At 42.9% G+C, this 288,358-nt stretch overlaps 2 protein-coding genes across 4 annotated transcripts; one reads left to right on the top strand and one right to left on the bottom strand.

Annotated features, from left to right (window-relative positions):
- The first annotated feature begins 114,214 nt into the window (after nt 1-114,214).
- Plaat1 (phospholipase A and acyltransferase 1) lies at nt 114,215-136,007 on the top strand. 3 transcript variants are annotated; one of them, XM_075967594.1, is made up of 5 exons: nt 114,215-114,339; nt 121,712-121,798; nt 125,092-125,230; nt 128,223-128,488; nt 135,761-136,007. In XM_075967594.1, exons 3-5 carry the CDS (start codon nt 125,092-125,094, stop codon nt 135,857-135,859), a joined length of 504 nt encoding a protein of 167 aa, XP_075823709.1. In that variant the 5' UTR covers nt 114,215-114,339; nt 121,712-121,798; the 3' UTR covers nt 135,860-136,007. The 3 variants fall into 3 exon arrangements, with proteins under 3 accessions (XP_075823709.1, XP_075823714.1, XP_075823719.1); XM_075967599.1 differs by lacking the exon at nt 114,215-114,339 and adding an exon at nt 114,764-114,904; XM_075967604.1 differs by lacking the exon at nt 114,215-114,339 and adding an exon at nt 114,974-115,386.
- A 3,478-nt stretch (nt 136,008-139,485) lies between these two features.
- Atp13a5 (ATPase 13A5) lies at nt 139,486-268,612 on the bottom strand. The gene is made up of 30 exons (XM_075967586.1): nt 268,273-268,612; nt 247,900-248,073; nt 246,117-246,263; nt 245,838-245,908; nt 245,652-245,732; nt 237,333-237,402; nt 231,858-231,992; nt 226,424-226,496; nt 225,355-225,483; nt 220,139-220,309; nt 217,795-217,952; nt 214,592-214,780; nt 210,764-210,825; nt 207,762-207,912; nt 196,772-196,858; nt 196,003-196,159; nt 191,531-191,648; nt 184,152-184,276; nt 182,996-183,156; nt 181,192-181,308; nt 180,021-180,100; nt 177,655-177,697; nt 174,720-174,829; nt 170,943-171,039; nt 168,441-168,513; nt 158,983-159,157; nt 155,952-156,154; nt 148,608-148,696; nt 142,366-142,446; nt 139,486-140,441 (listed from the first exon to the last, which is right to left on the bottom strand). The coding sequence occupies exons 1-30, from the start codon at nt 268,330-268,332 to the stop codon at nt 140,181-140,183; spliced, it is 3,648 nt and encodes a 1,215-aa protein (XP_075823701.1). The 5' UTR covers nt 268,333-268,612; the 3' UTR covers nt 139,486-140,180.
- Between the last annotated feature and the right edge of the window lie 19,746 nt (nt 268,613-288,358).

Below are 288,358 nucleotides of genomic sequence, written 5' to 3'. Positions count from 1 at the left end.
ATGAACAGAGGGAAGTCTTTACTGAGGCAATGCAAAAGTAAAAAGAGCACTTTGCTTAATTTTAAATTATCTCAATATGGTCTGAGCTGTACCCAGCTTGTATGTTCTTTTGATTGCAATGTATGTCTGCTGGGTCTGCATGGAACTACGGGGGAAAGGTTCCTGTCGCTCATGCTCCATCCATATGCTGCCCCACCCCTATTCGATCCTGATTTCTGGCTGTTTCTCCTCATATACATCCTTTGCTTTGTTCTTTGAATCAGATGCACCCTCCCACATTTAAGTGTGATGAGCTTTTACTTAGAATGCTATTAATTTCTACAGAACTTAAATTCCATGTATAGTAACACTGCTTGAACAAAACTACTCTAGTATTTCCACCTAACTCCTCTTATTGGTCCTGAACACAAGGACCGGAGGATCCTTTTCAGAAACAGATTTTTGAGGATGGAACAGAAGTGTTGCCTAAGGACATGGGAACTATCTTCGGCATGAAAATGGTGGACTCTTCTTAGGAATTTAAAAACCTTAAATTTAGTCCTTTAAAGAAATTTTATTGCTCAACCATTAGTATACAATCATTGTTGAAGAGCTAGAAAGTGAAAGAGCAGAGTACTGTCCAAAGAGAGCTCTCTCTCTCTCTGTGTCTCTCTCTCTCTGTGTGTGTCTCTCTCTCACTCTCTCTCATGTCTCTGTGTGTGTATATGTCTGTTCTCTCTCTCTCATGTCTCTGTGTGTGTTCTCTCTCTCTCTCTCTCTCTCTCTCTCTCTCTCTCTCTCTCTCTCTCTCTGTGTGTGTGTGTATTATAACCTAGTAGACGAAACTCTAGTCATGGACATTTAAATTCTTCCTAATCGTTATCAACGAAATTAACATGATCTTCCTTGCAGCCAGTTATTTGTATGGTCATATTGATGGTTCAACCACATGTTTCTCTATTACTCCACATTTGGTAGTTATATTCATTATTTGAGATGCAAAAATTATTGGTGACAGTTTTTTGATAACTCCCTAGGAGTCAGGATCTTCCAAATGATTAACATAGATTGCTTTGCTTATGGCCCACTGATGCTGTAGCAGAGCTAGCTCTGTTTTGCAGAGGGAGAAACCTTTAAAAGGTTCTGACAATTGTTGAAGACCCAATAAACATGAAAACTATCATTCCTGATAGTTTTCTTTGAGTCCCAGGGCTGATTTCCCATTTGGTTGTTTGTCCAGAGTTGGTCTTGCTGTTTTGTCTGGGCTAACCTCAGACTCACTATAATCGGCCCAGGCTGGCCTTAAACTTGCCATGCTCCTCCTGACTCAGCCTCTCCAGTACTGGGATTATAGGCAGGCACCATCATGCCTGATTCAGAGTCTCAGTACTTAGTGTTTATTCCACAGGTGAGACCACCAGGGTCTACATGTGTCCATGGTCTCACAAGATCTTTATATTGTGTATCTATGTGCATAAAGTTGAAATTTACCTTTACTCTAAAAGCCAAACTGTGTTAACATTTTGCCTTAAAGAGGGAACACTAATACATCATTTAATATTTCACAGCAATTATGGAAAAGTAAAAATACAAATAAAGTCCGTTTAAGGGCTGCAAACCCATTCCATTCTCCAAAAGGAAGATACTTACTCTTTCTCCCATTTTCACGTGATATTTGTACGGAAGTCTTCTAAACAGATATGTGGGTGACTACAGAGTTCTGAGTCTTGCCTTGGCCACTACACTGATGTTTCTCTGGGCTACAAAATCAAATATTTGCATTCTTTTCCTCTCATTATTCAGAAGGCAATCATGTATTGCTAGTATCTTAACTAAACACAAAACTTGAGTCTATACATAAGGTGACCTCCCATCGGACACAACTGCTGTCGTTGTTTCAAGGGGATCAAACACTGAGAAAGACAAGATCCTTAACCTTCGAGACATGGAGACAAGAGCTGATGGGTTGTCCTTTCCTGGCGAGAGTTGCGCAGCATGGGCTCTACGCACTTGGCTGGCCAAGCATTTGCTTCTGGTTGCCGATGTGTTTAAAAGCCGAGCGTGCTCAGAAGCATCAGCTGTCTCCAACTGACCTTCTTCTATTACTCAAGCCAGTGACTAGTAGACCCAATTAAGAGGATGCAGAGCAATTGTCCAGGTCTGCAGGAGTCACCCACAGCATAAGCTGCTTCTGGTCAATGGCGTTGTTATCTCCAGCACTGTCCTCGAATGGACTGGTGCATGACATACCATAACATGTAACATGCTGACTCTAATTGAGCTGCTGCCATGGCCCTACTGTAACCAGGGTCTGTGTTGATCTCTGTGGCTCCTGTTGCTATCGAGGGCCATGCTGATTCCTGGGGTCTGGATCACCACCTGGGGCCACGTTGTTGTCTGAGGGCCAAACTATCTCTGGAGCCATGCCAATCTGGGTGGCTACCGCAGTCAGGGTCTGTGTTGACGTCCATGGCCCTGTTGTCACCAGGACCCACTCAGAAGCCTGGGGTTTGGGCCACAATGTGTGGCCTTTGATGAGTCTGGGGGCCATGTTACAGCCAGGTCCATACAGATCTGGGTGGCCTGTGCTGCCACCCAGGGCCATGTCTGGGTCCGTGACATTATAGCAGCCAGGATATGGGTTGATGTCTGTGGCTCCTGCTGCCACTGAGGGCCATGTGGAGTCCATGTTGGTGTCCAAGAGCCATGCTGTAGCCAAGGGTCATACAGATCTGAGTGGTCTACTGATGCTCAATGACATGGTGACATCCGGGCTAGAGCTGCAGATGAGGGCTTGTGTTGATGCCTGAGGTCCCTGATTACCATCAAAGGCTATGTGGATGCTCAAAGTCTGAGGCCATGTAAGTGTCCGAGGGCCACACTGCTGCTGGGACCAGGCTGATTTGAGTGACCTGCACTGCCACCTGGGGCCATGGTGACATCCAGACCCAGCTGCTGCCAAGGACAATGTCCATGATCCTACCATAGCTGGGGTCTCTTTTGAAGTCTGAGAACTGTGTTGCTACTGAAGGTCACATAGAAGCCTGGGGTTGGGAGCAAAACCTGTGGCCTTGTTGGTGTCAGGGAGCCATGCCACCGCCAGAGCCACCATGATCTGAGTGGCCAGTGTGCCCACTCAGAGTCAGATGTGCCTGGATCCAAGCTGCTGCTGAGGGTCATGTGTGTGGGTCTGTGGCCCAGCTGCAGGGGGTCTGTGTTGATGTCTGTGGCCTGTGTCACCCAAGAAGGCCATAGGAGCCATGTGTGATTAAATCGGAAGGCCATGCTGGGCCATCCCTGCCCTTTTATGGCCGTGGCAAAGCTGTTCCTGCCTCTGTCTGGACACTGCAGCAAGAGAGTTGGTCCCTACCCTCACGGGAAATCTGGCACCTGCACTGGGGAGAGAGGGCCCCGTTCTTCACCACAGGCAATGGAGAACTGACCCTGATGGCATGGGCATCAGGACTGACCAGCTCAGCTGCCACCCTGGCCCACAGCACACATCCTAACATCTACCCCATCCAGGACCTCCTAGAGCTCATAAAGGGACTGGTCCCTTAAGACGATAGTCGCAGGATACCAGCTCATTTGGGGCAGCTGGGGGATATCCCAGGGGAGCTCCAGTGAGGCGCCAGTGAGGATGGTGTCACAGAAACCAGAAGCCTCGAGTCAAACCAATGACTCGTTGCGATGAACATTTGCTAGTAAAGCTGACTGGACAAAAGGGTCTACTGTGTGGCATGCCACTCCCAATGCCACCAGGATGAATGAGGAGGTGTTGAAGATGCAGGCAAGATGGAGGAATGAAGAGGTCTTTTGCTTGTTTGCCTGCTTGCTTTGTTTTATTTTGGTTTGAATTTTTTTTTCCAAAATTTTCTCTCGGTGGTCACTGCATAGGTGATTGGAGGATATGGGGGGACTAAGAGGTGAGCAGAATGAGGGTGAATGATGTGAAATTCCTAAAGAATCAATAAAGGAATTGTGTTAAATATAAAACAGCCATTGAGCTGTTGCCAACAATAAATAGTATTTGGTAAAACTAGGCTCTAAATAATTTATGAGACATAGTTTACTAAACATTATTTGGAACTGATCTGAAATTCAAGTTTGGCTAGAATTCTTCTCTTGCTATTTGCAAAATCTGAAAATCAGTTTGAAAACTTGACTATTAGCTAAATCTGCTACTGATAGGTAGCAGGCACAAGCAGAGATTAATCCTTGCTCTCTTCCCAAGGACACTGTGGTACTAACGCAGTCACTTTGAGGCCACCCTGCTTCAGCTTGGTGCATGTAGCAGCGTAAACGAATGCAGACAGTTTGTAAAAATATATATAGTTTTAATGTAGAAATAGACTTACAGAACCACCTTTCCCGCGGAGACCAGGAAAGTAGAAGAGACAGCTCGGAGCACGCCCGCCAAATTTATAGGCAGACATTAGCCCGAGGCGAACACGCCCCCTAAGGGGCGGGACTTATCCCTACAGGTGCATGCTTACAATCTCAGTCAGTACTTGTTATCCTGCCCAGGAGTTCAATACATCCATGCACTCTTTTGTTTATGTATTTGGTGATCTATTAAAAGTAGAAGTTAACAGTAAAACCATTTCTTTCTCCGTCTTGGTTTTGGAAGAGTGATCATTTCCGAATAAGATCCCTGCATAGCTCTGGGGGTGCATGAGTTAATGTCACAACACGTTAAGGGATGGAAGAGCTCTTTCCACACGTCACAAACTGCCAGCATTATTTCTCGTGACCCTTCTTCTAACTTGAAGTACTTAGCTGTTTCTTCTACCATGATTCAAAACTATCTAGAAACTTCTCTACTTAAATATTTATTACAAAATACCTATGGCACCTTGGCCAGCAATGTGTATGCTGGCAAAATAAACATTCTCTGCTTTAAAAGGGTGTACGAAGAAGCTTGCAGGAACGAGTGACCTCATTTTCTTCATTTATAAGATGAAGGTTTTGGACTAGGTGATCTCTGACACTGCTTGGCAGCTAGAATGTTCTGGGCTGTAGTCAGCGCAGAAACCACAGACTGTGTGGGAAGGAGCTGAGATTGCCCACAGCTTTAGTGATGGGTAAGGATGTGCAGTCTGACAAATGCCCAGGAGCTCCAGCTGGCAGAGATGCCTCTCTCCATCACCCTCCTCCCAGAGAAAACCTCACAGCTGATGGATGGCATTGGATACATTTGCTGGGTGGATCAGCAGGTCCGGGTTGGAATCTTGGCTTTGCCCCTCACTAGCTATTGGTTTGGGGAGCAGTTCTTGAAGTAAACTCTATCCACTCCCTGTAGGAGGAGCACAGTTCTACCAAGGTGAATAAATGCTGTGGAAGGAAGCGTTCTGAAAATGGTAACAGGCGTATTTGGTTATGAAAGAAGAGTGGTCTGAGCTGGTAGAGAGGCCATCTCAAAACTAAAAACAGATGGAGCGTGGTTACCGCAAAGTGACTATCTCAGAACCATAAATGGGACAGCACACAAACAAGGATTTAGTTTTGTTCTTCACAGCTCTTAACATGGAAAGTTCTTGATGAAGTGGTCCCCTACTTGATAGCTTGGTGACAGCCTGTCTCCGGTTCACAGACAGTGCCTTCTTGCTGCTCCCTCATGCGGTAGAAGGATCTAGCTAACAGCTAGCTCTCAGAGCCCCTTTATCAGGGCACAATCTCCTAGGAAGGTCTCTGCCTACAGAACTAACTTCTTACTGAAGCAATTGTTCTCTTAACACTATCACTGTGTGTGTGTGTGTGTGTGTGTATGTGTGTGCGCGTGCGTGCACACATGCATAAGGGGTTCAGAATGTAAATTGGAGAACAGAAACATTCAAAACACAGCAGAAGTACACATTCTGCTAGATACAGAAGAGAGATGCTAGAAGTGTTTGTTGATACTTAGAGAAAGATACTGATCTCTGTGAAAAGGGGTGGGGAGGGTAGTGTAGTTTCCAAACCATGCAAAGCACATCCAGGTAATGTATCCAGGTGCTCACAAGGGAAGCCTGATGATGCAGGAGAGAGCCACACCTTTCTCTGGGTTGCAGCTGATGGTGCAGCCGAGGGCCTTGCCTTGCTCTCAGCTGCAGCTGATGATGCAGCCGAGGGCCCTGACTTGCTCTGGGCTACAGCTGATGGTGCAGCCGAGGGTCATGCCTTGCTCTGGGCTGCAGCTGATGGTGCATCCAAAGGCCATGCCTTGCTCTGGGCTGCAGCTGATGGGACTGCAGAGGGCCACGCCTTGCTCTGGGCTGCAGCTGATGGGACTGCCGAGGACAAGCCTAAGCCAGAGTGACGATCTCTTCTAGCTGGTCATTCATTGCCTTGCATGGCTGGAGATCCAGCACTGTTGCATCTTCCAGGCTTTCAAGAAAAGTCAAAATCTGGGGGAAAAAAAAAACAGCTCATTAAAAAATGTTGGAACTAATTAAAATTTTATTTACTTTTCTGGCCAAACAAAATATGCCTGTGGTTCATATTCAGCCCATGAGCTGTCTTTGGGAAAATCTTGTCTAGGAAAAGATCTGAGCTTAGGAGGAAAAAATAACTTTAGTACAGTCAAGCTTTTTCTGTGTTGACCTATTTGTGTATGCTGTACAAATCTGAGCATAGCTCAGATTTTCAGTTTTTTAAAAAAAGGTGATAGACACAAAAGCTTGAATTTTGGTGACTTTTGGGAATGAGAGGAGAAGTGTGTTTATTGCTAAATGGGCTAATGTGGTATAAAATGGATATGGTGGCTTCAAGAGGGAGGTCAGATTAGGAGTCAAGAATTCTTCAGAAGCAAGACACAGAAGTTGTTAAGAGCAAAACTTGGCTGTCCCCCAAGCCCTGTGGGCAACAAGAAGGTTGTGTGATGTCCTGAGCTTTCAAAATAAAGATTGGGTTTGCCCATTTCCAGTGGAGTAGAAAAGAAAAGGACAGCGCTGGCGATCTTGGAGGGAACCCATGGAAAAGATGCGATTTCCAAAAGGCGAAAGGATGCATCCTACCCCAGAGTAATGTCACTCCCTGCACATTTCTGGTGGGAAAGGGAAAAACAAAAGGCTTTGCTTCTGCTAGGGCCTAAGGCATGGGAGAGAAGCTCTAGGTACTCCACCCTCCAGCACTCTTTTTCTGAGACGAGTGAGAGGTTCAGAAATAGGAAGTCAGCTTCCCAGCATCTGGGAAGGCTGACGGATCATCCCACGAGTGTGCATCCACGCGACTCAGACCACGCCCAGTGGCTCTCAACCTTCCTAATGCTGTGACCCTTTAAAACAGTTCCTCATGTAGTGGTGACCCCGACCATACAATTAATTTCATTGCTACTTCATAGCTGTGATTTTGCCACTGTTTTGGATTGCAAGTAAATATCTGTGTTTTCTGATGATCTTAGAGGAGCCTTGTGAAAGGGGTCATGACCCCTGGGTTGAGATCCATTGAATTATGGGAAGTGTCTTTTAGTTCAGAGAGAGTATGGAAAAGTGCAAATCAGGGAAACAGGGAGGAGACAACATGTGATGGAGACTTAGGGCCTCTGTGGTTTCACACTAAATCATTCTTTTGGCTGAAATGTATGCACATAGAGTTAAAATGTGTAACTGTGATATTCTGAAAAAGTAAGGCACACAGCATCTGTATATACAGAGACTGGCTTTCTTAAGGATGTGTTAGGTACCCTGCGACTCTCAAGGCAAATCGTCCTCTCTGCTCTTTCCTTTGCTGAAGCACTTGGGGCATAACGACATTAATACACTCAGGGCCAACGCGGGCTCTTCTTTCTCAACAAGCAGGTGTTTCAGCCTTATCAGCCTGGAAAGTGTCTTAATGGCAAGCATCTTCGGGGAAATCGGCATTCTTGATTTTCATGGAGTGGGGGTGTGTGGGCTCTAGACTGTTACGGAGTGCTTTCTTTCTCTGCACAACATTCATGCAGAGAGACAGAGAAATGCATTTGTGTTTTGCTCATGAATCTGTCTCACTACCAGAGCAGAGGCCATTGGCTGCACCATCTCGGCTGGCAATCTTAACAGATGGCACCAGGGAGAGCATGCTGGAAGGATGCCCTGCCTGGTGACTGACCATCTCACAGACTGGGACACCAGAAGGGGTGAGGGACTGAAATCCAGGAAAGTTAGCACTGGGTCGATAATTGCATGCACACTTTGTATAAATTATACCATTTTTTTTTCCTTCTGAGAGTCGCAATGAGACTGATGATTATCATCTCCCATTTGCAGTGGAGGAATCTAAGCTTAATTTAAGCGAAGGGCTGAGGCTACACAGTCAGTCAGGGCAAGTGGCAGGTTGTTCCAAAACCTGGATGCTGAAGTCCATGATCCTGGCATGGCATGATTACTGGCCTACAGTCTGGGGTTCTTAGATCCAGGTCTCTGTGCAAATACAAACAGCAACCCACATAGGCACAGGTCAGAAAATAAAGGCTTTTCGGTTATTAATAGTCTTCAAAATCAGCTTAACAAGTTCCAAACAATCTGAACACCCGTGGGACACTGTCTCGTAGCTCCTTCTAGAAACATGGAGAATTTCATTATCTGCCTCCTGTGCTGCTGGAACTCCTGAATTTAAATTTCAGGATGAATGAGAGGAAAGAGGAACAAGCCAAAGACTTATTGTAAAACTTTAGTTGCTCCCCATCAACTTACAATCACCAGCTTTGTGCTGGGCCAGGCTGAACATGGGCATCCAGGGGTATACAACCTGCCTTGTTATTTGGTACAGGCAACTAACTTTCTCAATCACCAACTGGTCTACCCAGCTCTTTTGTTTTTGTAAGTAATTATTAACTATACCTTGAACCGTACACATTGTTCTAACTAAAGTGAAATAATGCTTTTATATTTTCAATGAAAAAAAATCATGGCCCCTACCCCAGAGTTCCAGTATTCTCAAAGGAATGATTTCTTTTGATTCTTTTTAGTTATTGCTTTTTGTTTGTTTGTTTGCCTGATAGTCACTTTTATTTTTAGAAAGAAAATTTAACAGAATCTTGCTATGTAGCCACGTCTCACCTCAAACTCATGGTGATCCTCCTGCCTTAGCGTCTTAGTTTTTGGGATGACATTTCTCTTTAATGCTGCACACTTTTTGATTTTTTTTCCATTTCAGTCATTAACTCTCAAGTTTGTTATTGCAGGCAGAACTTTATTGAATTTCCATATTCTCCTAGCTTCATCTTCTTTTTAATAAAATCTATCTTTATCAGTTCCTTGAAAAGATCTTATAATGTCTTTTAGCATCATTATTTTAATTTTTAAGCCTATAAGTATTTTGCCTACCTATTTGCATGTCTGTTTGTGTACTTCATTTATGCCTGATGCCTGGGGAGACCAGAAGAGAGTGTCATACCTCTGGAACTTAGTCATAGACTGCTGTGAATCACAATATGGATGCTGATAAACAAACCTTGGATCTTGGGAAGAACAAGAATTGCTCTTAACTGCTGAGTTCTCTCTCCAGCCCCTCATAAAGTGCATTTTGGTCACATTCAAACGCTACGCTTCTTCCTAACCCCTCTCAAACCCAGTCTTACCCCCTTGAAGCTCCCAGAACTTCCATCCTTTAGTTTTAACCCATTAACGCCAGGGTGTGTTGTCCATTTATTCCTGGGTAAGCGAGCGTGAACAACTTAGCAACAGTCTAAAGAAAAACTGACCTTCCCTTTCATCTGTCTGTAGCTCCTCAGTTAGGGGTAGAGACTTGTGAACTCCGTCCCCCTCATGTTAGCATGCTGGCTGGCTTGATCTTTGCAGGTAGTCACAACGTCTGTGAGTTCATGAGTGCATCAGTGCTGTCCCACCAAGAAGACACACTTGCTCTGGTCCTTCAGAATTTCCACCTCCTCTTCCACTATCCCCCCTGAGCCTGTGTGTGTGTGTGTGTGTGTGTGTGTGTAGTGTGGTGGTGGTGATGATGATGTGTGTGTTCTCACGCCCTGTTTGTAACAGAGCATTACACTTCTTCTCCACACAGCCCCATATTCCTTATGCAAATTTATCATGAGTTATAATTTAAAAACCATTATGGCTACTTATTTAAATGTTTCTTTACACATGTTTAAAAAAAAAGAAAAAAGACACCTAAGTATATCTGATTCTGATCTTTTGCACTGGTTTCTTCATTCCCATCCCCCTTTCCTGGACACTACTGTTCCCTCTGTCTTCTCTCTCCTGGAGGGACTGTTTGTGCTTCAGGTCTGCCATAGAACTGCCATTGTGGGGCTCCCCTTTGCTCTGGTTATTGAACCTTCTTTCTTCTTTCTGCCCAAGGTTCTCTGTGGTTTGGCTGAGGAACAGTGTGCAATGGCTGGAAACGCTCACCAAGCACAGCAGATGTCCTGTTTTTCTTGCGAATGGAACTTCCCCGCTGACAGAAGACAGCCCTCTTTGTTACAGGGGTGTGCTGGCTAGTCAGTCCATATGGGACAATATTTTTATTCATCATAATATTAAGGCATTTCCGAATGTCTCTTACCCAGATGCTTATCACTCTGTATTCTCCAATTTTCTATTATTAAGTTCTCAGGTAGTATTAAAATTAAAAGGCTTCAGTTCCCACCCAAAAAGTTGTGGCAAACCAGACACATTCCTTAGCCAACAGTTAATCCGATATTCTTCTATATCATGAGTCCTTGCATCCAACTAATGCCATACTGCCTTCGGATAATAAACACCAGTATTCGCTGGCTGCTGTCTCCTCTCTTCAGAGTCCAGCCCTGAGATCAGAGGTTGTGTGGATGTTAGAGTTGGAATTGATTTCAGCTGGCCAATCTACTAGCAGTCCAACACATTAAACTCTCCCATCTCCCTGGATTCCCATATCTCCCTGTGTTCCAGTCTCTTGTATCTATAATTCTTCCCATTGCCAACAGTCATCAGGGCCCAATGAAAGCCCACCCAATACTGGATGGTTGTTAGGACTTTGATCATGACCTCATCACTGAGCCTGATTCTCCTCTTTACCCCTTCCATGCTCGGGCAGAGTTCTTGAATAAAGCTGCCTACCTGTCCTGTTCCTATGAACAGAACTCCGTTCAGTTCTTGCTTCATATCTTTCAAACAAGATTCTTGGGCTGCCTCTCTTTGGACATAATCTCTGGTTTCTCCCTTGAGATTTCTACTTATGTTCTTATTTGTTCCCAGTTATTACCCATTCTTCCTTCCTGTGGCCAGATCCACATGGGAGAGCATTTAATCTTCCTAAAACGTATTCTTATGAACCCATGCTAATTGCATAGTTCTAGGAGCAGTGTGATATGTTAGGATTTGAGTTCAATATGTGCTAATCCAATCAGCGAAGCCAGCATGTCTGTCTATATAGTTGCTCGGTGTCAGGAGACTTTGAGCCTCTCTTCTGGTTATTCATAGAACATATGAGAAAGTGCTGTGAATTAGAGCGCCCCACTGGAACGTGGACAGGTACAACTTATTATTTTCTAACTACTTATATCTGAGTGCCCATCCTCTAGCCTCCCTCTAACTCTTTCCAGCTTCTACAACCACTGTTATGCATTCATATGCATTTTTCAAACACACACAAAAGGATGTGTGGTATTTGTTTTCTTGTGTCTGACTTATTTAACTCAATGTCAACCCTTCCCATATACTCTATTGAAAATTATAGGTTGTCATTTCTTTTTAGAGTGACATGATATTCCATGGTATATATACAGAAGATTTTCTTTCTGTAATTACAGACCCGTAGACTGATTCCAGATCTTAGCTATTCACAATAGTGCAACAATAAACATAGGTGTTTTAGTCTCTTATTTCCCTTATATATGTATTCAGAGGTAGATCATATGAACTTTCTTGGAAAAATTAAGAATATTGGCAAAGTAAATATCTTAGTTAGGGGATACCAATGCTGTGATAAAACACCATGACCAAAAGCAGTGTGGGGAGGAAAGGGTTTATTTGGCTAACACTTCCACATTACGGTTCATAATTGAAGGAAGTCGGGACAGACATTCAAACAGGGAAGGAACCTGAGGCAGTAGTTGATGCAGAGGTCATGGAGGAGAGCAGATTATTGGCTTGCTCAGTCTGCTTTCTTAAAGAACCCAGAATCACCAGCCAAAGAGTAGCACTACTCACAATGGATTGAGTCCTCGTCTATCAATAGCTAATTAATAAAATTCTCTACTGACTTGCCTATCAACCAATCTCATGAAGGAATATTCTCAATTGAGGTCATCTGCTCTCAGATGAGCTTAGCTTGTGTCAAGCTGACATAAAACTAGCCATCCCAACAAACCCTTTGTCACCTTGACACCCAAACACTTCACTGCTAAGCCACAGACTTTTCTTTTTTGTCCATCCCCAAGATCACACATTAATAAAGACATCACAATATAAAACATTTTTACATACTTAAAAAGTCCTACAACCTTACAAATCCTTCCCAGAAGACTTCACCTCAGTGATTCTGGCCTCTTCTTAATTACCACAAATTTCTTAATTCCAGCTAACCAACATCAGTTGTCCCAGTAAAGCAAAAGTTTAACTTCACTGGTGTTGATCTCTCTCGTTAATCACAGCAAACAATTATAGCTTGTGACAAGTAGACATCAAACTAGCTAGCACAGTACATGATATGGATTATAAGATACTGGGAAAGAGATCAGCACAAAGAAATGTTTTTACCGCTTTGGTATTTGTATTCTCCCAAAGCAATATTGGTCATTCTCAAACTTGACCACAGTTTTGAAACTCCTATATGAAGCAATGCCCATGCCCAGCTTGACAGCCTGAGCTTTGAATTTAATGAATCATGATAGAATTTGGGTTACAGCATTTTCAGAAAGATGGCTAGGCCATTATAATACAGTCAAGACTGTGAATCACTATACCATAGAAAGAGAGTGAGGCGTGCAGTGTAAATCTCTCATGTAGAGAAAAACACAGTGCCAGTAATGCTCAGGTCCAGGTGATCGATGACTCTTCTGGCCAAGTTAGCGATTTGAGATGAGAAAAGTAGAGCAGAAAGTATCACCAGAAATGAGCCTGCCCCAGGAATGATCCTGCAAGATGAATCCTAGTGTGTATTTAAAAGCAAACATATTTTATGAACCGCTGTGACTTCTATGGCTTCTGCTCCTAGGTCATTAGCCTAGTAATGGATCAAGAGAGAAGAGGGAAACTGGCACTTTGATGGGAGAAAACATAGCCTTGGGGCTGTTAGTACCTGGGCAGGGGCACGGATTTAGTAACTAGTGTGTGACAGGAAATAGTCATATATTGTGTATCCTTGGGATTGATAATTGCTGCTTGTGAAGGAGGGAGGAGATTGTCTCATGATTCCTGAGAATGGGACACTCAAAGCAGATTCTGTACGAGCTGGGAAGATGTGGCAATGTCTTCTTTCATATTGCCCCGGATCCTGTGGATGGCAAGCTTGGAGAAGATTCTTGGGGGCTCCATCTATGTGGACTGGGTTCTACTCAAGGTCTAGCATGGAATCAGAGTAAAAGTGGTTCTAAGATGACCTGTGTCAACCTACCTCAATAAATCTAAGAAGAGGTGAGAGTTGTCACTCTGGAAATAAGATGGTGTGGGGGAAGTGACTGGTAGACTGGGGATGGCAAGGCAAATCCAGAGAATATTCTTGAAAATATGTCTTTATTTGGGTTTTTCATTTTTCATGTATATTGGAAGATTCTTTTTGTGTAATTTAGAGTAGTTGTGGTGATTATTGATTTTCTTCAGCCTCAGTTTTCATCGCATGAAAATATGTCATCTCTAGATTCCCTGTCATCCACCCTCAGATGCAATACTCTAAGTGTCTGGGTGTCACAGAATGTCAGCAACACCCAATGTGTCACAGGAAGAGGCACAACAACCCCCTGCCCCAATGCTCACAGGCATCCCCACCCAGCCACAGTTCAGCATCAGCCACTCTTAGAGATCTTGGCAGTTTATTTTTTAAAAAACAGTGTTATAAAAATATCTATAGTATAATTTCCATTGGAAAAATATCAAGGACTTTGGTTTCCTAATTCTGGAAAGAAAGCTAAGTGATAAAAAAAAATCCAAAGAATCACAAATAAGCATAAAAAAGATGAATTTCAAGTCGCAAAGATGATTCTGCTCTTTTCTGAACAAAAGCCACAGGAGTGCTGGGAAGTGGGTTAGGCAAGGAAAGAGGAAGGAAGCCAATTTTAGAGGAAAGATTTTTCAAAGTGAAAGCATCAGGGCATTATCTTAAGATTATGGAAGATAATAAGCACATTCTTCAGCATGAAATTAGGCAATGAAGGGACCCTATCTACATTATTTCCCCCAATATTTCTAAAGATCATAAAGCCAGAATGGCAGACAGCAGTGTTTGGAGGAAACAGAGCAATGCATGGATCACATTTTTTTTTCTCCAAGTGATGCTTTTGTACAGGTGGAACAAGCTGAAGGGAATGGAGGGGAGGAAAGCTATTGCAAGCTGTCGTGATGCTGAGACGTGAAGGGACCCGCTTGTCTGTGAGAACCTTAAGTTCAGACTAGGTGGTACTAATATGTCCAGCACCTCCCCCAGGAGTTAGTCCCAGGGTAGTAGACATTCTACAAACAAAGGAACGGTTGCATGAATGAATGATCACATGCAATTTACTCTAGGGAGGGAGAAGTGGAGGGAAAGGCTAGCTGCAGTGACATTCTGTATGAAATATGAATGAACTATACTTGAGAATATGTGCTAAGAAGACATTTTCCATGTTGGCCATGTTTGTGAATTATCATCCACCAGTCAGCAGATGAAGAAGACAGCAAAGATGAAAAGGAAACAATAAAAAGCTTGTGACTTGATGTTGTGACAGCGATCCATTCGTTAAGCAAGTTAGACTTCAGAGAAAGTCAATAATGACAAATATTCCAGGATAACTTCAGTAGATTACTTCTGCAGAGGACTGGAGAGATGACTCTTGTCAAGGACCTGAGTTTTGTTTCCAGAGCCCATGCTGGTGATTCACAACTATGTGTAATTCCAGCTCCGTGGGATCCAGTGCCAACTTCTGGCCTCTGCCGTCACACGCACACATCCACACAAAGACACAAGTGTAATTAGAAACAACAAAATATGAAAAAATCCATCTATACTATAGTCTAAGGATTCTATAGGTTACATGTTTCAAACTTGAGCCCAAAAGTCTTCAAAGCCTCACTTTCCAGGTGGACCCCAACAGTATCAAACTTCCCCCAGTGAGTGGACATCTGGGTATCGCCATGAAAACAAATAGTATACTCACAGGTATTTCCATGATCTGAACTAACCTTCTTGTTGGGTGTGTGCCTTGCTATCTCTACCTTTGTACACTGGGAAATAAGCCTGAGCTCGGGCATTAATATGGAATATTTTATTTTGTGTGTTCATCAATAAATCTTGGACAGCCAGGCAATGGTAGTGCACGCCTTTAATCCCAGCACTTGGGAGGCAGATGCAGGCGGATCTTTGTGAGTTCAAGACCAGCCTGGTCTACAGAGCTAGTTTCGGGACAGGCTCCAAAGCCACAGAGAAACCCTGTCTCGAAAAACAAAAACAAAAACAAAAATCTTGGACATCTCCAAATTTTCAGATACAATGGACCAAACTAACTTCCTGTGGAAATTAACATTTTAAATTTGACATTGCAAAGTGAGCCTATAGCACGCTTCTAATTAGATGGCTTTCAGATCCCTTTTGTCGTAGCCCCTGCCTGCTTTTCTTTCCCTTTGCTCATTCAGCTGCTTTGAAAGACCTTCTTGTTATTGCTTGAATAGCTCTCTCTCTCTCTCTCTCTCTCTCTCTCTCTCTCTCTCTCTCTCTCTCTCTCTCTCTCTCATATCAGCACCAAAAGGATTCTCACCAGCATCCTCTAGGAACTCATTCTTTGTCACCCAGGTCTCAACTCATATGACACCTATTTTTCTTTTAAAAAAGCTTTCTGTCTCCGCCACACCGAGAATTTCATACCTACTAACTCCGTTGCCTTCAAGTATCCATGACCTATCATGTTGTAGTAAGGGCAGCGGGCCGCTTCCTGCCACCCGGCTAGCTTTACCAGAAATAATTACACAGAAACTGTATTCTTTTAAACACTGCCTGACCCATTAGTTTCAGTTTCTTATTGGCTAGCTCTTGCATATCGATCTAACCCATTTCTACTAATCTGTGTAGCCCACGAGCTGGCTTACCAGGAATGATCTTAACCTGCATCTGTCTGGAGTGGGAGAATCATGGAGACTCACTGACTCAGCTTCTTTCTCCAAGCATTCTGCTCCTGGCGGCACCAATCTACTTAAAGAGGAAGATGGGCATCGAGGAGGATCCTAATGGAGTTGGTTAGCCATTTGGGCAAGAAACCTCTCTTGCATGGACTGTTGCATAAACTGGACAAAGAGAACCCACAGAGAGAGGACTACTGAACTTGCCTAAGGTGAGATGATCTTTCGGGGTTCCTGACTCAGGAAAGAGTCTGCGAGACATTCTGCAGGATACAGCAGAAAGTGACTGAACTGTCTTTGGAATTTCCTGCTTAATGAAAATGTCTACTGGATACTGTGGGCCTGAAGGCTGAAGATGGATGCCCCAACGGTACAAAAGAACTTTGGGTGACTGTCCAGGCAGTGAGATGTCTCTGTCATTTCTAGAGTTTTCTTATTTCTTGTTTACTTAGGTAGTATTATATCCTTCTGGAGTCTTTGATGGAGTTGAAGAATGAATAGATAGTTATAGTTTTCCTTAGTTATGATAAAAGATAAAATAGTTATAAATATTGTAACTGTAATTCTTGCTTGATAACTGTTTTGCTATATGTAATTTTGCTATGTTAAAGTTAAAGCCTTCCTTTCTTTGTTTAAACAGAAAAAGGGGAAGTGATGTGGGAGTGTCATATATCAATCTGTTGGTTTCATTGCTTTAGCAATAAAGAAACTGCTTTGGCCCTGATAGGTTAAAACATAGGTGGGAGGAGTAAACAGAACAGAATGCTGGGAGAAAGAAGCTGAGTCAGTGAGTCGCCATGATTCTCCCACTCCAGGCAGACGCAGGTTAAGATCATTCCTGGTAAGCCAGCTCGTGGGCTACACAGATTATAAGAAATGGGCTAGTCCAGGTAAGAGAGTTAGCCGAGAAAAGGCTAGATAGAAATGGGCCAAGCAGTGTTTAAAAGAATACAGTTTCTGTGTGATTATTTCGGGCATAAGCTAGAGCTAGCCATGTGGGCGGCCGGGTGCTGGGGACACAGCCCACCGCTCCTATTTCAACACTATCATTGATTGATTACCACTTTCCAACCAATAATATAAATGCTAACAGAGAAGGACCTTCTATTACTCCTATGTGGGAATAACACCTGGCAGCACACAGCAGATAGCAAATATTTGAATTAGAGTAGTGGATTCAATATGCTCTTAATTGGGGTGAAGTGAGTTTATATTTATATACCATGAAGTAAAGTAACACTTATAAGATAGCATTTACTTTGCAAGAGTCTAAAGTGAGGGAAAATGGAAGATAAGACATAAAGATGGCCAGAGCCAACTTTTACTTGTGCTGCTGTTAGCTCTCTGGAGCATGAGAAGTCATTTGTTGCTTCTCTGTATTCATCTGAGACTGATATTTAACAGAGGCAAAATCATTGCTCACGTTATAAATTCCTAGTTTGGGTTATCATCCTACATGTGATTCTAAACTCAGGGAATAAAGAAAGTCTTAATTATCTTTTTTGTATTGAAACAAGGTGAAGAACATCTAAAATTGTAAGGGGGATTTATTTCACACAAATTCTTTCTAAAATCCTTGAAATTCTGTGCTCTGTGACTTCATTTGCACAAGTATATTTGCATGCCCTAATTGGAGACATTGGCAAAAATCCTTGAGAAGGAACTTAGCCTTTTGCCCTCCAGAAAGAAATCAATTCTCTCTGAAACAGCTACCACGTTGCCTCTGTTGCAGAAGGCAAGTAGCAGAGGCATTACTTTTGCTTACAGAATTAGAAGGGACAGTTGAATTAGCATCGATTTCCAAATGAAGCTAGATGAGTTGCTCCAAATAAGGTAAATTAGAATTTACTTAGCAAAAACTCTGCCTCTGTGAGTCTATGTAATACCTCGGCCCCTGTGATGCAGGGAGGAGAACTACCTGGACAGAGAGAAGGATGAGGGTACTGGAACTCGATCTGAATATCTGTGACACACTCTGCTGGGGTCAGGGCATTCTTCAGAGGCTATTCTAACATAGTCCATGCTTTCAGCTTCACCCCTGGGAAACACAAGACTTGACTGACTTATCACCCACTAACTCAAGTTAAAGAAGAGAAGAATCTGGTTTGGGTTGTAAGTCTGTTGTGTACCCTTGAGCTAGTAGCATTTACAACTGCTAACCTCTAATCTCTCTGCTACAAATGGAAGTTAAAATTGTCAGCTACCCCATGGGTAGAGATGGGGAGAAATAATGGATACCATGTAGAAGTAAAAGGACAAGATGTTATGTAAATATCCCATAGGGTACATCCCACTCTTCATTGGCTATGAAGCCGAAGCTATGAAGAATTCTGCTGCTGCTGCTTCTCCGGGCAGTTGGCTTTATAGCACCCAATGCCAGGGCACACTAAGGGGAGCCCCTATGTGGGATAGGATAGTTTTTCTCTGCCTACAAATGTACCAGTTCTCAGTCACAGCACCTTCAACTACCAAACCTGGACCCAGTATCGTCATCCTCACTATAATTTCCAAGGAACTCCGATTGCTGGCGTTGACATGAGAGATAAAAATTAATCGCTGGCTATCCTTTAAATCTCTAAGTCCCGTGATACGGTGCCCTGAATCATCTCCTGTCTAGTCCACCCTGAGATCATGTAGAAGGGAGCACAACACATAGAGATGTCATCCCACCACAGAAAGCCACTTCGCCATCAACAAGCACAGGTAAGCAGAGCTGGCTCCTGCAGGCGTTTATTACATCTGAGTTAATTTCATAGTGGAAATAATGCAAACGCCCAGGGAAATGTTGGCAATGGTACAACTTATGATAAATCAAATAGCCTGAAGAAATGTGTAGAAGAGCTTTGGGGTGAACAAAGGCTTTGGGGCTAAATGTCAGATGACAGGTTAGCGATGGACTGGCTGGGGTATGTGTACCGTGTAATTAATCAATTTTTTAATTACTGTGCGGTTTGCTATCAAACCAGATAATGGCATTTTGGTCCACTGTTGATCCAATCCTTTCCCTTCAGCTTTAAGAAGTATGTCTTACAGAGTGCTCAGATGTTAATACTGAGGACATTCTTGGTTTCTGAAGGGTTTTACTTGCTTTGTGTGTGTGTGTATGTGTGGAAGGGCCTTCCTTGGCAATCTACCACTTCCAACACTCCTAATTGTCAAGGGAAACGTGTTTCTTGTCCTCAGGCCTCATATGAGGTGTCCCAGTTAAGGTACAAAGATGAACCATTTTACATTTCCTGGGAAACTGTACTCACGCAACTCTGTGGAGGGACCAGCTCTTGGCTTTGTGTCACCAGAGACACAATGGAGAACGATTTCTGTGCACATCAAAGTCTTTATTTTTTCCTGTTTTATTCCTGAATAAAAAGAGATATGTATTTTATATGCAAGAAAAGGGCCAAAACTTTTATCTTTACCAGTCCAATTTTCCTACAGGCAATTTATAACTCTCATATCATTATATCTAGTCCTAGAAGTTAAAAATTTAAGCTAAATAAGAGCAAAAGTTTTTTAGCTTAAAAAGTTTTAAGTTAAAAAAAGACAAAATTTTAATTTTTTGAAGTAGAGATAGTAATATTTATTTAAGATTTCCTGTTAGGGTTTGATTCAAGAAATGCATCTTAGGACAAATGGATTTTTATTTTGGACAAGGGTTAAGCATATTGCTAGGTAGCTCTTATATCTTAAATTGACCCATTTCTACTGGAGATTATAGTTCCTTATTACCTGCTGACCCTTTTATAGGCTATCTTTTATCATCTCACTGTGGAGTAGTTAACAATGCCTTTGTAGTTTATAAAGTACTTAATATACCTCATTTGAGCCTCAAGTGGTAGTTTCAGAAATAGAAACATCATTTTCCAAATGAAATATGACAACTAAGCTGCAAAGTCCTCAAACATTAGACATTAGACTGAGTCCAGATGCAGTTTTATAGAATTGTGGCCCTATGATAACATATCTGCCTAAAGAAAAAGAAAATGATGCAAATGGGGAATTATAAAAAGAATGACTTAAAACAGGTTTGTCTCCCATGAGGTGTAATCTAGGCCAGGCACTCTTATTTTTCTTCTTTCAGTCTAAAGGGAGCAAAACAGAATCAGCACGGAAAAAGTCCAGGAAATAAATGTCAGAGAAAACAAGTCTATCGAAGTTAAGTATGTCAAGTGCGGGGTTGGGTGGACATGGCATCAAATGAAAAGCTGTAGGAAGCAGAGAAGAATGCTGAGTGTCTATTTGCTAATATGCACAGTGTGTCTTGGTACCTTTGTGATGACTGAGTTAATGGGTTGCTTTAACTGACCAAAACCAAAGCAGCTAATGTCCCCCAGTGCTGGTGAGAGGAGGAGCCTGAAGCCTTTCCAGGCTGGACTCCCACTGGCTTGCTGCCTCTGCTACCACATGATGGATGGAAGTTCTACCAAGCCACGCAGATCTGGAGGCAGTCACTAACGCAGGGTGACAAGGACGACTCATGTTATTTTGTTGTTTTCAATAATACAGAATGTCAAAAAGAGTTGAATTCTACTTGACATCATGATGAAAACTGGTTCTCTAAGACTGGACATTTCAGAATGCCGGGAGCATGTGAGCTGGGGAGGAGAAAGAGAAGTCACTTCCCAAACGCAAACCCGATGGAGTGGAAGATCCCGCTGCCTACTCACAGCCCATAGAGAGCAGCCCACTACAGGCCCTGGCTGTCCGGATGAAAGAACTTTTGGATGCAAATGGTGACTTCAGTGGAAACCTATTGTTAGACATGTGTTCAGTAGTAAAACCACGGACCCATCCCTGAATCCCCCAAAACTGTAGACTGGTTATATTAAAGGACATTTGTGTGTCTGTGTATGTGTGTGAATGTACTGGCTCGGAGAGATTCTCTGTCTTATTCAAGGCCAGGCAGCTGGTAGTGGGAACACCAGGCTTGAACTAGGAGCCTGAGTTCAAAGCCTGTGCTGAAACAAGTAAGAACAGATAAAAATACACAAAGATTCCACACCACAGTGGAGTCTGGGGGCCACAGTCAAACTTCTTTCTATGTCGCCCCCTCTAAGACTTGGGGACCATTGTGGAAGGAGGGCCAATAAGCATAAACATCAGAGGAAGGGATAGAGGTCTGAATATTGTTCTCTTCCTATGTAAAACCTTCTACCTAACAGGGAAACTCTGGAAGACACAGGATGTTAGAAAGGAGGTAGGGTGGTCTAAAGAGCAGTAGAACATTCCCCCACCTACAGGGAATCTCCTTACCTCTGAAAGGAAACAACTGAAAGGCTTCAGAAAAGTCCCTGAAACCAACTAGATGCATTAGGTCCCCCTTCCCCAAGCTGTAAGGACCACTGAGAGATGCTCAGAGACAGGCTGAGCACTGTAGACAAGGCTCAGACAGGCTAGGTTTCCTGGAGAAGGCTCAGACTGACTGAGCTTCTTGGGAAGGACACTCTGCAGCCCATGGAGCTGCCTGCAGGCTGTGCAGTGTGCCACAGGTTCCCAGCTTTGTGAGCTGTCAACCATCCTGGAGAGGGGTTTGGTGAGGCAGGTGTTTTTGAGTCATTTTTATTCCTGAAAGTAAGCCCTCCCAGGAATTTCCCACAGGAATTGTAAGTAATGCCAATAAAAGTCATTGGTCACCAAGCTGAACTTCAGTGAGATTTGTACTTTGATCTGTCTTTGGGTTCCTATCTAAAGCAAGTGGACATTTGTTCATGACTCCCCAGAAATAGTGTCACACAACACAGTACCTCATCTTTGTTTCCTTGTGGATACTGGGGATACAGATTCAGGATTCATGGCTGCATGACAGTATTAAATGATACATCTCTCTAGACCCATATTTTTGAAGAACACTTGAGTTATGTTCAAGATATAGTAATATATATTTACTTAATATAAATGAATTTTTAAAACTAATAAAAAATTTAGTAAAAATATATCAAATTAAAAATATTCAGATCATTCAGATTTAGGTTATAGTTCATAACCTAAGAACAGTACCTGTTGTGTTGAAGATTAATTGTGAAATAAATGTACTCTAAAATAAAACTGGCACTTTTTTAACTCAGGACTTGGTGTTAATATAGGGATAGATATGTCTTATCTCTCCGACTATAGGTAACTTGCCTTTGAGACAGTATCACATATGTACATATACATGCATATGCACACACCACAAATGCGCACATACATGAGAAAGAGAAAGATAGAGAAAGAGAAAGAGAGAGAGAGATTATATAAGGAAGGACTATGCTGTGCATTGGCTATTACCATAAAGCAAAAGGATTATCAATTATCAATGAATGACTTCCAACCATGAAATGACCATAGAACGCTTCACATCAGTGATGATTGATTTTTCTCTGTCAATCTGATTGGGTCACAGGGTGCCCAGATAGCTAGTCAAATCACTCTGGGTATGTCTGAGGAAATATCTCTGGGTGTGATTAATGATAGAACTGGTGAGCTGAATAAGGCAGATCACCTTCTGTAATTTGAGTTGGCCTCTTGCAATCAGTTGAAGCCTAAACAGAACCACAGTGTTGACCTCAGGAATCTGAGGGAACTGAACCGTGGGTCTTGAGGTCTTGAACAGAAATCTCCCTTCTTTCCTTCTTTCTTTCTTTCCTTCCTTCCTTCCTTCCTTCCTTCCTTCCTTCCTTCCTTCCTTCCTTCCTTCCTTCCCTTCCCTTCCCTTTCCTTTCCTTTGAACTGAAAGATTGGTTCTTCTGGGGTCATAATCCTTCTGGTTTACAGACTGGCATTTGCTCTAACAACCCTCTTAGCTCTCCTTCTTAGCAGATCTGGGAACCTAGCGTTCATAGAAATGTGGGCCTACTTCTTATTAAAAAAAATCTCTTTTTCTTATATTTTTGGTTGAGAGCCTTGCCATTAATGGCTGAACCATCTTGAAAATCCAAAATAAAAAACCTCTTTGTCTATAAAAATATTCAGATATATGTATATTTCAATTTAATTTTATTTTTGTGTTGTGTGGTGTGTCTGTGCATGCGTGCATGCACTGCACAGTACAAGCTCCTGTGGGGGCATGCATGCATGTTTGTGTTCACACATGGGAAGGCCCCAGGTTGATGTTTGCTGTCTTTCCTCCATTGTTCTCTACCTTTATTCTTTGAGCAGGGTCTCGCACTGAGCTTGAAGCTCATTCATGTGGCTAGGCTGACTGGTCAGTGAGCCTCAGGTATTCTGTCTTCTCCCTCATCCCCAGGGCTGGTGCGGATTACAGTCAGACAACACCATGCCAGGCTTTTTATGTGGGTTCTGCGGATCCAAACTCAGGTCCCCACGCTTGTGTGGCAGGGATGTAACCGACTGAGCCATCTCCCCAGCCTACTATCTTTTGATGTACATGGAACAATTTGATCATGTGATAGCTCATGTTAATATAATCCTGTTTTGAAATATATGTAAGTAAAATTAAACACACTGAATTTTCTTCTTTCAACTTCCTATTCATTTTCTAATGGTTTCCAATTGGAGTTAAAGAATCTTTTAATACAGGGTCAGTTTATAACTGATCCAACTTCAGGGTGTTGAAATACCACTCCATCTTTGGGACAGATTGAAAAAGGAAAGCATGATTGGATTGGGGGAGTTCAATTTCTATTAGTGAAGCTATTTTTACGTCTAGCTTCCTTTTACAGCCAAATTATAGACTATCGCTCTGACCCTGCAATGTGGAAGCGACAACAAATCTTTGCCTTTCAATTTTCAGTTTTAATGTGTATTTTATGTACAGGAGGGTAGTCACTGCAACAAGGCTTCCTGGTGATAGTTATCTAGACACACTGAAAAATGGGTAGTTTTTCTTCCACATTTGTGGCAAATGGAATTTTTTTCCTTGGTAACTAATGGAGTGTATCTCTTGACAGTACATGACTCTGTGGATTAATCCTATCAGCATGAAGATTAGTGTAAAGCTTATTCAATACACAGGACATTTTAGTTGTCAGCAGACTTTAACATGGGCATCATTCATTTATACATAATTCTGTATGCGGGTATTGTTCATATGTTAAAATTAAATATGTATATATGTTTAATTTGGTATTTACACATGCATTATATATTCTCTTTATTTAAGAGAAAGTGCAGAAAAAATGCCTAACCTGATGTGGATATCCAAGAGCTTAAGGGTTTTATTCATGTCCTTAGGGAGGATGAAAAAATGTTAGGAATAAGAATTAATTACAGGATTCTTCCCGTCCTGTTATGTCATTCTTGAAATAAGCTTCTGCCGGAGCATTGTTCTTTCTGCTGATCCCCTCCATCAGCGACCCGGATCTGAGGTGTCTGCCTTTCTCGGTGTGTGTGTCTAATTATAGGTACTACGCACCATGCACAATAGGCTCCGCTTGCATTTCAAATACAACGTGATAATGGGAAACACCCTTCCCATTTCCATTTCTCCTTTTTCTTACCACCTGAAGCTGCTCACACCTAAGTCGCTGGGTTGTTAAGAGGTTTGAATGATTCTGTGAGAGTGCTTTATGGAAGTCCAGCAGGATCTAACAGAGACAGAGAAGTCAGAACTAATTTTCTAAAGGGCAAAGCACTTTCAGCTCTTTGGGACCAGTTACATCATTTTGTATATTGTTTTCTCTTGAAAAAGTCAGTTTCTAGTTATCAAAAACATTAAAAATAATTTTTTTGTCATGGCTAGTCTCATAGAGAGTTAATTGTCCTCACTGTTTGGGGGTAGGATGCTGTGCAGGCAACCAGTGAGATACTCTAACTTGGAAGGGTTAAATTCAAAAACAGAAAAAAGCTGAGACCTCCTGGCTAGGCTTGTCCTTTAATAAATATCTTTGGGTCTAGAGAGGTGCATAGAGGATTTTGGGAATACTCACTTGTCACCTGTGCCTGTTTAGGTGATTGATTTCTAATCATGTGACCCGGATGCACACTTGCTCAGTCCACCAATATCTGATGTTTCCCTTCCTTGGATGAAATAGTACTTTCAACAAACAACTTCAAGACTCTGTAACCCATAAGACCCCCTTTCTACCTCACTACTTTACCTACCCTGTTTGGGAAAGGTTAGACTTTTTTTTTTAATCCTCAAAAGAATAATGACCTTGATTCAAGCCACAAGCAGTGATGAGCTGAATCTTATACAGTTTTCAAAAGATTATTCCATGACTCCATGTAAAGTTGTTGTTGTTTTATTTATTTGTTTGTTTGTTTTGTTTTGAATGACCAGTACGTGGCCTGGGTACATGATCCTCAAAGGCCCTTATGTAGAAGACTTTGTCTCCAGGGTGGCTGCACTGGGTAGTGGGAATCTTTAGAAGACAGTCTACAGTGGGAACTTAAGTCCTCAGGGAGGCCGTGGGACCTGGGAAATGTCCTCACTCTCTGTTTCCTGTCAATGAGATGAGCAAGTGTTGTGTGCTTACCAGCTCGGATGCTCTCTAATATTCCCACCAGAGTCACCAAAACCATGTTCTTTGATAAATGAATTATTTCAGGGACACATTAGTGTAATGTGAAGCTGACTCATATAGTGAATAGGCAAGATTAGCTCCTAGTTAGAAAAATCATTTAAAGTAAAACTATAGTTTGTTATTGTTGTTGTTGTTGTTCATACTTAGTGAAGAATCAAGCATATGCTATCCACAATGAAAAGAGGAGAGCAGTGGAGTTATGAACCTGGGTTCAAATCATTGCTCCACCAATTCTTTGCTCTATCACTGAATGTATAATACCGTGTGTATGTGTGAGGTGTATGTATATATGTGTATATATAATAACAAATAACAGTTCTGTTTGTTCTGTCAGTGCCTGACTAACACAGCTGCCATGCAGCTTCAGCTCACAAATAGTTGCGAAGCACCCAGATCAATAGCATACTTATCAGCTCTCTGGTATCACCATGTCCATCCGTCCCATGTTAGAGAGAACTGTTTTGAAATTTCTCACATGCATGGGAACAGATCACACTAGGATTATTTGAATAAGCCTCAAGGACTCTTATTATATATTTACCAAAATTATATATAATATATACACATCTATATAAATCTTCTTTAAAATTATTTTTTATTGATTGTTTGGGAATCTCACATCATGTGCCACAACTGTGCTCACCTTCCCATCTTCCCTTGTTGTTGTTGTTCTGCTCCTCCTACTTCTCCTCCCCGAAACTAACTAACTAACTAACTAACTAACTAACTAACTAACTAACAACTAACTAACTAACTAACTAACTAACTAACTAACTAACTAACTAACTAACTAAGTCTGTTTGTATTTTGTATGGTTCATAGGTTCACTGGAGCATGGACAAATTCCTAGTGGCCAGTCCCACAAGGGAGGATGAATCTTTCTCCACCTGCATAGGCACAAGAAACCAAGCAGTGGCCTGAGTGGGGTGGAGCTAGCTCTCTCCCTCCAACGCCACCACCTAATACCACAGTGCTGTGGGCTGGTGAGGGGCAGGACCAAGTCTCTCTTGTGAGGGGCGGGGTCTGCTCTTCCATGCCTGTCATCATTGGTGCTTCCCCTTCATTGGTCTGTGATGGACAGCGCCAGCTCTCCCATACACAGCTGGTGCCACCTTATAACTGCCATCAAGGGGCAGAGCCAGCTCTCCTGCACCCACAAACATTAATATGACTTCTGGCCACAGACCCAGCCATGCGCATCTGTATGGGCTTTGGTAGTATTAAAGGCCGAGGACATCAACATGGTCCTTGGCTGTATCATGAACACTTACCCACTTGTGGCCGTCGTGGGCTTCATGAACCAAACCACGAGCCTCAACATGGTCTCAGAAGGTTGAACATCAGCATGGCTCCCAGAGGCAGGAAAGCCTGAAGACGTCACCAAGATATCGGACAGCAGCTCAAACTGTATATGTCCACGTAGATCGCAGGCTTCATTGCAGTCTGGGGCAGCAGCACAGACCATTACAGTCTGAGACAGCAGCATGGACCACTGACACCAACATGGCCTCCTGTGATATATCAGACCACAGTGGTCCTTCAAAGTGGTCCAATCCAGAAAGTGATTGTTTTCCTCATCTCAAACCTCCATTATTGCCCAGAGACAAGGAGAGCCCCCATCAGACAGCAGGACACTTGTCTCCCTAGCACATATAGTACCCTGTTTTCCTATCTTTCACACCTCTCCATTACATATTTGTTCATTGTAGTGGCACCCACTTGTCCAGGCCTGGTTGGTATGACCTAGTTGGTGCTCAGGTATCTTCCAGCAGGCGCAGGCATTTATATAAACCTGGAAAATCTCCACCTATGTATATGTAGAAAATATACATAGGCTTGGAAGAGAAAAGAAAACAAGATAGAGAAATACTTAAAAAAGAAATAGGGTAGTGGGGTGTGGTGACACATGCCTTTAATCCTAGCACTTAGAAGGATCACATACCTGTATGTAATCCCAGGATTTGGGAGACAGCGGCAAATGGATCTCTGTGAGTTCTAGGCCAGTCTTGTTTACAAAGTGAGTTCCAGAACAACCAAAGATACACAGAGAAACCCTGTCTCAAAAAAACAAAAAATAAAAATAAAAGAAATAGAGTAAAAAAAAAAGCATGTGAAGATGGAAAATACACAGTGAGTCTGGATACTGTATGTTATTGTGTTGCCTTTGAATTTTTAGAAAGCTGAGGAAGGAGCAACAGCTGCTAAAAGACATTTGGTTATAAGTGCTGCTGGATTAATCCAACATATATATTTTGAAAATGCCTTAACTTCAAATTTTAAGCCAAAAGATATGTTACTTTGAAGAAATTTTGCTTTTGTTTACTTGGAAATGAGAGACTGTGGCTTTATTCTTGTTTAAGAAAAATAAGGTTTGGTCAAGAAAGACCCCCTGGAAAATCTCCAATGGGAACAGATGGCCCAGATGATTCAACATTTCCGAGCATCTCTGTTGAAGTTTCCTCTGAGTTCTACATCCACAATGGCCTCAAGACTGCTGACTGAGATGATACAGGCTCACAGAATATTCTAGTCAGGACTTGACCATATTCCTAATTTTTCTTTAGGTCCCCACAAGATTATCAGCATCCCGAATCAGCATGAAGTAGCTGAAAAACTATGCCCACATTCCCACAAATTGGATTATGGATATGTTTCTTTGTTTAGAGTGTTGGTTACAAGTTGTTGTGGATAATGGTCAAGAAAAAAGTAAACAAAGGAGATTAGATTCAGAGTTCTTTTGAAAAGAAAAAAGTGGAAGTCCTTGGGATAGTGCTCTTGTACACTGTAAAGATTTGTCACTCCTATTGGTTTAATAAAATGCTGACTGGTCAGTAGCCAGGCAGGAAGTATAGGTGAGGTGACCAGACTAGGAAAATTCTGGGAAGAGGAAAGGCTCAGACACAGTTGCCATCCAGATGTAGAGGAAGCAAGATAAAAATGTTGTACTGAGAAAAGGTACCAGGCCATGGGACTAAACATAGGTAAGAATTATGGGTTAATTTAAGTTGTAAGCGATAATTAATAATAAGTCTGAGATAATGGCCAAATCATTTATAATTATTATAAATCTCTTGTGTCTTTTGGGGGACTGGATGGATGCAGGACCAGGTGGGACAGAAACTTCTGTCTACACTCACATTTTGGTGGTAAACAACAGCTGTCTAATTAGACTTAAGGTCCACTCAACAAGAGGAAAATCATACTTGGTACAAGAAACATAACCAACTTCCTGAGGCTAGTGAGGCCATGGATCTCAGAAGAAAATTCAGTTTTGTCACTTTGCTAGGCCAGCTTAATTCCTAACTCTATTCTAAATGTTACCCTTATACCTACAGATAAGTGTACCTACCACACCTCATTAAAGAAGTTTTTCTTTACAGCAGATAGAGATATCACACACACACACACACACACACACACACACACACACACACCACCCCCATACACACACAAAATCACAGCTGGACATAATGAAGAGATAAATTGATATGGGGAGGGGCAAATCCCAATGAATGCTTCTACATCACTCTTCCTGTATCTGTGGCTCAGGTAATCACAGAGGAAGACTGGGGGAAACTTTAGAGCCAGAATACCAGGAAGTCTGCTGGTTTCTCATAGTCTCTCATAGACATGCAAGCTCAAAAAAGGTTGGAAGAATGGTGATATCAATAGACATATTAACTATGAAGGAGGTAATTTTTACAGGGCACTTAGTCAAAGAACTACAGCTTCTAAGAGAAGGAGAATTGACCACTCCCATGGATGAGCCCCTAATTGGTTATCCAATACAAAGTACTCAGTCCTGAATTAGTATATACACAAACAACAAAAATAGACTTGGAAGGTGAGTTTAAATATTTGTATATACATATACATACATATACATATTTGTAACAATAATAATCAAAGAAGAAGAGGCTGTCAGTTTGAGAAAGAGCTTGGAGGAGCATAGAAAGAGTCAGAAAGAAGGATCTTGGAGGGGGATAAAGAGAAGAAGGGTATAGGGGAAAATGATGTGATTATATTTTAACTAAGATATATACAACATAAAAATAAAGCCAGAGTAGGTGTGGTCTTGCATTACCATTAGAGAGACAGCACACTTCTTCTTGCCTGGAGTTCCCAGACCACATATGATAGTTAGTCATTCTAATAATCACAGCATAAATATCTGTATCCAAGAAACAATGAAGTATTAGAAAATACGAGCTGTTAAACATGTAAAATCTCTGGGTTCAAAATGTAACAGATAGGCCCAACGGAAGGACAATCTGTCCACACTACCAGCTTTCAGGTGGGGAACTTGGTCACTGACCTGGACAGGTGGGACAGACACCCACGCTTCCTGAAGTCAGTGGGGGAGCAAGTTCATATTGGTCCATGCTGTCAGTATAGGCATCTTCTCGAAGTAGCACGCCAAGTGTGAAGCTTCCAGTGTTGCCTTGTAGCGATGATTGAGGTAAAGCCTTGATTCCTTTTTAGGTCCTGGGTTTGATAATTTTGTCCAGTGATAATGGTGCAGTTTCATATTTCTACAAAATATATGTTTCTCTGTGGATTGTTTGAAAAGTGTTTAATTATTTTATGTATAAAAATGATGGTTCATAGTAAAATGGTGGTTATACAGTTTTACTCTAAATTCATGTACAAAAATTAATATTTCAATTGGTGCTGAGATTCATATGAAATTGTAATTGAACCACACCTCCAACTTAGTCATATTTGCAAGTGATTATTATGATGATAATAACATATCCAAATGACATGATCTTATTTACATTTGATGTCAAATCATTGTCCAGACATGAGGGTAACTCGAAAAATCTTATGGCCATTGATTGCAGTGATAGAAGCGGTGGGCTGCTTTCCTGGTGACTGGCCGCCCGCATGGCTAGCTTTACCCAAAATAATTATATGGAAACTGTATTCTTTTAAACACTGCCTGGCCCATTAGTTCCAGCCTCTTAGTGGCTAGATCTTACATATTGATCTAACCCATTTCTAATATTCTGTGTAGCACCACGAGCTGGCTTACCAGGAAAGATCTTAACCTGCGTCTGTCTGGAGTGGGAGAATCATGGCGACTGCCTGACTCGGCTTCTTTCTCCCAGCATCCTGTTCTGTCTACTCCACCTACCTAATTTTCTGTCCTATCAGAGGCCAAGGCAATCTCTTTATTTAACCAATGAAATTAACACAAAACAGAAGACTCTCCCCCATCAATTGATCACACATGATCTGGGATATTAGGAATGTATTGCTTTGGGAGATTAAGCACTTTGACAGAAGCCAAACTGAAGAACAAACATGGGCTGAATTGTGACACTCGAACCATTGAGCATGTTGCCGTCTGTGGCCCATCCCACATGTTTAAAACACTTGAAGTGGATTCCCAATGCACCTGTATGAATGGTGCTTACTCTTGTCTGATTTTAGTTGTCTTTACCTTTGACTGCCACATTCGTCCATTCTTCATTCCTGGGGGTGTTTGGTCTGAGATGCCCAAGAAATAGGCTAACCGAGCTACCTGTCGTACAAATGTAAATTTCAGTGGCTAAATTGTAAGACTGCACATGCACACTGCTGCTTTTGTCCCTGTATTGAAGGCTCGGTCTGTTGTTTTTCACTCAATACAAAGGCTGCACCTTAAACAACTGCTATCCCAATTGGCAATTGCAATTCCACAGCTACCAGCAGCCGTTCAGCTGCACAGGCTGCAGTCAGGCGAGAATTCTGTTCCCTCAGGCACTGACTCTATCACCATGGCTGAAGGAAATGATATCTAAATCTCTATGCTTCTGTAGAACCCAGGATTCAAAGGTTGAGGTGAAATTCTCCTATATCAGAGAGACTGAATAACAACTAACTAACTTTCTCTTTTTGCTTGCATCTCCAGAAAAAAAAAAGGGGTGTCCTTCTGCTCAGTCCCCACTAAAGATCCATCATTACACTCCTTTCCTCCCTGCCACTTCCTGTCAGCTAATTGCTGACTCAACCTTCTGACCCCAGTTTGATCTTATTTAATCAAACAAATGTAATGCATCTTTATACTATTAACAATAGCAGCAGAAACAAATGTAACACACCTTTACAAAGTTAGAAAAATATTCCACAACATTGGTCCTCAGTGTGGTAACGTGAGAGGTGGTTAGACTTTTAGGAAGTGGGATTTCCTAGGAACCTTGCCTTTGAGAAGTCATGAGGAACACTGATTTAATTCCTGAAGGAGAGCTGTTCTACACTGAGTAAGCGTGACAATGCCCCTCCCTCCATCTGGCAACTTGTTTAGAGATGGAATCTCTTCTCCTACTGCTGTGGCTACCATTCTGATGTGAGACCCTCACCTGAGACTCAGGGCTCCACTGATCTCGGATCCCAACCATGTGGAACTGTAATATAAGTAAGCCTCTTTGCTTTATAAAATTTGTTTGTCTTAGGTAATTTATTATAGTAAGGAAAATGAGATTAACGTATAAGGCAGAGCAATACAATATCAATATGTGTGCGTGTGTGATGGTTGGTCAATTCAATGTGACAATGTGACTCGATAGAAAGTTTCTCCAATAGCTTATTAAAAATATTGTTTCTGGGGCCCAGTGAGATGGTCCTTTCCACCAAATCTGATGTCCTGAGTTTGATTCAAAGAATCCACAGAGTGGAAAGGAAGAACCAGTTCCTGCAAGGTGTCCTCTGACTTTCATGTGCATCATGACATCATGCATGCACAAAATGAAATATCGGCATTTGCATCTTTAGACTAAACAAAGAACTTTGGCCTCACTAACAAGGACTGGTATCATCCAGGTTTTTCACAACTCAGATAAGACAGAACTGAGGGAAGGGGTAAGTTTACATTCCTTTTCAAACCTGAGCCTTCATATTCTTCTTCCGAGAACACCAGGGTCTCAAGTCTTTGAACTTGGGGCTTTTTTACATGAGCACCCACTGCCCATTGCAGGCTTTCCTACTTCTGCATCCCACAGAAGACATGGGGGCTGGATTGCAGGCCCCTTAAAAAAGTAAAGAGCCCAAAGACTAAAACAACCAACATCTTTCCAGTTGAAACTTTGCACACAAACAATGCCTCCCAGGCCCGGGCATAGGCAGTCTGTTGCTGGTATCTATATATTTGCCTGGATAAGGCATTTCATATAAGTGGCATCATACAGTTTTAGCTTGTGCCTAACTTCTCTTAGCCTTCAAAGGTCATCCATATTGTACCATGTGCTAAAATTGTCATCATGGTAAAAGCTGAACAATTCCATTATGTGCATATATCATGTATCGTATATACATTCAATATCATACATTGCACATTCCTTCAACATATAGATAGTTTTCATTTTCAGGCATTTCCTTTCTGCTGCTGTGATATACACCCCAACTAAATGCAACTTTGGGAGGAAATGATTTATTTCATCTAACAGTTAATCATTCATCATTGAGGGAGGTCAGGACAGGAACTCAAACAAGAACCTGGAGGCAGGAACTGAAGGATGGTGCATTGAGGAATGCATCTCACTGGCTTGCTCTTTGTGGCTTGCTCAGCTTGTTTTCTTATGTAGCCAGGGGTGACATCATGCACAGTGGACTGGAAACTTCCACATCAATCATTAATTAAGAAAACACTTCAAAGACTTGTTTATAGGGCAATCTGATGGAGACATTTTCTCAGTTGAGGTTTCCTCTCCTCAGATAACTCCAGCTTGTATCAAGAGAACAAAAGCCAACCAGGATACCATTTTGGCAATAAAGATGCACATAAAAATTTCCATTTGCGTTAGATTTTTTCAATTATGTTAGCTGTATAATCAGAAATGGTACTATGGACAAAAATAAACAGACACCTTGCCCAGTTGCATTTATTAGTTCACAGCAGGAAAAAGTAATACCTGTTAGTTCTTCATGTATGTGTGTATATAATTACTGAACTTTGCATTCATTGCCATACTGTAAAATTTAGGGAGCGTGAAGTGTGAGAGTCATGAGGGAAGTGAAATTAGTTTTTACTAATTTGGTCTATTTTGGTGTTTATTAAGATATCGAATATTCTTCCACTGTCATGGCATCTGTGGTTTTGGACTCGTGGAGTCCCTGAATGCAGTCTCTACAAGATTTCTATACAAGATTTCTTACTCCACCAGCTTATGTTCCTCTACTTCAATGCTTCAGTTCCTCAGGTGAGTTTTGCAGTTGACCAGCCTATGTGAATATTTGGATGCCTTTAGATGTTCTTTCCAATAACTCAAGGGTCTATTATTCAGTACTTCCTGCCTGAGTTGGAACATGGGCTTGTAGGTTTTCTAAAGAAGAGAATTATTAACTATTGGGAAAATGACAAAATGAATAGGCCCCAACCCTCCTTGTTAAGTTCTTAAAACTGGTTAATGTATTTGCAGAGCCACTGTTGCCATCATCACAACCCACAGCTAAAATGGAAAATGACTCACAACTTCGTAGGTATAGGTGAGCAAAGCAGATCACTCCATTACTTAAGAACTGTACCCAGGTCCACTGTGTCCCTACTCCCTAAAATCCTCCTCAAAAAAAGTACCATTGATGCTCACTCAAGTAAGAAGTCTATGCCTTAGAGAAGGAAAGAGTGAATAAGCACTAGATATTGTCTAACTATTTTCAAATGAATTTAGCCAGACTGAACTTTAAATAATATTTTCTGGGATGTGAAATATAGCTCATGCTTCCCTGGACTTATAAGCAGGGGTAAGAAATTCACCCAAGTTCACCACTGCTTCTGCGTGCACCCAGTCCTGCCTGTAGCTCCCAAGCCTCAGACTCTACATCCTCCTGATCTCAGCAATCACATGGAGTGTGTCTGTCACTAGGCACCAGTCAGCTCAGCTTTCCTCTCTTCCCTTCTTCCTCCCCATATGTAAGTGCTTCTCGTCTTTTCTTAGTGTAGTAATATGGGGCGGCGGCGGGGCTGCGTCCCCAAACACCCCAGCCGCCTGCCCTGCCCGGCTAGCTTTATGCCCCGAAATAATTACACAGACACTGTATTCTTTTAAACACTGCTTGGCCCTTAGCTCTAGCCCTTACTGGCTAATTCTGATATCCCAATCAACCCATCTCTAACAATCTGTGAGCACCGGTCTTACCGGGAAGATTCTAGCCTATATCCATCCTGGGTTGGAGCTTCATAGCGTGCGTCTTCCCTGGAGCAGGTAGCATGGCGTCTCTCTTGTGTCTGCTCCGGAGAGCAGAGCTGTGGAGTCTGACCTCACTTCCTCTTCCTCTGGGCATTCTGTTCTGTCTACTCCTCCCACCTATCTTCTAACCAATGAAATGGGCCGAGGCAGTTCCTTTATTGCTTAACCAATGAAATCAATTACACAGACACTGTATTCTTTTAAACACTGCTTGGCCCTTAGCTCTAGCCCTTACTGGCTAATTCTGATATCCCAATCAACCCATCTCTAACAATCTGTGAGCACCGGTCTTACCGGGAAGATTCTAGCCTATATCCATCCTGGGTTGGAGCTTCATAGCGTGCGTCTTCCCTGGAGCAGGTAGCATGGCGTCTCTCTTGTGTCTGCTCCGGAGAGCAGAGCTGTGGAGTCTGACCTCACTTCCTCTTCCTCTGGGCATTCTGTTCTGTCTACTCCTCCCACCTATCTTCTAACCAATGAAATGGGCCGAGGCAGTTCCTTTATTGCTTAACCAATGAAATCAATTACACAGACACTGTATTCTTTTAAACACTGCTTGGCCCTTAGCTCTAGCCCTTACTGGCTAATTCTGATATCCCAATCAACCCATCTCTAACAATCTGTGAGCACCGGTCTTACCGGGAAGATTCTAGCCTATATCCATCCTGGGTTGGAGCTTCATAGCGTGCGTCTTCCCTGGAGCAGGTAGCATGGCGTCTCTCTTGTGTCTGCTCCGGAGAGCAGAGCTGTGGAGTCTGACCTCACTTCCTCTTCCTCTGGGCATTCTGTTCTGTCTACTCCTCCCACCTATCTTCTAACCAATGAAATGGGCCGAGGCAGTTCCTTTATTGCTTAACCAATGAAATCAACAGATTGATATATGACACTCCCACATCATCTTAGTACTACTGGACTACATTGGGGAGAAAATGTTTAGGATTTCCACCAGTGGCCTACCACTTAATTGGAAGTCCATGAAACAATAATGCCTTCAGGGATCTGGTCTTTGAAATCTGAAAGCTCCCTAAGCAAAGGTTTGGGTAAGACCTAGCAATTTGGAAACAATATGATTGTATTATTCCTGATATGGGAGCTAATTCCATAAAAGCATGTAGACCCTTTCTTAATGTGAAAACAAGGAACTGGGACAAATCAAAGATGCAATTAAAAGGAAGGAGATAATGCAGAAGAATGAGCAACACTCCACTTAAAACAGATGGACTTTAAGAAACAGACACATTAAGAAATAATTTTATACACACTTTAAATAAAACTCAAAAGGGTGGTCTATTTCTCAAGCCAGGAGCTAACTATGGCATAGCTTTACTTTTGGGGAAAGGCATGAACAAATGCCTACTCAGAAAGGATACCAATAACAGGCCCAACAAATTTTATCCATGTCTTGCTTTGTGAACAAATGAGTTAATATTGAAGTTCCTTACAAGAATCTTAATCAAATCACCCAAAACACACCCAGTCATGGGTGATTGTTGTGGGATAATACTCTTGTACCCTGTAAAGATTTGTCACTCACGTTGGTTTAATAAAATACTGATTGATCAGCAACCAGGCAGGAAGTGTAGGTGGGGCAACTAGACTAGGAGAATTCTGGGAGGAGGAAATGCTCAATCTGCAGTCACCAGCCAGACACAGAGGAAGCAAGATGAGAATGCCTCACTGAGCAAGGTACCAAGTCACGTATACCTGTCTAAACACAGATAAGAATTATGGGTTAATTTAAGTTGGAAGAGCTAGTTAATAATAAGCCTGAGCTAATAGGACAAACAGTTTATAGTTAAAATAGGCCTCTGTGTATTTTTTGGGACTCAATGGCTGCGGGACTGAGCAGGAAAGAAACTTCCATTTACAGGTAATGCCTCACAAAAGCGACATCCATGGAGCTCCCCGTACAACTGGGAGGCAGCACTACATAAGTCTCCTCTTATTCGGCAATCATTTAGTGCTTATTTAAAGGGGGTGGGGGTTAGAATCCCACCATTTACTTAACTTCCAAGAGCCTCCCTCAAGGAAGGAGTGTTTTGATTGTAGGTACTGGCTTATATAACACCCTCTAAAGAACTAGGCACCCAATACCAAACAAAACTTAGAGGTATATATTTCATTTCCAGGAGACAGAAACTGTCACACAACAGAAATCTTTCCAACATTACAGTTCTGAAGCATTGAAAGCAAATGTGAAAATGATTTCTTTTGACCTCATTATAGCTTGGTACACCATAGAGTCCAAAGATATATTTCCTTTCACAACTTTTGACATCTGCTATGAAAGTTAATATATTTTACCTATTAAATCCTCATGGCAAACAATGAAGAAAAAAATCATAATGTACCAAAGTCCAGAACAGTTTCATACGTGTCTCTGGACACAACAGCAATAGTGCTTCTCTATAGGTAATTTCTGTGGACGTGAGAGTTGGAGTTAACTGAAAGGGACAGAAAGTGGAAATTCAAGCAGATGGAAATGGGGAAATCAATATAAGGTTATATACTTGTGTTGGTGATCCTAGGGAAAGCCAGGGACAGGGGTGCTCAGAATTGCTCCCCACAAGGGTTGCTGGGGGGTAAGCATTGACTCACTGTCTTCTACAGCCTGGTGACTCGAAGTCTTCCCAGGCCTGTTAACTTCCCAGTACTTTGATCTGCCTGTATGATTGGAGTCCCATTGATGGCCTGCACAGCATGGGAAGCCCTGGAGCACAGGAGGTTCTGAATACTAAGTGTGCTCATGTGCTGTGTGTCTCCAACAGCCATGAGAGACGCCACCCTGAGGCCCAGAGGTGTCTGGTACAGCAGATGATGAAAATTACACTACTCCTAGAAAATGTAAATCTTGACTGCTGAAGAATGCAGACCAGTACTCTGTAGCTTTTCCTCTGACACATTAAAGCATGTGTAAGACAGGCACACACCTGTAATCCCAGCATTTGGGGGTGGAGGGAAGAGGGTGAGGAGTTCAAGGCTAGACTCCGCTGCATAGCTGCATAGTAACTTCAAGGCCAGCAGGGAGTGCACGAGACCCTGGCTCAAATGAAGCCAAACAAACACTAAAGTGATTTTAAAATGGTAATTATTGATATTTTAGATCTATGAGTAAGGATTGCACCCCTCCCCCACTAACAGAAAAATATTAATCCTGGTCCCATGCTGTGAATTGTGGTTACACTTCCCAATTCATATGTTGAAGCCCCGTTCCCCAGAACCTCGGATTCTCACTGTATTTGGTGACAGAACTTTAAGGAGGGGGTAAAATTAAACCAAGCTGTTAAGGTGGGTCCTGGTCCAATACGACCTGATGTTAGTAGGATTACACAGAGATCCCTATGTACAGTTCCTGGCACGATACAGGGCTCTCTGACAGTAAGGGAACTCAAGCCCCAAGGGCGAAAAAGCCTTAATAAGCAAAAAGCAGGTGGCCACAGCTGGTAATATAGCAGCTATCACTGCAGAAGGAACCCCCAGCCCCAGCTGAGTGAAGCTGACAGCCAGCAACTGGAGTAGACCAACTTTCTGACAATGCTTTCCTGACTGGTCCTGTTTGTAGCCATACACGAATGTTTACTTAAGGCCAATCAGGGAGCCACTGTTCTTTGATAAATTTGGAGTACTAAGACTTCAATCAGCATACTGAAAAGTCAAACTACAACTGGGGGTGGGTGAAGGAAGGAACCCCATGGAAGGATTTATTAGAGGCTTCCAGCACCAGAGGGTTCTGCCCTTGGCAGGGAATTGCTGGAACCTGCTGTGGAGTATCAGGTGAGCATGGGTTACATTCATTTATGCTGGGGAACACAATATAATGATGTGTTGCATTCTTTTATGTTGCATTTGTTTAACGGTGTGAAGCTGTTTGACTTTGCCTGCCTAACACACCTGATTGGTCTAATAAAGAGCTGAGTGGGCAATAGTGAGGCAGGAGACAGGATAGGCGGGGCTGGCAGGCAGAGGGAATCAATAGAAGAAACAGCAAGAAGAAGCAAATAAAAAGAAAGAAAGGGAGGAGAGGAGGGTAGCAGGGGCCAGCCACCCAGCCTACACAGCCAGGTGTGGAGTAAGAAGTAAAGAAAGGCATACAGAATAGAGAAAGGCAAAAGCCCATAAACAAAAGTCAGATGGGGTAATTTAAGAAAAGCTGGCTAGAAACAAGCCAAGCTAAAGTCAGGAATTCGTAAGTAAGAATACGTTTCTGTGGGAATTATTTGGGAGCTGGATGGCAGGCCCCCAAAAGTGCAAAGAGAAAAACAACCAACTATAGGAACCACATGGTCAATGCCTGGAAGCGCAGGGCTCATGCCTGCTGCAACTTCTAAGACCCTGTAGCTGCTTGCGTTCTGGCAGCTGCATCCAGCCTTTGAGAGCTGCTAGAAAATAGCACTGTTATTCCCTCTGGTGCCCTGTAAGAAGCTGCTACAGGAAGCCCAGCGAGTTTTTGGGGGGCTATTAGACTACCCAAGCTGTAAAGACTCTTGACTAGGATCCCGTTGCTATCAAGAGCTCAAGCTTTTTCTATTGAACTGCCAAATCCCGTGTAGCAATTGGTTTAACATTATCTAACCTATTTAAGGTTGTCAATCCCAAGTAACCAACAAAGCACCTCCCATTCGAACATCCACGAATGTCTGCCCATGTCGGGGGAAGGTAGGAGAAGAAGCTAGTGGGAAACAGGTTCATCTCCACTGACTGCTGCAGTAGCTCCAGAGAAAAGGAGACCAACTGGGACACAGAGAGACACCATGTAGGACCAGGAAGTTCGGTGTAAAGACATAGTAAGAAGGCTGCTGTCTGCTAGCCAAACCTGCTGGCATCATGTTTTCAGGCTCCTAGCATTTTGAAGTATGAGGAAAGATATTTACATCTCATTTAAACCTCATTTGGTGGCAGGACCTGGCAGAGTACTGTCACGCTTGGCATTAAACACTTCATACACCGTAATCATCACAGATAATGCTTCTCGACATCCACACCCCATCCCTTGTTAGTAACAAAATCCAGGTTGTTTCATTGCTTGCATTTATTTATTTATCTTTTGAGAAGGAATAGCAAGAGCATGGCTTTAGCCATATCCCATGATTAGTTGAAGGCAGCTTTCAAGATTCTGTTCCTTATTTTCTCAGCATCTAGCTCAGGCTGCAGACATCCAGGAGAAGGATGTGTGTGCTAAGCCGAGAAGGTACTGCTTCCCTGGTAGAAGATGGATGGAGATAGTACACATCCATCCCTAACTCTGTCTTCTAATTTATGCATTGCCTGTTTGCAAAAGTTCAGTTCCCATATTCTACCAAGCAAACAATCTCAGGGCGCTTCAGTGGGCCTTTCTCTCCAGTAGTTTCCATGTAGTACTCTTGGAAACACTGACTGGCCAGATTGGAGCAATGTGCCCTTTATGATGTGAAGACAATGTCAGCCCTCACCCAAAGCTCTGCTTCATAGACTGGAAGTGTGGTGTATGGTGGTGGGTGGGTTGGTGCCTTAAGGGCATTGCAGGGTATCGAAGAAGGCAGAGACCACCAGTGGCTCCCCTATGCCTGCCTGACTCACACAGCTCCTTCTGTGTAGCTGATTTCCCATGGTTCCTCTGGTCATTCTAGTGTCACCAATTCTTGGACAGTTGCCCTGCTCTCTCCCTCACACCACTGAAATTTCTCTGCCCCAGCCCTTTCCTAGTGTGGGGCAGAGTCTCTTTGCCTCTCTTTATTCCCAACAAGACTTCCAAAGATTCCAGGGCAGACATATTGATGATCTCATTCTCCCTTGCAACTCAGCTCTCTCGCAGAGTGCTTAGCACACAAAACGTTTGACAAATGTTTGCTGAAGGACTGAATCTACACTGTAAGTATGCATCTTGGAAGAAAAAAGGTAATTGAAAATGTTTTCAAGTGCATAAACATGAGCATTAGGGACAGTGTACACACGAGTCTCCTTCCCACACCCAACTCTTCATTATCTCCAATATCCAAGGACAGAAGAGCTGCTATATTGATAAGAATATAGGATATTCATTGGACAACATTTACTAATACCTCCTTAAATATTGGCAATTCTGACTACTGTACTTTTTCTCCCTTCTGCAGATAGGCATGGTTTTTCTCTTTGAAACAGGTCTAAGCAGGTTTTTTTTCTCCTTTCTACCTTCTGAAATCTGTATCTGATGGTCAGTTACCATTGCAGATATCATGCCTTACAGATTCATTCCCAGAAAACCTGTCTAGGATTGGAAAGAAGCTGCAGAGCCATATATCTACTCCAGGGTCAGTCTGGACCATTCGTTCCAGCACAGCTGACTGCTGATTGGGAAAGCATAACTTTAGTCCCTCCTGTTAGCTTTCCCTTTCTGTTTTCTCTGTGGGATGACTATTGGTACAGGTGATGGTAGCAGAATAAGAGTTGGGCTCTTCATTTTAGGATATAGATGAATCATCATGAAGGTGGCATCCCCACCAACACAGTCTCATCTCTCTGCTTCCCAAGTGGCACTGGCTCACGGCTCAAAAGGCACTTTCCATTCCTCCAAAGTCCCTTAAGCCTCATGAATGAGATTCTTTACTCTCTAACTCTCTTTAAAGCTCTAACCAGGATGAGCTGGGTAAAAGGGGATTATCCAATCCATTTGGGCACTGACTTGCTTTAGTGTTAGGCAGGTAATTCCAAGTATAGTACTATGAGGACCAGGATTCCTCTCATGGTACCAAGTATAGTATTATAAGAATCAAGATTTTCCTCACTGAACTGTAGGGAACAGCACAGGGCTCACCTAGTGTGTGCAGAGGTGACATGAATGAATGGGATGAATGCATTTTATTTTTAATCTTTGAATTTTTTATTAGAAAGTATCTTAGTTAGAGTTACTATTGCTGTGATGAAACACCATGGCCAAATGCAAGATGGGGAGAAAAGATAGGGTTCATTTCACCCACGGTTTCATGTAACAGTTTATTATCAAAAGAAATGGGGGCAGGAACTCACACAGGACAGGAACTCACACGAGGCAAGACCTGGAAGCAGGAGCTGGTCATGGAAAAGTGTTTCTTACTGGCTTGCTTCCCCTGGCTTGCAGAGCCTGCCTTCCTGTAGACTCAGGACGACAGGTCAAGCGACACCACCACTCACAATGGGATTGTTCTTCCCCTTTAAACTCTAAGAAATGCCTTACAAGCCTGCCTAGAGACTGATCTTATGGACGCTATTTTTTTTGCAGATATTTTATTTATTTTTTTTAATTGAAAAAAAATTTCGCCTCCTCCCAGCCTCCCATTTCCCTCCCCCTTCTCCCACTCCTCCCCCCTCCCCCCACTCCTCTCTCCCTCCCTCTCCAGACCGAAGAGCAGTCAGGGTTCCCTGCCCTGTGGAAAGTCCAAGGTCCTCCCCGCTCCATTCAGGTCTAGGAAGGTGAGCATCCAAACTGGCTAGGCTCTCACAAAGCCAGAACATGAAGTAGGATCAAAACCCAGTGTCGTTGTCCTTGGTTTCTCATCAGCCCTCATTGCCTGCCATGTTCAGAGAGTCCGGTTCTATCCCCTGCTTGTTCAGTCTCAGTCCAGCTGGCCTTGGTGAGCTCCCAATAGATCAGCCCTACTGTCTCAGTGGGTGGGTGCACCCCTCACAGTCCTGACTTCCTTACTCATGTTCTCCCTCCTTCTGCTTCTCATTGGGACCTTGGGAGCTCATTCCAGTGCTCCAATGTGGGTCTCTGACTCTATCTCCATCCATCGCCAGATGAAGGTTCTATGGTGATATGCAAGATATTCATCAGTATGGCTATAGGATAGGGCCATTTCAGGTTCCCTCTCCTCAGCTGCCCAAGGAACTAGCTGGGGACATCTCCCTGGACACCTGGGAACCCCTCTAGAGTCAAGTCTCTTGCCAACCCTAAAATGGTTCCCTTAATTAAGATATATACTTCCCTGCTCCCATATCCACCCTTCCTTTATCCCAACCATCCCATTTCCCCAAGTTTCCCCCATCCTCCCCTTCTCACTTTTCTCTCCCCAACTCCCCTTACCCCTATCCCACCCCACCCCCAAGATCCCATTTTTTTGCCCGGCAATCTTGTCTACTTCCCATATCCAGGAGGATAACTATATGTTTTTCTTTGGGTTCATCTTCTTATTTAGCTTCTTTAGGATCACAAATTATAAACTCAATGTCCTTTATTTATAACTAAAAACCAATTATGAGTGAGTACATTCCATGTTCATCTTTTTGGGTCTGGGTCACCTCACTCAGGATAGTGTTTTCTATTTCCATCCATTTGCATGCAAAATTCAAGATGTCATTGTTTTTTACCGCTGAGTAGTACTCTAATATGTATATATTCCACACTTTCTTCATCCATTCTTCCATTGAAGGACATCTAGGTTGTTTACAGTTTCTAGCTATTACAAATAATGCTGCTATGAATATAGTTGAACAAATGCTTTTGTCATATGATAGGGCATCTCTTGGGTATATTCCCAAGAGTGGTATTGCTGGGTCCAGGGGTAGGTTGATCTCGAATTTCCTGAGAAACCGCCACACTGATTTCCAAAGTGGTTACACAAGTTTGCATTCCCACCAGCAATGGATGAGGGTACCCCTTCCTCCATAACCTCTCCAGCAAAGGCTATCATTGGTGTTTTTGATTTTAGCCATTCTGACAGGTGTAAGATGATATCTCAAAGTTGTTTTGATTTGCATTTCCCTGATCGCTAAGGAGGTTGAGCATGAACTTAAGTGTCTTTTGGCCATTTGAGCTTCTTCTGTTGAGAATTCTCTGTTCAGTTCAGTGCCCCATTTTTTAAATTGGGTTAATTAGCATTTTAAAGTCTAGTTTCTTGAGTTCTTTATATATTTTGGAGATCAGACCTTTGTCTGTTGCGGGGTTGGTGAAGATCTTCTCCCAGTCAGTAGGTTGCCTTTTTGTCTTAGTGACAGTGTCCTTTGCTTTGCAGAAGCTTCTCAGTTTCAGTAGGTCCCATTTATTCAATGTTGCCCTTAATGTCTGTGCTGCTGGGGTTATACATAGGAAGCGATCTCCTGTGCCCACATGTTGTAGGGTACTTCCCACTTTCTCTTCTATCAGGTTCAGTGTGTTCAGATTGATATTGAGGTCTGTGATCCATTTGGACTTGAGTTTTGTGCATGGTGATAGATATGGGTCTATTTTCATTCTTCTACACGTTGACATCCAGTTGTGCCAGCACCATTTGTTGAAGATGTTTTATTTCTTCCATTGTATACTTTTAGCTCCTTTATCGAAAATGAGGTGTTCATAGGTTTGCGGGTTAAAATCCGGGTCTTTATTTGATTCCATTAGTAGACTTCACTGTTTTTATGGGAGGCTATTTCTTAATTGAGCTTTCTTCTACAGATGACTTTAGTTTGTGCCAAGTTGACATAAAACTATCCAGCACAGTAACGTCTTAGCAAAAGTCCATTCAACAACTTCTGGTCCATATTTGAGAAGCATTATTTAAGCATCCTTTTCTCCATGCATTCAATTAATTGAACATTTACTGAGAACATCCAATGAACTAAGGCACAGAGGACTTGAGAGTGGATACAAAATGGGTTGTGCAAAGAGCCCAATCCTGTCTCATCTGGAGACAGGCACACTTAGGGCATTGCTGCTGGGGAAAGCCACAGCTGCCTTGCTCAGCCACGACTGCCTTGCCTCACACAATCTTGCAAATCTTTTAAGGCTAATGTAAACCTTGCTTTCTCTAGGAATCATGAAGTGCTCTGTTCAAAGCAAATCTTGCTTTATCTCTCGCGCGCTCCAGGTTACATATTAAGTAATGTTTACCTTTTGCTGTCTTATTCTATATTCTTCTATGCATTACTCTGTGTGTATCCTGTGTGCGTCTGTCCACTACGAGTGCAGGGACACGCGTGTCAAATGTGTGGCAGTCAGAGGTCAACTTAGAGGAGTTTGTTCTCTTTTTCCACCTTTGTACAAGTTCTGGGAATTAAACAAAAATGCCAGGCTCCTGCAGCAAGTGCCTTTACCCACTGAGCCATCTTGCCTGGCCCTGATTTTGTATTCTCGAATAGCAGAGGCTCTTCTTAGCCATTACTGAAATCTCCAGATTGGCCAACACAGTGTCTTTCACGTAGCAAACACTGAGTATTTGTTGAACTGAAATAAAGCTAATAACACTAATCAGACGAGTTCTGAGTTTTCATGGCTTCTGTGATGTAGACAGAAAGGCAGATGAATGCAAATCCATTTCCCGTGAATAGTCTTAATCTGGGGCAAGAAATTACTTGTTTGGACTTGAAGTGCCTGAGGGTTTTAACTTTGATAGCATTAGAGGCGGTGCATCTTGTTTTCATAGAACATAGGAAGACTTTTTAGCATCGTTTCTTGTCATGAACCTTGGCTAGAGGCTGAATCTGATTTATCCTGTGACGTTAATGAGCCCGGCTTTTCTGCCGGTTCTTAGCGAGTGCCTGTGTTTAGGAAGGAAGCAGGGATGACAGAAACACATCGAAGGTGATGGAAAATAGACTCGCTAATAGGAGCTGAGATAATAAAAAGCAAAGGGGAATGTAGGAGGTGGCAAGAGTAGACCAGACTTGACTCAGACAAGGACCCCAGCTTAGACAGGAAACTAGGGCAAGCCACTGCAAGTTCATGAGAGCCTTTCTGCTCAGAGGTGCATCTGGGTCAACAGTGGCCCCGGAGGGCCATTTCTACAAGCCTGAATTTACTGGGAGACAAAAATGTTTACTATGGGACTAAGAAAGATCCTGGACGTTTAAAACGATTTTAAATTAATATTTTCAAGTAAAAACAAGTTTTGAAGACTGAGAAGTTGTAAAATGCATTAGAAGGAAGATCTTGAGCAAAGATGATAGGTGCTTTGGGGCCGTCGGGTGTGTCAGGGAGAGGAAACATGATCTTTTGAAAGATTAAGATGCAGGGAGAAGGGACAGGAAGCGAGACTCATCTGTGCATTTGTGCTGTGTGAGGTTACCTTGGAAAGCATTTCGCTCACAGCGGCTCACTCTGTCCCGAGTTTCCTGTGGGCTCTGTTTTCATTCACCATTACTGACTGTAATAATGAGGCCTCATTTCACATGCTCACCCATGCCTAGAGGCCTGCAGACAAACAGAAGTGACAAAGATGCTTCTTCTTAAAAAAACCCTTTGTGATTGTAATTTTTCCCACACTCATGAAATATAACTGAAAGGGTTGGTGATGACGATAATTTGGCATTGTTGTTCACTGTGGTGCTGGCTTTGACAAGGCGTTCCTTACAGTTCAGAGGCAGCTTAGGTGTGAATGATTTCCTCAGAACTCTGCCACAGTTGCCACACAGCGGCTGAAGAAAAGTTCACATGAGCTTGAGCCCAAGGGGTTTAATCTTTTGCACAGAAAAATGGAGTTATGGTGTGAAATAATTCTGAGGGAACTGGTACATTTTAATAACAGAGATGGTAGGGACTGACATTTCCTAACAGTATAATGCAAATTTCACCACCCCCACCCCCACCCCCCGCACCTTGTGGCAGATGGAGTTAACTTGCTAAGAATACATGAAGTAGGGGTCATTTAAGGTACCCCTTGTGGTATATTTCATTTTAGCCTGTTCCTTGGTTTTCAAAAACACAAAAAACTATCAAGATACCCGAATAAAGAGGATGTTTGAGTCAACAATGGAAAACCTCAGATGCATTTCATTTGGAAATTAGGATTTCTTTTAAGCATGCAGTTAAAATCTGTGCTAGTGTATTGTGCTGAGAAACAAAGATTCTAGTTACTAAATCCAGAGCAGAAACTAACTTCAAAAACTTTCTGTCCCACAAATCACTACCTGCCAAAAACAAAGCTGGAGACTCACATTACCCAGGGTACAGGTCTAAATGATAATATTCAGTCAACTATGACCCTGGGGAGTGTGCACACACATGGCTTTGCCATTGACAATTCCCTATCTAGAAAGTGTAAGTTTCCTCCTGCAAGCAGCCTCTGCCTGGGCTCCTACCTTCCTCCTCCTGGGTAGCCACTGGGAGATAGAACTCTGTAAATCAGACAGGAAACAAGTCAGGCACATTCAGGCCTGGGTATGTTAATATTCTAGAGTTCATTATCGTTCATCTTCATCTTTCTCTATTCCAAAGGCAATTTGCCTTCCTCTTTGTACTTCGACAAAGATCGAAGCTTGATTTGGATTAAAGCTGTTCTGTAAGCCATGGGCACTAGCATTTCTAGAACCTGCTCTTGTCCAGAATATAACATTTCCCACTGATTAACAGTCTCAGATCTGTTCCTTTTAGGCCTAAGCAAAGCCTTTCCTTTTATTAGAATGGCAAACATTTGAATACACTTTCTTATAATATGGATATCACCCTTTTCCTCCATATTGAATATTCACATTTTCCTTACCAGAATCAATTATTTCACTTGATTTTATCATCTCAGATGTCAATTACTACAGCACAAAGAACTCAGGTGAGCTAACTTCAGCACACCTAGGTTTGTTCTCACTTCCTATGGCACAGGCCTGATGGGGGAAGGTCATTGGTTAATTATAATAAAGAAACTGCTTGGCCCTCATAGGTTAAAACATAGGTGGGAGGAGTAAACAGAACAGAATGCTGGGAGGAAGAGGAATTGAGCTCAGAGGCCATGGCCCCCTCTCCCGGGCAGACGCCATGAAGCAAGCTGCCAGGTCAGACATGCTGAATCTTTCCCGGTAAGACTGATGCTACACAGATTATAAGAGATGGGTTGATCGGGATATGAGAATTAGCCAGTAAGGGCTAGAGCTAATGGGACAAGTAGTGTTTAAAAGAATACAGTGTCCGTGTAATTATTTCGGGGCATAAGCTAGCAGGAGGCCGGGGTGCTAGGGACGCAGCCCCGCAGCTCCTACTGTCGGTAGAGCATGAGACTCTTAATCTCAGGGTCGTGGGTTCCTGCCCCATGTTGGGCGCCAGATGAAGGCATAAGTCATAAACAATCCCACACCAATTTGGAATTATGATTAATAGGGTGGTATTTATTTAAAGGGGAAAAAACTTACAGATCACTGTCCCAGACAACAGCCCTCTGCACAATCTAGTTGCCAGAACCGGAGCAGGAAGCAAAAGAGAGCCAGAAGGGAAGTAGCCGCTTTTTTAAAGGGAGAGAGACCACGCCCCAATGGGCTGGTATCTCAGCGGCTATTGGCTGGAGGAGCGGAAGGACCTCCCGCAACACAGGCCTGCCGAAAAGCATTCGAGTGCTTCATTCAAGGCACCCAAGTAATTTTTTTCCCTGCCAGCCAGGATTAAAGACTTACTCAGTCAAGGCCACATTCTTCCTCTACACCTTTCATGGCTCACAGCTGAATCTGAAGGTGGCAGGGGGAGACACCAGGTAGACTGACATGGATGTCCACTGCTCACGTGATGTGTACTCTACCTTCTGCCCTGGGTTTCCCAAGTGACTGCTCTGCCGAAGAAATAACGTGGGGTGGGCTCCTTCCTCGACTTTGCATCAGAGGTAACACAAAGCCCTTCAGGTTCACAGGTCCAGGCTGGTGACTGAAATACAGCATCGCTATCACCGTGACTTTCATTCTTCCGAAGAACTTCCCAGCAAGGGTAAATTCAGTAAACTTGTATATTCTAATGGCCCAAAATTTGGTGGCTATTTTTTTCACTATTCACGTAGGAAATTTCAGGAAGTAGCTGCTTCAGGGTGCTCCTATCTACATTCTGCATTCTGTCACCTGTCTGCCTTCCTCTGGCCAGGGATTCAAATGCTATTACCAAAAATGAGGCTGTCCTTCAAAATCTTGAACTAAATTGTCACTGCGTCAATACCTTCCTAAAATATCTATGGTTATACCCAAGGACAAACGCCACTCTCAGCCTTTATCCAAGAGGTTTTCCTTTGCAGTGGATATTAGTGAACAGAGAGACTCATGGCTGAGTAGGAAACTCAAGATTAACTCAACAAAAATCAGTAGCCCTCCTTTACACAGATAATAAATGGGCTAAGACAAAAATCAGAGGCACATCACCCTTCACAATAACCACAAAGCATCATATATCTCAGAGTAACCCTAACCAAACAAGTGGAAGACTTGAATGACAAGAACTTTAAATCTTTTGCTGTGGCCAGCGCAGGCTGGATAGCCGAGACTGGCGGGGGGGGGGGGGGGGTGCCGGGATTGAGACACAGAGGTTTCTTTTCAGGTGGAAGAACAGCAACCTTTATTTTGCCCAGCAACCTTTTATACCCCCCCACACACACCAGAAAGAACACAAACATCCTTGTCAATTACAGACCACAAGGAAGTTCCCCTGCTGGTCAGGGGGAGTGAGGGCAGCTGGATCACAACATTTTTGAAGAAAGAAATTGAAGAAGACATCCGAAAGTGGAAAGATCTCCCATGTTCTTGAGTAGGTAGAATTATCATTGTAAAAATGGCAATCTTACCAATAAAAATGGGTTACAGATCTAAATAGAGAACTCTCAACAGAGGAATCTAAAATGATTGAAAGACACTTAAGGAAATGTTGAACATCCTTAGTCAGCAGAGAAATGCAAATTAAAACAACTCTGAGATTCCATCTTACACCTGTAAGAATGGCCAAGATAAAAAACCCTGATGGAAATTTATGTTGGAGAGGTTGTGGGGTAAAGGGAACACTTCTGCATTGCTGGTGGGAGTGAAAACTGGTACAGCCCCTTTGGATGCCAGTATGGTGATTTCTCAGAAAATTAGAAAACCAACTTCCTCAAGACTCACCAATACCACTTTTGGATATCTATCCAAAGGATGCCAATTGTATCACAAGGACATGTGCTCAACTATGTTCATAGCAGCATTGTTTGTCATAGCCAGAACTTGGAAACAACCTAAATGCCCCTTGACCAAAGAATGGATAAGGAAAATGTGGTACATTTACACAATGGAGTACTACACAGCAGAAAAAATAATGACATCTTGAAATTTGCAGGCAAATGGATGGAGCTAGAAAACATGATATTGAGTGAGGTAACCCAGACTCAGAAAGATAATTATCATATGTACTCACTTATAAGTAGTTTTTAAACAGAAAGCAAAGAAAAGCAGCCTACAAATCGCAATCCCAGAGAGTCTAGACAGCAATGAGGACCTTAAGAGAGATATACATATATCTAATCTACATGGGAAGTAGAAAAAGACAAAAAAATATGAAGTATAAAATCGTCAAAGAAAAAGTTAAATAATCAATAAAACCTTCAACTGGAAGCTAATTCTATCATCCCCCAACTGTCAAGTCAGAGTTGTTATAGCTTGCGTGTAGAATGCCTCCTCAAAGCCCACTGCTGGGAGGCTTCGTACCCAGCTCAGTGCACTACTGTTAGGGCAGAGGACCCCCTGAAAGAAAGGCTAAACACTGGAAGCAAGACCTTACGGGAGATAAAGAGATCCAAGCCCCTTTGTGCTGTTTTTACTCCCTAGCTACCATAAAGTGAGCAGACCTTTGCCAGTGTGATCCTGGCAAGTAACTACAGGCACAAAGCCATGGAGCCAATGACCATAAACTGAACCCCTCAACCTTAAGCCCAGACAAACCTTTCCTCCTTGTTAATTGTCACAGGTGTTTAGTCACAGTGATGGAACACGGGCACGAACGTTTCCAATTCTCTCTACAAACTGTATTTCCTTTCACAACTTTTTAAATTTTATTTTAAGGTGGGAGCAAAGTTTAAAAGAAAGAAACAACAGTTCAACCTGACTGTAGCTGGCACAGTGTAACCAGTTTCAAATTCCGCACACCACACACACATCCTTGGTTCCTTACAAGAATCTTTCTCTCTTGGAATTTTGACGCCTTTATCCATCAATTTTGGCAAATTCTTTTCCATCCATCACAGACATGGACATGCTTAGTGCCTCAAATGATGGAGGTCACAGAGGAGAAATAATCCCGATTTGTAAAATCAGCTGTGTTATCTGACCCTAGCTGAGGCTCATGATGGAACCTGACAAGATTATCACTGAAGACACTGAGGGTATCAAGGGAACCCTGGGGAATCTATCTAAATGTTTAAGGAGGAAAATGCTGCTTTAGATGGCTGATAAGTTTTAGCTGTACTTTAGTATGCTTAGGATAAAGTAAGTGTTAATTTCAAGTATTTAATTATGCTACCCACTTAACAAGGCTAATACAGTGGATGCTTGTGATTGAGGCCCTAGGATGTTATTCTTACAGAATACCAGAGTGGACTTTACCTCCAGAATGGCAGAAAGACTGTGTGCATGAGGAGACGCCATAAATCCACTCAGTGCTAATAGCATGCAATGAAAGCTCCTTTCAGAAGAGAGATTTTGCACACAAAGAGCCCCACGGGAAGAGATGGCAATGGAAACATCCATCAAGGAAGGAAAGGGTGTTTAGAAAATTGCTCTTCTGACTCCATCCATCATGCTATCAGAAACTGCTGAGTTAATCCATTTACCACCACTGAGTGCAAGCCCGAAGACGCACGCGGAAGGACACCTTGGGGAGGTTTTTCAGCCAGGCTTCTGGAGAGGCTAATGTGGACACTGGAGATGCGCTCCTAACACTGAGGGGGACCGAGTGCAGCTCACACACCGACGTGCAGCTGTCTGTAGTTGTTCAAGGGTGAGTCATCGCTTGATTCTGCAGTCTCAGAAGCATCTGCTTTCCTCGTGACATTAAGCTGGAGCTATGACTAGGTACTGCATCCCCACCCCCTCCCCTTCAACGGCTTATTAACTTGCTATCCACCTGTGGCTAATAACAAAATGAGATCTTACGTCTCCCGGTGTCACTGCAGCTTGTAAACTCCCCATAAAAGAAAGGTAGCTAATGAGACATGCTACCAAATTTATAGGGGAAAAAGTCACAATATTACTTTCTTAGCATTTATAATTTCCCTAAGGAGGAAAAGCGCAAGCTAAAATAAAAATAATCCTTTTATTCTTATAGCCTCTCTCTATTTTTATAGTTTTCCCTTCTCACTTGATTAGCTTATGTGCGTGTTCTAAAAGCAAACCATTTCCTCACCATATTGAAGGAGTCTCTTTCACACTGAATGGACTGAATCTTCTTTCGGATTGAGGGAATCTTGGGGGAGAAGCGAGAAGTGTGAAATACAAGATGAGAAGGGTTGCAGGTAGGTTCCAGTCGCTTCCAAGGCCTGTTAGTCATGTATGACACTGCGCGGAAGAAAGAAGCTGTGCTGTGAAAACCATCGTGAGTGCACAGCTGCTTGGGAGAGCAAACTGGTTGGCTTGCGGCACAGCATTAAGAAGGGTCATTGCGGGGGCTAGAGTGATGGCTTGGTGGTAAAGAACATTTGCCATTTTTGCAAAGCATCCCAGTACCCACACAGCATCTCACAACTGTCTGTAATTCCAGTTTTGGGCAACTTTCTGGCTTCCTAAGGCACTGCACACACCTGATGGGGTTACATCCTTGCTAGCAAGCGTGCACACACATAAAATAAAATCATATAAACCTTTTTAAAAAGACAAGATCATTTTCTCTGGAGAATAGATTTTGTTTCCAATCTCTGTTCAAGGAGTCTGTGAACTCATTAAATCCCCCTGTAACAGCGATCAGAAGATGTGATGCTAATATTACTGTTTTCTATTTTTTTTGAGTGAGAACTGCTATAAGATTTTATACAGATATGATGTTTAAATTTTATTACTTGGCAGCTGGAATTATTGTAAGGATCATATGCCTTCAGTAATAACTACATGTATAATAATGCTCCTTAAGTGAGGGCGTTATCAGTTCCATGGGTTTCTAGGTAAAACTGTCTGTGGCTGTGGTTGGTTGACAGATTTTTTGTTGTACCCTGTTATGTGAGATTTTCCCCAGGAGATGAAACATACGCATCTATTCACCTTAGGTAGGGAGTCAGTGGGAGACCAGAGCAACTATTCTACCAAAGCACAATGTGGCAAGCTAACGACTTACTGACTTCTTCAAAGGAGAGGGATGAGGAGTTACTGGTAAAGGCATGGATGACTGAGAGAGGGCTGCATCACTGAGAAGACCACCCCAGCCTGGGCAACAACTCACGAAAGCTGCAACCCTAGAGCCTTCTTGTAGGCAGCTTAGCTGCTGACAAAATATTATGACGTTAGGTAGTGGTGACAGTTGTATGACTTCGTACATGTTCTAGAATCCACGGAATTATACACTTAAACATGTTGACCGTTTAATATATGTTGCAGATGATTTAACTCGAGTGGAGGAAGAATCAGTATGCATTCAAAATGCTACTCAGAGAAAAGAGATGTCTTTGAACAAAGCGGCGGGGGGGAAGGCTGACATAAGACAAATTGGAGTATAAAGGAACAGGACAGATGACAAGAGAAGGCCATACATGTCCAAAATGCCTTCAAATATATAGCTTTCTCATTTCAGTGAACTAAACAGATCTGAATAGTCCTATCAATAAAACAGAAATCTAAGAGTAAAGAAAGCATCATGGAACTGGCCGAAGACAGAAAGAAGATGGGTTTCCCACCTGGAGTAAAAAAAAAAAAAATCTAAGAAAGGACAAGCATTGAAACGGTGGGTGGTTCTGTTCATCCGGGGAAATGAAAGCCAGAGGAGTGCCCCCAATCACTGAGGAAAACATACTATTCACAACTGTATGTTTGCTTTAAAATGTCGTCTAATGTGCTGCTGAAAACAACAGACTGTGCCAGCAACAGCCTCTGTTGTACACGCTCATGCCGTAAGAGGAAATAATGAGGAGAAAACAGACGAAGCAATGCGTAAATCCAAGCAGAACTCAACCATGAAAACTAAAAAGGAGGGAGAGTATCTAATACGTGGCCTGTTTTAAGGCACAACCAAAATTTGATACAATGTGTTGTGGAAATTGGGAGGAGGCTGATGAGAGAAGTCAATAGAGGGCCAGAACTGGTGGTGGGAAAGGGAGGTGAAGATGAACTGTAAGCTGCAGGCTAAGATCTTACAGCGAGCACTAGCAGAATAAAAAAGAAAGGCAACAGAGGATCTAAGTATTTTTTAAAAAATGAGATGAGTGAAAGTCCCAAAGCCCTGCATCGTCTAGTTAGCCATCCTGGGATCTTGTGCCATAAAACAGCGGTTGTTTATTATTGCTATGAACCCCTGTGTTAGCCACGCAGCTCTATTTCAGCCTAGAGCCAGCTGCTCATGGATGGAGTGGCTTCTGCCAGGCCTGGTGCGTACACAGTGGCCTTGTCTAGGAAGGGTGATCTCTCTGCCCCGTGAAGTCACACACCCTCAAAGGCAGCAGCTTGTTCTGTTTCAACCGAGCAGTTGGACATGTTCTAATACATTGGCTGCAAAATCTCTTGAAGCTAGCCTAGAGGTCAGCTGACTTTTTCAGAAAGGTCTAGATAGTAAATAGTTTTGATTTGCAAGTTGTAGGGCTAGAGCTTCTCAGCCCTGCTGTTTTGGCAGGAAATCATTCCTAATCAAAATGTAAATGAACGAGGATGGCTGGGTTCCAATAAATCTTTATTTATAAAAATAGACAGCTGTCCAGATTTGGCCCATAGGCTGTAGTTTGTTTGCTCTTGGCCTAGGTTTAGAGTTGGCATGGCTCTGCTTCCACCTCTTGCTTGCTGGAAAGGCAGTTCTTCTTACTAAGAGGATTTCTCCACAGGGAAAGAAAGAATCACATCCCATTTTTGACAATGTATCATAATTTCACAAAATCAGAGAAGAGCCCAAGAAAAGAAGAAAAAGACCACAGTAGGAGCAGAAATGAATGGAGAGCACCACAGATAAAGTCAAGCATGTTGTAATTCTCAAGTTCACAGCACGGTTCAAAGGCATCAGCTCTCTGCTCTAAAATATAAGCCAAAATCATTGGCGTGGCAAGGAGAGCTTTTAAAATCCATCATCGCTGTGAGGCACTTTTGTTCATTTCTCGTGGGAATTGACTAAACAAATGATATAGCCGAGCAGCACTGATCCTCGCTCAGCTCTGCAGCTCTGATAGTGCATGAATATTCCCAGGATCAACTTACGTATGCTTTGGGTCACGTGTAAAATGACTCCCAGAAGTGTTGACTACCACTTGAAAAGCTAGAAACAGTCGCTGTAATTGCTCCATGTGAACCAAGAGGAGAAATAACCAGGTAGAGGCCATTAGTAGGATCCTATGCCAAAGAGCAAGGGAAGGATTGCACCTACAGGGTAAATCTTGGGAATGGAGGGGTGTATTCAAATCATGGTGTGCAAGAGCAATCTTATCTACAAGATGTTTAAAACACATGCAACTAGGCAGTATGTCTTGAGGAATGAGTACATCTGTGGTAAGGCCATGCAGCCGGCACTCATTCCTCAGGTTAGAACAGTAGAGAAGGCACAGAAGAGATCAAAGATGTCTCTTGAGAAGAGTGTCCTTCTACATCCTGCCTTCTCAACATATACCACGTCTGCATCTCTAAGATTCCTCACTTCTAATTCACTTCATTTATGTATTGCATATCCCGGAGAAGCTGAACTCACCTCAGCTGAGGCAGGGGACATCACATAGCCTGTGTCAGAAGAGAGTGTGGGTTCTCACATCTGAAAACTCCCCTTTTAGCCTGCAATTGTATTACACAGAAAGTAGAAACTGCTCATTCTCCTAAACAGAAAATCTTTAAGCGCCATTTTCGAATCCTTGCTAGAGTTGATCTGTACACTCAGTAGACTATAATTAGCCCTTTATATTTTATTGATTCTGGCCTTTTTAGCAGCTTTAAATAAGTGTGCACTCAGTAATTTTGGTATTGAAAATTTGAATTGTTGTGAAAGCTCAAAGCCTGCAAACTATGTGTGATTATTTAAGCCACTGAATAGAATATGTTATGGAAAAATAAAATTCAATATGAGTGTTCTCCCTCAGCCAGTGCAGTAACTAGATAGCTTGCCTGTAGCACCTGTAAATTCCTATGAAGGATTCCACGATGACCCACAGACACACTGTGGGAACTCCACGCAATAGGGTGCTGCTGTGTCTCAAAAGACATATCCTGGACACTCTGCACCATAAGTTAGCCAGTTTCCAGCTCTGTGATCTTAACTGGGACAATAGAAAAGAGAAAAGGGCACATTTTCCAAACTCGAGCAAAGCTTCCCCTGTAGATGTGACCTTCAAGAAATTTGGACTGCTTTGGTTTCAATGGGAAGTCTTTGCTCCACCCTTGCCAAAGACTTGCACACTGAACAGGTGGTCCTCAAGTTGTCTCTCTCCTCTCCTTCTCCCCTCTTCTCTCTCTCATTCCCCCTCTCTCTTTCTTTCTTTCTCCTTCTGTCTCCTTCCCTTCCCTTCCTCCCATCTCTCAGTGAGATAAATATCTTCTGCTTCCACATAACCCTGTTGCTAGGATACTCTTCTACCCAAACACATGGGGTCAGCCTACCATGGACTGAACCCTCTGAAATCAACAGCCAAAGTAAACATTTTATCCTCTTTAATTAATTTTGCTGGTTATTTTATCACACAAAATCTAGTGAATACTTGGTCCCCTCTGAAGATCAAAGGAGCTGGGATACAGCGCTTAGAGATACTCATGTTTCAGATGGAAGGGGGCGATGCAAGAGCTTAGCCCTGCTCCTGTTCAGTCTGGTCTACTGGGCATTCGAGTAGGCTTGGACTTCAGAGTTTTGAAGCTCATCCCAGGGGATGCTTGCCTGAGGGTCTTGATGGCAGAGTTGTGCCCAGGGCTTGATGCTCAACACTGTCTATCCAGGCCTTTTCCAGTTGTTGGGTCTTCTTACAATTGATATCTGATTCCACCAGCCAGCCTGAGTCAGCGGAACCAACCAGCCAGAGGTACTGTGATGGCCTGCTCAGCTCGGACCCTAAACCTTCATTCTGCTCATACATATTAATTTGCTGCTGAGGTTAAGACTAGTGAATCTGGGTTTGACCGTGGAGACACATGCCTTTAATCCCAGCACTCAGTAGGCAGAGACAAGTGGATCTCTGTGATTTTGAGGCCAACCTGGTCTACAGAGCGAGTTCCAGGACAGGCTCCAAAGCTACAGAGAAACAATGTCTCAAAACAAAACAAAACAACAACAACAAAAAAGAATAGTGAATGTGGACAGCACAGCAAGGCCCAAATCCCAGTTCTATCACTCAGTAGTTCTGTGTTCCAAGCCAGACTGTAATGTCTCTCTGTTCCTTGGTTCTTTTTCTGTGATTACAATTTTTAAAAGGTCTGCTTCACTTTAGACACACAGGAACCAGTTCAGGTTAGCAACTCTCCCCATTGTTTCCTAAGGGGCACTCTGAGGGCAAAAGGAGTTTATGTCTCGAGCCTAAGTACTGACTTGGAGAGCCCCTTGATGTCAACAGCAGAGCCGCAGTTCTGAAACTTGTCCCAGGAATTTCACGCTCTTCAAAAAGGATGGAGGAACCGAGGCTTCTGTGTGCGTGCATGATATAGTAACACTTGCTTTCGTCATAACCAATCTGGAGCACTTCCATATGTGATTAGTGAAAGTAACAATAATCCTTTTTCAAGTATTAATTGGTTTATTTAATTTATCATTAAATGGCATAGGTTTTAAAGACGCCATGCAGTATGAAGAGTGACATTTCTCTCCATTTTCCCACATGTCTCTGATGTCTGGCTCGGCAGAAGCCAGCTGGATTCCCCTACTGGCACTGCATTCAGTCTGTTGTGAAAGTGTCTTGCAGCTTCTGGGAGGCACAGTGTAGTCATGAGAGAGACTTCATATGAAAAATGAAAATAATGGCTCAGAGCTGATGTGAGAAGAGTTTTGACCTTGCACAGGGCTCTAAAAGGGCCTCGGGGAACTTGGGTCTGCACATGATACTTTGAAAACCCCTGCGCTAGAGTGCTTAGGAGTTGAGCAAAGCTGAGCTGGAGAGAAGGTTCAGTGGTTGGGAGCAAAGTACAATTACAGGAGATGCAAGTTCAGCTCCCAGCACTCAGGCCAGGCAACTCATAGCCTGGATTCCTATGGGCACATCCCCCACATATACACACACATGCACACAGGTTCATACATGCACACAGATACATACATGCACACACACATGCACATAGACACATACATGTACACCACACATATATGCGCACAGACACACACATACGCACGAAAACATGCATGCACACAGACATGTATATGCTACAGCATTTAAAATTAAATCTACAAAGTAAAAACAATGACTAAAGCAGGCTTGTATGGTACCGACTGGTTTCAGTATACTTTTCTCCTTTTCAGACTCGGGTTTGTCATGTCTCTGAGCATTAGCATATACACACCTTTCCCAGCAAGGTCGCCGAGGCTGTCAACTGAAGGCAAGTGTGGTTGTTAATTGTGGGCAACTCTACAGTTGACCACAAAACACATTCTTGTCTGCTCAGATTGCTGGACGCCCAGTGCCCTAATAGGTAAACTCCCAGAAGAGGAGCCCTGGCTGTTTTTTCCACTGCTGTATTCCCAATGTCTACCTTGACTTCTTTTATTTTTTTCTTGCCTCCTCCTCAGCCATCAGCAAACCCTGTTGTCTTTACAATCAAACTGTATCCAGAATCAGATCCCATTTCCCCTCCTCCTTTATGGTACCCCTGTTCAAACACAATGACCTTCCAAAGACCACATCTACGACACAGCCTTTTGAATAAGCTACACCCTCTTTTGTGTCCATCCAACTGTGTCTATACTCAGGTGCACAGATAATGCAAGCAAAATCAATCCATGCCTTCGCTTCTGCCATCGTGATGATTTGTGTGTTCCTCAAACAGGGAGAACACTTTCAGGGTCTTTGTATTCATTATCCCCTCGAGCTGGAGAGAAGTTCCTTTAGACAACTCAGTTCTTTACTCCTCTTGGAACCCAGGACAAATGTCATTTTACTGGAAAATGTTTCCCCAATGAATTTTTACAAAGCTACAACCTGTTTTCCATCAACATTTTTCTCTACACATCCTAAGTGATTTGTTTGGTCTTGAGTTCTTATCAATATCCAATACGTTCTGTTTAGTTATGTGTTTATCTTTCCTCTCTGAAATGTACATTTCCAGGCTGCAGAAGTTTCGTCTTCTGCCCTCTACTGGATCCTCTCTGCCAAAGACTGTGCCCAACACACTTAGCAGGCACACTTAACAGAACCTTAGTGAGTTCTGAATGACAGAAGAGGTGACCGGAACTCTGTAAAATGTGCCTTTTCATTTCAGGGAATGGAAAGACCTCGGTGTGGGCGTGTCGCTGAACAGGAGAAATAGAGGTCACTTGCCTGACCTTCTGCTCCTGCAGTCAGACTACCTTATGGTGGCATTTGTCATACACCATGGAACAATCTTGCTTTCTTGTCTTTTTGACAGAGGATGACATTGTGTTCATCCTCATATTTTCAGAAACCAATCCAATGCTTTACCCCAGGAGATGCTCAAAGTTTGCCAAATAAATTTGAAAATATGCTAGTGAACAGCCAGTATCAAAACTGTAGTTTGAAAAAGTAATTTATGGTTTTGTGTCTCTATAAGCTGGCATATCGAAAGGAAAGTATATTCTTTTCTTACTAAAACCCAGAATAGAGGATAAATACAAAATACAAATGAAAATGACAGTAATATTTCATTTTAAAAGGCTATGGTAGAAAAATACATTTATTAATTTAAAATTATCTAAGATCCAGTTGCACGGGTGACTTGAGCTAGCATTGTTACACTATGGGTAGCATAATATAATGTACTTCCAGTTTTCCCTTGTTAGAAATAATCTCTTAAAATAAGAACACACAACAAAATGACTTGCTCTTAGCAAAACACATTCTGTCGTTAATCAGTTGGGAAGGTTATGGGATTTTCTACTCCTACCTGAGCCTGGTGATCTGAGCACACTTGACTGGGAAGAACCAAATGGATCCAATAGAATCTGTACTGTTTTCCCAAGAAAGATGATGAAATTTCCTTAATCACCACTTCCTGGTACATCACCATGTAAGTCCATTTCAGGAAGACAGTTATCAGATTTCTTGGATTCCTATGAAAGTGGCATTATGTTACTCATAGACAACCTACTGCAGAGAGAGCATCCAGGCCCTAATTGTGTCACTTACTAGATACATGGCCTGGGTAGCATTATAAATTCTCTCTGAGCTGCAATCTCCTGTGTTTAAAAAGTGGGCCATTAGAGATCTGCAGAGCATACCCAGGGGCTTCTTCTCCAGCAGTTATGGTTTATACCGAGAAGCTGTGGTGGTTTGAAAGAAAATGGCCCCCAAAGGGAGAGGCACTATTGGGAGGTGTTGCCTGGTTGGAAGTGTGTTACAGTAAGGGCTGACTTTGAGGTCTCTTTTGCTCAAGCTTCCCTCAGTGCGCCTGCCAGTTGACTTCCTGTTGTTTCTGAGTCAAAATATAAGGATTGTTAGCTCCAGCACCATGTCTGCCTGCATGCCGTCATGCTTCCTGTCATGATGATAATGGACTGAACTTCTGAAACTGTATGTGAGACCCCCAGTTAAATGTTTCTTTTAGAAGAATTGTCATGGTCATGGTGTCTCTACATAGCAATGAAAACCCTAAGACAGATACACATAACCCACCTGTGTTATGGTCAAGACAGCAGGCTGTCACAAGGAAAATTATGTTGTGTTTGTGAGAGAGACCGTAGCCCGCCTTTCTCTTTTCTCAGCTCCTGGTATACAAACGCAATTGTTCAAAGACTGTAATACAGGATGCCAAGAAATTGTCTCCTCTTTGCTCTTCATCTCCATAATCCTTAGCCCAATGAATGTTTATAAAAAAGTAAGATGATTTTAAATAAGAAAATGTTAATATTCAATTAAAATGCTAAGCTAACACAAACTGTGTGTAGGAAATTTTTGAAGCACATAATTTAAGACAAATAAATAGCTATAAAAATTAATAATCAACTTAATAGTCTTCTCCTGAAAGGGCCCACCATGTGAGTCTTAATCCATTGCCTTTATAAAAGGAGCATTTCACAGGGCACAGCATGAGACAGCTCAAATTGGAAGACCTCAGGATATTTTTTTCATCTCAGAAAGCAGTGAGGAGTAAAGCCCAGGGCCACTCATTTCAGAAGTCAATAATACGAGTCAATGAGGAAATGTTCATACCAACAACACAGGAAAAGATGACATAATGATGTATTGTTTCCTCTAGGAGATGAGAAGCTCCTTTTTTATTGTGGGATATGGGGTCCTTCACTGTTCATCCAAGCAAGATGATGTTATAGCTCTGTAGGTGGATGAGCATTGCAGGGAGCATTCTAGCCAGGGTCAATACCAGGTGGTGGTGGTTCTGAGGACTTCTCTGTTATGAACTAAGATCTGTTGTCAGTCTGTCTGTATCAGAGAAATTGGTTTCTCTAACAATAGCACTATAAACTTGTAGTCAGTCTCTATGAATTATAGGTAGAAAGCATCAAACTTGTTGGGAAAAATCATTCTCTGTGCTTGGTCTGTGGGTGGAGCATATCAGCTTCATAAAATGATAACACATTTGATATATCTATGTGGTAGGTAGTTTTCGGTCAGCTTGACACAAGCTATAGTCATCTAAGAGGAAGGAACATCAATTGATGTTGTAAAGAGGCCGCTTGTTCATTTTTTGGCTGCCCAGACTCCAGAAATAACCACACAGAAACTGTATTAATTAAGTCACTGTGTATTGCTAGCTAGCTCTTACATCTAGAATTAACCCTTCTCCATTTTTTAATATTTTACCATGAGGCTTGTAGGCTACTGGCAGGCTTTCAGCATGTCTGTCTCTGATGGTGGCTCCATGCCTTTTCCCCTGACTCCGCCTTCCTTCTCTCAGCATTCAGTTTAGTTTTCCCCACCTAGCTCTGTTCTCTCCTATCAGGCCAAGCCAGTTTCTTTATTAACCAATGTTATTCACAGCAAACATAGGGGAATCCCACATCATTGAGAAAATGCCTCCATAAGATAGTGCTATAGGCAAGCCTGTAGGTCATTTTCTGAATTAGTGATGGATGTGAGAGGGCCCAGGTCATTCTGGGTGGTTTCTCCTGTGGGCTGGTATTTCTGGGTTCTATGAGAATACAAGCTAGGAAAGCCATGAGGAGAAAGTTAGTTAGCAGCACTCCTCCATGGTTTCTGCATCAGCTCCTGCCTCCAGGATCCGAGAAGTCTGCCTTGTCTTTCCTCAGTGGGCTGTGACACTGGATATGTCAGCCAAATAAACCCTTTCCTTCCTAAGTTGCTATTGGCACTGTTATGAAATACTATAACAAAAAACAAGGACACTTGATTTCTGTATGACTAACTTCTACTTGTCATTCATGGTCATGTGCTAGAGATGGCTTCTCCATGAAGCCTGTGTAGACGGTCTTGCTGCAAGTGAATTTTCTGCCCTCGTAGATCTGGTTTTCTCTTTTGACCTTGGAATGTCTTCCTCCACTCACTGGAGCCTGTGCTCTCATTCTGAAAATATCACCTTCTCACGTGAGCAAACTCTACTGGCCTTAGCTTTAGAAACTAATCTAGATGAATCTACTTAGTCTAAGGCCCAGTAGACGGAGCTTGGTCCGGAAGCAGGGAGAGAATTCTTCGTGCTCTTTTGCTGATGACCTTGAAGGAAATGTTTCACTGTTAACATGCTGTATCTCTCCCCAAATAGCTAAACTGGAGGAGTTCTCCAATGTACAGGTCATTTCTTCTGTTTCCTGGGACAAATGGATAAAATAGGATTTGTGTAGGTTGGCACTATTCTTTCATGCTCAGGGAAGAGCTAAAACCTGTCCTCTCAGCCTGAACCTGTGCCACATGAATCAGCAGAGGACTGTGTTTGTAAGAAAGGCTAGAAAGAGGTTCAGGGACCTGTGTCATGTGGTGGAAACGCCATCATCATCTAACTCCAGATGCTGAGCACATGCATAATAAAAAAAAAATTCTAGTTACTCATCCAAGATTTCATGTTTTACAGAAAGCAGCTCTAGACCCAAGATGTGAGGAGGGGGAAACCCACAATATCTAAATAAAAGTATCTGGTTCTTTATCCACAATTATATTGACATTTCTTTCACATTTGTAATCCTTTTATTACTGCATAATTACAAAGTGTTCAAAAAAACTCCAACAAATCAAAAATGTAAAATCTGAAAAATTATGTCTTCAAAATGCCAAATCCCAAACACAAAACATGGTTACTTTAACGATCTGCAGGTTGTGTTCTTACGCTGGAACAGTAGCAACTTTCAGAGCACAGAAGTGTGGAGTGTTGCCACCCACCAGACGACCTTTCCAAAACAGCACGAACCTGTGTAGAAGGTGCAAGTAACTAACCCTTACTTCTTAATCCATCGGGTCTCCTAGGTACTGGGCAAGTTCCAGTTTTCTCCATCTTTTTCGTTTCCCCAAACAGCAGAATGAAGTTCGTCTTTTCCCATAATCCCCTCCATCTGTCTACACTTCCACTTGAACCTACTTCCAGATCTAATACCAGAAAGTCTTCAAATTTCACTACTTTGTCCATCTTCAAAGATTCTGAAACAGGTTTCCATCCCTGCTCTATTAAATACGTTTGTTGCTACATCTGACAAAGGGATGAACTTGAGTGGACATATGAATAACCATCATGGGGAACCCACAAAGTCTCAGGTTGTGGGGACACAAAGAGCCTGAGACTTCAGAAATGGAGAAAAAAAAGCTCTCAAGTTCCTTCTTGCTACCACTTCCATTAGCCAAGAGTAGATACCTTGTTTTGTTTCCTGTGAATGCTGACATAGTGGGTAGGAGAGTAAGGACAGAAAGGAACTTGTTTGTTGAGGCTTAAAACTTGGTCAGCTTTTCTCTTGCCTTCGTTTCCCTCCCTGGAACGTTCAGTCCTGAAACCACTAGGTGGTGTGGTAGTTTGAATGTCACTGGCCCACACAATCTCACAGGGAGTGGCACTATTAGGAGATGTGGCTTTGTTGGAACGGGTATGCCTGTTTAGAGGAAGTGTGTCACTGTGGGGGTAGACTTCCTGTGCTCAGGATATTACCTAGAGTCTCAGTTGACTTCCTGTTGCCTGCAAGATGCAGGACTCTCAGCTACTCTTCCGGTACCATGTCTGACTGTGTGCTGTCATGCTCCCCATCATGATGATAATGGACTGAACCCCTGAAACTGTAAGCAAGTCCCCTTCGTTCAATGTTTTCCTATAAGAGTTGCCATAGACATGGTGTCCTTTTCACAGCAATACAAGCCCTAACTAAGACGGTGGAACTGAACAAGTTAGGTCGGAGCCATCACACCTAATGTTATCAGGAAGCCGGTGGAGCATTAAAATGTTCATAGTGCAGCAAAAAAAGACTCAAAGACTAAAATTCATAATGAGATAAAAGATTTACAGGAAATAAAATGACTCAAGGAAATGGAATCGATTGATTAGATTAAACAGAGCTATATGGAAAACCAACAAATATACATAGTTTCAAAACCCCTCCCACAAACACGTGCCAATAGAAAGTATAAGGGAGTAGAGAGATGGAATATCAGGAGATGGATCAGTGGTCAAGAGCACCGGCCCTTCCAGAAGTCCTGGGTTTGGGTCATAGCACCCACATGGCCATTCACAACCATCTGTACCTCCAGTTCCTGAGAATCTGAAGTCCTCTTCTGGCTACCAAGGACAGCAGACACACATGTAGTGTCCAGACAAGCATGCAGACGAAACACATGTACGATACACATAAAATAACAAAAGAACTTCTTATAGGAAAGCGTAACTCTACCAGGGATAGATTTTAACCAAACAGTGAGTATGGGCATCAAAATGACGATGGTGCTGCAGTGCCTTGGATGAGGATGAGAAGCTGGGAGCAGAGCTGTGCAGAGTTCCTGCCAACAGTGAATAGCACAGGTCTGATGGGAAGGAAACACCTGGGAATCGAAACAGAGGCATCGTCTATAAAATGACTACCCTGGAATCTTCAAAAGAATTAAGGCCATGAACGTTCCAAATGGAATGATTAAATTGACGCACATTGTTTGGTTCTGAAGTATGTGCTCTTTCTGTCCAGGACAACCAGTAAAGTCTCAGTGGATTGCATGAAGGAAATGCTGCCAAACCCTGAATGTGAAGTCTCTCCACTTTAATAGTTACATTGTAGTCATAGAGGCAAACTTAATTTTCTTTTTCTGTTTTTTTTTTAACTTGACACCCTGAATTATTTGCTTGGTTAGAAGATATCATTTCAGTAAGAGATTCTCAACCATCCTGAATGCACATGGGTTTATTCTGCACACACAGTGCTTCTGTGCATTTGAGATAATTTCCAAGTTTCAAAACCCTATTCTCAGGCAGTGATTTAAATAGTCCTCCAGATAATGTTCTACTTTAAGGCACAAAGTGCTCTACTTAACTCTCCCTTCCTTATGCTCCTCTTCCAAAGATTGTTTGAGGGACTGAGTGCTTGTGACTGTGGAAGGGAAGCAGATTATGTAACATAGGCCTCTGAAGGAGGGAGATCATCAGATCCATTTGTCTCCCAGCACTGTCTGCCCCAGTGCTGCAGAACAGAGGCTGGCTTTGTCTAGTGCACAGTCTACCACACTCAGGAACAAGGTTTACTGTTGACTGAGGTTTCTGTTCCACCCCGTCCCACAGCTGTCAGCTGTTCAATACCAAAGAAACACACAGAGGCCTACATTAGTTATAAACTGATTGGCCAATACCCAGGCAGGAAATATAGGTGGTGCAACCAGGCAGGAAGTAGAGGCAGGGCAATGAGAATTCTGTAAAGAGGGAAGTTTAAGTCTGCAGTTGTGACCCAGCCTCAGAGGAAGCAAGATGTGACTTCCTTGCCAAAATAGATATGGATTAATTTAAGTTATAAGAGCTAGCAAAAAAAAACAAGCCTAAGCTATAGGCCGAGCATTTATAATTAATATTAAGTCTCTGTGTGGTTATTTGAAGAGCAACTGGCAGGACAAAAAAGTTCCCCTATAGAGGGTAGAGTTTGTAGCCTTGGATGTTAAAAATTAACTATCAAGTAGTTGCACAGGCCCAGGGCAAGAATCAACAGAAAGTGCCCTTCAAGGCCCCAGGAAGTAACCTATCACTGTTGACAGCCTACTCATCTGAGGTGTTATCAACTTAGAACTGATGGGAAATGAATAAAATTCTGGTTGGTTATGTCACCCCCCAGGTCACATCCTCCACCTTCCCACTACTGCCACAAGGACTCTGAGACTTGGTTGCCAAGCCTTTGACAGAGGACTCGATGTCCTGTCTTAGGGCGACACATGTGAGTGGTCTCAAAGGTGGAAGACTGCAAGGACCTAATAATTACCTTCCATCATGGCCATCGTATGACTTTCCTGTTCCTGGATATAAAGTTGTTTATCAGTCAGACTTAGAGAAGACAGTCATCCATTTGAAGGACAGAGCCTAGGCTGCCCCGGGCTGGAGTAAGGACCAGCATTGTGTTCTCCATGGTCACTGCACCACCGTCTCATTCTGCAAGAAGGTGAAGGCTGCCAAGGTTTGGGTTTCTCACTGCCTATAATGATAAAAAGCAAAAATCCACAAAATAGTTTTCTTGATAATCTTTGATTAAAAGCTCTAACTTGAATAGACTTATAAGTGTTGTGACTTAATTGAGAAAAGAGAAAAGGGAGTCTGAGGAGATGGCTCGCTGAGTAAAGGGTCTACCACACATCCATGAGGACCGCAGTTCGAATCTCCAGAGCCCATGTGAAGAATCAATTGGGTGTGTTTGCAAACATCTACTATCCCAGTGCTGCTGTGGAAAGATCAAAGACAGAGAATGGAGAATCCCCAGAAGGCCATAGGCCAGCTGTGCTGATGTTCACAGGAGTGAATGGCAGAGAGCCTGCCTCAAACAAGAATCCCAAAAGGGCATAGGCAAGCTGTGCTGGTGTTCACAGTAGCCAATGGCAGAGACCCAGTTTTAAATGAGACTCCCAGAAGGGCATAGGCCAGCTATGCTGGTGTTCACAGTAGCCAATGGCAGAGACCCAGTTTTAAATGAGACTCCCAGAAGGGCATAGGCCAGCTATGCTGGTGTTCACAATAGTGAATGGCAGAGACCCTGCCTCAAATGAGAATCCCGGAAGGGCATAGGCCAGCTGTGCTCGTGTTCAGGAGCGAATGGATGAGACCCTGTCTCAAATGAAGTTAGGTGAGGGCCCACACTTGAGGCCATTCTCTGACCTGCATGTGCACTAAAGTTCATGGACACATATACTCACATGCAGAAATGTGTACATACATAGTCATGCATCATACACACACTCGTAGGGGAAACAAAATGGGGCAATGTAAGAGAAGAGTGTAATCTATTCATTTTCTCTAAAGCTAGTCCTCTTTCTGAGCCTGAGCTATACCACATGTCAAGAGTAAAGAACTACCAAGTTTAGATGAAGCTTATATTTAAAAAAATATTTAGTAACCGTATAAATTTAATTTTAGTAGATTTATCAGAATTTTCTCTAAAATCAACCTTACAGTTTATGCATGGGATCATTTCATCTGTTGACAACATTAAAAGTTGATTCATTGGGGCTGGGGAGAAGCACCATGGGTAAAAACTCTTTTCATGCAACCCTGGTAACCTGAGTGTAAAGAGGAACTGACTCCAAAAGTTGCCGTCTGGCATCCACACTGGTGCATCCATGAATACTCACACACACAAATAATAACAAAATCAAAAAGAGATTCATAGTAACGACTAAATGCCCAGAATAACACAGTTCCCTCGTGGAGCCTGCAGTATGGCAGAGTGTAAGAAAGTTTCTCAAGTGATGATTTACTATCTGACTAACAAGAAAAGGATGGCTAGAAGGTAACATGAATGTCCAGGTAGTAAGACCAGAGGACAATGGTGTAATACTCCATTAAAAACCATTTAGTTGTATGTTTGCGCACGCGTGCGTGTGTGCGTGCGTGCGTGTGTGTGTGTGTGTGCCACCTGTGTGAGTGCCTACAGAGGCCAGAATTCCCCGGAGCTGGAGTTACAGGTAGTTGTGAGCCCCAAAACTTAGGTGCCAGGAACTGAACTCAGGTTCTCTGAAGGACCAGCAACCACTCTTAACTGTTGATAATGTAAGGATGGTAAAAAAAAAAAAAAAAACATTGAAAGTCTCTGTCTGGGCACAAGCCTGTGATCCCAGTATTTTGGAGGTAGTAGCAGAACCACCAGAAGTTCAAGGTTGTCTTTATCGACGCAAGTTCAAGACCAGTCTGGGACACCTGAGACCCTGCTTCAAACAAAACCAAACAAACCCCAACAAGGGAAGAAAAAGAAAAAGACTGAAACCAGCCAGAAGCTACCCTAACTTTGTATGTGCTCAGTAATTTTAGACTTGTCAGTGACAAGAGGCCACCTTTAAAAGGAGCCTTAGCCCACTCCCCCTATACCCCCGCCCCTACCTCAGTGTCTTAGAACAGAGACCCGACATTTCTGCAAGGCTGGTCACAGGCTATCAGACCTAAATCCCCTTTACACCACACACCCACTTAAGCAATGCCCAGTCTGCCTCTCCTGACCCAGCATCCAGAGAGTCCTGCAAGATTTCCAACAGGAGAGATCGTACAGAAGTCTGAGTTCCTCTTGGCTGGCTTGCAGCACAGAGTGGAAAGATAGCATCAGGTGATAAAAAAATGACTCCTGCAATTGGGAAAACCGGTTTTGAGCCAGCATCAAGTGAGGGTCAAATCCTGAAGTTCCTTGTCTGAGGGGGGCCGTCCATATCAAGGGCTTGCTTTGGCCTCACAGTTTGGTTTTGAAACATTGTCTTTCACCGCTTCTGACATCTGACTCCCTGGTGAATGGTTCGGTTGTAACTTGCCAACAGCAGCTAGATTTTAATGTCTGTGCCTAGACATAATCCACGTGTCTTTTCTGTCTCTGTGTATATCGTCACTGTTCTAGAGTTTCCTTTAAACCCTTCCTACCTGGAAAGTCCAAGTACAGAATCTAAACATGAAACTTGAAACTTTATCATGGGCCAGGCGGTGGTGGCGCACGCCTTTAATCCCAGCACTCGGGAGGCAGAGGCAGGCGGATCTCTGTGAGTTCGAGACCAGCCTGGTCTACAAGAGCTAGTTCCAGGACAGGCTCCAAAACCACAGAGAAACCCTGTCTCGAAAAACTAAAAAAAAAAAAAATGAAGGAAAAAAAGAAACTTTATCATGGAAATGAATTAATTGCTAGATGTCTTGTAGGTATTTGCTGAAAGATAAAAAAATACATGTATTTGTAAGCTTATTGGCACTCTTGTCCCCCCACCTCCCAGGAATGGTATTTTTCAGTTTGGAAACCTGTCTCATTGTGTCCATATTTCACTTTAAATCTAAAAATATATAAGTAACAAATGTTTGAAGCTCCCGTTTGCTGATTCCTGCATCTTGGTGATCTCAGGATCTATGTCTATCGACCCCTACCTTTAAAACTACTGCCTTCTATTGTGATCTCATATTTAAATATCATATAATTAAAAAAATCATATCGGCATTCACCCACCTCCATGTTGAGGGCATGTTTAATTGCCATGGTAATTTCCTATTGGGTCCCTTTGGGGGATTGATTTTCAGCTTAGTCAGGCAGGGGCAGACAAGGCCTCTGGTCCAGAGACGGTGTCTTCCACGCTCAGGAAGGTCTTCTCCCAGTGGATAGTCTGACACAATGCTTTTCTATCAGGTCTCGCTGAGTTTTCCCTGTGTGGAATTAACACTGACTTTGGCTGACACCAAGGCTTCCAGCGCTCTTTCTCTATGCAGTATCACTTTATTGGGCCTCTGGCCCCCGAATTCAGGCTGCATGAACACTGGAGATTTCTGCTGCTCGGCGTCATCTGTTCTCCCTGAACCTTCTTAGACAGGACCTCATGCTAAAGGCCATTTATACTGGACCTCACTGAATGCATTTTGGTTCTCTGACAGTCTCAAAGTTGGACAACAGTTCCTTCATATTTTATGATCATGTTTTTATTTGCATGTGTTATTAGTCATATTTCTATACTAGGTTCTAAAGATTCATTTCCTTGTTTTGAGCTCTATTGTTCTTCACTTATTGATATTTTGTACATGGAATGCACATGTTTGTGTGGCTGTGTGCGTGTACCAGGGATTGTGCATGTGTGTCCATATTTATGGAGGTTGGGCATTGATACTAGACATTTTTTTCTCAGTCATTCTTTACCTTAGTTTTTGAGACAGGGTCTCTCTCTGTGTCTGAGATTATGTATTTGTCTAAGCCATCTGGGCAGGAAGCCCCAGAGATATAGCTGCCACTGTTATGCCTGGTTTTTACATGGGAGCTGGGGGATCTGAACTCAGGCCTTCATGGTTGTGCGGCAAGCACTTACCTGACTGAGCCATTTTCCCAGCCCCCAGTTTAATAAAAATTTTAAAATACATATTGATCTTTTAAAAATGTAGTATCCACACACATTATTTTGAAGAATATAAAGCAGTTCTGTGATAAAATGACCTGGAAATGCATTTTTATTGACAGTGAAACATCTCAAAGGAGTTGGACAAAACCTGTGAAATATGGATTTCATACTTTTGAGAGTCTGCATTAGATGCATTTTTCAAATTCATTTGACCACAAAATCCACATTTAGCAGCTAGTCTTGTGGGAGGAGTGGTTGAGAACTCTGAAAAGTGGTGTTCGGTGATTGCTATATATTAATTGTATTAAAAATTTATGTGCCTAATTAAAAAGCAATCATGGCTACAACTATCTTTTAAATTAATTTTCAGATGGAAAGTAATCCTAGCTTCTCCTTCATCTTTCTAATGCTTCTCTATTTCAAGGAAGAAGTTTGCTATTGTGCGTGTTATACATTTTATACATTGGGGGGAAATAGTTTTTATAAAAAGAAGAAGGACAGTACATTATGAACACAATTATTTCATTCTGACATTGTTTTCCAAGAGAACGGGGCAGTTTTAGACACACACACAAATAAAGTTAGCATTTTCTCTTCTGGGCAACTATTGTTGTAACACTCTGTTTGATGAAAGAGGTATCAATAAGATGTGAGAATGAAGAGCCTCCAGCAGCAGTGTCACCACCACCGTCATCATCATCACCATCCACCCACACCATCACCAACACCATCATCATCATCACCATCACCAACAACATCAGCAGCAACACCATCCCCATCATCACCATCACTATTATCATCATCACCATCACTACCGTCATCATCATCATCATCATCACCATCACCAACAACATCAGCAGCAGCACCATCCCCATCATCACCATCACTATTATCATCATCACCATCACTATCGTCATCATCATCATCATCACCATCATCAGCAGCAGCAGCAGCACTGTCACCATCACATCACCACCGTCATCATCAGCAACACCATCACTATCATCATCATCATCATCATCACCATCACCATCATCATCATATCATCACCAACACCATCACCATCATCATCACCATTACCAACTACATCAGCAGCAGCACCATCGCCATCCCCATCATCACCATCATCCCCAACATCACTATCATCACCAACATCATCATCATCACCATCACCAACTACATCAGCAGCAGCACCATCGCCATCCCCATCATCCCCATCATCACCAACATCATCATCACCATCACCATCACTATCATCATCACCATCAACACTGTCACCATCACCATCATCATCATCAGTATCATCACCATCATCAACATCACATCATCACCAACACCATCACCATTACCCACACCATCAGCAGCAGCAGTACCATCATCACATCATCACCATCATCATCACCAACACCATCACTATCATCATCATCACCATCAGCAGCCGTTGAATCTCTTCTTTACCATCAACAATTGTTTCCTACAGTGCAGTGCTGCTCCTCCAAGTACAACTGATGGAGGAGCATCTCCTCACAGTCAAATGCCTGAGAATTCTCTAGAAACAGCTGAAACTTAACAGATGACTGAAATTCAAGGCCTTGGCATGATTTGACTCCTCCATTAACCTCTGCCAAGCGGTTGCTCTCCCTGGACCTCTGTTTCTCAAACAGGAAAATGAGTTCATTCGTCCGGATGGTTTCAGGGTTTCCTTCCAGCTTCTGTGTTGCACAAGTCTTAGAGAATAACACCCCCTGATGAAAAAGTGGCAGCAAGGCCATTTCTGTGAAGCATTGCCTCCCTGGATGGAAGCAGGAGACAAATGATCTAAATAAAGCACAAGGGAATACATGACTTTAGCAACTGATAGCTTTTTTGTTTAGCTTTGTGCCTGTAAACAGAAAAGCATGGCTTTGTTGATCAGAACTTTCAAGACTTAAATTATTCCCCTAATCACAACCAGTTTGTCCTCTGTCAAACCCTGACCACTCAGTTCTTGCCATGTGACAAAGGTGATGGCCTTTGCCCTGCAACTTCATTTTGACTTAGCTTCCTGATTACAGCAGACGGCTATAAGGCAAGGGGGAGACTTTTTCCTCAAATGTACAGTGGGAATTTGCTGAGAACCAGGACAAAAGGTTTCTGGATCTCTAAATGTAACCAGGAGGGAAAATAAATCTTCCCAGTTTCAGTTGCTAACCAAGGCGGAGAAAGAAAATCCAGTTGCTATGTTACTTGTCCACAAGCAAACTCAGCACTGAGTGAGAATGGATTTCCTGATACAGCTTCCCATTATCTTTGGCTGCATTATTGGTTTGGATTATGACAGAGGGGGAGGACCCAAGATTCAAGTTATCGCATTCCCAAGAACCTGAAATGCACCTCTATTGGATCTATCTTACATAAACACCCTCAAAGATGCTGTGTCTTCATGCCCTGCCCCGGGGCTGGTGAACCTGGACTGTTGTAAGGCATTGTCGCTCCCGGGGCTGTGCAGTTGTAGAGAACACATTGGCCTAGAGCAGTGCAGAACAGTGGCAGAAGGAGGTCCAGACCAGACGCTGGCCTAGACAGGGATTGGGGAAGGAGATGCGAGGTCTAACGAAGGAAAGACAAAGAAGAGATTGGGCCAAGAGTAGGTCAGGGGATGGGCAAAGGAAATCATAAGGGAAACAGTAGAGCAAGAGAAACAGAGATATGCGCCTGTTTTAAAATATTTCTTTCCCTATCTTTTAATGTTGCCCTGGCTTCCCAGTTGTGGAACTCAGGTAGGACCTATTCACGACTCCCTCCAGTTTACAGCCACTTCAAGTTCAGCATTAGAAGTAGGGATCCTTGTATTTTGCCCTTGCAGGCCAATTGGCTTCTGCTTTCTCATTTTGAAGGTTTTAAGAGCATCATGTTTGTGCCTACCGACACATCGTTTATACTACCTGGGGAAAGAGACAACATACAAGAAGTTTACTCTTGTAAACTCCAGCTTTTTCCGTAAAATGGAGAAAACTGACTTGATAAAAATAAAACAGGTAAGGCTGGGGAGACGGCTCATTGGATGACATACTGGCCGAAAGAGCATGGGGGTGTGTTCAGCTTCTCAGCCCTATAGGAAAGACTAGGCAGAGAGACAACCAACCTGTCATCAGAGTAAGTAGGCGAGCTAGACTAGTCAAGCCAGGAAGCTCTGAAGCCAGTGGGAAATTCTGCCTCAGTAAAGAACCTGAAAAGTGATAGGGGACAGCCTATGCCAACCTCTGGCCAACACACACATGTGCACACACACACACACACACACACATGCATACCCTCCTACATCTATGCCCACACCCATGTGACTACATACATATACATACACACTACACACACACACACGTAAAAAAGATAAAATAGACGCTGTCCCTTGTACCTACATGTCAGGGCCAGAAGTACCATGACCATTCAATGACTCCCTTTGCCTACTTCCAGCACCTGTCTTAGTAGCTGCTGACCTATAAACTCTATGGAGACAAAGATCGTGTCCTTCAGATTCAACAGACATCTCTTGTCTCAATAGGGTCTGGCATATATAGGCCCTTCATAAACATCTGTTGCAGAAACAAGAGAAAGAGACTGACCAGCACACCAGGATGGCTGCCCTGGGTTCCTGTGAAAGAATTTTGCACAGCTACCAAAGCAGGAAGAAGATTAAAGAAAGAGGTTTCTGACCCTGTCTGGTTTGCCTGGGGACTCTGGCACACCCCTCCATTTTACATGGCTCTGGTTATTCAAGCAAAAGTGTTTGCTTTTCATTGCTATTTCTAGCATTTTTGGATCACATCTCTTTTATACGTGTGTGGGAGTGTAACATGTGTCCCTTGTTCGTATTTTCACACAAACGTTTTTAAATTCATGGTGCTGGGCCAATAGCAGAGTAATATTACTTTGTCCTAGCTCCCATGTTATTCCCAAAGAGAGCAGCTACAGCAGGCATTTCTCTCCCCTTCTATAATAGAGTGTATATGTGCACAGATAGCTCATTATCCCAACACAGATTTTACGCACTCTGTTCAGCTGCTCCAAATCCTGCTTCAATCTCTTTCATTGAATCCCCAACACATCTCCAGGGACTTCATTTCACAGGAAAGGAAAACACAAGGAATCCAGGAGGAGACACTTTGATGGTGGTGCAAGCAGTGGTGTAAGAGTGTAAGCGAGACAGTCGAGGGACAAGAAGAGTCACAGGTGACAGATGTAGAAAGGGAGGGAGGCCCCATCACACTAACACAATGTGCTTGCTGTTTGCTTATTATAGTGTGCACCATCTTCTGTGAAATCTTATTTTATTCAAAAGTTGCTACTATCTTTGTTGTATGCTCAGTGACGCTAAGGCCCTGCTTTATTCCTGGAGTCTAACATGGCCTTTGACACATAGTAAATCTTTACGGTTTTGCATGAGGGATTGGATGGATGTGTGGATGATCAGAACCCAAGCAGGAAATCTCCAGTCTTTAAACAGGAGCTAGCAAAGGATCTAACCTCCAGCTCCTCCCAGGGCCAAGCCCAGGTACAGCCTGCCAGGGTCTTTGTGCTGAGGAAGCCTGACTCTGAGAAGAAAAGGCCAGGGTAGGCAGAGCAGTCCATCAGAAGTTTGGGTTCAGCACGGCAGACACAAACGCCCAAGTGTAGTAATATGAGCGGTGGCGGGGCTGCGTCCCCAAACACCCCAGCCGCCTGCCCGGCTAGCTTTACCCGAAATAATTACACAGACACTGTATTCTTTTAAACACTGCTTGGCCCTTAGCTCTAGCCCTTACTGGCTAATTCTGATATCCCTATCAACCCATCTCTAACAATCTGTGAGCACCGGTCTTACCAGGAAGATTCTAGCCTAAGTCCATCCTGGGTCGGAGCTTCATAGCGTGCGTCTTCCCTGGAGCAGGTAGCATGGCGTATCTCCTGCGTCTGCTCCGGAGAGGAGAGCTGTCGAGTCTGACCTCACTTCCTCTTCCTCCCAGCGTTCTGTTCTGTTTACTCCACCCACCTAAGGGTGGGCCTATCCAATGGGCCTAGCAGTTTCTTTATTGCTTAGCCAATGAAATCAACAGATTGATATATGACACTCCCACATCACCCAAGTATTTCCTCCTCTGGGAGTCAGAGGTTGGAGGGAGGAAAGTAAATTATCTTTTTGCACGCACTTATCTTGTTAGCTTTGCTTCCAGGAGTCCCTGGCATAAACAAGGCAGGTGCATAGCCCATGACATTTCATAGGTGTTTGGGAGTGTGGGCTCTGGATTGGCCTTGGGAAACCATGTCTCTGGGTAAGATACAACCTCTAGGAATTGTCTGAGTTCCAAGAGCTATAGTCCCTCTCGTGACACCAAAGCATACGAATACAGAAATTAGAGAGCTATGGTTAATACGTTGTAAATGGAGAAGCTATAGCAACTATTGGGAACCATTCAAGCCTCTAAACAAAAATGCTTCAGCAGCTGTAACTGAGCAGTGTCTATGATGGCCAAGACAAACATGGTTCCTGTTCCTAATGCTTTTCCATTAGAAATAAATGAATGCCTAAAGATAAGCAGCAGCTATTTTTTAAATCTAAGAAGTTTGGAAAAATAGAAAAGAAGTGCATGTGTGAGCCTGCACAGAGGCTGGCGACCAAAACAATCCGATGCTGAGCAGAAGGAATCAAGAGTAGCAGTGAGCGATTCTGTAGCGTCAAGTTGTCTAGACCGAAGGTGACCTTGGAATGAGCAAGGTAACAGTGCAAAGGGACTGGAAGTGTTTCCAGGTTGTTACAAGGCAAGGAGTTAATGAAGAGATTGGCAGGCTGCTTCAGCAAATACTCAGGCCCAGAAAGACAAACCCTGCATGCCCTCTCCTTTTGTGGTTCCTAGCTCCAGACCTGTAGATGTGAATATATAACTTGGGGTGACCACAAAGACCAGGAAAATAAAAAGCAACCCTGTGGCAGCAGGGGTGAGGAGGGGTGTCGGGGAGCACAGGAGTTCTTAGAGAGAGGGACAATAGGACACAGTCACTACGAAGGAGAAAACGAGAAAAATGGAGAGGGACAATACCAAAGAAATGGTGAGGAAAGAAGATAAATAACATTAAAGATATTTTTTAAAGCCACAGGGAATTATATTTTGTGTTCACTTAAAACTACATATAATATGTATAAGTGTATGTGCATGTATATATGTCTATATTAATTATACATAATACATAGACATTAGTTATAATATATTTATTGACAGTACTTCACTTGGGGTGGCAATGTTTCTAGACCCCAAATTCCAGACTATCAAACAAAAAAACAGTGTCAGACATGGAACACCCAACTTTTGAGTTGTTGGTCAGCCATTCCCCTAGAAGGGAGGGTGGAGGGAGGAGGAAGGAGGGAGAGGGCAAGAACTAAATGGAGAAGGTTTAGGAAAGAAGGACCGGGGAGGAGTTAGGGAAAGCCTGTAAGGCAGATATGATCAAAATATATTGTGTGAAATTCTTAAAGAATTCATAAAAGCATTACATGTTTTTAAAGTAATGCCTTTAAATGAACTCATCTATAGGTCCTCTGACCCAGCTTTCAATCACCGTCTCTATTGTTTATGGTCAATATGGCTGTTCACCAAATTAATTTTATCTGACAATTGATTTCCTTTGGCGGGAAGTTAAGATGTCTTCTGCAGACTCTTTTGGCAGTAAATATTACCTATGAATGAGGCAGTAAGACTGGTGCTGCAGCCAACGAAGGTTCTGCAGAAAGAGAAGCCCCTCCACTACACTCTCCTTTGTGACTGACTGGTTTGTCATCATGCGCCACTTCCACATACACACATGATCCTGTAAATGTCAGTGAAGATGGCAGATACTAAACTCGGGGGCCTGGATGGCTTAGCAGAAAGCGGGCCCACAGACCAGGAGCACCAACTTTGGACTAGGACCTGAGCAGGAAGCAAACTTTTCAAGTCATTTCATTTACAAAATGTCTTTTGGGTTTTGTGATTGTAATACAAGGCTAAAGCAAATTAATTTTTTTCTCAATGAATAAGAGACAAAGGGGTCATTTTCACTTTTTTGTTTTGTTTTTAAAATGTTTCGTAAAGCCATGATAAATCTGAGCTGGTATCTAAGTTTTAGAATGCAGAAGAATCTCTCTGCGGAGTAAGCTGAGTCTGGCTTTTACAATATGGAGATATCGCCAAGATGATGAGCTAAATCACCTCTCCTATGTAAAAGTGGTATGCCTGAAATTAACTCAGAAATCTCTTAGGAGGGGAATGGAGAGGGTCCCAAGCTTCAGGCCATCAGTTTGTTGTGGACATAAGGAAAGTTTTACTTGTTCTTCACAGCTTGTTATAAAGGTTTTTTTTTCAGATTCTGTTCATACTATCTTACACGCACATACATTTTTAATGGTTACTCCATATTAATTTTATCTGTCTGTGTATGTGTGATCATTCGTGTGTGTGTGTTTATATGTGTATTGGTAAGGAGAGTTATCCTTGTTGGCATTAACTATTTTATTTCCTCAATTAACCAGACATCAAATGAAGTTCAGGGCTTTGCTGTTTAACACACACTTAGAAGTTGCGGATTTGGTTTAGTGGACAAGCAACTGCTGGGGGAGAAACGCAGAGGCTGGGAACAAAACAGCAAGTGTTACATGGAGGGGAAACACTTGGTAATGTCATCATCTGTAAGTTGGAGGGTAGAAAAATGTATCTTGTTTTTGAGTCACAGCGTATTACAGTTGGTTTTAATGTAAACATGGCACAACTTAGAATCACCCGGGTAACTAGAGCAACCAAAGAACTGTCCTGATTGGCTTCATTGAGACAGAAAGACCTAACCCTGCTGTGGGAGGATACCTTCTGGTAGCCATGCAGAAAAAGGGGGTGTTGCAGAAGGGAGATTACTCAGGGTTTGCTTGCTTGATGTTCCCTCTTGCTGCTGAGTTGCCCATTGCCAGCAACTACAGATTCCTTAACTAACATCTGAACTGTAATTTCCAGGCTTTCATCATTGACTAAGGACCAGCAGCTCTCAAGGAATTTTCCCGGTTTTCAGTGCCAAATTGGGACTGCTCAGGAATCCAGCCTCATGGACCAAACCACTACCGGGTCCTAGGCTTCCCCAGTAGCAGACAGCTTCTCTGGAATTACTCTGGGTGCAGAGGCACCCAAACCTCAAGGACAGTATTTCAGTCTCTCAGGTGCCATTCAGTTGTTGCTATTTTAACCAAAGCTAAGTTCATTACATAGATTCATCTAGTGGTTCTTTTTCTCTAGACAATGGGAAAACATGCAAAATGGGAAGAAACAAACACTCTCTGTGTTCACAGCGCATACAAGGGGGACAGTGTATGCAGCTGCACAGCAATACAGGTTGACAGTGTATGCAGGTGCATAGCACACGCAGGTGGACAGTGTATGCAGGTGCACAGCATATGCAGGTTGAAAGTGTCTGCAGGTGCATATCACACATAGGTGGACAGTGAATGCAGGTGCACAGCACATGAAAGTGGACAGTGAGTGTATGCAGGTGCACAGCACATGCAGGTGGACAATGTATGCAGGTGCACAGCACACATAGGTGGACAGTGTATGCGGGTGCACAGCACATGCAGGTGGACAGTTATGCAGGTGCACAGCACATGCAGGTGGACTGTGTATGCAGGTGCACAGCACATGCAGGTGGACAGTGTATGCAGCTGCACAGCACATGCAGGTGGACAGTGTATGCAGCTGCACAGCACATGCAGGTGGACAATGTATGTAGGTGCACAGCATATGCTGGTACATTTAGCAATATTTTATAATAAAGGAACAAGAGCCTGCAAGGAGTGGATGACTTCTGAAAGCTGGTAGCTAGTCGAAACAGGATCTGAAAATCTAAAGCATTAGGACTCCAAAGAGCAAGAAATATATGGAGGCTATAAGAAGCAAACACAATGAAAACCCAAGCCCCACTGAAACAAAGACAAAGAACACAAACCAAAGAAAAACAACACAAAACCCAAGCCAAATCCAAACAAAAGTTCCTCAGGGACTTCCCTGGGTGAAAAAACCCAGTCCTTCTGCACGGAGCAAGTGAGATCTTGCCAGCCTGCCTGTGTCCACTGTTTTAGGCATACTTCAGAATGCTTAGCTGAGAGCCCTGAACACTGTGTCTGGGAACAAACTAACATCACGGGTCTTTAATGGCAGCAAAGCCACCAGAAGTCACTCTCCTTTGAATAGAAATGTGCTGTTGGAGAAACTAAAAGTTTAGCTTTTAACAGTCCTGACCCTGGAAACCTTTGAGCCTCCAGCCTTCCAGGACACAATCCAGGATCTGTTCAGATTTCCTCCCGTTGTAGAACTGTGACTCTTCAGCAGACCCAATTGTGTTCTGCTCTTTTCAGAGTCCCATGATGCTTGAGGTTCTCATGCTTCCCAAAGAGGACTTTTTATTAGCTTATCTGTCTGGTCCTTCTATACAGTAGGGTAGAAGCCATGGTGGACCAAAGTTGTTTCCTTTGTATGGTCAGCCTTCCATAATCATGTTGTGTGTGGTGGTTTGAACAGGAACGGCCCCCAGAGACTCATGTGTTTGAATGCTTGGCCCAAAGGGAGTAGCACTACTAAAAAGTGTGAACTTGTTGGAGGAATTGTGCCTCTGTGGGGCGGGTTTTGAGGTCTCATACATGCTCAAGCCACGCCCAGTGGAACAGTTCACTGCTGCCTGAGGATGGAGGTGTAGAACTCTCAGCTCCTTCTCCAGCACCATGTCAGCCTGCATGCTGCCATGGACTAAACCACTGAACTGTAAGCTAGCCCTAGCTAAATGTTTTCCTTTTTAAGAGGTGCAATCGTCATGGTATCTCTTCACAGCAATAGAAACCCTAACGAAGACATTGTACATTGCAGATTCAAAAACAGTGGATTCCTTTTTTCAAAATTTCACCTAACATTTTCTTTTGTTTTCTGTTTACTGCTCCTCAAACAGCACAGCATTCGCTGCTATTGACAGATCTTTTTATCGTCTTCACCAGGTCGTAAGAGACTGAGGTGTATCAGAAGCTGGGAGTAGGTCAGATGCAAACGCTATGCCATTTAATGTATGGAGCTCAATCGCGAGGGATTTTGGACTCCATGGATAGAAAAGGGATGCTGGAACCAACTCCCCCATGGGTACTTAAGGGTGAGTGCACTGCTAAAGAGCAAGTTGCCACATCCAGGGTGACAGAAAGGACCAGATTGCCAAAGGATTGTGGGCTTGGGATGCTGGCCGAGAAACTAAATGAGGGTTTAAGTAGTCTCCTTTGGGAAGGCGAGTAGGTGGAGCTTTGTGGGTAAAGTGGTGTTTAGAAGGAATTTATAATCTCTTCCATATCATACTAATCTCTATTCGGTCTTCTTTGTCTCCTCTTTCAGTCTTCAGAAAACATTCAGGGTATTTTTTTGTGTGTGTGTGAATTTCAGAAATAGACTTTTTCTTCTTTCCCATCGACATGGATTTCCAAAGCAGGAACAGAATACGGAGCTCTAACAGGGGCGACCCACATACTACATTTCTTTGGCTGCAGAAGCACAGCCTGGGAAGGAGAGCATTAATAACACAGTCTTTTAAATGTCCGTTCTGCTTTCAGTCCTTATAATTAAGTTTTTGGCCCTGAGTCCTGACAGTAATGTATTTTTCCCTTCTGCTTCCATGAAGGATTCTAGTCTCCTCCGTGCACAAATAGGTTCTGATTATTTATTTTTAACTCCAGGGTGTTTCTGCCAGGAGCTGGGAGGGCAAAGAAAGCTGCTGTGTCCCCACAGAGAAAGCGTGCTTTGCTTCGTACGTTCTGGGGCTGGGGTGGCCCCCACTTGCACCGGCTTCTTCACACCTGCACCTGGCAATCAATCACTCTTCTGGAGGCGGTACCACATTGGGCAGCAGCATGAGGAGGCCCCTTGACAGCCAGAAATAGAGGGAGAGAATGCAGTTCCAATCTCTGAGAATGACTGAATAGAGATCATGCCAAATCTTTGCCTGGTATCCCTGGATAAGAAAGAAGCACACACACACAGAGAAGTTACAGAGCCGGTGGCTCATGCTCCATTCAGAATAAGGGCACAATTGGGTGAGGTGCGACCCTACGCACACAGCTGAAGGTAAAGAGATGGTCCCCGATAACCCTCCCTGTTTATTGCAGTTTTAGGACAGCAGGAGCACTCTGCAAATTCAACCTCTTCTGCTTCCACTTAAGCCCACAACTGCCACTTCATTCGTCTCCTCCCCTAGAGTGCGCTGAAATCCTTGATCCATTTTAACTAGCTCCATCTTGGAATCACAAAGTCACAAGGATGTTGGCATGAGAACATCCCCAAAGCACTTAAGGCTGATAAAGAAGTCCAAGAACAATGGAGCAGTTTTGTTTGTTTGTTTGTTTGTTATTTTATTTTATATTATCTTTTTCCAGGCTCAGTTGGGAAGCCTCAGATTCTGGATTTGAACACCAGCTCCCATTCCTGGCCTAGGCCTTATTTACAGATCTTTTCCCATTTCCTCTGTGATTTCTGAATATTGGCAGGTAGTCTCTGAACTGAATTTTAGGTATTAAGCTACAGGTGCAAGTTGTCGTTCAGCTGAAGAAAGGTGAAGAGGCCGCCTCATTGCTCTGTTTGGAGAAGGAACACTCCCTCCCCAGTTAGGAACCAAATCCTTCATACTCACTGATCTTCCTCACAAAGGTTTCTTGCTTGATAATCTGTCCTGAAATATGCCAGTGTATCAAGAGGAGCGTTTCCTCCCAGCAAGAAGTCAGCAACTGCAGAGCTTCGCATAGAAACACTGTGCTATTACAATGGATAACTGTTCAGTTAGTTAAATTTCCACTCATGCCATATGATCTGATGATTGCACCATATTATGCTACAGTTTATATAGACCAGAGCTCTGGAAGGGCATGTTTGCCCTCAAGGAGCTAGCTTCCGCTTGTCTAAGTACTAAATCCTGGACAGCGAAGAGGGCATTTGGTTCAATAGGAAGGGGAGTCACTTGGATGATTTTGAAGAAAAGGCTTAGGTGGCATATTTCTCGTAGTGTCCGTTTTATAAAGCAGCTGTGGTGTGGTTTGACTGACATACAATAAACCTCAGACTTTAAAGGGACCGGTGTGATACATTTTGACATCTATAAACACCCATGAAGCCACCACAACCATCCAGATGATGAATGTGTACGCCAACCTAGAAAATTGGCCTATGCCCTTAATAATCTTTCTGTGTCACCCCACTCCGCAGACTCCAGGAAAATTCTGCCCTTTACCCTGTCATAGATTAGGCTACAGTCTATATACTACGCAAATGAGTTGTATCGCATATGCAGTTTTAGTCGGCTTTTTGCACTTAACACAATCACTTTGAGGCTAATTAACATTGTTTTGTGTATAAGCAGTTTTCACCTTATATATGAATGTGTGTATTTATGTTTATACATAACATATACGTGCATGTATATTTGCTAAATGGCATTCCACTGGATGGGTATCTATTACAATTTACTTTTCGGTTCATCTTTTTTGGGAAACATTGTCATTTCTAGTTTTGCTATACTACAGAAAGTTATGAACACTGGCGTGTCATTTTACCTATGCTTTCCTCTCCCTTGCATAGATATTACGGACTGGGATGGCTGGGCCGTGTGCTGCGTGTTATGGTTAAGTTTTTAAGAGTTGCCAAGTAGTTTAGAAACTGTATGAGATACTGTGCATTCTCCTAGCACTGTGTGAGACCATGTGCTATTCTCTGTCTTTCCTGCACTTGGTGTGGTTGGCCTTCTCCATTCCAGCAGTTCTGAAAATGTCTACCTGTATCCACTCATGCCCACTGATCTACAGAAAAGTTGGCAGCCTCTTTGGGAAACAAACAAACAAACAAAAACCCAACCTTGTTCTTTATCTACCATTTGTATTCAGAGATATGTGTCTGACCCTCTTTGCTGAGACATAAAACAGACCACTGAAAAAGGTTTGCCTGGAAGGCAAAGGGAATCTGCCTCCAGGGCATACTTAGGCAACAGAATCAACAGCAAATGACAGGGCTAAGATGGCTAGGCAGGCAAAGGGTTTGCCATGTAAGCAGAGGATCTAAATGCAATCGTTAGCACCCACATTAAAATCTAGGCACTGTAGTAGGCACCTATAATCCTAGCATCGAGGAAGCAAAGGTAGGACAGTCCCTAGGGTTTGCTGGCCAGTCAGTCTAGCCAAATTTGTGTGCTTCAAATGCAGTGAGAGACATTGTCTCTGTAAGTATGGTGGAGAGCAAAAGAGGAAGAGACTCAACATTGTCCTTGATCCCCACACGCGTACACTCAGCATAAGCACACATACGCACACACAAACATTAATATGAACATATTCAAAAACATAAAAACAGAAAGAAGACAACTGCAGTGCTGGTGGCCTTGTAGTGGAGAAAACAGCTCACGTGGTCCAGTTTTGTGCATAGAGGGGACTGTGGCTCTATCTCTAAAGCCAGATGAACTTGGGTATGCAAGCAACATCATGGAGGGTCTCCCACAAAAAGGCACATTATCAGTTTGACTTCACCAGGGGTGTCTGTGGCTGAGTCATTCCCACTCCATCATATGGGGTATAGCTGCTTTTCAATTCTGTCTGGTTCCTGGTGATGGCAGAGATATTGATGAGGATGGGGTTCCAATGCTAAGCAGCACCACTGAGAAACTGTGGGGGATCAGGCTGACTGAGAGCAGGAGTTTTAATCAGGACTTTATTATGAAAACAATCTTGTGTTTAATTGAGAAGGGACTGGGACTTCCCTCTGTATTTCTAAAACAATCAGGAAGAGGACCATAGTCATTGGTATTTGGCAGAATAGATGAGATTACATCTGTCCCTAATGCAGCTGAAAGCCTGAGACTTTCAGGTAAGATAGACACTTCACCACACAGCCAGGTATAATTTAAAGGGGCCAGAGAGATAGTTAATGATAGCAGACATTTATTGGAAACCTAAGGATGTGGCAGGCAGTATTCATTCAAATGGATGGTTTCATTTAGTCTCTTAACACAAGGTATTTTATACCATGAGCTACGAAACCACAGAAAGCTTCTATTTTCACAATGAGGGTTTTGTTTCTTCAATTATGGGGGGGGGGGCACAACAATACACAGGCACATTTGCTGTGTGCTTACTACCTGTGAGCTACTGCTTAAGTGAAGAGCTCCATTACCTGATGTGGAAACAGGCTCAGATGATCCGGAGTGAATCTCAAGTTCTTGTTAAGAAACAAAGATCAGCCGGGCGGTGGTGGTGCACGCCTTTAATCCCAGCACTCGGGAGGCAGAGGCAGGCGGATCTCTGTGAGTTCGAGGCCAGCCTGGTCTACAAAGGGAGTTCCAGGACAGGCTCCAAAGCTACAGAGAAACCCTGTCTCGAAAAACCAAAAAAAGAAAAAAAAGAAAGAAAGAAAGAAACGAAGAACAAACTCAAGGTGCTTGGTTCTACAATCCATGTTTTTAGTTTTTGTAGTGTTGAATCTAAAGATAAATATTAATGCTCTCAAATTTGGAGATGTCTCACCATCTCTTTTAAAATATCAGGAAGAGCTTCGTGCAAGATGTAATATTTTAGGTGATATCTTTGCAGGATTGTGGAAACAGAATGTTGTGTGATTTGCGAGGAGTATTTCTTTCTGGTGCACTGCCCAGACCAATAATTTGGGTTGTATTTTCATTAACCCCAAATTTGAGCACACTTTCAATAGATGTGGCTTTTATCTAATATAAGTGAGTATACATTAAAGAATACACACATATGTTGTAATAGGAGGAGAAGGCTGCTTGTCGTCCCATTGGGCGCCAAACTGTTGCACGAGGAGGGCGGCCCTTTGTTCCCTCCCAGTGGCCTGGCTAGCTTACACCCGAAATAATCACACAGAAACTGTATTCATTTAAACACTGCCTGGCCCATTTAGCTCTAACTTCTTACTGGCTAATTCTTACATCTTAATTTAACCCATTTCTAGTAATCTGTGTATCGCCAGGTGACTGTGACTTACCGGCAAGATTCTAACCAGCATCCATCTCAGGCAGGAGCTCCATGGCATCTGTCACTCTGCCCTTCTTCCCAGCATTCAGTTCTGTCTACCCCGCCTACCTAAGTTCTACCCTATCAAAAGGCCAAGGCAGTTTTTTTATTCAACCAATGAAAGCAACACATAAACAGAAGGACCTCGTACACCAATGTGTGACTGACTTTTATATAAGAGTGTATTAGTTACTTCCACATCAGCCAAGAGCACAATACCTGATGAGGACCAATTTAGTGGATGAAAGATTTATTTAGGCTCATGGTTTCAGAGTTTCAGCCCTCCATGGTGGGGAGGGCAGGGTGGAGCCACTCAATTCATGGCAGTAGGAGTATGTGCTGGAGGCTGTTCATATCACAGTGGGCCAGGAAGCAGAGAGCAGAAGAGGAATTAATGCCAGCCATAGCCATGAAAGGCTTGCCTATAATGAATGACTTGTGTCTCTGAGCTTGGCCCCATATCCTAAAGTTTCTACTGCTTTCCAAAATAGCTCTGCTAGATTTAGAGCAAGTTTTCAAAATACGAGCTTGTGAGGACATTCAGATTCAAACTGTCACAAACATATATATGAAAATGAATTTGAATGTTTAGAAATTCCATCAAAAATAGGCAGCCTGTGGTGAGAGTTTTAGGCTCTTTCCTATTGCTGCAATAAAATGCCATGACCAAGGCAACTTGTAGAAGAAAGTATTTTTTAGGGGCTTATGGCTCCAGAAGGACAATAGTTCATCATGGAGGGGACTGTGGCAGCAGGGAGGAAGGTGTGATACTGCAACAACTATGAGTTCACATCAGGGACAGCAAGCCAGAAACAGAGGTACAACCAGCATGGCATGTGACTATTGAAACCTTAAAGCCAGCCCTGTGTGACACACTGCCTTAGCCACTGTTCTCCTGCTGTGACGAGACACCATGACCATGGAAATTCTTACAACCGCAAGCATTTAATTGGGGCTTGCTTAGAGTTTTAGAGGTTTAGCCCATTATCAGCATGTGGCGGGGGCATGGTAGCATGTAGGCAAACATGGTAACTGACTTATGCTTCTGGATCCAAAGGAAGAAAAGACAAACACTGGGCCTGGCTTTAGCATTTTAAACCCCAAAGCCCCACCCCAGTGACACATTTCCTCCCACAAAGCCTCACCTATTCCAATAAAGCCACACCTCCTCATCTCTGTCAAGTAGCACCACTCCTTAAAGACGAAGCATTCATATATACGAGCTTATGGGGCCCATTCTTATTCACACCACCATATTGTATTTCCTGGCCCCCCTAGGCTTGTAGCATTTCATAATTCCAAATGCATTTAGTTCAACTTCAAAAGTCCCCATAGGCTACCACAGGCTCAACAATTTTTAAAAGTTCAGAGTCTTTGGGAGACTCATGGCACTCTTTTAACTGCAATCCCCTATAAAATCAAAAAGCAGATCACATACTTCCAACATAAAATAAGAATTAATATACATTACCTTTCCAAAAGGGAGGATAGTGAAAAAATACTGGACCAAAACCAGATGGGCAAACTCCAAACCCTGCACCTCCATGTCTGATGTCAAAACACTCTTTAGATCTCCAAATCCTTTCAACTTGGTTGACTGCAACACCTTTCTTTCTCTTGGGCTGGTTCCAGTCCCTGTTAGCAGATTTTCTAGGCAGGTATCCCATGACTCTGGCATCTCAAACATCTTGGGGTCTCCAAGGCAATCCAGACTTCACCGTCATAGCTTCATACAATGATCTCTCTGAGCCTCCCCCAGCAGGGACATCCCTAACAGCCGCCTGGTTGCAGGGCTTTCCATAAGAAGGGAGAGTTCACAACTGGCCACAGCAAGATCTTTCAAGGTCATTTGTTGCCAGAGAATGATTAAACCTGAACAAGGGAACAGTCTGATTCCACATCAGACACTGCCTCTTTGCCTAGAAGTCTCAATTTGTTTTCCTGCCAAACATTACAGTTTGTAAATAACAGAAAACAAATGTATGTTGTTTACACTTGAGTACCATGACAACTGAGAGAAGCTTGGAAGGGCAGTCTGCATTAGTTTGGCAGCTTACGTTCAGAAAGGAAGAAAAAGGCAGAAAACACACTCAAAAAATTGATGGTGAGGATAGCGAGGCCATTGTTACCCTGCCTATCTGTGGGGGCCAGCCATGATAAGCTAAGTATGGGCAGGTCACCCAAAGGAAGTTCTTTATTTCCAACCGTTATCACCTGCCAGAGTAGTACTCGGCCATCCATAAATTTAATAAGAAGCCTAAGTCTCAGTAGTTTACCCTGAGGCAATACCTGGTTGCAGGAGGAACCACAAACTGAGATTAGCCGACCACTGCCCAAGAACAGACCGTTCAAAGGAAATGCCTAATATTCCAACCACTGTAGATAAAATCACCTGCCAGCACACACTCACCAGGACACCCCTAGACAAATGTCAGCCAACCAGTGGTCCTGAACCTCAGAAACTCCTCACCTCTACCTTTACTACTATAAAAACCCAATTGAAACTGAGCTCTGGACCCTCCAGTTATTCCAATACGTTGAACATACAGAAAGACTGAGTTTGCAAACTTGATTAAAATAAAGACTCTTTGTTTTACATACAGGGCTCCGTCTCCTTGTTGGCTTTTGTGGGGATTTCGTAGATTTGGGCATAACACTATCCTCTGTGTACCCAGCCCCGCCCCCCTCCTTTCACTCTGTTCCCCCACATAAAAGCATGCATAACCTGGACCTTCTCCTGACAAAAGGCTCTGGTACACAGTGGTGAGTTGCATCCTGTCCCCTCCTCGTGTCTCTGCAAGTCAACAGAGGCAACCCCTTTCTTGTATCCTTGACTCTACAGCCAGAATCCTGTGGCTACAGCTGCCAAATTCTGCTGCTTGATTGAGCTGGAAGTTGACCCTCTCTTTCAATTATGTTTGCATCAGCTATCTGTTGTGAAATATTGTGCTAACTGGGCAAAGATGTGCTACATTTGTCTATGCTGCAGAATATTACTTTAACTGTGTAAAGGTGTGTTACATTTGTTTATGCAGTATTTGTTTCATGATAATAGGATATGTGTTTAATAATGTAAAGATGTGTTGCAATTGTTTTATCTGCCTTGCCTAAGACACCTGATGGTCTAATAAAAAGCTGAGTGGTCAATAGCTAGGCAAGACAGGGATGGGCAGGCCTGGCAGGCCGAGAGAATAAATAGGAGACATCTGGGTTTAACAGAGTAGAAGAGAACCAGGAGAAAGAAAGGGAAAGTCTAGGGTCAAGAAGCCAGGCAGTTGCCAGACAGATGAACATGAGAATTAGTAAAAGTAAGATATACAGAAGAAAAGTAATAAGCCCCAAGGCATAAGGTAGGTAAAGAGAAACAGGTTAAGTTAAAAGAGCTAGCTACAAAGGAGCCTAAGCTATGCTGAGCATTGAAAACTAATAATAATTCTCTGTGTCATGATATAGGAGCTGGTTGGTGGCCCAAAAGAAAAAGTCTGGCGCAGCTTTCTGTTATTAATGGTTCCCCTCGCTGCTTAAGCTTTTCTTTAATTCCTTTTCACAAGTTGGAAGCTTAGCTGGGTGAAATCTTGCCCTGGGGTCTCCACTCCCTGTATTCCCTTTGGAACCAGTTTTTTCTTTAAACTTTTTATCTCCCTGAGTACAGGACTTAGCGGCATCATTACATTTCCTGGTTCTCTTTTTCTCTTCAAACTGTACATCTTTTCTTTCTTTCTGTCCAGGTTGTTCCTTTTCATTATAGATCTGCCTAAGAATGATTGCTAATAACCACACAACTCTGTCAATACTGGGCTGTCTTGAAATCTCGGCTAACACGATTAATTTGAAACTCTTTAATTTAGACTTAGGCAGACTTTTAGGATAAGAGCAAAGAGCAGCTTCATTCTTCGCCAGAGCATCACAAGAATGGTCTCTAGGCCAGTTACTAATTTTCTTTCCCTTGTCTTGGGCCAGGCAACCATAATTTACACTGCTGCCAACACCACTATCTTCCACACTCCTGCTATCGTGGTCCCCTTTGCCCAAACCATTCCACTGCTTTCCTAATCCAAAACCCCAACATCAGCCTTCCACCACCAAGCAGCAAGGCCAGGCCTGTCACAGCAAAATCCCATGCCTGGTACCAACTTCTGTCTTAGTCACTGTTTGGTTGCTGTAAAGAGACACCATAACCAAAACAACTCTCATAAAAGAAAGTCTCTAACTGAAGGCTTGCTTACAGATTCGGAGGGTTAGTCCATTATCATCATGGTGGGGTAATGTGGGAGTCTCCTCTGTGTGCTGTGATTACCATTAATGAATAAAGAAATTGCTTTGGACCTATAGCAGGATAGAACTTAGGTAGGTGAGGAAGACAAAACTGAATGCTGGGAGAAAGAAGGCAGAGTCAGAGGAAGCCATGTAGCGCTGAAACTTTGCTGGTAGGCCACTACCTTGTGGTGATACGCAGATTAATAGAGATGGGCTATGTAAGATGTAAGAGCTAGTCAATAAAAAGCTAGAGCTAATGGGCCAAGCAATGATTTAATGAATACAGTTTCTGTGTGATTATTTTGGGGATAAGCTAGCTGGAAGGCTGAGAACTGGGGAGAGGGACAAACAAGCAAGCTGAGCTCTCCTCCTACAGTAGGGAGCATGGCAGCATGCAGTCAGGTACTGGAGCAGTAGCTGAGAGCTACATCTTGTTCCCCAGGCAGTAAGACTGGGCCTGACACAGCTTTTGAAACCTCCAAACCCACCCCCATTATCATACTTGTCTAACAAGGCCAGACTTCCTAATTCTTGTAATCTTTTCAAACATTTCCACTCCATTGTGACCAAACATTCAAGTATATGAGCCTATGGGAGCCATTATTGTTAAACCACCAAAGTACCCCTCCTCCAGCCTTGGGGTTACACGCTTGTGTTTCTGTGCCCTGCTTCTTACCTGAGTGCGGAGGATCTGAACATGGGTCTTCAGGCTTGTACAGTGTGGACTTTACCAGCTGCCTTATCTCCCTTGCTTTTCAGTGAGATAAAATTTGAAAAGAACTCAGAAGAGTACCTGTCATATTTTAAACATTCAATAGAAGTTGTTTCAGTACTTTTATAAAATTTTTAAGAAACATTCATGACAGAAGTTTTACTGTGTCCATTATGCTGAACTTTCCACAGTGGGGTACTCTGTACACTGGCAGGAATATATGCTGCCACTGAGGTCTCGTCGCAGAAGTGACAAAGCTGGAACTCTGCCTATTAATCAGCTTCCTCTTCCTCCAGCCCCGGCCACCACAGCTCTGCCTTCTGCCTTTGTGAATCTGACCATTCTAGAGACATAGTGCATGAGGAATTATGGAGAATTTTTCTTGTTTTTGGCAGCTAGGTCTCGTTAATACAAAGTTCTCAAGATTCACCCAGGTTGGAACACATGTCAGGAGTCCCTTCTTTTCAAGGCTGAATGATATTCAATCATGTGTTAACTCACAGTGGATTTTCAGGTGTCACTCAAAAGTTCATTAGTTTTCACCTTAATTCAGTGTTGGGAAGTGTGACCTAGTGGCAAACTCTTGAGTCCCTAATGGGTAAAGCCAATTAACAGATAATGCCTGTCTCATTCTTGCTCTCCCAGGACTGTGTTAAACACCAAGAGATGGGTTTTTACAAAGCAAGTCTGACCTGTATGTCTTAGCTCTTCTGCATTTTCCTAATTCCTTTTCTTTTTCTGCCCTGAGTTGAAGCAGTCTCAGACCTTCTGTAGAAAGCATGCAATTGCTATTTCTGTGCTGGTAAACCCATGGGTCAAACAGTCCCCCTTTCTTCATAAAGCACATAGTATCAAGAATTCTATTATAACAACAAAAATAGAGTAAGTTCTAGGCTTATAGCTTGTTTTGTTTACCCTTTCATTGGCTGATGTTGTTCTGTGGGTACTTCCACGCTTTGGTTGTAGTGGTATTTGTGGACAAGTATTGAGTCCTCGCTTTTATCTATCTATCTATCTATCTATCTATCTATCTATCTATCTATCTATCTATCTATCTATCTCTATCTCTCTCTCTATCTATCTATCTCTCTATATCTATCTATCTATCTATCTATCTATCTATCTATCTATCTATCTATCTATCTATCTATCATCTATCTAGTACATTTCCAGAAGTAGAATTACAAGACCACAGAACAACCATTATTATTATTATGATCTTACTGTTTTTTTGTTATTATTAATACTGTCATTCCCCAAGCCCTCCTATAAAGAAAGAAAACTTGAGCATTTTTGTTGAGCAGCAGGAAGTTTGGCAAACAAAGTTTGTATGTGACCTGTTACCTCAAGCTCCTGCTCCTGAGTCAATCAGCCAAGACTTCAGCATCTCCTTGCAGGTTTCAGGTCTCTGGCCTCTCTTTTATGTCCTGTACCAACTGTAACCACAGTCCCATCCTCAATCTCCATAGGGCAACACACAGAATATTCTTCTAGGTAACTAAGTTCCTTTAAAGGTTTGGCCGAAATTTGAGGATGGGTCATCATGTAGCTCTGTTCTACAGGAAGGAATCTTTTCCCTCTAAGACACACCACTATCCCAGGAAACAGGAATGCCCACCTATCTTTTATTTGCAAAGTAGTTTATTAATACTACCAATCCCCCCCCCAAAACCAGCACATGGCCTTCTTTTTATATTTTACAATGAAAGACCCATTAATAAAATTTTGATATGTGAAAGAACATTTTCCCTTGAAGATAAATTTTACAGTTTCTCTAGAACAGGATTGTGATTGAAGTCAGATGTAGAGTGTCTGTTTGGGGGTGGGGGATACTGATTGTTTGGGGGTGGGGGATATTGATTGTTTGGGGGTGGGGGATATTGATTGTTTGGGGGAGGGGGATACTGATTGTTTTCTTCTAGTTCCGAAAGAAACGACTAGGACATGCTAGTGAGTTTTAAAACCACCTGGAAGATTGCTCAACAGTTTTATTCTCAGCCTTTCAGGGATAAACCAGAGCACATAGAGAACACTTAATTGATTTGTCAAGGAAGGAAAAGCAACAAATCCATAGCCAGAGCATAACTGGGTGATCCCTGAATGCGTTATAATTCGTGTTGTTAACAATTTAGGTTAAAAAGCCGGGCGGTGGTGGCGCACGCCTTTAATCCCAGCACTCGGGAGGCAGAGGCAGGCGGATCTCTGGGAGTTCGAGACCAGCCTGGTCTACAAGAGCTAGTTCCAGGACAGGCTCCAAAACCACAGAGAAACCCTGTCTCGAAAAACCAAAAAAAAAAAAAAATTTAGGAATCTAAGCATGGTAAACAGTGTTGCTCCGGCATCTTCTGTGCCAGTATCTTTTCACAATACAATCAAAGGCAAAAATATGATATTTAGAAAGGATTTTAAGTAGCAAAAAAATGACCATTTGTGAAGCATTTCTTCGCTATTTGCAGAATTACAGGACTATTACTATAGCTTAGGTTCCTACAGGCGTGACAAGTGGATGAACTCTCCTTCCCATAGCAGTTTCTGTGAAAGAGACTGTCTGTACAAAGGTACTTATGGCTGCTTGCCTTTCTTTAAAAAAATATTTCACAGTACCTTCACTTTTGAAAAGTTAGGTGAATAATTTAAATTTTCCCCATTCTTCAAAAGCCATGAAATACCACATATTTTATATCAGCATTTAATGAGTTTGCTTTGAGGACTAATTTGATGTGTAATTAGCCAGAACCTAATTGAGTTACAAAAATAGAAAATGATTGATCAGATGCCTGCATGACAGGTGCACGTTAGCCAAGCACAGCAGACTCCCCATGTGGGGACTTTCAGGGAAGCTGTCTCAGGTTTGTTTGCTCTGGACAACAGGAGGGATGAGTAGGATGACGGACACATTAGTAGGTGAGAAGCCGTCCCTTTTCTGAGAAGTTCTTAGCCACCCTCGACTGGGATTGTTTCCAGTCCTTTGGTATTTAAACAGACCATCTCATTGGTGCCAAATTTCAAGAGGGAAAATCCTAATTCATTTAAGCCACGGATCTCATAAGAAGAAATGCAGCTTCCCAGCCTTCTCTCTGACAGGGAGTTGCCACGTGCTGCAGGGACCGACAGAGAAACCTAAGAGATCATCTTGGGGTAGAAGCCAAGAGCTAGACATTTATAGCACTGTGCCTGACAGCTGGGAGAGCACGGACAGCCTCCTAGTGCAGCTGTTGCTCAATACACGGACGGTGCTGTTTAACTGTAATTTAACCCCTACCTTGAATACTTTGGTAAGTTTTCAGTTTATATACACACGGATATGTTCTGTGAACATGCAGCACATACAGACACCACAGAACGATTAAAATCAGTTCCTACTACTGTACCAGCAGGCAAACAGAGATGGGGGAGGTAGATGAGCCGCTCAGAACCTGGGTGATGTTGGAAATGCTGACAAGCTAGCCCTGATGGTGATGGGGGTTTTAGATATTAGTTTTGTTTTGTTTGTTAGTGTGATTAGTCATAATGCTAGGGGCACATCGCATTTGACTGTCGCATTCATTTTGCTCCAAGAGTCTTGCATCTGAGTTAAGGGGAGACATGTAAGTGGTGGAAAACTGTATATAATTTAGGATTTAATTGGTATCTTTCTGTGGTAGGTGCTATCTGTTTCAAATAACTATTTCTTCATGACAGCATTATGTTATACATAGGTGAGTGATAGCTGTATTATCTACTATTTATCTATCTCTTTCTATCTATCTAAATATCATCTGTCTATTTCTATCTATCTATCTATCTATCTATCTATCTATCTATCTATATCTATCTCTTTCTAAATATCATCTATCTATCTATCTACCTATCTATTCTAAATATCATCTATCTATCTATCTACCTATCTATTCTAAATATCATCTATCTATCTATCTATCTATCTATCTATCTATCTATCTATCATCTATCTATCTACAATCTAATCTGTTTTGACTAGTTTTTGCTAATGCAACATAATCTAGAGTCACTTGAGAAAAGGGAACCTTAATTGAGGATTTGCCTCCATGACATGGCCTATGGGCAAGTCTGTGGAACATTTTCTTGATTAGTGATTGATATAGGAAGGCCCAATCTTCTGTAGGCAGTGTCTGCCCTGGGTAGATAGAACAAGCATGCAAGTAAGCGTGACAGCAAGCAAATGAGCAAGCAGCATTCCTATGCGCTTCCGCTTCAGTCCCTGCCTCTTAGTTTCTGTCTTAGCTTCCATTGATGATGGACTATAACCTGTAAGATGAAAAAAAAAAAAACCTTCCCAAATTGTTCTTTGGTCATGGTGTTTATCTGAGCAACAGAAAGGAAACCAAGACACTGTTATTCATCTATGTTTCCATCCTGAACAAAACCAGAAAATAAGAGAACTAATTAAAACTTAAATCTTTAGTAGTTTATATTGGTTACACAAAACAACGGACTTTATTTTGATACCTCACACGTAATGTTCCTTCATCATGCTCCACCTCCATTATCTTCTTTTCTCCCCACCTCACTGGTTGGCCACCTTCTTCTTAATTCAAACAACTTTTTAAAGCCTTATGAAAACATAATTTTAAGTACACAACATAGTCATTTAAAATGAACAATTCTGTCATTAGTATCTCTATGTCATCATAGCACAATTTAAATACCCAACTGCTCAGGAACTCTTTATCCATCACTCCCAGTTCCCCCATCTCCCTGGTCATATGCAATAACCAATCTACTTTCTGCCTACAATATGTCTATTCCAGGCTCTCATATGAGCAGAATCTCATAATTTGTGGCATTTTGTAACCAGCTTCTCTCCATATGCATAGCATCCCCACAGCTTCTCCATGCTATATCATCCACTCAGATCCTGTTTGGGAGATGAATCATATCCCGTTCTGCAGATATAACACTGTTGTTTAGTTCCTTGACTGATGAACATTTGGGTTGTTCTACCTTTGGGCTCTGATGAATAATGTATGTGAGTGTTACTATCCTGAACATTGACATACACGTTTTTGTTCGGCGGTATGGTTTTGTTTTTCTTGAGACTGTACCTAGGAATAGAATTGCTGGGTTGTGTGGAAACTCTAGGTTTCATCATGTAAAGATCTGCCCAAAAGTTCTCCAAAGTGGCAGTACCATTTACTTTCTTAAGAGCAGGATGTGTGCATTCTGGAATCTCTGCACACTTGCCCACACTTGCTTGGTAGCATCCTTTCTCTCTGGACCGCCAGCCCACAAATTATGACGTGGAAACTTATGATTAACTATGAAAGCTTGGCCTTTAGCTTAGACTTGTTCCCCAGTAGCTCTTATAACTTAAATTAGCCTGTTTATGTTAATCCACAGTTTGCAATGTGACTTTCACTTCTCTTCCATTTTGTATGTCCAGTTTGTTCCGCACACCTTGCTGGTGTCTCCCAACTTGACAGATTCATCCCTAGTTCCCCTCCTGCCTAAGTCTTGCCTAACCTTTCCTGCCTAACTATTGGCCATTCAGCTCTTTATTGAACCAATAGGAAGGTGCCTTTGACACAGTGTGATCAAATATCCTACATCACCTTATTTTTTTAATTCTAACCATCAAAGAATGTTAGGTGTTATCTCATAGGGCTTTGATTTGCATATTGATATTTCATGTTAATGAGATATGTCATTAGTTTTTGTTCTAATTCTTCTTTCTCTTTGTTTAAGTTTGGTTTGGTCTTAGTTTTTCAGTGTCTCCAGATGGTTTGTTGGGTTAATAATTTGAGAGGTTTCTTTATCTGTGATATAGTCATTTATATTTCCACTTAATATTCAGCTGCATTCTTTGAGCTTTGACAGATCTTCATTTTATATCTTCATTTTTAAGTTTTCAATACTCTAACTAGACTTTTTTCATTTTTAAATTGTTTTCATTGAGATACATATATTTTTCCTCTACTCCCATCTCTACCTTGCCTTCCCCTTTTACCCTCCCCTATGATTCCCACATTCCCAATTTACTCAGGAGATCTTTTCTTTTTCCACTTCTCATGTAAATTAGATCCATATATGTCGCTCTTCGGGTCCTCTTTGTTGTCTAGGTTCTCTGGGATTGTGGTTGTAGGCTAGCTTTATTTGATTCATGTCTAAAACCCACTTATGAGTGAGTACATATTATATTTGTCTTTCTGTGACTGGTTCACCTAACTCAATATGATGTTTCCTAGATCCACCCATTTGCCCGCAAATGTCAAGGTATCATTAATTTTTTTCTGCTGTATTGCACTCCATTGTGTAAATGTACCACATATTCTTTATCCATTCTTCAGTTGAGGGGCATTTGAGTGTTTTCAGGTTCTGGCTATAACAAATAATGCTGCTATGAACATAATTGAGCACAGGTCCTTGTGGTACGATTGAACATCCTTTGGGTATATACCCAAAAGTGGTATTGCTGAGTCTTGGCTGCCATATTGATTTCCAAAGTGGCACTCCCCTTTGTGCTTTCAGCTTGCATTCCCACCAGCAATGGAGGCGTGTTCCCCTTTCCCCACATTCTCTGCAGCAGAATTTGTCATCAGCGTTTTAGATCTTGGCCATTCTGACAGGAGTAAGAGTGGAATCTCAGAGTTGTTTTGATTTGTATTTCTCTGATGGCTAAGGATGTAGTAATATGGGAGCGGCGGCAGGGCTGTGTCCCCAACACCCTAGCCGCCTGCCCGGCTAGCTTATGCCCCGAAATAATTACACAGACACTGTATTCTTTTAAACACTGCTTGGCTCATTTCTACCTAGCCTCTTCTAGGCTAATTCTCGCACCTGGACTAGCCCATTTCTTATCATCTGTATAGCACCAGTCTTACCGGGAAGATTCTAGCCTAAGTCCATCCTGGGTTGGAGCTTCATCACGTGCGTCCGCCTGGGAGCTGGGCATGTCTCTCTGCTGAGGCGTCTGCTCCCGAGAGGAGAGCTGTCGAGTCTGACCTCACTTCTTCTTCCTCCCAGCATTTTGTTCTGTTTACTCCTCCCACCTATCTCCTAACCAATGAGAGCCAAGTAGTTTCTTTTTATTTAACCAATGACCTTCCTCCATCATAAGGATGTTGATTTTCTCAAGTGTCTTTCAGCCATTTTAGATTCATGACTGATCTTCATTTTCATCATCCTAATATGTTACCTTCTTTCTCTTTTAATTTATTTGAGACATCAGTGTTTAAAGTATGTTTTGTTTATTTTTTTATATATTTGGGGTATTCCCAAAATTTTCCATGACTCGGGCTCATGGTTCATTTTACTGTGGTCAAAGAATATAATTTATCTTTATTTAAATATTCTTAAATATACTAGGGCGTTCTTTCTTGGATATGGCTTATAATTGGTCTTGGAGAGAAACACACACTTGAGGAGAATGTATGGTCTGTTGATGGACGTCTGTTAGTTTCTTGTGGGTTTTTTGTTCCCGTGTCTAATTTTACAGATTATTCAAAGTGGGTCCTCGAACTATCAGACTTGTTTTGTTAGATTTCCTTTGTTTTTGTTTGTTTCTTTCTTGGTGTATTTTTGTGTCTGTTATTAGGTGTGCATATATTTATAGTTGTTGAATCTTTATTTGTTCTACAGTCTATGTGGTCTGACATTAGTCTCTCTCCAGTTTTCATGGAATTGCTGTTTGAATCTTGGATCTTTCTCTTTCTTTTTAGAGTCAATCTTTTTTTGTGTGTCTTTGCATCAAAAGCATGCTATCTTGTAGATGACATGTGGTTGAAATAGGCTTTTTAAAATTCAGCCTGCCAGACCTACCTTTTGACTGGCTTCCAGTTCACCCATGCTGTCACTGGTTATGAGCCTATAGGACAAGCCTCAATACATGGTAGTTGTATTGTAAGAATTATACATGCCTTGTGTACAGTAGCTGCATTTTAAGAATTAGCTCATTCTCCATCGTAGTCTTCCTTGTCATTTGTACCACAAGGATGTTAATACCTTAAGCCCAGATAGACTCATCATCAGGTGTAGACTGTTGCTCCTGCTGCATAGCTAACGATGTAGAATTGCACCAGTGTTCAGGGTTGTGATGCAGAAAGCCAATGCCAGACAGCTGAAAGGTACCCTGAGATGCCTAGAACAGAGCTTTTATTTGGTTTTAGTCAGTGCAGGCAAGTGTCATACAGCGAATCTGAGTCTGACGCATGAGCACATATTAAGTGGTACCCATCAAGACCCCTGAGAATGGACTACTCAGCATACAGATTCCTGGAGCCCAGGTCGGCCTTTATTCTGGTGTCATAGCTAGGGTTTCTATTACTGTGATGAGACACTTTGACCACAAAGCAATTTGGGAAGGAAAGGGTTTATTTGGTGCACACTTCCACATTGCTGTTCATCACTGAAGGAAGTCAGGAAAGGGACCCAAACAGGGCAGGATCCCAGAGGCAGGAGATGATGCACAGGCCATGGAGAGGTGCTGCTTACTGGCTTGTTTCCCCTGGCTGGCTTAACCTACTTTCTCATAGAACCCAGGACCATCAGCCCAGGGATGGCACCACCCACCAAGGGTTGGAACCTCTCCCGTTGGTCACTAATTGAGAAAACACCTTACAGCTGGATCTCATGGGGGCATTTCCTCAACTGAGGCTCTTTCTTCTCTGACAACTCTAGCTTGTGTCAAGTTGACACACACAACCAGCCAGTCCATCTCGTTATTAAAAGATGTCTCAGGCTGTGTTCTTCACTTGCTCTTCCTGAAGAAGACACTTGTGGAAAACCTCAGCCCTCCCAGGAAGGCGTGGCTAAATCTGTATCCTCGCCCTCTATCCGTCCTGGCAAACTTGCTACTTTGTAAAGTTTTTGAGTGCCTCACAGCGTCCAAACCCATAAAGGGTCACAGAACAGGATGGGAACACTCTGATTTGGGCTGCATAGGTGGCAGCTTTACAGCCCAGCCTGGAATTCAGCTTCTGCCTCTTCATCTCTGCCAGCAAACAAATCAACAGGGAAGCCTCAGAAAGGCTCCAGGCACCTCACAGAGCTGCCTTCCCAACAGCTCCCAGGACAGGCCTGGTGACAGCAGGTGAGGCAGGGCAGCTGCTTCTACAGCATTTAATCTGCAGCTCAGAGTTCCCACAGATCATCTCTCACGTGCCCTCCAGGACACAGTCAGTCACTTCACCTTACAGTCCCTCCTGTTTCACAGGGCTCAGAGGAACCACACATTGGATCTGGAAGAGCTGGCGCTTGTGAATAGCCAAATGATCCCTTGGTGGGGACAAAAGTAAAGGAAGACAGAAGAGACAAGAAAGGGCGGCTTGTTCATTTTCTCCATTCGTTTACTATGTATTGAACTGCCCCCACAGCAGCGGTTCTGAAGTAAGAGTCAGGAAGAGGCTTGTCGCCAGTTTAGAGTTGCCCTTGACATATAAGGAGCACGTGCTTGCTTTGGAAACAGGTGACAGGAGGACGGGATGGACATGGATACAAGATGCCATCTGTCAGGGCCAGGGAATTATGAGTTGCTCAGAGCAGCTGGAACATACGGCTTAGAGACCTGGGGTGGCTGTATCAGGGAGGGAGGGGGAAATGGGGATGAGAACTGAAAGGCAGAGCCTTCTGAGGCCAAGGTCCATGGGCTTACACTCTGCTGTTGGTTGAAATGCTCAATCAAGGCAGTAATATGATCAAATCCACCTTAGGAACTGAAGATGGCCCTGGGGTGATTAACCTGGGACAGTGGTACAGGGTGGCCAGAAACAAAACAAAACAAAAATCAAAAGTCAAAAACAAAACTCAGAATGTGTCCACTTTGCTGGTTGTTTGCTCTCCCATAAGCTCCTGCTGTTCTTTCCTGCATGTATTCCATTCTTTCCGGGATGGAGATAATGGTACTCTTTGCATTCAGATCTGAGAGTTAGCATATGTGATGTAATACGACGGGATGATTACTAGTTTGTGATACTGTTTGGGAGGTTGTGGAGTTTTTTGGACATGGGGCTTGGCAGAAGAATATGAGATGGTAGGGGTAAGTCTAGAAGGTTCTTTCTTAACCATGGTTCCAGCCCCAGTCTCTGCTTCACAAACACCAATGATGTAACAGGCCACATAACAGACTCTATATGCCAGGCCTTCATCACCATGGTGGATTGTCAACTCCACCTGTGAGCCAACACAAACCCTTCCTTAAGGTGATTCTTGTCAAGTGTTTGGTCACAGCAACATGGACAATAACTAATATACACAACAAACATAACTTCCTTCATATGCTGAGAGCACAGTAGTATGGTAGAAGGCCATGAACAATGGATTCAGAGTGTGGGACTCTGATTGGAGCATCGCACATGTCTGTCTGTGCACCTGACAGAGAAGTGACAAGCTGTGCAGTAGCCTGCCAGGGAGCTGTAATATCGTCAGATCCAAACACACATACGCAACAGTACCCACCAGAAGCCACTCTGCCCTAGGTAATCTCCCTATACAGTAATTCCATGCAAAATATCAGGCTATAGCTCCATAAAACCCATATCAAGAATCAGTAGCTCAGGATCCCTGACAGTTGTATTAATGAGACGCCGAAGAGAGTCGGCATTCAAGGTTTAACAATAAAAAAACAAATACTGCCAGGCATTGGTGGTACACACCGTTAATCCCAGCACTCGGGAGGCAGAAGCAGGCAGATCTCTGTGAGTTTGAGGCCAGCCTGGTCTACAGAGTGAGTTCCAGGACAGACTCCAAAGCTACACAGTGAAAACCTGTCTCAAAAAAAACAAAAAAACAAAACAAAACAAAACAAAAAAACAAAAAAAAAACCCAAAGCAAAGCAAAATAAAACAACAAGTACCAATCCTCATCTTCAGGAAGAGCAAAGAAAAGGCTTAAGGATGAATGAGGGACCCTGTTCCTGGCAGCCTTCAAAAATGCCTTTTTAGTTAAGTGGTCCTAATGGCATCAATCAGTTTGGGTAGAGAAAGAGCTTACTTGAGCAAAGCCTGTGGCTTCACTGATTCAGTTTTTTGGATGGAATTGTGAACAATTTGTTCCTGACTAAGTTTTTTAGCCAGTTCAATTGAGAGAGAGAGAGAGAGAGAGAGAGAGAGAGAGAGAGAGAGAGAGAGAGAGATATTTTATGACATTTACATTGGCCAATGTCTTTAATAATTTTTGAAACAAACATTATGCTATAATTTCTTACTAACAGAATTTACAATTCTGTTTATGTGGGAATGAAATATGCTTCATCTACTTTCTAAAATTGGTTTTATCAAAGACATGTTTCTGCTTGTTCTTCCAAGTTTCTGTTTACTAGCCCTGTATGGATAACTGCTAATATCTACATCTAACTTGTTGGGCCATGTTCTAAGAATTTCCTGTTTGTTAAACTGGTACAGAGCCCACATTAACCTAAAGCAGGCCATCTTCATGAAGATAAAAATCACAAGATCATAGATCTCCAGCGCCTGCCACAGTCACCCGTCACCCACTCTACACAGCAGAGCGGGAACGTACCTTCCCACCTCTCACGACACAGCATGGTCAAGAGTTCACCCATGACAAGGACAAGAATTAAGTTGAGAATCCAATTATCTCCCCAGTCAAATGTCCACGACTCACAGTCAATCTCTCCTTAATTTTGTCTTCAATAATGAGCAGGAAGGACCAAAGCCACTTCTAATAAATCAGCAAGCCTGCTGACCTGATACGGAGACATATGGATGAACCAGGCAGCAGGGCTGTATGCTCACCCTGCCAGACCACATTCACCAAAGGATGCTCATAGCCCTGGTGATTTTAATTGGATCCAATCCACTTGCTATCCACAAAAGCTATCCATGCATGGGCATGCAAACATCTTTCGTTTCAGGTATTTGTCCCTCGTATCCAAAGTGTGCAAAGCTCCAAAACACGAGTGGTGTGTGGTACCTGGTGGCATCTAGAGCCCCCCTCTATCTCACTCTCTGATTCCAGGACTCTGGTGTTGTGGAACACTGTGGGACCTGGGAGCACCTAGAGCCCCACACTTTCTCACTCTCTGATTCCAGGACTTTGGCGTTGTGGAAGACTGTGTAGGACCTTGTAGAAGATCTTTCTTTGGATCACCAGCTCCCAAATAAAGATACGGAGACTTTCTATTAATTCTAAAGCTTGACCTTACCTTAGGCTTGTTCCCAACTAGCTCTTAGAACATTCAGAACTTAAATTAAACTATTTATATCACTCTAAGTTTGGCCATATGGCTTGTTTCCTCTCCTCAGTACTACACATCCTGAATCTCCAGTGCCCCTGATTCTTTCCTGAAGTTCCTATCTCCCCGGAAATCCCACCTATCTTTTCCTCCCTAGTTATTGGCTGTTTAACTCTTTATTAAACCAATAAGAAGGTGCCTTAGGCAGGTGAGGTAAGAGAGGGACGCATCTTCACATAGCATACAAAAAGATTATCCCAACAGGACCTGGTGGCATCTTGAGCTCCTCACTGTCTCACTTTCTGATTCTAGGACTCTGTCATCATGGAACACTATTGGACACACCCTAGATGAGAAAGAAGGAAGGTCTCCTAGCTTCTTCCTCCTGCCCTTTTGTTCCGGGTAGATTACTCTTTTGCCTATTCTCTGATTTCTCAGGCCTGCAGAATCCATCCTCCACATAGAGAGCTCACGGGAGCCAAGAAGAAGAACTTCTACTTGGGACATGGAAATGCTAGCATGAGCTTTAGATTGCTTTAGAACCTGGAGGCCACTGCCACTGGCTACAGCGTCAACCTGCCAAGACAGGAGCATTGAAAAGGCTTTTAAAATGAAAAACAAAACAAATCAGTACGCTGTAGTTATCTTGGTGTTTGGTTTAGAAATGTTCTATAATAGCTTGATCTCCCAGGCTTGGGAGAAGGCTCAGCTAGGATGTTTGCCATCCAAGTGTGAGGACCAGAGTTTGGGTCCTCAGAAGCCATTTAAAAACGGAGCAGGGACAGTGACTGCCTACTAACCCAGCAGTCAGGAAGCAGAGACAAGGGATCCTCAGGGGCAGCTGCCAGCTAGACTGGCTGAACTGGTCAATTCTGGGCTAGTTGAGAGACCCTTCTCAGATTATAAGGTGGAGAACTGTTAGGCTGAGAAAATCAGCTGCCATCCTCCACACGCGCCCACATGTAGCAATGTGTTCCTACACACATATAAACAATCATACATGGATACACACAGGCACTCACACATACCACATGTGTTCCTACAGACATGTAAGCATTCACACACAGATGCACGCACAGGCACTCACACACATGTGTCCCTATACACATGTAAGCATTCACACACAGATACACACAAATGCATACCCCACATATACACAAGCACTTCTCTCTCTCTCTCTCTCTCTCTCTCTCTCTCTCTCTCTCTCACACACACACACACACAAACAAAAACAAAACAACTGGTCTTTGTTCTCTCATAAACCCTGAAAAAGAATCTGAAATAAAGCAGGCAGTCTTGGTCTCTCCCTTCCACCCTGGCCCTACAGGGCTGCCACCAGTGTGCCTGCCTAGCTTGGCGGACCTTCTGTCTCTCTCTTCTTCTTTCAGCTGCTCCGAGGGAAGCATGACTCTGGCCATTTTTCTTCATCTGACCACCCTGCTCTCCCCTTGCTTTACCCTTCTATCAACCTCCCTTAATCATGGAAATATATAAGCCATTTTCCCGCATAATGACTCGAGAAGTTTTCATTTCATAAAAGTTATTAAATTGGAAAGGTAAGTCATATAAATGGCTGTGTTTTCAAGATGTGAAGGGCAGAAAAAGCCAGAGCCCTGTCAGATCAAAATGCCTGTGTGTACGGTGCTCTCCTGGGTTAGAAGACCTCTACTCAGCCGTGGGAGGGCTGCAGCGGGGATGAACTAGCCCTGGCATTTTATTGACATTCGGATGTTATTAATCTTACCTAATCTTACCTTTCTCATCTGCATTTCTCTCTCTGCACTGACTAGGAAATCAAACACATTCCCAGGTCTCTTGGAGATAGGGACAGCCCGTGACCTAGTTCTAGACAATACAATGTGAAGGGAAGACCAAGGGGGAATTAATTCTAGGAAAGATATTTGTCTTCCTATTAATAGAGAAATGCTTGCGGGAAAAGACTTGTGCCCACTGACTTCTATTTCTGAAAGTGGCGTGTGAGCACGCGATGGTGGGAGCTGCAGCAGCCATTTTGCTGCAAGGAGGAGATGGCCCCTAGAATTGCTGAGAAACTGACAGAGGAGATTTTTTTATCACTTGCAGAAATATTTACTTAGCATATGCTCATTATGCATGAGCTATCATACTAGTTCTCTAAGGTACAGTGCCCTTCTGTGTGAGGAGTTCCATTCCTATAGTGGCAGCGTGGCTAATAGCCGATGTGTGTCAGGCAGGGTTTAGAGTTCCAGCACAGCCATGGACGCTAGCGAGTAAGAGTCGTGTAATATCTTATATACATTGATTAAACAGTGTAACCGAGACCTAAGGTCAGGGCATGTAGCTCTTTAGGGCTCGGGGACAGGAAGGAGGAAGTGCTCCAGGAAAAGGGGACAGCACACCCAAGTCTTGTGGGGCCACAAACAGGCACATTCCAGAAGCAGAATGAAGGCCAGAGGGGATGCACTTTCCAGGAGATAAGAGAGACCCTGGAGCCAGATCATAGAAGTGTAGAAACTGAGGAAGAGTTAAGACAGGAATATGAAGTCACTGGAAGCTTGGGGGAAGGAGAACACCACAGGTTTTGAGATTCAATAGTAACTTTCTGATTACTGAATATGCCCACTTCACAGGACAGAGGGAACAGGCGGAAACATTTGAAGACTATTGCAAGGAGTACCAGTGCCTGGGATAAGGTAGGAGAGGCAGAGCCGGGAGAAAGGGAACCGGATGCATTCTTCTGATGACTTCCTGAACTAGCCTGGGGATCCACTCACACACCAGCCCTGCAAGGCATGGCTTTGAATTCCTTGGCAGCTAAAAACCAAGCATCCTCTTCCTTAATGTGCCTTCTGTTACAGCGCCAAGTATTAATTCAGGCCGCGCAAAACTAGTGTTTATTCGCGTGTGCCCTCCCCTGAGTCTTACAGTTCAAACAGACTCGCGGCAAGAGAAGATCACACTGAAGCTCTGGATGAAAGTTCCAGCTACAGCGTTCACTTGATTATTAAGCTCCATTAAAATATTAATCAGGATAAAATGGAATTTGAATCCCAAAGAGCTAAAACATATTGGTCAAACGTTGTGAGGGCCATCCCCGGGCAACAAAGTCATGACCCGGATTAGATTAGAATACAGAATGTGAGCTACTTTGCCATTGGTGTCCCGAGAGAAGGTGCTGAGCCAGTGTCCACACAGCACAGCAAGACCTTTTTGGGCACTTGCTAAGCCTTCCCTTGTGTAGACAGGCCTGCAGGGGACAGCGTCCAGGGTGGGTGCCCTGCCTCAGTGACTCTCAGCAGCCATGACAGAGGAGAGGGTCAGTTTATTGATTGAACCTTGACATGGAGAATTGCATTGGCGCAAGGAGAAACCTGGCACGTGGCCAACAGGGCCATTGAATGCCTTTGAGAGCAATCAGTGTAATAAGGTCCTTATAATGGTGAAAAATACAGTGTGTCAACTGCATGATTGTGCGGACTGTGTGCACACCCCATTAAAGAAAATAGGCGCAAATAAACCCTTTTGAAAGCTGTGGGCAGTTTCATCACAATGGAGCCATACAACAGTGCGCCATGCCAGTCCCATAAACACTTACATGCTTGACCAAGCCACTGAAGCATTTCAAATAGGTGTGAGTGCTGTGTTAGTGTCCCTGCTATGACAAATGCATGTGTGTCTTAGTCAGGGTTTCCGTGACACCACCACAAAAAAAAACAAAAACAACAAAAACCAAACCAAAACAAACAAACAAAAAAGCACGGGAAGGAAAAGGCTTGTTTCAGCTTAGCAGTCCACATCATGGTCTATTGCTGAAGGAAGTCAGGGAAGGAGCTTAAACAGGGCAGGAACTTGGAGGAAGGAGCCTATGCGGAGGCCATAGAGGAGTGCTGCTTGCTGGCTCACTTCTCCTGGCTTGTTCAGCCTGCTGCCTTACACCCTCCAGGACCATCAGCCCAGAGGCGGCATCACCCTGCTGGGCCCACTCACATCCACCATTAATCGATAAAAAGCACTACAGACTCATCCACAGGCAAATCTTATGGAGACATTTTTCCAATTGAGAGTCCTTCTACCCAAATGACTTGTGTCAAGTTGGCACAGAAAAAAAAAAAACAATACAACTGACCCCTCATCAGTTTGACACACACAAAAATTGTAACCTTTCCTTGCTTGAACCTCACTAAGATCTCATATAAATATTAATACCACATTATAAGAAGCAAATAACTTTAAAAGTATCACAGACTTTAAAATTTCAAATACTTTAGAAGTTTAATCTCCTTAATATATCCAGTCTCTTTAGAAGTTTGTAGTTTCTCTAAAATAGCTAATTTCTCAATATTTTAGGTCTCTTAACTCTGGGCTCCTGTAAAATGAAAAAATAAGTTAAACACTTTCTTACTTAAAGAAGGAAGATCCGGGGCACAGTTTCATTAACAAAGAAAAACCAAAACTAACTCAACAGTGTAAGAAGCTGGAACCCACTCAGGATCCTCTGGGCTCCGAAGGGCCTCATTTCCCCACCTCTACCATTTGTTTTGCAGATAGCTCATTTATTTTTAGGCCCAGGACAGCTCAACCCCATCACTGCTGATGTCCTTAGTGGTCCTCCCATGGTATTGACATCTCCAAACTGCTGGCATCTCCATTGCGACAAGGCTGCCCCTTTACCAATAGCCTCTCCTGAGCTTTCTTTAGGGGCTCTGGCCCTGCCATGTGGTGCTAACCCTCAATTTGACCCTTCATCTAGGGCTTCTACGTCAACTGAGGCAGTTGACAATTCATTCACCAATAGTTTCTCCTGGACTCTCATGGTACTCTAGGAATCTTCATGATCCCTTCGTGTCTTCAACACCAGTACCCCCCTGGGGAAACTTTTACACATTAACAAGTTTGGTTGCCAAGATGAGATTTTGTTTTGTTCTGAATATAATTAACCGCACATTACCTCTTTTGGTAAGAGAGTGTTTATTTTTATTTTATAGGTGCCCAGCCTCCTCTGGACCACAGTTCTGTGTGCTGACCCTGAGGAAACACAGCCAAAATTTACTTCAGTGATGCTGGTTTCTTTTTATCCACAGCTATTTTTTCAATTCCATCTAACCAGCATCAATTATCCCCAAAAAGCAAAAGTTTCACTTTAGTGGTCCTGAATTTAAAGTACCAATGGTCCTGACAAAGTTTCTAAGGGAACTTCCCCCTGAAACTCCACAAGCCTGGCTCTGTTTGCACTTCTCCCAGCAGCGTCTTCTGAGATCTCAAAACAGCTCATTTTGCTCTGGGCACTCAAAATCTTTTCCAGTCCAAAGTTCCCAATTATCCTCCCCAAAACATATGCTCAGGTCTGTCACAGCAATACCCCACATCTTGGTACCAATTTCTGTCTTTGTTAGGGGTTTTACTGCTCTTATAAACTCTATAACCAAATTTGGGGAGGGAAGGGCTTATAGCCCCACATCACAGTCCATCCCTGAGGGAATTCAGGGCAGGCACAGACAGGGAAGGAATGTGGAGGCAGGAGTTGATGCAAAAGCTACAGAGGAATACTGCTTACTGGCTTGCTCCTCACGGCTTGCTCAGTCTGCCCCCTTATACCATCCAGGACCAGCAGCCCAGAGACGGCACCATCCCCAGTGAGCTGGGCCCACCCACCTCAACCATCAAGCAACAGAGTGCGCTACAGACTGACCTACAGACGACTCCTGTGGAGGTATTTTTCCTGTTGAGAGTCCCTCTTCGCAAATGGCTCTAGCTTGTGTCAAGTTGACATCAAATGAACCAACACACGGAGCAAGACAATTTAAAAGGAGTGGGGGAAGAAGCGTTCTGGCTTCAAGTTTGAGCGAGGCTTCAGTCTACCACAGTTGCCAGTTCTGTTGTCTCTGGCCTTGTGATGCTGTAGCACACCATGCCAGGGGGCAGTGGGGCAACTGCTCCCTCGTGGTGTTAGAAAGGAGATGGGAAAGGTGGAGACAAGGACAAGCCTCGGAGAGCCACCGAAAATCCCACTCCCCCAGCCAGCCCCCACCTCCCAAAGTTTCCATCACCTCTTACGACAGCTGGGAATTAATCCTTCAACACATAAACCAATAGAGGCAAATTGCTACCCAAACCATTACAAGTAGTGTGCTCCAGTCACTCCATCACACTCAATATTATGTCACACATGCGCCTGGCACATCTGAGGTGCAGTGTGTGACAATGGCCACCGCACAGGGGTGATGCTCCATCAGAAGACTGAGTGTGAAAACAGCTTCAGAGAGGAGAAAGCACAGTATTTTAAAGACCCACTAACAATTTTATCTCTATTTCCATGTGTCGATCATCTCTAAATTATTGGGAAAGTATCCAGGACTTGGCAACAGAAGGGAAAAAAACAATACATGGCCTTGTAACTCGGCTTCCGTGGGCAGCGTCACTTTATCCCATTAGAAGTTTGGTCCTCTCCTAGAACTACTTCAGTGTTCTGCAGGTGGTCCCTCTGACCTCCCTTCCCGCTGGAATTTCTATGCGGTTTATTTTGAAAGTGATTTATAAGAACCACTGGCCGGGATCACATTTAAATCTCCAAGAGTAATCAGTGTGATAAAATTCATGACATTTTCTTCCATCATGCAAGAAACATGCTCATCTGTTCCTGTGGAAAACTTTTGAGAGGCTCTGAGGTAGCCACAGATGTGGGGTGGGGGGGGCTACTGGCTCATCAAATGTTTTCTGATTAAAACTCAGAGTGGAGGACAGTGTATTCCAGGATTGAAGAACATGCAAACAAACATGCATTTTTTTCCCCCTCATTGATGTCTAAGGTCTCTGGATGTCCCCGTAATTACTTCTAGCGGAGGAAAACAAGCTGCTGCATGCCTGCGTAAGTGGCTCTCAGCAATCTCTCAGCCCTCTACAGCGCCATAGCACACTGATCCCCCTCAGCCCAGGGATTAATGCTGTAGACTGTGGGCGCATGCGCTCAGGAACTTCACAGGTTTCCATGGATACCTGAATTCTAGTGCCAGCGCACATTTACTATTGCTTTTCTTGTCACCAAGAGTCCTGTAAACATGCGTGCTTTAGGATTTTGTGCGGAAATTTGGATTTTATAGAGGACCAGTCAAAATTACCCCTTTCCTGCTGCCCAGAATGATTTCCCCCTAGGCTCAAGTCTAACCCACTATCTGTGGCATTCTTTCAATGGTGTGTTTTTATTTATAAGACCTATAAAAGACAAAGAATGTTAACTGCATTGTCAGTATAACTTTTAAGTGACATACTTATAGTATAAAAGTGTTGAAATTGATAAGACAGCTTATTCTATATTTTAAAATGGAAAGAGGCAAAGAGAGAGCGCAGAAGCAGAGCCATAATATAGATATTTTTCTTTCTCTAGATGATAAAATGTAACTGTGATTTTCAGGGGTACCCTTCAGTTATTTTATTGAGCAATTATAGTTTCCTTACATATGTTAAGCGTTTCATATTTCAAAAAGCCATCCACGAATCTGTGAAGATGGCAGGCTATGTTATGATTCCCCCACTTCTTTGTCACGTAAGCTCAGGAGGTCTGAGGAATGTGCTTTTGTCCAATAGCTAGCAAGATACAAACCTAGGATTAGAACTCGAAACTTCCATTTTACTGTCCAGACCTTTCCCCTGGGCAGAACGCATGCTCCTTCTATCAAAGGTGCATCCATGTTCTTGTTTGTCATGTACTGAAAGGTTTCTGAACTTCTGATTTGGAATTCATGAAATCGTAAAGTTTGGTAGCTAACCCTTGACTGCCCCAATTGTTGCCTCACTTGGCCAATTTAACAACCTTAGTCATTTCCCACCAACCTAGCTCCAAGCAAGCAGTAGTCACAGATACCAGAGCCTGAACAAACCTTATCTACGTAAGGCATCAGTAAGGGAACAGGTGGCTAGTTCCAGCCATCAGTACCAAGAGTGTAATGTAGAGCGAGGAACAGAGCAACTTGCTCTTCGTCCTTTTCCAGATGGCCAAAGTCAAGGAAGGAGCTTTTGCTTTCACAGAATCGCTTGATGGGAAAGAAGCAGGGTTTGGATTGTTTAAATGACTCTTTAACTCACTTGTGCTCATGTAACAGACAGCTTCTGCAAACTCCCAAGCATTATCTTTCTAAGGCCCTGGGGTCGTCACCAAGACCAATTATTATGCCAGCTCTTATTTACCTTATATTTATGCAAGTCCTTTATTTTGAGAAAATTGTTTTCAGTATATACAGTGCTTATTCTCTTTCCTTTGATATTTTATTTTCATTTTATATCGCAATCACAGTTCCCCCCTCTTCTCATCCCCCCTTTAGCTTCCCCTCATCTCACGCCCATTTATTTCTCCCAATGGGTAAGGGCTCCCATGGGGAGTCAATAAAGTCTGGCACATTAAATTGGGGCAGGACCAAGCATGGCATCCCATCATAGGGGATAGGCTCCATCAAATCATCTCACACACCAGGGATAGATCCTGTTCCTACTACTCGGGGTCCCTCAGATAGTTCAAGCTTCACCACTGTCTCTCACATGTAGAGGGCCAAGTTCAGCCCCATGGAGGCTCTACAGTTGTCAGTCTAAAGTGTTGTGAGCCACAAGCATTATACAGTAGAAGTACAGCTGACAGATCACTAGGCAAACTCACAGGAGTAGTGAGGAACCTATTTGCAGAGCCTCGGGAACACCTATCTTCTGAATAGTCACTGTCAATTCTGTAGAAATCTTGTGAAGCCATAGCCTTTCTCCTTTCCAAAGTGGGACTCATCTGAAACATCCCAGCAGTGTAAAGATCCTCCCGTAGACATGGCAAGGTGATTGAATGACCTTGCCTCCCACTGTGGGGCACTGGTGTGAAAGCATTCTCTCATTCAACCCTTTGTTCTCATAATTGGTCCACATAAAGCTAGCCCCATCTTTAACTAATCCTCCTGGCATCTACAGGGCAGCTTCACAGCCACACCTCCTCTGAGAACTGGTGCCAACGCTCTTTGTCAGTCTCTAATCCATCTTGTTAGCCCTAAGAAATACATGCTTGGTATCATTGTCCCCCCCCCCCCCCCTAGAGAATTGTTAACTATTCCATGTGAATGTTATAAACTGGAAACCTTGTGGGACTGGGAGGAACATCAAAGAGAAACATTGAAAGGGAACAGCAATGAACAGCAAGGAACATTGCAGGGAACATTGAGAGAGCATTGGAGAGACCATGGGAAGAATAAATAAAACTTGATGAAAAGACTTGTGTGAGTTAACTTATTCACACTCAGGCCTTTTTAGTCAGTTTTTACCTGCTACAGTCCTGAATCCTGAGAGGTTTAGGAGTGCTGGCATCCCCATATAAACCTCAATACTAGAGTGTAGTAGGAGGACACACTTGTTGGTTCCCAGCTGCCTGGCTTGCTTAGACCTGAAATAATCACACAGAAACTGTATTAATTAAATCACTGCTTGGCCCATTAGCTCTAGCTTCTTATTGTCTAACTCTTACATCTTAATTCGATCCATTTCTATTAATCTTTGCATCACCATGAGGTCGTGGCTGACCAGCAATCCAGTGCTGGTTCCGTGGTGTCTCCCTGACTCTGCCTTCTTCCTCATAGCATTCTATTTAGTTTTCCCTGCCTAGCACTGTTCTGCCTTGCTATAGGTCCAAAGTAGTTTCTTTATTCATTAACCAATAAAAGCAACACATAGACAGAAAGACCTCCCACACGACTAGAGTTCATGGGTTTCCCTGAGCTTGGTTCAGCTGTCTCTGTAAATCTCTCCACCATGATCTTCATCTCCCTTGCTTGTATGGATTTTCAGAGCTCGGTCTGGTACTGTGTTGTGGATCTCTGTTTTTACCTTGATTTTTGAGATACTTCAGTTTACCCTAGCCTCTAGCTTTTTCTTTTCTTGTATCCGCTTTGTTTTTAATGGATGGATGCTTAAACATATTTGTAGAATACACGATAAGGTTTTAATACATTTATAATATCAAATTATATAATAATCAAATGAGTGCCACCTTCTTCAATATTTTTTTGTGGGAAAAACATTTAAAAATCTTCTAACTATTTAAAAATATCCAATATAATATAGTTAACTTGTTTTTGTTGTTATTATTATTTTCAACTTTTAAATTTTATTTTTAATTAAATAATTAAATAGTATTATTTTTAATACAAAAATAAGGCAGTAGAACTCTGCTATAGATCATGGGCAGTGCATGTGCTGTGGCATGGACGAGGCTGGGGTTAAACCCCAGAGCCTCTAAATAAAGAAATCTGCATAAGATTTTGATTTTGCTGTCCTGTGGAGGAAGGACTCTGGATACAGGATGACTCTCAGCTAAGAAGCCTGGCCTCTGTTATAACCAGTAGACTCTAAGCTCAGAGATCCATGTCTCAGGCCTCTCAGCAACAGCCAGGAACCAAGGAGCTAGAGGTGCAAATGGGATTGTTAAGTGTAAGAAACACACACACACACTCACACACACACAAATGTGTACGTTTATGCTTGGTTGGGGGGCTTCCATCTAATGCTACAGATGTTATTGCTTTTTGTCTCCGTCTGGTAAAAAGACAAAGGACAGCTCTTGTGTTCTCCCAGAGCTGTTGCTTAGACAAGGACTTGGCATTTATTTAATAAAAGATGTGACTAAACTGCGTCCCTTATGGTTATTTCAATGCTTCAAACCTTATAACCCAAATAGGCTCTGACTCTAACAGAAAAAACAAAAACCAGGAAAAAAATGAGAAAAATAACATCTGGGCCCATCTGTACTGTGCACAGCTTTTCTGGTCCCAGGATAACTCTCCATGTATACAAGCGTTGCCTTTCACGGTCTGGGGTCATCCTTTCTGAACAGGAATGGTAATTCTGTGCCGTCCACGCATAGAGTGCCAGGGAATGACCAAGTCTCTCCCATCTACAGAGAGAAGGAAGAACTCCATCTTGCACACAAAGCTTTCTCTCTCCTGTAAATTTCGTGCGGTGGTAGAATTGCATTTGCTTTCGGCCAGATGCATCTTCTCCACACCTGGCAGGGATCTAGAACTGAAATTACAAGATTTATTTCATCTTAATTCTATTATGAGGCATTTAAGTCACAAATACCCCCAAAATGAAACGATCATTTATCATCTTGCCCTGACTGAGCACCTCTCCTCCGCTGACATTCATGAATCCGTAATGCCGAGAGGAGGTTGGATGATTAAGTGTCCGATTAGAGAAAACAGATTAACCTGGCAAACGTCATAAATTTAGCTCATAAGCAGGATGGCTTTATAAATGCGCACGCTAACTCTCCTGTATAAAATCTTACACCGCCTCCTTCTGAGATGGCTCAATTGGAACGGCTAAGGAAGAGATCCCAAAGGGCATATCTGATTCAGTTCATAACTAAAATGGAACCTAGGAAGAAAAACACTAACTCACGAAGCGCACACCTACTGTCTCTCACAGACTCTCATTTTCCCCGTCGCCACTTGAAGGTCCCAGATGCCTCTTTAAGGATGAGTTTTTATGCACTCTGTTTAGAAGGTGTCACAGCTAACCCTGAGCAGCAGGTCCAGCAGACTGACCCACAGCCATCTAAACAGAACCTGATCCCTTAATGACCGAGCAGCTGACTACTAGATAGTTCTCCCATGTGACCAACATGGAGGCCAGCAGCTAATAAGCTTTGCATGTTTGGGGGTGTCTTTGGGTTGAAGTTCCGGGTATACCAGTGCACAAATCTCGGCTATGCCTCCTTTTAAGCAAAGTCCTGTGCAGCTGTCAGAAAAGCTCAGAGAGCAGTCTGCCCCTCCCCTCTTGGCTGGAGTTTCCCTGCAGTCTTTTAAGCCAACACGGGGGAGGGGAGGGAGATCCTTGTCATCCACAGGTATATTTTTAGCCTCAATGGCTGTTTTTCTTGAAGTCTGGTCCTGCCTGCTCTGCCTGGCCTAGAAAGGCAGAAGTCAAGCTGAGTAAGGGACCTCTTCTGTTGAGATCCAGGACATCTTCGGGGCAGAGGAAGATGCCTCTTGTCCTTACTGAAGGCCAGTCCCATCCCATCCCAAGCCAGGTAATTTCCCACTTGGGAAAGCAGTACCCAAGGTTTAGGGGATGGAGGACCCCCTTTTCCCCTTTCTCCTTCTCTTCTCACAATGAAGTTGCTTTTGACATGTGGGTAGGGTCATGGCTAGCCTGTCCTTGCTGGCCTCTGGTCTCAAGGTCAGTTCAAGTAAGACTGCTTTGGGTGCATGCATGCAGGTGTGTATGAGTCACGGATATTCCTACAGTAACCCACTCTTTGTTGAGTCACAGATCTAGACATTTCTTTAGGATGCAGGCAGAGAGGACAAACCTTTGGCCCAAAAGGAATCCTCGTCCAGCTCTGTCCCTGTAGCCCTTGTATCCATAATGACTAGATCCAAACATTTCCGGGCTCCACACGACATATCACCCTTAAAACTGTAACACCCAGCAAGGCCAGAGCTTGATAGCACAAAAGTTTGTCACAGGAAGGTCCTGGTTGCTGAGAGGCTGAAACCAAGCAGGCACCAGGCTGGGGCTGAGCTGTGAGCAGGTTTGTGTGTCTGCTCCAGCTGGCTTGGAGGGCCCACCGTGTTTGGCAGGCGGGCATCGAGGTAGGAGCAGGTGGGGGTGAGGGGACGACTAGCAGGTGGGATTAGCAGCCCAGAGCCCCAGTGTATGCCAAGGATTTTGAGAGTCCGGGCCTGAGGTATACACGGAGGATCTGGGGATTTCTGGCCTGCGGTGTGCACGGAAAATCCGGGGATCCCAGATTTGTGTCCTGTGCAGGGGATCTGGGAAGAGCTCAGGATTGGGGCGAGCGCGGAAGACCTGGCACTGGAAGCCTAGGACCCGCGGTGCAATGCAGGAGCCGAGCAGGCGCGCGCCAGGAACCCGCGGAGGGAGCAGGGGTTGGCACGGGCGCTGGCGTTGATGCTGCGGGAGGGCGACTGTGGCCTAGGCGGTGGCCTTGGCCTCGGGTGGTGCGGATGAAGTCGCCCAGGGGCTGCTAGTGGCTCCACAGAGAGGCCTGGGAGAGCCCGGGAAGCCCCCCGCTGCCTCCAGGGCCACAACACAAGCCAGCTTGAGCAGGGAGGTGCGTTGGGGGAGGGGAGGGAGGCGCTCTAGGCGCTAAGCAACCTTGTTTAGACCCTAGATCCCTAGGAAAGTTCAGAGGGGAGAGAGCACCTGACATCCGGCATCCAGTCTCTGCTTTTTATAAATGGGAAGCAGGGGGATAAAAGAGACCTGCTTCCAAGTCGGGAAAACCGTTGAGAGGCAGAACAGAAATTGAAAACTCAAACCGCTCAGCAGGACCAATTTCTCAGCTCTCTTCTCACCTTGGTAGTGACGACAAATAGGTCACAGTATTGTCTTAGGTCTTGGAACCGTCGGTGATATTATTCTTTGGCATTTACTAAGATGATTATAACTCAGGCTCTAGAAAAACGTGAATAGGTCTCGAGTTCTCGGTTCCTTTTTTCGTTTACTAGGCGGGTATTTGTGTCGGGCACTGTTCTAGAAACTGAACCTCTAGAGATAAACAAGAATCAGCCCTCAGTAAAGGAAAGCAGAGAAGGTCCCCAGACACCAGTTATAAAGGCAGGTTCAGGAAGGGGATGGATGAGGGGGAAAAAATAGAGTGTACCAGGTATCATTATGGCACGCTGAGAGATGATGGGGGCAGGGGAAGGCGTCAGAAGATGCATCCTGACTGGATCTAGTTAGAGGGAAGAGGCCAAGATTACTATGGCGGCAGCACTAGGGAGCCTAGGAAGATTCAAAGCCCAGTGTGGCTGTGCTTTGCCTGAAGAATGGTTTGGAATCAATCTGTCTCCAAATGAAACCTGTCATGTGCAGGTTAAATGCTGGTTTAAGGATCCATGCTTCCCCAAGGTCTGAGTGTAAGGCATTCTAGACCCACCTCTTCACAGAAGCCTCCCAGTGTGTCACTGCTGTGGATGGAACTGGGAAACCATCCGAATCGAACTGGGAAACTCTTGGAGACTGGGAAGCCAGTGGAAAGGTAGCGATGGCGTTTCCCACTTCGGTAACATTCTTGGAAGTAGACAGTAAAAAGTTCTCTTGGGGATCCTTCCTACAACACAGACAGCCTTGCAGACATCTAAGCAGCACTCGTGAAATGTCCCTAATACCCATCTCTGCACAGGGCACTTGTTTTTTTTTTATGTGTTCCCAGGTATATCTGACATTGTGCAAAAACAGAGCAGCCCGTTTTCGTAATGGAAAACTAAATCCCTTGTCCAAGATTGAGTGCCTATGTTCAAGTCAGTCTTCGTTATACACCCCATGGTTCTGTTCAAGGGAGCTGTTGAGTAAATCTTCATAGCCCCTCGCCTAAGGTCTGATCCTGGAAACCACAGAGATGGTTAGCATCACCCGGAAAGGCTTCCAGGGCAGAAGAGAAAAAGGGACTCCCAGCAAGGCTCCCTTGGTTCATATGCCTTTGTGCTTTTGAACCTTCTCCCTGCAATGAACCTCTGAGAGGTAGGAAAGTTGCAGTGATTTTTTTTTTAGCAACATTTCCTCTGATTAATTATTAATTATATTCGATGGTGTAAAAGAGCATGAAATTGGCATAGGAAAATAGACTTGAAATTGAATTTCAGAGTTGTCACACCTTGCCTGCGTGACTTCAGGCCTGGCATGAACTCAGCTGGTCTCCCGAACACAGTCACCATCCCAGTCCTTCAGCAGCCACTTTACAGTCCCACCGCTTTCCCTGGCGTCATTTCCTTAAACCCCAAGAACCACCATTTATCCCCTATGTTTTTAACGTTGTCATTTCGAGAACATTACGGAGTGGGCACAAAGAATGCAACCTTCTGATATTGTTTTGTATTTTTAATTTTTACTTTTTTCCACTCGGCATAAGTCTCTGGAGGTTAATTCAGGTTTTGTTGACAAGTATGAGTTGTACATATTAAAAGTATTATAAGCCGGGCGGTGGTGGCGCACGCCTTTAATCCCAGCACTTGGGAGGCAGAGGCAGGCAGATCTCTGTGAGTTCGAGACCAGCCTGGTCTACAAGAGCTAGTTCCAGGACAGGCTCCAAAACCACAGAGAAACCCTGTCTCAAAAAACCAAAAAAAAAAAGTATTATATTTCTATATATGTGTAGAGTATACACCAGTTAAGGGCAGCCACTTCCTCCGGTACCAGTGAGTTCCGATCATTACTCTGCTTTCAAATAGACTTTTCAAGCATCAGCATGAAAAAGAATATGCAGAACTTGCCTTTTTTATGTCTGGCTTACTTCATTTATTTTTTTTTTTTTTGGACTGTGTTTTTGAAATCCCTTATATATCCTGGATGACAGCCCTTCCTTGTCAAACATATAGTTTACAGATGTCCTCTCCATGCTGTGGGCTGTCTTTCCATGCCCTTGCATGCTTAACTTAGTGTTTGGGAAGGTTTAGTTCTGTGTAATCTCACTTGTCTATATTTTTGTTGTTTCCTATGCTTCGGGCAGTCCCATCCAGAAAATCATTAGCCATGTTTACATCTTGAATTACCTCCTGTGTTTTCTTCTATGACTCCTAGAGTTTCTGGTTTGCTATTAGGTCTTCGACCTAATTTGAGTTGATTTTTAGATAAACCTCCTATACATGAATGTGAGATTTAGGGATGCTCTCAGAAATTATTTCATTGGACAGATTTTCAGTGCCTTTACTCTTAATCTTTTCTGGTATTCCATCTGATATATAGATGATACAGATAGACAGATATAGATATAGATACAGATAGATAGCCTTCAAATTCACATACTATTTCTTCCACCATGTCTAGTCAGTTGTTGAGGCTTTCAAGGGTTATATATTTTATTTGATTCATTGGCTTCCTCCTTTCCAACATTTCTGTCTCCCTCCAGAATTCTCATTTATATCCTAAGTTGTCTGCCTAATTTCATTTAGCTGTTAATCTGTATTATTCAGGATCTCGTTTTGATTATCCTATAATCATTCTTTGAGATTCCATCCAATTTAATTTCTTAGGAATCTGTTGCTAGAGAATTACCACATTCTTTAGGAGATATTGTATTACCCCCCTTTCATATTTTTGTGCTCCTACATTGAGATTTGCGCATTTGCTGGGTCAGATGCCTCTACCAGCTTTCAGGGGTGACTTTGGTTAGTGGCTTTCTTCTGAAGTTGTGTCTTGGAGTGTCGGTTTGTTCTGCAGCGTTGACTTTGATTCTAGCTGATTTGATTAGAGTATTGTGGTGTAGCTTCACGATAACTTCCATGACTATGGCTTAAGAGTTTAGCACGATACAGAGTGAAGCAGAGTCTTCGACCCATTCTCCCTATGTGCCCTGAGGGCGGAGATACTTTGGCAGTTCTGAGGGGTGTAGCATATATAGCAGAGGCCAGGGCACAGTCTGTGTAGATCTACTTCTACTATTTTCTTGGTGGCCCCATCAGGTGTTGATGCTTCCATACAACTATTGATCTGCCACTGGCAAGGAGCCAAGATTCTTACAGTGGGGCCCATTGGACTCCTGTTGGGGTGCTCCTGCCCAGTCTGAATAGCATTAAAGTCAGAATTGACCAGATGGCAGCCAGGCAAAGTGGGGTAGTAAGAACTCCAGTGTTTCTCTCTGCTGCTTCAATTACTTTCCCTGCCAATAAGTGAGACGAGGGGCAGAGTTGAGCCACATTTCTCTCAGGAGGTTCTATTTGACTGTGTATGACTGAGGCAGGAAGGACCTGGACCTATGGGATTTCCCAGGCCCCTGTATGCTTGAGAATCATGGAGATTCACTCCCCACATTATTCATAAGAGGTGCGTGAATACAAGTCTTGGGGAAAGGGCTTTAGGTACTGTGTGACATCTCCCTTCAATCCTGACACTGGCCCTCGTCCATACATGGCTAACTATATCCTCAGAGAATAAATATGCTGGTCTCCGGGTGTTCAGAGGCAGCACCTTCCAATCTCCTCTGGTTATGGCTCCCAACCTCTACAGAGCAGGCTGAGCATCCAGCAGGTTTAGCCACAGTTCCCCTGCTATGCTATGTTGGGTTCAAGGGGCAGCTATCTGCCAAGCCAGTACTGGGGAGTGGTTGTGTAAAACAGGAGAAGAAAGTATGCAGGAGTGTTTCAATTCCTGAAAACATCAGCTCACTTTTCAAGATAAGTGGTGGCTAACCTACCCTGAGCCTTCCTTAGGGCCATGTGAGATCCATTTCCAAAGCCAGGCTTCTGTGCAGCATCTGGGCTACCAATCTAAACGGGCTGCAAACTGATCATTCGGTAGCTAGGATTATCAGCTTGCACATGGATGGAACCTCCTAGAACACTGTCTTTTACATCACTCCTCCAAAAGGAACACTCCCTTACCCATTCTGTGGAGTTGGGGTGGCAGAATCTGGGGTATTTTGTTCCTCTTACTGTTGTTGATGTTTTACTCTCTTGGGTTTTTTGGCTTTTTTGGGGGGCACCACCCAGTTGCCAAATAAATCACTCACGTGGAGGCCTGTTCTTAGTCATGAATGCCTGACTTTAGCTTGGCTTGTTTCTAGTCAGATTTTCTTAAATTATCCCAACCACCTTTCGTCTCTGGGCTTTTATCTTTCTCTATTTCTGTATACCTTTCTTTACTTCTCTCTCCATGGCTTGCTGTCTGGCCTCAGGTGTCATCCTCTCCTTGTTCCCTTACTTTTCTTCTCCCTTGCTTCCCCTCTTATTTATCCTCTCTGCCTGCCAACCCTGCCTCGCCTCTCACTGACTTTGCCATTGGCCATTCAGCGCTTAATTAGACTATTATGGGATGTTTTGGGACAGGTAAAGAATCACAACCTCACAGAGTTAAACAAAAGCATTGTAAGCAAAAACAACACGCCTTCAAATGATGTTCCCCATCATCTTACTACGGCCCCATGTGTCTGAACTGTACTAGACTGCAGCCTCTGTCCCGAGGATTCCCAGTACTCTCTGGGAGCCCTTGGCTTCTCAGTGCAGCTCTGCATGGGTTACTCAGGTTGTTCTTTGTGAAAGTGGGGGTGAATACTGGGCATTTCCTCTGATTTATTTTATAAGACACTCTTACTTTTAAAAATAGTTATTAATTTCCTTTTTAAATTTATGCCTCTGTGTGTGTGTGTACCTGTGTGACAGTATGGGCCTATGACGATGCCCTGGGACTGAAGTCACAGTGAGCTGCCCGATGCATGTTCTGGGAACCAAACCCTGGTCTTTTCCAGAGCATCAAGTGCTCTTAACCAAAGCCATTTCTCCAGCCCCACGTAGTAAGCATTTCTATTCAGCCATCTTGAATGTTGGTTGCCATTCACCCACTGAAGGTCAGCGGAGCTGTTTGAAGCTATTAGGAATAAAGCCACTGTAAATATTTGCATACTAGTTTTTGTTCAACATAAGTCTTCTTTGACTTCGTCTCTTGAGGTAGATGCTTAAATATAAAATTGTTGGATCATATCTTGGTAACAAGGTAAAAACGTAAAGACATGGGCAATCTGTTTCCAGTGTCCCTGGATCATTTTGTCTTCCCCCTGGCAATGAACCACTGAGCCAGTGGCTCCTCGTCTTTGCCAGAGTTCGACATTACCTCTCTCTTCCATTTGAGCTGTGCTGCGGGACATGGAGTAACGCTCCATTGTAGCTGTAATGTATATTTCTCTGATGGCTAGTGATGAGTATGGCTTGTTTAAAATCTCTTTAATTTCTGAAATATGAAAGGTGCCTTCGTTTCTTCTGCTTACATCCTAATTGAACTGTTTGCCTTTCCACTGTTGAATTTTGAGAAATTTGTTTGTTCATTTATTACTCTTAATTATGTGTGTGAAGAGGTGGGGATGGGTTTATGCCCATGAGTGCACTGTCCACAGAGGCCAGAAGAGGGCATCAGATAACCTGGAGCTGGGGTTACAGGCGGTTCTGCGTCATCTGATGAGGATATTAGGAACTGAACTCAGGCTTCTCCAAGCAGCCCTTTCTCTGAAACCACTGAGCCACCTCTCCAGCTGCATCCTGGGAGGTCTACATGTGTTCTTGATGCTGTCTTCACTTTTGCACTGTGAATATTTTTAATTTTGAGGATAAACAGTTTATTGAGGTTTCCTTCTATGGATCATACTTTTGAGAGTAAATATAAGTACTCTACCAGCTTTTAACACCAAGGCTTTTTTTCCGTGTGTGTGTGTGTGTGTGTGTGTGAGAGAGAGAGAGAGAGAGAGAGAGAGAGAGAGAGAGAAAGAGAAAGAGAGAGAGAGAGAGAGAGAGACATACGATCTAAGCTGAAGTCTATTGGTGATGGTGGGCTAGCTTCCACTGGAGATAACTCAATTACCCCAGCACCAATTGCTGAAAATCTGTTGTGAGACCACAGCTAATTCTCATCAGTTGAAACTTTTTGCTGAGTTCACTTTTCTTTATTTGAAGAAACAACGGCTTTGAACCTGGACCTGCGAGCTGTTATTTCAGCTACACTGAAGTTCTGCGATCCCAGAAGGCACATTTAGGAAAACGGTAAGCTAATAGTACCTGAGGTTCCGGCCCGCACCCACTTGCTAGGATATGTCAGAGGTCAGTGTAAGAACTCACACGCCCCTCACATGTGAAGGTTCTTCTCTCGGCTTCTGGAGGTTTACTTCCATGGTTTGCTTGTTGGTCTGCCATCTGTTTTCATTAATTATGATAAGCTTTGTGTAGTAATCCGCTTGTACTTTATAAGTCAGGTTTCAGACTATATGTCAGAGAATGAAGAACATTAGATATTAAAGCTCTACCGTGAAGTCACCCATTCCATAAAGTCATACAACATGTCTCAGAGACAGAACAGGGACCAAGTCACATATGAAACATGGTCCAGTGGAAAGCGGACAACAGTATGTCTTGCCTACCTGTGTAGTTTCTGCCGGTTTTCTCAAGGTGTTTTTAAGGGTATGTAGTCCATTCACAAAGGATACTTCCCACAGTTTTTTGAGATAAACAAGTCATTCTACTTGTTATGTTCATCTTTGTGGTGGTGGCAGTTCTGTTGTTGCTGTTTGGTTTTTCAAGACAGGGTTTCTCTGTGTAGCCCCGGCTGTCCTGGAACTCACTCTGTGGACCAGGCTAACTCAGAGATCCTTATGCCTGCCTTCTAAATGAGGCAACTGAGGCTCTGCCTGAGTGACCTGCATAGTAGCAGAACCTGCCTGTGGCGAGTAGAATTCAGGGAGTTTTATCAAACAGTTGGAGTTGAAAAGACAGCCTTTGATCTGGAAAATGGGCTAATAGCATCATAAACTCAAATAGAAATGAAGGGTTTTCAGTTCAATAGGGTTAATGGAGATAACGTTTTGTAAAGCTTGTTACATTTCCAAGTCTCCACTGTTCAAATGGGGATATTTAATTATTAATAGTAGATATTAATAGACACTTGGCTAGAATAGGCTTCGGTTTCCGCAGCTGTTGGGGGCTTGCTGATTTGTACTCATGGAAAATGTTTGTTTATATCATAGTCTAGTACCTGTTTTTCCTAGTAGTGACCAAATTGTGAACTTCCAAATTAAATAAGGCGCAAAAAAATTGAGAGGATGGCTAGACTTAATGCTTCATATAATTGCCCTAGTGGTTATTTCTTAACAGAAGGACTATTACATGTGGCTGTGTTTGTGTGACAATGCGGTGAGTGAAGACGTCAAGAGACAGCATGCACATACTCAGGGAAACACCTTCCAAATGATAACTGTTGCTGGAAAAAACATCAGACTTCTAGAGAGCCATGAAAGACAGACAGAAAGGAAGGAAGGGAGAGAGAGAGAGAGAGAGAGAGAGAGGGAGGGAGGGAGGGAGGGAGGGAGGGAGGAAGGAAGGAAGGAAGGAAGGAAGAGTATTTTCCCAAGTCCTTAGCCTATGCTATTACAATTATAATTTAGGTGAGTTTGGAGTTCCTGGCACTTGCATTTCTTTGGTGGGGAGCCTGCAGAGCTGCACAAGAGGATACAGTGAGGAACATCATTGTCGGGTAGAGGCTAAGCAGGCATACGGCACATGTATTCTTCCTTTGATTGTGGATACGCACACAGCTTCCTCTTGCTGACTCAATCTTTTTATTATTATTATTATTATTATTATTATTGAGAAAATGAGAAAAAAACAAGTTTCCACCTCCTCCCAGCCTCCCATTTCCCTCCCCCTCCTCCCACCCTTCTCCCACTCCCCCCACTCCTTTCCCCCTCCCTCTCCAGTCCAAAGAGCTGTCAGGGTTCCCTGCCCTGTGGTAAGTCCTAGGTCCTCCCCCCTCCGTCCATATCTAGGAAGGTGAACATCCAAACTGGGTAGGCTCCCACAAAGCCAGCACATTACGTAGGATCAAAACCCCTTGCCATTGTCCTTGGCGTCTCATCAGCTCTCATTGTTCGCCATGTTCAGAGAGTCCAGTTTTTTCCCACGCTTTTTCAGTCACAGTCCAGCTGGCCTTGGTGAGCTCCCAATACATCAGCTCCGCTGTCTCAGTGGGTGGGTGCACCCCTCGTGGTCCCGACTTCTTTGCTCTTGTTCTCCCTCCTTCTGCTCCTCATTGGGACCTTGGGAGCTCAGTCCAGTGCTCCAGTGTGGATCTCTGTCTCTATCTCCATCCATCACCAGATGAAGGTTCTCATTCAGGATAGTGTTTTCTATTTCCATCCATTTGCATGCAAAATTCGAGAAGTCAAGAGCATTTGTTCAACTATGTTCATAGCAGTATTATTTGTAATAGCCAGAACCTGGAAACAACCTAGATGCCCTTCAATGGAAGAATGGATGAAGAAAGTGTGGAATATCTACACATTAGAGTACTATGTTGCTGACTCATTCTATTTCTGTGAGTGCACAGAAAGTGTAACCTCTACAGAAGCCAGCTGTCAGACCCTATGTGCCTTCTAACGGGTATCGATTTAGAAGGAGAAAGTGCTGCCACCTTGGACATTCCAGGCCGTGTTCATCAATGCAGTGAGCTTCTCCACTTTGCAAACTGGCTGCTTCTGTGGCAGACCACCTTGCACTGTTTCTGGAATCACAAGTGAAGCAGCAAGGGATGGGGTGGGGCGGGTTGTCATGGTTACAGTGACAAAAAGATGTCGCGGGTAGAAGCGAGAGTCTTAAACACGCTACCGTACAGAACACATTCTGAACTTGGAAGAAGTGTTCCAGAGCCTGCACTGCACCTGAATGTCTGGCTTGACATCCATCTGGCTTGTAACTTGTCCCTGCTTAAAATAAATGGCAGAGTGAGTTTTGTGGTACAAGATAGCTCTTACATATTTTAATGTTCACAGTGCACAGCATCCACCCACACCCCTGATTCTTAGTTGTATTGTGCAGCATGTAGCCCCCTGAAAGAATTCTAATCTTAGACTCCTGACCTCCGACTTCTTTACACAAAGAAAGCAAGAGCGCACTGATACTTTCTAGTATTTTTAGTACATTTACATACAAAACAAACATACATTGGCTTTCTCTTTAGTGTTCCTTCCTGCTCCAAAGAAGGCATGCTTCCATACTTAATACTACTGAAATTTTATGTAGAGGGAAGTTCTACAAAGCGTGAATTCTAGACTTAAAGAATGGACATGGTAAGGAAGCATTGTTGCAGAGAACTACGGAAGAGCTCATTTGTGTTTGCATGCTAGCACATACAGAATCATCCAAAGAAAACACGTCGCGAGTCTGAGTCATTCCACTGGGAGGTCATCTCAGGAATTTCTGTGTCCCTCTGCCAAAGTGGGAGGCTTCCTTGGACTCTCTTTCTGTGAGTTGTACTAGCAAGACCATCTCTGTGCCTGTCTTTGCAGATGGAGTTTAGTGACTGCTTCAGCCTGGGCCGTCCTCACAACCCTCGCCCAGGAGACTTGATTGAAGTGTTCCGCCCTGGCTATCAGCACTGGGCGCTGTACTTGGGTGATGGTTATGTTGTCAACATTGCACCTGTCGGTAAGATTTATTCCCAGGGGCCTCTGGGAGCTTTGTGGTTGTTTTGAAACGAAAAGGGATCATGAACAAAATCATAAAGCAGTTAAAATATAGAAACTAAGTCCAATGAATTTTGAAAATGATATTCAAAGACCAAAACATCATTTAAAAGATTCCACTGATATATAGCCAGGCAGTGGTGGAGCACGCCTTTAATCCCAGCACTCAGGAGGCAGAGGCAAGTGGATTTCTGTGAGTTCGAGGGCCAGGACAGGCTCCAAAGCTACACAGAGAAATCCTGTCTCAAAAAAAAAAAAAAAAAGCCACAGACTAAATCACACAAAATTAAAAGAAACCCCTATATTTTAAAAAAATCCTCCTTACAAATAAATGACTGAGGATGACATTGGCCGCAAATGTAGCTAAGTTCTATGCCCTTATGTCTCACACAAACGGTGGTTTCAATTAACTTGGCAGCTATTAATAGGTTGTATAGTATGTGCCGAATGCTAGTGTAGGCACCGGGGCTACACAGTTGTATAGACAGCTTCAAGGCGGTGCTCACATTTTCACAGACAGAGAGGGAGAGCAAGAGCAAATTATAGACGTGTTAGGGAGGTTGTGGTTTATGAAGCGCTGAATATGGGAAGATGGGAGGTAGGGTGGGGGAGGGGTGCTGCAATTAGGAAACTTCTGCAAGGAAGCAGGCAGGGAAGTGAAGCTTCAAAGAGATGAGAAAAGTAGTTCCCGGCGTACCTGGGAAATTGGTGCCTCTGAGGAGAGACAGGGATCACCATGATCCCAAGCCACAATTAGGAAGGTTTGGAAACACTTGACAAAAGAAGAGAACAGAAATTTCAACTTTGTATTCACCTGCAGGTTAGAGACAAAGACACTGACTGATCTTGTGCCCATCTCATTAGAAAGGGATAAAATGACAGCACCCGGTGGAGACGGAGACAGTGAAATTAGTACAAGTGTATCGATGGAAACAGAGAGCGTTCCATCCACAAGACAGCTGAGCAGTATGCGTTAAGAGTCTTAGAAGATGTCTTAAGCTCTGTATCTAATTTTGCTTACGGGAGTCTGGGGAAACATTTAGACCTGTGGACAAATTTCATTTATAATGGTTTAAAAACAAGACAATAGCTTAATTTTCCATGGAAGAGGGGGGCTGGCTGAGCACATTAGGAGTTAGCTGCTGGGTATTATTAGGTAACTGTGTTTGTTAGAATTCTCTAATGTATGTAACAGAAATAAGGCTATCACTAGCCTAAGCAAACAAGCCAAGAGACAAGTCCATGGCTTCCTGGGAGGAGACGTCGGAAAGGGTGGAGCTGGCCTTAGAAGTTTCCAGGAATCTAGGCGTGTCTAGGAATGTCATTACATTAGGACCTTCAGATTCGGGAGTTGCTTCCCTTTCCTGGGTGGTGGTATCATTCCCCTGATTTTGTCACAAACCGAGACTCATGTTCTTAGAGTTTCTGACTCAACAGGAAAGAGCTAATCTGTTCTCTGTTGGAGTTTAGAAATCATGGAGAATGACTCTTAATTGGTCCATTGTGAGCCGCAATGCCATTTCTGGAGAATACGATATAGTACAGTGATCGGCTCTGACAGTCATCTGGGGGAAGAAACAGGCAATGGTGGACTGGGTACTAAAGTCACTATAATAGCCATTTTAAAAGCACATTTTTGGACTTGTTTTTATTTTATTATTTATTTATTTATTAAAGATTTCTGCCTCCTCCCCACCACCGCCTCCCATTTCCCTCCCTCTCCCCCGATCAAGTCCCCCTCCCTCCTCAGCCCGAAGAGCAATCAGGGTTCCCTGCCCTGTGGGAAGTCCAAGGACCACCCACCTCCATTCAGGTCTAGTAAGGTGAGCATCCAAATTGCCTAGGCTCCCACAAAGCCAGTACGTGCAGTAGGATCAAAAACCCCATTGCCATTGTTCTTGAGTTCTCAGTACTCCTCATTGTCCGCTATGTTCAGCGAGTCCGGTTTTATCCCATGCTTTGTTTAACTACTTAAGAAATAGTCTTAATATAGAATTTAAAAATTTCTAATTCAAGTACAATATGTGACATCATACCCCACTTACAAAGAATTCTATGTGCATCTGTGTATGCAACATCTGTTCCCGTACATGGTGAACATCTACCGTATTAACTGATGCCTGCTGCTCTGTCGGGGAGACCAGTCATTCCAAGAATATGATGGCCATGCCCAGCATGTAGGCACATAAAGGGAGAGACCAGGTCCTGGCACTAGACCAAGCCGTGAAGAGTCATCTTAGTCTCTGTTACCGACAGGACAGGACTGGATACAAAGCTTCCTGGGCATGTAGGGAATGCCTACCAATAGGGATATCTCTGATAAAGAGTCATGGAGGATTGTGCAGGCAGTGAAGACCTAGCAGGGGACCCCATCTATGTGCAGTGTCTACTGAAGTTAGCTGTGGGTTTAGAACGTTAGTTTGCTGGTCAGACGAAATGACAGAAGAAAAGTGGGAATTTAGCTGCTTCCTCACAAGGCTGCAAGTGTTACAGCAGGAAATCTGGACTTTCTTGAAAGCCCAGGGGAGAGCCGGTGTATAAAGAAGTGGGGTGTGCAGGGAGGTGGTTTTGTGAACATAGCATCATAATTAACCCCTGAGATCTGGAAGACTTGAGACGCTGAGAAGAAACAGGCACCATAGACAAATTGGGTAATAATCTTATCCATACCCTGCTAGAACGGTCTGCAAAGCTCTCTCATAATAATACCAGTCATTAGGGAACACACTCCCCAAGACCAGGCAGGGAGTTTCCTGCCATTTCTTTTCTTGCTCATACAGCAAGAACAATCAATAACACAGAGCATGCAGCTGAGATCAGGCACTTTGGGTTCATTGCGTGAGGAGCAGGGGTCAGTCTAAGTTCCGCAGCATCTCCCGCATTCTAGATGACACTGGTCATCTCTGTGGACTGGATAGATCCCTTAGCCTCACTGACCGACATTCTCCCTACAGATGGCATTCCTTCAGCCTTTACAAGCGCCAAGTCTGTGTTCAGCACCAAGGCCTTAGTGAAAATGCAGCTTCTGAAGGACGTTGTGGGAAACGACACCTACAGAATAAATAACAAGTACGATACAACTCACCAACCTCTCCCCGTGGAGGAAGTGATGCAGCGCTCCGAGTTCGCCATTGGGCAGGAGGTGGCCTATGACTTACTGGTCAACAACTGCGAGCATTTTGTGACCTTGCTCCGCTATGGAGAAGGAGTGTCAGAACAGGTGAGGTTGTTTTCTTTTTAAGGCGGTACGAGAAGCTTCTTATGTTGAGAAAATCCTGCTAGGATAAAGTTCCTAGGGTTCCACCAAAAGGCAAACAAGAAGTAAATGTGGAAAGTGGGAAGACTGAAGGGAAGAGGACTCTGTTAAGAATACAGTAAGTTAGTGAACAGACTAAAACCTGGACATCTTGAAATTTGGGCTGGAAGGGACTTGAAGTAGAATCAAGTCCTGTCAATCTTATTGACTCCTCTTAGACACAGTTTCTCTATTACTCCCCATACAGCAATCTCAAATCAGCAACTCCATATATTGAAAATAATGTAGCCAAAAGGAAGGTGAATGGGGATTAATTTGTAGATTCTTCTCCAGTAAGGAATAGCGGTGACCAGTGACATGTCTTGATGGGTTGGTAAACGTCTCCTATTTCCTTATATGATTTGACGTAGATATCTGATCCCTGAGCTTCTAAACGACTTCTGCTGTATTAACTGACTGCAGGGTAGCGTGCAGTCTTGTGGATTCCCAGCACTGGTTTGCAGTATTGTAGCAGAGTCCCGGCAAAGAGAGCGTTCACCTCCCTCGCCTTTACCAGGCCTGTCCTTGGGTCAGAGCAGTTCCGTCTCTGAGGGTGTAACCCAAGTATTATTGGGGTGACGTAAGAGAAAAGGGCAGGCACTCTTTGTCCAAAACCCATACAAGTGTGTTTTGCTTTAAACTTTAAAGAAGACCCAAAGAGTTGAAAGACTACTAACCTCCAGTAAGTTGCTTCTTAAAACGAAGACTAAGACTCAAATACAATACCAAAACTTGAGCACATTTTAATATCCTCAGCTTACTCAAGGCGTCCTGTGTCTTGGACTAGCTATTAAACGACGTCCTAGAGAGTGAGGTTCACTTCCTCTCAGAACAAGTTCAGAAAAGTAGGAGACAGAGCATGATGAAAGGGTGTGTGTGTTTTCCTTAGGAAAGAACTCATTGGCTGTGTGTTCCCATCAGGAAGTACGTTAACAATGAATGCTCATTCAGATAATAATAATAATAATATATATATATTTTGAGGCACAACACAGAGGCCACACTTAAATTCCTCTATGTCTTTGAGTTGAGAACACTCGTGCTGTTGTTAAGAAACAGATTCCATCTGTTTAATTGGCAATTATCTAGCTAAGTGGTATTATTTACCCTAATAAAGCATGTGTTATACTTTGGATATATAGTGCCCCATGGAAGGTTTGCGTGGCATATTCTTCAGCTGGTTGCTGTTGGTGAGACAGAACCAGACTAAGGGGTCTTTGGTAATGATTAAGTTGTTCACTACATTAACCAGTAATATTTATTCATGTGATTTCTACAAATAGGGAGGGGTAGTGGTCAAATAACACAAATTTCTGTTATATCAAAAAAAAAATCAGTTCCAAAATCTACTCTGTAACATAGTCTCTATGATTGACAAGCCTATGCTTTTATTATAAATTTATTTTTTATTTTTATTTGTGCCAATAAGGTAGTTCTTAGGGTTAAATACTTTTGCAGCAACAACAGAGTCAAAAAAAAGATAAGTCCAACAACCAACCAACTAAAATTCCAAACCAAAAGAACAGAATCATTGAAGATAGCTATAAGAAACCTGGGGAGATAATAGATAACTGTGTAGCCCTGATTATGATGACATTTACGGATGCAATCTTACCTCCAAAAATACCAACCTGCACATATTAAATAAATGTTTATAGCACTTCGCCTGTAAATAATGCTTCAGTGATGTGAAAATGTGGTTAAATAAGAACAGATTACAATCATCTTGCTTTGCATTTGGTCTGAAATTTGCCCTCTGTTTACTTTTAATACCAAGACGCAAAACCCTGGGGCAATCATTTCCTCAACTAATAGTGGAAGCTGTCTCTAGCAGGTACTGGTTAAAATGAGTAAGGGTATCCTGAGTGCCCCCACGCTACTGGCAGGAGCTAGTGTCCTAACTGTAGTCACTGGCTGGATGACGTCGAGCACACTGTACTTGCTTTTGACTGCACCCTCGAGTTACTTTCCTTTTAAGGATTATAGAGGTATGGGAAGCCGCTTGCTTAGCCGTATTACAAATCATTTGTCCAGTACATGTGTGCTATGCTTTGGATTTATAGCATGTCGCCAACGGCTCGTGTGGCATGTTTCACAGCTAGTGATCTTTGTCTTGAGAAACAATCAGATCAATGTCTACTGTCTAATCAATGGATTCTTATGGCATTATTGGGAGGTGGTGGAAAGTAGGTGGGGCCTCGTTGAAAGAAGCATGTGGAGGGTGCCTCTGAAGTAGGCATCTTGTCTCAACCCTCTTCCATGTTTCCTTTATACCTGCCTGTCCCGAGGTGAGCTACTTTCCTCTGGTACCACCTAGCCTTACTGTTGAGTGGCCTTGAACTTAGAAATATTTTCTTTAAAAAAATACATAGAAATGATGAAAAGGGGAGAAAGACTATGATCTTGTTTATCTTTTGCACTGTTTTCTGTAGTTGTATAAAATCAGCAGGCAATCTTTAGAGCAGTTTTTAAAATTACAAGATTATCCCTGGCTGTAGAGCAGTCTCGACATATGTCGCCTCCTCCACCAATGTCTCTATCACCCTAGACCTGGGCAGCTTTATTGGATTCTTTTTAATTGCGTACATGTCTTTATCTTTGTTGAATGTCACATAGTTAGAGATAGGTCACGTCTTGCCTTTTGGTGGTTGTATTATTTTTGCATTCCTATGAGAACTAAATGACATTTTCCATTATGTTATATCCTTGTCCATGTTTGGTGACATCATTTAAGCTATTCTGATAAACCTGCAAGTAGTCTGTATCTCATTGCCTTAATTTGCAGTTTCCTAACTGCATGTGATATTGAGTACCTTTTCATGTGTTTATTTTCTCTATGTGTATCTATTGTGATATATTGCTGCATATCATTTTGTCTATATTCAAATTTTGGCTTGTTCATTTTCCTATTAATTTTTAACATTTCTTTGCATATTTTGGATGGTCTTTAAACAAATTTCTCTTTTGTAAATGTTTTATAAAATGTGGCTTTTTTCCAATACTTTTCAAATTTTTTATAAGCAACATTTTATTGTTATAATTCAAATAAGTCATTAAAATTGTCTGTCTCAATATAAGATGATCACACCCTTACGTAAGCCTAGACAAGTCGTGTGTAAATACATCAGGCCTGTTCTTTAGTGCATCAGTGAGTCACTGAGTCTCAGAAAACAGACAAGATAAATCCTACGGGCATGTATGACCCGCTCTGCTGATGTGATACAGAGCCTCAGATTCAGCCTGTTTCAGTGGGTTCCAGATGCTCAGAATGAGGACTCTATCATGACCTCAGACATAAAATCCTTAAAATCTTAAGTGTCCAGGGTCAGACTGATAAATTTAAAATCCTGAGTAGGCCACGAAGTAAAAAGTCCCTGTATGTGTTGGTCCACCGGGACCACTGTGAGATGTTTAAATCCTGCAAGTCAGCTCCCATGCTATGTAACTTCTACAGATTGTCCTGGTTACATGGGATTCTCCTATCTGGAATGAGACTTGAAGTAAAAGAGCATTTGGGACTTGAGGAAAAACATGCACTATACTATTGGGAGGATCTTTGTCATAATGGCCTCTGTCCTGTGATCAAGTTATATATTCCTTCTCTATGCCTCAGATTTTTTTTTATTGAAAAATTTCTGCATTCTCCCCATCTCCCATTTTCCTCCCCCTCCCCCAACTTCTCTTCTCCTCCCTCTCCAGTCTGAAGAGCAGTCAGAGTTCCCTGCCCTGTGGGAAGTCCAAGGTCTTCCCCCCTCCATCCAGGTCTAGGAAGGTGAGCATCCAAACAGGCTAGGCTCTCACAAAGCCAGTACATGCAGTAGCATCAAAACCCAGTGCCATTGTCCTTGGCTTCTCATCAGCCCTCATTGTCCGCCATGTTCAGAGAGTCCAGTTTTATCCCATGCTTTTTCAGTCCCAGTCCAGCTGGCCTTGGTGAGCTCCCAATAGATCAGCCCCACTGTCTCAGTGGGTGGGTACACCCCTCGTGGTCCCGACTTCTTTGCTCTTGTTCTCCCTCCTTCTGCTCCTCATTGGGACCTTGGGAGCTCATTCTGGTGCTCCAATGTGGGTCTCTGTCTCTATCTCCATCCATCACCAGATGAAGGTTCTATGGTGATATGCAAGATATTCATCAGTATGGCTATAGGATAGGGCCATTTCAGGTTCCCTCTCCTCAGCTGCCCAAGGAACTAGCTGGGGACATCTCCCTGGACACCTGGGAACCCCTCTAGAGTCAAGTCTCTTGACAACCCTAAAATGGTTCCCTTAATTAAGATATATACTTTCCTGCTCCCATATCCACCCTTCCTTTATCCCAACCATCCCATTCCGCCAAGCTCTCCCCATCCTCTCTTTTCTCTCCCCAACTCCCCTTACCCCCATCCCACCCCACCCCCAAGTTCCCAATTTTTGCCTGTCTATGCCTCATATTTATGAGGTTTCTCCAGTATCTCAAGTTTCTAGAGGGTGAAATATGTCTAGTCAGTTTGGGTTGCATCTTGCTGGAGGTTACTCCAATCCCAGGATGCTACCATTTTCCCAGGGTTGGAACCCTCTGTCCTTTGACTCAATTTGATGCCTGTCATACGCTCATGTTTTTCAATTCCTGCCCCATGTCCCTGGGTCAGACTTTCTGTGAGTTATGAGGATAGGATCTGATTTACAACCTTGATTTTGGCCTCACTCTTTCTCGTCCTTGGGGGTTTTCTATACACTGCATTTATTTCCCTCTCTCTTTCTCTTGCTATGCCCCATGGTTACCTTTTGATATTTTTGGCAAATAATTAAGGTAATGATTATAAATTTTAGAAAAAAATAAACATAAAACACCCAAGTAATTAAAAGTGAAACAACAGAAGAAGATGAACTTTTTTTCAGGTAAGGCCAGGTTGTTTGCCTGACTCTTCTCTCCATGAACCGGGGACTAGACAGAGGCAAAGTCTTAATTTCATTCTGATCTAATGGCCAGAAGCATCCTAGGGGAGGAAAGCCTTAGCTTACAGGTTGATGTCCAACACTGAGGAATGTCAGGGCAGGAAATCAAGCAGGTACTTTTGATCTGGCTTTTAAGGCAGTCCTGCATCGATGTGAGATAAAAGCTGGTGGAGAAAACCCGGTCCATGGGGACCAGTGGGATGGGGAATATTTGTAGCTACATTGCATGCTGTTCCACACAAGGTTATCTCAAATATAAGAAATTACTTCACATCCCAAAAGTACAGCAATTCCTGATACCTGGCTTGTGGGCTGGTTTATACCTAGCTAGCTTTCATATGCATCCCATGACCACCTGCTCAGGGAATAGGACCACCCACCATGGCCTGGGCCCTGCTACATCAATACCCCACAAACATGCCCACGGGCCAATCCGGTCTGGGTAATCTGTTGATCGACACTCTCTCCTCGGGAGATTCCCAAACTGTGTCAAGTTGGCAGTTAAACTGACTAGGAAAGACAAGGAGTCCCAGTTGTTGGCTTAGTCCCCTCTGACCACAGGCTAGCAGAACAAAGGAGACATGTGCTGTAAATGCACAGAGGCTTCCACATGCCAGTTTGCCACAGGGAAGCGGCAGTGAGGGAGACAGAACAGAGTTTCAGGATAGGTAAGTGGAGGCTCTTACATTTAGACTGGTTAGACAGAGGGAGCTATCAACTGTGACCTTGACCGAGTTTCCAGATGTTAGACCAGTCCCCAGATATTTGAGAAAAGTATTTTGCTTTATTTGAAAGCCCTGGCTCTTGAATTCTGGAGACTGCATGTTGTCTTCTAGGCCTGTGATGACTCCAAAGCATCTGAACATGACCTTTCAGTCATAAAACTGCTCTCAAGCCCATGAGGATGCAAGGCAAATATTAGCTGAGCGCCATGGAAACCATGAATATTCATTAATTGCCCTCACCGTGATGATGATTAATACCATAATGGCCATGAATGTCTGAACTCTTTTATGGACAACTCAGTTTGAGAATGGCTTATTCTGTCTATGTGAAAACCAATTCTGTCTATATCAAAAACCATGACAGTTGACTAATATTGACTCACCTTGAAGCATACTTAAGTTTCCTGGGAGAAAACATTGCCCCAAAGTACAATTTAAGGATTAGTGTTAAGGTTAGGGTGAAGAAAAGGGTTTTGTCAGCTTACAGGGGACAACTCATCATCACAAGAAGGTAGGGCAGGGACTCATGCATGTGCCGAGTCAGAAGCCATGGAGGAATGCTACTCCCTGGCTGACTCTCCATGGCTAGCTCACCTTGCTTTCCTTTACATCCCAGGACCTCCTGCCCAAGGGGGACACCTGCTGACAGTCAGCTGATAACTCCCACATCAATCATTAATCAAGACGGTGCCCCCCCACAAACCCACAGGCCAATCTGATGGAGGCAATTCCTCTATCCATGTCCCCTCTTTCCAGGCGACTCCAGTTGTGTCATCTTTACACAAATTGACCAGCACATGTGTTTACCAATAGATGTAGTAAGGAACTTATAGCTATTTAGCTCAGATCATGGTCCTGGACTATTGGAGGAATAGGCATCACGCACTTGCATGTGCAAGTGTGCGCGCATATACCACACACACACACACACACACCTTACTCTAGTACTGTGTAGAGGCTGCTGGAGGGAGAACATGCATCTATGATGTTTTGACTTACATCTAAACTTGATAGTATGATTTTGAACAAAAGAACCATTTTCTTATAGCCTCCCGATTCTGCAGAAGAGCGTAGTACTCTTCTCTCTCACGAGAGGATTATGATGAGCAGCCAGGATTCATGTTCATGACGAGTTTAGACACTGCCAAGTGCTCTAATAGTGTTTAATAAGGGTCAGGAATAGAAAACTATGTATGTTGGTATCTTTTGAATAATTAAAACAATTATAGCCAGGCCAGGGAGGTGCACACCTTTAATCCCAGCACTTGGGAGATGGAGGCAGGTGGATCTCTCTGAGTTCAAAGCCAGCCTGGTCTATAGAGTGAGCTCCAAGGTAGCCAGAGATATGTACAGAAAAACCTTGTGTCAAAACAATATAAATAATTTTATTCATTCCTTATTTTACCTTGGCACTGGACTTTAAATACATTCATTGCACATTAAAATAAATCTTTGGTTTACGGAACAAAGTAAAGCTTTAAGGGAACACTAACACCCTTAGAATAAAATCCTTCTTTTGTTTCTTGTTTCCTTTTAGGCCAACCGAGCAATAAGCACCATTGAATTGGTGGCGGCGGCTATTGATATCTTCGCGTTCCTCGGCTTGTTTCCAAAGAAACAAAGAACAAAATATTAGCAATTTACTGAAGAGATTGGAATTGACGGAATCTGTGAGGAGAAAGAAATTCTGGGGCGAATACTTATTTTGAACGCATCATAATTTCTCCTGGTCCCCATGATAGATGGCAGACTCTGTAATAAATTGCTTGCTGATTTTAATCTTATCATTGAGACAAGGAAAGTTTTTTCCCCCTGCTAGTATAGACTTGCTGTGGCAGCTTGAACAAAAAGCAGTTGCCTTTTGAGGGAACCAGTTGAGGAGCTTAACAAAACCAAGATCACATTTTATCTTCCACTGTAAATATTGTTTCGCTTTCCCCAAAAGACAGCCATTTTGCCAAGGGGTGAAAGTTATTTGCATATGCTTCTGAAAGACAGTTGTCAAGGCCAACGTCTAAATTCATATTCCTTTTCTTGTCAGAAAAAAAAAAGGGAAAGTGGATATTTCTAGTATTGGTTAGGCAACAACTCGAGAATCTCTGAATGACAAAGCATCTGATAATACCCCTATACTGCTACCCTGTGGAGGTGTGAGCACGTACGAAGAGAATTGGAAGGGCTTTTGTGTGTGCGTTGTTTGGGATGCTTATAAATGGTGTGCATGTGTGGGGACAGTCGTGGGTGCCAGTCTTTGCTCTCTGAGACCGGGTATATTGCCCTTCACAACTTAGGACAGGCTGCCTAGCCCATTAGCTTCCTGAAAGTCTCTTGTCTTTACCCCTGTTTCAGTGTAGGAGATCTGGAATTACAGATGTGCGCTACCAAGCCAAGCTTCTATGGAAGCTGGGGATCTGAACTCAGGGCCTCAGGCTCATGAGTAAAATGCTTTCCCCACTAAGCTATCTCCTGGATTTCTGTAGTGCTTACAGACCCAGTAGGTTCCCTAGAATCTGCTTGTTTGACAGGAATCAGTGATGGGCAATGGGTTGTATTTTTATTGAGTTAAATTGTTCCCTCTAGGTTTTATAGTAGCTCAGTGGCTTGATCTTTGAGCCTTGGCAAGTGATCATTAATACTGTTGTAAAGTGCTATATTTGGGATACAAAATCCCATATCCCTTTAAAGACTTTTACTGTAAGCCAAGGAATCCCATTATTTTATGCTTTCATTTTATTGATTATGTGTTGAATTAAACTAGCTTTAAATACCATGCCTGTGGAATTCTCGGTAGCAGCAAGTCCAGGAAAAGTGGAAGGTAAGTCTTTCTACATGAAGAAGATGTCAGGTCATCATAGCTACACAGGTAGCCTGGCAGCCTGTTTGTACCGTTATTAAAAGCATGTCAGTCAATAAGGAAAATATGTCTGTAAACGTGGGGATAGGATGTGATTGGAATATGGTAAAGTGACTCCATGGGACTCAATGGAAACCTCACACCTATGAAACTGGTTTTACCCCGGGGCTAGGAACACTCGAGCCAATGGAGGTGGGCAACAGTAATGGTTAACAGAAGAAGTGTGTGCTGCCATTCCAGCCCCAGAGACCCTCTGTCTCTTCTTTAAGTTTCCTTAACAGGCCCTTCTTATTCTAACTCCTAAACTCATTCTTCGCTTGGTCTTCTGGGAAAGCATGAGATCACTTTTATCCTGGATGCAGGTCTCGGTTCCTGACTAGCAAAGCATGTGCCATTTTCTAGGATTGTCCTGTTAAGGTGAGGCCAGCTGCAACCACTGGGTTACTTTCTATTCCAACTTCTCAATAAAAGATCTTTAGGGAGGGAAAGCAAACTCATAGCAGAGCATTTGTCTTTGACAGCTTTTCCACTTGAGGGAGTAGTAAAATTCAGAACCAAAAGCCTCTTGGGACTTGAAGTCAAGCCTTTCTAGAGAAGGCTGTCATCTCTGCTGTGGGATAATGCTTTGTACACTTGTAAAGATTTGTCACTTGTATATGTCTAATAAAATGGTGATTGACCAGTAGCCGTGCAGGAAGTGTAGGTGGGGCAACCAGACTAGGAGAATTCTGGGAAGAGGAAAGGCAGAGAGTCTGTCACCAGCCAGGTGTAGAGGACGCAAGATGAGAATACCTCACTGAGAAAAGGTACTAAACCACGTGGCTAAACATAGATAAGCATTATGAGTTAATTTAAGTTGTAAGAGCTGGTCAATAATAAGCCTGAGCTAATAGGCCAAACAGTTTATAATTAATATAAGCCTCTGTCTGTTTCTTTGGGACTGAATGACTGTGAGACATTTACACATCTCCACTCCAGAAGATAAGCAACACATTTTTTTAAAAAAAAAATGTCAGAAATTCACTTTTTAATTCATGGGTTAATTTCCTTCAGCAGCCTCAATTTGCCATGGAAATGGCCAGTCTTAGGATGAGCAGCTCAACCCAGCTGGCTTTGCTTTCCTGTAGGTACTCATTACCCATGGGATTAATGTGACTTGTGTTTGGACCAGCTTTTTTCCCTACACTATGATATGTGGCTGGCATGCATTTAACAGTCTGTAATGGAAGTTCAACTCTATCACATTCCAAAAAATGAAATGTAATGATCATCTATAGCAGGTGATAGGTTGTTGGTAAGACTGAGAAGGAAAAGCCTATATTTTACTGAATGCATACATTTAACAAATAAAGTCTGCTATCTAAATGTCACACCATATCAACTGAATCTGTTCATTTCAAGAGTCAATTTACTGAGCCTGACTGTCAGCTAAAGGAAACTTTCACCTCTATAGCTTCAAGGATGCTTTACATTTTTTAAAAAATGATAAGCTAATGTGCTTTTAAAGACAGATTTATTTTGCCTTTTATGTACAGTTGTGCACACATGTGCATCTGCAGAGACCAAAAGAAGCATCAGTTAAACCCCCTGGAGCTGGAGCTACAAGAGGTTATTAACTGCTCAGTATGATTGCTGGCCTCCAAAGTGCTCCTCAGCAGCGCTCAACTGCTGAGCATCTCTCCATCCCTAAAATCTTTTTAAAAGGACTTTTAATGTTGTTGGTTTTTGCTAGTCACTGTATCAGTTACTTCTCTCATTGTCATTATTAAATACCTGGCAGAAGCAACTAAAGAAAAGAGGGGCTTCCTTGGCTCACAGTTTTGGAGGGATTTCAGTCCATCACATGGGAAGGTATGTGGGCAGAAGTGTGGAGCATCGGGCCACACTGTGTCCTCAGTCATGATATGGAAGAAAGGGACACAGGTGTTCAGCACTCTTTCTCCTTTTTATTCTATCAGGAACTAGGACCATGTCAATAAAAACTTTGGAGAAACATCTTCACAGACATACCAGAGATGTCTTTTCTATATGAGTCTATTGGACTCTCTAAGTCCAATCAACTTGACAATGAAAATTAATTGTTACAGCCGATAAATCAGACAGATTTAAAATTTTCCTTCTTCAAAAAGCTGTGAACATACAAAAAAAAACCTAAAGGCAAATGTATTATTTTTAGGTATGCACGTTGGTGCTGCTAGTTTGAGTAGCAGTGTCCACAATGCCATTTACAGCCATAGTTTGCTAAAATGTTGAAAACTAAAGATGTCAGAATGGTAAGCCAACAGCCATCTTACAGTGAATCCATACATTTTGTTTTTAAGATGATCAATGATGAGATCAGGGAAGTTTGTAAAGTCAGATTTCGATACTTCTGTGTATTATTAATAATAATAAAGACGGGAACGTACTTTATGAAGTGAGAAACACATTTGAACAGTTTATTACTTTAGTCTACTTGGATCTGCCAAGTTCACTGGTCCCCATACAATAAACATTGGGAATGCACAGAGCTGGTGTAGTTTGCTTATATTTTAGCAGAGCCCACACCATACTTATAAATGATTAGCACTGATCTCTATAGTTCTCCACTTCCACAATCTCTGGCTTCCTATGTAGTTAGGGTGGAATTCTTTCTTTTTTTCCCTCTCTCTATTGAAGCCATACCAAAGATATAAAAGAAGGAGGAATTTGGCGATCCTGGGCCAAGATAGGTACAATAATGTGCTTCACAAATTAGCATAAAATTAAGGAAACTTAGCATCGATTAATGCATCAGCCAAACTTTCGAATACTAAATGCTTTGGTTTTTCTTCTCTCTTGATGTCCATACATCTAATGCCATTGCATGAGAGCTGTGCAGTTAAAGAGAAAGTTCGGTAGGATATAGTTTATTAAAACGGTGATCTGAGATGTGCAGGTGTTTCTCTCGCTAGTGAAGAATATAATGAAGGTAAGGTTCTTTGATGCAAGGCTCGATATATTGAAGTGCTCTGAATGCTTAGATGGAGAGAGAAGAGAAGGGTCTGCAACTTTCACCTCTCCACGGTGTTCAGTTTGGAGGACAAAAGGCGATGATGTGGAACAAGCCTGACATCTGCTCAGGTCATAGTCTGGTCCAAAAGTGTTGTTCTGAAGCTTGCCCAGCCAGCCTGAGTCTCCCTTTAGAGACTTGTTTAGGGCTTTCATAGGCTCTGTTGATGTAGAATCCATTTTTGCCATCGTCTGCATAATCTGTCCTGTTCATGGGAGGCCAGGTAGAGTCTTCTGCCAGCTTCCTCTGCAAGATCCTGTACTGGCTTTTTGAGTAGAATCCAAATTCTTTCTTTATCAACAGCCAGAGCTCTCTATTTTGAAGGATGGCATCCTGAAAAATTTGGGGAGAGGTGACAATGAAATCATTGTGGCTACGTAAGTGAGCCCCTCCCAGCCAGACAGCACTGGAAGTCTGGGACCCAGGGCTCTCAGCTGAGCTCAACACTGCTGCTGCTGCTGCTGCTGCTGTTTCCCCTGGGAGCTGAGATGTTTACAGGCACAGAAACCTGCTGAACACTAGAGGCCTGTGCTTTCTTCAGATTTCCTGGTGAAATCCCGGCTGGGGATTCATTTACAGTTCTTTCACTAGGGGGCTCAAACTAACAATAACACACCAAATATCAGGAAAACAAAACAGAAGAAGGAAGAGATGGGAAGAGAGAAAGGGAAGGGGAGTGGAGAGGACGGGAGGAAAACCAAAGAAACAAAAAACTGAGTTCCACCACCTTGTCACATACAAAGTAACAAAGTTTGTTGGTTGAATGAATTAGTCTGTAGCAATCAAATGTTTTTCAAATTTATTTGTATTTATGCATGTGTGTGTGGTGGCTTGGAGGTATGTGTATGTGCCTACAAGTACTGGCTTTGTGGGAGCCTAGGCAGTTTGGATGCTCACCTTACTAGACCTGAATGGAGGTGGGTGGTCCTTGGACTTCCCACAGGACAGGGAACCCTGATTGCTCTTTGGGCTGACAAGAAAGGGGGACTTGATTGGGGGAGGGGGAGGGAGATGGGAGGCGGAGGTGGGGAAAAGACAGAAATCTTTAATAAATAAAGAAAGAAAAAAAGGGAAAAAAAGAGTCTGCAAAGGGCAGAAGGTATCAGATGAGCTGGAGCTGGAATTACCCAGGTGGTAAGTTGTCTGATAGGGTGTTGGGAGCTAAGTCAGGTCCTCTGCAAGAACAACAAGTACTCATAATCGTTGAGTCTCTCTCCTCCCTCAGACTTGTTTTGCTTCTCATCCTTTTGAGTTCCCTTTTATTCTTTCCTTATGCGATTTTTGAAAATCATACAATTGATCCAATTTTGTATTTTACTTTCTTTTGTTTACATTGATTTTCTGTCATAGACAACTCCGCTGTAATTATACCTTTTAAGACATTTTATCGTAGTTAAGGTTGTAGTTGTATTATCTTTAAAGACTACAGCATTTCTTCAAATTGCAGCACAAGCATTAAAACACACCATTTGAATTATATATTGCTGTCGTAGATAACACTATCATGAATCTCTTCATACAAATTAGGATTTAAAGCTTTTCAGTCTCATTTAAAATTTTTGATATAAAGGTGGAATTCTGGATGAAAGAGTACAAGAAATTTACACACACACACACACACACACACACACACACACACACACACATCTACTTAATTTGATTAGTCTTTTCCCTCAAAGGATGTGCTAATAATTCGAGCCGTATCTCTCTCTCTCTCTCTCTCTCTCTCTCTCTCTCTCTCTCTCTCTCTCTCTCTCTTTAACTCCTTTTAAGAAACACCGTCCAATCCTTTTACTGTCTGAATGAGTCATTCAGTGGTCCTGAGTAGAACTATGAGAGGTCCTCCACGGGTAACAGTTGATGACAATTCAAGTGGGTTTCCTTTCTCTCCCAATTAGAGGAGGCAGCCCTTCTGAAGATGCTGTTTCTAAAGGTCTCCTCACGTTTCAGAACTGTTGGGTCACCTGGTCTCCCTTCTAGGTGATGGAGAATAGTCTGGAGTGAAAACAGCGCCTCTTGCAACAAGCATTGGAACTGAACCGATGTTCGGGAGAAAGACACTAGGGCAGCCTTCACAGAATTTTAAGTCACACTCCAAAGACTTCCTCCCAACAAGATCATGCGCAGTCTTCAAAATGCCTTTACTGATTCTCTTTTGGGAGCTGAGGAAGTTACTGTAAGCAGTGAGTGTGGGTTGAGAACGGAAACTGAATTTACATAACTACCTTAAAACAATGACAGGAGCCAGGTACTTTACCTCAACAAAGAAGGCCACACAGAACTGGACAAGGGCTGCCACCAGAATTGAAACTCTCCATGATGGGATGGTTGGGATGAACTGTTGAAAAAGGACGGCCACCATTATATATTTTATATTTTACATTTTGAAAAGGTACACCATGCTTGCTATTATTTAGAATTTCTGTATTTGAAATAATCCTGAAGTTGAGGGTTGGCATTGTTTTCTCTACTTCACAGACAGGAAAGCTGAAGGCTGGCTCACCTTGTCCAAAGACTTTCTTTCTTTCTTTCTTTCTTTCTTTCTTTCTTTCTTTCTTTCTTTCTTTCTTTCTTTATTAAGGATTTCTGCCTCCTCCCCGCAACCGCCTCCCATTTCCCTCCCCCTCCCCCGATCAAGTCTTGGGAATATACCCAAGAGAGGCCCTATCATACAACAAAAGTATATGCTCAACTATGTTCATGGCAGCATTGTTTGTAATAGCCAGAACCTGGAAACAACCTAGATGCCCTTCAACGGAAGAATGGATGAAGAAAGTATGGAATATATACATATTAGAGTATTACTCAGCAGTCTAAAGACTTTCTTAAAGCCAGAATCTAAACTAAAATGGACTCCTCCGGGTCTATGCTCCCTCCATAGCTAAATGGCGTCTGTCAGGTGAGCAAGACACCTTGGCAGTGAATTAGAGGACACTTCAGAGCTCATGGGGTCCTCTTCATTTAAGCTTTAAAACATGGGGAAGAGGATGTAAAATTAAGTCGTTCTTCTGCAATTCTTACTGTTTACTGTGCTCCTAAGGAAAAATTAAATTGGAATTCATTGTTTATTTTTTCTCCAGCAAAATTGACTTGTGGGTAAAAACAATCATAAGTCATGACAAAAGATTAAGGTTGCATTGACTAAGTATGATGTTTTGTACAAATGCTACTGGTCCCGAATTCAGTGGCTTCATGCAAATCTAACAACCCGTACAAATACTGCAGGGTCACAGACTCACTGGGAAACATCTCAGTTCATTAGACATAAGAGCTACACCCATGGTAGATTGGGAGCTATACAACCCAGTTTCCAGTGTGCAGAAAGTTATATGGAATGTGTAGGAATCGAAGGTCTAAAATCTCAGAATCCTCCACCCCCATAGTGTCTAACCTAGGGGTTTTCAACCTGTGGGTCATGACCCTCTGGAGGTCGCATATCAGCTATTTAAGTAACCATTCATGGCATCAGCAAAATTACAGTTCTGAAGCAGCAGCAAAAACAATTTTGTGCATGGGGGTGGGTCACCACAACCTGAGGAGCTGCATTAAAGGGTTGCAGCCTGGTTGAGAACCACGGGTCCAGCCACTCACTTCAAATGCTCATCCTGGGCTGGACTGTTTCAAGGCACTACTAAGTCATTTGTTTCCCTGCTCTGCCTGGGCTTTGAGGAGCATCACATCAGGTGGAAGGCTTCGGAGAAGCAGGATCAGACTCATTGCTGCTCCTACTGTAAATGGGGAAGGTTCTTCTCTGTTGTGAGGAGCAGCGGGCTGCGTCCCGCCACCTGGCTAACTTTACCCGAAATAATTACACGGAAACTGTATTTTTTTGAACACTGCCTGGCCCATTAGTTCCAGCCTCTTATTGGCTAGCTCTTACATATTGATCGCTGCGGGCTGCTTCCCGCCGCCTGGCTTCCAGCTACCGGCTAGCTCTATCCAAAATAATTACACGGAAACTGTATTATTTTAAATATTTTTTTAAACACTGCTTGGCCCATTAGTTTTAACCTCTTGTTGGCTAGCTCTTACACATTGATCTAACCCATATCTAATATTCTGTGTAGCACCATGAGCTGGCTTACCAGGAAAGATCTTAACCTGTGTCTGTCTGGAGTGGGAGAATCATGGCGACTGACTGACTTGGCTTCTTTCTCCCAGCATTCTGTTCTGTCTACTCCACCTACCTAATTTTCTGTCCTATCAAAGGGCCAAGGCAGTTTCTTTATTTAACCAATGAAATCAACACAAAACAGAAGACTCTTCCCCCATCACTTCTCCACCCCAGGGCTGGAAATGTACTTGGTTTGGAATTATTCATGGCAATAATTTGGAATTATGCAGAGCAGATGTTCATCACTTCTAAATTACTCAGAGCAGCATCTTACTTAGCTTCTGATCCTGAACCGAGTACATCCCGGAGTTCTGTAACTCATACACTATGAAAGGCTTGCCTGAGTTTTCACTTCCTAAGTGTCTCTCCATCGCCTTGCTTTACTGACCTTGTTTAATGAATCTATCTGAAATGTCCTTCCAAGGAACCTTCAGCGCCTCCCTGTTATTTTGGCAGAAAGTACAAAGCTGGTTGGCTGTCTCGGAGGGTACCTGCCTCCGAGGGTACCTGCCTTCCTTCGTTTCCTCTCTCCACACTCCGCAGCCCGGCACCTGACTTTGCTTTGAATACTTTCCTACAGTTCTGTAGAGTCGATCTGTAATGCAAGCCTTTCTTGGATTTTTTTCATACCTGTCACCCCACATTCTTTCCATTTCTAGACCCAAAGTTGTGCTTTGAGAAACAAAAGCTCCTCAGCCCTTTTTCCTAGCGCTGGGGCAGTTCTGCCCAGCAGAAACAGCCTGATCTGGCAAGATCCAGCCTTTGTGTGTGGGCCGGCGCCAACCCGGGTTTCTTCCCATGAGGCCCTCACTGCTGTCACAGCAACAAGTGAGAATTCCTTCCTACATCTCTCCAGCTCTACTTAGATTCTCTTTGATTCTCTTAGACTTTTAAACAGTTAAGCTTGGAGAATTAATTATTATATTAGTGTACTGTTTTCACTGTATTGATAAAATATGGCAAGACAAAGTTTTTAAACAAGATAGTTAAAAACATTATCTTACATTTGGTGTGCAAGCATGAATGTGGACTGTGTGTATGTGTGTGTGTGTGTGTGTATAATGGGACATATATGCCACAAAATACATGTAGATGTCACAGGTTAATATATGGGAGCTGGTTCTCTCCTTCTGATGGAGGAAGGTCATTGGTTAAATTAAAAGAAACTGCTTTGGCCCATCTCATTGGTTAGGAGATAGGTGGGAGGAGTAAACAGAACAAAACGCTGGGAGGAAGAGGAAGTGAAGTCAGACTCGACAGCTCTCCTCTCCGGAGCAGACACCTCAGAGAGAGACGCCATGCTACCTGCTCCAGGGAAGACGCATGCTATGAAGCTCCGACCCAGGATGGACTTAGGCTAGAATCTTCCCGGTAAGACCGGTGCTCACAGATTGTTAGAGATGGGTTGATCAGTATATCAGAATTAGCCAGTAAGGGCTAGAGCTAAGGGCCAAGCAGTGATTAAAAGAATACAGTGTCCGTGTAATTATTTCGGGGCATAAGCTAGCCGTGCGAGCAGGTGGCTGGGGTGTTGGGGGACGCAACCCCGCTGCCTCATATTACTACAAATGACGTCCAGACGTGTGGCTAACTGAGTCCACAGAAAACCTGAGAAGGCTTAAAAATAAGGGAGAGAGAGTTTAACACAGATTTTTGCTGTTTGTTGGTGGCGTGATGTAGAGAGATTTTCTGATTCGGCAACAGCAGCAGAAAAAACGCTGTGTCATTTTAAAGCACAGCTCCTTGGGGCTGTGCTGCCAGTGCAAACTCTGGCTTTATGTTGTGTTCCCACTTGGGATCGGAAGGAGAGTGCTCTGAGACCGTGCTGATGGCTCTCAGCGCTCCCCACCTGCACCTGGGCAGACGGCTGAATCAGGCTTAGGCAGGGGGAAGAGCATGGCAGATTCCTGCCGCCATACAGAGACGTGTTTTCAGACTGTGCAGTGCTCTGTGTGTCAGATTTGGATGTAACTTGGATGAAAAGAATTTCTGTGCTGTACGCTCAGTCTCATGATTAAAGTGCTGAGTGCCCCTCCTACCTGGTGGCCCCAGAGCTAGCACAAAATGGTACGTCCTCCATTTTGAAATTTTCCTGACTCAGCTTTAGCTGCAAAACCCTGCAGCTCATTAAGAGGTCCTGCCACGAAACACTTAAACGGTGTTGACGAAAAGCTGAACGCATGCTTTTCGGTTTTCAGCCGTAGCAGGAAAAAAGCTGTGCTGTTTAAAAATGCCAGCTTTCTGGGTCATCCTGCCAGGGCAAACTCTGACTGTTTGAGGCAGGAGGGCCGGCTACAGAGAGAGGACTTGAGTGTTGTCTGTTGTAGCTTGCTGGCTGGCAGGGACCTTGAAACGCCATAGAGGTGTGGCTATAAACATGGCTACAGCCAGTACCTCAGCCATGAGGCTGGAAAGCTAAGGATCCAGCCGTCAAAGCCATGGCTTTAGTCCTACTGAGATTGCTTGGTAAACTAAAGACTCATGTGGTCAGAAAAAAAGAGAGATATACAGTAAAGAGAGATTCAAAGAAAATTTCTGAATGGTTTAAAGTGTGTTAAAAATATATGCAGACTAAAAGTTAAAATTCTTAAAGTAAACCTCTGTGACTTCAAGGTGTGGTAGCACACGCCTTTAATCCCAATGCCTGGGAGGCAGAGACAGGCAGATCTCTGAGAGTTCAAAGACAGCCTGGTCTACAGATATACACTCAAAAAGCAAAAAGTTAACTTAGGAATGTCACAGCTTAGATTCTTAAGCACCTAGTGATTTAAAGGCACAAATCAAAAGTGCTCCTGGATAGTAAAAAATTACAGATTCACAATAGGACAGATTCAGACCACTAAATGAGTCACACTGTTGGATGAATGTACGTAGGCTTGGGAGAGAGAAGAAAAGGAATATAGAGAATAAAGTTAATGGTTTAAAAAAAAAGGTAAAGTCTTTAAAGAGACAGAGTACAGATAGTTAAGAGATTAAAAGAAATAAAGTAAAATAAGCCACGTAAAAAATGGAAAATTCACAGAGAGTCTGGATTATGTACATTGTGTTTTCTTTAAAATTTTTGACTGTGAAGGAGCTAAGTACAGAGAGACATTTCATTACATGGGCTGCCAAGCTAAACCAGAATGGATATAAGGGTATTACGATTTCAGAATTTGGGTCTAAGGATATGATGCTTTGGAGAGAGTCTTCTTTTGTTTTCACAGAGGATGAGACTCTATGGATTTCTTCTATTCCGATTTGGTATGATGGACCACGTCCTCCTGAAGGGTTGCTGTGAACATCTTCAGAAAATTGCTTCGCTCAACTGCCAACTGAGATGAAACTAGCACACAGGTTATACCATGAAAGACCTAATTAACGACGCCCCCATTCAGCAGGAAGCAGTTTGGAGAGAAAAAACTGTGCCCATGTTCCCAAATATGGTTTATAAATGTTCTTTTGCGTTTAAAGGGGGATATGATATAGATATGAATAATTTGCATTAGTATAGATTTTGCTTTATTGATAGAGATTTACGGTCAATTTTGTTATATGTATAAATGTTTCTGATGTAACTTTTACTTGATAACTGTTTTGTTATATGTAATTTTGCTATGTTAAAGTTAAAGCCCTTTTTGTTTAAACCGAAAAAGGGGAAATGATGGAGGAAGGTCATTGGTTAAATTAAAAGAAACTGCTTTGGCCCATCTCATTGGTTAGGAGATAGGTGGGAGGAGTAAACAGAACAAAACGCTGGGAGGAAGAGGAAGTGAGGTCAGACTCGACAGCTCTCCTCTCCGGAGCAGACACCTCAGAGAGAGACGCCATGCTACCTGCTCCAGGGAAGACGCATGCTATGAAGCTCCGACCCAGGATGGACTTAGGCTAGAATCTTCCCGGTAAGACCGGTGCTCACAGATTGTTAGAGATGGGTTGATCAGTATATCAGAATTAGCCAGTAAGGGCTAGAGCTAAGGGCCAAGCAGTGATTAAAAGAATACAGTGTCCGTGTAATTATTTCGGGGCATAAGCTAGCCGTGCGAGCAGGTGGCTGGGGTGTTGGGGGACGCAGCCCTGCTGCCTCATATTACTACATCCTTCTACCTTGTGAGTCCCAGGGAATGAACTCTCTGGTTATCAGGCTCTGTAGGAGGCACATTTTCTCAACCTGTCATCTCTCTGGTCCCAAACAATGTTTTAGGCATTAACACTATAAGCATGCTAAAATGATGACACCATTTATATGAAAATGTATGTGAAATGCAGAAACATTTCTCTCCTAGAGAATAAAAGTTCGTGGTGTTCAGTGAGTCAGAAAGAATAATGATTGACTTAGGACTGGCAGCCCAAGTGCAGCTCTGGCACGTGTGAGTCATAACGGATGTATAATGTCCAATACTTACCTCCATCCCACGGTAGATCGCTGGAAAATCCGAGAAGAGAAGGAAAACGGTGAGGCCCACAGCAGATGTCAGCAGAAGTGAGAACAAATCTGCAGACACACAAAACACCATTTTCAGGTGCTAAGAGAACGCCTCGCAGAACTTGGCACATGTTAGCAATCAGTTCGTGTCGGGCAAGTGCTAGGTGGATCTTCCGATGTTTTGAGACATCATCATATGTTTCAAAATATGTTCTAATGTTTGTAAGATAAAGGTGTCGTATTAAAAATCTTGCCTCATAAAGATGGAATCAAACATGTTATAGAAACTTCCAGGCAGGACTCAATTTCACTGGGTGTCCCTTGGGTGCAAACATCCTGCCATGACTAGCCCATCTGAATGGTTGGCAGAGAAGCCCCACACATGATCACACCATCTAGTGAAACACACCCATGTGGGACTCGTCCAGTACCCATAGCTTCTTATTTTTCACTCCCAGGAGAATAAGATACAAGAATCTGCCACTGACATTCAGGATTTTCCAGTGCCAGGCCAACAGCCTTTCTGAACTCCTCTGCCCACCTACATTCTGTTCCCTACCAAGAGCTCACTTAGTGCCAAGGGTAGACAATATTCCTTCTGCCAGGGTAATTTCTATTTTCCTGTACTTAAAGAGCCCAATTCGCATACCAATTTCCTTCCAACTCCCCAATCCTCCCTTTCAAAGTTTATTTCATATCACACATCACATTCTGATTTGTATGATCTCAATTGATCTATTAATCGGGCTGCAGTTATTCGGAAGTGACTGCATCTGAGGTTTAGGGACTTTGACTTGGGAAAGGGAAGTTAGAAATAATTATTTGGAGCTGGAGTTAGCTCAGCAGGTAAGAGCACTGGCTACTCTTCCAGAGATCTTGAGTTCAGTTCTCAGCAACGATGTGGTGGCTCACAACCACCTGTAGTGAGATCTGGTGCTTCCTTCTGACCTGTGTGCAGGTAGAACATTGTAAAATAATAAATAAATAAACCTTGTTTTTAAAAAAGAAAGAAATGTTCAAAGCTGTGAGTCCTGCTAACAGTTAGTCCTGGTAGGCCTGATTCTTATCAGTAACTGACTGAATCCTACAGATTCAGTGTGTCCTCAGGTTAGTGATCTACAAAGCAGGCCCTCCTCTTTGACTTTAGCCTTGGTTTAAAAAAGGCAATGAAGAAACAAACCGAGTGTCTTCCCTCCATGGTTAGCTGCTGTTGAGAAAGAATGGAGAGGCAAGTAATTTAATAAGCAAATACTGCACAAATACTATTACTTGTTTTCAAATAAAGGAAGGGTTGGTAATGCTCACACTTGCTTACAGAAGAAAATAAATGTGTACTTTTCCTGTATCTTGTCATCATGAGGTTGAGCCCTCAAACACAGATTAGGAAAGCACGGTTTTTGTTATTTCAAGATGAAATCACTCATATAATGCGTCTTAGCACCTCTGAAGACTTCTGAATTCTAACCCAAAAGTTTACACTTTGTAATATCATATATTGGGGCGGGAGAGAAAGTTCAGGGTTTAAGAGCATGTACTGCTCTTAAGAAGAACCTTAGTGATCTCTGTCCCCAGCACCAACATAGGGTGGCTCACTACTGCCTGTAAATCCAGCTCCCAGGGATCCAAAGCCCTCTTCTGGACCCCATGGCCACCTTCAGTCACATGTGCATGGACCCTGCCACATACATGTACATATACTTTTAAAAAAAACAGTGAAAGGTTATGTGTATTAGAATATTTGACCATAAAGCCTTCCCCATTTGGAATTATTAGTTACACCAGCAGGTAAATGTAGCTTGACACAAGTCAGAGTCATCTGAAAGGAAGGAAGTACAGTTGAGAAAATGCCCACATGAGATCTAGCTATAGCACAATTTTCTTAATTAGTGATCAGTTTGGGAGGGCTCAGTTCACTGTGGATAGTGCCATTCCTGGGCTAGCAGTCCTGGGTTCTGGGAGAAAGTAGGCTGAGAAAGACGTTCTAAGCAAGTCAATCAGCAGCATTCGTTCATGGCCTCTGCATCAGCTCTTGCCTCCAGGATCCTGCTGGGTTTCAGTTACTGTTCTGAGTTTCTTCAATGATCTACTACAATTTGTAAGTGTAAGCCAAATTAACATTTTCCTCCTCTTTTGATCATGCTGCTCCATCACAGCCGTGGGTTTCAACCTTCCTAAGGCTGCGACCTTTTATTAACACAGTTTCCTCATCTTGTAATGACCCCAACCATAAAATTATTTTTATTCTTACTTCATAACTGTAATTATGCTACTCTTATAATTTATAATGTAAATATCTGTGTTTCCCAATGGTTTTAGGTAACCCCTCTGAAAGTATCATTGCGACCACTGCATTCCAGCAATAGAAGCCCTAACTGGGATGACCACCAAGCCTAATGACTTGAGGTTAGTCCCCAGAGTTTGTTACCTCCTTCCCCTAGATGGCTGTCCTCTGCCTCCACATTACCACTATAGCACACACATGACATCCCCCAACAACTGGATAAAATTATTGTGTCCATCACGAGATACCAGTTTCCCTTTAAACTTCAAGTCCCCATGTTGTAACTGATGTAATTCTAATTCATTACACATGTGTGAAAGTTCCTTGTATTGTATTTACTATTAAAGCACCATGTAGTGAGAATACCCTGCCTATGATACACTGACCTTGGAAATAAGGACTATAAGAAATAAAGCCAAATGCTCGTTTGTTGGGACAGAAGCCTAGGGTACTTTTCCAACAGTGCTTCCGAACGGAGGGAACTGATGAGAAACTCAGACATTGACAGGAAATAGAAGATGAGAGGGAGACACAAGCATGATTGCCAATCCTGTGAGAAGACAGTGTTGCCAAACTTGTTCAAGAACCAAGAGAATCTGAGTAATACAATTGGATGAAAGCGCTTTAACAATAACTGCATATTCATAACTTTAGCCAGGAGCCTACCACACATAACACCGAAGCAATTTCTCCAAAGCAGGTGTCGGAGGCTAGGGTGTCTAATCACAGCTATGAAAACAGCCATTTGTGACTGAGTTTAACTGAAACGCGACCTCCCCCCACCGTGCACAAATAAAGAAACTTATTAAAGTCTATTGTATCAAAAAGGAAACAAAATGTATGTTTATGAACTATTACAAGAAACAGAAGAAAGAAAAGTGAAAGCAAAATCTGACCCCCTTCTCTCAACTCAAGTAAAATTCACTGTTCCGAAAAGTAGTTGGCCAAAGAAGAAACTAGGTCAAACTACTGGTAGGAAAAAATATAAAGGATGGAATCCAAGCTCTAATGACTAGCCTTGAATGCTTTCCTGATCTCATGAAGATGAAGAAACACATGCACCATGAAGTTAACTCAAAACAAATTGAAGGAAAGAAGGGAAAACTAACCCTAATAAAAGAGAAAATCAAAACTATTACAAATTAAAAGCTTGAGAGCTACTTTCTTATTAGCCAGTCAAATGAAAAAAAATGCATTTAAAGCCAGAAGAAAAAGCAAGGTTCTTAGTGATTTGGATCTGAAACATTCACTAAGAGCTTAGGTTGGAAGGTGTGGTCTCCAGAGGGCATGGTTTTCAGAGGGCGTGGCCTTCAGCACAGCACGGAGGTGGCACCTTCAAGGGGCGGGTAGATAAGGAGGGTCCTAACCTAATCATGAATTATCCCACTGATAGGCTCACAGTTTAATGACCTATCACAAAAGTAAGAAATTGAGACAGTGAGCTTTTGAAAGGTATGTTTTTGTCCCTGGCTCATCCCACCTCACTCTACCCAAACCTACTCCAGCCCGGCCATTTCCTTCCTTGCCTCCCTGTACTCCCATGCCCCAGGTAGCTCACGCTTGCTCTGTTTCCTGCATCCTGACCTACAGAAGATGAGCAATTTCACTCTACCACGTATTCCCTGGCATTATCTCTCCTGCACTGAAGTCCCAGACACAACAGAGGCAAGTAACCACAGATTAAATTTAAAAATTAATTTTTTTGGTATTTTGTCACAGTGAAAGCTGTTTAATACGTATATATAACCAGGACAATAGTAATGGTCACAGGAAGTGCTTAGTACTTTAAGAAAAAATCCTACCCCAAATAGTATGATAAAGTTTGATAATATCAATGAAATGGTATTAATGTTATAAAATTAAATGGCATTATTTTAAGATAGTATGATTCAAATCAATCTTTAAAACACCTTTTCAGAGGAAGGATTTGCAGCTAAGTAATTTACTGCTAAATTTTTGCAAGTTGTCAAAGAAAGACATCATTATTATGTATTAAAATCCTTATAGAGAAAAGAAAAAGTCAAGTTTTTCAGAACAAAACTTCTGAAAAATACAGCATAAAATGTAGCTCTCCAAAAAGCGACACAATTCAGTTTAGCAAAAGTTTATTCTACTACAACCAAGAAGGACTTTCTCAAGAAGATGAGTTCATAACAAAATTATTAAAATAACTCACGTGTAGCTCGGGATAAGGTACAAAAAGAGTATTCATCTTGGTAGAAAATGGAAAGTCATCTGTTGAAGTCTGTCTGCTAGATCGGATTTTCACATCTCTCTTGACTAATGCTAACAGAGGAATATTTTCTTTATATAATAAGAGCGTTCCACAATGATTTCACCAACAGCCAAAAACGTATTTATGAACAGTTGAAGAGACAAATCCTACAAGTGTTGTTATAAGGTGTCCATTTATCTGTTAGCCTTGATATGATCTAACATTGTCCCGAATTCTGGATTCCATTCATTAGAAAATATAGGAAGGTATTTAGTTGTTTGAAAAGAAGAAGGAACACTCGTGTTTGCAGTTACTATCACTGTTTTTCTGAAACACTTCCAACTCAAGGTAACAGCAAAGGTCAGGAAGGATTCTGGGTAGAAAGCGGAAGTGATACCGCACCCTTCCCACGTCACGGTGACATTCAGTTCTAAATACAACAGGAAGATGGGACTCACAACACAAGCAAAGAAAACAGGATTCGTTCTCAAATGTACAGCACCGATAGTGGAGAGAACTCCAGATATTCATGGATAGATAAAAGAAATGTGGATAAAGGTGGGGTGTGCTATGTTCTGCTTGTGACATGTCCCCATAGGCTCACATGTCTGAACTGGGTCCCAGCTGGTGCACACTGCTGTGGAAGGTTGAGGAACCTTAGGGAGGCAGCGCACCCTGGGGGAGGTAGATCAGCAAGAGGAGGCCTTGAGAGGCACCTGAGGAGGCCTGACTCCTGTCGTCTTTGCTTCCTGACTGGGAACACGTACGACCAACCACTGCACGCTCCTGCTATCGTTCCTTCCTCGCCACGATGAACTGCATCCCCCAAATTGTAACAGAGACAAGCGCCTCCTCCAGTTTTTGGTCACATCCTTGGCCACAAGAATAAGGAAATAAGAAGCAAATATGGAATGCTCCTGTGCGGGAAGATTAAATTATATAAATCCATAAATTCTTCCCAAGGTGTGAAGACCCCAGGGGAGAAATGTTGAAGCTGGACACATTATTCTACAATCCATCTGGAAGAAAATACAGGAAAGTGGGATGCTGTAAAAAATGAAGAGAAATGAGAGCCTACCACCCACATGCTGCTTATTAAATACACTAGGAAGCGATAGTTGGTAAAGTGCCACTGCACACAGGACCTGGAAACGCCAGTGTGAAAGCAGAGCCGTTCTACACACATGTGTAATATGTGCAGGTAAAACAAGGGTACAGTATCTAATACAAATTACCTAGAATTAAACAATAACTTACATGAACATAGATATGATGAGGCTGGTATTACTCTCAGTGGGGGAATAAGTGAATGAAAGGAATATTAGATATTCAATAGTACAAAAATCTGCAAGAAAAATTGAGTACTTGGGTAGACTAACTTGACTCACAGTAAACATACCTCACTGTATTAAAATTTAAGAAGCATTAAAATAAGTAAGTTTAATCTGTTCTGTTTTGTAATTAGCGAAACCTTTCTGTGCATAAAGGCAATGAGAAAAAAAAACAACTACATACAGATAAATAAGGAAAGTAGCAGAAACCTAATATGAAAATAGATTAAATGGACACAGACCAGTCAGAGGCAACATGGTTAATCGTACAGATCTCTATTTCTCTTCATTGTTGATAAAAATCCAAATTAAAGCTAAATTAAATACCATGCTTTAAAAAGTCTTATCAGATCAGCAAAAGTTTGATTTTAGTAAGCATTTTCTTATTTCTTATTGGCTATACTATTACAAACCAACTAAAAAGCAACAATGAAAATTGCTACAAATATTCTGAAATCAATGTGAATCATATCTCAAAAGCTGAAAATTTTTTTTCACCTGATTTCACCAAACAGTTATGCTGGTTTTCTTAGGGAAATTGGAGATCAGTTGAAATGATTTATAGGAGATTTGTTTCGCTTTTTCTTTAATGCTTTGTAACCCAAACTGCTTCAGATTTGCCGTGTAGCCCAGAATGACATTGAACTCCTCTTGCCTCTACCCCCTACACGCTAAGATTGTAGGCACGGGACACTACTCCTAGCTTTATGTGGTACTGGGGACTAAACTCGGGGTTGTGGGCATGTGAGGCGAGGATTCTGGTAAGTAAGCTACACTGCCCGGCAGCATGAGTACACTTTGACATGGAATTACTTAACAATGCTGACATGGCAAAGCCAGCTGTGTGGTAGACAGATGTTCATGCACCTGAACTTCCTAAGGCTCTGCTTGAACTGTCATAATCACTAACAGTATCTGCTTCTGCTTACAAAGGTGTGGAAGGACACATTCTGATTATAGATCTTGATTGTAGCTTCCAACACCTTGGGCTTTTGTTTTGGATTTGCCTTTATTCTACTTAGAGAAATGTATTGGAGAAGACAGCACATATTATAAATGTGAGGACATTCCTATGTGTTTCACTAGGCCCTTTTCATAAAATGCTTTATTTAGTTCTTACCACAAGACTGAAGGTCATACAACATTTCCATTCTACACATGAGGAAACGGGGGCATGAGAGACTTAATGCAACTGTCCCAGCTTTATGAAGCTACTAAGAGGTTTTGTGAGTTCCTTAAAAGCCTTCTACAAAATCTCTCAATATATAAGCTTGTGTGTCGAATGACTCTTGATGACTCATTTGAACATTTAATAGTATCTGTATATCCTCAAATGAGCAGGCTTCTGCCCTTGGGTGCTCTCTCCCATCTAAGGCCATTTTATCGGGTTTCATGCCAGAGAGATGCAACGTCTCATTTGCTGGGAACCTGTGACTCTGAGGAGGAAATGGGGACAGAAAAGGACTCAGAAGGAAACTTTACACTTTGTACACTTACAGTTTGTGTAGATGGGTTTCCGAAATGGCTTTCCCTTAGAAAATATAAACGCTACTGAGATACAGTTGAAGGTGACGATGGGCCACAAGGTAGTGCTCTCAAAACTTAGAACGGAAGCAGGAACCAAAGTTGCGTTTCCAGGCCAGTTTTGTTCCACACTCACATTGGTTGAGAAATTACTTTGGTTGGTCAGGAAGCATTCACTACGAAAGAATGGCCAGCATTTATGAACATTTTCTATACTGTCTTAAAAAAATCTATCAGATGACAATGTAATTTAATTACTACCAGGTGACTTCCGCTTTTAACCTGTCCCTGTTGGTGGCTGACAGGACAAGTCATGTTTACTTCTCATAATGACAAAGCAGAAATAAAATTCAGAAGAAATTAAAATTATCTCCTGCCTGTCCTTCAAGTAGAACAAAAAATATGTCTTGAGAGGCCTTAGGTGACAATTTCTAGGGAAATTGCTGTCAAATCAAACAGTAAATGTACCATATGGAAAAATGTGTATTTACTTGTCTGTTTGTGTGCTTTTGTGTGTGTGCGTGTGTGAGTATGTGTGTGTGTGTGTGTGTGTTTAGGCTTATGTGCTTATTGTGGATATTTATGTGAATGTGTATACGTATGTATATGTCTGTGTTGTGTATATTTGTGTGTGTATATTCTCTTTTATTTATTGATGTAAGCCTCTTGACTTGCATCCTGAGCTGTTTCCCTGATCCACTCTCTCCTCGGAAGCTAAAAGATTGTAGTAAAGACCCAGCATAGTGTGTCTGATCGTGAGGTGTCTCTGGCTCTAGCATACTGACAAGGTAAGATCAGACTTCTCAGTCTCACTTACAAGACTTGCATATTCTGCCCTCAATCTATCTGGTCTTATCTTTTCCAAGTCCCCTACTAAGACCTCTTATTCTGCTAACACAATAACGGCTCTTCTCAAACTACTACAAAAGTTTGAGATGGATGTATTGTTCCCATTAATTGCAGTTTTTATTTATTCTTCACCCCTCATTATATGTAACTCTGGATGGGAATTAGTTCTAGTTCCCTTCCCCTGTTCTTTCCTCTTGTTGCATTTAGCTCATTATTTTGTTGAGTTTTTTTTATTTTCACCCATATATTATGAGTCTCCTTTGTGGTTTTTGTATTAATTTACAACAATTTTTGGCATCTATCATAATGGGATCATACAATATTTACTCAGCAAAATATGTCTTTAAGATCTAGGCTTTGTGAGCTCTGATTGACCTATTTGCCATGCTCTTCTTTATTACAATGACGAAACCTAAAAATTAGTTCTAGTTGACTTTCTTGTTTAGTTTGAAACTTTTAAATTACTTTCCATCTGTTTATAACTTATTTTCCAAATAACTCAAGTGTAAGATGACATCTTCTACTTCTTTCCTTACTTCTTTCTTCCTTCTACCTCCTTCTCCTTCGCCACTGCCACCTTCTTCATCATCGTCATCTTCTTTTTTCTTCTTCCTTTCCTTTTCTCTTCTTCTTTGCTGCTGCCTTCCTCTTTGTCATCATTGTCTTTGTCTTCTTTTTCTTTTTTATCTCCTCCTTCTCCTCTTCCTCCTTCTTTGAAATAGCAGCTGCTTAGGTTTATGTCAACTTGACACAAGCTAGAGTCATTTGGAAAGAAGGAACCTCAATTGAGAACATGCCTCTCTCGAGTTGGCCTGTAGGCAAGCCTGTGATACATTTTCTTGATTGGTGATGGATGTAAGAGGGCCCAGCCCATGGTGGTGATGCTCTGGGCAGATGGTCCTGGATGGTGGAAGAAAGCAGGCTGAGCCAGTCACGAGGAGCCAGCCAGTAAGCAGCACCCCCGCATAGGTTTTGCATCAGTTTCTTCCTCCAGGTTTTGCCAGATTCTGCCAGTTTCTTCCCTGACTTCTCTCAGGAATAGAGTGTGATCCTAGGACAGTAAACAGAAAACAAGCCCTGTCCTCTCTTTTGGTCATAGTCTTATGTCACAGTAGAAAGCCTAACAACGTGAGAAAGTGTCTTGCTACATAGCCAAAGTTGGTATTGACCTCATGATCTTCCTGCCTCAGACTTCTAAGAACTGGGAATATAGGTATGCATCACTATGCCCAGCCAGGTTTAATTTTTAATACCTTGGGGTTAATATGATTTATAAATGTGCTTTGTATATAGTAGGTGTTCAGTTTGCTAAATGATATTTGCAAAGATCCAGCAGTCATAGTCTTGATAAGGGTGGGTCCATAGGCTAGAGGCCCTGGATCTCAGAGCTTAACACCAAAGAGTTTGAAATTCTGTCCAATCACATTGCAGATGAAGAAGGTGAGCACTGGTGTGAGGCAAGGAGTGATAGACCCAGGACCATCTTGGTTTCCTGGCCATGCCGCAGTGGCTCTATCCTGCTTCCTCCTATTTCCAATCACAGTTGTACTTCTCTGCGTATATTTGCTCCAAATGAGGGGGACATTTGGTTCTGAAATTTTGTGGGGCTGTGTATTCCAAGTCACAGTTGAATTGCTGACATGGGAGTCTGAATGAAGATCTTACTTGTCACTTGCTCCATTCATGTTTCTGTGCTCTGGGGATCTGATGCCAGTAGGCTCATAGTGGAGAATACAGCTTGAGTTAGGAAAGGAAATCCTGAGTTTCCGTATTGCCTATGGCTGTTCCCGCACTACAGTAGCATCATCAACTAGCTGCCAGGAGATCCTCCACCTCAGAAAGCCTGTGATGCTCTTCCCTGACTCTGTACAGGAACACTTACCAAGACTTGGTCTGCCTGAAATCCATGCCCCAGGGAATGGACACATTCAGGCATCTAACTGTTAGATCATCTCATCAGCAACCACGGTGACAAACTTTCCCTGCAAACTCCACGTGCTCACCCAGCATGCCACCCATTAAATGCATTCTATTCTATCATTTATGATTTGCAGTATGAAAGTATGGTTTTATTTTTGTTGCTATCAATTTAAGTAATGTCACGGTGCACTGCTTACACCCCTTTCAGAATGGAAACCTAAGGGAATGGACTCACCTGTACTGATAGGCCTCGCAGTACCAGGGCTGCTGCTTCACAGAGAGAAAGGCAGACACCAGCACAATGCAGGTGAAGCAGGAATTCAGGAAGACCGAGAGCAGCAGCTGAGGAGAAAGCAGTTGTCCTGCTGGTCTGTATGGAGCCAGTTTCGGGTAGGCATGATTTATGCTCACTGAAAAACAGGTATATGTTTTTCCTTTAGAATTTCATTTTTGAGGCTGAAAGATGAGATGCATAGCCTCTTGAGTCTCTGAGTAAGACTCAGCTTGAGAAAGCACCAACTGCAGGGTTACACCTACACCAGCCATTACGTCATCGCACATCCATTTCTACTAATCTTGGTCTCCTCTGTGCTTTGGTTTTGCTTTCAGAAGTAAAAGGTAAAGGACTGATAGGCCCTGTAATTGACTACACGTTGCTCATATTTTTCCTGTGAATCCAGCAGAGATGATACATAGAGCAAGATGAGCAGTATTATCCTAACTAATCCCTGTATGGATCCACTCTGCTCTTCAACCAATGGTATCCAAGCACTTCAATAGGCCAGACACTGTGATAGATCTTACGCTGTGCCTGGATCCTTTCTGGATACACATGTCAGGGGGAATTGCTGATGCACGTTCCATTTGTTCTGGTACAGGAGGCAGGCTCATAAAAACCTTGTTTTCTGATAATAAAGCTAAAACATATTGCATTTTCAACCTTAGGGTTTGACATTTAAAGTGATTGGAAATACAAAAAAAGAACATATAATTTTTTAATTATGACTACATCCTTCGTAGATGCTTGGTGCTCTAACAGACCAATGAGCATGGAATGGTGCTCTGCCTTTCAGGACAGAGCAGGAAAAAGGCATGGAGAGTTACCAATTCAGACCATCTCATTTAAAGATTTATGTAAGTCAGGCTTTAATCTTGGTGTTCAACATGTCACTTCATCTCCTTTCTCAGCTTTTCCATTTTAATAAATTAGAGCACGTGTACTCCAGTTTATGTTCATGGGTGTGGAGGTGAGGTAGAAGGGAATTGATGTAGACTTTGGGATAATAACACTGTGCAATAGATTTCTGTTCGCTCTGGGATAACAATGTATACTCTCTGGTACTTGACTCTTTCATGTAGAATAAGAGTATGGTGTAATGAGTGCTTCTCAAAGGCCCTCCCAACTAACTCGTTCTAAAGCTCCTCTGTGACTACCCAAGGCATCACTGTTACATCCCAGTGTTTTCACATCAGGGTGTTAGAGGCTGGGAAATATGCAGGGTCTCTTATTTTGACTTCCCAGTGCTAAGTCGAGTGGATACACAGAAACTATGTTTATTACCAAGGAATACGATGCGCACAAAGGTACTAACTTAGAGTACAGTTTGGTCCTGTATTATCCATTTAGCAGAATAGTGGTAGTAAGTTTATCCTCGGTTCTGTGAGTTCCTCAACCATCAATTCTTAGCCATATTTACAGTATCAGGCACACATTACTTTCTGTTTAATTATAAGCAGAAAGTGGTTGGTTACCTCTGTAACATTTGTGACACTATTGCACTCATGGACAATTCTTGCAATACTAGTTATTTCTGTGCTTCACCAAGTTCACAGCTGACGAAAATCTGTTGATGACGTTTCCCTCCTTAGCCTACATAACACTTTCCAGTACTAAGACAGATAGCTAACAAGGAGGAAGCTTCTTTGACTGTATCAATTTGATTTTCCTATGTCCTATGTGTTGTGTCTTCAACAACAAGGTCTTACCATCAAGTTGTGGTGGGAAACTAGAGCAATGGCCATAGTTTAGGTTGTTTGGGGGTAGCTGTTGGACACTCCTATTGAACACTATGCTTTTTATAGGGCAACTTCTTTATTTATCTTTTAGGAATGCTATCACTTACATAGGGTAACTTCAATACTTCTATACAAATATATATATATATATATATATATATATACATGTATTATAGAATATGAATATATATGAAGCTTGTAAAAATAATGGGTTTGCGTATGTCTTTTTCAAACCTCTTCAATGTTAATTATCCCTTCTTCTACCTTTTTTTTTCTCCTGTCAATCCAGCCTATACCTTCCCTTCTAATCAGTCCTCCTCAGAGAAATGTATCTGTGCAGTGGATGGTTGTTAACTCAGAAACACATGTTGATCAAAGTACAGAGAATACGTGGCATGATTCACCCACAAAAGGGACATCTCTATTCTGCCACTCACACGGTTCAGGGAATATGACAGAAGAGGGTGATTGAAAGATTGTTAGAACCAGATGCCTGGGAGGACCAGACTGAAACAATGCCATTTGGATATGACTGGACCACTGCATTAATGAATTTATAGCAGCTCTGTCTGCTATATAAATAATATGTAATGACATAAGGCCAAGCAAGCCAGCAATACAGCATGGAGAGAGGAGAAGTCCATGAGACCACACCCATAATCAAGGAGGTATTGACAGTTTGCTATGACTTCTGATGAAGTCAGTTTTTTTTTAATGGTGGTGCCTACTGTAGGTGGACCATGTTCCAGCAGATGATCCCACACCCATGGGTATGTGGGCAGCATAAATTGGAATTGATGGACTATTGTTTTAATAGGACACAAAGTTGGAAGGTGGAAGATGAGCCTCAAAGGTGCCAAGGATAGGGAGGAAATATAATAAAATGACATTCTATGAAGCTGTCAAAGAATTAATAAAAACATTGTTTTAAAAAAAAAAAGACGATGACAGACTTTTATCCCTAGATTCTAAGATACATCCTCTGAATCCTTGACATTTTCTAGCTGAAAGGAACATCTTTATTTTCATAATGGGCGCTAACAGTTTATGCTAAGATGACTAATGCTAGGATCTGGGGAGATAACTCAGTAGTTAAAGAATGCTTGTTGCTCTTGAAGAGGACAAGAGTTCAGTTTCCAGAGTGGTTCACAACTCTCTCTAACTCCATTTGCAGGGGATATGATTCTCTTCAGGCCTCTGTGGGTTCAAGGCACACATGTAGTGCAAATACATACAGACAGACAAACACCAGTACACACACACACACACACAATAAACCTAAAAATAGCTTTTAAAAGATGATTGTGGTTTTGAAGAGAATTGGAGCTAACAATGTCATGCAGAAATGCAGCTGGCCACAGCACTATAGACCACCAGTAAAGCTGGGGCTTCAGGCAAAGTATCTGCCTGACCTGGAAGAGGAGAAGAGCTGGAGATTGAGTTCAGCCTCATGGCAAATGATTCAGTCAGTTGTGTTAGATGATGAAACCTCAGTACAAACTGCTGTGGAAACTTAGTTGAACTCCGGTTGCCAGAGTACATTATCACATGTGTGTGTGCCAGAAAGATGAAGCAGCTGGATTTTGCAACGAAATAACAGTGGAAGAAACCTTTAGAACCCCTCCCAGAGTTTGTCCCATGTATCTCCCCCCTTGGCTAATTCTAACTTGTATCATTTTTCTATGAATAAAACCATGATAATAAATACTACATTTGTGTGGGCTCTAAGAATCAGCAAATTATTGAATACCGGATGATAGGTAGTGGAGCTCCTAAATTATAGATAGCTAGTAAAAATTCAGATGACTTAGGAGCTCCAAATGATGGCCCTGGGGTCTGGAGTGAAGCCATTCTTGTGGTTGTGTCCTCAGCCTGTGATATTTGGTCTAGCCGTGGATAGCTGGTGTCAGACGTGGCTCCTTGAGTGCACTGAGAAGTGGACGGTGATCATATAATGTGCATGGTCATACGAGGGTTCATACAATGTGGGCAGTGCTGAAGCATGTGCAGTGATCTTGCTTCTAAGTCACAGAAGGCAAAGGCTGCAGTGCTTAGGATGCCTTTTACATGTCACCATCTGAGATGCAACTATCAGGTTCATGAGGAGGCTGTGGGCACCATCACAGCTCTGGGCGACGTCGCCTTTCTCAGACATCGCCTTTCTCATTGATGTACTCTCCCACACATGCTCAGTACAGTCTCTGCCTCCCTCTTCAACACAAAAACCATAAGAGATTGGGCAACTGGCTTGATAGAGAAAGCATTTAATTGGGGCTTGCTGGTTATGGTGATGTTAGAATTAGTTTCAAACAATCTTGCATGGCTCAGAATGTCAGGTTCTGCCAGGCTCTGCTGAAAATACTCTGTCTGGCCCTTCACAGTGGCCCTAGAATGAGAAAGGCAGGTTTGATCTGAGCTCAACTTCATTGAAATAAGTTATTTCCAGTGTAAAGCATAGCTGAGAAACCTAGATCAGCTGAATGACAGTCAACATCTAGGCCCATAAACTGGGAGAGAAATTGCTTGGTGACATAAGTCACTGAATTTGGGGTGAGTTGTGATGCTGTGATATTGTGGCACCAACTGGTTGTTATTTTTACACTGGGTATTTTAACATTTTCTGCATCAGAGATTCCTAGTATTTCTAACAAGAAGTCTGTATTCCTGGTTATTAGAAGAAAATGGGGCACCCATTAAACTCCAGAGATTGTGCCAAGTGATTTTATAAGTATTATCTTTGTTTTCTTAAAAAGCAATGCAAATTAGGTAAGTTTCGCGGACGAATAAACAAGTTAAAGTAGGTTCTCTTTCTTAAGGGCACAGTGAGTAGCCCAGCAATGATATGAACACAAGAGAGTTTGATCCTAAAGCCTGTGGTCTCTGAATGCACTATTTGCAACAGGATGGATTTTCTAAGTTTAAGAGAACACAGTGGGAGAGCCAGCCTAGAGAGCAGCACGGTTTATACCCAGGCAGGAAAATTATGAATTGTCCAGATTTTCTTAAAATGAAGATGATAACATTTGTTATTCAGATTGTATGCCGAAAAACGCAAGCTTATGAGATAATATATTTCACCTAAAATTAGTTGTTTCCTTTTCTGAGCTCACCCAGTGTGTTATTCGTGTTGGTATCCTACCGCAGGATGTTGTACATTAAACTATATTGTTCACACATGCGACCTTGCAGTCTGTGAACTCCCTGCGAGAGAAACCCCGCCTTGTTCCACTTTTATCTCTCACTAAACCTCACACTGAGCCTGCTACAGGGGAGGAATTGCCATTTCAAATTATGATCTTTAATTGTTCAAAATCATTGGATGCATATATATTGGAAATTATACATTATAATTCATGTGCTCCAAATTTCAAGGTGACTGTAAATCTATAAGCCAAGCTCTGAGTGTTCCTCATGAGATTCCCAGGTTGTACGTCTCCCACAAGAGTCTCCAAAGGATCATACACAGAAAAGGTCACTGCCATTAGATGAGGTTTATGTAAAAGATGCCCGTGTATGATGGACGGATGCCTTCTTAACCTAATTGTCTCCATGTGGCCTCCTCCTATCTACTGAGATATGTCGTCTTACTGGACCAGGCTGGATCCTAACATCAGCTACTGCAATGACTGTCTTAAAACCGTGCTACATCAACATACTATCTATTCCAAAGACTTGCTGAAGAGACAATAAACGTTTGAGATCATTAGCTGTGGGCAAGAGGGGGAAGGGGACAAACAAAAATGGCGATGCTTCTGCTGGAGCATCGTCTCTTAGGACATTGGCCATGGTGGTGACGAGAGGACAAGAAATTAAAACTGTAAGCTAGGCTGAAGAGGAGAGAGGGGATGGCTTGAGAATAAAGGGATCTCATTGTTGACCCGTTAGTGTGAAAGAAATATATTTTTATCACCTCCTTCCTTTGTGTTTTTGATGTAGTCTCGCTAGATCTCATAGAAGGCGGCAACTGTATTCCTAAGCTCAAACTTGATTGTGGACTAGAGTCAAATTGAACTGCACAGTGTGCATTTTCTCATTGACTTCCTCCTGATATCTCTTCTTTTTCTTTACTGTATCATATCTTGTATTATTAGCTGCATATGCTCCAACCTCTGGGATCTTTGGCAAGTTCTTTAAGAAATAGTAATTTCCCTGAGTGAAATGGCCCTGCCAGGTTCTGTAGTTCAGCTAAAAGGATGCTGATGGAAGGCCCATCACAGTACATGGAACTCACGGCGTGCTGAATGGGCTCACAATGAGCCCTTCTTTTCCATCTTTTGGGAAGGTTGGCCATCTTGGTAAGCGCTTGAGAAGAACCAAACTGTGTTCAACAAGGCTGGTTTCTTTAGAAACTGAAAAACATGAGCCACAGTTCTAACCTTGCTTCAGAATTGGATGGAGTTAATCTGGGATTTTCTGCACTCACCTGCATGGTATTAGTTGTGGAACAGACTAACATGGAGATGGGGTCACTGCACCCCTTTCCATGGTACTGCCCTGGTGACTCTCATCCCAACTGTTCGCCCTGTGAAACTCAGTGTCTCCTCAGAGCACCGGCTCAGCTAGACACTAGGGTGGCTTGGTTCAGGGCCATAGCTTCCTCGAGGAGAAGAGTTTCTCAGAAGGTGATAGCTCAGACGCTGTCTCATTAGGACAGTAGCATCTTATTCAGTGACCAACAATCATGCAGCAGGTTCAGTCAACAGGCCGAACCCCGAGGAAACCTGGGACAGTGAGGGTAAAGGCAAGAAGCAGCTATTTTTGCTTGTTCATCCCCTTTTGCTTTCAGACATTCTGTTTTCCCATTCCCATAAGCTTAGCCATAGCTCAGGTAGATCTTTTCCTTGTCAGTATAGGGTGTTGGAATGATCTCACCTTTTGATGTGAGAGACCCAGTGGCTTGGCTGCCTCTATGATTCCATTGCTTTTCACCTTACTTCAGAGAATGGGGGAAGGCAGGGGAAAAGCTCTTATTTAACCTTAGTAGCTGTTTCCCTCCTGGTAGATGTTCTCTAATGTGCAACTATCTAAAATTAGGCAGTCTCACAGGGCTCACTGGTGGGTTCTACAGGGCTGCCCTGTGGACTGGTATGGACTGGTGAGCATGGTAATCACATCTCGACTCGTGTGGATGGTAATCCCATTTGGACTGGTGTGGATGGTAATCCCATATGGACTGGTATGGATGGTATTCATATCTGGATTAGTGTGAATGGTAACCCCGTTTAAACTGGTGAGGATGGTAATCCTATCTGGACTGGTGCCGATAATAATCACATCTGGATTAGTATGGATGGTAATCACATCTGAACTAGTGAGGATGGTAATCCCATCTGGACTAGTGTGCATGGTATTCACATCTGGATTACTATGAATGGTAATCCCACCTGGACTGATGTGAATGGCAATCTCTCCCTCTGACTCCTCAGGAATGTTTTCTTCTAATATCTCCTGGAATACACACCGTAAAGACCTGTGCAACCTGCCCCATTGGGCAGCTTCTTGCTATGATGCTTCCAGCCTGAAAAGTTCTGTGGCTTTCCCTTTACCTACAAGATAATTGATACACGGCTTCCATTCATGGCTCTCCTCTCTCTCCTTCTTATTACTATGAAGGGGGGGTGGGCAAAACACAAAACTCTTCCTATGACTCTCTTTCCTTAGTTCTCCTTCATAACCACTGCTACAGCTTTTCATGGGTTTGATATGCAGGTAATGGCTAGAGGGGGAATAGTTTTACAATGGAAGGACCAATAAGGATCTCTTGAAAAGGTACTGTAGAGATATCGCCATCATCCCTCTTCATGCTCAGTTGGTACTACCATTCATTGCTCTCAAATATTTAGGTAAGGAAGCCTGCACCCAATAGAAAAGCATCATTCAGCACCTGCCCACACCAACATTCTCTTCTTACTCTGTGTTAGACATGTATAGACTTCTGGGGCATAAGATGCTGATGGCTCAGGTTTAGAGTTTAGTTGGGGAAGTTAGATTCATGAGTTGAAGAAGCACAAATTCAAATTAAAGAATGGCCTGATGGCATACACTTAGGAAGATCAGAGAAAGGAGAGTTGGTTGTTTTAATGATGATTAGAGAAGAGAGAGAAGAGAGAAACAAGTGGCGGCTTCAAAGGAGAAACAGGATCCACTCTAACCCTAGACATATGGGAAGATTTCAAAAGTGCTCGGGACTATGAGATGTCTCAGTGGTTAAGAGTGGGTACTGCTTACTGATAGCCCGTGGGTACTGTACTCTCACACACAATACCTTCCCAAGACATACACATGCTTTGGTATTTTTAAAGAGTCTTTTACTCAAAGGAGGACATTTCCAGTGAAAGGAGCTAGCATGCATGAGAGGTGGTAGATAAATATGGGATGCAAGCTTTTCAGCTTGACAGCAGTGAGGGTAAGTGAGAGGAAGCGGCAGAGATATCACCTGAAAACTGAGTCAGGCCAGATCAGAGAGTGGAGTCTTGACTGCCAGGATGAGAATGTTCATCTGCTTCCTTTAAAGCTGACGAGTATTGGATATGACCTCTATAAAGGACCCCCATCAAGACTCCTTATGTTTCCAAGTCCCAGTGTAAAGCTTATACTGGGGAAAGGCAATATTGTCATAGTTTTGTTATTTACTTACATATCTGTACATGCCGTGTCTTGTTCCCAGGAGATAGTTAAATGATAGAAGACAGCCATGGCCTTTAGCCCATAGCACCTCCCGCTAATGCAGGCTCTGGAAACTCCTGGGCTTCCTTCCCTTTCCAACATCACTCATAAATAAATCATTCAAATTGCTTAAAAATACCCAGCATCATGGAATCATTATCACTAATTCAAAATTATTCAGCTCGTTGAATATTAATAACATTGTAGTAGAAAATATAAAGTAGGCTTGGAATAGGCACTTCGACCTAATAATCAAAATTGATATTACTTATATCATAGAGACTGGTAAATTTTTATCATTGGGTAGATAAAATAGATGACTTCAATATCAGTTTTGTACTTTAAGATGCGACATGAAACTGTCAAGGTTATTAATATCCTGAAATGCCAGATATGTCATCTGTTGTTTTTCATAACACCTCACTGTTGAACAAAGGGAAGGTGACGATGCCATTCTTCTTCGTGCTCTCTGTTGAGACAGTCACCTTTCTCACTTATTAAGAGTTAGCATCAAGCCCCGAGTTCCTTGATCAAGAGCACTTTATCAATGTCATCTCGGGAGAAGGAAGTGAGCAATAGCTGCTGCGAGCCACACCTCGCATCCGAGAGAAGGTACCAGAACAAAACAGTAGCATTTGTTGTCACGAGTCACAGATGGAGCGAAAATCTAGTTTTGTGTCAATGTGAGACGGAGTTGAATAATGGAAAGTGACCTTCGGGTTTTAAAAAAAAAAGTCCTTTCTTGATTCCTTACCCTTTTTTCTATGGACAGGACACAACACTACAAAGAACTAAGAATATATTGACAAGTTCTTAAGGCAAAGACCAATTTATTATCAGGTTATTTTGCCACAGGGCTAGAGGCACCAAGCTTCCACTGGCTGCTAATGTTACTTTAAATAAAAATCAAACACAGTGAGGTTTTCGTCATTATGTTGTCGTTAACTTATAACATTCCCATTTGTGCGTTTCTGGGATTTTACAGACAAACTTACACTCATGCGCACTTACTTGTTAAGCTGACCATCAGGGTGATGGACACGTCTTGCATGAGATACTGATAATTACCAAAGATCTGTAGTTGCTGAAAGAAGGGAGAAGCCAGTGTAAGTCTCATGCCTGTTATCCTCCTGTTTCCCCTTCACAGTGCGCGGCAGGCAGCTGCTATTTCTTTCTTCTTTTCCAAAGGAAAATGTGGTCCGAAACCCATCGCTATCCCATTAGACTAAACGACCCCAGTAGCCATTTTCTCCGTATTTAACTCATTTCTTCATTACCAGTGTCATCATCAGAACCCAGCCAGCCTCCTACTGGCCACGTTGGCCTTGATAGGCATCACGGCAGTCTGGACAGCTGAATTCTCAGCACCAGATGTTAAAGTCTGAAAGTTTCTAATGGAATTTTAAACAGAATTTAAAGTCAAGGCCCCAGTTCATTTAACCGTGCAGGCCTCCACTCTTGAGTATGGACTAGTGACAACATAATAAAACTGGAGTTCGCTCATGTCCCCAACCTGAACGAGGCCTTTCCCTACTAACTCAGTGGTTCTCAACCTTCCTAAGGCTGCAACCCTAAAATGATTTCATTGCTACTTCGTAACTGTAATTTTGCTACGGTTATGCATCCTAATGTAAATATCTGTTTTTTTCAATGGTCTTAGGTTACTCCTGTGAAAGGGTGGCTCAACCCCTCAAGGGGTTTCAACCAGTACCCTGATTAAGCCACTGCAGAATTTAGTCTGCTATTTCTGCCTTCCCAAGGTCTGGCTACACACCAAACTTAGCTTTCCAGTTCACATTTTTTTTGGAGCTGAACTCATAAGGCCAAAAAGTCAAACCATTATTCTTGGGGACTGTCTTTGCAGCACCTTGGGCAGCCAGGCCTGGGGACCTGCTCCATAGCTAATAACTGAGTTCCATGCTGCAATCTGGTTCGGATGTGTTGCAGATGTCTGCAAGCGAGCGTATGCTGGGCTTTCCAAAGGCTCTGGACCAGTGTCCAGGCTGAGGTGCTCAGATGACACACCCATCAGACTCCAGACAGCAGTGGACAACTGTTGAGCAGATGGGTTCCAGTTCTCTTCAGTTCTGTGCCCAGCTTCATGAAAAGGTAGAACATTTTGCCTCTTGATGCCCAACTATTCTTTATCTACTCTCTCCCGTGTGTGTGTGTGTGTGTGTGTGTGTGTGTGTGTATTGAACACATTCTGTGTGCACTTGCATGCAAAGGGGTAAATGTCTGTGGCCAGAGGTCAAAATCAGGTGTCTTCCTTTACGGCTCTCCACCTTATGTATTTATTTATTTATTTATTTATTTATTTATTTATTTTTGAGATGGTCTCTCACTGACCCTGGAGCTCACCAGTTGACTAGACTACCTGGCCATTGAGTGCCCGAAATCTTCCAGTCCCTGCCTTCCATCACTGGAACTATAAGGTGTATGTTACCGAGTTCAGCTTTTTATGTGGACGCTGAGCCTCTGAACCCAGCAAGCACTTCACTGACTGAGTCATCTCCCTGGCCCCGGGTTACTATCTCTTGCCCTTTCTCCGAGTGGGAAAATTGCATGAAAAAAAGAACACAAGGCAAACTATTCAACAGCAGCTATAGAGTTTTCGATAAGAACAGCTCTCCTAGAACTGTGGAGACGGTGAATATAGGTCACTGACTTTCCAGAGGTGGGAGCTCGCCAGGGGCAAGACCCGCTTTGCATTTTGGATTGAGGTAAGGCTTGAAGGTGGTTTCCTGACCCCCTCCCTACCTGCTGGCTATTTAGCCTCCCACGTGTGTCCTTTCCAGCAATAACCTACAATATACCCTAATCCTGGGTCTCCCATTCACCTCTAAATATCCTCCCAAAACAATAAAACAGCTGAATTCCCCAAGTGTCCTCTGCGCCTGTTGGATTCTTTCATTACAGAGCAAACTACGCTTGAAATAATGAAGATTACTTTTAATCTATACACAGCTCCTCTATGTAGCTAACTTCTAAACCAAGATCACCATTGGTTTTTTAGAGTCCTCTGTCGTTGTAAGGAATCACCACTCCTTCACTGGTGTGTCTAACCCTGTTAAATTCTGAGTAGTTTCTGCAGGACAGCCCCACAGTGGGAGATTTTCAGCATTCCTGTCCTTCAAAATCAAATTCAAAACCTTCGCTTCCTCTTTATCTCTTTTGAGTCTTTTACCAAAAATATTCCACAGTTGGAGGCAGATCCATTTCCTGCGGAGTTATATTTAGGCTGCTCTCAAGCTCTGTTTATACCCCAAGGAAGAGACAGGCTTGCAGAGGTCAAGAGTCTCGGATTATCTAGAGAAAACCAACATCCTAGACAACAGATCCAGGACTACTGACTGTGAGCCTAGGCTGCACGAAGCACACCGGGTTCTCAAGTTTGTGGGCATCTGTTTCTGAGAAATGTCATGTATTTATAAACATTCGATAGGGTGTGGGATCCACATCCCACAGCTATAAATACAATGAGATCTGAGAAAAAATGATTTTAATTCATACCCAGTAGAGAAGTGATGTTCCAATAAACTGGATGATGCCATACATGGTCAAGTATTTAAATACACCAAAGGATGAAACCAGAGCAGCTCGGCCCTCCCTGTTTGAAGCAAACAAATACAAAATCTGCTTATATAGGCCACACAGCTCCTAGTCTTAACATTTCAAAAGGAGTTCATTTAAATTTTTTCCATTCTTTAGCAATTTCCATATGTATACAATGTATATAATACATTTGGCCACTCACCTCTCCACCCTCCCATATCCTTTTCCCACCCTTACAAAGACCCTTACCCCTTGCACCAAATCCCCATCCCACTTTTTGTGTCTTTTGGTTATGATTTTTGTTTCTGCTTTGTTTTAAAGCATTGCATTATAGGTCTAACCAGATATATATATATATATATATATATATATATATATATATATATATGAGCATGCGTGTGAAGCTAACCACTGAGGCATGTGTAACACGCCACTGATTGCACCTCTGAAGACGGCCCTTGACTGACAGTAGAGTCCCATGGAGGCTGCAATGTAGAGCCCATGACTGAATGTTTGCATAGTAGGTCTTGCGCATGCCCTGTGCTGGCAACTGCCACTCTTATGAGTTCGTGTGTGGCACAGCCGTCTCACACCTATCACATTCTCTCTCTGGCATTTTTTCTGTCCCCTCTTCCGTGATGACTCCAAGCCTTAGAGTGTGATGCAAGTGACCCACCAGAGGAGGTAATATGGGTGACCCACATAAGGCTGAGGAAGGTGTTCGTGTTTAATAGCCTGTCTTAAACTTAGCCATATATTCATTCTTTCAACTGTTTTTTTTTAACGTATGCTTACCTTTTTTTACAATGCTGGAAGTCAAAATCAGGTCCTTCCACATGATAGGCAAGTATTCTACCACTGAGCTATGTCCTCAGGAAATTATTGAATCCTTTTTCTGTATGATTTCTTAATTTTTTATTTGTGTATGTTACATGTATGTTAATATGCAGGTAAATACACACATTGCACATACACGTGGAAGCCAGAATAGGCTGTCATGTGTCTTCTTCAATCACTCTCCAGCCAGTGGCTTGAGATACAGTCTCTCAACTGGTTAGAAGTTTGGGGTTTTGCTAAGTGGCTATTTGGGGAACTATTAGGGTCCACTGTTTCTGATCCTCAACACTGGTGTTCCAGGCAGACAAATCTATGCCAAACTTTTTGCGTCAGTGCTTTGGATTTGAAATCAGGTCCTTAAGTTTGCAAGCCACATGCTCTGACCCAATGAGCCATCTCTCCAGGTCCTTGTTTTATTCATTGAACTCCTGATGCTTCTACTTCCACCTCGCAAATGATGGAACTACCGCCATCCACTGGCTTGTGCAATGCTAAGAATCAAACCCAGCATTTTGTCCCTAACAGGCAAACATTAACTAATGCACTGCATTCCAAGACCTATTTAACCCTTTATTCATTTGTTCTTTCTCTCACTCAGTCCTTAATTCACCCTTTGATTCTTCATCCACTTTTACTTAGGTCTTATGAAGCGCCCACCTTACACCAAAATTCATTACAAAAAGATATAAAATGAGCCCGGCCCTGTCCTTTCTACGAAGTCAGAATATTATTGTGTATATTCTAAGCATAATGCAGCATTATGATAATCTTCCGTGGCAAGCATTGGCTTGATCCTAATTTCTTCTACCTCAACACGTGCTTCCTGGAATTGAGTGAGATTTAGTGGCTCTCAGACACACTAAGCTAAAAGATTGGTGCTCTTCAAAGTTTAGATGTAACTGTAAAATTTAAGTTCTGACGTTTCTGCCATCAGTTAGTTTGTTTTTCTGGAGGAAACCAAGGTACTGGTAAAGAGACCAAAAGATGAAGCCTGCTGTAGACACTACAGCTTGGAACCTGCATCTGCATTATTCGGGGGAAATGCACTTTCGCTGGGGTTTGTTGGATAGTGATGGATCTGAGGACAGTATGAGAATGTAGCGTGATGGTTCTGCAGCTTCCTCTCGCCAAGGCAGACATGAGCCCACATGGGTTTAGCTTTGTTTCTAGTCCCTAGTGACATGGGCACCTGCTCAGCTCAAAGATGTTATAACTATACAGAAACATAAAACGGAAAACCCGGGAGCCCAAATACTAACTACTTGCCTCTGGCAAGAGGAGTGTTAAGGTTGGGAGATGGGCCAGGGTACTTCAGGCAGATGTTCCCCACCAGGCTGTGAACAGCTAGCATTTGCTTCCAACAAAGGATGGAGGAGAAAACAGACTGAAGAAAGAATGCAGAGCCTAGATTGTTTCCCCAAGTCTGACATAAACAATATGATTTCATCTTTTTTCCCCCTGCAGTTGTATATAATTTCAAGAAAATTAAGACAGCCAGATCCAAAACAAAGCACAAACACCGTTCTGAGGGCAGATTAAATGCTGTCTCCGTGAACTGCCAGGATCGCTGCCACTCTTAATGATTATGAATTTTAGTCGCTCATACATTTATCTGCGCATCCTGCAGCCATGCCTCTAATGTTCTGCAATACCAAGCTTAGAGCTAGATACAATGCTTGATAAAGAACTGAAAGCAGATAAGGGCTTCTCCCTCAAGGACTTGAACACCCAGTGACTCACGCTCTGAAGAATGACAATGAGACCTGTGGACCTGGACCTGTTCGTATAAGACTTGTATCTCATTACCTTTCTAGATCTTTCTAGGGAATAAGCACGTGTGGAGAATACCAATGGATAAAAGAACTGAACACAGAACCATATCTAATATTTTGAGGCTGTGAAATATAGAAGGGAAGAACATCTTCCCTAGAGTCTTAACAATAATCCATCTGCCCCTAACAAATTTTGCATCTTTGCTTGTATTGTAAACCAACATACTTCATTCTAAATGCATTCTAGATGCATTAAGACATTGGGTCACAGTCATATTTGGGCGGTCTGGGGGTTATGGTGTTTAAGAGTACAGAAGAACACATGTGTAGATGGCCAGGAATGAGGCACATGTGACCCAGATGTTATGTTGACAGAAAGGACAGGGTATTTCAGGCTTGGTGACTTCCAAACAGTCATTTCTCTGGGGCACCAAGAAACACGATGGAGAATCATGTGATTGCCCTTTCAGTGTAAGCTGAGGGATGACTTCCAGCCCACTGGCCATGGAGAGGCTCAGCTACCAGGTATTCCAGGAAGAGCATGGGGGAAAGACTTATGAACAAAATATAAAGCTGGGTGCTTTATTCCTCATCACACTTAAAATGTAGGTAGAAACGAGGTTAGAAAAGGGTGCAGGGAAGGAAAGCAAACACATGCCCCTCCTTCCCTTTCTTCAGTCAAGTACAATATCTTCTGCGGCAACACCCTGGATGTGTTTGAATTTTTATTTTAGAGTTATACAATGGTATTGGGGAAAGTTCTTTAATGATGCATTCTCATCCTGCTTTCTTATCTACCCCAAACCCATCGTAAAATATCACAGAAGGCATCCACTATCCGAAAGTCAGAGAAAGAGAAGACATGCAATCAGGTTTTAAGTATCAAAGCAATCTTCTAGCAGTCTACCTGACAACTCATCTATTTCTTAAAACTCACTGAAAGTTCGCTTCAAGGGTTTGCCAGTGTTTGTAAGCAACAGGTTATCATTCCTTGGTTAATGGTCCCGCAGCACTGGACCCACACCTGTGCTGGCCTTTATGACTTGAAATTCGTGTCCAGGTCCATCTATTTCCAGAGCCAGAGAATGAGCCATAACAACGAGGTAGAGAGGACAGGGCAGCTTACCTGATAAGATGAGGCACACACTCGATGTTGGGTGTTTTCGAGGTGAAGGGAGAGGCCACGGATGCTTCCTGTTCTGATAGCGAGATGCCCGCATGAGCCATTTTCAAAGCCTGGAATGATCCATCCAAGTCAAACCGTGACTCCTCAGACCAGGCTCTTTCTACCCAAATACCACAGCTATTTGAAATAGGCCAGTTCAACACAATATGTGGCAGATTGAATACAATTGGCCCCATAATCTCATAGGGAGTGACACTATTAGGAGGTGTGGCTTTGTTTGAGTGAGTGTGACCTTGTTGGAGGATGCGTGCACTGTGGGGGTGGGCTTTGAGGTTTCCTAGGCTCAGAATACCACCCAGTATCTCAGTTGACTTCCTGTTGCCTACAAGATGTAGGACTCTCAGCTATTCCTCCAGTACCATGTCTGTGTGCATGCTGTCATGCTCCCCACCTTGATGGTAATAGATTGAATTTCTGCAACTGTAGGTGAGCCACCCCAATCAAATGTTTCCTTTATACGAGTTGCTGCGGTCATGGTTTCTTTTCATAGCAGTAGAAACCCTAACTAAGGAACTGCCATTGTCCATATTCAGATCATGGTCCATTCTATCTCTTCATCTGATACCCTGTCTCCTCTGGTGCATAAAGTCACCATAAAAAAGAAACTGACTAAGCATGATCCTTAGTAGAAGTGTGTGTGTGTGTGTGTGTGTGTGTGTGTGTGCACTTCCACACATGCTTACTCAACGTACTATCTGTGTGCCATGCATATAGCATCAGGAAATGAAAGGACCCATTTATAAAGTCTGTAACAGGAGGACAGAAGGGCTGGAGAAGACAGCACAGTGGTTCTCAACACTCTTAACGCTGCAACCCTTTATCAAAGTTCCTCATGTTGGGCTAAACCCCTACCAGGAAATTAGTTTTGTTACTACTTCATAACTATAATTTTGTTACTATTATGAGTCATAATACAAATATCTGATATACAGGGTATCTGATATGTGACTCCTGAAAGAAGGTTCTTGGATCCCAAAAGCGTTGCAACCCACAGTTTAAGAAACACTGACGTAGCAGCTATCAGTCCATACTCTTGCAGAAAACCCAAGTTCAGTTATGCCTACATTGGGAGGCTCACAGTTATCTGTAATTCTATCTTCGTGGTATATAGACCCTGTAGGCACCTGTGTTCTCTCTCTCATGCACACACACACACACACACACACACACACACACACACATTTGCACATAATGAAAACAAACTAAATCGTTTACAAAGGATGACAGAATTTGGATGGCCATGGATTGGAGACTCCCACTGACTCGGTCCTACTCTCAGCAGGGCCATCCTCATGGGAAAAAAAAACAAATAACAAAAAACAAAAGATGAGGAAAGATATCTAAAACCAACTTTTCCTGCTGATTGATCTAGTCATCTGGTTAACTGCTGGTAAAGCATGTGTAGCGGGCAGCATCACCACCAGATGCCCAAATCAGGCCACACCCATCTGTAGGCACACGTCACTGCACAGATATGAGGATTCATTCATTTCCTATGAAAGCAGACTGACCATAGGCAAGCCAGAGAAAGAACGCAATCTCACAGGAATTGTATGACTGTGAGAAGAGATTCTGTATTTAGGTTGCCCTACAGTGCTTGCTTGCATGGTTTGGTGGGCAGGCAGGAGATTCCATCTCTATAAATCTTAGAACATTGCCTCCCTCTCCCTTAGTGTTTTACATCTCTACTGTGTGATTTAAGATCGTCTGCTGTATGTTAGAGTTAATTTAATGCATGAGTCCTCCGTCAGATGATCGCCTTTGGGGAGAAGAGAGGCTATGTCTTTTTGATATTTTTGTTTTGCTGTAAATGTCACATAATGAAGAGCTGTAGGTATTCATCCTAGGTTGAATGAATGGTCTAACAACTGCCCTCTAATGAAACACAGGCAGAAAAATTTACCCCAAGTCCTTGAGTAGGAACACATTTTTTTTTGCAGACATTGGAAAAAATATTTAAGAGGAAAGTAAAATGAATAGACAGATTTTAAATACCTGTTAAACTTTTTTGGATATAAACATATATAAGGAATAGAAAGCAATTTTCTTTTCCCCTCTGCCGTCTGTCACTCTTCCCTCTCTTCTTCTTTATCCTCCTCTTCTGTGTGCACTCTTTTGATAGGTTGAGCATCACACACGCTAGGTAAATGCTCTAGTATTCAGCTATAGCCTCATCCCTGGTCTTCAATTCCTGTACCACACTTACCTATTAAAGTACATATGTACATATATTATATATGTATATATATTATATATAATATATATTTCTCCAGGCCAACTGTTATTTCACCTACATCTTCCAAAGTCAGAACATAAAATGTATACTTCACTTCTGATAAGAGTGAAGAATAACCAGAGACTCATCTAATTTTAGTTTTGCTCTAGTGTGTAAAAACCATACCATTTAGGATTTCATAACAATTTAGAAGAAACCTAATTTTCAAAAATTAACCTCAGAGTGGGTTTGGTGGGGATAAATGCAATTTACACATAATTAAAAACTTTATGAGTTTCAACCTTTTCCTTCTCTAAGGCATTGCCAGCTGTGCACCCTGTGCAAAAGCATGCCCCTCCCAGAGGCTTTCTCTCCTTATAAGTGGCATTAAAGGCTTAAAGCAGGTAATCTTGTAAAGTCCTCAATGGTCCTGAACTTCGGGAGTGTCAGCAAATCACTTTATTATTCTGGGAATTGCCAGAAGACAGCGGAAGTGACGCCACCTGCCACCTCTTTCTGTTTCCAACCCATGCTGACGGAGAGGTAGGCAGTGACCCAGTGGCTGCTAGAGGAAGGATGAAGAGGCCCTAGGGATTTGTTGGGGAGCTCAAGAGAGATTCCGGAGTGCTGCCCGGGTTAGCCGAAGCCACGTGTACTCACCCCACAGTCATTGGCCCCATCTCCGCACATTCCCACACAGTAACTACAGAGAAAAAGATAGAAGAATCAACAGCTCAGAAGCTCTCTTGACTAGCTTCCATTATAACTAGCTCCAAAGGTGTGTGTGTGTGTGCACGCGCGCTTGTGTGCATGTGTTCTTGGACAGATGTGGAATCAAGAAAATGACTTTGAGAATCTTGGTTCAAGAAGGAAAACGTCCCCAACTCAATCGCTGAAATGCCAGTAACAACACCCCGGACATCGGCAATGACGGTAATGACACATTTGCAAAGGAAGTCAGGTTGATTATGTCCACTCTATCAAGCTCAAGGGCATGGACTGGTGACTGTAATGAGGTCATGATGACAGTACTTCTCCCCCAGTCTAAAAGGCAGGGCACAGCCTAACCTGGCCAAGTTGTTCTCACTGATGCCAAGAGTTCACTTTCAACATTAGGAGGAAGGGTCCCTGACACATGGCTCGGCAGATACACCTAGAGCATCCACGTGTTCTGGATGCGTCTCAGAGAGGCAATGAGGTAATGTGTACCCCTTGTATATCAGCTTGGTAAGTAACCAGGATCTAAATGGAAGAATACATTTAAATTTGCTGCCAAGGAAAAGGGATTTCTTATGCAAAGTCCTTTGGGCCTTCTATTACAAGTGAATGACACATTATCAACAGTGACTCGTGACAATGCTTTAAATGATTCGGTGGCATTTTTCCAGACTCAGATCATGGGTGATAAAAGTGCTGTTAGAATATCCTTATTAGGAGCTGATTCATAGGAAGTTACCCTTTTGACCTGCTCTGTAGCTCCAATGTGGCCCAAATGTAGACAAACTCAGCCTAATGCTGGGCTGGCGAGATCACAAGCTTTTGCGTACCATGGCATAGTGTCGCCTCTACCTGTGGCCATCTAATTGGCTTCCCTTCTGGAGACTTAAAGCCCATCATGAGTGTCTGCATCACACCTGGAGTCTTACATCTCGTGTATTTCCTGGGTTTAGAAAGAGAATCCAGAGAGCTTGATCTGTAAGACCTCAAAGAGGATGATGGGTAACTGAGAAGACAGCTCATTCTGTCCCAGTATGTGGGACATTCCTAAGCTAATTGTGTTTCCAAGGGATATACCTCTCAGAGTGCTAGCCAACAATGTTCCTCAGGCATCTGAGACAGGGAAAATTACTCTCTTTAGCCAATGTCGTGTAATGGCAGTGTGAATGAGCTAGCCGCTTACACCGGGCCACTTACGCAGTCTGAAAGCATAGGGAAGCTAATGGAAGGCATTTGAGACTTCGCTGTGAAGCTCAACCAATAAAATGTGATAATAAGAGGCAGTATCCTGATTCCGATAAGGGTAAGCTACAATTATCTTGTTTCACAACTCCCTGGGCCTTTTGGCTATCCGAAATCTTCAGGCTAGAAATCGTTAACACTTGCAGCAAGCAAGGAATGGGTAGGTCTGACCTCAACAGGACTTTCCATTTAGAGAGGACTTGACGACCAGTGCCCTGAGAGAGTTCTGAACTCGCCCTCTGTCTCCGGTCCCTACCAGCTGCCATTTCACTTTATGCCACAAGGGTCTGAAATGACCACTTATCGGATCAAGCAGATGACTTTTGGAGCGAACCCACACACTCCCGCCCTTCCCATTCTCGGCCACACAAACCCTCATTATTTCTTCGCTCTGCACTTAAGCAGGCAATCTTCCTGCAAGATAGGTTTTTATGGGCTACAAAATGAGTGCTTTTGCGGGGTAGTAGGTGTCTTAATGTGCCTCAATTGTTGCCACCTCCTGTAATTCACGTTACTGTGAAATCCACTCCCTTGAGTATGGGTGGGACTAGTGACATGCTCTGAATGGAAAGAAGGCAGCCTACACTTTAAGATTAGGGAATGAAAATGTAAGACCATCCCTTCCTTTCCCCGTCTCCCCTGCATCCCCCCACCACCTCTATTATTATTCTTGCTTTCTTGCTCTCCATGTGGAAGGCAGTGGTTAGCATTACCCTCTTTCCTATGAAATGGCCCACATCTCAAGGAGCTGAGACTAGCTTCTTCCAATGAGCAGTAAAAACCAGTGTCTCTATGTCAACCCACGAAAGGAGATGAATCTTGTGAGAGGTGGTGGCAGAGCCATCCATCCTAGTGCCACCAGACTCCAGGTCTGGCTAACAGCTGATGACGGTCCTTTGATAACGTACATCCTCGGTTACTGAACCAAGGCTTGCCCGAGCCACATCTGGACACCTGACCCATAGAAACATAAAACAATCAATGATGTTACCCTCGGACACTATGGCGTTGGCAGCTATGGAGCCACAGCGGACAGGGGTGGCCCCTTCGCCACTCCTGTCACTTACTTTAATTTCTGAAACTCTTCCACAAGGCTTGATTTCTGCCCAGGAGACATCCTTGCAAAAACAGTTCCATTCACCAGAATCTAAAGAGAGAAACAACCATCGCAGGAAGATTAGGAAGGGGGAAATGTTTCGAAAGTGAAAAGCCTGAAAATTCATTCCTGGCCACGGATTTAACACAGTGCTGGGTGTGTGACATTAGACCCAAAGCCAGGAATCGGAATGAGGGATCTAATGCTTTAATATTGAACTTCAAGTCCTCCATTGCAACTCCATTATATTTTGGCTGGGCCCAATTATTTTTTTTTCTCTTCTCCAAGAAGGGGTAACTTCTCATTAACATAGCAACGAAGGGGCACATGAGCAATCGGAGTACAACTCTTTGGGAAACGCAGCTCATTTCTCTCTGTTGCCATGGACAGAGAAGAGCACAACTGACCAGATGTGATAAATGAGGCTCTCTGCCCAGATGTGTCCCAACTTGCTGTGCAAACCCTAATTAAGTGACTTAACCTCTCTGAATTTCAGATTTCCGTCTCCACCCCAGGGCCCAGAATAAGAGCTTTCACAAAACCTTCAGGCCGCACATTCTTCAGTCCTTGACTTACCAAGGAAGGTAAGGAGGCAGAGAATATTTTAGCCTCGACTTAGAGATGGTTGCTACCATCAGTTTATATGCCCTGTGTCTCTACCACACTGACAGCACAACCCAGTTCAACACTATTTTAAAGCAGGGCACACAGAGGACAAGATAATAAACGATTTTGAAAATAAACCGTGGTGGTTTTTGCTTCCTTCTGCTGTGATTTAAGACTCCAGGCAGCAGGGGAAAGGAGCTCCACCTGACGGAGGCTGGTGCCTACAGAGAGACTGATGTACAACGAAGGCTGATGTGTGGATCTGCTAAGAAGCTGTGCCAGATAGAGGAGGGAAAGGAGGGAATCTGAGCAGGGCCTGGCTGCAGGGCAAACTGTGTCTATCAGTGCTGAAGTCTGAAGAGCAATGGTGTGGACATGCAGGATCTAGAAGGTTTAGACAGGACCAGGAACCTCCTGGGCCAAGGTGCTTTTAGCAAGGCACATTCTCAAACCCACGCCCACCTCAGTGACCCATCACCTTCTTGTTTTTTTTATGTCCCACTCACTTGAAGACCCTGACAGCCACCGGGACTTACTTTGGGCAGCATGCTGTAGAAATGCTGAAATAGCACTTGGTATGACTTCCCACTCATTGCAAAATGGTAACCTTTTCCACCAGGTGCAGAACTATTTCCGATATCAATGTAGGTTTCCTAAAATCAAAAGGCATTGTTTATCCGCATGGGCTCGTAAGCGGCACCTGCTTCCCTGTGAGCTCGGAAGAAAGCAAATGTGTGTTGCACAAAGAAACGAGCATCAGCAAGTGAGGGGGTCATTTGCCCATGGACCATCAATCTACAGGAAGAAGACAAGCAAAATTCCCCCCATAATTATGTAAATATATGATGTTCTAACAGCGTCCATCCTTTCCTGTGATTGTGTCCTCATAACAAGGTGTCAAGAATGTCTCTCTACTTCCTCTTCTTGTATCCTTGTGTTTCCTAAGATCTTGTAGCATTCATTCACCCCGTTCCTTCACTGCAACGAGGCATAGTTTGGTTCTTCAGACCTAGCTCTTCTTGTGTCTGGCTTCTAACTTTTGTTTGTCCTACTAATTCCCTCATGGTGCCCAGAGCTTCTTCCACACCTATGGTCCTGTGCACAGTTGTCATATGCTCCCAGACCTTTCCCTCCTTGTCATTTACAGGTAGCCCCCTTGGCTGTGCTCTGCTCCATCCAAGCTGACGGCACAGGAGGACACATTGGATGGTGTCCATTGGCTCCTCCCATCAGTCACCCACAATGGCTGCTCTCAAGATTTATCAGCAGGCTTTACATCCCTATAGGACTGGATTTAAACAGTACAGGAGGTGAGACTATTTTATTCATCAGAGAAATGTATATCATAGAAAACACTGTGCCTAGAAGGGGGAAAAGAAACACTATTCTGAAGCAACAGGAGGGAAAACCAACCCTCCTTGTCCACTACCAACTGCAAACCACTGAAAAAAGACAGGAATCCCTTTTCTTGGAGGAAGGCAGGGAAAGAGCCAGAGGTGAGGAGAAAGACTGGGACTCCAAAAAGGTATTAATATTATGAGTGTGAGTACAGTTGGCCTGTTTGTTAAATTAGTAAAGGCCCGGGCGGGGTTCTGGAACACAAGGAGATGCAGAGACTGTATGAAGCAAACAGGTTCACAATGAAATGAGTACTAGAGAGACACAGAAGACGCAGGGGCAACCACCATCTCTCAGAGCATACGTTAGTAGAGGTGATGCCAGATTAACCACCTCAACGAGCCGGGGCCGCTCTGAGCATGAGTCAGTCTGTGTGCTGCATCAAAGCCCCCTGTCTACATAAGAATGTCAGAAGCTGTTCAGCCTGAAACCAAGATGCATTTCTCTCATTTTATGCTGGAAGCATCAGGCCTTTAAGGAACACAAAAGTGGAGTGTTGTCCCACAATCATTCTCCTATGGGAGAGTTTTCCCCAGACAAGCAAACAGGAAGCTTGCTTTCTGGGAAACCCTACATCTGTCAGCTTTCCAGCAAGGTGCTATGCAATGCAGACGCCTGTGGGGCTGTTTATGGCGTCAAGGCCATGATCTGATGTCTGCTGTGAGGCTTACCTGTGTCCTTCTGCGAGCTTATTGCCTTCCTATTTGGGAACTCTGACTCAACCAGTGCAGCCTGAGGTAGGAAGTTTGTCAGCACCCCAGGCGATGACAGTGTATGGCTGGGTCTGCAAAAATGTCCCTTTTTTTTTTTTTTGCATGGTGTCGCACTTGAGACACACCACACCTGAGCTGTGATAACTTCCAAGACTCAGAGGGTTGTGCCACGCCAGGGCTGTGTTCTACAAACCCGGGGCCAGCAAGGGGTCTTTCAACATCTGCTCACCTTTCTCGGAGGGCTGCGCTCTTGGGTCCCCACCAGCTGCCAGGTCACAGAGGCAGGAAGGAGATCTTTTGGCTCGTTAGCCTCAACAATGATGACCTGGTGGCCATGAGGAATCATTTCAGAATTCTTAGCAACAGTGATGGCGGTTTGGAGGTTGTCACCTAGATAACAGAGAGACTTTTAAGGACAAACCTACAGCCACCAGAGAGAAGATGTCTCTCCCTCCCTTTGCTGCTGCTCACTGGATACATTTAGTGCTTTCTGTGCTGTCTTCTAACTACCTTCCCTCCCACCCAAGTGCACGCCTCTAGTGAGCAAACACCAGGTTCAACATCTCTCCCACTGTGTGTTTCCAATTCAGGCATAAACGAAAGAAGACGTGTGTGTGTGTGTGTGTGTGTGTGTGTGTGTGTGTGTGTGTGTGTGTGTGTGTGTGCTTCATGGCTAGTATTGAGATAACAGATAGCTCTTAGTGGTGAACATATGACTCCAGGCTAAATCACAGTATGTCCCTGGGATGTGGACCAACCACAAGAAGAAACACTGAGGATCAGGACACACTTGGGTTTGCTTACCATGTTCTGTGCCTGGCCATCTGTCCCCATATGTGTTGTGTGTGTGTGTGTGTTTATGTGTGCATATGTATGTGTTTGTGTGCATATTCATATATGAGGTCAGAGGTTTCTTCATTAATCATATTTCACTTTTTTTTTTTGGCAGAGTCTTTCTCTGAACCTAAAACTCCTTGATGTGCCCAGGCTATGGCTAGAAAAAAAACTCAGGATCCTCCTGTCTCCACCTTCCAGGACAGTACACAGGCATGAGTCACCTCACTCTGTTTTTATTATTGTTTATTATTATTATTATTATTATTAACATGGGAGCCAAATTTCTGAACTCAGCTCTGCTTGCATGGCAAGTCTTTTGCTGACTGAATCATCTCACAAGTATTTCTACTCCTAGAATCCCAGTTAGGATGGGTACTGCTGGGCAGAGAATAGGATCTCCACTGCCTCAGAAACTGCTGCTGCTGCTCGAGGGTTCTGCAAGGGTGGCAGGGCCGCACAGCGTCCTTCTCTCTATCTCAGTCACATGGATTTGCTCAGGTCATGCTTCCTTCCATTGTGCTGCTGGCCAGGCTCTGGATCCTACATACCTGTAATCATCACAGTCCTGATACGGGCCTCGCTCAGCTCCTTCAACACTGGCTTTGTTTCTTTCTTCAAGCGATTCTCCATTATGAGAAGTCCCAGGAATGTCAACTCGGACTCCACTTTCTCCCTTAGGATTAAGGATAAAAAAATGAACATTTTAAGGTGAAGCGGTGCGGTGCTCATGGCTGATTTATTTCTTTTCTTTGGAACCCCGTCTATGTTTTATCGGTGAAATAGTACACAGATTAAAAGAGAAAGCAACCAGGATTTTATAAGAAAAGCCAGCGGCACTGTCTCCATAAGATCCTTTGTCTCTTTCCCTAAAGCAACCACTTCCAGTTCCCAACTACGTCTTAGAAATGGGGTTCTTCTTTTCCCACCCTTGTTTATTTCATTGTCAACCACGGAAATTTTTTTCCTCAAAAATTACAGTCTTTCAAAATCCTTCAATATTTGTCCTTGACTATATATGTGTGTGTGTATAAATATGTATACATATACATACATATGTATATATATGTATATGTATATATAAAATCAGTTTGACAGTCACCAGTCACTCGGAGCACTCTGCATGAACGTCATCCTCACCACAAGGTCTTATGATCATAATGTACCCATTAAGTACTAAACTGTATTCGATTTGTGCATAAAAATAAATTAATATTTTCTTACTAAATAGAAGTGAAAACTCACCAGTTAATTACACTTATCGTCTGTGTGTGTGCTCATAGGCCTGTGATTTTTTGCCCGCATGTTCCTATATGCACAATGTGTTCCTGATGCCAGGGAAGCCAGAAGAGGATGTCAGATCCCCTGAAACTGGAGTTATGGGTGGTTGTGGGCTGCCATGTAGTTTGTGTTGGGAACTGGTTGTGCAGGATAGCAAGAGTGCTTCACCTTGGAGCCATCTCTTCAGTCCCTCATCAGCCATCTTACTAGGCACGCGAGGAGCTCATTGTGCTTTGGATTTTCATTTTCCCAACTACATTTCAATGCCTTTTTATGCATTTTATGCCTGTGTGTATCACATGTCTTAAACAAGTGTCTACTTAGGTCTTTGGATCTTTATAAAAAAAAATCATACTGTTTTAATTATGAAGTTACACTCTCCTGATAAACTTTGAATAGTGATTTTTTTTTTTATTAAATTACGTTGCTGGAGGCAGGCCTGGTTCAGCCTGTGTTCCTTGTTTCCTGGTTGGCTGCCATGTGAACCTCCCTGGGTCCCACCGCAGCACAGCAGATAGAGATACTCCCCCTACTTTCCCTGCTGTGACTGGCTAAAATCCCGCTCAAACTGAGAAGCAGAATAAGCCCTTCTCCCTTGCAGTGTTTCTATCAGGTATTGGGTCCTAGCAGTGCAAAGGTAATTAACCCAGCACGCGAAGACAAACTGGAAATGGACTGAAGTCGTCAATGTCAGACCGAAAAAGGAAACTCGGAGAGGAAATCACAAAGGGACATTTTCTTGAGATTAACCTTGTCAATGATTTTGTGGTTATGACACCAAGAGATGGCACAATGGCAGAACAAAGGTGTGCTTTTGTTTCCGATGCAGCTCATCGCCTCAATCAGTTCTCCGGGCAACTTAGCCTCTACTGTGGGAACATGCCATCAGCCGTTGTGCCCCCCACCCTGTCCTTCAATGCCCAGCCTCTGGCAAGTTTTGCCTGCACTTATTTAACTCACATTTTGTTTAAATACCTCTCCCCAGAGGATGTCTTTGACCTCCTTAGATGAAACTGTAGTGTGCATTCTTAAAGGTTCTTTCCACTTGGTTCATTTCTCCCCTCTGAGATATTTAAGAAACACCAGAATACAATGTATTATAGATGTATTTTATTATCTGTTTCCCCAATTAAGATTTAAAATACTTGGGGTCAAGCAGTTCATTTTATTCATTTCTGTAGTTTCTGAACATTTAACACAGACTGCATGTTAATAGATATCTACTAAACCAAGAAAGGGTTAGGCTTTTTTTCTTTTCTTTTTAAATTTTTTGTTGATTTTGTTCAGCAAGACATTTTTCTCTGCTCCCCTCCCTCCCTCTCTCCTCCCCTTCTACCCTCTCCCAAGGTCCCCATGCTCCCAATTAACTCAGGAGATCTTGTCTTTTACTAATTCCCATGTAGATTAGATCCATGTATGTCTCTCTTAAGGTCCTCATTGCTGTCTAGGTTTCCTGGGATTGTGATTGAAGGCTGGTGTTCTGTGCTTTATATTTAAAAACACTTATGAGTGAGTACATATGATAATTGTCTTTCTGGGTCTGGTTTACCACACTCAATATCATGTTTTCTAGCTCCACCCATTTGCATGCAAATTTCAAGATGTCATTATCTTTTTCCTCTATGTAGTATTCCATTGTGTAAATGTCCTACATTTTCCTTATCCATTCTTTGGTCGAGGGGCATTTAGATTTTTTTCCATCTTCTGGCTATGACAAACAATGCTGCTATAAACATAGTTGAGCACATGCCCTTGTGGTATGATTGAGCATTCTTTGGATATATTCACAAAAGTGGTATTGCTGGGTCTTGAGAAAGGTTGTTTCCTAATTTTCTGAGAAATCGCCATACTGATATACAAAGGGGCTGTACCAGCTTGCATTCCCACCAGCAATAGAGGAGTGTTCCCTTTACCCCACAGCCTTTCCCGCATAAGTTGTTATCAGTGTCTTTGATCTTGGCTATTCTTACAGGTGTAAGATGGAATCTCAGAGTTGTTTTGATTTGCATTTCTCTGATGGCTAAGGATGTTGAGCATTTCTTTAAGTGTCTTTCAGCCATTTTTAGATTTCTCTGTTAAGAGTTCTCTGTTTAGATCTGTACCCCAATTTATTGGATATTTGTTCTTTTTATATCAAATTCTTGAGTTCTTTGCATATTTTGGAGATCAACCCTCTGTCTGATGTGGGGGTGAAGATGTTTTCCCATTCTGTAGACTGCCGTTTTGTCTTGTTGACCATGTCCTTTGCTTTCCAGAAGCTTTTTAGTTTCAAGAGGTATCATTTATTAATTGTTTCTCTCAGTGTCTGTGCTACTGGGGTTATATTTAGGAAGTGGTCTCCTGTACCAATGTGTTTAAGTGTACTTCCCACTTTCTCTTCTATGATGTTCGGTGTGGTTGGCTTTATGTTGAGTTCTTTGATGCACTTGGACTTGAGTTTTCTGCATGGTGATAGATATGGACCTATTTTTGTTCTTTTATATGTTGATATCCAGTTATGCCAGCACCATTTGGTTAATATGCTTTCTTTTTTCCATTTGATATATTTTGCTTCTTTGTCAAAAATCAGGTGTTCATAGATTAATATCTATGTAGGTGTGTGAATTAATATCTGGGTCTTTGATTCCGTTCCATTGGTCCTCCTGTTTGTTTTTTTTGTCAATAAGGCTGTTTTCAGTACTGTAGTTCTGTAGTAGAGTTTGAAGTCAGGATTGTGATGCTTTCAGAAGTTCCTTTGTTGTACAGGATTGTTTTATCAATCCTGGTTTTGTTTTTTTTTTTTTTTTTTTTTTGCTTTTACATATGAAGTTGAGTACTGTTTTTTCAAGCTCTGTGAAGAATTTTGCTGGGCATTGCATTGAATCTGTAGATTGCTTTCAGTGAGATTGCCATTTTTACTATGTTAATTCTACCTACTCAAGAGCATGGGAGATATTTCCATTTTCTGGTGTCTTCTTCAATTTCTTTCTTCAAAGATTTAAGGTTCTTGTCATACGGGTCTTCCGCTTGTTTGGTTAGAATTACTCCAAGATATTTTATGCTATTTGTGGCTATTGTGAAGGATGATGTTTCTCTGATTTCTTCCTCAGCCCTTTTATTATATGTGTACAGAAGGGTTACTGATTTTTTTGAGTTAGTCTTGCATCCTGCTACATTACTAAAGGTGTTTATGAGAAGTTCCTTGTTGAAATTTTTGGGGTTACTTATGTAAACTATCATATCATCAGCAAATAGTAAGAATTTGACTTCTTCTTTTGCAATCTGTATCCCCTTGATCTCCTTTTGTTGTCTTATTACTGTAGCTAGAACCTCAAGGACTATATTGACTAAATATCGAGAGAATGGACAACCTTGTCTGCTGAAAGGCTAGGTCTTAAAGAAGCTTTTCTTCTGTCATTCAGTGTTGGTTGATTTCTAAGTTCTTTCAAAAATCTCTTAATTTCTTTGGTGACTCCAGTTTTCAAAAAAAAACTTTTATTTTCCTAATTTTAAAAAAATTGTTAACTGTAATTTTATCCTAATAAAAATCAAAACAATGTTTTTTAACTCTGCTCAAGAAAATCAACTACATAACAAGCAACATTTTTGACTCCTGATATCTCTTGGGAAAACATGTAATGGGTGGGAAGATAGCATAGACTACTTTTGTTTGAGTGTTTGTTTTTATTTCTAATCATGTGCATTTTCCTACTGGTTCTTAAATGAGAATACAGCTGTGTGTCACAGCTGGACTATCTACAGTCTATCACTGGCTATGTAAATCTCTGGTTCACTCATGACCTTAACCCTATTATTGAAATTTGTGTATAGAAATTTACAATATCCCATGAGTTATGAATCATTCTGTTTGCTCAAGGCTAGTCAGCATCTGAAATGTTAAGGACGTGGATGTCACTCTTATCTGAATGAGCTCTATGATTCTATTTCAAAGACAAAAATGTCTTATCCTAAAAGCTCCTTGAAGATAACCCAATCCTGTTTTATAGATGGGGCAGCAGGCACCACGTGAGGCATCAATTATCTTAGAAAGACATAGGTTGCAGATAGTAACATTGAACCACATACGTTGGTACCCTATACAAAGGAGCCAATTATATAGGAATGAGAATCTCTGAATTAAATATATAAATTGAATAAATCAAATATAAGGACTATAAAGGCTATCGCCTATTTAGTTTTCCTGTTCTTTTAATGTATATCACAGAAAATGAACCTCTAAAATCTGGGAGAAAGCAGTGTGTAGATTATCTTCTAAGGAGGGCAATTCATCCCCTTAATGTAATTAAAAACACTGAGTTTTTATTTTCTATGTGGAATTCAATTTGCACTCACTACCTCCCTCCCAGATTTGAGGGAAATAAGAAAGCTGGACCTAAGAAATTCCAGAAAGAAGGAGGGGTCTGAAAACTTTCCAAATTTTCAGCTGTGTTCCCTAGAGGAACACCTCAGTACCTGTGATACCTCCAAAGTGTGTTGGCTACATGATGTTCAGAGGTGGGATGAACACTTGCTGTGAGGGAACAAATTCTAAGACTATACTCTGTAGGGCAGGGCATAGGTTAGCCGTGGGGTTTGGGAGGGAACAAAATCTAAGACTATACTCTGTAGGGCAGGGCATAGGTTAGCCGTGGGGTTTGGGAGGGAAAGAAATCTAAGACTATACTCTGTAGGGGAGGACATAGGTTAGCTGTGGGGTTCGTGAGGGAACAAAATCTAAGACTATACTCTGTAGAGCAGGGCATAGGTTAGCTGTGGGGTTCGTGAGGGAACAAAATCTAAGACTATACTCTGTATGGCAGGGTATAGGTTAGCCGTGGGGTTCGTGAGGGAACAAAATCTAAGACTATACTCTGTAGGGCAGGACATAGGTTAGCTGTGGGGTTTGTGAGGGAACGAAATCTAAGACTATACTCTGTAGAGCAGGGCATAGGTTAGCTGTGGGGTTCGTGAGGGAACAAAATCTAAGACTATACTCTGTAGAGCAGGGCATAGGTTAGCTGTGGGGTTCGTGAGGGAACAAAATCTAAGACTATACTCTGTAGAGCAGGGCATAGGTTAGCTGTGGGGTTCGTGAGGGAACAAAATCTAAGACTATACTCTGTATGGCAGGGTATAGGTTAGCCGTGGGGTTTGGGAGGGAAAGAAATCTAAGACTATACTCTGTAGGGCAGGACATAGGTTAGCCATGGGGTTTGGGAGGGAACAAAATCTAAGACTATACTCTGTAGAGCAGGGCATAGGTTAGCTGTGGGGTTCGTGAGGGAACAAAATCTAAGACTATACTCTGTAGAGCAGGGCATAGGTTAGCTGTGGGGTTCGTGAGGGAACAAAATCTAAGACTATACTCTGTATGGCAGGGTATAGGTTAGCCGTGGGGTTCGTGAGGGAACAAAATCTAAGACTATACTCTGTAGGGCAGGACATAGGTTAGCCATGGGGTTTGGGAGGGAACAAAATCTAAGACTATACTCTGTAGGGCAGGGCATAGGTTAGCTGTGGGGTTTGTGAGGGAACAAAATCTAAGACTATACTCTGTAGGGCAGGACATAGGTTAGCCATGGGGTTTGGGAGGGAACAAAATCTAAGACTATACTCTGTAGGGCAGGACATAGGTTAGCTGTGGGGTTTGGGAGGGAAAGAAATCTAAGACTATACTCTGTAGGGCAGGACATAGGTTAGCCATGGGGTTTGGGAGGGAACAAAATCTAAGACTATACTCTGTAGGGCAGGACATAGGTTAGCTGTGGGGTTTGGGAGGGAAAGAAATCTAAGACTATACTCTGTAGGGCAGGGCATAGGTTAGCTGTGGGGTTTGGGAGGGAACAAAATCTAAGACTATACTCTGTAGGGCAGGACATAGGTTAGCCATGGGGTTTGGGAGGGAACAAAATCTAAGACTATACTCTGTAGGGCAGGACATAGGTTAGCTGTGGGGTTTGGGAGGGAAAGAAATCTAAGACTATACTCTGTAGGGCAGGACATAGGTTAGCCATGGGGTTTGGGAGGGAACAAAATCTAAGACTATACTCTGTAGGGCAGGACATAGGTTAGCTGTGGGGTTTGGGAGGGAACGAAATCTAAGACTATACTCTGTAGGGCAGGACATAGGTTAGCCATGGGGTTTGGGAGGGAACAAAATCTAAGACTATACTCTGTAGGGCAGGACATAGGTTAGCTGTGGGGTTTGGGAGGGAACGAAATCTAAGACTATACTCTGTAGGGCAGGACATAGGTTAGCCATGGGGTTTGTGAGGGAACAAAATCTAAGACTATACTCTGTAGGGCAGGACATAGGTTAGCTGTGGGGTTTGGGAGGGAACAAAATCTAAAACTATACTCTGTAGGGCAGGGCATAGGTTAGCTGTGGGGTTTGTGAGGGAACGAAATCTAAGACTATACTCTGTAGGGCAGGGCATAGGTTAGCTGTGGGGTTTGGGAAGTTTCAGCTGCCATATTTGTTGTGTCACAAACCGCCATGTGCCCTGGGCAAGTTTTACCTGTAGTCGGCCATCTCCAAGTCAGAGGACTGGATGAGAACAGTTCTCCACCCAAGAGCTTCCTAGTGATGCGAGCAGCCATCAGTCCACCTCCAGGGATTCTGCCCTGCATGTACAAAAGCCCTCCCAGGTCTGGATTTCCAGTTCCTTACCTTGCTAAACGGTCCACATCGGAAAGCTTCTCCACATTCAGGGTTTTATGGGCAAGGGCGATGACACGGAAGCCTTGCACTGTGTAATTCCTCAGCTCCTGTGGGAAATTCTTGGGCACTGTAAGGAGAGAGGGGGCAGGGGCTGTAGGGTTGCAACGAAGATGATTTAGCATCCAAGTGACTGCGGGAACTGCAGGATGCATTCCAGCACATCAACTTTCACTTCGTAAAAACGCTTTATTAGAAAACATAGAGCTTCAGACAGAGGTCACCAACAGTGTCACAATACTCTGATGAGGAAAAAATGGCAAACTTACGCTGTTCCTTAGCTGTGCTATGTCCTTGTTCTGTGTCCTAAACTATGTTAAAACCTCATCCCTAATATGGCTGTCCTTGGACACAGACCTTTGAAAATAAATAAGCAATGAAGGTGAAACTTTCTTGGGTGGGATTAAAGTGCAGGATGATATAAAAGATGCTCTTTCCTCACCAGGATACAGCAGCAAAAGGGGCATCCACAAGCTGGAAGGCTAGCCCTCACCAGGAGCCAAATTATCCAGCACCGCCCAGCTTCCAAAACTAGGAGAGATAGGCATCTGTCGTGTAAGCCACCTAGCCCAACGCTCTAAGTTATAGCAGCTCCCTTAAGATGACCGAGATGGATCTGACCAGTGTCCAGTATAGTGATTGGGTTTATGAAGGACAGAGTTCATAACTGTGTGTTCTTTTTTTTTTTTTTTTTTTTGGTTTTTCGAGACAGGGTTTCTCTGTGGCTTTGGAGCCTGTCCTGGAACTAGCTCTTGTAGACCAGGCTGGTCTCGAACTCCCAGAGATCCGCCTGCCTCTGCCTCCCGAGTGCTGGGATTAAAGGCGTGCGCCACCACCGCCCGGCTAACTGTGTGTTCTTGAATGAAATCAGAGAAGTGGCTAATCTTCCAGATCAGGGTTGATAATGTTCAGGCTACATTTGATGCAGTTTGCTCTTGTGAATAAAGTTTTGAGCTATGTCCACTTGCTTGTTTACTGTCCAGGGTGCCTTGGTGGCCACAGTGGCAGAGTTGGTTAGCTGATGCAGACACTGTGTGGCCAGAAAGGCCTGAAATATGCACTGAGTGACTCTTTACAAGAATAACTGCTCATTCATACTTGTGTTTGTGTTCGTGTGTGTGTGCGCCCACGCTCACACACACAACTGTGCCTATGTGGATGTGAGAGGGCAAGTTTGAGTCTTCACTTTCCTCCTTGTTTAGAGACAGCATCTCTTCTTTTGTTTATTGCTGCATAGACCATGTTAGCCATCCCGAAACCTGCAGACATTCACTTGTCTCTGGCTCCTGGCTCCTGGTAGGGGCTCACTGAGGTTACAGATGCATACATTACACATCTGGCTTTTAAGAGTCAGTTCTAGGGATCCAAACTCAGCCTGTCAGACTCCTAGAGCTTTACCCACTGAGCCAGGTCCCCAGCCCACAGCTCTGCTTTACATGGATGCTGACTCAATGCAGCACTTACATGTTTTGGCATAAACTATGTCTCTGCATTCCTAAATTCTTGGTGGCTTCTAATGTGCCCATAGGAGGGTGTCAGACGAGAGCTGAAGAACAACTGTGGCTGTGGTGGCCTAGACAGTAGCACAACCATGGCTGTGGTGGCTCAGGCGGTGATGCAATTATGTTTTATTCTCCATTCTACTCCCAATTCACTTTCTGACTTCAACCTATTAAACTTCTTCTGCTCCTTGACTTACATCTACAACGTGAGTGATGAGTAGATCTTACCTTCCCGTTTATCTTAGACTCTCTGTATTTCTAAAATATTCCCAGAGGCATGTATCTAATCTCAAGGAATCTTCTAGCCCTCATTTCTTCATAGTAGATGGGTGGAGATCAAAGGTCAAGGCAAAAGGTTGAATTGTATGAGCTGTTGTGAAGATAAGAATGGCAGATTGGAGGCTGAACTCTTCCTGACATGGAAGGGGCAACAGGGAGATTCTCACTAAAGTCTACATGGCTAAACACAAAAGAGAATAAAATCAAATATAGTCTATAACCTGTCTGAGACATAGTTAATGGGATTTTGGAGAAAGGTCAACATCTGGAAGAGAGGTCCTTTCTTTCTCATTCTGGGAATCAGACACATATCTTGTGCATGCTAGGCAAGTCCTTCATCCTTGACCTAGAAAGGGAAACTTATGCCCAACTATGGTGGCACAGCACTTGGGAGGCAAAGGGAGAGGCAGGTCGATTTCTATGAGTTTGAGACCAGCCTGATCTGTAGAGTGAGTTCCAGGACAGCCACTGTTGTCAGAGAAACCCTGTAAAAAAGAAAGAAAGAAAGAAAGAAAGAAAGAAAGAAAGAAAGAAAGAAAGAAAGAAAGAAAGAAAGAAAGGGAGACTTAATAAACATTCATGAAATTTAGAATTCTGGGCACAGCTGGAGGCTAATCATAACAAGTAGATAAAAGCCAGGAAGAAAAAAATGCCAGTTTCATCCAAGTGAATTTATTTGAATGCACAAATTTTCTATAAATTTGGCCACCACTTAGGATATGCATATGTTTAGGAGAATATTAAATAACACAGCTCGACTCAGAGTCGGGACCAGAAAGACAAAAAATTGCTGGGAAAACCATCTAATTTAGTCTAATCATGTTCCCCCCTGAAATATTTCTCTTTCAAAAAATATTTCCAGCTAAGATCTGATTTGATTTAAAGCTCATTTCATGAGCTAGAATCTATTATCAACACTGCTCGGGTGGCCAAGAACCTAGGACTAGATAGGCATAAGCCTGGGGGAAACCAAATACTGTTGTTCTGCTATAGGAAGATAGTGATAAAATGCTTCCAAAAACATTTGGTTATACTCATACATCAGTGCCTTGCTCAGCCATCATCAGAGGAGTTTCCTCCAGCAGCAGATGGGAACAAAGAGAGAGACCCACAGCCGGACATTGTGCAGAGTGAGAGTCCTTGGAACACTCAGTAGATGGGATGTCTCCACTAAATTCTGCCCCGAGAATTCAGAAAGCTCCACAGAAAAGGAGGAGTAAAGAGTGTAAGAGTCAGACGGGATGGAGGACACCAAGGGTCTTCTAAACACAGAAACACTGATGGACATAGGAACTCGGGCAAGACTGAGGCAGAAGACATAGGGCTTGCACAGATGTGAACCAGATGTGAACCAGATGGGTCTCTACAGCTCTGAAAAGCAATGGACACACATGCCCCCATCCCTACAGAAGCTAGGTTCAGTTGGTAACCACTTGCACATGAGAAACTAGTGTTCCCCAAAGGAGTTTCACTGGGGAAACCCTTAGGGTGGGCCCCATGCCCGCAGGAGATGCCAACACAGAATGAACTCAACGGCATCTTTGGAGGTTCCTTGTCTCAAAATGTTCTGCCAGGGCCCTTTTCTTTCTGTCTTTAATACCTTACAGGTCCTTTACATACCCGTTTCTGTTTTGTTAGATTTTGTTTTATCTTGTTTTATTTTATTCCTTAGATGTCTGTTCATTTCTAGCAAGAGACAGAAAGGGTGTGGATCTGAAAGGAAGGGGAGGCAGGGAGGAACTGAGTACTTGGAGGAGGGGGAACCATAATCAGAATATATTGTAAGAAAAAAATCTATTTTCAATAACAGAACAAAGTAATTTAAAAAAATTCTCAGGGTGGGGAGATGACTCAACAGATACAAGATTCCAAACTTGATGATCTGAGTAGAAGTTCTGGGACCTACATGGTACAGGCTGGAAGAACAGAAATGACTCCCACAATTTTCATCTCTCTCTCTCTCTCTCTCTCTCTCTCTCTCTCTCTCTCTCTCTCTCTCTCTCTCTCTCTCTCTCTCTCTCTCTCTCTCTCTCTCTCTCTTACACACACATGTGCACACACACAAACAAACATGCACACACGCATAAGCACACACAGACACACATACATACATACACACACACACACACACACACAGACACAGAGAGAGAGAGAGAGAGAGAGAGAGAGAGAGAGAGAGAGAGAGAGAGAGAGAGAGGGAGAGAGAGAGAGAATTTCCTATCTATTGCTCTGTCTCAGCTGTTAATAGCAGAGTCAGCCCTGATCCCTTTGCCGGAGTGCAGAGTACCCTGTTATTCAGATCTGGTCAAGTGTTTGGATCCCACCCTATGTTCCCCACTAGTCATCCAGCCCACATACCTCCTGCAGCTTAGCCTTACATCTTCTGCCACGACACCCCACTGTGGCTGTACTTTGCTGCCTGTGTAACAGCCAGATGTTTACTCTCTACCTCTGCACCTTCCAGCCGCCCCCTCTGCACCACAGGATCTCCCGGGCTGCTCTCACCTGCCTACAAGTCAACCCGCTCCTTTTATTGGCTTTGGTGGTTGAGTTCTTCATGTGCTTTTATTACAGTGGTGCAGAAGTTTGCTTTCTGGGTTTGGCATTTGAAATGGTTTTTCCTTTGAAAGATAAAGTCAGTACCTGTTTCGGATCTGCAGAACTTGGCCACCATTTCCGGAGCACCCTTCATGTAGACCTGGAGGCGAATGTCACCAGCCAGCTGAGCGATCACAGACATCCTCTGCAGGCCAGAGGAGAAGGGAAACTGTCGCAGGACAGTAATGGCGTCCACCGGACTCTGCAGGGACATCAAAGAGAAGGAGACCAAAAAGCCTTCAAGCATTACTCTGCCAACCAACAGGGTTTCTCATCTGATGTGCCCAGCCACATCATGGCATATTATATATGTTATAATGCTTATATTTTTCTAGCCTATTCAAGGGTGACTCACTCAATATATTATCTGGTCTCAAAACCGCTTACTGGTGGCTGCCTGGAGAAATCCTAATCTCCTTCCAGGTCATCCTCTGTGATGGGATGCTTCTTTTTCCCAGAAACACTATTCATTCCCAGCCCGGCTCTCCCACGGCTCGTTTGTCAGCCTTTATTACAGCGCTTGGCAGGGTGTACTGTGCTGACTTGCACTCGTATTGATTTCCAACCACTGTGTGCTCTGCCCGTGCAGAACCCAGCAGTGAAGTCTAGCTCGGTGCTCCAGCGCACATGGACACTCACTGAGTGTTTGCTGGAACACTAATGAGGGAAATGGGGACTGTACGTATGGTCATACCAACTATGGAATCTATTAGGCTAAAGCCTAACAGGAGAAATGTAAAATATGTGCAAAACCCGAACTGTCTCTCCGGTGTCTGGGGGAAGGAAATACGTGATCGAAGGAAGAAAATCGTACCTGACTGGCTTTTGGTCCTGGTTTTATTACGGTGCTTGAATCTGACAGGCCCAATTTGCAGGAAGGCACTTGGCAATCTTCCATGTTCTGTTACAAAATGAAACATTCATAAGATTCCTTGGAGACAAATAGGAAGAAACAGTTTTCCATGTGCAATGTGCTAATATTTTCAAAAACCCTTTTCAGGTAGCTTCTCTTCCCAGATGTTTCCTTAAATACCACCAGTGTCAAATGTCTGCCATTTTCATTAACAAAAAGAACTTCATTGTAAAAAATGTCGAAAATCCCAAAGTACTGTGAATACAGTAAGGGAGAAAGGGATGGGGAGGTGCAGGGTGTGGGGTCACTGCTCTTCCCAGTGGCTGTGTCTAGTGGCTGGAGGAAGAGGTCGGGTCTTTAATCTTGTTCAGTACAACAGCTCTCAGCTGTGTGAACAGCTGTGCCCCCAAGATAAACACAACAGCACAATTTTATGTTACCCCTGTGTTACTGGTCTAATTTAGTTAGCTAGAAAGCTAGCAAGTTGGCCACGACCAAAATAAAAAGCACAGTTGAAAAGGGATTTTATTTCTTGGCTAAAAAATCCAAATATAGGCATTAGTATTATTGAGAAATCAACATTAACCAATATCAAAATATTAGAAAAGAATTTACTGTATTGTTTTCTTAATAATCTGTAAGGATATTGTCCTTCCCTCTTTATATCTAGCAGGTTCCCAGCTAACAAAGAATTAACTCAAGGCTCCATCAGATCCAGACTACATCTCAGTGAAAAGTGCTTTGTTTAGGGGTGAAAATGGCCATCTTGACAGTTCTTACAGATGTGGCATTAAAGATTCATGTTCACAAGCAAGATCCCAACGTGTGCGTCATTGGTGCAGGTAGAAGGGGTCTTACTAGGATCAGGATCCATGCGACACATAGTCACAATGGCTGCAGGTCATCACTACATCAGTTCCGCTGGGGCTGGGAGGGCTCTGCTCTTCAGGTCATTCATTGCTTTCCCTACACTAAGACCCAGGAAACTGGGTATGATTCTTGCTTTGCATCAAAACCTTCCTCAGAGCCACCAACTCATCTCAACATACTGATTTTAGGAATTTCTCTTCATACCAGGTTTCCCTTTTTAGGCCCTGACCTTCTAGAGAGCCAAAACTTCCCACTATTTATCTCTGCATTAGCTTCCTGTGAGGAGTGCTTCACGCTCTGGCAGTCGTTTGATCCCATTATGTTGATCCTAACAGTAAACGTTTTCCTATGAAATATGTGTGTGTATGTGCACATGCATGTATGTGAATCCAGGCGTGCAAGAAGATGCATGCAGTATCTGTGATGGGTTTTAGATTATGTCTCCGACTGGGACCCAGAACTCTGATTCAGCTAAGCTATGTAACCAAAAAGCCCCAGCTGCCTCCCCAGCTCTAGCATTACAAGTTCATGACACCATGCCAATCTTTTTACCTGGGTTCTAGAGATCAAACTCGGATCCTTGTGTTTGCAAGGCAAGCACGTTTCTACCTGAGATCTCTCCCCAGTCTTTCCATGCCCTTTATATATTACTTAGTGTTTTTGATGTCCCTCCCCTTTCTTTGGAGGTCAGCATAATGACAATAATCAAGGGACTTATTAAAGAATACTCGCTATTTGTTTGGCATTTTATAATGCCCAAAGTCACTCCAAATCTCAGTACTCACCTGAGTCTGTAAAGGAGGTGTTCTTACTGCAAATGCACAGATAAGAGACTTATAGTGTTAGCTATAGATCTGAGTGGCCAGGGACAGGTGGAGAGCAATATTCACTGTCACAGCAGCACCCAGGACAGGTTTATGGTTTGTGCCCTTCAACTGACACTCACACCCACCCAGCTCAGAAAGTAGGATTAGTTTGAGCAAGGTACCTCTTTATTCATGTGCAATACAGATACAGTAGCTACCAGCCACTGTGGCTACTTAAATTTAAATCAACTAACAACAACTGCAATCAACAACTCAGTTCCTCACTTGCATTTCCGTATTGTAATGTGTGTTAGCCACATTGGAGAGTCTGCTTTAGACTTCTCTTTCTTCCAGGCTGTTGGGGAGCATCGGTATCAGCTTATGGCCTATCTAGAAGGATTTAGAGTCAAATAGGTTTCATGAATGCTACATGTCATGTTCTCCCTGGAATATTCAAAATGCACCATAGTATATTAAATAATATCCCTAATCAAAAACTACATTTAATTTTGTTTAAAGAGCAGTTCCCCAAATTATGAATTTAGGGACTCCTATATCATGTTATACTCTGTAACATAATTCTCTGAAAGAGAGGTTGAGAGATCCTGTCAGGATAAGACTAGAATTCATCCAAAGAGGATTCATTTATTATTAATAATAATAATAATAACATAGGTACTGCAGGAGCAGATGCTGGAAAGGTGCCACTGTATCTCTCTACCTCATACGCTGGGGCTGAGGAGAATCTGATTCTGAAAGAAACTCTATGATATTTAACTTTAATTGTTAATTTGACACAACCTAGAATCATCTGAGAAGACAATCTCAATTATGGACAAATGTAGGATGAACTGTAGCCATTCCTATAGAGGTTGTTTTAAGTAAGTGCTATGAGAAGCCTCAGCACACTGTGGGTGGCACCATTCCCTAAGCAGGAGAACCTGAACTATATACAATAGGCTAGAAATCAAGGAGAACGCAAACAGGCAAGCAAGTGAGCATGTGTGCATTCGTTTCTCTCTGCTCTTGATTGTGGATGTGATGTGACTAGTTATTTGAAGCTCCTGTCTTGACTTCCCCACAACACTGGACTGAAAACCTAGAAATTTAAGCTGAAATCAACTCCCTAGGTTGCTTTGTGTTAAGATATTTTCTTTAGTCTTCTGTCATGCGTTACATCCCAACCACAGTTTCCCCTCCCTCCATTCCTCCCAGTCCCTACCCCACCTCCCCTCTCCCCCAGATCCACTCTTCTTTCATTTCCTGAAAGGGAGCTTCTTAGGAGTGTCCATTGAACAGGAAAGGCATAACAAGTTACAATAAGATGAGGCACAAGCCCTTATATCAAGACAGGTCTAGGGAACCCCATATGAAGAAAAGGATCCCAAGGGCATGCCAAAGAGTCAGAAAGACCCTCCACTCCCACTGTTGGGAGTCCCACAAGAGCACCAAGCCACACAACCATACTATATAGGCAAAGGGCCTTGCTCTGACCTTACAGGGTGCATGTTTATCACGTCAGTCTTTGTGAACCGCTATGAGCCCCGTTAGTTGACTCTGTGGGCAATAGGCTCTTGGTATCCTTTACCCCTGGGGCACCTACAATCCTTCCTCTCATCTTCTGTGGGATTCCCCTAGCTCCACCTAGTGTTTGACTGCGGTTTTTTGCCTCTGCTCTCAGCAGTTGCTGGATGATAATGCCTCTCTAATGACAATGGGGCTAGGCACCAATCTATGAGTACAGACGAATATCATTAGGAATCATTTCATTGATTTTTTTGACAGTTGTGTTTGGTTCTATCTTGGGTCTCTGGGCTGTCCTGGATATTTTTATTACAGCAACAGAAATGACACTAGAAACTATAACCAAGCACTGTCACACCTCCTAATCCAAAAGGCCACTCCCTCCACTAAGTGTCCAACTGCCCTCAAATTCTGTGAACAAGGAAACAGAGTTGACGTGAACACAAACTTGTGTAGACTGTGGGCACTGGCGGAAAAGCATCCTGAGCTCTGGGAACAGAAGACTTTCTAGCTGCGAGGGAAAATACAAGCATGTGTCTGCCTCCATCTCAAACACTAAAAGAGATACAGCGGGAAAGTGTGGCCAACCAGCAGAGCAAAGCAGAAGAACAGCAGTTAAGAGGACACTTCATGCTGAGTGCCAGAGACACTCATTCTGAGCAGCAGGGAACAACTCTCAAGTCATGTCCACACAGGAATTCAATGGAGCAGAAAAAATACAGGAAGCAAACTGTATACAGCCATTCTGCTTCAACCTGGTTGAGCACCAGACAGATAACAGCTGCTTTCCCACCAGCAGAGCAAACTTCGGAGATGACCTAGGAGTAGGGGAAATCATCCTAGACAGGAAAAATATTGACTACTAATATTCTGTTTTTATTTTTTTGCTTTGCTATTTTTGTTGCGGTTTTGAAGTCACTTGATTAGGATTTACAACTATTCTTTATCTGCACCTATTCTCTCCTGTTCTCAACTATTTCTCAAAGCTTAAGCCTGTTGCTTTACCTCTTATTCCTACTTCACCTCCTCCTATTTTCACTTCTTAATTATTCATATTTCTAGTCTTAATAGTCTTTGAACACCTACTTTATCCATCAATGGCTCTTTTAATTTCTATCCTCATTGGGAATGTAAATGGTGCACCTAACTGCTTTTCACTCTATTACCCAATTACTGACAAATCATTGCTTTTGTTTCTGCTCTTTGTGTCTTCCCTCTAGATGGCAGAGACCATTCTCTCAAGAGAAAACTACTCAGTAAGAAGAACCACATGAAACAAAATGAACAAAAGATGGGGGGAAACCATAAAAGATGCATCTACCCAGACAGACGTACAAATCACACATGAAACAAAACAAACTCTGAAGTTACTAAACCCCAGAAACAAATCACTAAAATTCCAGACAAATAATTTAGAATCCCACTTTTAAAAATGTTCAATGACTTCATAGAAGATTAAATAAGCAGATGAATGAAGCAAGGAAATTAATTCAGAGACTGGGTAATAAAGTGCTCATTGTCAAGAATAAAGACTTGAGTTCAGAATCCACTTAAAGCCAGGCACAGGACCACCTGCGTGCCAACCCAACCCAATGTTGCTACCGTTAGATGGGAGACAGAGACAGGAAAAGCCACTGGAGCTGGTGGGCAAGCTATCCTGGGGTACACAGTAGCACATGGGAAGATTACTTGAAAAATGGGGACTGATACCTAAGGTTGTTCTCTGCCCTCCATGCATACCTCACACAGAGAGAGTGGGAGGGAGGGGAGTTCATCTTGGAAATGGAGCTTTTGAAGAACTTAAAAATCAGAAATGTTGGAAATGAAAGACTTCAATCAGTCAAGAAGAGAGGAGGGAAGAAAACCGAACAATGGAGACCACTACCAATAAATGGACTAGACCAAACAGAAAAGACTATTAAGGATAGAAGATAAGGTTAAGAAAGTGTTACATTCAGATAATAATTTAAAAACAAACATGATCACAATTTTTAGAAAATCTGGGACACAATCAACAGACAAAACAAATAATTCATGGGGTAGGAGGGGGTTGCAATAACATTTAAAAGTACAGAACTATTGAATAAAATTTGCAATTCATTTCCCCAAATTATGTATATATGTGTATATGCATATGTGTATAGGTATATGTATGTGGTGGGGAACCTCCTTCAGCCAACGGCCTTTGAGAGGCTGAGCCAGGTTGGGCATGACCTTGGGTACCTAAAAGCCCGCAGGATCACCCGCTTGCTCTCTTACTTTTTGCTCGCCACACCTGGATGTTGGATTTCATTCCTGTTCCTCATTGTGATCTGTGAGTTCTCTTTTAATAAAGAACCTTTTTTATGCCATATTAGGAGCTAGCATGAGATTCCTTTATTTGCACCCCCCATCTGATGTATTCCTCTTCACGTATGTCATTTAGAACTCTAAGGGACAATGGCTGGAAAAGAACATCTCAGATAGATTGTTTTGAAAATGTCAAAAAGACAGAAGAAAGAAGCAATATTAAAAGTTGCAAGAGGGAAATTTCAACTTACTAGCAAAAGCATAACTAGCAGAATAGATCAAAGTTTTCAGTAGAATTCCTGAAGCAGGGAAGGAAGTATTTCAAACCCTGAAGCATAAAACATCCAACCAAAATTATTACATAGAGTAGAATTACTTTTTAACTTAAAGGAGAAATCAAGACATCCCAAGATACATACAAACTAAAGCATTCCATAGCCATTTTGTCAAAATTACAGAGAATATTTATAATAATTCTACATACAAAGGAGAAAGATAGTTACAACATGATAGCACAAGGAAGAGAAAATTTCATGGGAAGAACAGACAAATAAATAAAAACTAGGAAAGAGTCAAACACACCCAGTTCAACAAACCAGCAAGCTCCATTGCCCCATGAAAAGAATAAATAGAAAAAGAATTTTAAAAAGCTATGAGAAATAGCAAGTATATCTCAATAATAATTCCAAATATTAATGGTCTTAACTCTCTAACTAAAAGACACAGACTAGATGATGGAATCAGAACACAAGATTCAACCATTCGCTGGTTACAGGAAACACCGTTCACTGGAAAACACAGAAAAGTTGAGAATCAAAGATTGGAAGACTTTAAACCCTGCATCAAGTAGATGCTGAAAACGGGCAGAATTAGCCAGTCTTACATCTGACAAACTAGATGTCAAACCAAAATTAGTAAGAAGAGATAAAGGATGTCACTACATGCTATTAAAAGAAAACATCCACTAAGAAGATGAAAAATTTGAAGCTATAGGTCCAGTGTTGAGGCACCTTATTTCATAAAACAAGCTTCAAAAGACACATAGGGCCACATGCAATAAGACTGCATTGCTTCCATTCACTGCTGTCATCAATAGTTAAATCTACAGTTCATTGTTCGACTGTACCATAAACCAGACAGATCACATGGACTGATGGAACGGACATCTGCAGAACACTCAACCTATCAGCTGTGAATATGCGCTGCTGTCAACGCCCATGAAACGTTCTCAAAAACAGATCTTATTTTGTGCCATAAAGTACGTCTTGATAAATAAACTACATTTCTTAAGTTTTATAAGCTCACAGTAGAATAAAGCTGAAAATCAATAGCAAGGAAAGCTACACGTATGTGTGGGTAATAAATAGTACTCTCTTGAATGATCAATGTGTCACTGAAAAAGTCAGGGAGGAAATTAAAAAATTCCCAGAGTCAATAAAAATAAGAACACGATTTATTGTACCTTTTAGGACATAAAAAAGTTAGTTCTAATGGACACGAATTAGTATAATGTTCTACACTTTATTTAAAAACAGGGAAACCTCAAGTATATAACTTAATGGTTTTCCTCTTTAAAAAAAAAAAAGAAGAAGCCAGGTAGTAAATTATAAGAATAGAGCTGAAGTCAATAAAATGAAGATTAAAGGAGAGTTAAAAAAAATCAAAGGATTGGTTCTTTGAAAAGATAAACAAGTTCAATAAAGCCTTAGTTAAATTCTATTGACAGAAATAAAAGATCCAAATTAATAAGAGTGGGGATGAAGAGGAGTGCTTACAACAAATTCTAATGAAATCTGCTCACTAAGAAATGCTTTAAAAACATATATTAATATCAACAGTGTGGAAAATCTAGAATAAATAGGTCAATTCCTAGACGTAGATGACCTACCAATGTTAAATCAAGAGAATATAAACATGTAAGCAACTTATACCGATCCGTGACAAGCAATAAATTGAACAGCAACAAAAAGTCTCCCCACTAAGGGAAGTCCAGAGCAGATCAGTTCACTACCAAATTTTGTTAGACCTTTAAAGAACTGACTCAAATGCACCTCAAACTATTCCATACCATAGAAAGAAAAGGAAGCCAAGTGAATTAATTCTGTGAAGCCCGTGTTAGCATAACAGTGTATAAAGAACCAATAAAAAGTTTATCCAGCTACAGGTCCATCTCTCTGATCTGATTCCAAAGATTATCAATAAAATACTTGTAAACCCAATCAAAAAAAAAGACATTGGAAAGATTGTATATTATATTGAAGTTGTTTCATTCTAGAGACGTGTGGACGGTTAGTCAGACAGATCAGTAAATGGAAAAAGCACAGATGGACTAGGGACCGAAGCCACTTATCATTTCAACAGATGTAGAAAAGACCTTTGACAGAGTTCAGCAGGCTTTCACAATAACAGCTCTGATGAAACCAGGAACAAAACAAACATACTTGAGCAAAATAGTGACTGTATGACTGTAGGAGCTGCATAGCGTTTTGTGCTCACAATAACTATAAGGAAACCTTCTGGGAACAGATGGGCTAATAGCTTGGTGACCTCTGCACATTGCCCCTGGCTCCCCTAGACCCATATCTTGAATTTATTTAACTCCATCAATCTATATATCACTAGCTTTCCCCGGACCCTTCTGGGCTTTTTTACCTGGAGCCTGCTTTCTTAGTCTATAGAACGCATTTTTGTGCAAGTGTTTACTTGTACTTTATGAGAGTTTTGATGTAATCATATCTTAAGCTTTGTTGTGCACTCATAATAGGGTTAATTATCACCAGGAAGAATTTTTCTGAATTGTGCTGTGCTTAGGTACACCTAAAACAAACGACCTAATGTCAGGCTCTTGAAGTTTATAGCAACACCAGCTACTAAGTCATGCTGAACCAAATTGCCTTCTTGCCTCCCCTGCCTCAACACTCTGCTGGCCCTGGTGTTTGCAGAGACCCCCCACATATGGCAAATATACAGCCAGCATGAGATCAAAATGGGGAAAACTGAATCTCCTAGAAAGTGTGTGCTTTCTCAACTCTCCTTCAATCCAGTGCTTGAAGTCATAGCTAGAGTAATCACAAAAAAAAAAAAAGAGAGAAAAGAAAGGCATACAAACAGGAAAAAGCCAAATTATCTCTGCTTCCCAATGGCATGGTCCTATATTGAAGTGCCTGAATACCTCTACCATAAAATTCTTGAATGTGATGAGCGATTTCAGCAAAGCAGCAGGATGCAAAATCAACAAACAAGTTGCAGTAGCTTTCCTGGATGTCAACAACAAGAAGGAAATCAGAAAGTAACCTCATCTGTAACAGCTGCAAAAGATACCTTGGATACGAATGGAATTTTTAAGAACTAATAGAAATATACATAAAACATATAAATAAGAAAAAATTAAACTTTACTGAAACAGTATTAAAATTTTAACAACCCAGATGGATAGTTCTCCTTTGTTCATTGATATGCAGAATCAACATTATAGACATTGTCATATTACCAAAGTCAGCCTGCAAATTTAATGTGATCTCCATAAAAATTCCGAAGATACTCTTCACAGAACCAGAAAAAAAATACTAAAATTCATACAGAAACATAAAAGGCCCCAGAGAGTCAAAGCAATCCAAAGGGGAAAAGAGCAAGGCGAGGGGTGTCACAAAAGCTGACGCCAAATTATACTGCAGACTCACGATGACAAAACCAAAGTGATCGTCACATGTCTACTAACTGTCTACTACACAGAACCCACATGGTCCTCACATGTCTACTGACTGTCTACTACACAGAATCAATGTGGTCCTCACATGTCTACTGACTGTCTACTACACAGAATCAATGTGGTATTCACATGTCTACTAACTGTCTACTACACAGAATCAATGTGGTCCTCACATGTCTACTAACTGTCTACTACACAGAATCAATGTGGTCCTCACATGTCTACTAACTGTCTACTACACAGAACCCACATGGTCCTCACATGTCTACTACACAGAGCCAACATGATATTCACATGTCTACTGTCTACTACACAGAATCAATGTGGTCCTCACATGTCTACTAACTGTCTACTACACAGAATCAATGTGGTCCTCACATGTCTACTAACTGTCTACTACACAGAACCCACATGGTCCTCACATGTCTACTACACAGAACCAACATGATATTCACACGTCTACTGTCTACTATACAGAATCAACAAAGTCCTCACATGTCTACTAACTATCTACTACACAAAATCAACATGGTAATCACATGTCTATGACTACTAACTGTCTACTACACAGAATGCAGACCGAAGAGACAGAGAAGACCTAGTGGTGAACCAGTCACAACCCTGTGATTTTTGAAAAAAAAAAAAACACTAAAAAAAATATTTTTGACTAATGGTGTTAGGAAACCAGGATCTACACATGTAAAATAAAACTAGATTCCCATCACCTACTTGGTGAAAATATTGATTCAAAATGCATTGAAGACTTTAGGACCGGAAATTTTAGAACTGCTGGGGGAAAACACTTCACAACCTACACAAAAGCACAGATTTTCAGAAAAGGGTTCCAGCAGCTCGGGAAATAGTAGCAAAAACTGATAAATGGGAATACATGAAATTAACAAGCCTCTGTGCAGTGAAGAAAACTAAAAGTGAAGAGAGCCTATGAATTGGGAGAACAAGCCACAACCAGCACTGATGTGGATTTAAAAGAAAAGGAACCTCCATATTCTGTTGGTAGTATTGAAAATCATTATCAAAGTTCATGAAAAAAACTAAAAATAGAATTAATACATGATCCTGTTACATCACTCCTAAGATCACCCTTGAAGGAATCTAATTCAGCACATCACAGAGACATCTACACACTGATGTTTGTGACGGCACAGTCTACAACAGCCAAGCCGGAGAATCGAACTAAGTGTACAGCAGCAAATAAGTGGATAAGGAAACTGTGGCATACTTACTCAGTTTTATTCGTTCATAAAAACAAAATTGTGTCATTTTGAATAAAAATTGATAAAACAGGCGATCACATTATATGAAATAAACCAAACTCAAAAGGCCAAGGATTGCATGTTTTCTTTCCTATGTGGGACTTAGATAGAACACACACACACACACACATGCATGTACTCACACATGCATAGACACACACATCGTATTTATGATGTGAACACACAACGGAGACTATTTACAAAGAGAAGGACAATCCAAGTAAGGTCAGGAGAGAGAAAGGAATATGAAGCTCATCAGAGTACATGATATTACAGAAGATGTCATAGATCCAACCACTTTGTATGATGAACTAATACTGATAAAATTTGGGAAATAAACTTATTCGCCATATTATTCATCTATAACAATGACTAATGATAAAGTATGGCCATTTGTAAATTAATTAAAAAGGATCTGATTTTACCAATAAAGGTTTCTTCAAGTTCTCATTTTTTTGATTGATACAACATCACCTTACCCAGCCTGTGCCTTCAAACATTTTGAGGTCCAAAGGGTCTCCTTGGATGGTCCCATCGAGAAGGATCAGGGAGTGGCAGCTGGTCATGGCTGCACACAGCGGGCCCCAGGGCACAGCCTGGCCTGAGGCAAAACTGTGGACTGCCTGGAAACTGGAAGATAATGTTTAATTTTCAATAAAAGATTTGCATGATCTGCCCCTTAGATCTTGCTGAGGCAGCACTCTATCTGATCTTACCCTAGACCATGCCAGTGACCTTCTCATGTTCTCTACCACTGCTTCTTAAACTTGAGCTATGAAAAATACAGTGACAGTTAAATGTTTCTGAAGGCCAACAACCATAAATTAATTTAAAATCAAATGTGTAATGAATCCGAGATGTTTTGTGCAGTGTTTAGCCATGCTGCCTCCAGTGACTACACTGCAGCCATGGTTCTGAACATACAACATGCCCAGGTGGCTGCCAGTACACCAGGTGGAATCAAGGACCAATGCCCAGAACACCTAGGCTTGGAACATAGACTACTGTTATGTTATAAATTGCAGGGCTTGCCTTCTCCACACACAGCTTTCTTCTACAGAACGTGATGGGTTCATGTAAAGCAAAGACATTGTAATGTTTTCCTGCTGCCATTCCTGAGCATGCATAAAAGTAGTATACCTCTTGGTGATATTCTATTAGAACATTTGTTTTAAAGTTTGCTAAGTGAGTTGCTAGGAACTTGTGTTTCGTTATAAAAAGCATTTAGAGAACTTTGGTTTGGAATCAGGACTGAAATTCTATCATTTTATAGTATGGGTTTATCTAAAGCAGCATTCTCATGATTGACAATTATAAGAGCAAAACACTGATCGTGGCAGGAGAGGACCCGGGATCAGGTTCCAGGACCCACATGGCGCTCACAGTCCTCAGTAACAACAGTCTAAGATTATCTAACGCCCTCTTGGGACCTCCGTGGGTACCAGGTTCACACATGATGGATATGCCTATGCTCAGGCACCCACAAAGACACACAAAAATAAACAAAATGCCCGTCAATACTGAGTATGTGCCTACTGTACCAAATATTCAACCAAGATTTAATTCATTACCTAAAAACAAGAACATTCACATTCTTACTATGCAAATTTGTGTTTGTTTTTAATAAATGGTAAAATTGTATGTATATAAAGCATAGTTTTAAAATAAATTTATGATTCATTATCAGTAAGTGTTTGGTTTGTATATTCATTTTGGTACCTATATACCTGGGGCTGCATATAGATGTCTTGGATGAAAGGGATCGTACTTGGACACATTCTGAGCCCCCTGCCAATCAAGGCTACCTGTCCTAGCTCTAGCTCTTCTTACAGCTGCTGATCCTGCCAATATCCTCCTGCCCCGAGTCTAGAGCTTGGTTAAGCGTCTTGTATTGTCTCTCTTTATTCAGAGATTTCTCTGCTCATGGTCCTCTGCTCACTGAAAATTTTCAATTTTCAACCGGAGTGTTCTACACCTGCAGACTAATGTTTACACAACCCTTCTTTGAGTCGGATGTGGATTTTCCCTTTGCCACTGGTCGGTCACAAACCAAATTTCAGGGGACTTAGATATATATGTGCACTATATAATTTTGTGATGTTGCCTAGAAACCCATGGAGCTTTCTAATATCCAAAATGCCCCAAGCAAGAAGCCTTTGGATTCATGAGGTAATTGGGGCAGGGAAGAACCTGCTTAGTGTTTCCAAGCCACGGAAAACAAGCAGAGCCTTTAAACTGATTCTCATCCCTCGGTTCCTTGGAGTCTACCACCATTTCCTGAAACTTGTGGTCCACAATCCTTCCACTGCAGCTTCCTCTCCTCACTGACAGAATAGCCTGGCTTCATGTGGTTTCAAGCTGAACAGTGATTATGTTTAGCTGATTCTACCCCTCGAAAGCTTCAGCATGCAAGCACCATGGAAGATGGAAGTGGGAAGACCATCCTCCTCCTTCGTTGATCTGAACCACAGGCGACCTGCATCTCTGGACAAAGGCCTAATTGATACATCTGAACAGGCAGGAACAGACACACATGAATAGAGCTAGAAATCAAGTCGTTCCTTGTGCTCAGCCTGGGCTATCTCTGCAACATTGCATGGTACCTGTGTCAAACCTCTCCCCAGGGCCAGCTTGGTGGACCAGCCTGGCTCCTTCTCTGACTCTGCAGCTGCCTCGGTCACTGTATGGAGATGAAGTAGGGTTATCAAAGCTGAGAGGCAGAAGCCATCACCATTGAGACAATGCGAAGGCATGCCTCAGTCCTGCAAGAAGGAGCAAGGACCCCTCTCCTTCCCCTCTCCTGTTCTGCTCCAGGGTATGTATCTATATGGTTATCTTCTTTGCTTTACCACGACAGCCTTTAGCCCAAGTCTGTAAAATCTCAACCTAGCTATGCTTTAAAATCTTCCTCATATGCTGTCATTTCAGAGAGTCGTGATTTGGGTACTGAAATTAAAAGATGAATTTCTCCCTTCAGTCATCACTTGTCATAAGAAAATCAGAACTATGTATTATATCAAGGGATTTTATTATTTTGTTCCCATTCTGATTTTCTGTCTCCAAGGTAATAATTTTCATGGCCTGTGTTACACATCTAAAGTGAGTCCATTCATGTTTTTCCATCTCATTAGACTGTGAGTTCCACAGGAAGGTGACGGAGCCTTGTTCTGGGTCCCTGAACACACTCATCTGCCCAGCCACCCAGGAAGCCTTGCCATCTTTAAGCATGGTTTTGAGTCAACTCCTTGATCCTCTGTCTTACTAATCCCATTCCTTAACCATTTACCTCATTCTATTCCATTTTTCATGCTGAATTTGAAGGTCTACTTTCTTTGTCTGACTCAGAATTTGGTACAGATTTAATTAAATTGGGTTAGACTAAATGGGAGCCAGTGTAAATGTCATTCCTCAAGCCCGCAAGGGTGGGTTTGAGCATCAGCACCCTCACCTCCCCACCACATCTCCCATCCTAGAGTCCTACCAGTTGCCAGCCATGGGGACGGTCCCCCAGAGGTCCAGCCCATCTTCTGTCAGTGTTCCTGTCTGAATAAAAAGTTATAATTGACTTTTAGCAGGACACTAAGAGCTTTGATATCATGATTTAAACAAAATCCAAGTGTGCAAGAAACTATGCCGCATCCAGTCATCCACAACCTTGTTTATAAACATTTGCTTTTAAAACTAGCGAAGGATGCTCAGGAAGTTCCCGTTTCTGTGTGACTCTGGGCATGAGCTTTGTTTGACTCTGCTTCTTGTCCTGTCTGCTGCTGTTGGTACAGTGAGACTTTGAGAGGAACCCCAACAGCAGCCACCTCATAGCTGACTCTGCAGGAGGCACCTGCTGTCTTTTCAAAAACAGGGTTTGTGGTTTTGTGGGGGAGGGGTTGTTTATTTTGCTTTTTTTTCCTCTTCCCAAGACCAGTTAATCCACCCTTTGCTATTTGGTTCACCACCATTACCTAAAACTATGGCTGATGCAGTCACTGTTCAAATCGTAATGAAATGTTGATAAGGAACTTTCGGTCCATAGACGGGAATGAAGTGTTAATAATAAAAATTAATTAATGCCTGTGAGTGAGTTTTATTTTCAGATCAAGAGGAAAGTGGTCATCAGATATTTTATATTGTGGGAAAGTATTTGACATTTTATGTAACCTAGAAATCAGAATAGAACTGAGTTTATTATATCATTTTTTTAATGTGCCAACTATTCATTAGCTGTTTGCCCTGTAGGCCGGCAGCCTTAGGCTAACCACCCTGAGCCTGTTCATAAGAAGCAGAGCTGCTGCTGCTCCAGAACAGGCCAGAAAAGACCTGACCCTCCTAAGTACAGACACCAGCAGCTCCCCCACGAGCTATTTAAATCCATTGCCATGGGTTTCCTAGTTTTCTATTAGACAGCATCGTCTGTCATCACAGCGCATCATATCCGTGTGATGGTTTACAGGTGTGGGCTTACAAAGCTCTTCTCATAACTGAGCAAGCCCAGGAGAAACAGATAACTGTGCCCTACTAGGAGACAGTGGTCCACAGCCAGGAAGATGGAACTAGAATCGAGACAACCTTCCTCCATCAGCAGGGATGTTGGTGAATTCTGCCAGGGAAGATAAAGCCTGTTCTTAGTCTCCACATTACAAGAATTAAAGAGTCCTTCTTTCTTGAATACATTCAGCCTTCTCAAAGATGAGCAGCAGGCTAGAAGAACTCATCCCTTAAGGGCAACGTTTGTAAAGAAGAGATTTGCTATGTTTCCCCCCACATTCTCTAAGGTGCCAAACTACATGTTCACCATGCAAATCCCCTTGGATTGTTCCATTTAAAAAAATAGCAGCTTAATTTTAACTAAGATATTCTCCTTGGGAGGTTATGCTGTGAAGCATCATTGTTTTGAGCATGAACATAGAACAACTTGGCAACAGAGTGAGAGAATTGAGACCGTGTTACTTCTCTATGTGAAAATGACCTCGTAAAACAAAAATAACCTCAAGTAGAAAGAAGATGAAATTATAGTTCTAATCTAAAGGGAATAGAATGGACAAGGAGAAACTCTTACCATAAAGTTCAAACCCAACCTCAGACTGAATTGAACAGAAAATTCGTCTTACAGAAAGAGAGAGAGAGAGAGAGAGAGAGAGAGAGAGAGAGAGAGAGAGAGAGAGAATACAGTCAGAAGCCCAGTGATACAACACCATTTGGAAGCTAATTGTAGTTAATTGTGGGGTAGTCAACTGAAGCATCATGTTGATAGAGTTTTATAATTTAAAAGGATTGAAAGATAATTATAGTTCAAGCTTCTGCATGAAATAGCAATGTAGACACTTAGTTTTGAACTCAGGGTTAGAGCTCTCATACCGCCGTGCCCCAGCAGGTGTTCCAGCACTACAAAAGGCTTCAGCACCTTGTGGGATTCAGTCGAGGGGGTGGAGAAGCAGCCTCTCCGGCCATCTAGCAGATGATGGCATGAGCATGCAGAGAAAAAGGCCACATAGAAAGTAAAATAACAGTCACTGGGGGAAACTAGTCTTCAAGGCAGGTGACTATGTTAGGGATGAGGTTGGCACAATCCTCCTGTAGTCTAGGTACCCATGAGGCTGTTGGGTGTTTTGAGAAGAGAATCTATCAGAAAGCTGACAATGAGCAGGAATTTGGCCATCAAGCTACAGTCAAACTAACGGCTCAATTTAACTCTTGTTCCTACCCGATGCAGACTGAGCACTGCTTTTGCCAAATGGAAAGGGAAGAGAGGTAGAAATGACAATAATCTGAGAGACGTGCTGCTTGTACCTGAGAGGAGCAGTGTCAGGTGTCCTTGTGCGGCTCCCCTCCCTCTCCAGGTGTAGGACCATGAAGGCTTTCCATTGGCCCAGGTAGCCCTCTCCTTTCACATCCCTCCCCCATCCCTTCTGTTAGCATATGAATGCTGACTCTCCCCTACAGGCTCATGGGTTGAATATTTGGGGGCACTGTGCTGGAATGCTGTAGAACCTCTGGGCATAGATCTTGAAGGTTATAGCCCGCCTCCACTTGCGATCTAGCTCTCAGCTTCCTCTGGTGTCCCAGTTGTGTGTGAATACCACCATGCTCTCCTCGCCATGACAGACTGTCCTGGGGCAAAGGGAATCTCTCCTCCCTTATGCTGCTATTTTTTTTAAGTGTTCGGTAATAATGACAAGAAAAGTAGGTAAGAGCATTCTCATAAAGCGCCTATCGAAAGAACAACAACAACAACAAAAAAACCCAAAAATCCTAATTTCATTTGTCCTTTTTTTTTAAAGACAGGGTTTCCCTGTGGCTTTGGAGATTGTCCTGGAACTAGCTCTAATAGACCAGGCTGGCCTTGAACTCAGAGAGATCTGCCTGCCTCTGCCTCCCGAGTGCTAGGGTTAAAGGCGAGTGCCACCACTGCCCAACTTATTTTTTCAAGGCCTCACATTCTCGCTCAAGACATGGCCCCCTGCTTAGCTTGCCACATTGGCCTTCCAGCACCATTTCGCTGGATGGTCCAACTTCTTGCCCTGTCTTGAAATGTCAGATGCCTTTTATATCCTTGGGCTCCGAACTGATCATCTTGAAATCTATGCCATTCCATATCCTGCAGCTCCAAGGGGGCCTCCTCCGAGTGACAGATAAGTTCCTGCTGACGTTTGTTCAAACCTCGGAGTATGCCGGTTGTCTCTCTCCCACATTCCCTGCTAAACTTCCCCAAAACAAAGAATGATCACCCATGACACTCTACAGGCACTGTGTGCAAGACTGGACTTGAGGATAGGGACTGGCAGAAAAATAGCCGAAATGTTGCTTCATTATTCCAACAAAAATGACCTTAAATGGGGAAAGACTAGCCAAGGCGCACTGCACTACAGCCTGTCCAAGGAGCGCACAAAGTCTGCATGTCAGGGGCTGACGCTGGCTCCTCTTTTTATTTCCAGGAAGCAGTGGGTGGAGGTGAAAGGGATCGATCACATAAGTCCCAGACAGGGCACTTCTAAAACATGAATGTTTCCCACGTTTTTGCCTGAAAGGGACTTGAGGCTGTTTCAAATCAAAACACAGGCACAGAAAATACTAAATTCTACTGGGCGAAAGGAAGTCATGATGAGATGGCCACAATGCCACCTGCCCTCCCCCAGGCAGGAAATTTGCTTTCTAGACTGTGACCTCACACAGCCTCGCTCTGTGACTGCCTCTGGCCTCAGTGTCTCAGCCGTGAAGTGGGAGCCCTGGGACAGATATTCTCCGAGGTCCTTCAAAGCTCCGCCATGCATCAAAACCGTCAAGCCCAACCCAACCTGGAAAGCTCGGAACCCACTTTGTCAAAGCACACGAGGTTGATCTGGCCGCACATGTTGATTCTTTGAGGGGAGATACAAAAGATCTTCTTCTTTTTCAGCCTCTTCTGGGCATACACATTGCCAATGGTTAGGGCGGCCGGGAGCACGGGCGGGACAGTGGCTGTGAGGAGGATCAGGGCCATAGTTGCGGTTTCTCTCGGAGGAACCTGGGGAGGAGAAAAGGGTGCGCACAGGGTAGAGCGGAAAAGGACAGCGCCGCCTTTCTTCCAACTGCCTCCTGTAACACCCGGGGTCCTGGACCTGGGCTCAGAGAATTCCCAGTGAGTTTGGGGTTTTCTCAGTGGGGCTGGGTGTCTCTTGGCTGTTCCTAAGGCTTACACATACTGTCCCTACTATACACCAAAGGAGACCTTTTGACCCCTGTTTGAAGTCGCTGTGAGCTTTCCTGACTCAGTTTCCCTCCACCTGAACACCCATCAGTATCTCCTCTGTTCATCCTCTGAACTCCTGGGTGCTCACATGCCCTCTCCCCCCCCTCCCCGCTCACACAGGCAGACTTAGGTTGAAATAGTTCACTCCAAAGCTTGACATTAGTTTTCAATTCTCTCTCCCTCACCAGCCTGCAAATATCCTACATACAGGAGCTGTAGCTCATTCACTTTTGAATCCTTGCTTGTCTGAAAGTTCAAAGGCCAGCTTAGTGTCTGGGGCAGAACAGTACTGGGTATAAAGACAGAAGGAATGGTGACCTGAGACAGTGGGGCTGATCTATTGGGAGCTCACCAAGCCCAGCTGGACTGTGACTGAAAAAGCATGGGATAAAACCGGACTCTCTGAACATGGCGAACAATGAGGGCTGATGTGAAGCCAAGGACAATGGCACGGGGTTTTGATCCTACTTCATGTTCTGGCTTTGTGGGAGCCTAGCCAGTTTGGATGTTCACCTTCCTAGACATGGACAGAAAGGAGAGGACCTTGGGCTTTCCACAGGGCAGGGAACCCTGACTGCTCTTTGGACTAGAGAAGGAGGGGGTGAGGAGTGGGGGGAGGGGGAGAAGGGTGTGAGGAGGGGGAGGGAAATGGGAGGCTGGGAGGAGGCGGAAACGTTTTTTTTCCTTTTCTCAATAAAAAAAAAAAAAAGAAGAAGAATTGTAAACCAGAGCACAAGATTTCAGGAAAAACTATTATTTCAATATTTGTGGAATTTGTGAATTTAATTTGCAGGTACGATATGCTTGAGTGAATATATTTTTGTGATGATTTCGACATTATTCAGAGACAGAAGAGTGATATTCGGTTTGTCCTAGCTCCTTGTGTAATTGTTTTAGCTACTATGTCATTCTGTGAGATTGCCACTTGTCAGTAGAGGAACACCCTCTCAGGAGAATCCTAGGATGGATAATAAAACATTGTGTTGCTCAAAAAAAAAAGTTCAAAGGCCAGCTCAGTGTCTGGGGCAGAAGCAGTACTGGGTACACAGACAGAAGGAATGGTGACCGGACAAACCCTGGGACCAAGGCTGCCAAGATCACAGTGAGGCAGAGTGTGCTTAGCTCCGGTGAAGCCAACAACGAGGTTAGTTTCTCTCACTATGGCTGCCACCTGTCTGCAGCAGATGCATTATTTAGTTGTTTTCTGCAACCGTTGCTTTCTTCACTCTCTCCAGCTACTCACACAGAGGACTTGTGACCCTGCAATCTCCAGCCTGTCTCCTTCTGAACCTATGGCAGATGGGGGCAGCCTCGGGGCCAAAGTTTCTGAGCCACGAGGTCTGGCATCCAACTTGCAGCTTTGGTGTGAATTGCATGTTGATCTCTGTCCAGGAAACCTTCATTTCTAGGTTATGCCGAGGCTTGTTTTACTTCTCTGATTGGTGCTTCTCCTCTCCAGGTCAAACTGGAACACTACATCACATTCTGGACCTTATGGCCTTGGTACTCTGCCTACTTCTCCCCAGATTCCATACAAGTGGCAAACGCCCTGGACTCCTTAGAGCTCCCTCTCTGGAACCTTATGTCAGTTTGAAATGACTATTTAGAGGTTTTGGCATGTGCATTAACTAGAAAATCTTTGGATATGTCATTGTCCACCAATATCCTGGCTGCTTGCACACTCACCAACACCCAGCACTCACTGGTACTGCCAGTTTGGACAATGCCCAGCTTCACACCCATGATTAACTCACAATTCTCTCTTTTCCTCACCTGCCCACAGGATCCCAGCATGTTTGAGAGGCCACATGAATGACCAGTAAAGCAGAGTCTCAGGACCAGGAAAACCCTCAGAGATTAAAATGACAACCTCCCCGTCCCTGGCTACCAGTCAAGAGAAGCACCCACATGAACTTGGTACCCTATAGAGCACCCACATGAACTTGGTACCCTATAGAGCACCCACATGAACTTGGTACCTATAGAGCATCCGCATGAACTTGGTACCCAATCTGCACGAACTTGGTACCCTGTGGCTTAAAGGGAAGTAGGGATCCCACTAGGTATCATCATCTCTAAAAAGGAAAAGCAAATGTTTAAGTCTGCCTCAGGTACCAAACAGAAAGCACGAGTAAGCCATTTCTGTCATGTCTGGGAGTTATTTGGGACACCACTTTCCAAACTGCATGGAAAATGTTAAAACTGGAGGTGCCATTCAAGATCCCCATCATTGTGACCTCTTTCTACCCTGCTAGGCATCTCCCTTAATTGCTTGTCAGTTCTAGAAGGCGCTCACGTATTTCTGTGTTTTTGTTCATTTTAATTACTGTGCTCTTCCTGCCCCCTGACCTGATTAGCACATTTTTCTTACCTGTTTGAATGGGTGCTGAAAACATGTATTTCCTATAGAGCTCTTTGGGTTGCATATCGTCTCTGTCACTGCTGGAGCAACCCCTTGTTAAAAACCAAACGGTGAGGCAGCCAATGAACTGTGCAACAGTGTGTGTGTGTGTGTGTGTGTGTGTGTGTGTGTGTGTGTGTGTGTGTGTGTGTGTATTAAACCCAGGCAGGGCCTTGTATATGCGGCTCATGCACTCTAGTATTGGGCTAGCTGTATTTCTGGCCACGTCTTTTCATTCTGGAGAGATAGGCAAAGAACATTTCTACAATCTAAGAAAGTTCTTTTGGATGGCAGCACAGACTCCCAGAATTATGGGAGCTAGAATCAATCTTATTTAATCCTCTGAGTTAGGTCCAGGTCTCAGAAAACTATGATTGACAAGACTTACTTCATGGTACATGTAGACACCCAGGGCATAGAAAAATCCCACGACACCAATGCAGGCCAGGAACACCATGAACTTGAAGGCTTCATTGTACAGTTTGAAGTTCAGAGGTCGCGGATAGAGGATGGATCTTACCAAGTCCCCTTTTGCTGTATTATAACCTAGGAAGATAACCACAGAAGGATCAAGTCTCTGCTTCTTTCCAGACTTACATGTCTGTGTCACTGGAATTTGAGAGTGGCTGTGCCACTGGGGTCTGAGGGTTGCTGTGCCACTGGGTTCCCAGAGGGGCTGTGCCGCTGGGTTCCCAGAGGGGCTGTGCCGCTGGGGTCTGACAGATATGGAATCAGCATTGCTCTGACCTAACAGTGCATTTGCCTTCCTTGTCAACAATCACAGAGAGCAATCTGTTCCATTCCCTCAATCCTGTTTACTTCCTCTTGTCCTGGGAGTCAGCGCTTCAGTGGCCCCCACAGCACAGCCATCCACCCATCTGCAGAGCTAAGGAAAACCAGACTTGCGCGTGGAAAACTGTGACCCAGAGCAAATGAGATGCTCAGAAAAGCCTTTAAAGCAGGTATGTGCTGAAAACAGGTACAAGTGGGGAAAGAACTGAGCAGGTAAAGAAGCAGAAGGCAGAAGGCAAGTCATTTCTTTAAAATGCAGCTGCACAGGCTTCTCGTCATGACTCCCTTGTGCTCCAAAAACCCCCAAGGCACTGGCTTCCCTGGACCAAAGCTCAAAGTTCTAGGCACAGGACTGAAAGTCCCTTCCACATCATCCGCTTCTATCTCTATAGACTAACTTCACTATTCAAAGGTCCCAGAAGACCCTCGTTCTTTTTATTCCATGCCCATCTTTTCTAGTTCTCAGACAATTGTCCAAACGCTCCCTCACCCTTTCAGGCTTGGCTTCCTGATCAGATGCTGCCTTGTCGGAAAAGTGTTTCCTGAATTCTATGTCCATGCTTGAACCAGAAGTAATTTATTTCCTGCAATACATGACCATATGGCTTCTCTCACCACTCCACAGTTTAGTTAACTGGGAGTTACTGCAAGTACATCTGTCTGTCTGTCTCTTATATCATAGCATAACCTTCCCTAAAGGAACAAGTGCTAATTTGTTAACCTACATAACATTCAGTATATGCTTACTTCTGTCTGACTTATTGACTAAATGGATTGACTTGTCTATATTTTAAATATGGGTCAGTTATTGTATATATGCATATGTACACACACACACACTCACACAGAGTGTGCCTTATCTCTATTTCTTGCCATTTAAGCACTTAGAAGCACTCATAGAAAGATACAGTCTCTTAATTCAGCATCTTGCTAAAGTGAAAATATCATTGCTTTATAGGAATATAACCTTTAGTTTCTGTGTAGACACCTGGCTGAGGGATCTCAAAACTTGTTTTAACATAGAAGCTATATTTTAAATTAAAGCAATATTCAGTAATAACAGACCAAACTAAAGCATAATCTCAAAAAGCAAGATGTATTTTTTTGGGTCCATGGATATGTATAGCAGCACAAACACCCACTTAGCCAGGGCCAGGGCAAGGGAGGCGCTGGCTGTGCAATGTCATATGAAAAAAATGAAAATGATATAAATATGGAAACATCCTGAGCATGGTAGGAATGCACAAGCCCAGCTAAGGAAATGTGTCCGTGATGGCAGTCTGAGTAACAGTCCAGAGAGAGACCAGCGCAAAGGCTGAAAGGAAAGAGTTGTCTTTCTGGTAGGATGCTTTGGATGGGAAACGGCAAAGCCTGCATAAACCATAATCATGACAGAGAGAGCGAGGGCACCATGACTCAGCAGGTGGTAGCAGAGTCCTTAGGATTTGATGCCCACTTGGTCTGCGAGAAAGAGAAATGTTAAAGATGATACTAACAGCTAGGCTGGATGGTGATACTGTTTGCAGACAGGTGATGCAAGACAGAGTTTGTGTCTAGACCCCTGACTCAAAAGTATCCAGCAAGCAACGTTTGGACATGAAAAATCCTTCTGAGTTGTGGCTGACGTTGCTTTACAGAGAAACCTTAAGAGGAAGTCCTTAAGAGGAAGCATTGAGAAAAAAAAGGAGAAGTCTACAAGCCTTGAAGGACATTTATAATATATATAATATCTATGCATGTCACTCAACACAAATAAGGGTTTAACAAGGAACATTCAATTTAAGGTGACGGCCACTTAGAATCATAAGGGTCTGGCTAGAAAAGCACGTGGCTACTATTACCAGAACATGGCAAACTCCTAAATCCTAAGTGAAATTTCCCACCTTCAATTCTTCCTACCTCTAGCACAGCTTAAGTTTACAAAAGTTGAATCCACTCACCTGTCTGCAGGACAACGGCTCTAACAGGTCCCTGCCCGGATGGCTTGACCTGGATCACTTCCGTTCCACAGAAAAGTACGTGCTTCCGGTAATCCTCTAAGCTGTGGGTTTTCCAGGGCATGGTGTTCTCCGTCTGAGGCAGCGGCGTCTTTGTAACAGGTATGCTTTCTCCTAAAGAAGATTGCATTTTGTTGATTCTGTGTAAGCTCAGGTTAGTTATTTCAGAACAGATGCGGGCCAGTTCCAAGGAACTGTATAACCATCACCAAGCCCAGATCAGAACTCATCCCGTGATGCCCGTGGTTCATGCAGTGGTAGGCTTACTTCTAGTAAAAATATTTTCATACACTCTGCTGAGCACTCTTCTACATGGAATGTGTGCTTTGTGGCCATGATTTAATGAGCAGTTAAATTATCACCCAGCCATATCCCAGCATCCATCACCTGACATTGTTCCGGAAACTGGAAACATGTGTGCGCTTGTTTCCATTCGCCTTCCATCTGATCATTCACACACACACACAACACACACACACACACACACACACACACACACTTCCAACTTTATTCCACAAATACATTAAAGTGCTTTCTGTGCCAGAAATCAAAGTGCTTATTCTGCAGAGAACTGGGACTATAATGATAAACACTAAACAGAAACCTGGTCCTCATAAAGCTCCTGGTCCCGAGCTGGAAAATGACGATCCTTCCACACATTTTCCAGGTGACTCCTAACAAAGCCACCTCTTCCTCCTTGCCATTGCAAAACAAACCCCAGACTCCCTTTTCCCATTTCCAGATCCCCAGAGTCCCAGTGGACCCCTGGGCTTATCCCCATATAAGCTGCAGCTGAGCAGGGCCCTTTCTGACCTCACAGTCAACATCTGGGTACTTCCTGACCTTGGCTGTCACAGTTTCTGTCCCCTTCTCAAGCAAGGTGACATTCTGTAGGACAGAATGTTGGAAGTTCAAAGGATGCAAGGTAAAACTTCATTTCACAGTAAAAAAAAAAAAAAAAAAAAAAAAAAAAAAAAACCATGGATAACTTCCTAGGTCCCAGATTTAAAATTTAACCAGTCTCTTGTTAAATGTTTGATTAGCAAAATAATTACATTATCTTTCTAATTTAAAATTGGCATTATATTGATTATATTTACATTTCTCTCTATGAGGGCAAGAATTTTGGCATAAAGAAATTCCTATACTCCTCATTTTCCTCTACAGCATATAATAGGTTTTAAAATGTGTTTTCTGCTACGTGTACATCTGAGTCAAATAAAAGGAATACTTAGGTTTTTCTATTACTGTTTTTTCAAAGCTAGCTTTCCTAGCACAGACAATGTTTACACAGTAAGGCATGAGAAACTTTAACATTTTATTGCAGACTTGCATATTCTTCAACAAATCCCTTAGCTGAGCACTATCCTTGCTCCATTTTCTTTAAAGGGTGATGATGCCCCCTCCACTCTGTAGAATTATCAGTTGCATCCAAAACAGAACCTTTGGCAAGTCTTCAAATAATTGTACCACATTGTTTTTGAAGTCAGCCTCTGTAATACATAGGTACTTACAGATTGCTTTGTGACAAGAAAGATTAAGCCAGATTATTGCTTTGCCTAATATGATACTAGCAACTACTTTTCCATTATAGGCCCTAGGGAAATTGGAATCAGACAGTCCCTGATCAAATAAAGTCACCTGGAGATAATGTTATGGAAATGATGCTTCAGGCAGATAAATTTACACAGAATTAATATTGCTCCTATATTATTAAGACTCTCAAGCTTTGGCTTTTCTGGTGGAGTCCAAAAAGAGATGGATTCACCTGCAAACGATTAAGGTGCAAGGGGGTTTATGTTTCAGGAGAAAGTGCTTTGATTTTGTACTCTCAATTATAGAGTTGGTGCAAGGGACCTGGAGTCCTCAGCATCTGTCAAAGAGAGATTCTCCCATGTCCCCACGGAACTGGACGCCACTTCATGCTGACAATGCTTGAGATGCCAGGCTCCTCCTGTTCATTGCAGCCCTGGGACCATTTGATGGAAAATGGTGTGTCAGTGGAGTGTTCTTTTTTATCTCGCTGATCCCAACACAGTGCCTGGCACATCATGAGCATTCCAGAGCTTGTGTCAAGTAAACAGATACATCGGCAAGACAAATGGGGGGTGAGAAGAAAAGAATAGAAAATGAAAGAAAGAGCCTCAGAAGAGGTATGATCTACCCGTTGCTAACAAGTGTGTGTGGCAAAATATCAATTCAGAAAGACCGCAGAGGAAAACCCCTGTGTGTCCCTCTCAGGTGACTGCGTCCGTCCTAAACTTAGGCTCCCAATCAATCAGTTCTTTCATGAACAGGAAGAAGGAAGAGGGCCGCGCTCTCTCACATGAGCTTCCCCAGGAGAATCTAGCCCTGGCTAGAAGCATGGACTCTGGGGAGGCAATGGGCTGGCTGGGTGCTGTTCTTCACGAAGCAGTTGTTAGGAATGTGTGTCATTTCTGACTTGCATGATTCCCATTTGCTCCTAAGTCTTCCCGGCCCTGCTCATGGCTGTAGCCCCGGTAGATTTTCTGCTCATAGCTGGAGAAATCAGGGAATGAACAGTCCAGCAAACGCACCCGGGTCTCGGAGGCATTGCTTTTCTTCTGTGTGAATACTGGCAAACAATCTCTCCTCTCCTGGCCTCGTATTCACCCATCTAAAAGACTGTGGAGTAAGTGAAACAATGTGCAGAATGTTGATAGAAAACAGCACACACGAGCCGGGCAGTGGGGGCGCGCGCCTTTAATCCCAGCCCTCAGGAGGCAGAGGCAGGCGGATCTCTGAGTCTGAGGCCAGCCTGGTCTACAGAGTGAGTTCCAGGACAGGCTCCAAAGCTACACAGAGAAACCCTATCTCAAAAAGCGAAAACAAAAACAAACAAAGAAACATCCCATACTAAAACTAAGAAATGGTAAATATTAATGGCTTCTCCCTCGTCATATGCCCCTTTGTGTCTTGCCTCCTCCCCCTTGGTGGAAAATAAGGACATGAAGGAGGCCATTTCCTCAGAGAAGGAGGCACGGGAGACAGGAAAGTTGGATACTGGCTTCTGTGTCCTGAAAACCATGTCTAAGCTCAGTCACAGACTCTAGGGACATCTAGAGAGTAAGAAAGCCCTTCTCCTACCCCATGAATTTCCTCTCCTGAATTTTTACCTAAAGTAGCAGTCCTGAAAGATTGGAAGGGGATCCAAAGAGGACTTATGCACCATGTGTCCCTAAGAAAGGGACCTGCACCTTAGGAGGTTATGAGAACCCCCAATAAGACCATAGAAGCTGGATGTCAGGCAGGCTTCATTCAGCCTTCCAGATGTGGGGAAACTACAACCACAAAAAGACCTGGGTCTAGCTTTCATCCCATCTTGCTGTTTTGTAGGACTTGAGTAGCTACAATGAAGTCAAGAGTAACTGAGCCAAGATCACTGACTTGTATCAAAATAAACACCAAGCCAATAGCATGATGAAGTGAGATATAAATGTTATTTATAAAATACGTTACTATAGGATACTAGGAGTATTTGCATATTATTTCTACATAAATAAAACTTCTATATCTGCAAAGAGTTACTTTGCAAAATGGAAAGTAGATGTATCTGAGCTGCGATTGTGGATACGTGACCATATATCAGCCAGGAATCTGATTCTAACATGGTGGCTCTGTCTGGATGCTTTTCACGGTATGTGTGCCAGTGGGGTCCATTTCCTACATGAAATATGCTAGGGCTTGCTGGGATTTACATGTTTTCTAAGAAATTAACAAGGTACATACAGTTAGTTTCATATATATTTCTATTTCACTGAGTCTGGCTCTGAAATGGATCATTTTATTTTATTTTTCCGCACTCAGAATATGTAGATATTGGTGCTGGTGACTTCACTTTTTCCAAAAGTGAGCCTGGGAAAAGCCCACTGTCATTCAAGGTCATTTTAGATCAGTTTTAATTCTCTGGTGCATTCTGGCTTTTTCTGAGACTCAGGACAAATCCTGTGGATCGGGAAAGGATAAAGGACAGATGGAAGGCCTGAGCCGTGCTGTCTTTCCTGCCTCTGATGTCCCCACGTCATATTCTCTGTTACCCAGTGAGAGAAGCATTCAGAACACAGGCACACTAAGGCTGCTGGAACACGTAGGGTAGAGGCCAGCCAACATCTTTCTTAGCTTGAGGTCTGCACACTGGATACTATGGCAACATTCATTACCATCATCACAAGGCAGGTTGATTTCAATGTATTAGAGATAGTTTGTAATTATACCAAACATATTTAGGTTTACCACATCATGTGCCCGTTAAAAATTAAAAGTAGAGCCGTTCGTAAATGTTAAGATCTGCTGATGTTGAGCATGTGAGGAGCAGACAACGGGTTTCTGTTGCCCTCAGGTCATGTTCAAGGTTTGTGTGAACTTCTTTCCATCTTTGTACCAGATGGAAACAGGAAAGTTTAACAATCTATCGGCACAAAGGACAAATAGCTTTTAGTTTTGGGTTTCCAAATAGTCTCTCGCTGAAATGCGCTGTGCTGCAGGATTTCCTAAACTAAAGGGCAATCGTATAAATAGCATCTTCCTACTCACACAATTACAAGAAGCCTTTAAAACCTGTAGGTGAACACTCCAGCCCTCTGAGTCGTGATGTGAGATCCATTGGGTCTATGAGACTGAGGAATGGAGCAGTGGGCTGCTGACTGTGCTAAGGCTCGCTGGGAATTTCCTGGGAGCTTACCCAGCTCTAAGCACTTTCCACCTGTAGAGCACAGGGCTAGGCAGATCTCTCCTCCCTCCTCTGCCTGGGACCTGATGGTCTTTTAGGCTGTGCTTTGTTTCCATGCAGACAGAACTATTCTCAGATTTACAATGAGACTCCATTTCCACCTGCTTTCGTGCCCACACCTCCTTCCACTCGCTCCTTCAGGCCACCAACCAGCAAAAAAAAAAAAATCCCACAGGTTAGAAAATGTGTCCTTTAGGTTTCTGTTTATTGGCTTAGTCCTATTGTTAACCAACACTGCTTGTGTGTTCTGTATCTTTGTTTGAATAAAAGGGCAACACGGATTTCCTTTACCTACTTCATATCCTAGTGTAGGGCTTGGTGCCAGCCAAACAGGAACAGTTGATCTGATTTGCTAACATTTGGGCTAGCTGTTGGGTGAGGAAGAGGTTGCTGGGTGGCGGCAGCCTACCTGTGAGCATCCCTTCATTCACCACACAACTCCCATCAATCAGGACAGCATCACAGGGCAGTGAGATTTTCCCTGGAAGAATGAGAATATCTCCTGGAACCAGGAGACGGGACTCCAGCTCCTGCAGACCTAGGAGACAGCAAAAGGTCCATGACTGGCTTGGCCTTCTTCTGTTTTCCCTTAAGAATTAAAATAACTAAGAACTCTTATTTGTTTATTTTCCTGTTGGATAGGACCTACCCCACCTGTTCACCTGCCCAGGGCCCCTTTCTGCTCAACTGAAAATCACCAGGGAATTAGATTGGAAAATTGTTGCTTGGGATCTAGAAAGGGATGAAAAAACAACAAGTTCCTGTTTGGAACCTGGTACCCAGCCAGGCTCTGTGCAAAGTAAATTCTTCAGAGCTCCAGTCAAACGGGAGGCGCCCTCTGGCTGCTACTTGCTCTGTCTGGGCACTGGGACTCTGTGAGTAGCTTTGGGCTACATGTAAACCTTCCAGAGACATTCTGCTGCTCTCACTGCAATTCTCTATTCCTTACACATAACCGTGGCTACCCTACCCCAAGCTAAACTCAGAGCCAATGCCAAGAGTCCAGACAGTCCACATCAAAAGGCTTCATCCAAGCCTACACTCCAGATAACAGCTTGGGACGTAGGATGCAAGGTCTTTGAGATACAGCAAGCTGAACATGATAGGAGCCTTTAGTTTTCACATGAATATCCAATTGTCTGAAATATGGAGGACAGAGGGAATTGGGGACTGAAGTCTATGAAGAAGACAATGTGTAGGAGTCGTTTGACCAAACTTTGGAAGGAGGTGAGGCAAGCCAGGCCTGGGGTTCCAAGCTGAACAGGGCAGTCTGTCCCCTGGGGTACTGCAGATATTAGGTGGCATTTGAGGTCTTAGCCTCCTGCCATTTATGAGTTAGATGTCTCATTCATTTCATCATGTTTGCCATCCCGGGTACAGTCAGAGAGAAGTTCTGTCCTTGATTATGAGGACAAACAGCCTGCCTAAGACTGTAGAGGCTGTAAGACTGTGCCGAAACGGTAGCCTGAGCCCCTCACCTTTGCCCTTTACGGTGATGATGACCTGGACTTTGTTGTGATCCTCCACAAGGTCATGTAGCTTCACAGATTGCTGCCAACAGAAAGACAAGGCTTTACCAGCAGATAGCCCGTATTCCGACAACCACCTATGTACAGCGAAGACAAACGACCTGGGCAAACGACTCAGCTTCCGCTTGATCTACTCCTTTTGATCTTTGAGACAGTATTTTGCTATGTAGCCCAGGCTGGCCTGGTACTCACTATGTAGCCCAGGATGGCTTTGAAGTCAAAATAATCTATACGTCGTTCTTGGCTTCCGAGTGCTGGGGTTGCACATGTGATCCACCACACCCAATTTCTACTTTGGCTTTTGAAGCTTCAGCTCCCCTTCTCCCACTCCCAGCCTCTTGACATGATTTTAGGAACAATTCTCCAGACTCATTTAATACAACTTTACTCCAAGGGGTAAAAATGATACACTTCTTCGGAGTCCAGGACCCGGGGAGAAGAACCAAGGTGAAGAAACAAGCCTGACCAGATTATGAGAGTGTCTGAGTTTGCTGTGTAAACAACCGTCCACTGGGAAGAGCAGACCCTGTTCACGCTTGCTCACACTGGGTGAGCGGACAGACCAGAGTCATGCCTCTAGATTTGGAATCCTGAGGCTAGCATGAATGAGTCAGCGAGTCTGTCTAACCCCATTGTGCTCACCTGAAAAGAGAGATGATAATGTAAGCCTTTGGCGTGGTATTTTGAATTTTCAGTTAATTAAATCTTACAAAAACCCTTTGTGCCATGTCACTACGCTGAGGGTACATGAGTGCTAGCGACTTGCGAAGGACTAAGCTGCTGGAAAAACTGCAGTGAGACGGAACCTGGAAAACCTTGCTGAGGTATAACTTATTGAGATATGACTGTAAAAGGTAGAGGAAATGGAAGGAACTCGGGAGAGGTAGCAGCAGTCCCTAGGATAATGGGGGACAGGATGGCAGAGGCAAGAGGGTACTTGGTTCACACACTGTTTATACTGACGCGGTGTGACATCAGCATGAGAAAGGGGGCACCAGCAAATGGGGAAGGACCGACTGCTGGGCAAGGTTCTGCTGCTTTCTAAATGGTGTCAGAGAACTGGATGTCTCGAAGAAGAAGCAAGTCTGGCTCCTGATGTTGCTATTCCAATTCAGCCTAAACTAAGCCGAACAGAACACTTTTCTCTTTTACAGTTAAGCTACTTTGATCTGTTCTGTTAACGACTTTGAATGTTACAAATCTTTCCAGTCTGATAGGCACCATGCACAACCCTGTGCCTGTCCCCAGAGAGAACATAATGAATTCAAGACTAAGATTTACATGGGAGAAAGAAGAGTATTTACTTTAGTTCCACATGAAAAACCAGATTTCACTCATTTGGGTCAATAGTGCAGAAGAAGTGTTACAGGTATTAGTTACATATTCATAACCGTAAAGTGACTACCTGGGTCTTAGCTGTCGGGTGCATTCATTTATACCCGGTCTTACACAGGCAGCTGAGAGAGTCAGCCAAGGTTCTGTGTGAGGGACCCTGGATTGGGTCAAAATTCTTGAGTTGGAGGCGTGGCTTACCGCAGCAGCCAGCCATGTCCAATGTATGTTAAATGTTCCCTGAGACGCTAGTAGCTTCTCCGGTAAACAGCTGATAATAGCCTGAAGTTACCTCCAAGCCTTCAAGTGGTGTTCTGCTGGTGTGTTTTACATGCCAGGGACTTATTCCAAGCCTGCGAGGCTTCATCAAAGAAATCCATAAGATATTGTAAAAGACTCAAATGAATATGTATATAACCACTCATTGTATCAAATCGCTGGTACATGCTAATGACTGTGGAAGACCCTTTAGAAAAGCTAGATATACACAAAAATAAACAAAAATGTTATCTCTACCATACATGGAAACACAGAGGCAAAGGCCTGGGGTGGAAAATGCTCAAGTACTTTGCCACAGTCACGCACTTATGAAGCATTGAGGGTGACAGTCAGAGAGGTTCACCTGAATCAAAGCATATTCTTAAGTGTGTTCTCTTCACGCTTAAAATAGCTCCCGTTTCCTTTCGGAGCTGTTTTTCCCTGCTAAACTGCTTTCATTTTCTCTCTGTTCAGCCAGCTCCCTGAGCCGATGCCATGATAACTTCAGCTGGAGAGGATGCTAATCAGCCCATTTGGAAGTGGGGAGGTAGGAGTTAATAGCGCTTGACTGTAATTCTCCAACCTCATTGTGCTGGGAAGCTGAATTTGTTTATCAGACTTAGCGTTCTGGGGAATCTGCCATGCTTCCATGCCTCTGCTGGGGCTATTCCCTAGAATGTTCAGTCCAGCTTGCCGCTAGCAAGCTCTTTCTAATCCTTCCCATGAAGCTCTGTGTAAACATGACCTCCCCTGACAGGACCAGATCCAGGAAGAAGGCACAGCTCTGCTGCTGGCTGCACACCTCGGCTGGCGTACTGATAACTTCCGTTACAGCTACCTGTTGTCCTTCCTCCCCTGTGAGACACCCAATTCCCAGGGTGGGAAAGGAGCCGTGCACCCCTCTCTGTCCCCAGACTCTGTCATGTAGTAGACCCTCCGCGAAAGTGTCTTTCATAGACCTGGAGTCTTCTACATCTCCAACAACACAAGGATAGCATTCTCTTTGAGCTAATGTACTTGGAAACTATAAGCATGGGTTTCTATGACAACCAGCCAGCCAGGAGAAGGCAAGCTCTGTGATGCTCGCCATGGCTGCAAAGCTCATTGCCTGATTTTCATTGGGCCCCCTCTGGTTTCTACAGTCCCTCTTCAGGGGGACCAGGATCAGTTTCCACAGCTCATTTGCATACTGTTATTATTCCACATCTGCTGCCAGATATCTTTGTGTTTGCTGTAGCTGGATTTTCTCCAGAGATATTGGAAGTGGTGCATTAACTCAGGTGCCCCAGGGCCCTGCTAGGTCAAGGCTGAAGGCAGAGCCAGGGAGAAGGGGGTACAGTGATACCCTCAGTCCTATGCTAGCAGGTGCACTAGTAAACACAGTAAACACAGTCTGGGCTTTGCATTCAGCCCCGGCTTGGATTCTCCTAACTTCTTAGCAAGGGACTACAGCTCAAGTGTTTCTTAGCCATGGTAATGTAAGCTTTCTCTAAGTGGCATAATTTGGGGTAGAGTAATCAGGCAGGGAGATTATCCTTCTTAGCTTCAATTCAGAGTAATGATGAATTCAGCACAATGACTTAGATATTTCTTCCTGCTAGGCTCTATTCCTCCAGATCTTACTGTTACCTCAAAGTCCACAGGTCAGGTTATGAAAATGCACTCAGTGCAATAGCATGCAGTGCAATAGCACTCAGTGCAATAGCATGCAGCACACTGGCCTGGCCACTGTTTCCCATGTGGAGATAAGCAAGCTCCTCTCAGGTGGGAGGAAACTATTCTATGGCATGTGTCTCCTTCTATAAACACTGTGCCCAACATATGTATATGATGGATATAGGGACCTATTACGAATTATGAAATCATAAATGGCATTAATGGTTGAAGGCTCGTGGCTGAAGCTGTGAAGGAAATAGGCTCACTTGGTGTGGCTTCACAAGGCGTTTGACAAGTTAGGTCGGTTAAGTTTTGTAAAGGAATACCAGCTGCTAAGAAGATTAGTGTTTGCCTTCTAATTCCTATTCTTCTGAAACCCTTTGTCGCGCTGCCATTAAAACTCATGTTCCCATGTGGCTAACTGTGTTAAGGCAGAGTAAATTAGGGATTCTGTTAAGAAGACATGAATTATCACTTTTAATTTTTTAAAAATTTATTTAATTTTTATGTGTATAGCTTTGCCCACATGTGTTTGTGTGTGTGCGTGTGTGCACCACTTGTGACCTCGTGCTCCTGGGGGCCAAAAGAGGGCATCAGATTCCCTGAACTGGAGTGACAGATGGTTGTAAACCACCAGTGGTTGCTGGACCCTCTGCCAGTGTAATCACCACTCTTAGTCACTAAACCATCTGTCCAGCACCAAATGTTTAATCTTGATACACAGTTTAAAATACCAAAAAATAAATTAAAAATGCCTAACTTTATATATACTTGTGCAACAGTTCCATCTAAGATTAAAACTTTCCCTCTTCCAGGGAAGTTCCTTAAGCAGGAAGGCAAACAAAAATAACTTCAGGAAGTCCCTGAAACTGACCTGATTCTCTAGGCCCCTCTCTGTGACGGTTAAGTCACAGAAGCTGAGATGGCCCCTCAGACAGAGCAAAGCTGAGCTGCAAAAGACCCTGAGACCAAACCAGTTGCTTGGAAGAACAGAAACCAGCAAAGCTGCCTGGAAGAGGTTTAGACCCAGTCGCTAGCAAAAGGCAGTGCCCAACCTGTGGAGCTGCCTGTGGGCTGTGCATGGTGCTCCATGTTCGCAGCCTTGTGAGCTGTCACCCATGCTAGGGTGGACCTTGACGATACAGCTGCTTTTGAGTAATTGCTGATTCCATAAATAACTCCTCACCCATAATCCTGTAAGAAACCCCAACACAAGTTGGACTTTGGTGGTAGCCATACTTTGGTCTCTTGTGGGATCCCTGTCTGGGGTGAGTAGATGTGGGCATTGCATCTCCCCAGGAAAAGTTTTGTGACGCAGCAGATGTGCAGATCAGGAAACCAGAAACCAAGAAGGAAAAGATAAATACGTTTGCCTCTGTATAATCGTTAGTGTATGAAAAAGGCAAAATAGAGTAGGAAAGATCAGCTAAAAACGAAAGTTTTCCATAGGTGTGGTGGGTATAAGAGGCCCTTGAATATAAAAGAAACATGGAATGCTCAGGTAAATAAAATACGCCTTCCTTCACTAGCAATCAGTGAGTATATTTTAAAACACTAAACACTTAGTGCATGAAGACTTCCGCATGCCAGTATCTATCACAGAGTGCAGGTGAGGATCTGGAAAAATCAATGATCTCGCATGTTGCTGATAGGAAGATTTATTTCATTTTGACAAAATTACACTGCAACATCTATTTTAATTCCAAGTATACCTATCCTCACAGCTAGCAGCCTGACTTCTGGTTGTCATACTAAAAAGAAATACAAAGTAGTATCTTGTGTCTTGGTTAATGTGAGCGTTGAGTCACTGCCCCCTCCAGCCTTGGCAGTAAGACTGCCATCAATCCAATGCAGCGTTCTTCACACCTACTCACACACAACCTCAGAGTCCTAAATACAGTCCGTCCAGCTAAGCCTCCAGCTGATGATCAGACTTTGCAAAGACTTTTGAATCTTCTTGATACTCCCAATGCCCTGTCCCCCAAGTGTCCCATAGTAAGATTAGCTAATGCTACCTTATGGCTTGTGTTTGACAGAGCTGCTCCATGCTTCAGGAGCAAATTCTATAGGCTTTTTATTTGTTTGTTTAGCCAGAAGGTAAATACAAATGGAATCCAACCATGATTTCAATGCTTACCTGTCTCAAGTCATACACGCTTAAGACAATAGAGATAACGGTCAAAATGATGATGGCCACAGAGTATTCTATGTAACCCTGAGACAACCACAGAGTAAGGGTGAAGGCTTGGAACACATAGAATGGATTTAAAACCTGCAGGTATAAAAATAGCACAGGAGTCATTTATGGGGTAGCGATCAGAAGTATATCATTACTTTATAGAATGTCCTTTCATTTTAACAACATATGAGGACCTCTTCTATTTAAGAATTCCCTTAGAACTCAAGCAAATGCAATGGCAAGCACATAGAAAGTGGTATGGTAGAAGTTACTCTAAGTACTCAGAGTCATGCTAAAACATTCCCTCTTCTTATTTCCTAAAACATACTTCGCCAGTAACAAAATCTAGCAATTTGCCATTTATGCATATGTCGTGCAGCAGTCTCCAGGTTAAAACCCTCCATTTGGGAGGGAGACACAGGGTGTAAATGGAAAAATGAAACAGCAGGTGTTTTAGGAGAGGCTCTTTACAAGAAAGTGAACCAACAGGATGTTCTTGGGTGGATGGGGGTGGGAAATACTCCATGTGACAGGAAAGTGTCCTTAAGACCGGAGGTAAACAATTAGGATAGCTTCAGGAAGTTCTTGAAACTTACTGGATTCACCAGACCCCTCATTCCCCAAGAATTTATAAGCACTGAAGATGGATGAGAATAAACTGAGCTGTTTAGCAATCACTCAATGAACCAACCTGCTTGGAGGAAACCCAGATCAGCCACAGTACCAGACAATTCTAACCCATTGCGTTGCCTGCATGTTCTGCAGTTCACTCCAGGTTTCTAGATTTTATGAGATGTCATTCATCCTTGGATGAACTTTTGTTGGTGCATCTCCCTTTGAAGTTTTTATGCACTAGTAAGTAATCCCTCACCCATGTTCCTGTAAGAACCAAACTAATTGGTTCACCACGTTGGACATCAGTGTTGTGAGTAGTTTGGCCTGTTGTCAGCTTGTTGTTTGAGTTGAGTAGGTTTTGCTCATATCTGCCCAGGAATAGAGTCACACAGCACCATAATGGAGGAAAAACATAATTCAGTCTCATTGTAAAATCATAGGTTTATCTTTTATGTTTTCCCATGCTGCAGACTTAGATTAATTGTGCTATGAAAATGGGAGATTCTTTTTTTATCCAGGCTATTTTAAGATAGCATATTTTTTCTGTTGCAGGCTGTAGTAAGATCCTTTTAGAGGCAGTACAATCAGCGTATTCTTCCCTTTGACCTCAGAAGGACCCTGAGCAGCAGTGGCTAAAGGGCCTCCGATCAGCTCAGGAATGGTGAGCATGGCTCTGTCTGGCCTTGTCCTTCTCCCCATTCCTTCTGCCTTCCTAAAAAACCATTAAATTCAATTCTTAAAGATAGCTGTGGAGGTCTATTTCCTTATTTGGCTGTTTCCTCCTTCTGAGAGTGACTACCAAGGTTCAACTATCAAAGTATTTAGAAGTCCAGCAATCAAAAGCCCCCTTTGGCTTACCTAATTAACATGCCCAATTAAAATTAAGCACCTCATTCTAACACAAGGTTTCCCCTTTACCTTTATAAACAGCCATTTGCCTGTGGACCATGTCTGTCTCTGCTCTCTGCAGAGGCAGTCCTTTGTCGCTCCAGGACAAATAGCCCTTTCCCTTCTTCCTTGTCCCTTTTCTCTTCTCCCTTGTCCTCTACCTCTGTCTTTGTCCTGTATCTCTGCCCTTTGTCCCTCTGGGGCAAATAAATTTCCTTTGTGCTGAGAATTTGGCCTTGGAGGTCTTGAATCCATACTTTCCCTTTCAGTGGCTTTCTCAAAGATTTAGCAAACATCGTCTGGGATGGTGTCACCAACTCCAAAGCTGATCAGCAGGCATGGTGTCTCCATAGCACCTTTTGTTCTTTTGTCCCCCATATTTACCACTTTGGTTTTATGGGTTCCTATAATGCTTACAGTAGAACGCTGGGGTGAAGCTCAGCTGAAGAGTGCCTGTTTAGCATACCCAAGGCCCTGGGTCAGCCTCAGTACCCCTAAATAGATAAATATAACAATCCCAGCCTCAGTACCCCTAAATAGATAAATATAACAATCCCAGCCTCAGCCTCAGTACCCCTAAATAGATAAATATAACAATCCCAGTCTCAGCCTCAGTACCCCTAAATAGATAAATATAACAATCCCAGCCTCAGCCTCAGTACCCCTAAATAGATAAATATAACAATCCCAACCTCAGTACCCCTAAATAGATAAATATAATAATCCCAACCTCAGTACCCCTAAATAGATAAATATAACAATCCCAACCTCAGTACCCCTAAATAGATAAATATAATAATCCCAATCTCAGTACCCCTAAATAGATAAATATAACAATCCCAGCCTCAGCCTCAGTACCCCTAAATAGATAAATATAATAATCCCAACCTCCGTACCCCTAAATAGATAAATATAACAATCCCAGCCTCAGCCTCAGTACCCCTAAATAGATAAATATAACAATCCCAGCCTCAGTCTCAGTACCCCTAAATAGATAAATATAACAATCCCAACCTCAGTACCCCTAAATAGATAAATATAATAATCCCAACCTCAGTACCCCTAAATAGATAAATATAATAATCCCAACCTCAGTACCCCTAAATAGATAAATGTAACAATCCCAGCCTCAGCCTCAGTACCCCTAAATAGATAAATATAACAATCCCAGCCTCAGCCTCAGTACCCCTAAATAGATAAATATAACAATCCCAACCTCAGTACCCCTAAATAGATAAATATAACAATCCCAACCTCAGTACCCCTAAATAGATAAATATAATAATCCCAATAGGAAGGGCCGCTCTTAGGGAGGAATTGAAGTAAGTTTCCACAACACACAGAGACAGCAAACATGAGAGCGCCCGCTAGGATGAAGTGGATTCCCTTCCCGAGGAAGGGCTCTTTATCATCCTTATAAATTAGATGAAATACTGGCTAACATCGGGGGTATGCTTTCCAAATACTGCTTTCTGTAATTATCTCACACACTGAATAAAATTCCACTTTGCTCCTAACAATGAACTGATAGCTACTTAATAAGTTAATAAAGCTACACATTAAGGGTTTCTCAAGCCTTCTGGATATTATTTATAAATTTAAAAAGCTTTTGTTTCTTGGTGTTTCGTATTATCCCCATCTCAATTGCTTTTCTTACAAATTATAGCTCTTGAGTTCACTTGGCATAAAATGCTCTAATTATAGATTATGTACTAATGATAACATGATTCTGGATTTATAGGAATACAGTGGAAAGTTGTTTAAATATTTCTTCGGAAGAAGCAGCAGCAGCATCACTAATTTAATCTCCTTATTCAATACCCTTGCAAACTAAATGTGAAGCAATTTATACCCCGCCCCCACAGACACACCTTTAATTTTGCTAAGGCTCTGACTGATGTGTGCTAAGAAATACCAGAGTCCTTTTGAAAAGGATCAAATTTTGATCTTTTGAAAAATACTTTGAAAAACACTTTGCAGTTTTCAAATGCATTTGGCAAGCAGCTCAGAAGGTGGCCTGCCTTTCCACAGCTGGGGAGCCTGTGCGCGTGTGGGGTAGAAATAAGCGCATGAGAAAGCTGTGCCTCCCAATCCCTTTGGCTGGGAATAAAGCACAGCTCTAAGATCTAATGCTGGAATAATAACAGCCTGGTGTTTGCTCCAGAAATAGAACAATGGTGGATGATATTTTATATTAGACAGAGATGACCATTCTCAAAAAAAAAAAAAACCTGACCGTTTTCAAGGGTTAGAAAAAGACTCAAAATATGTTTGCTAGCAAGATGGCTCAGTGGATAAAGACATTTGACAGGGCAAGCCCATGGGACCTGAATTCTATCGCTGAAATTCACATAAAGGTGAAAGGAAAGAGTGAACTAAAAGTTGTCCTCTGACCTCCACACATGCAACCCTTGGTACACAGACCTGTGTTTCCCATACGCTCATTTCCACTTCACACTTCATGCATAACACAGATACATATGATCATGTTTTTAAACAGGTTAAAATTGTGGGACATTGTGTGGAGCCAGAGAGCGGTAGCCTGGATCAAAAGTAGATAGCACAAGGTAGGAGCATAATGCGAGAGGAAGTAGGGACAGAAAATCTCCCATAAGAGGCAAGGAACTGAAACCAGAGTTATGGAGAGAAGGAGAGGTATCAGTATGCTTCCTGCTCCAGCGTGGAGGCTGAAAACACAGCCAGTTTGGCGTGGAATGGGATAAAACAGGGTCCATGGCACAGCCATGACTTGCACTAAGCCTCTCACAGACCAAAGGGCCCATGGGCAAAGCATTGTTCTCTCCAATATGGGCCCAGCTCTGACCCAATAAAACAGTGGGGACCAGATGGAGGCAAGTACAAAGTCATCAGAGAGACACAGCAAGCTCAGAGAGTGGAAGGGGGAAATTGTCCCACTGAAGGTTGGCTTACACAAAAGAACTAAGAAAAGTGTCAAAACATACCATACTATTTAAAAATAATAATAATAAGTCACACTCAAGGAGATAGAAAATAGTAAAAAAAAAATGTGTAAGGACTGAATTTCAAACTCTTAGGGATTATAGCTGTAATAACGTGCCTCTGTGGTTAGACTGCATACTTATGGCCTCTCCAAACATCTTCCCTTGTTGAAGCACTGACCACCAATGTGGTGGTACTGGGAGATGGGGCTTTGAGAGATAATTTCGGTTACATAGGTCCTGAGAGGCAGAGATCAGGCATCCTTCATGAGAAGACACAAGGAGAGGCTGCTGATCCACAAATCAGCAGGTGTCCCTTGAATTTCTGCTCAGTCTATGTGATTGTGTTGTCGTACCCTGAGCAGATTAGGATGCCACAACAGAAACTAAAGACAACAAAAGGAACAAGATATTATGAAACAGGAATCTGACTCCCACTGAGAAGTGTATTTCAATTTAAGTGTTGTTGGGCTGATGAGATGGTTTAGTAGGTAAAAGCACTTGCTACCAATCCTGGTCACCTGGGTTTGATCCCTGAGACCAACTGGGTGGAAAGGAAGAACTGAATCCTGCAAGTGGTTCTCTGACCTACACACACAGACACACACACACACACGACTATGTCCCCAAACACTAGATGATAGATAGATAGATGATAGATAGATAGATAGATAGATAGATAGATAGATAGATAGATAGATAGATAGATAGAGCAATAAATAAGAGGCAGTTGGAAAGGATCAGTCATAAATCCTGATGTGTGTGTATGTGTGTGTTTGCTGAGCTTAAAAAAAATTGAAAGCAAGCCTTAATAAACAGAAAAAAAATATAGGTTAGTGTCAAGAAGCAGCATCACAAAACACAGATAGCATTCCCACTGAGGGATGTAAGTGTTATTTACAATCCCCCCGAGGCCAATGAATTAAGAAGCATATTCTGTTTTTCAAAAAGAAGAAAAGTGTCTAGTTACCTGTTTAACCAGCAGCTTCCATATGGGCTGGATCTCCACCTCGATAGCGTTGGGCCCACACACTAACCTTCTGTGGGAGATTGACATCTGTTAGTGTCAGCCTAGAAGCCCGTGACAAGTGAGCACAGGCAAGCTGACCAAAAATCAGCCACCTCCGTCCTTTAGGCATCTTGTACCTTGATATCTATAGTCTTATTCTAAACCATGAGTATATCTTTAAAATGAAAGTTGATACATGATGAACAAATTTGGTTTCTTCCTGCTTTAAAACTGTCTTTACTACAACTCAGTCAAAATGAAATTAGAAAGACATTTAAAAAAATAATCCGATAACATCCTAAGAGCAGCTAAAAAGACACAGGTCTGAAGACATTTCTAGACTCCTCAGTCATTCAATTTATCCCAGACTTCAGTGATGGCTGTCTGTCTTACCCTGGAATCTCCCAGAGCAGGTTCCCATCAATGTACCAGAAAAAAGAACAAATTCCCAGGAAGATGCTCTAAGATTGTCACTTGCAAGTGTCTGCTTCCCACACAAGATGCATGACACATGTCCACTGCAAAGAGAAGCCCTCATGTTTGGGTTATGCTGTGTGATTTTTCAAGTTTTTGCAAAAGATTCATATGATCCTTACAGTGTTCTATAGAGTTCTAAAGGGACAATCTTGCCAATAGGAAAAGACACTGTGAGTCTTCAGTCAAAGCCTCATCCTGCTAATATTAATTATGACCAGGAACTTTTAAGTTTCATATGATCACTGTTTATAAAGAAAACTGAAGTTGGAGCAAATTAAGTAGCTGTCCCAAGTTCTGAGGACCAGAAAAGGAAGCTCCACCTAACCATGCCCTCCATGGGCATCAAGTTCACAACTCCACCTCTGCAGGGACCAGCGGGGAGAGCCTAGGTGAGGGGCCTTTGGCCTTGCTATCGGATGACAGACTGACTGAGTTGAAGTTCACTTGACTTTTAAGGCATGTTACACCAGCTTTAATTATTGCTTGCCACAGGCAGAGATGACTTACTCTAAAGTCCACTACCTCCACAGTGGGTGTGCTGAGACTCAGAGGATGAAGAAGCAGAGTGGAAGAGGAGCCACATTGCTGTGTGAATTTATGAGCCCTAAATCTCATTCTGGAACCTCAAAAGACTTGAACTCAAGCCACATTGAGTCTGTGACAACAATCAGTTATTGGCCAACTGTCAGAACCTCTCAGACCTAAGGCTTAGTCCGTCTACCTTTCCCTACCCGACCCCCTCCCATATGCGGTGTGCTCGCCCACAGTCTTCTCTTTGTAAATGCTACTCAACCTTTAAAAGCCAAACCTGACAATCAAGCCAAGTAGCTCAGAATGGTGAGAGTGACCACACCTCCCTCCACACCCAACGAGCCTCTGCTCTTGCCCCTCCTTCTACCTAGACCTTGCATCTTTGTGTGACTTGCTTCATTCAGGGCTCTAAAAAGTATTTCTCCTTCTTGAGGCCTTCCTTAACAATCCTATGGAAGACAGTCCCCGCCCCCACCCCCGGGCTTGGGGGTGTGGCATCAAGGTAGAGCATTTGACTAATACATGCAAGACCCTGGGTTTGCTCCCTAGCACCAGGGAGTAGGTGGAGGGGCAGGAGCTACCTAACTTTCCTTAATTTCTTTAACCTACCTTACTTTTCTTTACAGCACATATGAGTACCTGAATATACGCCTTCTTTGAACATATGTGTGATCATGTGTACAGGTGTGGCAAGGGGCATGTGCACATTCACGTGTGTGTGTGTGTGTGTGTGTAAGCCATATAGGAAAGCCTTTACTATCCTTCCACAGAGGCTGGTCACCTGTTCTATTAGACAAGGTCTCTCATGGAACACACCATGTAGGCTAAGCTGGTTGGTAAGAAAGCCTCAGTTCATGTCTCTAGCCCTTCCTAGCAGTGGGGTTACCAATAAGCACCAACATTGTTTAGCTCTTTTCACTTGGGTTCTAGAGATCACACCCAAGTCCTCATTCCTCCAAGGCAAGTGCTTTCCCAACTGAGATATCTGTCTCCACAGTCCATGCCTTCTTCTTCCAATGTGATAATTGGTGGTTTCTGACATTATAGAAACATAACTTTTGAAGGGACGCTTAATAGATCCTGCAGGGATAAAGTTGAGTCTAACACATACAACTCAGTCACAAACTATCTGCTTAAATTAATAGATAGCCAAATTGGAGGTGGGGCAAAACCTTGGTTCCCTCATCTGAGAAATGAATCTGATAAAATTGACTAATAAAATTCTGATCAATCTCTTAGTAAGATAAATATGCAAAGCAGTTGTCAAAAGTGTATCGAGGACATGGCAAATCCCAGATAAATGGCAGCTGTCTTTGAAATAAGATTCTGTCTGACATAATTAATTTTTTCTCTCCTTCAACAACACTTTCCTTTTCAGTAGCATCACTTACCTCATTGAATTAAACCATGTATTTACATGTTTCTTCCTCAAATTGCTTCAGCTGTTTTTAAAGGCAGAAAGAGAGCTTTTGCGGATCTGTTTTTCTAGGATCTGGGGCTAGACAGAGAATATATTCCCAAAAAGTTTGGAGTTAGCGAAAATCATGGGGCCCTATGTCTGGAGTAGTCTCTCCCCTGAAAAGATTCCAAATTTAACCCTGATGGACAACTAAGGATGTATTGATACTATAGAAGTCCAACTAAGAATGCAAGCTGAGGATTCAACACCCCTGGTCCCTCCCTGTCTGGTGATATAGGTCCTGAAATTGCCATTGAGGGAGGAGCTTAGGTCATGGAAACACGAAGGATGAGATAGTGTAAATCAAGCCTTGCTCCTGATTGATGCTTTGGGGCTCATCTGGAACCGTGATGGAATCACAGCCAGCCTGCTCTTTGCTCTTCTGCCTTGTCTACTATCTTTTGCCAAAGGAAATTCTCATATGTTTAGAGATTGTGTACCCATATCAATCTCAGAGCCAGCCACAGAGAATTCTCAGGGATGTTGACCAGCGGTGGAGCAACCAGAAGCAAGATTAGGCTTGATGCCAAGTCACACAGGGAAAGGTCAAAGCTATATGCCACCACTGAAGGTCTGATGGGGTGGCAGAGAAGAGACTGAGATCATTCTGTGTGGCCTTTCCAAACAGTAGCTGAGTAGGTTTTGCTAACATCCGTCACTATCCATTAGGGGAGAAACTGCTGCGATGGCAGACAGCCCCTTCTCAGAGGGTGGATATGACCAGGTCTGCAGCTGAGAACTCTGGAAGGGGATGTCATTCTCCCTGTGAGTTTGGGTTTGTGAGTCTGGGTTCAAAAGGGATTTCCTCCGGTTCTGAGATATTCAGATCTTGTAAAATGTATGGTTCTGAAATACCAACTGTGAATGGTTAGGAGTATTTTCCTTTGAGGAATAAACCAAATGAATACATCAATATATCTCTCAAAGAATTGCTAACGAGATTTGTATGAGGCCCTGGAGCCCAGACGACTAGAGTTGGGGTCTTTAGCAACGAAGCAGAAGTGTGCTTCAATCCCTGGTGCCCTTCTCAACCTTCACAAAAGCCCTCAGCTTTTGCCCACTCTTTCCATTCAGATAGCCTGCTAGCCTGCGAGGTATCTCTGGCAGGAGAGATTCCTCCAGTTTCCCAAGTAGTCAAGGCCAAGCAGAAGAGTCCAGCATGACTCAATTCTGTAGGAAAGCAAATCGGGAAAGCTCCTGGGGGAGTCTGCTGGTCCGTCACTCCCTCCCTCCCTCAAAATTCCTGCTTTCCAAAGAAACGGAGGTCTAAGATGCCTAGGCTATGACATCCGGTGCCTGGTATTTGGGCATAACTACATAGTACAAGTGGGTTGGTCCTAGTAATTCCCCAGCACAAAACACTTTGCCTATGCCATGAGAGACTGTTCTCTAGAATAAATCTCCAAGTTTGTTAATGAAGCAGTGATATAAAGAAACGCCATGTCTGTAAATGACGTATACTAACTAACAGTTGCTTAGCTTTTCATCCCAATCTCCTCTGCTGTCCATCTATTTCTTTCATTTCCTAAATTACAATCTTCCGTAAAATCGGGGGGAAACAGCTCATGACGGAATTTGGCTCTCAGTACGAGCTAGTGAGGTGCTCCTAAGAGTCTCTGCTGAGAGAGAATGCCTGAGCACTCCATATATAAAGGCCCAGAAGGGAAAGAACCAGAAAGTTGTGGTGAAGGTACAGTGAAATCTAGGCATCATCTCTGTCATGCCGCCTACAAGGCTCATTAAGACTTACACACACTGCTGTCTCCACACGCTTCTGAACTGGAGCTAGATGGTTTTATACTCCCAACAGACCCAGACCCACAAAACTGTGGGCCTGAAAATTCCAACTTATTGAAAAGAGACCATTGACCTCAATTGACTTGGTTTTATCAAATTATATTCTAAATAAAATATAGATAGTCTTTTAAGATAACTTCCTAACTCCTAGTTGAATGTTAGGGGTTGGGATCATGTTTTTAGCTTCTAGGGGGTAAGACTTTTCTCCCATTCTCCGACCAGCTGTCACTTACTCCTTCCTAGAAAGATGCTGTGGAGGCTGAGTGTGTGTGACCATTCTCTCAGAATGCAACTTTCAAAGGCATAAGAGTAACTTGTTTCTCTTTCCAGCTTTGCGCCCATCCAGACCTGAGGAGTACCATAGCAAAATCCCATGGTGGTTCTGATTTCTCTTTTCTTCCCTCCTCCATCTTCCAGGTTGCTTTTCTGTTTTCAGGAGCCTAAGCAAAGGGGCAGGAGCAGGATGGGCTGAATGGCAAAGAAGGTGAAAAGATACCCTAACTCTGTTCTAGTAAGAAAGCCTAGCGAGGATCAGATAGATGCGGTGTTTTCATAGCATCCCTTCTTGTGAAATGAATCACTTAGTCGTCAGTGAGCCTGTCCAGGATGGCTACGATGATGCAGAGCTGAGTTCAGCTGGTGAGAAAGTGAGGACCAGAACAAGCCAGTTCCCTAGATCATTTACGTACACACTTTTTGATGCCTTTTGCAATTTGTCTGCTGGGTAAAATCCACTCTCCTGGTGGCCTGATAAGCTTTTGCTGCCGAAAAGTGAGAATGATGAACATCCTACATCCCGTCTCTTTGCCAGGCTGCTAGGATCCCCACAGGAAAGTGTGTGCATTTAGATGCTGTAACGTGTCATTTTGTCAGATTTTTGCCTGCCCTCCTTCCCTCGTCACGTGCAGTGAGCTCTTGGTTTTTAACGCAAGCAAGCTCAGATTCAGTTATTGAATTCTCATGATGTCCAATCAATCAGTCCCTTTTAATTTCTCTGGAGAGGCCCCCCAGCTTACTCTAAGGAATGAGGGGGAAATGTGCCACATCCACCCACTCCTTTTGTCCTTCAGTCTGGCATGCCTACAAGATAAAATATGCCTCTGCTTATGAGATTATTTCTCGATTCTTCATATTTGGGATACTGTACTCTGTCTTGCTTATTAGATTGTCAAGTTCTTTATGTGTGGACCAGATTTAAATTTAATTATGTATGATATTTATTAAAGCCTGGCACTTGATAAATAAGGACAAATGTGAGCTAGCTATACCGATGGGGAATCTTTCTTGTGGAAATGGTTTCTTGTCCGGAATGTGTTGGCGTCTATCATTAAGAGCTCTTAAATGTTCTAGATCAATCCTCTAAACATCTTGCATTAAGTATTAGTAACTAAGTTTCATTTTAATGACTTTGAAAAGTCTCTATATCTCAAGCGTATTGAACATTCATTTCTTTTTTTTTATCTAGAAGTCAACAACTTCATTTTTCCAATAGCAAGCACAAGGGGTGCACCCACACACTGAGACAATGGGGATGTTCTATTGGGAACTCACCAAGGCCAGCTGGGGGCTGAAAAAGCCTGGGATAAAACCGGACTCTCTGAATATAGCGGACAATGAGGACTACTGAGAACTCAAGAACAATGGCAATGGGTTTCTGATCCTACTGCACGTACTGGCTTTGTGGGAGCCTAGGCAGTTTGGATGCTCAACTTACTAGACCTGGATGGAGGTGGGGGTTCCTTGAACATTCATTTCTAACACATTTTGCAATATTGTTCGGGTTATAGACACCTGCTTCACTACTCATAGTATGTCTACAAAGGAAAAACTGAAACCAACACTTCATGTTTCCTAGAATTGTATAAGAATTATGGTAGTTTGCAAACAAGCAGGCTGGCTCAGTGAGTAAAGGCTCCCTCCAGCTGCCAAGCCTGTGAACCTGAGCCAGCTTCCTGCGACTCACAAGGTAGGACAGGACCGCCTCCTGCAAACCTGTCTCCTGAACGCCACACATGCTCTGTAGGTTTACGTTACCACACATATGCCCATAAGATATATGAAAATCTAAAACGTAAGGAAGAACTAGTGTGAGGAACTTGCCCAAATTCCAGCGTTCTTTGTCTCATCTGTGCTGTCTTGCTCCTACAGAACTCTCAGCGCTGTGGGAGTACAGCCCAGAAGCCCTGATTCAACCAACATGTTTCCTCTTAGTTTGACAATTGATGTTTCTGGTGGATCACAATGATATCTGGCAAATAGTGTCCCTGGAAGTGTCTGAGGAACTCCAGATTATCAGAAGGGCTCAGCTGTTTCCTTTGGAGCTCACCAGCATCGGATATTTCAAACGAGAGCCTGGGGAAGCAGGGACTTTTCCCTCTGGTTAGTAAATTAAGTGGCATCCCCTCCTCTCTGGCAGCATACAGACACCAGCCTCATGATTCCACTCCCTGCCCATCAATAACTATGCCTTTTTCTTTAGATCACTCCTCTCTTGCAAAACACTTGACATATCAGGGACACACTGACAATAACTCAAGACACACCATCATTTTGTTGTTTCTGCTGCATGTATCTGTTGAGCTCCTTGAAGGGGTGCGAGCTGGCCTGAGCAAACATGGCTCTGGCAGGCTTTGCCCTTCCTCCATTCCCTCTGCCTTGCAAAACTGTTAGAATGCCTTCCTAAAGCTGGTTAACAAGGTCTCCTCCCTTATTTGGCCACTTTCTCCTTCTGAGACTGATCACCAAGGTCCAGCTATCAAAGTATTGATGTCCAGCAATCAAAAGCCTTCTTTTGACTACCCTAATTAATATGCCTAATTAAAATTAAACACCTCATCCTAACATGGGGTTTCCCCTTTACCTTGGTAAACTACGATTTTCCTATGTGCCACGTCTTTCTCTTCTCTGTCCAGAGGCAGTCCTTTGTCCCTCTAGGGCAAACATCCCCACCCACCACCTCATTCCCTTCCCCTTCTCCCTCATTCTTTGTCTCCTATCTTTGTCTCTTATTCCCCCGCCCCCACTTTGTCCTTCTGGGGAAAATAAATCTCCTTCATGCTGAGAACTTGGTCTTTGGGTATCTTGTGCCCGACAATTTCGAAGTCCTTGTAGTAATACAGGGACCCACACAAAGCAGGGTGCTCCCTCCTGGACCCTGGACCCTGGACCCTGGATTATGGCACAAACTATGTTTAAATGCCTATTTTTTCACAGAGATCCTTAGTTAAGTGGGGAAGAAAAATAAAAGTGGCTGCTTTCTGACTAAGGCAGAAAAAGAGCAGCAAATAACCTTGCAGGTGTAATCTTTAAGAAGAGGAAAAGGGGAGGCCTGTGTTAGAATGGGCTAGGAAAGCGGTGGTGTGTTTTGATTGGGTGTATTAATTAGGTGAACCAAAGGGGGCATTTGATTGCTGGACTTCAATACTTTGATAGCCGGACCTCGGTGATCAGCCTTCGGAATGACTCTGGCATAAGTGTTCAATTGCGGGAACAGAACTTGATGACTAGCTTAGGGGATACGATCTATGGTTTTTAAGGAGGGGGGAGGAACTGCAGCCCCATGTTTGCCTTGGGCAGGCTTGTAAGAGCCCTTCACTCCTGTCATGAGTCCAGGGTTATTCTAGGTACAGCATAGGCAATGCGGAATGACACAGCCAAGTAAACAGTAAAATGTTCATTTCCACAGCTGTTGGTTTGCAGCAAAGCATGATCCGGATAGCATCTTTTTGGCTCTCAGTCAATGCAGGAAGATTAAGAAACCAATGTTTATGAAAAGACTCAAGAATATTATAAAGCCTATTCTACAAGCCTGAAGAGACGGGCGATATTTTACTTGAGTGGCTTGTTCTTTCTGTGTCTTTTGAATATGTTTGCCTAAGAAGAGAATTTAGAATGTCTTTCTGATGCCAGCAAATGACATCAAGCTGGCAAAGCACTGTGCCAGCAGCACACCAATGAGTGTCCATTTGATACTTCATGCCAGCAGGGTGAGGCTCAGTAAGCATCCTTAAGCCTACCTGACCTCTTGCTCTTCACTGGTCAGACCCAATCCAAATGTGTGGTGGATATCGAAGCAGGAGTTACTGTCTTCTAGCAACCTAGGAAATAGTTGGGATAGGAACCACACGTCAGTTTACAGCCTCCAGTGAGTCAGTGGTCTTCTGCTGCGTCCTAAGGTGGTGGTGAGAAAAGGCTATACTTACCCAACTTTCCGAAAACGCTTCTCCGAGAAATCCCACACGTACCTGATTTTCTGCACTTGGATGCATTGTAGCTGCAACCACAAACGTGAAAGGGTCAGGTATCATTCACAAAGGAAAGCGGATCAATGGGGAATGGTGCGGCCCAGGTTCCCTTGTGGGTCGCACACCTAGCTATCAGTCCAGCCCAAGCATATTGTCGTCAGAGCTTTAACCAGCAAGCGCACACTCTATTCTGTTTCCACAAATGTGCCAGGACAGCCCACACATTAGATCGCTTACTTTTAATTCTGGCTTCATTACAGCTCGGTTTATGACCGAGTGGCGGTCCGCCACCAGAGGTTCTTCTGGGTTCTTGCTTCTAGAGGACTTCAGTGCAGATAAGTGGAGGCAGAAGACTTTTTTCCTTATGTACCTTCGGAATCCATCCTTAAAAAGTCAACAAACAAGAGAGCGGTCTCAGAGCTCAGTCAGAAGGCAGATTCTTAGGCACAGTCTAGTCTTGGTGGATTGACTGAGTCTAGACTCAGGGAGTGGAGCCGGCAGTCTGTGTTTCAGTGAGCCTTCCAGAGGCTTCTGCTACACACAGGGTTTTAAGAAACACTGGATATGGGGGGAGAAAACTTCGTAAGGAAGTATTATGTCTAGAAATTTTCTGAGATGATTATATTTCTTTTTATTACTTTATTTACTTTTTTGAGACTGGGATTCACATGTCTAGACTGACCTTAACCTCTTGGCTAGCCTGCCCCAGTTTCCCACAGCCTGGGACCACAGGTGTGCACCACCACGCCAGGCTCCAGTTACTTTTAAAAGCTATCCACAAGCTTACATTACCTAGTATACTCCAAAGCATGCATTGTTGAAAATTGAGCATTCCTACGTTCTGTAGCCTCTGAGAGTTGTGACAATGACAGCCACTGCCCATGCACTGGCAGTGAGCAACATGCTTCAACCTAAAATATGAGAGATTTTACGCAGGCTGAAGTGAAGAAAGTGTTAACATTCGTGGGCAGAGCAAGAGATAAATAACAAGAAACTTGCAGAGATAATCTTTCTTTCTCTTGTTCTGGCCTGGGTAAACTGTTTGAATGGATGAGATCTGTTCTGGATCTCTGGAATATTGACTGGTCATTGCTAGACTACAGATGCAGGGGTGAAGACATGAGCATAGTATTTTTTTAAAGTTATATTTAATTTTTTAAATTGAGAGAAGGTACTTGCATGTATTTATGGGTAAGGTATTTGCATGTATTTATGGGTCTTTGTAGCCATTTCCTCTAAACTGAAACATTCTTTCCTTTAAAACTCAGGAAATAAACAAAACTCACAAATCTGAAAAAGTTCCTGAATCTTACATGATTTCTGAGACCCCTCCCACTAGCTGCAGAAGCCCTAACAATTGGCTGAAAGAGAAGACTCTCCAACCTACCTAGTTGTTTTCAGATAAAGCAAGGAACTCTAAGAAAGGGGTGGGCTTTTCAGTGTTGCAGCTACTTGTGCGTCACCCACAATCCTTTAAGTAGTGTGTGTGTGTGTGTGTGTATGTGTGTGTGTGTGTGTGTGTGTGTGTGTGTGATATGTAATATCACTAAACTGGACTTGGGAGAAATTATTCTTTTGGTCTGTTGTTAATGAATAGACAGTTTTTCATGTCTCCTCAGGAACACTCCCACAACAATGGGGTACGTAATGAATTTTAAGCATTTATATACTGTATATATGATTAGACAAGACCAGAGTAACTGGCCTCTTTATCACTTCAGAAATTTACCATTTCTTTCTTCTGGGAACATTCAAAATCCTCTCTACCCGGTGTTTTTAAAATTTGCTCTCAGCCACGTTATCCTGCAATGCTATAGGACATTAGCAGGTATCCCCTATTCAACTGTAGCCTTGAACCTACTAATCATTTCCCCTCTATCTCCTCTACCCCTGCTCAGGCTCTGGGAATCAATAGTCTACAATGCCAACTTCATAACGTCCGTGTGTAAGTGCGGACAGGCGGTATCCATCCTTCTGTGATGATCATGGCATTTGAAATGGATAACAGAAAAGTACGCACTGTCGTTCTCAGCAAAACTGTGTCTGCTTCTTGCAAAGGGCACGGGATGCAACTGGTCCACACCCACCACTCAGGCCTCCAGTAGAACATCAGCTGAAGGGCGCCAAGAGTCAGGATGGCTGTGACGAGGCACAGGGCTCTCCGGAGACTCTGGGTATGGTAGCCAAACACCTCCTGAATAATAAATAGAGCATCCCATGTTTCAGTAGTCACATAAACATCATTTTGATTCAAGGGATACATGCTTTGCGATGCAGGGTTCTTGGTTGAGAGAAATCTGGCACCAATTGGTAGAATCAGGTTGACTGCAGCTGGCAGCTGACATAATAAAAGGAAAGAGATGCATAAGCCCTCCTACTGCCCTGCCAAGTGAAATTAAACATGAGATGGAAGGAAAAGGGAAGATTTCCCTGCTTCTGTGCATTCATAGGCGGCACCTCAAGTGTTTATTAACATGCCTCATGTTTTGAAGCAGATTTATTTCCTCTAGGTGTTAAGGGAATTGATAATATTAAAGAGAGTGATTGCGACAAACGTGAGTCACACATATCCACCTCTATCTGTATTCACATTTGGTTTTTAAAATAACTGAATATGATTGAAAGTATGAATAAATGAATTGGTGTCTAATCCAGCAAAATGTAAATTAAAGGACTAGTTGCAGCCATGAAAGGCTCTTGAAGGATCGATTGCACTTACTTACTCTTTTTAAAATTATGTTATTTTGTATTTAAAACCATTTTAATTATGAATATATTTTGATCATATTCTTCACCTCCCCCAAGTCCTTCCAGATTTTCTCCCCTTCCCTAACCACTGAGCTCTAAGTTCTTTTCCCAAAACCAAAAACCCAATACAACAATAAAACCAAGGAAATAAAGTAAAACCATCACCACCCCCCAAAAAACTACCTGTTACCAAGTAAAAGCACACAAGCACACACACACACAAACCCTCGGGTTCTATTATACATTGGTGAACTAATCCTGAACATGAGGCCTGTCCTGGAGTGGCTGATTTCATCACTCTGTTGGAGAGAAATGACCCTTTGTCATTCTATTGGAGAAAACTGATTTTCCATCCCCCAGCAGGAATAAGTGATATTTCAGTTGTTAACTTACCCCAGTGGCTAGGTTTTCATTCTTTCCTTCATTCGTTTTTTTAATATAAGAAAATAAAATATAAAAAGATGAAACAAAAACTTACACTAAAGTTGTAAAAGGCAAACTACAGAGGGAAAAGACCCCAAGAGATGGCACAAGAATGAGGCCCACTCATTTGCACACTCAGGAGTCCCCTGAAAACACTAAACTGGAAGCCACAATATTTATTCATAGGACCTGCTGCAGACCCCTGTTTGCCCTGTGCATTCTTCTGCAGTCTCTGTGAGTTCATATGAGCTTTGCTTATGTTGACTTAGAAGGTCCTGTTTCCTTGGTGTTCTCCACCCCCTTACACTCTTTCAACCTCCTATTCCACAGGGTTCCCTGAGCTCTGAGGGAAAGGATTTGATGGAGACATCCCATTTAGGGCTAAATGTTCCAACGTCTCTCAGGTTCTGCATAATTTCTGGCTGTGCATCTCTTTATTTATTCCTCTCTGCTGCAGGAGGCCGTTTCTCTGATGGCTAAACAAGGCACTGATTTATGAGGGTAGCAGAGTTATCATTAGGAGTCATTTGATCACTAAAGTTTTTTTTTTCTTTTTTAGGAAAGTATTGTTTAGTTTTATCCCTGGGTTATCTAGTCTCAGTTCTTGGTTGCCCAAACAGTTTGGGAATGGGTTCCATCTTGTGGAGTGGGTCTTCAGAAAAATGGTTATTGGTCAGTTACTCATGACACTGAAAAGCTTCTGCATAGCAAAGGACACCATCATCAAACAAAGAAGCAGCCTACAGAATGGGAAAAGATTTTCGTCAACTACACACGTGGTAGAAGGCTAATATCCATAATATATAAAGAACTCAAGAAACCAGATATCACGAAAACAAATAACCCAATTGAAAATGGGGTACAGATCTAAGCAGAGAATTCTCGATAGAGGAAACTCAAATGGCTGAGAAAGACTTAAAGAAATGTTCAGTAGTCTTAATAATCGGGGAAATGTAAATCAAAAAAACTTTGAGATCTTACACCTTTCATCTAACACCTGTCAGAATGGTTTAGATCAACAACACAAGTGATAACTCTTGCTGACCAGAATATGGAACAAGGGGAACGCGCCGCCATTACTGGTGGGAGTGTAAACTTGTTCAGCCACAATGGAAATTAGTATAGTACTTCCTCAGGAAAATGATAAACTCAATCTATCTTAACATCCAGTTATACCAGTTTGGGGCATTTACCCAATGGATGTTTCATCCTATCACAGAGACACTTGCTCAACCATGGTCATTACTGCTCTATTCATAAAAGCCAGAAGTTAGGAACAACCTAGATGTCCTTTAACAAATGAATAGATGAAGAAAATGTGATATATTTATACAATGGAGTGTATCACTCACCATTAAGAAAAAACTGACATTGTGAAATTTGCAAACAAATATATTAAACTAAAAAAATCATTCTTAGTGATGTATCCCAGACTCATACAAATATGGCATATATTCTCTTATATGACTATATTAGCTGTAAAGTCAATGATAATCAAACTATAATTCATTAGACCAACAGGGGATAGGTTACAGAGCAAAGGACTAGAGCAGCAACTCTCAATTTGTAGGTTGCAAGACTGCCATGGATCGAATGATCTCTTCTCATTGGTCACATATCAGATATCCTGTATATCAGATATTTACATTACAATTAATAATAATAGCAAAATTACAGTTATGATGTGACATTGAAATAATTTTATCATGGGGGTCACCACAACAAAAGAAACTTTATTAATGGGTCACAGCATTAGAAATACTGGACTAGAGGGAACAGATGATCTCATTAGGAAAGGGAAATACAATAGTTAATAGATATGGGTGGGGGGCTGGAATGGGAGAATAGAGTCAGGAGAGAGAGGGTAGGGGAATTTGTGGGAGGCAACCCAGGGAGAGAAAGCTAATATTAAGGGTCATTTGAGGAGTAGTATGCAAACCTAATACAGTAGAAACTTCATAAAATATATACATATGTGAAGGTAATGCAAATGATATAGCCAAATATTTACTGGGGATGCAGAGACCAAACTGGCTATCTCCTGCTACTAAATGAAGCATCCAGTGGTGGGATTAGATTATGTCTAATTGGGTTGTTGCCTAAAGGGGCCCCATGTGAATCCATTGTAAGCAACCTGGACTGTTGCCAAAATTATAGGTTACTCTCCACAACCTGACAGCAAGGCCCCCATCGCTGAAGGCAACAGCTACACAGCTCATTGAAAGTGGAGATGTCACCATGTGGTGGTGACACAAGCCTTTTATCCCAGCACTTGGGAGGCAGAGACAAGCAGATCTCTGAGTTTGAGGCCAGGATGGTCTACAGAGCAAGTTCCAGGACATTCAGAGATACACAGAAAAACCCTATCTCAAAAAAAAAAGAGAGAGAGAGAGAAAGAGAAAGGGGGAGGGAGAAAGGGGGAAGAGGGGAAGGAAGGAAAGGGAGAAAGAGAAAAAGAAAAAAAGAAAGAAGAGAGGAGAAGGCTCTATGCTGTCACCCTTACGTTCCAGCACCTTTGATAAAGGAAGGAACAATGCCTGCTATCAAAACTGAAACACCGTAAACACCAAGCCAGTCATGAAGCTTTTACTGACAATGTTGTGCTGTCTGCAAGATATGCTAGGGCACTTACTTATTCTTAGAATAACAAGCTGAGATATTTGTACCTTTAGCAATAGGTCAGCTAATATTTGTCATAAATTAAGTGAATTTGAGATTTGTTTTAAGGGGAAATAGATTTTGTTGTCTAAAATTAAAACTTAGTTTCTACCATCTTCAATGAGGGTTCACATAGCATTGTTTCACACATTAAAAAAAAACACAAACTTTTAGGGCACTTTGAAATACCTGAGGGATGCTGATTATTACAGTGTGGTTATGGTGTGTCACCCTACAGGGAATGCTCATGTGTTGATGACTTTGCTTTCGGGAGCACTTCTGAGAGATGATTGGGTCATGTTTATATAAGCTTCATCCATTGATTAATCAATTGGTGAGTTCTTAGACAAAAGGGCTATTGGAAAGTAGAGCCTCGTTGGAGGAAGTGGGTCAGTAGAAGTTGTGCTATTAATGATATATGAGAGAGAGAGAGACAGAGAGTTTTCCGACTTTCCTGGATGCCATGAGATGAGCAGCTTCGTGCTGACTTTTTCACCGTGTTCCTACCTTGTCACAGTCACAGACTTAAAAGCAATGGAACCAATCAACCATGGACCACTGATGTGGGATGCCCTTCTGTATATGTGTTTCTTTTATTGGTTGATGAATAAAGCTGTTTTGGCTAACGGCTTAGCAGAGTAAAGCCAGGCAGAAAAACTGAACAGAGATATATAGAGAGAGTAGGTGGAGTCAAGAAGACACCATGTAGCTGCCAAAGAGAAAGATGCCCAGAACACTTACCGTTAGGCCACAGCCTTGTGGCAATACAGAAATTAATAGAAATGGGTTAATTCAATATGTAAGAGCTAGCTAGAAATATACCCGAGTTATTGGCCAAGCAGTGTTGTAATTCATATAGTTTCTGTGGGATTATTTGGGCATGGGTGGCTGGGAAATCAATGAGCAGTCTCCAATTATAGACCACATCTCTGAAACCATGAGCCAAAAACTGTCTTTCCTCCTGCAGCTTGTTCACCTCAGGTATTTTGGCACAGATATGAAAACTCACTACCACATAGATAAATGTGTGGCATACATGCTATACCATGGCTTTAAGCTGACCTGGGAATCTCTGTCTTTGTTTCTCAACAATTCTAAACACCCATGTCCAAATCTCAGAGCTGTAAATGTTAGCTAATGTCTGCACAGTTTAGATAATGCTTAATATAACAAATCTCTTTGCTTAATTCTTTGGAAAGGTATTCATCTTCAATATGACATTTTTATTAGTTTTCTCTAATAACTCAGTGGTGAATAAAGAGTCTAATAAGGGGTGTTGAAAGCAATCCTTAGAGTAGAAAGGTCACAAGTTTAAGAAACAAGGTATAAGTTTGAGTCACTGCTCTGCTTATTATGGGTTGCATGACCTCCAGCAACTCATTCACCTCTAGGAGATCCCAGTGCGGTTTTTGCAGAATGAGGAAGACATGCAGCCTGGGGCTGCTGAGCTCAGCCATGGCAGCGTCTGCTTGCATGGTCTGCATGGTGAGCATGGGACTGGCGAGCTCCTTTCCCTGCTACACACTTCGTGCGGGGGAAAGTGCTGGTTGCGGGGTAGTACAGTCCTAGTTTGATACCATTGGCAAGGGGCTCTGATTTCATTTAGAAACATATAATTCCCTTAATTTACGAACACTTCCAAGATCTCTTCCTCTCCCTGTGCTCATTCTGCTTCTATAACTCTTGGTCTTATCTGTGTATAATAAGTTAATTAGGTCCAAATAACATAAATATGCCAGTTCTCACATTGTGATATGCACTCTGTGATTACAAACAGTGTCGAGGGCCAAGGGTGTGCAAAGCAGAAGTCTATTAATATTCGAATATTAGTCCAGCTCATAGCTGGAAAAAGCTCACTCATAAACCCATTTTCTGTCCACTTTCGCACAGCAATGACACTCATCATCACAATTCTGTCGCCTACTTGGGTTTTTCTGTATAGCATTTTCTATTAAACAGGGGAAATAAAAGCCTAGCAAGGCTGCAGTGAAACCAGTAGAGCCTCGGACTACTGATAACCTCTTCAACGGAAACAACTCCTCGGGGAAGGCAAAGATACCAATTCTATCAAGAATTATAAAGATGTTTCTACTTTTAATCAATAATTCTTCGGTTGGAAGGATGCCCTAATGAAACAACACACAAAATGGGAAGTAACGGGCACAAGATGCTCAGCGCTGCGTTGTCTGCAATAGCAACACTATTGAGGGAATGAAGATTCAGCCAATGGTTCAGTGAGTTTTGAAACATCCGAACAGTGTTCTGTAATGAAGCCATTAAAAACAGAGTGAATAGTATCAATGTAGAAACCCAGGACCCCCTATAATACAGTGTTGAATGAAAAGAAGACATGCAGAATGAACAGAACCACATAGCAGTAGCATAAAATTTCACCCAACTGTATCAGAAATTACATTAAATGTAAATGGTCTTAATACTATGAGTGAAAGTTGTGTCTACGAGTGCGCTCTTTCCAGCTAGGAGCTGGACGAATAGTCCAATACTATTATGCTTTTGCATTACACATACTTGGCCCTTGACACTGACTGTTTGGAAGTAACTCGCAGACTGCATATCACGTAATATAATAATATGAACTGGCATATTTGGATCAAATTAACCTAGAATGCACTGCATGCTGTTTATAAGAGACATACTTTAAATATAAATAAGAAAGTTAAGAGGGAAAACAAGAAAAAAGCCAGAGCATGGCAATGCTAGTGAAGAAAAGCTGAATGGCTATATTAATGTCAAACAAGATGTATTTTTTCCACAGGTATTTAAAGGAGGAAATATGAGAGAAGACATTTCATGATAACTTTAACAGCAACACAACAACTCTAAACAAAGAAAATAAAATCAGTCATTAAATGATTCTTTAAGCCAAAATGTCTTTAGAATCCTTTTGGTATTTAAAGTTGAAGTAAAACTGCTCTTGTATAAACTCCTTTATAAATGGGGGATATAAGAATGTTCCTACAGCAGGACCTGAACCTTACCTGGGCAATACAATAACGCCAACCTAGTTGGCAGGGGCTTGGGTGAGCCAACCCTGAAGTTGTGAACATCAAGAGCTGTTCCCATTACCCATCTGTCACACAGCAGCATGGGTGAGGGAGAAATGCCCCCCCCAATCAATGCCTGAGGCAGGTGGGAGAGCTGGCCCTGCCCCTCACCAGCTGCAGCACTCAGGAGAGTGGCCCCTATACCATGCCGGGACAAGATGGTAGAGCTGACCCTGAAGGTGTAGGTGTGGGAGAACCAATCCTGAGGGCATAAAAGCAGGAAAACTGGCCCCTCCCCTTGCTCATCACTGCAAGATGAACTAGACAGGGCAATGCAGGAACAATGGCCCTGGTGTTGAGGACGAGTGAGAGCTGGCAGGCTGACCAACCCTGCAACTACCCAGGCCCAGAACCAGGGTTATGAGCTGGTCCACCCCAACATCCACCCCATCTGTGATCTGCTGGAGCATGTGAAGGGACTGGTCCTGCAAACCCATAGCTGCAGGAATGCCACGACACAGGGTAACAACAGGATGACCAAGAAGAGTTCCAGTGAAGATCCAGTATCGACAGTGTAGAAGAAACCAGAGGCCTCAAACCTGACCAAGGACTCTTTACAATGAACACTTGCAAGTAAAGATATATGAATAAAGTTTACTGTGTGATTCACTGGTCACACCACAGCTTCCATTTCCATGACAAGATTGATTTTTCCTTTTCCTTTTTTCTTCCTTTTCTCTTCGGTTTTATATTATTTGGGGGTAGGAGGTTTCAAGGGCAGAGGGCAGATATGACAGGAGGGGAAATGAATAGGATGGAGATGCATGATGTGAAATCCACAAAGAACAAATAAAAGGAAAGTTTAAAGTGTATGTTCCTAGCTTGTCATAACAAGGCCAGAATTGCCAGACAATTGAAGCATGTTGAAAGCTTAAGTTAAGATTTTTGTCACTGTATCAAATTATTGTAAAATATGTTATATAACCAATGCTTGGGCATAATGAAAAGGTAACATTATTGCTCAACAGTATTTGTCTTAGGAATGCAGTGATTTGAAAGCCGGTGTGGTTCTCAGTGTTAACATTCAGGGGCAAGAATGAAAAGGTTTGTATGAGAGGCAGGGAAAAAGAGAGATAGATGTACATAGTTCCATACAAGTAATTTGTTTAAGGACAGATAGAGAGTAACTATTTTTGTTTGGTTGGTTGGTGGGTTGTTTTTTGAGACAGGGTTGCTCTGTGTAACCCTAGCTGACCTGGAACTTGTTCTGTAGACCAGACTGGTCTCAAACTCATAGAGATCTACATATCTCCTGAGTGATTTTAACTATTAGTAAGTGAATCCATTAAAGTTGTAGGATGGTAGGTAAATATAGATAACACATATGGACTTATATATATACATATATTCATATAAATTTAAAAATTAATCAAGTACAAATAATATCAAGAAAAATTGGATTGCATTGTACTAAATCTGAGAAAGATGTGCTAAGCCTTTGAACTGAGAACTCCATATTACTGCTGAGAAAGTAAGATCTAAATAAATGGGAAGGTGCAAGAATTTTGGAAAATGGTACTACATTCACACTTAAAGGCTCACCAAGTGCTTTTCTGGTCACTGGTTACATGATTCTAAATCTTCCAGGGAAATACCAAGAACCTAGGGTAGCCAAGAAATAAATTCAGAACAAAACGGAAGCATGTAGGACTGGCAGCAGCAGAATTGGAAACTGCCTACATAGCCGGGTAATTAGGAACACTCAGTTTTCCTAAAATGCATGATACGGAAAAAAAAGGACGATGAATGACAGAACAGAGCGAAGAAAGGACCTAAAACACCATCACTGTCTTTCCAAAGAAGCAACCACTGCAGTCAGGGGCTTCGGGTACTTGTCTGGGCAGGACGGAGCTAAGGGAAGGATGCTCAGGAAAATGAGATTCCCTTTTATCTAAGTGTCGTACACAAAAATCCACTTGCATTTAAATGTGAAAACAAATCACTTTAAAGATGACTTGAGAAAACTTTAGGTAGACTAGTAATTCTTAAAACAAGAAAAACATATTTGATTTCATTGATGCTAAAGGCAGCTGTTTTTCAAAGGGTCTCTGGAGAAGATAGATTAGCCACTTAGGAGGCTTGATTGTTTATTTCCTATATAGTAAAGGGAATGTGTATTTGGAATCCACAAAATAGCTACAAATCAATCAAAAAGAAATAAAACTGGAACAAAAGAAATAAAACTGAAAAATGGGGGAAAGACTTGAATAGACAACTTCAGGAAGCCAGAAAATGATGTACAACCTTCAAGAGGAAGCTTGGGACTTTGTTAAAGAATTGGGAACGAAAGCCACAATGATGTGTCACAGGCTAGTACAGCCGAGACCAGACCGAAAAGAAACAAGCCAGAGGTCTTACACACCATGTTGGAGGACTTTGGAGTTACACTGATGCCACAATAGAAGACAGATCAGCTGAAATTAGAAGTATTGAGTACTTCAGGTGGCAAAGACTGGGTAAAATTAGTAAAGTCAGTAGAAGTGTGAATTGGTGTAAACATGTTTAAAAGCTGTGTTGCTACAGACATGAGTACTCAACTCTTGGCATTTTATACAAGAAAGATGAATATCTGTTCATCTTTACAAATCTTGAGCTGAGCGGTGGTAGTGCACACTTTCAATCCCAGCACTCAGGGAGACAGAGGCAGGTGGATCTCTGTGAGTTCAAGGCCAGCCTGGTCTACAGACTGAGCTCCAGGCCAGTCAGGGGTACACAGGGAGACTATGTCTCAAAAAAAAGACAAAAAAAAGTAAAAAGAAAGAAAGGAAGGAAAGAAGGAGAGAGAGAGAGAGAGAGAGAGAGAGAGAGAGAGAGAGAGAGAGAGAAAGAAAGAGAGAGAAACAGAGTGAGAGAGACAGGAAGGGAGGGAGAGAGAGAAAGAAAGATTCTTAAATAAAAGTACTCAGACCAGCTGTATTTATGAAAGCCAAGGAAGGTCTAGCAATAGAAGAAGCATAGTAAATTTTGTGCTGTCATCCAATGGTATACCACAAAGCAGTTTTTAAAAGTAACGTCTAATACTTATACCAATGTGGATATATTCCAGAGAACACGGTGAGTAAATCAAGTCCTAAAAAAGCAGTATATGACTCCAGTACAAGTCAAGATTGAACAGGAGTGATTGACAGCAGCTGCTGAGCTGTATGCTTGAGTGCCATGCTTCATTGGCATCACTGTGTTTATCCCTGCCAATAAAATGTGTAAGAGAAAGAGAAGTAGGGTGGGTTTGCTTACAAGACACTATGTCCCAAGCAAATGAAAGGAACTTTAATGGTTTTAATGGGAATATGTGAGAAAGGGGGAAAAAGGATCTCAAATCTAAAGCTCCAATAAATGAAAAGCCTGGACTTGGTGGTGCATACCTTAGTGGCTCTGCTTCCTATCCCTTAGTGAGTTTTTAGGATATTTTGGACTATATAGCAAGTCCCATGTCAACTGGGCTATATGCTGAAGCCCTGTCTCCAAAATAACAAATAAATAATATTTCTATTTGAAGTAGGAAGTTTGCTGACATAATCTTAGGCAGGAACTGGCATCTATGAAAGTAGAGGTAAAATCATATCCCTACTAAAGAACTGCCAAGATAGGTAAAGATGCAATGATGGTTTGAATGAAAATGGCCCCATAGGCCATGGGAGGTGTTGCCTTGTTGGAGTAGGTGTGGCCTTACTGAAGTAGGTGTGGCTTTGTTGGAAAAGTGTGTCATTGGGGGTGGGCTTTGAGGTTTCAGATGCTCAAGCCAGACCCAGTGTCTCTCTCTTCCTGCTGCCTGCCACGATGTAGAACTCTCAGATGCCTCTCCAGCACCATATCTACCTGTGTGCTGTCATGCCTCCTGCCGTGATGACGAAGAACTGAACTCCTGAGCTGTAAGCCAGCCCCAATTAAGTGTTTTCCTTTGTAAGAGTTGTTGTGGTCATGGTGTGCATTCACAGCAACAGAAACCCTCACTAAGACAGATACTTGTAAGACTTATTTCTGAAGCTGGGAATATCTTATTACCAAAATGCCCACCTGACTACTTGGGAGTCTGAGGCAAATTTCTAGTTCAAAGCCTGCCTGGGGTACAAAATGAATTCAAGGTTAAACTGGGAAATTCAGTGAAGCCTTGTCTCAAAATAAAAGTCACAAAAGGTCCAGAGATATAGCTCAATGGCAGAAAGCTTGTCCAACATAAAGAAAGTCCTGAACTCAGTCTTTAGTATGAGGATGGGAAGAAAACTGGAGGAGGCAGAAAGAGAGGAAATGCAGGGAGAATGGAAAGGAAGAAAGGAGCTTATAAATATCTAAGTAATATTCTGAAGTAGGTGTTTTCCTGAGCAAAGAGGAAGAGAAGCGATATTTTTGCTTCCTTGACAAATGAGCCTCCTAGACCTTGGTGAGAGTCCGTTGTAAACCGCTTCTCAGCTTTCCCCAGGGCATGAGGTCCCAAGTGGGATTTGAGGTCTTTCTGAAAGCATTGCTGCTTTACCTGGCATTCCTTTGTTTCCTTTGTTCTAATGCTCCCCTTGGCTAACCAGTACTTCCTGATGACAGCTTATCATAATACATTTCCTTTATGCTAATTAATCTCAAGTATAATTTAATTTTGATGACTCTTTCTCCAAACAGGGTCACTCGATTTTTTTTCCTAACGATTTGTATCATACAACACCAGTCACGTCCACTAAGAGATGGAGTTTAGAAATAACCAGAGATCATTTAAATGAAGATATAGGGAAGGGGATGGGAAAATAAAGTTGTTCTTTCCACACAGTTCCTTGCAGACACTGAGTCTTGCCGCCTGTTACCCATGTGATTTCGGGCTTTGATTTCCTGAAGTCTGTCCCATCTCTCTATTCTGGATAACACTAGTAACACAGCCCTGGGGGAGTGGTCATGACAAAGGGAGGGATGTAAGAGAGGTAAAGGAGACTCCTTGAGAACAGTGGTTTGTAAGAGCTTCAGGCAAAGGAGAGGTGGCTCAATTTCTGGTTGCTGCACGCCAATTAGGGCTGGCAATGGGATCAATCTACCTTTCAGGAGGCCAGAAACCAGACTTGCCACCACGTAGTGGCAAGATGTCGGGTGACTCAGTTTGAGAGCTTTTCTCTCTAAACACCGCCATTCTTTGCTTTCTTGATTCTGACTAGAGTTCTGAATTTCAGACACCAGGAGGTAGCCCTCAGCTCTGACTGTTTTCTCTAAATCCAGGACACAGAACCTGGGATCGCGAGCGACAACGAAGTACACGCATGCTGTTTCTACAGAGGCTGTTGCATATAATGTCATAGTTCATAGCCAAGCCTCTATGCAGGTCTGACAAGATAGCCCTGGTTCTTTATGTCACATCCCAGTGCCTTCTAGAAGCTCTTTCCTTCTATTCCTTTCTCTACCACTTGCCAACTATGTCTTAAATTGGCTGAAACTTGGACTTCTCACGTAAAAAATGGAGCCACTTATAGAACACAACAGAAACAGTTTGGTCTCAGTTAAAGGCTGAGCATGTGTCACGAGACAATCAAATTCAAATCAACTCCATTACTTAGGCAGCTGTACGACTTCGGAAACCCATGGCACATGTCCTGGTGCCTCCCTTTCCTCCTTCGTAAATGGGAATAATCAATAACCATCTTCTGCAGGTGCACTGAGATAGTAATAAGACAACCCAGAAAGCATGCGCCCTGGTCCCTGCGGCGTTTTGAGCACTCAGTATGTGTTGAGTTAATATCGTCACGGCTGCTACACACTTCAACAATATTTCCGCAGATTAGCGGCTAGTTCCTCTGAACTCACTATAGAATAATTTGGCCACAGGCAACATGCAGAACAAAATGTTATTTCTAAAGGTGATTGATCCACTGGCTTAAGTAGATCTTTTACTTTCCCCAAAGAGAACAAGTTGTCAAAGTGAAAGTCAAAGACAGGCCCCGAATAACACTGCTTGCCTTTATGGTCTATGAAACTGGAGGAAAGGGCTTGAGGGAAGACCAAATTAATTCAAAGATTAGCTGAATGTAGTAACTACATACTAAATCATGAACTCACCCACATACAGGGTAGGGGATAGAAATACAGCTTGTGTAAGGAGAAAGCAACGTAATAGAGCATCCTGCCTCTGAGGCTTACGCAGTGCGATCCCGTATATCTTCTGTTACTTAACTGAGCCCCACTTTCCACAGGCATAAAATAGACATCTGATGAGGTACAGGCTTGGAAAAAGCACTTCTCACAGTCCTTCTTTGTTCTCACACAGGTAGCTCCTACTCTTGCCAACAGAGGAGGATCCGCCATGGGTGAGATTCCCGAGGGAAGGAATATTCGAGTGTCGGGACATTCCTGCTGCTGAATTTTTCACTGTGTCTGGAATAGCAACTGACTAGTTTCCACGGCTCCTTTATTCTTGTCTTCTGTTCATGGCTATGGCCATCTGAAATTCTCGGTTGGATATGCACAGCTGTCGGCACAGCAGTACATGGACGAAGTGCTCAGGAACAAAGGCTTTATTTTACAGTTTACAGCACATTCCCTCTGCCTTACAGTGTCATGGTACAGAGTTAGTTACTCATCCAAGACATAGCAAAAACCTTCTCCCTACTGCAGTTGCCTTCTGGAAAGAGCAGTGACAGTTGAGTTTGCTTTTGCTTCTGTTTGTGTTTTGCTTGTGGTTTTCTTTACTATGACGTGTCTGGCTATTTTATGGGCGAGAATGTTCTGACTGCCTTAGAACATTTCTCTGTGCAAACATCCTGCTTTCGTCTCTTTAATCAAGGCTGAGGAGATCAGTTTCCTTCTGGGAGGGCAGAATTCATAAGATGCTATCTTTTCCTTTTAAGCACCAAGCCCAGCACCACCTTTCTGTTTATTAACAATTCCCCATGTGTCTCGTCTCTTTGGACACACCACATCACATTCCCTTAAATTTTCATGGAGAGAGATTCCTAAAACTCTACTCTCTTCTCTACCCATGCCAGGACATCAAATTTCTCTTCAATGTCAAGGTAATATTATGCACATTAAGTGGATCACGTTGGTGTGATCTTCATTCACAAGCCTTTTATCTCAATTTGGCTACATGTGGTAATTTATACTATCTCCGAATACCAGCCTAGGCATATCTTTGCACATTATATCTTGCATTCCTTCAAGGGACAGCACTTTTTGTAGGAAGAGGAAGTCTTTGTTTTATTTAGATTTGTATGTTTACTTATTTTTTTTTTTTTGGTTTTTCGAGACAGGGTTTCTCTGTGGCTTTGGAGCCTGTCCTGGAACTAGCTCTGTAGACCAGGCTGGTCTCGAACTCACAGAGATCCGCCTGCTTCTGCCTCCCGAGTGCTGGGATTAAAGGCGTGTGCCACCATCGCCCGGCGTTTACTTATTTTTAAAGATCTGAGACAGAGATTTTCCCTCTCTGTTACTACGTGGACAAGACACTGGCTCAGAACTTTGAGTGACCCTCATGGTTCCTCTTTTCTGCAATTATAAGTTGAGCCACCATACCTAGAAGAGAAGGTCTTGAATCACATCTGCTTTTGCAAGTATTTCTTGATTATTTACTTTTCTGTCATTTAATTTTCATAATAGTGAAATTGGCTTTGTTGGTTACTTAAAATAAATATGATATATATTTATAAATTATTCTATTTTTAGAACAACAAACTAAATTTTGGTGATGTGAAACAATTGTTAAATTGTTCAGCCTACTACACTCTGCCTTGTGTTTTGTTTAAGAGTCAGAGAGACCCTTCGGTCAATAGCAATGCCAGTCAAAACCCAGCTCTTAAAAAATATACTGTCACTATGTTATGGGCATCAGCATAGCCAACTAATTCTACCATGCAGTTATGAGCTTTTCATGCAAGTGAGGGGACAACCAGGGACACTTGTTGGTGAAACAAATGAGTGTAGACTGTAGGATAGCAACATGCTGACAGACTAGCAGGGACAGTTTCTAGAACCAATGTTTGCTCTGCCTTCAGGCCAGGGAACAAAATGAGATGCTCTCTGACAGGCCATGTGGGAAATAAAAGCATCACTGTTCAAAGGAGGAGGCTCAGAAAGTTTCTGGATCCAATTCCTTGCTATGAAAAAGACAATGATTCTATGTTTGGCAAGTGGGAGTTCACTGTGTGCTTCAGAGGGTTTCAGTCCTTCACAGGCCGTGTATACCCTCATAGGCCAACTAGCTTTCTAGTGCCACTTACTGACCTTAGCTGCTTGAAACAACAGAAAGTATAGAACGATGTATTCTTAAATCTTTTTCTGAAAGTGTATGTCACCATGAAAACCCAGGCGAAAAACTCTCAGCTCCTTCTCCAGCACCATGTCTGCCTGCATGCCAGCCACCATAATGATAATGGACTAAAGCTCTGAACGACAAGTCAGCCTCAATTGAATGTTTTCCTTTGTAAGAGTTGCTGTGGTCATGGTGTCCACTCTCAGCAATAGAAACCCCAGCTAAGACAAACACTGAAGAAAACTTCCCGGAAGTTTTCTCTTTAAGCATGGACTCAGCAGAACCAGTTTTATTTTTACTGTTCTGTCAAACAAACTGCTCCGAAGATCTCCCGGAACTAATTGTTTATGGCTATATAAACTGGTAAAATTCACTCTTAATAAAAACCAAACACTTCCCCTGCTGTTTCACACACAGCTAACCAAGCCTATATCTCTGCCATGCCTCACCATATACATTACTAGAAATTTAAACCCAATGAGGCCTGTTAAGATGTATCTACAGTATCTGTTCCACAATCCAGCCTAAAGGAACTTTTAATCTTCTTTCTATCCCTGATATTATCTCTCCTTCACAGTCATGTATCACATGGAGATGGATAAGCTTATTTTCATTCAAGTTGTTCAAGATATTAACTGGTACCACTAGGAAGCCAGTAGAACTACCTTTCATATTTGAATATGCACTTTTCAATGTTGATCTTTTGGATGTCTTTTGAGAGAATGGGGGGGGTGTCCTTTAATGGGTGTAAGAAATGTACAACATAGTGCAATGAACTGTAGACTCGCGTCTGATTTTTCATAGAAACTAATCTTCATACATTTGTCTCTATGACGGTGGCACTCAGGCATTTCCCATTTCCCAAGCTTTCATCCGAGAAAGGGGAAATAGATTTAACACAGCCTGTCTGCCTGCATCTTCCCATTTGCCTCTCCTAAACATAATGTAAATGAACCCCGTTCTTGTCACAGCATTTTCCATGTTCTGGACTTGACCCTCACAAAACTTACCTGGTAAAAGGGCAAGTGGTTCTGGTTTCAGACAACCAGCCAAGTCTAGAAAGATTTCCACACCATTTAATTAACAGCAGCCCGGATCCCCTGCCTTAGAGAAGTTCCTGTCTGTGGGACAATCATTACCATCATGCGAAATGTTATCCTTATTATTCTCTGCCCTCCACGCCAAACAGTCACTTTCCTTTTTTGAGTGGTTCCCATTTGTGATCTTGACAGCCAAGCAGTCAGTATCAGCACGAAAGGAGAGCACGGGGCACCATTTGTGAGTGAAAGTGATACTGGCGACCCTCATGTGGCCTAAGTGAACACCATGCTCAGAAGCACAGTGAGTTCTCATAAACAGAGGATGCTGAAGGAGAGGCCAATGTGCACACAGTGTGCCTCCGGACCTGTCTGTATCACAGGAGATGGAGCAACCTGGGGATGATTTTCTCAACGATGGCAGTGAGTCCGGCTGTGATGTGAGCACAGAAGCAGCCAGCAGCGCCTTCATTCCTGACATCCAGTCCCTAAAAGCTGCTGAAACCACAGTCCAGTACCTGACCTGAGGGGGTTTGTGACTGAGATGATACACTTCAGGTTTCAGAAGATGACAGAGTCCCCTGGATTGTACCCCAGGATAGGAAACTTGTTGAAGACCTCACTTTCAAGTCAGTAGAGAAACAGAAGGGTGAGTGGTGTGTGACCCAGCGCTGGGCCTTTGCTGGTAACTGGACTAAAATGATAGATGAAACCTCTTTCCTGCTGGTCTTGCCCATATCTAAAATCTACCCAAGATAACTGTTGTCTCAACTTAAGCCCATATTACAAATAAGAAACCTGGGCTCCCTGGTTTACTGTATTTTCTCTCACTGACAACAATCCGATGGGAGCAGTGGGGTATGAGTTGGTTTAGCAAAGGTATGTGGAAGACTTGTACTATTTTTGGATTGTGAGTGTCTGCCAAAAGTGATGTTTTCTGTCTTTTATACATTGTTTTCCTTTCCTATAGCTGCTATACATAAGCATTAAGTTTATGTCACTTTTACAAAAAAAATTATAAACTATTTTAAATTCATTGTTCAACTTTAACAACCAAGTGAAAAAAAAATCAGAGATGAACAACTTTATCTTGTTTGGGGTTTTTTGTAAGGTTTACAGGCAAGAATTTTAATAACACTTTTGCTTTTATATCTTAATTCTTCAGATACACTTAACAAATGTATCCACCTTTGTGGACAGATATTAAATAAATTTTCTGATAAATAAAAAGTAAAACAATACATGTCATTCACTGAGACCATCCTTGCTTTTCTTATTGAGGTTCAATAGAAGAAAACTCAGGAATCTATGCGCACATTCACACACGTGGTACAAACACATGTACACATGTATGCACACATGCGTGCACAAATGTACATACACACATGCACATGAAGGATCCCATGTGTCCCTATGTGTGGGAACAGAAACACAATGATGTCTTCATCAAGGTTCAGAAAGAACTGCACTGTGTTCCAGACTCTGGGATTCGCTGTTGCCCGCCTTCCTGCCTTTTTCACCTAGAATCTCTCAAACCAAAGTGGCATTTGCAAGTGACTCTGGCTAAGTAACTGACCTAACAACCAAAGTTTAAACCCCAGTCATCCTGAGGCCAAGAGCATCCCATTGGGCCTTGTGATACAGTTAGCATGTCTGTGTTATGCAGGCTTTTAGGACTGTCAGTGAAGCTGGGGGTTTTTCCAGAACACTAACAAGAGAGAAGAAAAGTTGGCCTGTGAATAGTGGAGTTGGAAGACGCACCTGGCAGAGGCACAGCTTTAGGACAAAGAAAATAAAGGGGAGAGACCCAATTAGAGCTGGGGTTTGGGAAGGCCAGCAACGGCCTGTAAAGTTAGTGTGTCTATCCTCCCAGCCACTGTGCTGGCAAAATGAGCCTCAGATCACCTGGACCGGTGACAGGACAGTGGTGTTCCGTTGCTCTACTTCGGAGGACTCCGGCCTGAGAGTGGGAGTCGAGAATGACGATGGAGCTCAGCTCTCCAAGCTAATGCGAGGCGGTCTAGTTATGCTGAGCTCAGCAGAATAACCCCAGGCCTCCCTGGAAGAATTCCCAGGCCTTCTCCATCTGCTTAAGATTCTTCCTGGGTATGGACTGAAGCAATTTATTATTTGCTCTAACAGTGTCTACTTTTCACCTCAGATTCTCTCACCCGCTTGCCACAGATCGTCTACTTAAAGTGGTGTGCGGAAGCAGAAGTCACACGGGGCCTGGAGAACCTTCAGGGCTGGGAGAGCAGGCGGGGAGATGCTGTAAGTTTCAGTGTTCTGCAGCCCCCAATGCAAACACTAAGCCAGACCCAGGCTGACGTGGATCTAATGGTTGTTTTTCTTCAGAAATTTCATTTCCACAGCATATGATCTAGCTCTTTGACGGTTTGACTAAAAACTCCAAATGTTTTCGACTTTCCTTCTTTGAACTCTACAGGTTCCACAGCACTGAGCAATGGACTGCGAAACAATGGTTTTCTGGAGCTGAGTCACAGATTCCAGGTCACCTCACCCAGTTACACACAGGTTGGAAGAAAGCTTGCTTCTGTGCTGCCTGCCCTAGAGTAAGGTTTGCTGAGGAGGCTCCATGGCCAACCTCTCTCCCAGAATGCCTTGACGATGTAAGGTTATCAGAACATTGTTATTCCCAATAATAATCCCAGTAGAGGTTTCTAGTGGACAACTCTGTAAGTACTTGATCAACTGTAAAAAAAAAAAAACACAAAGAAAACCCTAGCACCGGCCCATTCCCAGAACTCCCAGCCCTCTCATTGCCCCTGTAAATGGGAGGACTAAAATGCCAAACGCAACACACAGTTAGGAAACAGTGAACGCAACGCGAAGCTATGTGAAAAACATCAGACCATACAGTGGTGAACGGGGAATCAGATCCTAGAGAGGGATGCTATCGCCAAGTCCAGTGAGGTACAGCGATGCCTCTGAGTGGGCTACCTTTGTCATTTCTAATTCCCCAGAAGCTCCAATAAGGAGCGAGAGGAAGCTGATAGAATTAACTTGTGTAATAGATTCTATCCAACTCAATCTACCTGAAATATCGTTTTGACATGTAACCAATACAGAAATTATTGACAGCGTGTTTTAGCTAAATTCTCTGTCTAACATGTCTTTTACACATAGAGGACCTTTCCGTTTGGATCAGGGCCTCTGTCGCACTTGAAAGAAAAACACAATGTAGCCATCTTACTGCACAGCGCAGCTGTAGATGTAATTACTTACTAATAAATAAGTATAATTGATTAATTAGTTACCAATATGATAAATAAGATTAATGAATAAGAACAGTAGAGCTCCAGGTAATGATTTCTGAAGGGCTGAAGAGACCAGGTGGGAACCTGACCCCTTCTGATATATAAGCCATGATTCTGGGTTCATTTCGGCCTCTGTTCAGTCTGCTGTCTCTTTGGTCTGTCATTTTCTCAAGTCTTCCTCTCGTTGCCCCTATCAGGGACACTGCTGGAGTGCGGACAGGCCAGAGTATAAAGAGTCAAGGAACGGGCTGGATTTCCAGTCTAATGACCTTGGATGAGTTACCTAATCTCCTTGGTCTCAGATTTCTTTTCTAAGTAATAGGATTAGCTTCTTCGGTACTGCCTTGTAAGGACTGAGTGAAATCATAAATATGAACTGCCCAGCATCAAACGGACACTATAGAGCTTTCAAATTTTTAGTGGCTATTTTTTTTTTACGATTTATATAAGTTTAGAATGAGGGGCAGAAGGGAAAAAAGCAAGCAGAAAAGAAAGAGGAAAACTGAAGGTGCTGAAGTCTCAGACTCAGCCTCGCTTCTCAGCACTCGGTGCCTCGAGTCTCCCTTGATCTCAGTCACTTGGTGACTTCCGCCAGAGCACCAAGCCCAGGCTGTGCAGACAAACCAAGAGGAAAAGAATAAGAAAAGAAACTTCCTGTTTTCACCAGTTTGTCCAATGCCATAGTGACCCAGGTGGCCAGGGGGAGAAACCTCAGTGAGCACCATGGAGGGGACACACCCCCGTGACTCTAACAAGTGTCTTGGACACTTTGCACAGTCCACTCCTCACAGACTCTGTCATCCAGAGCTACCACTTGCTCGGTGTCTGCAGGTTCCCCACCATGTTACCAGACCCATACCCTGCCGGGGGCTAGAACTAGCACCATGGCCGCCACACTCTCTCCTCTACTGTCCCTGCAAAAACAGCCCTGGCCCACCTGTTGAAAGCATGAGCGGAGGGGCGACTCACCAGCTCGTTCTCCTCTCCCTCATTGAGCAAAGCCTGGTGACCATTCTTGCTCTTCTCCATCTAGAGCAGCGTGTGTGGCTTCGTTCCGACTACTGCGTGGGGGACTGCGGGAGCCACCTGCACCGCTGTGGTTCAGGCGCTGCTTGTCATCGCTGCTCCCAGGTGCTTACAAAACCCGCTGGCACCTTGCCGCTTAGAGCAACAAAGAAGAAAGGGAAGGCTCTCCACAGCCACGGGATTGGTCTGCTAATTTATCTGCTTGATGTGTGTTTTTTCTTCCTAGTGTTTATTTACTGAGCTACATGTGCAGTGCCTCCAGACTGAAGGAACGATGGGGTGTGGGGGGAGCTGTTGTACTAAAAAGTAATTTCACATGCAGCCCCTGAGAGTCCCCACTAAAGAACAGGAATGGCCACCGTGCTAAAAGGACAAGGCAATCCAGTCCCATTTGTCTCCTGAGCGCTGCAGAAGCTCTGGAATTTAGAGAAGCTGTGAACACAGTGAACATGGCCATGGAAACTGGAGGAAGGGGGAGTGGGACCCCTCCTGGAATCAGGGGGAAGAAATGGAGTTTTAATCCCTGCTCTGCTGATGACACTGAATAAATCACTTATAATCTGAGTTTCCGGTTTCTGATATGTAAAATGTCAATGGTAATTATAGGGATGATAGGAGGGTTCGTGATGATGTTTGCGAAAGGGCAAGTGTAGCTTCTGCCTCCTCCAGGGAGAGACAGGCAATCATCTCTGCCGCAATCATAGCACTAATCAGGGAGAGGTGCTTTGGAAAATGAACTATGGAATAGCTTGATTCCACAGTTTACAAAACTGGAAGGGAGGGAGAGAAAGCAAGAGAACTGAGTACTAAGGATATATAGCCTGAATTTTCCACCCCTGAATACTCACTTTTGAATTTGATGTTTTTCTCAAAGGGAGTAAGAAAATGGACCCATTCTTGGGTTAGTTAGTTAACTGGTCAATTTTTAATTAAACACATACACACACACACACACACACACACACAAAGAAAGAGAGAGAGAGAGAGAGAGAGAGAGAGAGACAGAGAGAGAGAGACAGAGAGAGAGACAGAGAGAGAGAGACAGAGACAGACAGAGAAAGACAGAGAGAGAGATTTTTTGCCATTTTCCTTGTGGTTTCTTGCCTCTAGTCCCCTGAAGGGAATCCTTGACCCTTTGCTGTGGGAGAAAGTTGACTAAGGTAGAAAGCATCACCCGTTGCTTGAGTGCACTCATGTGTCCTCCTCAACATTCAGGGCAGATCAAGGTAATTCCTGAGCCCTGGGAGGCATCCCTTGATGAGAACAAACACAGGGTCACAGCTTTTCATGTCAGCAAAGCGACTGAGGTGTTCCTTGTCCGGAAACCTAATGGTGTCCCATTGCTGCAGTCCAACGTCAAGTTCAGATGTGAGGATTTTATCAAGCCCTAGTGAAAGGCGTGCATGGCCACTCTTGGTCTTTAACTCATAATCCCACTCGTGTTTCCTGCTGAAGTAATATCAGGTTTGTGTCTGGGTGACATGACTAAAATGAAATATACCAGTGAGTCATTGCTTGTCTAAAGTGGGTCCAGGACTGCATCCTAAATAATGACAATAAAGATAACTAACAGCAGCTGGAGGGGCCGATTGTCCTGGTATTGAAAGTTTTTTGTTGTTTTCTTTCTTTCTTTCTTTCTTTCTTTCTTTCTTTCTTTCTTTCTCTCTCTCTCTTCCTTTCCTTCCTTCCCTCCATCCCTCCCTTCTTTCTCTTCTCTTTCTTTCTTTCTCTTCTTTCTTCCTTTCTCTTCTTTCTTTCTTTCTTTCTCTTCTTTCTTTCTCTTTCACTTTCTTTCTTCCCTCCCATGAAAATGCCTGTGAGGATATTGTGCTTCAAGCACAGGGACTGTGTGACCAAAAGAAAAGAGTGCATCTCCGGCTCTGGTGCATGAGTCTTACTCAATAAAGAGGGCAGGAAAGGTAGAGCAGGTTAGAACCATGCCTTACACTCTCCTTGGCAGAGACAAGTTTCTCAATGCCCAGTTCACAGTTTAAAACAGTGGTTCTCAACCCGTGAGTTGCAACCCCTTTGGAGGTCACATATCAGATATCTTGCATATTAGATATGTACGTTCCAATTCATAACAGTACCAAAGTTATAGTCATGAAGTGGCAACAAAATGATTCTATGGTTGGGGTCACCATAATATGAGGAACTGTATTAAAGGGCCCAGCATTAGTTTGGGTGAGAATCACTGCTCTAATGGTAAAAACAGATTTGGATGTCTGACCTAGGTCTAAGGGCTCTTTTGTTATTGTTTCTGCTTACCCACCATAGCCTTACTGGAATCTGTTTCATCAATATTGTAGAGTTACCTACATGGGAAAAATGGTTTAATTAAGACAGGCAGTAACAGCTTCCAACATTTCGAGGCTTTCCATCTTTGACACTACAATCTTCAACTGGTAAATTCTTAGAGCTACACCCTCATGAACGACAGGGGCAGTGAGCTAAGGTTTTTATAAACCAGTCTTGAAAGAAGTACTCCATACTTATGCCAAAAGATGGGCCTAATCTCGGGCAGATGACCACACTTCCCTACAAAGTGGCCTACAAATATGAAACAGGTAAATGACAGGAAGGAGACAGGGATTTGGTGACCATCTAGTCAATCTCAGAGAGCAGCAAAGGGGGAGATCAGCCCAGATTGCTACAGATTCACAATACAGCAAAGAACAAAATGACACCACAATGGATGGACTACCGTGCAAGGCAGAAGTGAGGAAGGCTTGGAGGCTGACAGTGGGAGGAGGATCAGACACCGAAGAGCCTCTGCAGCAGGCGACAGAGTGTGGGAAAGTTATGGTATCGTTGAATGGCCTATGATCTTTTTGCAGCAATTACACAGGTAAAGGAGGCATATGAATGATGGTACGTGGCCAAAACATAGACTCAAATGCCCATCCCTTGGATCATAAGCAGAGCCAACCATCCCTTTATTCTTCCCTTCTTACATCATAACAAGACTATGACAACTCACATATTACGGACAGATAGAACAGGATAGAGGCATGTTTTTAATGCGCTGAAATATGGCCTTTCCCATTCTTCTCTTTTACCTTCAAGTTAGAAAATCAATAAATTAAGAATTTTGTGACCAAGTCATAGACAGGTAGAAAGAAAACCATATTATCAAGGGACATGAAGGGGAAAGAGACCTTTAACTCCCTAAAAGGTTTGCAAGTGGCTGAGAGATGGTTTAGTAGTTAAAAGCATTGGCTGCTCTTCTAGAAGTCCCAGGTCTAATTCCCAACACTGACATGGCAGTTCACAATGGTCGTTAGCTACAGTTCCATGTGCTCCAACACGTTCTTCCTGCCTTCTCTGGCATTAGGCACAAAGGTGGTACACAGAAAAACAAACAGCCAAAACAGCTATACCTATTTTAAAATGTTTTAAGGGCATTAAATTCTCTCTCTCTCTCTCTCTCTCTCTCTCTCTCTCTCTCTCTCTCTCTCTCTCTGTGTGTGTGTGTGTGTGTGTGTGTGTGTGTGTGTGTGTTTGTGTGTGTGTCCAATGTGTGCAGGTGCCTATGAGTACCAGAGAGGGCATAAGATCTCTTGGCGTTTTAAACCATCTGATATGAGTGCTGGGAGTATGAACTCAGGTCCTTTGGAAGCACAGTCAGTGAGTGCTCTGGGCCTCCAAAAGGACCTTTCTGTATTGTCTGCCAACTTCTTGCCCTGTTAACTTATGTCAAAGAGAGTGCCTGAGAATGAGTCACGGTTAGGATTGAAGATGGATCAGAAACAAAGCAGACAATAGTTTTCTTAATGAGTTCAAAGCCCAGGCAAGAAATAAGACAACAGGATTCTATTGTCAGGAGATATTGGGCTGTGCCAGAGGGCTTGACTACAGACAGGGATGAGAACGAAGGAGGGCTCCATGACTTATGTCTAGTCCCGCAGCTTGTTCAGCTGAACACAGAGCTTGGAGAATTATATGTCATATGTAGATCTTTCTTTCTCCAAAATAAAGCACATGTATGTAACACGTGCACATTTTACTTATATCAGAGTCTTCTCTATGTTGTGGTTCTTCATAAATTTGTCCAAAATGCATACTAAATGTATATTAAGCTTTTCCTCCCTCACTGTTCAAAGTGTTGAGAGGAGTGTTGGGGAAAGGAAAGATTAAAAAGCCAGTGAGGTGACTTAATAGGTCAGAGGAGCTGGCTGCTTGGCCTTAAAATCTGAGTTTGGTCCTCAAACCCACATGGTGGAGAGAGAGAGAGAGAGAGAGAGAGAGAGAGAGAGAGAGAGAGAGAGAGAGAGAGGAGAAAGAGAGAGAGAGAGAGAGAGAGAGAGAGAGAGAGAGAGAGAGAGAGAGAAGGGGAAAGAGGGAGAGAGAGAGCAGACGCCCAGACTTCTCCTCGGGCCTCCATGTGTGCACTGGGCATGTGCACAACCCCCGCACACACATATGTATGTTTATAAATATGTATGTATATATAAAAAAGAAATGAAGATAAAAATCTGTGGCTCTGTGAAGTTGAAAATTCAGTGGTGAAGGAACAACAGGTAGAGCAAATTGATAAATTGAGTCCATAGTTTAGTAGGCAATCATATATCCATGAAATGAATAAAGGCCCGTGTGAACACAGCATTCTAGAGAGGGAGGAAGGTCATAGGAAAGGAGGCGGGGGACAAGGGGCCAACAGTACAGAATTTTTAAATAAGATGGTCAGAGCTGGATTTGTAGAGACCTGAGGAGGGCACATTTAAAGAATTTTGTTAGACACATTGGCACAGGAGACCACTTCCTAAATATAACCCCAGTAGCACAGACACTGAGAGCAGCAATTAATAAGTGGGATTTCCTGAAACTAAGAAGCTTTTGTAAAGCAAGGGACATGGTCAACAAGACAAAACGGTAACCTACAGAATGGGAAAAGATCTTCACTAACCTGACATCGGACAGAGGGCTGATCTCCAAAATATACAAAGAACTCAAGAAACTTGACATCAGAAGAACAAATAATCCAATAAAAATATGGGACATAGACATAAACACAGAACTCTCAACAGACAAATCTCAAATGACTAAAAGACACTTAAGGAAATGTTCAACATCCATAGCCATTAGAGATATGCAAATCAAAACAACGCTGAGATTCCATTTTATACCTGTCAGAATGGTCAAAATCAAAAACACTGATGACAGTTTATGCTGCAGAGGATGTGGGGGAAAGGGAACATGTCTGCATTGTTGGTGGGAGTGCAAACTTGTGAAAACCCCATTGGAAATCAGTGTGACGATTTCTCAGAAAATTAGGAAACAACCTTCTTCAAGAAATATCATTTTCGGGTATATACCCGAAGGATGCTCAATCGTACCACAAGGACATGTGCTCAACTACATCCATAGCAGCATTATTCGTAACAGTCAGAACCTGGAAACAACCTAGCTGATTCTTAACCAAAGAATGGATAAAGAAATGTAGTACATTCACACAATGGAGTACTCCACAGTAATAAAAAAAAAAACAATGACATCTTGAAATTTGCAGGCAAATGGATGCATGTAGAAAAAAAAAACATATTGAGTGAGGTAACCCAGACCCAGAAAGACAAATATAATATATACTCACTCATAAGTGGTTTTTAGACATAAAACAAAGAAAAACAGCCCATAGTCCACAACTTCAGAGAACCTAGACAACAAAGACTCTAAGAGAGAAATACATGGATCTACATAGGAAGGAGAAAAAGACAAGCTTTCCTGAGTAAATTGGGAGTATGGGGGTCACAGGGGAGGACAGAGGGGAAGAGGAAAGGAAGGGAGAAGCAGAGGAAACTGTATAGTACAATAAAAACAATATTTTAAAAAGAATGTTGTTAGATGAGCTTTGGCCACTCCGCTGCTGATGCTCAGGATGTTGTACATCAAATGACTGTCAAACATCAACATCTGGAAGCTGGGGCCTGAGAAAGCCAGTGCGCTGAATGTGTGCGCACAGGACAAACTCTGGGATCCCGGGAAACCAGGTGGCAGTGTGGAGACAGCTTATGTGACTCAGAGGTGATAATTCTTTCCACTGTTCTCTTTTATATGACAAATGTTTCAACTGAGTAACAAAGTGAGTAGCAGCAATGACTACACGAGAAGTAGACAACGTAAATGTGATCTTTCATTGGATTTTGTATATATGATCTGACAGCTGATAGAAATTCTTAAATAAACATCAGTATGTGAACGGAAGTCATTTATTCTTTTCTACTACGCTCAAGGCATTTTATAAAACGAGAAAAAAAATGTCTATTGTAATCAACAGCAAAACTGATGCAACCAAAAACTACATTTTAATAAAAATGCAATTCCTTCCAAAGGTGAAGCCGAGAAAGCTACTAAACCATCACATTGATAAAACATTTTCTTTTCATAATCTACCTTTTAAAAAAAACCTTTAAAAAATGGGCCAATGGGATGGTTTAGCATGTGAAGGCATGCCAAGCCTGACAACTTGCCTTCAACGCCTGGGTCCCACGTGGTGGAAGGGGAGAGCAAATTTCCATGTGTTGCTCTCTGACCTCTGCATGCACTCTCTCTCTCTGTCTCTCTCTCTCTCTGTCTCTCTCTCATACACACACACATACACACACAGACTCTTTCTCTCTCTCTCCATACACACATACACACACACACACACACACACACACACACAGACTCTCCCTCTCTCACACACACATAAACATACACACAGAGACTCTCCCTCTCTCTCTCTCTCTCTCTCTCTCTCTCTCTCTCTCTCTCTCACACACACACACACACACACACACACACACACACATGCACACACATACACACACACACACACATGAGAGAGGGAGGAAAAGAAAAAATACTTGAAAAAATAAATATTTGAAAAATACAACTGCAAAGATAATATTAAAGTTCAGTAATATGTTTCAAGGTATGAACTGAAATTTGTAGTTAATCATACAAAAATAGTACAACTCGTGATCTGGCCTCCCTCTTGTCCTTCTAGAATTTGTAAAGGGAGATGTCCAGAGGATGGACATCTGGGCTGTCTGCTTGAGGAATTAGATCTTGTGGGGTCACCAAAAACATCCCTTAGCCAAACCTTAGTAGATTACAACCTCTTCCCTTTCCCTTAGCTCAGTTCACCTCCGTGTGAAAAATGGTCACACATGAAGCCCTGTCCTCATCTCAAAGTGAGACCCAGAGGTGAGCAAGCCACAGACTGGCCCTTGAGCTCAGTTTCCTGGAGACGCACTCCTGGACCTAAACCTTTCTCAAAAATGTGTTTTCACTCTTAATTAATGCATCATCATACATATTCATGGAGCAGCGTGAGGCATTTCAACACTCATGTAAAAATCAGACAGTGCAATTGGCCTTATCTAGCCCTTCAGGCATCTGTCCATCATTTTCTGTATTACTCTTCTCTGGAAGATACTTTGAAATACGTGATTAACTTTTTGTCAACCCTCATTGTCCTGTTGGTCTAGAAAACACTAGAAGTTATTCCTCTATCCATCTACCTGTCTGTACCTATCTCCCTCCCTGAGAACCTTTTCATGCTCTGACAATTTCTTTTCATTTCAATTTTTTTAATTTCATTTTAGAGTCTGTCCACAGTTCTCCCCCACTCTGATAACTTTTTACTTTAGTTCTCTAAGGTCAACTTTCCTGTGTAAGAGGCTGTTGGCCTCTCTATGCTTGCCTCATTTTGTTTAATCTAACAACCTCCTGTCTACCAATGTTTCAGCTAATGCTAGAATCCCATTCTTTATGTGCCAGAATGATATTCTGTGATGTAATATACGTGTTTTATTAACTCACCTGCTGAGCACCTAGGTTGATTCCATATCTTGATTGCTATGAATAGAACTCCAACAGAAATCTCTTCCACGTTCTGACTTTGAGGTTGCTACACTATAAACTAGTGTTACCTGAGTGCAAATCTTATGTGTTCTTTGTGTGCCATGGAGCTCATCCTGTGACCTTTATTGGAAAGGAACTTTGACAAGTTCATCTCTTGTCAGATCCAGGCTTGAATTTCCACTGCTCTGTGTGTATTGGAGTGTACACTATACTTGCTTAGCCGTCTCCTCCGAGTTCTCTTCTTTCTGGAAAATCCTGCTGGAGATCTCTTCCCAGAGCTTTTGTATTTGAAAGTGGCTGATCACTGAATTATCTGCAGCTTCTAATAGAAAACAAGGAAGCCCAGGGTCTGCTGATCACTGCGGAAGGAGCTAGGAGAAAGGAGTGCTTCATTTACCCACTCACTGATGACTCCAGACCCGACAGGAGAAGGCTCCCTCCCTCTTCCACCAGTGTTTTCTCTGGGGCTCTCATTTCTGTACCTATTCTAGGCATGGCTGCCCTTCCTGCTTCCTCCAAAGGGGCAAATACATGGCTCAGGAAGCTGACTTATCTTTTTATGGCTCTCCAGAGAGTCAAGTCCCACAACTCGGGTTTAATCCTATGCTATGCTTGGTCTTCACTATAAAATACGGCTCTGTGCTCTGCAGATACTGTTAATCTGCCGTGCATCAGTGAAGTGGTTCTTCTCGTCTTATTACTTCTGTTCAGAATTTCAAAATCACTGACTCTCTAGTCACCAAGTAAATACTAATTGATTTGCCCTCTTACACAGTCAATTCCGTTCTCCAGGTTCTTTATATACCCAGAGTCAGACCTATCCCACCGTCCGGCAGGCTTCCAGCTTTGCTTTGAGAGTCATGCTACTGGCACCTGACCCAAGTTCATAACAATGAGAAATCCATTCATCTTCAAACATAAGAACGTAGCCCAGGGAGGCAGATGTAGTGACAGTCAGTACACACCGTACGAATGGACGATCTCATTTTCCACCTGTAGTCCTCTTGTTCTTGTCTCAGTCAGTGGCAGAATGACAAAACCAACGGTACATGTTGGCTTTTGTCTGCTCAGGTCCTCTTCGAGGCCCTGGATGCCTAACACTGGCAGATCTTCTTCAGGTGACCCAGTTCTACAATACTTGTTAGAGAAGCACCTTTGAGTCCTTTAGCTTGGTTCTCTTTTCCTGTGCCAACAAGGGCCAGGAATTTACTATGTCCATATTCTGCCCCAGCAGCTTCAGACCAGTGACTGATGAAGGCAGGAGTTCAAAGGCCTGCTCCTTTACTAAGAACTGGAACAGAGCGAAAGGGGTCCATGTCCTAAGCCTCCCTGGTGGTATCATGCAGAATCAAAACTTGCAATCACTTTATTGTTTGTATCATCTCCCACTCTCTCTCCAGGTTCTCCTGGGAACACATCCTTACAGATAAATGATCCTGGGGACTCTAACTGCAGAAAAGAATGTCCTCATTGTCCAGGTAGACGTCATTGATCTGCTCTCTTTGGGGAAGAAACCCACCTGCCATTCAGGCAGTTTCCATCATTCTACTCTCTTCCTCCTTGACTCTTGGTCTCCTATTCTAAAGCCTCCAGTTTCTTTTCTCCCTAATTTACACATTCCCATTTAACTCTGGTGGATATAACCTGACCCTGCCTTCTGAGGAAGTGGTTAGAACAGTTACACAGAAATTCAGTATTTTATTTTACATGGCTAGAAACGTATTGAGTACTATTAACCCTGCCACATTTCCTCGTGCTCTGTGCATTCAACTGCACAGAAACACAGTGTCTGTTTTTGTTTATTTATTCTGAAGGGCTTTCAGTATGACGAGCCATAGGAATAAACCTGTCCCAACTGCTAGCTCTGTGGCTGCGGCTTGTCTAATGAGAACAGCAAGTGCCAATGAGAGTGATGGACAAATGTTAACTGTACTTGTCACCAGCCTGAGTATGATGTGGTCCAAAAGATGCCTGATGCCGTCAGCACCCTTCCCTGGGTTAGCGCTGAACTCGTCTTTCTGCTCGTACTGCTCCTATCCCCTGACACCAGCAACCAGAGAGGAGTGAAGGTTGCAGAACAGAGGGTAAAATTGATGATGCTGCCATGAAGAGAGCCAGGGTCCAAATGCACTTTCCAAGGCCAAACCCCCAGGAAGAAAATAGCTGGGAGGAGCTATGTGGCTATAAAGACTGAAAATATCTGTCTCAAGGTCTGTCCTGAAAATATAAACCTCAGCATTGCAGTCCCAACACAAACTGATTTCTTACTAATCAGTTGTGAGGAACCTAACCTGCTCGGTGTGATGAAGACTTCCTTAAAACAGTCCTGCCTGGGGCTTGTCTGGGAAGGTTCTTTCTCTCCCTTCTCTGAAGGGCGAGCTAATCCCAGTATCTTCAGGAACGGTTGTTGTGTTAGTTCTCAGCTATCCTGAAGAATGAATGCCAAGTACTGGGCCCCATCCAAGTTCCTGCTATTGACATGTGGCGGTGCGTTTGCACAGAACTTGGTAGGAGAAGTCTCTGGAGACATTGTGGTCAAGAACGTAATACTCAGAGTGTAGCAAAGGGTGGGGATCAACAAACTTATCTCTGGGAGAGAAATTATCAATGAGATTCCTCACCTGAGCCTACTTTATCATATAGAGAAGGTACAATGTGGAACAACATTTCCAAAGGAAATATACTCCCAAAGTTCTTTTAAAGCAAGGCAAGTCAGCAAGGGAAATTGTAAATGAGTGTCGGAGGGGGGGGGGGACTGATGCACATTTAAAGACGACCATTTAGTTATTCTCTTAGCCTGAAGTCCCTGACTTTGAGTTCTCAGAATCACCTGGGGAGCCTGATGAAGACACAGCCCTGCGGGATCCAGTGCAGAGACTCCAACTGCAGAGACTCCAGTTTGAGACTGGGCCAGGAATTTATTTCTAACAAGTTCCTTGGGGATTTTCATGTTGGGTCAAGTTTGAGAACCATGCTCCAAAAGAAAGTTTACGGGTTGCTGTCAACTCCTCCGTGGAATGAATAAGCTTGCCCGCAGTATGGGAGCAAAGAAGTCATGTAAACATTACCTAAAACTATGCCTAGTCAATCTGGACACTTTGTCCAGGCCTCTGCATCTCACAAAAGGACATCTGGGCATTTGGAAAGATCTGGGAAGGGCCAGTTTAGCATATAGTTCTTCACATGACGAAAGGGGAAATTGAAAATGAAGTCTAGAAAATAATCAACTCTTCTGAGGTGCAAGTAGTTTTTTTCTGGAAATAAAAACTGGCATATCACTATATTTTATTTTAAATAAGAATAACCAGACTAAGTTTTTTTTAAAAAAATAGTAACTTTAAACAACTAAGAAAACTTCGATAATGGAGAATTGTGTGCATTCAGCCATATACTTCTGTAATGGATTAATCGATTCATTCATTCTTTGCTTACACATTCTTTTGTTTGCTCTCTTATTGATTCACACAGCAGATGAAATGGCTATTTGATGGACCAGAGCGAGACCTGAAAACTCTCCTTATAGCCTGAGAGATGGAAGAAAACAAATCATGCTGCATTTTCTTTTCTTTGATTGTTTCTGTAAGTGAGGTGACACTGGAGGTCCCAGTGCCAAGAAAACGGCAACAGAGAGCTCTTCCTACAAACCAAAACAAAACACAACCTAACGAAATTTAAAGTCAGGCCCACATAAATTACTTCTATCCTTTGAATTCTATATGTTATTTTTCAAAAGCAAGATTTTGGAGATGACTTCCAATGACGTATTGGGTGCTAGCGCCCCCACCCTCAGAAGCCTGCTGCCCTGGTCCGTCCACTGTAACCCAACCACCCGTGGATTTTCCTGCTCATGATGAGAAGATTAATTCGGGATCATATGAAAATCTGTTGTTCTCACAAAGGCCTCATGGTATGTAGCCCCAGTTGAACTCTGGGATCCACTGGGGGAGACCTCAAGCCTGCAAAACTATCCTCAGATCAAACTGGTTTCCAACTAATCATGTCATGTGCCCAAATTCTTTGTGCTATTTTTAACCAATTCTCAGGGAGAGGCTTTGGCTTGGCCAAGAGGAAGTTGGCTCAACCTTATGTTTCAAGCAGCTGCTGAACCACCTCCTGTGCTGCCAGTTACTCAGAAGTCCAGGCTGAGCATGGCCTTGCTGCTCAGTGGTACTTCGGAGAAATCATTCTCTGGGTTCTCTTCTGCAGACTTCTGCTCTAATGGAACTCACATTTTGTAGCCATTTTCTCCCTAGCCCTGTATTTTATAATTCTGTGGCCCCATAACCTGGCATGGTGGTTCAAAACAAGACCCCAGAAACCTCTGCTCCGTAACCCCTTCTGAGTCATTGAGAAGGTCACAGGAGCCCCTTCCATGGGATGCAGAATGCAGTGCTCCTGGGGGCAGCATGCTTTCCCTCCCCTGGCTTCTGTTGACGTCATTGCCATCACTTGGAGGTGATCATCTTCCATGGTCAGGCATCTGTGAGTTTTGCCTGATGCTGAGACTGATTGATAAGGATCCCGGGATGCTGTGACATGTGTGTTTATTTTGTCATCTTTCTCCTTCTGCACCATGTGATAGAGGGCAATAGATTCTGTCCTCTCTGCTTTTATTACATTCTGATAAGCAGACCACAGACCCTAAGATAAATCTTACATTCAATCTCTTTCTCCAGTTCTCTCTCTCTGTCTCTGTATCTCTCCCACCCAAGTGTGTGTGTGTGTGTATGTGTGGTATATGGGGGTGTCTGTATGTATGGTGTCTGTGTTTGTGTGGTGTATGTATGTATGTTAGGTATGTGGTGTGGTGTGTGTATGTAGTAGTGTACTCTGTGTGTAGTGTGGCATGCGGGATGTGTATATATAGTGTATATGTGATGTGGTGTATGGGATGTGTGTATATAGTGAGTGTGTTGTATGTGTGTGGCATGATGTATGTATGTCAGTGTGTGGTGTGTCTTTTATTCATGACTTTCTATTCCTTAGACATCTATGAAATTTCTTACAAGTGAGGTGAAATCAGAGAACAGAGTAAAATTGCTTGCCTTTGTGCCCTTGAACTTTGCCCTCAATTCCTTTATAGGCCATGCTTGGCTTCCAAATAAACTGGTTTGAAATAAACTATTTCCTGGGTTGAGTATTTTCCTATGAAGGTGCTTGCATCCTTATTAAAAACCGTATGTCTCACATGTATTGAGATAACCTCTGTAGTAGTCACCTAACTTTCCAGTTCTCTACCACACTTCCACACTCTCACAATGTAAATGGAAAACCCGGTGTGTTCGACACAACATCTAATCTCTGGGCTTTGCCTTTATGGTTGATTTTATTCATAGTGCTATTGTTTGAGTTCAGTTTCTTTGTACTAGATGAAAAACAGATGTTCATAGACAAAGGAGAAAACAATCAATTGGCAGACTATCCTAGATTATACTTTTTTATTCAATCATGCCACAGCTGCTTACTGAGCATGACCCCACACTAGGGGCAGAGCAGGAAGAAGACATCAAGCAGGCTTGCTCCCTATTCTCAAAGAATATACCCTCTAGTCAAAGTTGAGGGTGGGTGCAGGGAGCAGAAGTTGTGACACTGTAAGACCATACATATAAGGTTAAAATGTAAAGCTGTACATGATACTTGTGTATGTCGGACGTGATGGGTGTTGCAGACACAAGGGCATCCCATTCCACGTGCCATTCTCATCAGATATGAAGAAATAGGTGGGATTCGGATGTGCTGAAATGAGAATTAGAATTGCTGGTTTTTTGAATAGAGTATGAGTCAGGGTGTTAAGGTGAGGAAGTGAGTCCTAATTCTAGAAAAGAAAATTGAGTTTACTACAACAGGACGTTCAAGAAGGAGAGAAGTCTGAAATGAGATCATAGCCGGGCAGAGCAAAGGACCATGAATTCCTTAGTGAGCAACATGCACTTTATATGGTAGATAATTCAGATAACTAAGCATTTCTATCATGGACATAGCATCATCAGATTTAGACAGTAGAACTGACACAAATATGAAGGAGAAAGAGGAGAGCTGTTGGTCAGGAAGTCAGTTTAGATGCTCTTGTAGTCAGGAAGTGACTGAAGCCCTGGTAGAGAATTTCTGCACACAGGGCATTACCAAGAGAGGGCATGGAATTTAGGGCCTCCGTGCAGGGGGAATAGGTGGTGCTCTTCATAGTGTACCAGTACCTGTTTTGGTGCGCATCTAAAAACTCCCTGGTGCAGTTTGGGTTGGTAACAGGATAAAAGACGTCCCCACAGTTGCATGCATACCATACAATGCAGGAGTAAGGCTCTCTGCCATATGGCCACTCTTAGCCACAACTTCAGGTCCAACACTGTCCCTAATCATTATGTGTGTGCTCTTTATCACAACACAGTCATCAGACATTCATTCCATGGACCCAACACCACAAGGAGAGAGAGAGAAAGGAAGGAAGGAAGGAAGGAAGGAAGGAAGGAAGGAAGGAAGGAAGGAAGGAAGGAAGGAAGGAAGGAAGGGTTAGAGGGGAGGGAGGGAGGGAGGGAGGGAGGGAGGGAGGGAGGGAGGAAAGGAGGGAGGGAGGGGGAAACAACATGGAAACAGAGCTACAGTCCGGATGGCTTCTCTAGAGCTTTGTATTCAAGTATGGAGAAAGCTCGGCAATGCTGTGTGTTCTCCTTGCCAGTGGGTCAGCTAATGTGATCAACAGACTCTGACTACTGATGGAGAATAAAGAATAAAGAATCTTGACTTAGAAGCTGTAAGACCTGGATTTTAGACTCCACTGATTGATTTTCTAATGAAGTGCTACTGAAACAGTCTCTTCCCATCTCAGTCATCTAAAGCTATATAAGCATGGGGCGGAAAACAAACTGAAGGGGGCACCATCATATCAAACGGCCAAGAAAGGTTTCTCTGGAGGAGAGGAATGTGGCTGAAATGAGCAGTAGGAACAGCTCTTGATCTGAGGGATGTTGGATAAGAGAGTTCAAGACAGAAAGGAAGGCAACACCCTCTTCCTCACACACTCTTCCTCGGACAATGTGTCAGCTGCTCTTCGGTTGCGGTAGTGAGAACGCCATGACCAAGGGAACTTATAGAAGGAAGACTTTCTTTGGGTTTAAGATGCCAGAGGGATGTGTCCTCCATGGCAGGGAAGCATGGTGGCACACAGCAGGCATGGCAGTTAGAACTGGATGCTAAGCCCTCACAGCGTGACTCTAAAGCAGGAAACAGAGAACAAACTAGAAACAGAATAAGTCTTTAAAGTCTCAAAGCCCAGCAAGGCCACACCTCCTAAGCCTACCCAAATGTCATCACCAACTAGGGACCACACATATTTAAATTCCTGGTACTATGAGCGTTTCTTATCTTTTAAACCATCACAGGGATCAGCAAGCTTGATGTATTGGGGAAGGCATGGAGGCTCACTCCAAAGGCTGTGACAGCAACAGTTGCAGAGGTGCGTTCTCTTCTTGCTATCTGTACATTTGTTTAGTTTTAAAGAAAATTTTTCTATTGATCACATCTAGAAGGTCATTTGGACAAGTGTAGTGGAAACCAAAAGCAGACGGAACATTGAATAGAGGCAACTTCTAGGCATGGCTTGTGTGTGTGTGTGTGTGTGCGCGCGTGCCCGCACACACACACACAAATTGAGCATAGTTCAAAGCCAAAGGAGACACTAGATGACCCTGACAAGCTCTGCAAAGGAGAGGTTGAGCAAATTCCAGCAGAAATGTCAGTTTCCGCTGGTGGAGGCCGAAGTCAGAAACCAAGGCTTCCTCTGACCACATGAAACATGCTCGCAGGGCAGCGGTTATGACTTTTCTCTCAGCTGTGGGAGCTGACCTTTCCTCTGATTGATGGTGGAGTTCTGCAGAACTTCTGGGAGAAACTAAAAACCCTTCCTGGAGGAAATTATCCTCATGGCAGCAACTGCATTGAAGAGTTGCCATGGCACTTGCTTTGCAGCGCTCCAAGCTCTTCATCTAGAAGAAAATAGCATTAAAGAACCACATGGCGGGGGAAGCCGCTGATAGAAGAGCTGTCTGAGTCCAGCTCTCTAGCCCTGGCTGTGTGTCCTTGGCTATATTATTGAACTCTAAGAGTGTCTGACACTTCACCCAAAGGAGGAAGATAGTAAATTTTGCCAGACTTTTTCTCCAAGGATGGTAATGACATTTAAACAAGAGGATAAATATTGCAAACTACACATCTTGTATATAAAGTAGGAAGTAATCAATCCCCTCTGGACGTTATTACCGTCTGGAACTTTGGGATAGATGTTTTATGGATTAGATACTGTTGGAATGGACCATATCTATTTGTTAAGAAGAGTGAAAGACTGGAGGGAGGGAGGGAGGAGAGAGAGAGAGAGAGAGAGAGAGAGAGAGAGAGAGAGAGAGAGAGAGAAAGAGAGAGAGAGAGAGAGATTTTAGCAAACCATGGTTATAGGTTTTACTTGCATCTCCCTTGCAGGCTATTTATTATAGCCACACTGCAAAAGTTATGCATAAGTTATCAATTCCCATGACCACATGAGCAAGTGTGCACATGCACACTGCTGCCAGCACTCGTGGAACAGGTGGGGCCTCTCTGTGTGTAGGCAGGAGAACCCAGGCTATGTGCTCCTTTGCAGGCATGGGGGATCCCTCAGAGGATTTGTGTCATTTGGCCAAATTATTTTCTCCTCCATGTCTTGGTCTGAAAAGTGCATCAGTGCCAGGAAGAGCCACATTCATATTCAGGACACTCACCATGTTTGTTTTTAACCCTTTCCTTCAACACACATCCTACTCTGCCTTCCTAATCCACAACACAGCCTAAGGAAGAGACGTGGAGGATGCCAAGCCTGAGAGAGATCTTGCAGCTAGCTGAGTCAGAGCGGATATTGATGTGGTAATTTGAATGTAATTGGCCCCCATAGATGGATAGGGAATGGCACTATTACCAGGTGTGGCTTTGTTGGAAAAGGTGTGACCTTGTTGGAAGAAGTGTGTCACTGTGGAGGTGGGATTTGAGGTCTTATATGCTCAAGCCACGCCCAGAGTGACAATTCATTTCTCATTGCCAGCAAATCAAGATGTGTAACTCTCAGCTCCTTCTCCAGCACCATGTCTACCTGCATGTCTCCATGAAGCCAATTCTAACCCTCTGAAACTGTTAGCTAGTCCAAATTAAGTGTGTTCTTTTGTAAGAGTTGCCATGGTCATGACATCTTTTCATATCAATAGGATCCCTAACTAAGACACGTGACTTCCTTCTCTTTTCACTCTTGGAAAACTTCCTTACATTTCTGATGTTTTGACACTCAGGCTGTGTGCTAGCTCTAGTCTCTGTTAGCCTGAAGATGTCCCTGTGTGTTCTTTATCCCTTCTCCTTCATCTGCCTGCTCAGCAGTCCTGTTCTTCCCTTGGATGATAACTCTTCAAACACTTGATTGTAGATCTCTAGTTTGGTGGTTTTAATCTCCCCAAACTGAGCCTACCATCCTCTTAGTCTTCAGATTGAGTCCCTTGGCAGTGGCTTTAAGAGAGGGTAGCCAGTAGAGGACAAGCCTCTCAGGCAGCTCCATGCAGCCTATTATACATTGTTGTCAATGGAACCTCTTAGGACCAAAGCAAGAGCCACTCAGAGTTCAGAAACACTAACAAGTACTTATTTTTCTGCTTTTATTATATATATACCTCTAGTCTTGGTCTGGCAGTACACCTGGCATTCATTGAAGACTTGCTTCAACCTACAAAGAAGAAGCCCGTTTTGTGCCTGATGGTGAGGTCATGCTGATCACACTGCCTTTCTAGGGTCTTACAATTGGGAGATGCTTAACGGCAATGTGTGGCTTATTTGGGAGACCTGTTCAAGGCCTGGGTCTTCTCTCATCTCTTGTTTAGTGGGGAGGGTAAGCCCTTCTTTGTGAAGTCCCAGAACTGTAGGAACTTAATCAGTTAGTGGGAGGGAATGCCCCTGAGCGAGGAATCATCTAAGCATGAACTGTCTGTGTTGTCTTCTTCCTGATTATATTACATGCAGAGGCACTCACCCCAAACCTTCTCTTTTGGAACAGGAGAAAAGCTGACAGTTCTATAAAGACGGTCAGAACTGCCATATCGGTGGGACAGCAAAAGAAAATATTTCCTTCTGTGTCAAGGAGGGTAATGACTCTGTAACCTTGGGACAGGGACTTCTCTACACGCCCTATTTGAAAATTAGGAGAGTGGAAGGAGGGAGAATATGAACAAGGAGGTCAAGACCATGAGGATTTCACCCATTGAGACAGTTTTCCTGAACCAACGGGAGCTCACCAACTGGACTGGGAATGAATGAGCATGGGATCAAACTGGTCCCTCTGAATGTGGCTGACAGTTGGCACAGACTCAGGGGCCAATGACAGTGGCACTGGGATTTGTCTCTACTGCATGTGCTGGCTTTCTGGGATCCTATTCTCTTTGGATGAATATCTTACTCAGCCTAGATGTAGTGGGGAGGGCCATGGACTTTCCACAGGGCAGGGTGCCTTGCCCTCTCTTAGGATTGGAGGGGGTGGAATGGGAGGGTGTGTGGAGGGAATGGGAGGAGGGGTGGGAGTGGGAATTTGGATTTGTATTTTTTAAAAGTAACAAAGTAAAATATTTTTAAAAAATAAAAGTAGAAGGAGTGAGGTGTCCTCTGGCTAGGAGACACCATGTCCCCTAAATTCAGTTATGGAGCCCCAAACTCTTACAAGAGCTCAGTGAGGAGAGGAATGCTTTGAGGTGCTACTGATAAATAGTAAAGACTTTCTGGGTCAGAATGCTTACCCCTACTTACAATACTCATTCAGGATTTCATGCTTATAATAAAGATTTTGTTTTACTTAAAAAAATCTGTGTGTGCTGTGTATACCAGGCTGATGTTGGATTCCCCTCTGTATGCTGTGAATACCATTGGTTAATAAAGAAACTGGCTTGTCCTGATAAAGCAGAGTAGAGCTAGGTGAGGAAAACTAAACTGAATGCTGGGAGGAAGAAGGCAAAGTCAGGAGAAGCCATGTAGCCCCACTGGAGATAGATGCTGGAACTTTATCTGGTAAGCAGTAGTCTCATGGCAATACACAGATGAATAGAAATGGGTTAAATTAAGATGTAAGAGTTAGCCAATAAGAAGCTAGAGCTAATGGGCCAATAAGTGGTTAATTAATACAGTTTCTATGTGGTTATTTGGGGCCTTAGTACTGAGCAGTTGGGAAATAGACAAGTGACCCCCTACAACACTAGGCTGACCTTGAACACACAGAGTTCTCTCTGCCTCTGCATCCCTAATGAGATTAAAGGTGTGTATCTCCAGACCACCATGCTTTTGTTTGGGCTTATTTTTTCTTGACTCTTTGGTGTTCATTTTGATGTTTTCTTTTGAGACACACACACACACACACACACACACACACACACACACACACAGAGAGAGAGAGAGAGAGAGAGAGAGAGAGAGAGAGAGAGAGAGAGAGAGAGAGAATAATAAGTTGGATGGGTCCAGAGGTAGGGGTGGGGAGTTGAAGGATGGGAAAAGGATCGAAAACTAATTTTTAAATTAAAAAATTCTATGTGTGGATGTTGTCCTGAAGTTCAATGTTGCCACAGACCTAAGAGAAACCTGGGTGTTTTCTATCCTGAGTCAACCCCATATAATCCAGTTGTCCGTGGTGGTAAAATAGGAGGAAGTTTTGTTTTCTAGAAACAGGTCAGTCTTAAGCCAGAAAGACACAGACTGTGTAAGGACAGTGACAGCAGATACTACAGAACACATAAAAAGGAGCATTCTGAAAACAGCAGCACAGAGTATAAGATGAGAGGCTCCTATCCCATGGGTGTGTTCATAGAGTCAGAGGAGCAATCCATACTTATGCTCTTGGATACCCGAGTGCCATGTCCCTAGAACACAGTGAGACAAGTATGTCATTGTGGATCTTGAAAGTAGGGGGACTCTAGCACAAAACTCTACAAAATAGAAATGGCCTCACCCAGGGGATCTTCTAAGCAGTGGACTCCTTAGCTACAGGTCTTACTTAACCTTGGATACAAGAGACGGCAGTGCCCAGCTCCTGGGCCAAATATCTGCTCATGGGTAGGAGAAGACATGGAGACAGCTGCTGTTTTGAGGGTGAAACAGTGTCACCCCCCCCCAGCTGTCTGCACTTTTCCTATCCCTACTC

Source organism: Microtus pennsylvanicus, chromosome 1 (assembly GCF_037038515.1).
Source record: "Microtus pennsylvanicus isolate mMicPen1 chromosome 1, mMicPen1.hap1, whole genome shotgun sequence".
Lineage (NCBI taxonomy): Eukaryota > Metazoa > Chordata > Mammalia > Rodentia > Cricetidae > Microtus > Microtus pennsylvanicus.
This window is presented reverse-complemented; position numbering and strand designations above follow the sequence as displayed.

Coding starts and splice junctions, on each gene's coding strand:
- Plaat1 (XM_075967594.1), top strand. CDS start 125,092: ATGGAGTTTAGTGACTGCTTCAGCCTGGGCCGTCCTCACAACCCTCGC. Junction 125,231..128,222: donor TGTCAACATTGCACCTGTCG/GTAAGATTTATT, acceptor TTCTCCCTACAG/ATGGCATTCCTTCAGCCTTT. Junction 128,489..135,760: donor GAGAAGGAGTGTCAGAACAG/GTGAGGTTGTTT, acceptor GTTTCCTTTTAG/GCCAACCGAGCAATAAGCAC.
- Atp13a5 (XM_075967586.1), bottom strand. CDS start 268,332: ATGGAGAAGAGCAAGAATGGTCACCAGGCTTTGCTCAATGAGGGAGAG. Junction 248,074..268,272: donor AGGGAGAGGAGAACGAGCTG/GTGAGTCGCCCC, acceptor TTTATTATTCAG/GAGGTGTTTGGCTACCATAC. Junction 168,514..170,942: donor GAACATCACTTCTCTACTGG/GTATGAATTAAA, acceptor CCCTTCTTTCAG/CAACTACAGATCTTTGGTAA.